The sequence below is a fragment of the Muntiacus reevesi genome, chromosome 3, assembly GCF_963930625.1.
Source record: "Muntiacus reevesi chromosome 3, mMunRee1.1, whole genome shotgun sequence".
NCBI lineage: Eukaryota > Metazoa > Chordata > Mammalia > Artiodactyla > Cervidae > Muntiacus > Muntiacus reevesi.
The window spans coordinates 172,315,804-172,600,004 of record NC_089251.1 but is presented as its reverse complement, the minus strand read 5'-3'; the positions used below and the strand labels follow the sequence as shown (position 1 = coordinate 172,600,004).

The following is a 284,201-nucleotide window of genomic DNA, read 5'->3' as shown; positions in this document are numbered from 1 at the left end:
TCTGCAGTGATTTTGGAGCCCCCCAAAATAAAGTCTGCCACTGTTTCCACTATTTCTCCATCTATTTGCCATGAAATGATGGGACCACATGCTGTGATCTTAGTTTTCTGAATGTTGAGCTTTAAGCCAACATTTTCACTCTCCTCTTTCACTTTCATCAAGAGGCTCTTCAGTTCTTCTTCATTTTCTTCCATAAGGGTGGTGTCATCTGCATATCTGACGTTATTGATATTTCTCCCAGCAATCTTGGTTGAGCTGCGGCTGCTTGGCACTGAAGCAGCTGTGAATAGGTACTCCACGTCCAAGGTCAGGAGCACTGGCTGCGCTTTGCTGGACCGGCCATGTGGAGGTACCCCACGTCCAAGGTCAGAGAAACCCCAGTAAGATGGTAGGTACTGGAGCAGCTGTGAGAAGATAGCCCTGTCCATCACCAACTCCCGGACCATCTCATCCTCTGTCCTTATTAAGGAATGTAGAAAAAAAGTTTGTTCTTTCCTCCTCCTTGAGAATTCCAGACCCCTATCTCCTCCTTGAGAGCGCCAGACCCCTTTCTCCTCCTCAGGGTCCCTGGAATTCTTTTCAACCTGCCTAGGAATTGACTCTCTCAGCTTGCAGATGGACATCTCATCCCCATGTCTTCACATGGCCCTCCATGTAACATACCAGGTCTGTTCCATTTTCTTATAAGGATACCAATCAGATTGGATTAGGGATAGACCCTAATGGCCTCATTTTAACCTTATTATTTCTATAAAGGCCTTGTCAATAAATATGGTCATATTCTGAGGTCCTGGGGGGTTTAGGGTTTTAACACATGAATTCAGGGAAATACAATTCTGGCCATAAAAGCATGAAGTAACTGTTCATAAAAGTGAGAACACATAAAGTATATCTCATTAAACCACATATATTTATTCCTAACTCATTTTCCTCTTAATGGAATTTAAAAGTGCCAACAAACACTCCAATTCCACCTAAAATGGAGGAAACTCATAGAAAAGCATCAGGTAAAGCCGATATCCTTAACTGATTAGGAGCAAATATCTTATTTAGCAAATTGTTCAAAATGACTAAGTCAATACATAGGAAGGGCCCATCAACAGCTGTGGAAAGTCAGGAGTTCTCTAGCTTTTTGGTAAACACAACTCCGAGTAGAGGAGAATATACTAGACTGGCAGCAGTCAGTAAGGATCAGATTCTTCATCCAAGGGCTCATCTAACATTTCCACCTTCTCATGGTCAATGGAAGAAACATCAGATGATGGAACGAAGATCTGTTAGAACATTAGGTAAACTGTTGAACTGAATCACGGTATTGTCAGAAAAGAAACATTTTTTTTCCTCAAAGAACTGGGGAAGCCCTGGGTGTGATCTCAACAAGACAACACTCCACCCCAGACTTAAAGTTTAGACCCAGCCTCTCCCCTCCCTGTCACAGAATTAGATACTTGGTTTCCCTCTGCTCACTGCACTATCTTACTGCCTACATAGCCTCTTCTACCCCAATAACAGAGTAATTTCAGACCTACCGGGAAGTGTGGGGGCCCAAGACTAAGAAAGAGCATCCTCCTAGGTACCAGTAGAGAGGGGTTTGGGTGAGACCCGTGGCTCACTTCTCTGAAGTCCTGACCAGAACAAACCTGCCCAGGAACCAGAGGCCAGCCTGATTTTCACTTTCCGTGGTCCCTGATTTCTTCATACATTTCTTGACGATGATGACAATTAGGCAGATGAAGATGAAGATGAAGATCAATGGGAAGATGCATTTATTTAACAGGATAGATGCAGGCTGGTGGTTATTTGGGGCCTTTGTGAGTGGTTCTAAAACAAACAAAAAGGCACAAGCCTTGTCACACCTAAGAGTCCACCTTCCTCAGCATCTACTGTCCCCAGACAGCACCTGTCCACCTACATAGATGCTGACTCGTTACGTGAAGCCATTGGGGCAGAAAGATGAATGGAGTTGGGCTCTGTCCTCATAACAGAGCTTCTATTTCTTCTGAGGGAGAGAGCAAATGTTTATTTGATAATCTTGCAGGTGGACACGTTTACTGTGGGGAGTCCTTTTTAGGGACAACACAGCTGGGGAGGTGCTTAATTCGGTCTGGGGAGGGGTGAGGGCTTCTCTAAGTGACATTTGAGCTGGTTAAAGGAACAGGACATCAGGAAGGAGAGAAGGTCTGGAAACACAATATGTGTATAAATCTGGGGACCATTTAGCAGGGCTGCGGAACTGGGTCATTGGTTAATGAGGAAGGGGGCTCCTGTGCTAAGGGAGGTGGGCTTGCAAAGGAGGATGTTGGGAAAACCTATGCAATGCCCATCACTGACTCTCCAGACAAGAAGTCCACCAAAAGATCAGTCACTCCACCCAGCTATCACATTTTCAATTGCACAAACGTATGTGTTCATATCCACACATGAAGGCACTAGACCTTTGAAGAGAGCTATCACCTCCCCCACCTCCCCCACCCCCCACTCAGTTACCTGTGGGCTCTGGGAGCAGCATGTTCTCCCAGTGTTCCAGGAATTCCCTAAGCCAATAACTGCAGTCTCCCACTGAGATCTTCCTGAAATAATCTGATGGTTCCTGGTTGTTCTCCCACTCCTCCTTGAGGCCTATGGCTCCAGGATCGATGACTGTCCAGGTTATGCTCATGGTGTCAAGGAAGAGGGCTGTCCATCCATTGATGCTGAAGAGCAAGGATGCACCAGAACATTGCTCAGCTTCACACTGACAACACAGCCTGACCTGCAGGGAGGGAGGACCTGCGCCCCTCACACAGTGAATCTTTCTGGACTGTCCACAGTCCATCCTTCCCAGTCACTCTTGTGTGTCTGCAGATCTAGGGGCCGTGATCTTCCGACCATGATCTCCCCCTCTTACCCATCAGGTCCAGCGGGTCTCTAAGCCTGGATCGTGTTCAGTCTTTTCACAGGAAGGACCTCCCTGCCTGCACTCCGCCCCTACCCCTCCCTTGCTGTCTCCAGCTCCCCACCCCTCCCATACTTACCCCTCATCTCCTTTTTGTCCAGTTTGATGACAGGCAGGACTATCCTGATCTCTCTTACTGCTTCTCCCACCGTCGGGCTCAATTCAGTCCACGCTTTGGTGTCGTTTACCTCCTCCCCCACAAACCCAAAGGTTTGACCTTGTTGCTGTCACTGTCATACTGGAGGAAAGGCTTTGTGTCCATGGAGCTCTGGACTTGACACCAGGGCTGGCCAGATCTGGACTGAGATTTGACAGCGAGGTCGAGGCACAGAGAGTGGGCATCTGTGAGAGAAAACCACAGGTGCGTCTGGGAGATTCCCCTCCAGGGCCTGGTTGCAGAGGGAGGGATCTCTCTCCCAGACCCCCTCCTCTGCTGCATCCTCAGTCCTGCCTCATCTTCAACTGTCTGAGCTTTAATCTCTTGGATGCCACTGTGGATCCCTTGGGTCCAATACTGTTAGCAGGAGGATTTATCTGACACATTTTTTACCATCATGTACCAACTTCTGAGGCAGCAAAAACAGAAGACAATGTCTGCCTTCTAGTGGCTTAAAAATCCATCTGAACAAACAGGACTTTCAACAGGAGTGGGAAAAAAAGACCATAGAACACAGGCTATGTTCATAATGGGCCCCTAATCATCAGGAAAGTTTTTACTGCAGTGGGAGGTGGAGTTGGCAGAAGAGGAAAAAGTGTTCCAGGAGCACAGACCCAGGCACCCTGTCTTGGGCTGGAGTCCCGGCACACTGTGTGTCACCTCCTGGGCAGCCAGTCCAGCTAAACCACACCTGACCATCCTAAGAGCTGGAAGACAGGCGTCCACCAGGGTGGAGCCCCTTCCTTTCCCCTCCCCTCCTCTCCACTCCCCCTGCCAGAGCCCCAGATCCCAGGACACTCACTGCCCAGAGTCTTCCTGGGTTCTATCAGCTGTAGTATCAGCAAAAGTTGGCCAGTGGTGTGAGCTAGAGACATTCTTTTCAGCAGTTTTAGAAAAGTAAGGGGCAAATCATAGCCTGGAGTGTGTCTACACCTCCGCCTCCGCCCACCACCCAAAGTCTTCAGTCTGAGACTGAGGAAGTCCTGTTGAAAAACAATGCAAAGAATAATTATACCGAGGAAGTATCTTGCAAGTATTCAAATGTAATTCCTCATTAAAAAGAGCAACAACAACCACAAAAAACAGCAGTGACATGAAAAGCAAAATTCACTTTAAATACCCACCCTCAAAAACCCCTTAGCTTTTGTGAACAAAATGCTCTGGGTTATGTTGGCTTCTCCCCTCCTTCTGACAACAGCTCCCCCCACCCCACCCCCGCCTCCCAGTTGCCTCTTTTGCTTCTTTTTCCATCTTCTGCTCAGTCATCCTTCATTTTTTCCCTTACTTCCTTCTCTATCCTAACCTGGCGGACTTTGTCTTCAGTGATCAAGATTCACTCTCACCCAATGCACCCCGGTGTTAATCCGACTGGCCGCAGGCGACCGCACGTGGTCTGCAATGGAAGGCGTGTGTATAAGAGTCGTGTTGGAGCCAAGAATAAAGAGAGGCCTGACAGTAATTAAAATAGCTTCTGAAGGAGTCTTTTGGCCCTAAAGAAGAAAACAACAGTCTCAAAGGCCCTTGCTGAATCATCTAACTTTGGAGAAAACAAAACAGAACTTTAGTTCCCCGCTGATGCTCCAGGCTGGTTGCATCTATCTGGGACTTATCACCCCCTGCCCAGAAATCTTCCACCCCCCTACACCTGCCCAGAAGACTTATCACCCCCTGCCCAACTACAAATGCAATCTCAGCTAAAGAATACTCAAAATATCCGGCCTGATTAACGTTTCCCTTATCGCTTTCACAAACCTCCCTATAAATATGGAGCCTCCCTGATCCCTCTTGGCGCTCAGCCTGGTCTTTGGCCGACTGTCACCCCTCCTTGCCTGAATAAAGGTAACCTACTTCTGTTGAGGTTGTCTTTCCTTTTCTCCCTTGGCTCGAACTATATCTTACAGCTTCTTGGCATGCTGCCAACTTGACAGCTAGGCTACAGGTTACTTTAGGAGCGTTCTTTTTATTCTCTGCTTCCACAATAAATGTAGCAGAATCATCAAATCTATTTAATCCCAATAGGTGGAAAAAAGGTGAAATGTACCAAGTTCCCTCCTTGAACAAAACGAAAGCTGAAGAATTTGTGGTTTTTGCAATAGCAAGATACTGACTTAAGTATTAGTATTAGGAAATAAAATGACTAAAAGAGACACTCACATAATATTTTCTTCTGCTGAAAATACTCTGAAGTTGTTTCTCTGAACACAGAAAGAATCCCTGAGGCCTGTAATAGAAGACGATATTTTTCTCGCATTATCATCATTTGCAACAACGAGATCGCCATACAGAGGAGAGTCTGATTCTTCACAAACTAGAAGAAGACGGAAAGTGTCCTATGTGTGGAGGTCTCTTGTTCAAGTAGCTGAACATTTCATTGCAGGGATTCCATCACTTAGCACCAAGAGAAAGAGGTAAAATAGATTGGGGGGGGGGAAGGGAGACTGAGGAGTCTGTTCACCAGATATGACTAGAGACCTGAGACAACACAGCTATTGCGTCATCATAACAGGAAGGCAGGCTCAGAACTCCTGGTTCTGACTTCTCGGCTATAAAGTAAACAGAAGGGGAACAAAGGCGGCCAAAAATGCTTAGTCATAGGCAGCAGAGCCCCTGTAAGGGGCATTCTGGAAACACTGTCTCCTGCAGAAAAGAAAGAGACCTTGACCCCGGAGACTGAGGAAATCCTGTCACATTCCTGCGGCTGCCCCTCCCCAGCCCCCTCCAGCCCCGTCCTCACTGAGGGGCTCCTCTGTCCTTCCCTCCCACCCCCACCCCAGGCCCCGCAGCTTCTTGTCACCTCCTCCTTCTGTTAGGGGAAGCACATTGATTGAAACCGCCCACCCTGGCCAGGCACCATAGTAACCATTTGCATGAGTTGCTTTTTGACAGGAGATCCTGATAAGGAACTAATAAGCCACCACCAACTGGAAGAGTTCAGGAAAGGTCAAAAGGAGACACCCCGTGTCCGTCCACTTCCCAGAATCCCTCTCACTAGCATCCATCTTAGCTGAGCGATGCGCGCGCCACCAAGAAAGACTCTGAATTAGAATGATTGGCCAAACACCACCTGGAAACTAATCCCATCACCATAAAACCCGAGACTGTGAGCCACCTGGCAGAGCAGTTCTCCTGGGTTCCCTTACCTACTGCTCTCCACCCAGGTGCCCTTCCCAATAAAATCTCTTGCTTTGTCAGCACATGTGTCTCCTCAGAAAATCCTTTTCTGAGTGTTAGACAACAGCCCAGTTTCGGGCCCTGGAAGGGGTCCCCCTTCCTGCAACACTTCCTTCCTGCATCACAGAGTCACCCCAGGCCCTGATACGCCCTGCTCAGGCTCAGGACTGGAGCCAGTGAGGAATCAACCTGCTCCCTTTACTCAGGTCCGGATCCTCCCCGAGGGGGGCCTAAAGGACCAGGGAGCAGGTCCCCGGAGGAGGGGCCTTGCCTCCTGACAGCCTTGGGGGGCTGCAGGCAAACCTCCTTCCTTCGCTCCCCTCCAGCCTCTGAGCCAGCAGCACACACAGCTCTCAGGACCAGGGTCCCTGCCCCCATCTCTTCCTGGTCCCGCCCAGCTGGGCATCTCCACCCCAGCTCAGGCCCACCACCCCCAGGCACCTCTGCTCAAGGCAGGGCCGCTCAGTGATGGAGGCTCTGGGTCCCCAGGAGGCTGATGACGTGCCGGCCACAGGCTGAGTGAGAACTGCTGCTGCTCCAGGAGCTCAGGCCTGGCCTCGCCCCTCCCCACAGTCTCTGCTGTGGGGCTCCTGCCTTGCATGCTTGACCCAAGCCACTTCCTGTGAGAACAGGCCTTTGGAGCTGGGTCTGCAAAGGCCTTCCCACCCCTTCCTCCTGGGATGAGCACCCAGCCCCTCTCATCTTGGCCCTGGGTGGGTCCCCTCCCCGCTGACACATCATGTGGAGCCCCCATGCTGCTCTCAGCCCCGGGAGTCCTGCCCTCGCCCTGAGCACCTGCTGTCCTTACACCACCCACCCTGGGCCCTGCCAGCCCGCGGTCTGTGCTCAGTCAGGGGACGTGGCTAAACCCTTTCAGCATCAATAGGCCCTCAGCCTAGTGCGGGCCCCTCCCTTTTCACAATGTCACCTGACAGTGGGGAGCTCTCAGAACTCAGGGCTGAGCTTGTCCGAGTTCTGCTCTCAGGTGATATGGGTTCTTATCCACTGGCTCATTTCCAGGATGAGGAGGTTCAGTGAGGGGCAGGGTTGGCTGGGATTCACCTTCCCCTCCTCACACCAGGCCTTGTGCCCCTGCCTTCCCTCTGGATTCTGCCTTCAGTACCTGTTCTTTTAAATGATCCAGGCTAGGATGATAAGGAGTTGGTGATGGACAGGGAGGCCTGGCATGCTGTGATTCATGGGGTCACAAAGAGTTGGACACGACTGAGTGACTGAACTGACTGAACTGAGGGTGATAATGCCGTAACTGGCGGGAAGCCCGACGGTGATCCCTGTGGTGAGATCGATGGCTGTGGCCCTGGGCTGGACTGTAGGGGAAACTGTGGTCGGTGATGCTGCAAGGAGAGTAAGAGTGACGCCCTTGTCCAGAGCCCAAACTCAGCAGATGCATCCTCAGCCCCCCTGACCCAGGTACCCCTACTGTGCAGACAGTTTACACCTATCACATGGAGGTCTCTGTGAGAGATCCTCAGGCGAGATGGGGGGAAAGGAGGAGCCCAGTCCTCATGGGGCTCTGACAGCTAATGGGGAGCAAGGTTTCCAACACTGCCACTCAGTCCTACTGTGACATCAGAGACGGTGACATGAGGATGGAGTCCTCATGTCCTCATGACAGCAGAGGTGGTATTGACAGATTTCCAGAAGTAAGATTGGTGATATTGAGAAGAAGATTCTGGAAAGAGGGTACAGTGAGAAATAAATCCCAGAAATCAAAAAGATGTCTACAGATTTGGGATCCCTGCGCTGGGAAAATCCCTGGAGAAGGAAAGGGAAACCCACTCCAGTATTCTTGCCTGGAAAATTCCATGGACAGAGGAGCTGGCAGGGTACAGTCCATGAGGACAGAAAGAGTTGGACACACACAGAGTGTGCACACACAGACACACCATATGCCATACATAGGTCATTGATGCTTATCCATTTTAAATAGAGCAGTGTGTACATGACCTTCCCAAACTCCCTAACTATTCCTTTCCACATCCTTTCCCCCCAGCAACTGTAAGTACCTTCTTTAAATATGGGAGTCTGTTTCTGAGAATGCAAAACATCCTTATTTCTGATATAAAGAAAGTTTTACGGGTCTGGATAGAAGATCCAACCAGCAACAATATTTTCTGAACCCAAAGCCTAGTCAAGATCAAAGCCCTAAATCTCTTCATTGCTATGAAGGCTGAGAGAGGTGAAGAAACTGCAGAAGAAAAATTTGAAGATAGCAGAGGGTGGTTCATGAAGTTTAAGGAAAGAAGTCATCTCCATAAAACAAAGTGCAGAGTTTAATTCAAGACCTGACACAGAAGCTGCCGCAAGTTATCCAAGAGATATAGCTGAGATAATCTATGAAGGTGACCACACTGAGTTAGACATTTGCAGTATAGACAAAAGAGCCATCTATTGGAAGAAGATGCCCACCAGGACTTTGATACCTGGAGAGGAGTAGTCAATGCCTGGCTTCAAAGATTCCAAGAACAAGCTGATTGTCTTGATAAGGACTAATGCAGCAGATTACTGGAAGTCGATGGTCACTTATCACTTGGAAAATTCTAAGGCCCTTTAGAATTAGGCAGATTCTGTTCTGCCTGTTCTCCCTAAATGAAACAATGACTCCTGGATGGCAGCCTATCTGTTAGCGACATTGGTGGCAAAAAATTTCAAGTTCACGATGGAGGTCTACTGCTCAGAAAGATTCCTTTCAAAATACTACTGCTGATTGACAAAGCATCCAAGAATCTGATGAGGAAGTACAATGAGATCCATGTTATTTTCATGGATGCCAACACAACATCTGTTCTGAAGCACATGGATCAAGGAGTAATTATGATGTTCAAGTCATAATATTTAGGAAATACATTTTAAGGTTATAGCTGCATAGATAGTTATTCCTCTGTTGGATTCGGTGAAGTCAACTGAAAACTTTCCAGACTGAATTCATTATTTCAAAAAAGGATATAGTCTTTTTATAAAAAATTTTATATTCAGTTCTTTGGCTTCCCAGGTCTTAGTTGAGGCACGCAGGATCTTTGTTGGGTCATACACGATCCTTCATCGAAGCACAGACACTATAGTTGTGTTGCCTGGACTCAGTAGTTGAGACATATGGGCTTAATTGCTTGGCAACATGTGGGATCTTACTTCCCTGAAGAGGGACCAAGCCAACATTCTTTGCATTGCAAGGTGTATTCTTCATCCCTGGAGCAACAGGTAAAGCCCTTTACAGTGGATTCATGATTCTAGATTCCACTGAAAACAGTGAATCAAGGGAATAGGTTGAAATATCAAAATTAATGCAGGTTTGGGAGAAGTAGATTCCTACTTTCACAGATGACTTTGAGGGGTTCAAGAATTCGCTGGAGGAAGTAACTGCAGATGTAGTGGAAATAAGAAGGGAGCTAGAGTTAGACGTAGAGCCAGAAGATGTGGCTGAATTGCTGAAATTACATTATAAAGCTGAAGTGAATGAGAGTTCATTCTCATGCATGAGCAAAGAAAGTGGTTTTTTGAGACAAAAGCTACTCTTGGTGAAGAAGTTATGAAGACTGTTGAAATGACAACAAAGGATTTAGAACATAACATAAACTTGGTTGAAAAAAGCAGCAGCAGACCGCAGAGGATTAACTCCAGTTTTGAAAGATCTACTGTGGGTAAAAACGCTGTTAAAGAGCACTGCATGCTCCAGAGAAATCTGTGAAAAGAAGAATCAGACGATGTGGCAAATTTCACTGTTGTCTTCTTTTCAGACATTGCCCTGCCCACCCCAACCTTCAGCAACCACCATCCTGATCAGTCAGCAGATCTAGACACTGAGACAAGACCCTCCACCGGTAAAAACATTTTAACTCATGAAGCCACAGATGATGGTCAAATTACTCTATTTTAGAAACACAGCATTGTTAATTTCACTCTGTATATTATTTATTTAGTCATAAAGCTATTGCACACTTAACAGACTTCAGACAGTGTCAACAAAACTATATACAAAATGGGAAGTGAAAAGTTTGTGTGATTCATTTTATTATGATATTCAGTTTATTTCACTGGTCTGGAACTCAGGCTGGAATATCTCTGAGGTTTTGCTGTATCTTCATGATTTTGGTCCACATTTTCCATTTGGAACTAACATTGGGTTGACTGTGTAGTAGGATGAACAAATGATCTACTGTTGAGATACAGTGAAATATACATCTCAGGACATAATATTCAATTTTACTCCTACAAACAATGTGAGAAAATTCCTGTTATTGCATTTTTGGTACCCCTTGATCCTGATTTATTAAAAAGGCTGTCATTTATATCAATATGTGAGGATAGCCCAGTAGTTTTTTTGTCAGGTTAATTATCCTGGATATGTTCAATCTTTTCACAGGTTTATGCTTCTGTGAAGACCTACATGACCTTCTAGAACTGACACCAAAAAAGATGTCCTTTTCATCATAGGGGATTGGAATGAAAAAGTAGGAAGCCAAGAGATTCCTGGAGGAACAGGCACGTTTGGCCTAGGTGTATAAAATGAAGAAAGGAAAGGTTATTTGAGTTTTGCCAAGAGAACACGCTAGTCCTAGGAAAAACACTCTTCCAACAAAACAGAGATGACTCTACACATGGACATCAGCAGATGGTCAATACTGACGTCAGACAGGTTATATTCCTTGTAGCCAAAGGTGGAGAACCTCTACACAGTTAGCAAAAGCAGGACCGGGAGCTGGCTGTAGCTCGGATCATGAGCTCCTCATGGTAAAATTCAGACTTAAATTGAAGCAAGTAGGAAGAACCACGAGGCCCCTCGGCTATGACCTGAATCCAGTCCCTTCTATCGCACAGCGGAAGTGACCACAGCGTCCGGGGTGCGTGTGGCACACAGAGCGTCTGAGGAGCGAGGACGCAGGTTCCAGGAGGGGTTGAGCGAGCGACCCCGGGAGAGACGCAGGGAGGCGCAGCGGGTGTCCGCGGGGGCCTCACAGGCAGCCGAGAAAAGCAGAGACGCCAAAGGGAAAGGGGGAAAGGAGACATCCACCCGTCTGAACGCAGAATGCCCAAGCATGGCAATGAGAGGTAGGAAAGGCTTCCTAGATGAGCAATGCAAATGGAGGGAAACAATAGAAAGGGGAAAACGAGAGATCTCTTCGAGAAAACTGGAGATACCATGGGAACATTTCATGCAAAGAAGGAGACAATAAAGGACAGAAACAGCAAGAACTTAACAGAAGCAGAAGAGATGGAAAAGGGGTGGCAAAAATAGACAGCAGACGTGCACAAAAAAGATCTTAATGACCTGGATAAGCACAGTGATGTGGTCACTCATCTAGAGCCAGATATCTTGGAGTGTGAAGTCAAGTGGGCCTTAGGAAGAATTACTAAGAACAAAGCTAGTGGAGGTGATGGAATTCCAGGTGAATGACTTAAAATCCTAAAGGTGAGGCTGTTAAAATGCTGCACTGAATATGCACTCAATATTTGGAAAACTCCCCAATGGTCACAGGACTGGAAATGGTCAGTTTTCACTCCAACATAAAGAATGTTCAAACTACCATAGCTGTGTACACATTTCACAGCAAGGTCATGCTCAAAATCCTTCAAACTAGATTTCAGCGGTATGTGAAGCAAGAATTCCTAGAGGTATAAGCTGGATTTAAAAATGCAGAGGAAGCAGAGATCAAATTGGCAACACCCGCTGGATCACAGAAAAGGCAAGGCAATTCCAGAAAACATCTACTTCTGCTTCATTGACTATGCTAGAGCCATTGACTGTGTGGAGCACCACAAACTGTGGAAAATTCTTAAAGAGATGGGAATACCGGACCACCTTACCTGTCTCCTGAGAAGCCTGTATGCAGGACAAGAAGCAATAGTCAGAACAAGACATGGAATAATGGATTGGCTCGAAAATGTGACGAGTATGTTAAGGCTGTATGTTGTCACTCTGCTTATTCAAATTCTATGCAGAGTACATTATGTGAAATGCTGGACTGGATGAATCCCAAGCTGGAGTCAAGATTGCCTGGAGAAATAACAACAACCTCAGATGTGCAGATGATAGTACCTGAATGGCAGAAAATGAAGAGGAACTAAAAAGCCTCTCAGGGAAGGTGAAGGAACAGAGTGAAAATGCTGACTTAAAACTCAATTTCGAAAAACTAAGATTTTGGCATCCGGGACATCACTTCATGTCAATAATATGGGAAATAGTGGAAACAGAGGCAGATTTTATTATCTTGGCCTCCCAAATCACTGTGGAAGGTGACTGCAGCCATTAAATTAAAATTAATTTTAATTAAGAAATGGAAAGATGCTTGCTGCTTGGAAGAAAAGCTAAAGGAAAAAATAACTTCACAGTAGCCTCTACATGTCTGAGTGAGGGGAAGAATCACACATTTTTCACTTTACAACCAAGGGTAGAAATAGTTAAGCTTTTGAAAAAGACATGTCAAAAGCCAAGACAGGGCAGAAGTCAGGCCTTTAGCATCAAACAGTTGATCAAGTTGTGAATGCAAAGGAAAAGTACTAAAAGGAATCAAAAGTGCTCCTCCAGTGAACACATGCATGATAAGAAAGCAAAACTGACCATCAAGGTCAAGTGGTAAAATTGGTTTGAGAAGAAAAAAGAAAGATACTGAGTAGGATATACAATGCAAAGACATCACTTTGCCAATAAAGGTCTGTCCAGTCAAAGCTATGGATTTTCGAGTAGTCATGCACTTATGTGAGAGTTGGATGAGAAAGGCTGAGTGCTGAAGAACTGATGCTTTTGAATTGTGGTGCTAGATAAGACTCTTGAGAGTCACTTGGACTGCAAGGAGATCAAACCAGTCCATTTTAAAGGAAACAAACCCTGAATATTCATTGGAAGGACCGAAGCTGAAGATGAAACTCCAATACTTTGATTCCTGATGTGAAGAGCCAAGTCCTTGGAAAAGACCCTGATGCTGGGAAAGATTGAGGGCAGGAGTAGAAGGGAACAACAGAGGATGAGATGGTTGGATGGCATCAGCAACTCAATGGACATGAGTTTGAGCAAATTCCGGAGATAGTGAGAGACAGGGAAGCCTGGTGTTCTGCAACCATGTGGTTGCAAAGAGTTGGACATGACTTAGCGACTGAACAACAATTCATGTATGTGAACCGCTCAAGCAGTGGCCAAGAAGTTACCATTTACTTTATTTATTTTTAGTAATTCACTACTTATTCTGAATATGATGCTCTGTCAATGGGGAAATAAATCTACTTTTCAAAACAGACATTGCTTGTGCTGTGAAATCTGGCTTCTTCTTGGAGAGGGGGAGGCATAGAGGAACACAGGAGAGTCATCACTGAGGGTGCGGATCTCAATGAAATAAAAAACGATGTCTTTGCAAAAGTTCCAGAATATATCTTTGGATCCAGGTAATCAGGATACTGTTTGGGATTGACAGCTAGACTGCATGTTAGTTTAAGAGCATCCTTTTTATTCTCTGCTTCCACAATAAATGTAGCTGAATCATGAGTTCTATTTAATTCCATAAGGTGGGGAAAAGGTGAAATGTCCCAAGTTCCCTCCTTGGTTAGAAAAAGAAACTTGAAGAATTTACATTTTTTGCAATTGTGAAATACTGACTTAAAAATTACTATATGTAATAAAATGACTAAAAGAGACATTCAGACATAATACTTTGTTCTGTTGAAAATAGTCTGAAGTTGTTACTCTGAACATAGAAAGAATCCCTGAGTCCTGTAATAGCAGATGGTATTTTTCTCACATTATCATCATTTCCAACAATGAGATTGCCATACAGAGAACAGTTTAATTTTCCACAAACTAGAAGACAGAAAGTGTCCTATTTGTGGAGGTTTCCTGTTCAAGTTGTTGAACATTTCAGTGCAGGGATTCTATCACTTAGCACCAAGAGAAAGAGGTAAAATAGGTTGGGGGAAAAAAGAGACTGAGGAGTCTATTCACCAGATGTGACAAGAGACACGAGACAGTGCAGCCACTTGTCATCACAACGGGAAGGCAGGCTCCAAACTCCTGCATCTGATCTCCTGGTTCTAAAGTAGACAGAAGGAGAACCAAGGCAGCCAAGCAAAGACTGAGGCCTGAGGCCGCAGAGCACCTGTTGGGGCTTCCGGGGAGCAGCATCACCTGCAGAAAAGAAAGAGGCCTTGGTCAAGGGAGGGGGCTGAGGAATCCCATCACTTTCCTGGGGCTGCCCCTCCCCAGCCCCCTACAGCCCCGCCCTCACTGAGGGGCTCCTATGTGCTCCACCCTCACCCCCACCCCAGGCCCAGTAGCTTCTTGTCCCCTCCTCCTTCCTTCCTACATCACAGAGTCACCCCAGGCCTGACACCCCCTGCTCAGGCTCAGGACTGGAGCCAGTGAGGAATCAACCTGCTCCCTTCACTCAGGTCCGGATCCTCCCTGAGGGGGGCCTAAAGGACCAGGGAGCAGGTCCCGGAGGAGAGGCCTTGCTTCCTGACAGCCCTCGGGGGCTGCAGGCAAACCTCCTTCCTTCGCTCCCCTCCAGCCTCTGAGCCAGCAGCACACACAGCTCTCAGGACCAGGGTCCATGCCCCCATCTCTTCCTGGTCCCACCCAGCTGGGCGCCTCCACCCCAGCTCAGGCCCACCATCCCCAGGCACCTCTGCTCAAGGCAGGGCCACTCAGTGATGGAGGCTCTGGGTCCCAGGAGGCTGGTGACGGGCAGGCCACAGGCTGAGTCAGAACTGCTGCTGCCCCAGGAGCTCAGGCCTGGCCTCGCCCCTCCCCACAGTCTCTGCTGTGGGGCTCCTGCCTTGCCTGCTTGACCCAAGCCACTTCCTGTGAGAACAGGCCTTTGGAGTTGGGTCTGCAAAGGCCTTCCCACCCCTTCCTCCTGGGATGAGAGCCTGGGCCCCTCTCATCTTGGCCCCTGGGTGGGTCCCCTCCCCGCTGACATGTCATGAGGAGCCCCCATGCTGCTCTCAGCCCCGGAAGTCCTGCGCTCGCCCTGAGCGCCTGCTGTCCTCACACCACCCACCCTGGGCTCTGCCAGCCAGCGGTCTGTGCTCAGTCAGGGGACGTGGCTAAACCCTTTCAGCATCAATAGGCCCTCAGCCTAGTGAGGGCCCCTCCCTTTTCACAATGTCACCTGACAGTGAGGACCTCTCAGAACTCGGGGCTGAGCTTGTCCGAGTACTGCTTTCAGGTGATATGGGTTCTTATCCACTGGCTCATTTCCAGGATGAGGAGGTTCAGTGAGAGGCAGGGTTGGCTGGGATTCACCTTCCCCCTCCTCACACCAGGCCTTGTACCCCTGCCTTCCCTCTGGATTCTGCCCTTAGTACCTGTTCTTTTAAATGATCCGGGCTAGGATAATGCCAAAGGCTAGAACCCCGGCGGTGATCCCTGCGGTGAGACGGATGGCTGTGGACCTGGGCTGGACTGCAGAGGGGCCTGTGGTCGGTGATGCTGCAAAGAGAGTGAGAGTGACGCCCTTGTCCAGACCTCAAACTCGGCAGATGCCTCCTCGCCCCCCGACCCAGGTACCCCTATTGTGCAGACAGTTTACACCCATCACATGGAGGCCTCTGTGATAGATCCTCAGGCTAGATGGGGGGGAAGGAAGGAGCCCAGGAGCAGTCAGGGGGCTCTGACAGCTAACGGGGGATCAAGGTTTCCAACACAGCCACTCAGTCCTGCTGTGACATCAGAGACGGTGACATGAGGATGGAGTTCTCAGGAGCTGACAGCAGAGGTGGTATTGACAGATTTCCAGAAGGACGATTGGTGACATTTAAAAGAAGATTCTGGAAAGAGGGTACAGTGAGAAATAAATCCCAGAAATCAAAAAGATGTCTACAGGTTTGGGATCAGCAAAAATCAATGTTCAGTCGTCCAAAGGCCTGTGCTTTGAGGACAGACGTCAGGAGGTGGATGAGGAAGGAGATGACAGAGTATCCCCGGGTCATTGTTCTCCCAGGACAACTCACTTTATTTATATTTTACATTCTCTTATTTTATGTTTATTAACACCAAAAACGTTGTGTATTGGGGTACAGCCATTAACAATGTCATGATAGTTTCAGGTGAAGGGATTCAGCCATAAATATACATGTGCCCCTTCTCCCCTAAACCCCTCTCCCATCCAGACTGGCATATAACATTGAGTAGAGTTCCATGTGCTATATTGTGGGAGCTGGTTGGTTATCCATTTTACATATAGCAGTGTGTACATGACCTTCCCAAAGTCCCTAACTATCCCTTCACCCGGGGAACCATAGCTTGTTTTCCAAGTCTGTGAGTTTCTTTGTTTTGTAAGTTCCTTTGTACTATTTCTTTTTAGATTCCACATATAAGGCATGTCACATGATATTTCTCCCTCTCTTTCTGACTTACATCACTCAGTATGAGACTCTCTAGGTCCATCCATGTTTCAGGAACAGCTCACTTTAGATGGATCACTTTGCTAAAACACACACACACACAGACACACACGCACACAGAGGCTGGGTCCACATCGCCTTGCGTGGACTACCACGTCCTTATGCTCATCTCACCTGCGCTCTTCAGCATTTCCTCCCAGCGCACCATGAAATTCTTACACCAGGTCCTACAGTCTCCCATGGAGACCCTCTTCAAGAACTCGTTCCCAGCTCTGTCATTTTCCCACTTCTCTTTCATATGACTCCATCCAGAATGATCCATGCTCCAGCGTCCATTCTCTGAATCAAAGAGGAGGCACATTTGGCCATTCAAACTGAACTGCCAGGATCCACCGATGTGTCCATTCTCTTCACACCAGCATGTCATCCTGGCCTGCAGGGTCAGCGGGCCTGACCCACCGAGGAAAAGAAAGAGCTCAGCCTCTGGACTTGACAAATTCTTCGCCTCACCTTGGTCCACCTCTGCTGGTCCCACCTAATCTGGCCCTGTTCTCTCCTCCAAGGCCCACTTCTTCCACTGGTCTCCTAGGGCAGGACCAACATCCAGTGGAATTTTTTACCCATAAACAATGGATGCAGTTAAGCCCCCAGTGTGCTCCTTCAGTCTGTGGACGTCCTAACTCACCCCTTGACTCAATGGACATGAGTTTGACTTGATGGACATGAGTTTGAGCAACTTCTGGGAGTTGGTGAAGGACAGGGAACCCTGCCATGCTGCAGTCCATGGGGTTGCCAAGAGTGGGACACGACTGAGCGACTGAACTGAACTGAATTGAACTCACCTCTGGCCGTGTGTTTCTCCAGTATTAAGTCAGACAATTGCCCCTTGAGAAAGTTTCCAATGTCTCTCAGTGTTTCTGTCTGTGTTTCCCAAGTATTCGTAGTTTTCACCTCTTCTCCCAATGGACTTGTGGATTGGATCTTGGCGCCACCACAGTCATACAAGAGAAAAACATTCCCATCTACCTGGCCTTGAACCACACACCACGGCTCTCCAGGTCCGGGCTGAGAATCAATGGTGAAGTTGTAGCAAAGAGAGTGAGCATCTGTGAAGGAAAACGCAGGTGAGGGCAGGGTTGGGAGAAGAAGACCTGTTACTTCCTCCCCCACTTGTGTGAGAGCAGAGTACAGCTGCAGGGCTGGGTGGGCAGAGCAGGAAGGCACCCCTGTCCCCCAACACCACCTACAGGCTGAGCAAGCAGAGAAACCACATAACATTATCTCTACTCTGCTCCTAAGGCCAACAGAGAACCCCAAGCTGCAGAAAGGAGAATTCACAGTTAGGGGTCACAGGACTTAGCAAGGCCAGGGAGATGCTGCTGACCTACAACTAGGAAGGGTCTTGGAATCCTGGAGAAAGGCCTGGCCCACATGGCATGAAAGAGAAAATCCAGAACTTCCAAGGCAGGTGGTAGAGGAGGGGATTAAAGGCCTAGAGAAGCGAATCTGCCAGGATGGACATGGTATGAAAGGGCAGGAAGGTGTGCGGTCCACCAGGTTCTGTGGAGCCCGAGAGGAAAGCGTGGAGGAGAAGCAGCTCCAACAGCTCCAGGATGACTTTTGCTGAAGGTCAGCGATGGTGGTAGGAGATGGTATTCCTGTGGGCTTCCAGCAGGGAGAAGGATGGACAAGGTGGAAAGAGCTGATGCCAGGTGGAGTGCTCCATTTCAGAAACAAAGTAGATGCAGTGGTCAGAGTGACTAAAGAGTCCCAGTGTAGCCAGGCCTGACTGCAGAGAGTGCGATGCTGGCTCATAGGGTGATCCTAGAGGCAAACGGATGAGCAGTGAGTGCTGCTCATTTGAACTACACAATTGAAAGGAAAAATTAAAAAAAAAAAAAAAAAAAAAAAAGCAAAAACCAGAAACAAACACAAGGCTGGATGTTCAGGAAGCCGAATGCAGACATCCCAACAAAATGTCCAGATCACTTGCACACTATCCAGCACTGAGTCAGGTCTTATATTCAGAATCCATTACTAGAGACAGATACTCCAGGCGCCAGGAAGGAGGCCCTCTTATCACCACAGTGAGTGCACAAGTCCTTCTGGCCTTTGGAAGCCACATGGTCACTGACTGGGGTAAGTGTATACCTAGCAGAGAAGTCACCCCCACATTCATAAGGACCTAGAGTGGGACTGACATCGTGTCCAGCAATCTGAAACATCACCATGGCCATCTGTTATTACTGTGGTGCCTGAGATCTGTGGTTAGGAATACACGTCTGTCCCACGTGCTGCCCACAGGAGTGTCACCCATTCACTGATCCTCACAGTGCTCATTTCACATCCATTGCATTTCATATTTATGAAAAATCTTCACAGTTAGTAAATTACTGTGAGGGCTAACATAGAAGTGATTTCCAAGTTCACATTTCTGACACTGACCTTCATCTCCCAATAGTACGTGTAAAGAATATCACATCCTGGAGAAAATGACAGGGAGGAGTACCAACCTACAACCTCTCCAGGGCTGCAGGAGTATCATCCCTATCCTATCTCCATTTAATTCCCAGTGTGGCCATTGATTTCTATAATTGTACATATGACATAATTCAGGCTCTGCAGACCATAGTTTTCTGTTACAACTGCTGTCGTAGCACAAAAGCAGTCACAGACAATTGGTGAACGATGACCTGCTTATTGGGCAGATGACCCAGGAGAACCTGTGACGTCAGAGGTATCTGTGGTCAGAAAGGCGCTATGTGCCATCTATGGCATTTTACTTGGATGGTCACAACACAGACCCTTTATGTCCTGAAGCAAGGTCAAGTGATTTGCAGTGGGGAATATTACACCATATAAATGTGGCTCCTAGTATGGTCCTGGGTGCTGGTAGAGATGAGGCCTCTGGTCATTAAATGTCAACGTTGTCCATCATGACCTGGGTTCATCAATTCCTAATCATTAGTTCAGATAGACCAACCATCATAGGATTGAAGTGATATTGTGGTTTGGCATAAGAAGGGTCAAAGGCAGCAAAGAAGAGAGAGCAGCAGGTGGCCTAGGCCTGACATCAGAATTGTTTAGGACTAATATTTTCCGGGGCCTGCCCCCGTGGCTCAGCGGTAAGGAATCCATCTGCAATTTCGGACCTGGAGTAGAGGTGGGATCTATCCCTGGGTGAGAGAAGATCCCATGGAGGAGGGCATAGCAACCCACTGCAGTGTTCTTGCCTGGAGAATCTCTTGGACAGAGCACCCTGGTGGGCTATAGTCCATAGAATCATAAAGAGTTGGGCATGACTGAAGCGACTTAGCATGCACACACTATTCTCTGCTCATGCCTGAGGCTTCATGCAGTGTCTCATATATCTCCATGGACCAAGGAAGCCACTCTAGAGCAGAGGCTGTCAGGGGACACTAGCCCATATCTGCTGGACGCACACCGCTTTCACATTCACACCACCCAGAACCTACAAGGTAGGACAGAGGAAGTGTTTGCTTCCTCAACAGGCAGCTAAGGCACACCCTGCACTAGTCAGTGGAGGATGAGTCATCTGTTACTATTTTGTGACCCAGGGCAGTCACATGGTTCTTTTGGTTTTTTCAGGTCGTCTTTGCCTGCTCTTCTAGCACAAAAGTGGAGATGTATAATGGACACAGACACCAAAGGGCCTGTCGAGACCAACAGATTTACTCTCTGTCTTTTGAAGAAAAGGTTCTCCAACTCCTGTCTTAATTAATAGCTACTATAGGCCACTGTCTCCATGGTCTCAGGGAAGATGAATGTGGGACCGAAGGGTAGAAGTGGGGGTGCCCTGTGTCACACACTTTGGGAAACTCTTCTCCCAACTCTCCTGCTTTATGTCCTGGGGGCCAGGCTGGGAGGTTTCTGCTGGGGTGAATTCTCAGGCAAGAGGATAGGTGCCAGTTGACAGAGGGCAGGCTTAGGGTCCCTTCACAGATGGGAAGCTGTTGGAGGCGCTGAGGTTATTGGGACGGGGGTGGGGGGTGGGGGTGGGGGTGGGGGAGGGATATGGAAAAAATAGTGTTGCAACCAAGCAGGACTCTAAGGAGGCTTCTTAGGGCAGACTCCACCCATCTCCCCGCCCCTCCCTCCTGCGCTGCTCCCCGCCCACCCCTCCCCGCCCCGCCCACGTGTCGGACTCCACCTAGACCCTTGTCCATCTCTGCCCCCATCTCCCCTGCGCCCAACGCAACTGGTCAGACTCCTCCCGGCCTTCCCCTGAACCCGGTGGGTTCTGTCCCTCGGAAGTGACCGCCACCTTTCCTGCACCCGCTTCAGCGGCTCCGAATTCTCCACGTGGGGGCCGAGGGGCTGCAGCAGCATTTCGTGACGCCGCCCTGGCTCTCACGTCTTCCAGCCTCCCCTCCTTTCCTGTTGGGATTCCTTTTTCACCCAGATCTTGTCTTTTCCCTGCCGGGGGACGGCACCAGCCGCGAGCGGGGGCGGGGAGCAGGAGCCCAGCGGGAAAGGAGCGCGCGGAGCTTTAAAAGCGGGAGGCGGCCCCCCCGCGGCGCTCCCCGAACCGCCTCGGACACCCCCATCCCTCTCGGGTCTTAAGGCCCCGTGTCCGCTCCCCGCAGGTTAATCCCCGAACTCACCGCCTCGCGCCGCGGAGATCCTGAGAGACCCGAGTAGAACCAGAGCCGTGAATCCAAGGCGCTCTGCGGGTCCAGCCGTCCCGTCCATCCCCACCTGGAAACTGGCTGGATCCGACTTCGCGAGGAGCTATGTATAGCTCGCCCCGCATTTCAGCTCACTCCTCGCCCGGGCCTCCTCCCCGGGTCCCTGAGGCCGGCAGTAGCCGCCCTTTCCTGACGCACTCCTTGCTCCTCCCGTCCCTCGGCGTTTTTTTTCTCCCCCGAGTCCTTCCGGCCCCTCAGCCCTCCTGCCCATCCCCGCGGGCAGTCTTCCCGTGGGGGTGGTTTGCTCGCTCAGTCCCGTCCGACTCTTGCGACGCCGAGGTCTGGAGCCCGCCCGGCTCCTCTGTCCCTGGGGATTCTCCAGGCAAGAGTCCTTCAGTGGGTCGCCATGCCCTCCTCCCTGGGGTCTTCCTCACCCTGGGATAGAAGCCGGATCTCCCACATTGCAGGCAGAGGCTTTACCGACTGAGCTTCGAGGGAAGCCCTGCTTTTCTTCAAAGACTCAAGATTCCCCTCCACCCCCGCCCCAAACACACCACCCCCACCGGGGAACTCTGCGGGTCTCTTGAAAGGGCCTGGAGGCAGCCCTTAACTGCTGTGTCATCAGCAATATATTTTCTAGTAGTTTCTGTCCCAGAGTAGTCCTAGACTTTTTGTGAGCCGAGGTAACTCCTCATTAGGAGTTTGAGGACTGAGGCCAGAATCTGATTTTCCAGGTTCCCGTGGAGACAGGGAGCCTGTGCTGCCCCCGGGCGCCCCCTGGCGGTCTCTTCCGGCTGCTTGTTCCATCTGGTGCCTTTGTGCAGGCGAAGTCGCTTCAGTTGCCTCTTGACTCCTTGGGACCCCCATGGACTTTAGCCCACCAGGCCCCTCTGTCCACGGGGATTCTCTAGGCAAGAATACAGGAGTGGACTGCAATGCTCTCCTCCAGGGGATCTACACTGGTAGCCTGTGTGATCCATTTCCTTCCCCCTCATAGCCTACTTTTATGCAGTGTCCAAGCAGAATTGAGCATCTCACGTTCACATCTCAGGGCTATCCGCTGATGAAGAGTGAGATCGTCCATCACTCGTTGGGACTGACAAGCCCTCCTAATTCTTGGGAAGTGGGTCTACCAATGACACTGAGAGGTGAACGTCTGTGACAGAGGGCTCCATCTCTCTGTTATCATGGGGCTCTTGGCCTTTGCTAGCTTCAGGGGTGACTGAGCCCTGACCTCGGAGGGTCGCGCTGACACCTCAGCACGCGCAGTGCTCCATTTCATGTCTTCTCACTGAGTGAGGCTGCGTTCCCTCTTGATAGATGTGGAAATGGATGCCAGCAGAGTTCTAGGGAAGTAGCAAGAGCAATCAGGTGGAGTTTCATGTTCTTGGAAGTATGCTCGTTGTCGACACTCATTAAAATCATCTCCCAGTTGATTCCACTCCCATCTGGGGTCTCCTCTGTGTCCAGGTGCCAGGAGCACGCACGGGTGGGGGTGGCCAGGTGTCCAGAGAGGCCCGTCGTCCCCCACCTGGCTGCCCTGACCAGGACTCTAACGCTGTCCTTCTGTCTTTCTCCTGCTCTCCCAGTCACTTGCCTCTTCACCAGCCTCCTCCACTGGGGCTATGTGCTCCCCGTGTTTCCTCTCCCCAGAGATTAAACCCAGGCCCCTGTTCCCCAGGCCTATGCATGAGAGTCTTCCCCTGACACATCCATCACCTGAACCCACCAAGCTGGTGCCCCACCCGAGTCTGAGTCCAGTCCTCCTCCCAGCCCCCATGTGTCTCTTGTCCCGAAAATGTTATACACCAGGGCTCTTGGCCTCCTTCATCAATAGAAATCAATCAGAGGCCAGACAATAGAAATAAATCAAATTTATTAACCAAAAGAAATTGAAGCTAGGATGAATTGGGGTTCTTGCTGCAGCAGAGGGGAGTAAGAACAAATGACAGGTTGCTTCCTTGCTCACTCCCCAAGGTGATGGGGTGAGCTGGTTCCTTCTATGGGGTGAGGGGAGGGGTGTATCCAAGGGTCAGTCAGAGGGATGGCTTAGGTGACTGGCTGGTCCCTTAAGTGTTGTTGTGCGCTGGGGGCATGTGAGGCATCCTGCTTTTGCTCTGGGCTCTTGAAAAGTGGCAGTTGGGTTTTTCATCTCTTTTTCATCTTTTCCCCAGAATTTGCTCCAACCACTCCAACTAAAAAACAGTCTAGTTTTAAAAGACATTATGCTCTATTGCGTATAGCTGATTAACAAGCAGTGTTGGGATAGTTTCAGGTGAACAGCTAAGGGGCTCAGCCGTGTACATACATGTATCCATTCTCCCTACATTCCCCTCCTGACAGGCAGCCACATAACACTGAGCAGAGCTGTGGGTTCGATCCTTGTGCTCAGAAAATCCCCGGCGAAGGAAAGGGCAACCCACTCCAGTATTCTTGCTGGAAAATTCCATGGACAGAGGAGCTGGCAGGGTACAGTCCATGAGGACAGAAAGAGTTGGACACACACAGAGTGTGCACACACAGACACACCATCTGCCATACATAGGTCCTTGATGGTTATCCATTTTAAGTCAAGCAGTATGTACATGACCTTCCCAAACTCCCTAACTACCCCTTTCTGCCTCCTTCCCGCCAGCAACTTTAAGTTCATTCTTTAAATATGGGAGTCTGTTTCCTGAGAATGCAAAACATCCTTATTGCTGATATGAGGAAAGTTTTATGGATCTGGATAGAAGATCCAACCAATGACAAGATTTTCTGAGGCCAAAGCCTAGTTGAGATCAAAGCCCTAAGTCTCTTAATTCTATGAAGGCTAAGAGAGGTGAAAAAGTTGCAGAAGAAAAATTTGAAGATAGCAGGAGGGTGGTTCATGAGTTTATGCAAAGAAGCCATCTCCATAAAATAAAGTGCAGAGTGTAGTACAAGACCTGACATAGAACCTTCCGCAAGTTATCCAAGAAACATAGCTAAGATAATTTATGAAGGTGACCACAAGGAAGCAGGTGCCTGCCAGGCCTTTGATACCTAGAGAGGAGTAGTCAATGCCTGACTTCAAAGATTCCAAGAACAGGCTGATTCTCTTGATAAGGACTAATGCAGCAGATTACTGAAAGTCAATGGTCACTTACCACTTGGAAAATTCTAAGGCCCTTTCGAATTAGCCATATTCTGTTCTGCCAGTGCTTTGTAAATGAAACAATGAAGCCTGGATGACAGCATATCTGTTCACAACATTGGTGGCCAAGTATTTTAAGTCCAATGTTGAGACCTACTGCTCAGAATGAAAGATTCCTTTCCAAATATTACTGCTGATTGACAAAGCATCCCAGAATCTGATGGAGAAGTACAATGAGATCCATGCTTTTTCATGGCTGCCAACACAACATCTGGCCACAGCACCTGGGTCAAAGAGTGATTTTGATGCTCAAGTAACAGCATTTAGGAAACACATTTTAAGGCTATAGCTGCATAGATAGTTATTCCTCTCCTGAATCTGAGCAAAGCCAACTGAGAACTTTCTGGACTGAATTCATTTTTTTAAAAAAGGATACCGTCTTTTCTAAAAATATTATTTATTATTTATTTGGCTCCATGGGTCTTAGTTGAGGCACACAGGATCTTTGTTGGGTCATGCATGCTCATTCATCGCAGCTCACAGACTCTCTAGTTGCGGTGCCTGGGCTCAGTAGTCGCAACACGTGGGCTTAGTTGCTCGGCAGCATGTGGGACCTTAGCCCCCTGAACAGGGATCAAGCCACTATTCCTTGCATTGCAAGGGGGGTTCTTCATCACTAGACCACCAGGGAAGTCCCCCTACAGTGGATTCATGATTACAGATTCCATTGAAAACACTGAATCATAGGAATAGGGTGAAATATCAACATTAAGGTGAATCTGGGAGAAGGTGATTCCTACCTTCACAGATGACTTTGAGGGGTTCAAGAAATCACTGGAGGAAGTAACTGCAGATGTAGTGGGAATAAGAAGGGAGCTAAACTTAGAAGTGGTGCCTGAGGATGTGGCTGAATTGCTGCAGTTGCATCATAAAGCTGGAGAGAATGAGAGTTCATCTTATGTATGAGGAAGTAAAGCATTTTCCTGAGACAGACACTGCTCTTGGTGAAGAAGCTATGAAGATTGTTGAAATGGCAACAAAGCATTTAGAACATAACATAAACTTAGTTGAAAAAAGCAGCAGCAGACTGCAAAGGATTAACTCCAGTTTTGAAAGGAGTTCTAATATGGGTTAAAACGCTGTTAAAGAGCACTGCATGCTACAGAGAAATCTGTGAAAGGAAGAGTCAAACCATGTGGCAAACTTCACTGTTGTCTTCTTTTCAGACATTGCCCTGCCCACCCCAACCTTCAGCAACCACCACCCTTATCAGCAGACATAGACAGTGAGACAAGACCCGCCACCAGCAAAAAGATTTTGACTCGTGAAGGCACAGATGATGCTCAAACTACTTTATTTTAGAAACAAACTGTTGTTAATGAAATTCTGTATGTTATTTCTTTAGTCATAAAGCTATTGCACACTTAACAGACTTCAGACCGTATCAACAAAACTATATACATAGTGGGAAATGAAAAATTTTTGTGATTCACTTTATTATGATATTCAATTCATTGCCCTGGTCTGGAACACAGCCTGGAATATCTCTGAGGTTTTGCTGTGTCTACATGCCTTGACGTATAAAATTAAGGCAACAAAGGTTATTTTGAGTTTTGCCAAGAGAACACACTAGTCATAGCAAAAACACTGTTCCAACAAAACAAGAGATGACTCTACACATGGACATCACCTGATGGTCAATACTGAAATCAGATAGATTATATTCCTTGTAGCCAAAGGTGGAGAACCTCTATAAAGGAGCAAAAACAAGACCGGGAGCTGACTGTGGTTCAGATCATGAGCTCTGTATTGCAAAATTCAGATTTAAGTTGAAGAAAGTAGGAAAAACCAGTAGGCCCTTCAGCTATGACCAAAATCAAATGTCTTCTATTATACAGTGGAAGGGACAAATAGATTCAAGGGATTATATCTGGTACACAGAGTGCCTGAAGAACTATGGATGCAGGTTCATGACATCGTACAGAAGGCGCTGACCAAAGCATCCCCAAGAAGAGGAAATGCAAGACAAAATGATTGTCTGAGGAGACCTTAGAAATAGCTGAGAAAAGAAGAGAGGTGAAAGGCAAAGGAGAAATGGAAAGATCCATCTGAATGCAGAATTCCCAAGAAGGGCAAGGAGAGATAAGAAAGTCTTCCTAGATGATCAATGCAAATAGAGGAAAACAATAGAAAGGGAAAGACTAGAGATCTCTCCAAGAAAATTTGAGATACCAAGGGAGCATTTCATTAAAGATGGACACAATAAAATACAGAACCGGTAAGGACCTAACAGAAGCCTTTCCCATCAAACAGTTGGTCAAGTTGTGAATGCAAAGGAAAAGTACTTAAAGGAAATCAGAAGTGCTCCTCCAGTGAACACATGCATGATAAGAAGGCAAAACCGAGCATCAAGGTCAAGTGGTAAAATTGGTTTGAGAAGAAAAAGGAAAGATGCTGAGTAGGACGTGCAATGCAAAAACATCACTTTGCCAATAAAGGTCTGTCCGGTCAAAGCTATGGATTTTCCAGTACTGATGAACATATGTGAGACTTGGACCATAAAGAATGCTGAGTGCCAAAGAACTGATGCTTTTGAATTGTGGTGTTAGATAAGACTCTTGAGAGTCGCTTGGACTGCAAGGAGATCAAACCAGTCAATCCTAAAGGAAATCAACCCTGAATATTCATTGGAAGGACTGATGCTGAAGATGAAACTCCAATAATTTGCCTTCCTGATGTGAAGAGCCAAGTCTTTGGAAAAGTTCCTGATGATGGCATAGATTGTGGGCAGGAGGAGAATGGGGCAACAGAGGATAAGATGGTTGGATGGCATCACTGACTCAATGGACATGAGTTTGAGCAAACTCTGGGAGATAGTGAGAGACAGGGAAGTCTGGTGTGCTATAGTCCATGGGGTCACAGAGTTGGACATGACTTAGTGCATGAACAACAATTCACCATATGTGAACAGCTCAAGCAGTGGCCAAAAAATTAACAATTTATATTATTTATTTGTAGTAATTCATTATCTATTCTGAATATGATTCTCTGTCTATGGGGAAATAAATCTACTTTTCAAAACAGACATAGTTTGTGCAGTGAAGTCTGGCTTCTCCTTTGAGAGGTGGAGGCATAGAGCAACACAGGAGAGTCACCCCTGAGGGTGCAGATCTCGATGAAACAAAAAAGGATTTCATTGCATAACTTCCAGAATATATCTTTGGATCCAGTTTGTCAGCATACTGTTGGGATCGACAGCAAGACTGCATGTTACTCTAAGAGTTTTCTTTTTATTCTCTGCTTCCGCAATAAATGTAGCCAAATCATCAGTTCTATTTAATCCCATAAGGTGGGAAAAGGGTGAAATGTCCTGAGTTCCCTCCTTGGTTAGAAAAGGAAACTTGAAATATTTATGTCTTTTGCAATAGCGAGATAATGACTTAAATATTCATATTAGGAAATAAAATGACTAAAAGAGACATTCAGAAATAATATTTTGTTCTGTTCAAAACACTCTGAAGTTGTTTCTCTGAACATAGAAAGAATCCCTGTGTTCTGTAATAGCAGATGGTATTTTTCTTGCATTATCATCATTTGCAACAATGAGATTGCCATACAGAGAAGACTCTGATTTTTCTCCAACTAGAAGACAGAAAGTGTCCTATGTGAGGAGATTTCTTGTTCAAGTAGTTGAACATTTCATTGCAGGGATTCCAGCACTCACAACCAAGAGAAAGAGGCAAAAGACGATGGGAAAAAAAAGAGACTGAAGAGGGTGTTCACCAGATGTGACTAGAGTCATGAGACAGTGCAGAACCTGCGCCGTCGTAACTGGAAGGCAGGCTCAGAACTCCTCGCTCTGGTCTCCTGGCTCTAAAGTGAACAGAAGCAGAACAATGGTGGCCTAGGAAAGACTGTTCCATGAGGGCAACAAGAGCACCTGTTGTGGCTTCCTGAAAGCACCATCTCCTGTAGAAAAAAAAAGGGTGTTTGTCCAGGAGGCTGAGGAATCCTGTCCCTTTCCTGGGGCTGCCCCTCCCCAGCCCCCTCCAGCCCCGCCCTCACTGGGGGCTCCTATGTCCTCCACCCCACCCCCACCCCAGGCCCAGCAGCGTCTTGTCCCCTCCTCCTTCCTTCCTGCATCACAGAGTCACCCCAGGCCCCGACACCCCCTGCTCAGGCTCAGGACTGGAGCCAGTGAGGAATCAACCTGCTCCCTTCACTCAGGTCCGGATCCTCCCCGAGGGGGGCCTAAAGGACCAGGGAGCAGGTCCCCGGAGGAGGGGCCTTGCTTCCTGACAGCCCTGGGGGGCTGCAGGCAAACCTCCTTCCTTCGCTCCCCTCCAGCCTCTGAACCAGCAGCACACACAGCTCTCAGGACCAGGGTCCCTGCCCCCATCTCTTTCTGGTCCCGCCCAGCTGGGCGCCTCCACCCCAGCTCAGGCCCACCATCCCCAGGCACCTCTGCTCAAGGAAGGGCTGCTCAGTGATGGAGGCTCTGGGTCCCCAGGAGGCTGGTGACGAGCAGGCCACAGGCTGAGTCAGAACTGCTGCTGCCCCAGGAGCTCAGGCTGGCCTCGCCCCTCCCCACAGTCTCTCCTGTGGGGCTCCTGCCTTGCCTGCCTGGCACAAGCCACTTCCTGTGAGGACAGGCCTTTGGAGCTGGGTCTGCAAAGGCCTTCCCAGCCCTTCCCCCCCTCCCCGCTGACACGTCATGTGGAGCCCCCATGCTGCTCTCAGCCCCAGAAGTCCTGCCCTCGCCCTGAGCGCCTGCTGTCCTCACACCACCCACCCTGGGCCCTGCCAGCCAGCGGTCTGTGCTCAGTCAGGGGACGTGGCTGAACCCTTTCAGCATCAATAGGCCCTCAGCCTAGTGAGGGCCCCTCCCTTTTCACAATGTCACCTGATAGTGAGGACCTCTCAGATCTCAGGGCTGAGTTTGTCTGAGTTCTGCTCTCAGATGATATGGGGTATTATTCAGCTGCTCATTTCCAGGACGTGGAGGTTCAGTGAGCGGCGGGGATTGGCTGGGATTCACCTTCCCCCTCCTCACACCAGGCCCTGTGCCCCTGCCTTCCCTGTGGATTCTGCCCTCAGTACCTGCTCCTGGAAAGGACTCAGCCCAGGAAGACAGTTATGATGAAACTGGTGAGGACCACGGGGAGGATCCAGGCTTTGGACTTGATGGCTGTGGCCCTGGGTTGGAATCTAGGGGGGCCCGTGGTCGGTGATGCTGCAAGGAGAGTAAGAGTGACGCCCTTGTCCAGACCCCAAACTTGGCAGATGCCTCCTCGCCCCCGACTCAGGTATCCCTACTGTGCAGACAGTTTACACCTATCACATGGAAGCCCCAGTGATAGATCCCCAGGCGAGATGGGGGGATGGGAGGAGCCCAGTCCTCATGGGGCTCTGACAGCTAATGGGGGAGCAAGGTTTCCAACACAGCCACTCAGTCCTGCTGTGATGTCAGAGACGGTGACATGAGGATGGAGTCCTCAGGAGCTGAGAGCAGAGGTGGTATTGACAGAATTCCAGAAGCAGGATTGGTGACATTTGAAAAATGATTCTGGAAAAGGGTACAGTGAGAAATAAATCCCAGAAATCAAAAAGATGTCTACAGGCTTCACATCAGCAAAAATCCATGTTCAATCTTCCAAAGGCCTGCGCTGTGAGGAGAGACGTCAGGAGGTGGAAGAGGAAGGAGGATGACAGAGCACCCCCGGTTCATTGTTCTCCCAGGACAACACTCCTCCGATGGATCACTTTCTCAAACACACACACACACACACACACACACACACACACACGCACACACACACAGGGTCTATGTCACCATGAGAGGACTATCACTTTCTCCTCCCTTCTCACTTACCTGAGGTCTTCAACATTTTCTCCCAGCGCACCATGAAAGCCTTAAGCCAGGCCAGACAGTCTCCCATGGAGACCTTCTTCAGGAAGTCTGTCACAGCTCTGTCATTCCCCCACTTCTCTTTCATCCATCTGCCTCCAGGGTGATCTACTCTCCAGTGTCCATTCTCCGAATCAAAGTGGAGGCTCATTAGTCCATTCAAGCCAAACTCCCAGGATCCACTGATGTGTCTGTCATCCTCACAGTGACATGTCATCCTGGCCTGTAGGGTGAGAGGGTCTGCTCCCACCGTGGGAAAGAAAGAGTTCAGCCTCTGGGCTTGACAGATTCTTTGCCCCACCTGGGTCCACCTCCCCTGGGTTCACCTCTCCTGGGCCCAGCTGATCTGGCCCTGGTCTCTCATGCAACACCTGCTCTTTCCTCTGGACGACTAGGGAAGGACCAACATCCAACTGTGTTTTTAAGCCCCAGTCTCCTCCTGTACTTCGACTTTCTAACTTACCCGTGACCCTGTGTTTCTCCAGTGTAAAGTCAAGCAGGTGGTCCCTGATGTCTTCAAGTGTTTCGATCTGTGTTTCCCAGGGCTTTACGGTTTTTACTTCTTCTCCCAATGGACTTGTGAATGTGATCTTAGCATGAGCACAATCATAGGAGAGAAAAACCTCTCTGTCCACATGGCCTTGAACCTCACACCATGGCTGTCCAGGTCTGGGCTGAGGATCGATGGTGAAATTATAGGACAGAGAGTGAGTGTCTGTGAAGGCAAACCGCAGAGAGGGTGAGTTTGGGAAAAGAAGACCCGTAGGCCTCCTCCCCCAGGGCTGTGACAGCAGAGGAAGGCTGCGGGCTGGGCTGACAGAGCAGGACCCCCGCCTGCCCCCACCCCTCACCAGGCACGACTGAGGAAGACGACGAAGCCTCAGGCAGGCAGGAAACCCCACAGCCCTAGATATGCCTCGTTTCCACCCTGCTCACAAGCTCTGCACGTGCCACTAACCCACACATACGTTTCCAGGGGTGGGCCAGGCTGGTTCAGAAGGAAAGACCCAAACCCAGAGGATGTCAGGGTCTCTCTGAGCATCTGTGGGAGATGCAGAGGGTAAGGGGGCTGTTCCTGAGGAAGCGGATCACAGCCAGTGGGGGTGTGGGTGGGAAGGATGAGCACAGAACCCAAAGCTGGAGAAGGGAGAGTTTATGATTACGGGTCTCTGGGCTTAGCAAGGCAGGGGAGACGTGGTGATCTCCCACTAGGATGGGTCTTGGAAGCCTGGAGAAAGGCCTGGCCCACAGGGCATGAAAGAGAAAGTCCAGAGCTTCCGAGGCAGGTGGTAGAAGAGGGGACCCAAGGCTCAGAGAAGTGACTGCAGGGCGGACACGGTGTGAAAGGGCAGGAGGGTGAGCAGTCCACCAGCTCCATGGGAAAGCCTGATGGATTCTATGGAGCCCGAGAGCAAAGCGTGGATGAGAAGCATCTGCAATAGCTCAAGGATGACTTTTGCAGAAGGTCAGGGATAGTGGTAGGACATGGTGTTCCTGCGGGCTTCTATCCGGAACAGGGATGGAAGTTGTGGAAAAATCAGATTCCAGGTGGGGATGCTCTAGGTCAGCAGAAAAGAGGTGCAGAGGTCAAAGTGATTAGAGAGTCTCAGTGTCAGCCAGGGCCTGACTGCAGAGAATATGATGCCGGCTCATAGCACAGGGCAATCCTAAAGGCAAACAGATGGGCAGGACGCTAGATACAAACTGCACCATTGAAAGAATTAAAGAAAGACAGCACACAGGCTGGATGATCAGGAAGCCAAAAGCAGCCATCCCTACCAAACATCTGATCCAGGCCCATTTTCCGGATCTGAGCCACATCTCAGAAGGTATCAACAAAGAAGCCACGTTCTAAAGAGGAGGGCATTTTCATCATCACATCTAGTGCAAAAGTCCTTCCATTCTTTCCCAAAGAGCCACATGGTTATTTACTGGGGTAAGTGAACCTGCAGAAGCAGAAACTACTCTCACATTCACATTGCACCTAGTGTGTTTCTAATATCAGGCACAGGAACCGTATCATCATCATGGTCCCCCAGTTGTTGAAGCGATGCTCTGACTTCTAGGCCATCAGTGGACAGCAGTCCAGGTGCTGCTTACAGTGGTTATCACTGGGTCCACAGATCACACAGCGGTCATTTCACATGCCCTGGTCTTGTGACATGCATGGAGACCTGAGTAGCTAGTAAATTATCACGGGGTGAAGGATACTGTATTATTGAACTCCAGATTCAGACTTCAGACCCTACCTTCCCATCCCCAGTAGTACATGTACACAATGTCCTGGAGGAAATACAGAGACAAGTAACCAAGCTACAACCTCTGGAGGGCTTCAGGGGTGTGGTCCCTATCCTAGCTCCAGTTAATTACCACTGTGGCCATAGGTTTCCTGTAATAGTACATAAGAAATATTTTAGGCTTCGCACACCCTAGGTCTCTGCTGAAATCTGCTGTCCCAGCACAAAAGCAGCCACAATTGTTGAACGATGAGCATGGCTAGAGCTGATTCTTGGGCAGATGACCCAGCAGAACCAGTGGCATCAGAGGTATCTGTGGTCAGAAAGGTGCTACATGCCATTTTCTACTTGAAAGCTCACAACAGAGACCCCAAGTGTCCAGAAGTGAGGCCATGTCACTTGCAGTGGAGAAAATCACATCACTGAAACATGGCTCTCAGTATTGTGTGGGGCCTGACAGAAATGAGGCCTCTGGTCATGGAATGCCAGAGTTGCCCATCATGATGTGGGCTTATTAACCCCTAATCATTAGTTCAGCTAGACCAGTCATCATATGATAGAAGTGGTTATGTGTTTTGGCATAAGCAGGGCCATACGGAATAAACAAGACCCACCAGCAGCTGGCCTAGATGTAACACTAGAATTGTTATCTGGCCACTATCCTCTGCTCACATCTGTGGCTTCCCCTAGGGCACTTTGGACCAAAGAAGCTACTCTGCAGCAAAGCAGAGGGGGGCATTAGCCCATAACTGCTGGACAGTTTTTATTTTCCTAAGAAAAAGTATTGCATGTTGAAGACAAATCATCCCAGAACTAGTGAAAGAAAGCAAAACTTTAAAGGTGAATCAACTGCATTATCTTGCAGAAGTTAAGAAAATAAAAAACAGTTGGAAGTAAGATTGTTATTTCAAATATGTGGGTTTAAACAATTTTAAAAACTCTTTTGTAAGAATATATCTATATCTCAAAGGCAACTATGTGTAAAAGATTTACACAAACATTTTTAGTTCAAGCTAATAAAAGTGATATTGAGAAAGTATTCCGCATCAGTAAGTCAGTCTTAGAAAGCTGAGATCCTAAAGCATTCCTAAAGCTCAGTGTTCTGAAAGACAAATGTGCTTCTCTGGTGCTGGGTGATGCATGTGACTGGCTGGCTCTAAGTGGGCCTCGACAGCCACCTTCCTCCTGACGCTGGGGGACTGTGAGAGGAGCGTCGGACACACGCCCCCAGGGCTGCACGGACCTCTGTGAGACACTGGGCCCTTAGCTGGAACTGCACCTCTCCTCTGGATCGAAGGCCCAGCACAACCCATCACATAAATGGTTCATCAGGACAGTTAATAGGCTGGGCTGTTTGGTAACCCTCTATCAGGTACTTGGCCACATCAGACGGGTAGATGTCCATTTAGGGTGTTTGGCCAGAGTCATAAACCCCTGGGCTCTTTAGTAGCAGCATGCTGACTTCTCAGTTGTGGCATGCAGGATCTAGTTCCCCCACCAGGGATCGAACCCAGGCCCCTGCATTGGGAGTGTGGAGTCTTAGCCACTGGATCACCAGGGCAGGCTGGAGAACTCATTATTAACCAGACTTTCAAAAGCCATCCATCGATCCCGTGTTTTTGCTATTCCCCAGACAGTGAGAGTCCATGGGGAACAAGACTCTGGAAAGGGACTGGCTTTGCTCTTCACTTGAAGTTGTTCAATGACAGAGCTCCTAGCTGCCAGGTCTTTGTGGAGGACTTCTTTCTGAGCAGGTAGCTCATTCCACAGGCAATGTGGACAGCCATGTGAACTAGCTTTTGTTGAGAAGTTGCCTGCGGACTATTGGCCTCTACATATTTGCACTGTCATAAAAACAATTTAAGATCCCCCAAGTTCATGTAAGGAAATCCACCATGGGCTTTTCCCCTTCTTCTGTTCACACATGGGTAATAGGAATATTTCTGTGATGAAGATCTCGTAGCTTACAACTTTGAGGGAGCATCGTTGTCACCTGAATTTCAGAAGCTTGATCTCTGTTTTTACAAAAGCTTGTCGCTCTTTATCCGAATCTTTTTCATCTACATAACCCCCATGGAAAGTACACCGAAAGGTACCTTCTTAGAGCACATCTTTTGAGTTCCTCTCCCTGGATAGATACTTTGATATCATTCACCTTAGGTTTGGCCTCCGAAAGAGTGACGCTTCTCAAGTCCTACTCCTCTACCCACAAGGGAGGATAACTAGAGATGGGGGCTGTATTGTTGGGTGTGTTGCCTCTCACATACTGAGACATCTGGGAACTCCCGGGACTGAGACAGCCCTTGGGAACTACTGCTGGCGCTGATGCTATCTTCCAGTTCAATCGTTTTCACACTATGAAGATGCCAAACAGCTAATACTAGCACTACAAGAAATATACCTGGACAGCAAATCCCTAGGCTGATGCAAAACACACGTGTAGACACGGCTGGAGCTGCATGTACAGGATCATAAATGGGTTCCTCTGCTGGTCGTTTTGTCCAAGGCTGAAGTTTTCCTTCCTCAATTTCTGGATGGAAACTTTTCCTTCGTTTCAACTCTAAGACTGTGAAGCTTTGTGAAGTTACTGTCAAGTTGAGCTGCATTTAGTATCATAACTTCAGAATCTACTTTCCAGGACAGGACAGCTGGAGCCCAAACACTGATACAGTGCGTGGGAGTTCCGGGGGCAGGGGGCGCCGGGGCGGCAGGCAGCCTAGCGGACCCGAGCGGCACCGGCGGCGGCCTTTGGCATGCGCGCCCCCGGGAGACGGGCGGCACATCCGTCCGGCTCGGCTCGGAGCTCCCGCCTCCACCGCCCAAGAGAAGCCCGGTCACTCGCCGCCGCTCACCCCCGCCCAGGCCCCCGGATGGCCGCGGAGCTCTCCTCGCCCGGCCGCCCTGCAGGTGTTAACTGATCAGTGATAAAGAGCCCTGGTCCTTCAAGGGCCGACAGCAGTAGGGACCAGAAGGGGCTCTGCGCGCAGATCGGAAACTTTTGCTTTCGGGGCTTCTCTGGGTCCCTTCCCGCCGGGAGGCTGACGGGTCCCAGCCCGCCGGGCTCCAGGACTCCCACTCCCGAGGGGCGGGCTGGGCCCTGGGGGCCTCAACAGCATTCCCTGTAGCGTCCTGGCCCCCTCTTCTCCTAGCGTCACCTCCCAAACTCCCCGCATTACTGCTTCACCCAAGGCACCGCTGTTCTGCCCCGGAGAGCCGGCAAGTAGCCCGGGGGAGTCACCGAGGCGCAAACGGGCCAAGGGAAGGGAAAGAGGAGGCGGCCGCGGCGCCACCTCGCAAGGAGTTTCGCGAACGCCTGCGCTGTCACCACCCCTGTTCAGGTTGTAACTCACCCAACTTCCACGCGCCCCGCCCCCCCCGCCCCCCGCAGGTTCATCCCCGAACTCACCGCCGCGCGTCCCGCTGAACCAGACAATCAGAAGCAGGACCAGGAAGCCAAGGCAGGTCTCGGGGCCACACATCTCTCCCTTTGGCACCTGGATCTCAATTTTGCACGAGAGGAGGGTGCCAGGTCAGTGCAGCGGATATCCTTTCCTCGGAGGCACGTTCGGCACTTTTATACGGCAGCCGGGTGTTCCCCTGCGCGGAGGCCACGCCCCGGGGCCGGGCGAGCGTAGGCGTCACCCGGGTGAAACCACTCGCCGCCGCAAGGGTTGTTGCCGCCGCCTCTTCCCACTTGAGCTGTGCTTGGGCTGATAGCCAGAATCGTCTTAGATCATTTTGTCATTTTGGTCTCCCTAATTAATACAAATTGATCAGAGGTCAGGGAAGAATCTCTGGCAAGAAGGTCATGGAGGGGAGAGCTCAGGGCTTCCTCCTTCCCCACCTTCAGCTTGCCTTGGAGGATCTGGGACCTTTCTTCTGTACTATTTCGTCAGGGTTTTCCACACCCTGTTAGGAAAACCTGAAGGAGTTTTTCAGCCAACCCAGTTACTGTTTCCGGTGCCAGTTCAGGTGGCAAACTTAACTGATAATCGTCGTGTGTCCTGACCCTTCCACTGACCTGCCCTTCGCTCATCTCTCCCTCTCCTCGGCTTCCTGAGTCCCAGAGACACAGCAGTGTTGAAATTAGGCCAGTTCATCACTCTTCAAGTTTGCTTCAGTCCCATTTGTTTATTTTTCCTTCAAAATGTCAATGCCAATGCATTTTGAAGAAGGATTCTGTATAATTCTACAGGGTGTTTGCCCCTCTTTTTTTTTTTTTTTTTGTATAATTGTACAAACTTTGAAAATTACATAGGTTATAATGATCCAGCATTATTTGTCATTCAAAAAAAAAAAAAAATAACCAACTTTCTCTTGGTCCCAGCAACCATTCAGGGGAAATTAAAGTTCTTGAAAGAAGGCCAATTCCAGATGGATTCTACTCTGGTAGAATCAGAAAACAAAAAGATGAGCAAAAGCAGTAAATAAATGGGTCCTCATCAAGCTTACATACTTTTGCACAGCTAGGAAACCATAAACAAAACAAAAAAGGCAAACTACAGAATGGGAGAAAAGATTTGCAAATGATGTCACCTTTGCAGGTAACAAGGGCTTAATCTCCAAATATATGAAAAGTTCTTATAACTCAATAATAAAGACAGGGAACCCAATCAAAGAATGGGTAGAAGATCTAAGTAGACATTTCTCCAAAGAAGGCTTACACATGGCCCAATGACATATAAGAAGATGCTCAATATCAATATTTATTATTTTTAATTAATTAAAATTTGTATTGTGTATTGGAGTATATAGTTGATGAAAAGTGTGTTGGTTTCAGGTGTACAGCAAAGTGATTCAATTACACACATACATGTAGCTACTTTGTTTACAAATTCTTTTCCCATTTATGCTATAACAGAATATTGAGCAGATTTTCCTATGCCACAGAAATAAGTCTTTGTTGGTTATCAATTTTAAGTATAGTAGTGAGTATGTGTCAACCCTAATGTCCCAGTTTATGTCTCTCCATCACCTATCACCTCTAGATATATGCCCAGGAGTGGGATTGCTGTATCATATGGTAGCTCTGAACCTGCCTGCAGTGCAGGAGACCTGGGTTTAATCCCTGGGTCAGGAAGATCCCCTAGAGAAGGAAATGGCAACCCACTTCAGTATTTTTGCCTGGAGAATTCCATGGACAGAGTCTGGCGAGCAAAAGTCCCCTGGGTGGCAAAAAGTTGGACAGGACTTAGTAACTGAATCAGCACCACATGGTAGCCCTGTTTTTAGTTTTGAAAGGAATCTCCATACCATTCTCCATAGTGTGTGCATCAATTTACATTCCCACCAACAGTGTGGGATGGTTCCCTTTTCTCCAAGTCTCTCCAGCATTTACTGTCTGTTCAGTTCAGTTCAGTTCAGTTGCTCAGTCATGTCCAAATTTTGTGACCCCATGGACTGCAGCACGCCAGGCTTCCCTGTCCATCACCAAGTCCCGGAGCATCCTCAAAGTCATAGACTTTTCAGTATGGTCATTCTGACCAGTGTGAGATTCCTTGAAGGGGGAAGGAGAACAAATGTCAGAGAATGAGTAGTAAAGCTAACTCATCTCAGCCCCAGGATCCAGGGAACCTACTGGGCAACAAAGACAGACTTTGGGGACAGAGTGGTGTTGGTGTGCACAGGCCTCGCTGCAGAGGTTTCTCTTGTTGCAAAGCCCCGGTTCTGGTTCGCTTGGGCTTCCAAAGCACATGGTTTAGTCGTCCTGGGGCACAGTGGGATCTTCCCTGACCAGGGTCAAACCTGTGTCCCATGCACTGGCAGGCGAATTCCTATCACTGACCCACCGGAAAGCCCCCGCCACATCTTCTTTACCCATTCATTTGTCGATTGTCATTTAAGTTGCTTTTATGGCGTCTCAATAGCTCAGACTGTAAAGAATCTGCCTGCAATGTGGCAGACCTGGGTTCAATCCCTGTGTTGGGAAGATCTCCTGGAGCAGGGCATGGCAACCCACTCCAGTATTCCTGCCTGCAGAATCCCATGGACAGAGGAGCCTGGTGGGTCACAGTCCATGGGGTTGCAAAGACTTGAACACGACTCAGCTCCTAAGCACACACACATTCTCCTTCCCCTGAGAGTGTCCAGGCCCTGGTTCCCACCTCTGACCCTGGGCCCACAATTCTCCAGCTGAATGGCCTCAGGTTCTGAGTCCTTGTCTCCCATGAGACCCATGTCTCCCCCAGGGTCTGGGTCACTCTGAGCAGGCCTTCAAGGCATTAATTCTCCTCCAAGAGAAGCAAGGGTCTGGGCCTGTTACTGTCATAATGAAGGAAAGTCTATTTCTCCAATGCCCCCGTGGAGCCTCCACCTCACATCTGGGCTGGAGTGACAATGAAGTTGTAGCCAAGTTAAGTGTCTGTGAGAGAACTCAGGTGCTAGCTGGCATGGGGAGTGCTGACTCAGTCCTCATGTGCCCTGCAAAATTCATCTGTTGCAACCTTGGCCCTGAATGTGATGGTATCGGAAGATGGGTGTGTGGGAAGTGATTGATGTGTTCCATTCAGTTCAGTTCAGTCTCTCAGTCATGTCCGACTCTTTGTGACTTCGTGGACTGCAGCACGCCAGGCTTCCCTTTCCATCACCAACTCCTGGAGCTTGGTCAAGCTCATGTCCATTGAGTTGGTGATGCTTTTTAACAGTCTTATCCTCTGTAGTCCCCTTCTCCTCCTACCTTCAATCTTTCCCAGCATCAGAGTCTTTTCCAGTGAGTCAGTTCTTCACATCAGGTGGCCAAAGTATTAAAACTTCAGCCTCAGTATCATTCCTTCCAAAGTATAATCAGGACTAATTTCTTTTAGGATTGACTGGTTTGATCTCCTTGCAGTCCAAGGGACTCTCAAGACTCTTCTCCAATACCACAGTTCAAAAGCATCAATTCTTCAGCCCTCAGCTTCCCACCTGAGCTTCTGGACAGACCTGGGAACACCGGCGATGAGCGGTAAGAGATGAGGGAAGGTGCGGAGAAAGGCAACATGGGAGGAAGGAGTTGGGGGACAGTGAGGGGTCTGGGCCTGGAGAGGTGGGAGGGGCGCGGTGGAGAGGGGTAGGTCCCCTCCTGGGTCCCCTCCCCAACTGGTTGCGTTCCCCACAGGAGTCCCTCCCCCTGAGTTTAGTAGGCAGGAGGGGATTGAAGGGAATCCTATTCCTCAGAGGCTCCAAAGTGAAAGTCACTCAGTCGTGTCCAACTATACAGTCCTTGGAATTCTCCAGGCCAGAATACTGGAGTGGGTAGCCTTTCCCTTCTCCAGGGGATCATCCCAATCGAGGAATCGAATCCAGGTCTCCCACATTGCAGGTGGATTCTTTACCAGCTGAGCCACCAGGGAAGCCCAAGAAATCTGGAGTGGGTAGGCTTTCCCTTGGAGAAGGCAATGGCACCCCACTCCAGCACTCTTGCCTGGAAAATCCCATGGATGGAGGAGCCTGGTAGGCTGCGGTCCATGGGGTCGCTGAGAGTTGGACACGACTGAGCAACTTCATTTTCACTTTTCACTTTCACACATTGGAGAAAGAAATGGCAACCAACTTCAGTGTCCTTGTCTGGAGAATCCCAGGGATGGGGGAGCCTGCCATCTATGGTGGACTGCCGTCTATGGGATCACACGGAGTCGGACAGAACTGAAGTGACTTAGCAGTAGCAGCAGCAGCCTTTCCCTTCTCCAGGGGATCTTCCTGACCCAGGAGTCGAACCGGGGCCTCCTGCATTGAAGGCGGATTCTTTACCAACTGAGCCATCAGAGAAGCCCTGGGCTGACGAGACGCTGAGGGAGGGAACGCAGTTCAGCCCCTGGGCCTGGGGGAGGCATCAGCTGGTGAAGGCAGGTGACCCCGGGTGACACCTGTCACAAGGCAGATATCTTTGTGTCGTGTTTCCAAGCTAAAAAAGAAAGTAAATGACAGGGGGTAACAGCTTCTTCCCTGTCCCTGGCCAATGTTGGGTTCCCTTGGGACCTCGGGGTGATGCTGTGCAGGCCAGAGGGTCCAGGCCCAGAGAAGGGAGAAGCTGGGGAGCCGGTCACCACTGAGGCCTCTTCATCACCAGTCCTGATGCACTGCTCAGCCCACACTCTCCATGCACACCTGTCTTCCACACTTCAGCCCATTACACACACAAGCCCCCTCGGCGTCCACACTGCCCTCATCACCCACAGCCCCCCCTGACTCTCCAGCCTCCCACACAGCCCCCCTCACACGCACGTGCTCCCCACACAGGCTTCACGCTTCTCACTCATATCTTTCCATGCTTGCGCACGTCACCCGTCCTGAAACTGTCCGTGCAGATCTCCTCACACCCGCTTCCCTCTGTGCACACCCCACCCCCCACCCACACACACTTTCTTTCACACACAAGTGCCCGCTTGCCTGCCCCACTGGCTCTCCACTCTCTGCAAAGTCACACCGCGTTCCCCTCCCTCAGGGGCCCTGGCTTCCTCACACTGTCTGTACACACTGCTTCACACAAATTCCACACAGAAGGCTCCCATCTACTTCCGCTGCCCTCCAGAAACTTTCCCCTCACGGCATTTCCCTTCACTCTCCTCCTCCTCTCTGGGTCCCCCAGGGGATCCCCTCCCTGGCCCTCTGCATACGCATACTGTCCACTCCCCTTCTGCCCCAGGCTCACCTGTCCACAGTCTCACACACACACACACACACACACACACACACACCAAGGTTCCCAGCATTCTCACACACTAGTTGTGGCTGCTCCCCACACATCCAACACACTCTTCCCAGCATTCTTCACTCTCTTCACATTCGCCTTCCTATCACAAATTAGTGTCACTGCCCCACACAAACTAAGTGGGAAATGGCAGCCCACTCCAGCATTCCTGCCTGGAGAATCCCATGGACGGAGGAGCCGGGAGGGCTACAGTGCACAGGGTCACAAAGAGTCGGACATGACTGATCAGCTAACACAGTCACTCCTCTCTCCTTCCCTCCTCCTCTCACGTATACCCTCTCTCTCTGTCTCTCTCTCTCTCACACACACACACACACAGTCACACTGACCAGTTCTCCCCAAGATACTGGGCCTTCCAGCTGCCCCAAAGCCACACAGAGCTCAGGTGGTTCTGGGAAGGGGCTGGCTGCCAGGACTCCGCCCCAGGGCTGAGGCAGGAATTTTAGGTCTCTGTCTGGGTCCTACCTGGAATAGTGCCTTCTCCTTTTTAATGTTCCAGCCCCATATCTAAAACTATTCACCAAACATGCTCCTACTGGCATACAGACCCGAGTGCCCACAATCAGTCACCTTCATGCATTAATCAACCTAAAATGAACGTTTGTGTGCTGTGCTAAATAGAAATCCTCTTTTAGTTACGTGATTAGCCAGTTCTCCCGTTGTCATGTATTGATCAGTTCTCCCTTCGCTGGTATTTCCTACTTTGTCTACTAGGTGTCACGTTTCTAGACATCCCTGGGTCTGTTTCTTGGCTCTTTTCTAAAACTACCTCCTGCCTTCCTTCTTGCTCACCAGTTCCCTTTGTGCTGGGAATGCAGCCTAAGCCCCCGCAAGCTTGGTTGGTACAGTGAAGTCATCATAAAAAAATTATCACAAATGCTATGGCTTGAAACAACCAAAATTTATTCTTTCAAGGTTGTGAGGGTTAGAAGTCAGAAATCAAGATGTCAGTAGGGCCCTCTCTGAAGGCTCTAAGGGAGGCTCCATCTTGTCTCTTCCTGACTACTGGTGGTTGCATGGAGAAGGAAACGGCAACCCACCCAGTATTCCTGCCTGGAGAATCCCATGGACAGAGGAGCCTGGTGGGCTGCAGTCCATGGGGCCGCAAAGAGGCGGACACGACCGAGGTACCGTGCACAGCTCTGTGGTTCCTGGAAACCCTTGGCGTTGCGGAGCTCATGTCTATTTCTGTCCTTCCATGACACTCTTCCCGTGGGTCTTGTCTTCCTGTATCTGTCTCTTCTATCCATGTCCACATTTCTCTCTCCTGGTAAAGGAACCAGTCACTGGATTAGAGCCCACCCTTATCCAGCCTGACCTCACCTTGGTTGGATTACATCTGCACACACCCTATTTCCAGGTGAGGTCTCTTTCACCTAACGGTAAGGACTTCCACACATTTGAGCCCCTAAAATAAAGGACTTTCAATAAACATTCATGTGATTCTCATTGGGCAAAAAAGGTACAACGTATAATTGAATTCTCTGCATCACTGAATATATTCCTGACAGGAGAAAACTTCCAAGTTTGTCCAGACATTAGTGAAAACTGAAAGGTTAAAATTTTTTCCGATATTGTCTTCTTCTCGTCCTGGTATGAATGTATGAGCTCAAACATCCTCTTGATTTGAGCATTGTTTTTAGGTGTTTCTGAGGTTTTAGGTGTTTCTGAGGTTTTAGGTGTTTCTGAGGTTTAGGTGTTCTCTGTTAGCCAGTTCAGTGCAGGTGCCCTTTCTAAGTGGGAAATATTAATCCAAGAGTTAATTCTTTTCAGTTTTGTTGTGCATGAGCTAGTTTAGAGCAGCTGATAAGGGTCCATGTGTGTTGTAGATAGTCCTTTAACTAATATCTTTTCCAGTATGCATAATTTCCTGGTTGCAAGTCATGGAACATCTAATCTTCATCCATAAATTACTGAGATAAGATTTAGAATCAAGCTTAGAATGTCTTTTTATTAATTCAGTTAGGGGCTTCCCTGGTGGCTCCTTGGTAATGAATCTGCCTGCCAACGCAGGAGACACGAGTTCAATCCCTGTCCGGGAAGATCCCACATGCTGCAACACAACTAAGCTCATGGGCCCCGAGTACTGAGGCTGTGCTCTGGAGCCTGGGAGCCACAACTCATACTTTTGTGTCAGGACATCTAGGCAGTTACACTTGACTGTGGTTTCTGCATATGTATTAGTCTGCTAGGTCTCTAAAGTAAAGCTATTGTTCTACACTCAGAATACCAAATATGACACCAAAATGTGGGTTTTAGAAACTCTGCTCCAGGAATCAGGACTCTGAACAAATGTATACTTCTGATTGTATCACAACAGACTGTAACCACACACCACCAACTAAGTGGTTTCAACAAGGCTTCCTGGAGGTGAGGATTTTATCACATGAATTAAGAAGAACACGTTCAGCCCATAAAAGCATGTGGTAACTTAACTACACATGAAAGTGAGTGTGAAGACATAAATTATGTCTCATTAAATCACATAAGTATATCCCTGATGCATTACCTTCTTAACAGAATTTAAAAAATGCCAACCCCCGCCCCCTGCCCCAATTTCACCCCACATGAAGAGAAGTCTGATGGAAAGAATAGAACTGGAAGTCTTAACTGATTGTGAGCAAATATTTGACTTTCGCAAATCCTCAAAATGACCAAGCAATACATCTTAAGGGCCCATCAACAGTCGTGGACAGTGAAGGAATTCTTAAGCATGAGCTTCTTTAGCTTCTTGTTAAACCTCACTCTGAGTAGAAGGTCATATATTAGATCAACAGCCAGATTGTCATCAAGGGTCAGTTTTTGCCACCCAGAGTTGGTTTAACATTGTACCTTCTCGTAGTCCACGGAGAAATATCCCGATGATGGAATAGCTGTTAGAACATTGGGGAAAATGTTGAGCTAGATAACGCTATCATCAGAGAACAAAAGGCTTTTTTCATCAAAGGGCTGGGAAAGCCTGAGTAAGATCTCAGGACAACATCCCACCCCACCACGTCTACATCTTGTACCCGGTGCCCCCAAAGGAGAAGACACTTGTCTTCATCCCCACTCCCACTGCACTGTCCTGCTGCCCACACCAGCCTCTTCTACCCCAGCAACAGAGTGGATCCCAACCCTAAAGGGAAGTGTGGGGGCCCAAGACAAAGACAGAACATCATCTAGGTAAAGATGGGTCCAGTGGACAGGGGCTTGGTGAGACCCGAGGCTCACCTCTCCGAAGTCCTGACCAGAACAAACCTGCCTAGGAGCCAGAGGGCAGCTGGCTTCTCACCTGCTGTGGTCCCTGATTTCTTCATAAGATTCATGACGGTGAAGCAATTCGAACTAACTGGGTGATGATCAATAGGATAATACCAGCGACCAATAGGATGGATGCAGACTGGCTGATATCTGGGGCCATTATTAGTGGTTCTAAAACGAAAAAGCAAAAGCCTTGTCAAACCTAAGAATACACCTTCCTCAGCACCTGCTGTCCTTAGACAGCACACGTTCCCCATATAGTTACCAACTCATGTGAAGCCACTCTTCAGGTCTGGCTGTGGAAAGATGAATGGGCTTCTGCTCAGTCTTCGTGGAGCTCATTTTTCTCCTGAGTTGTGTTAGTCACTCAGTCATGTCTGACTTTTTTCGAGCTCATGGACTGTAGCCCACCAGGCTCCACTGTCCATGGGATTCTCCAGGCAAGAATACTGGAGTGGGTTGCCATTTCCTACTCCAGGGGATCTTCCCAACCCAGGGATTGAACCTGGGTCTCCTGCCTTGCAGGCAGATTCTTTACTGTCTGAGTCAGTGAGACACAAACGTCCATCTGATTATCTTTCAGTTGGACATGTTTACTGTGAGTTCTTTTTGAGGAGGTACTTAATTCTGTCTGGGAAGGAATAAGGGCTTCATTAAGTGACACTGGAGCTGGTTAAAGGATCAGTGATAATGCATATATAGATTTGGGGAGCATTGAGCAGTGCCAGGGGTCTGGGTCATTGGTTAATGAGGAAGGGGGCTCCTGTGCTGAGGGAGGTGGGCTGGGAAAGGAGGGTGCTGGCAAGTTCTGTGCTATGCCCATCACTGACTCTCCAGACAGGAAGTCCACCAAAAGATCAGTCACTCTCTCCATCCATCATATTTTCAGTTGCACAAACATATGTGCTCATATCCACACATGAAGGCACTAGACCTTTGAAGAAAGCTACCACCTCCCCCACCTCCCCCACACCCCACTCAGTTACCTGTGGGCTCTGGGAGCAGCATGTTCTCCCAGTGTTCCAGGAATTCCCTAAGCCAATAACTGCAGTCTCCCACTGAGATCTTCCTGAAGTACTCTGCCAGTTCCTGGTTGTTCTCCCACTCCTCCTTGAGGGCAGTGGCTCCAGGATCGATGACTGTCCAGGTTATGCTCATGGTGTCAAGGAGGAGGACTGCCCGTCCACAGAGGCTGAAGAGCAAGGATGCACCAGAGCATTGCTCGGCTTCACGCTGACAACACAGCCTGACCTGCAGGGAGGGAGGACCCGCGCCCCCCCACACACAATGAATTCTTCTGGACTGTCCACAGTCCATCCTGCCAAGCCAGTAAAGTGTGTCTGCACATCTAGGGGCCTGTGGTCTTCTGACCATGACCTCCCCCTCTTACCCATCACATCCACCGGGTCTCTAAGGCTGGATCACATTCAGTCTTTTCACAGGAAGGACCTCCCTGCCTGCACTCCGCCCCATCCCTCTTTTGCTGTCTCCAGCTCCCCACCCCCTCCCATATTACCCCTCATCTCCTTTTTGTCCAGTTTTATGACAGGCAGGACCATCCTGAGCTCTCTTGCTGCTTCTCCCAGCGTTTGGCTCAATTCAGTCCACGCTTTGGTGTCGTTTACCTCCTCCCCCACAAACCCAAAGGTCTGACCTTGTTGCTGTCACTGTCATACTGGAGGAAAGGCTTTGCGTCCACAGAGCCCTGGACTTGACACCAGGTCTGTCCTGGACTGGACTGTTTTTTGACAGTGAGGTCGAGGCGCAGAGAGTGGGCATCTGAGAGAGAAAACCACAGGTGTGTCTGGGAGATTCCCCTCCAGGGCCCGGTTGCAGAGGGAGGGGTCTCTATCCCAGAACCCCTCCGCTGCTGCATCCTCAGTCCTGCCTCACCTTTAACTGTCTGAGCTTTAGTTAAACACTTTGATGCCACCGTGGATCTTTTCTGTCCATATACTATTAGCAGGAAGATTTCTCTGATATATGGTGGCTCAGGCAGTAAAGAATCTGCCCGCAATGCAGGAGACCCAGGTTCGATCCCCTGGAGATGGAAATGGGGACCCACTCCAGTATTCTTGCCTGGAGAATGGACAGAGGAACCTGGCAGACTACAGTCTGGCGTAGGGTGGCAAAGAGTCAGACACACCTATGTGACTAAGCAGGCACACGCCAGCTTCTGAGGTAGCAAAAACAGAAGACAGTGTCTGCTTTCTAGAGACTTAAAATCTATCTGAACAGACAAGACTTTCAACAGAATGGGAACAAAGATGCCATAGGACACATGCCACATTCTCGATGGGTCCCTAGGCATCAGGAAAGCTTTACTGGAGTAGGAGGTGGGACTTGCCAGGAGAGGGAAAGCTGCTCCAGGAGCATAGGCCCAGTACCCTGCCTTGGGCGGGGTCCCGGAAGGCAGGGTGTCATCTCCCGGGCAGCCAGTCCAGCTAAACCACACCCTCACCATCCTAAGAGCAGGTGGACAGGCACCCACCAGGGTGGAGCCCCTTCCCTCCCCATTTTCTCTAGTCCCCCACTCCCCCAGCAGAGCCCCAGATCCAGGACACTCACTGCCCAGAGTCTTCCCAGCTTCAGTCAGCAGCAGTATCAGCAGAAGATGACCTGTGGTGTGAGCCAGTGACTTTCCTCCCTGCAGTTTTAGGAGCATGACCAGAAAACGTAGCCTGGGGTGTGCCTATACCTGTGCCTCCTGGCACCGCCCAAAGCCTTCAGCCCTAGACTGAGGAAGCCCTGCTGAAAAACAAGAAAAATAACACTTATGCCCAGGAAGTATTTCTTAAGTTTCAAATGTAATTACTCATTAAAAAAAAAAATGACATTACAAAGCCAAATTCACTTTGAATAGCTATCCTCCCTCCAAAAAAGCCTTTTTCTGTTGTGGGCAAGAAAAGCCCACGTTTTGTTGGCTCTCCTGCTCACTCCATGAGCCACTTCTTCCTCCTCTGATCTTTCTGTGAACTCACTTCCTCCCTCACCCCCACCCCACCGCCGCTGCCATCTCCAGCTCAGTTGTCCCTTCTTTTCTCCTCTATCCACTTTCCATCCTAACCTCTCAAACTTTCTCTGTGATGATTACCATTCACTCCATTTTAGTCACTCAGTCGTGTCCGACTCTGCGACCCCCTGGACTGTAGAGCCCGCCAGGCTTCTCTGTCCATGGGATTCTCCAGGCAAGAATACTGGAGTGGCTTGTCATTCCCTTCTGTTAATCAAACCAGCAGCGGCCGACCCGCCCTTGGTCTGTCATATCAGAGGACGGTGTACAAGAGTCCAATCTTCCTGTTGGAGCCGAGCTCCAGAAGAGCCGTGAATTTATTACCGTTTGCTCATCGGCAAGTTGCAAAGTCCTCCTAGGGCTCCGGAGGAGCAAGCTCACCGCCAAACGTTGACGGATTTTCCCGAGTCCAGCAGCAGCGGCCCCTCCCGCCTTTCCCAGCCCCCTCCCCTGCCCTAGGCGTCTCCCGCAGGATGTCAGCCGCGCAGGTGGCTCAATCCCGCGGTCTCCCGGGTGTTGGCTTCGGGGTGGCGGGAGAAGACAGAACATTTCGGGGGCCCGCCCTGCATTCGTACTCACCGCCCACTCCTCCTCCGCACCCAGCTCCTGCGATCGGCGGGGCGCGGTCCTCGCCTGCCCGGTCCAGCCAGGGTCGCTCTCGCGCAGATTGAGACTGTCGAGTGCGCAACCACAGAGAAGTTCCGAATCTCTCCTCGGGGTTTTCAGTTTCATTCGCTCTTTCGAATCTCGGCCAGACGCCCCGCGGCCCCGGCTCGGGGAGCTCGTCCGGCGGCGTTCGGAGCGGCTTCGCTGGAGCGGGGATCCGCGGGCGGGCGCGGAAGAGGGGCCCCGGCGGAGGGGCCGCGCTCGCGGGACGGCGCCCGCGGGAGGCCCGCCCGGCCGGTGAGCGAGTCTCTGTAAGGAAGTGCCCGGGGTGCGGGGTGATGAGGAGGCTCTTTCCGGTAAGCCGGGGTGACTTCGGACCCGGGACCTGGGACGGGGGGCGGCCGAGGAGCCACGGGCGACTTCTCGGTCCTGCGGGGGCCGAGTTTCCCGTCGCTCGGGCCCCACCAGTCTCTTCTCTCTACCATCCTCTCCTGCGTGTCCGAAAGCGATTCTTCCCTGGCCAGCTGCCACAAGTCAGTCCTTCTTGGATGGCATTCCCTATAAGGGCAGCTAAATAAAGAGATGAGGTAAATAAAATACAAGGCAGCAGGCCATTTATTCTTCAGACTTTCCCTTACTCCCACCGCCCTTCCAGGAGGTCTGTGATCAAGTCTGGGACAAGTCAGAAGGCAGGGCATCACCCCGCCTCTCTAGGGGCAGCCCCTCTCTGCTCCTCCCCACGGTGGTTCCACGTTCACCTTGAACCTCCAGGGTCCCAGGCACGCGGTCTCCCCCAGCACCCCTCACTTCACACTGCCTCCCACACGGAATGTCTGCCGTGTATTGGTTTGATCTGATTTCAAATCCGCTTGCTTTTGACTTAAATGAAGTCAATCTACTTCTTTATGACTTAAATGAAATGTTCTAGTCCACTTGTTTATAACAAAAACAAAAAAGTTAGTTTTTCATGGTAAAGTTATTTTGAGACTAGAATGATGTAAGATGTTGCAGAGTGTTATTGAATCCGTTGTGGTTCATAAGCACTTTTTAGATCACCTGCCATGGGTCCTCGCTGGGAGCTAGTCCAGAGAACACACACATTATGGAGTGTGTGTTCATTGCTAAGAATTAAGCAATGAATTGTCTTTTACACTGACATTTTATAGACTGGTTATCATAAACACCAGTGATAAGTTTTCAAAACTTTTGTTCTCTTATAGACAACACCTCCATGTGATACCAACATTTTTATTGATATTTCTAAATACCTTTAGTTTTTGTAATTTAGTAATTGATGTCTCAGTATCTTTTATTCAATAAACTTTTGTAACTTAAATTAAACCAGTCCTGGGACTTTCAGTCAGTCAGTCATTTCAGTTGCTCAGTCGTGTCTGACTCTTTGTGACCCCATGGACTTCGGCATGAGGCTTCCCTGTCCATCCCAACTCCTGGAGCTTGCTCAAACTCAGTTATCAAATATCTAGAAAGATTATTTTAGGTAGACATTTCTAAAATATAATTATTTTAAATGGTTTATACCAATGATTTTATCTCATTTACATTTGCTTTCAGATTTCATCATATCAAGTCATTTTTCTTAAAACAGATATAGTAAGGTCTTATGTATTAAATCTAGGTACAATAAGGAGTTACATAATTTTGATGACTCTTGACATATCTATATCAATTAGATAAACAAACAAACATTAATACCAGATATCAACTTAATATTGAATATTTCCCAGTTCACATGAACCTGAAAGTCACTTTAGCCACTGTCTTTAAATGTAAGTGCTTTTAATTAAAATTAAATAGCTATTTATAAATCTAATTTTGATAAAACTTTTTAGAAGTAGAGATATCTCATATGTATAATGTATACACAGAAATAGACAGGCAAAACCACAGATCTCATAGCTTCACTTAAAAGCTTAACCATGAATCAGGTATTACAATGTAAACTTACTAGTTTACAAAGACTGCTGAAATACATTTACATTGTTTGCTCAGATGACCAAGGCTTTGCTATATGTAAGGTTTGGTTAAGAGAACATTCCCAGCGATTTTAATTTTAAAGCTGCCACTTTTTCCCCTTGGTTTCTGGTCTTGTCTGATGGAGCTAATCTGGCTCAGTCTCAGTCCTTGCAGCTTGTATTTACATTTTGGTTTGTAAGAGATTTCTAAGAGAAAGCCAGTTGCTTTTATAGTTTTCCAAAGAACAGTTCTGTCACCTAAAGATCGGAAAATCAGTGATAAGATCGTTAACGAAACTGAAATTTCTTTTACTGTCTGTTTTAGAACTTTAGAGTTTAACTTACCATGCCTTCAAAGGTTTATATAAAGTATTTAGCAAAGATCCTTTTGAGTTTACAAATTACACCCAAAGCAAAATCACTAGTTTTATGAGTCCTTGTATGTTAGTTCCCAGGTTTTTTTTTTCCTTCACCTGTATGGCTCAGGTAATATTATTGGTTAGTATATTTAGTTGTTATTTCCTAGGTGACAATCTATATCTTTTAAAATACCAGGCAGAAGAACTAGTCTCCAGTGAAACATGTCTATCCCATAGTATAATTACACAAGAGATTTAACCATTTTCCATAAACCTTTTAAATATACCAATTTTATATACTTTTATCTAAATTCCACTAACTTTTATACCTTTTAACTTTAGTTTCTATCGTTATTGTTGTTCAGTAGCTCAGTCGTGCCCGACTCTTTGTGACCCCATGGACTGCAGCCCACCGGGCTCCTCTCTCCATGAGATTTTCCAGGCAAGGATACTGGAGTGGGTTGCCATTTCCTGTTCCAGGGGATCTTCCCAACCCAGGGATCGATCCCTGGTCTCCTGCACTGCAGGCAGATTCTCTTAAGAACTGAGGTACAAGGGGAGCCCCCTGGGTATCTCCCATATATACATGAGGTGTAGATGTTAATAAACTTAGCCACCTGATGCAAAGAACTGACTCATTGGAAAAGACCCTGATGCTGGGAAAGATTGAAGGCGGGAGGAGAAGGGGACGACAGAGGATGAGATGGTTGGATGGCATCACCGACTCAGTGGACACGAGTTTGAGTAAACTGCAGGAGTTGGTGATGGACAGGGAGGCCTGGCGTGCTGCAGTCCATGGGGTCGCAAAGAGTCGGACACGACTGAGCCAATGAACTGAACTGAATTGAAGGAACAAGAGCGTTGCGGTCTCCTGTAACCAGCGCACGTGGGCGCACAGTGTAAACAGGCGGGTCGGCTTATTTACGGGAAAGCGGGCGCCTGAGTGAGGGCGCCCCGTGCGACCGCAAGTGTGCCCCTCCCCGACCCCGGCGCGGAGCCTTTTGCGGTCGCGTCTAGGAAACCAGGGGCGGGGCCTGTCGGCGGAGCGGCTGCCCAGGCAGTCAGCGCCCAGGCGGAGGTCCAGACGCAGCTGCGGGCTAGCGGGAGAGGATCGCCGGTTCTGACTTGGCAGCCTCGCACTCCTGCAAAATTGGAATCCAGGTGGCAAAGGGAGAGATGGGTGGCTCCAAGACCCGTCTTGGCTTCCTCGTTTTGCTTCTGATTGGCGTGTTGAGCGGGACGTCCAGCGGTGAGTTCGGAGATGACGCTGCGCGGGGGGTGGCGGGGGAACGCGAGGATGTTGGATGGGTTATGACCCGGAAAGGGGATGCGGGTGGTGTCGGCGGGGGTTCGTGAAACTTCTTGCAGGGTGTCGCCCCCGCCGCCCCCTCCTCTTCCACTTCCCTGGGCCCCTTTGCTCCTCGGAGGCTCCTCCCGGCTCTCCGGGCCAGAACAGGGGTCCCTTGGGTGAAGTAGTAATGCCGGGAGTTTGGGAGGTGACGCTGGGAGAAGAGGGAGCCAGGACGCGGCAGAAAATGCGGTTGAAACCCCCCAAGGGTCCAGATCGCCCCTGGGAAGTGGGAGCCCTGGAGCCGGGCGGGTTGGGACCAGTCGGCCTTCCCGCGGAGAAGGGACCCAGACCCGCCCAGAAAAGCACACCCTCCCGCCCCGAGCTGTGCTACAGAGACCCTTCTGGTCCCTACTTCTGCCGGACCTTGAAAGATCAGCACTCTTTCCCGGCCCGGTTAAGTTATAAACGCAGAGCGGACCCGGGTGCCCAGGAGGCGTCGGGGGCGCGATCCTGGCCGAAATGTGCTTGATTGCTCTTGTCTGAGCCGCAGCTGCTGGCTCCACCCCCGGCCCCCAGGCCCCGAGGCGGGGCTCCTCCCAGATCCCGGGGCTTTGCGGGGCGGCTCCGTTCGCGATCGCCGAGGCTCCTTCCCTGGCTACATTCGCGATCCCCGTGCTCCGCGACTCGGTTGCTTCCCGATTCTGGAACTCCGCTGCGCGACTCCACCCGAGGCCCCGGGGCGGGTGCGAGCCTCTTCCTGAGCAGGAACTGGTGCCCCGGCTCATTGGTCTAGATGCAGAACTTTTTTTATTAGAGAAGTGACCTTGTTGGGCACTGCGTCTATCCTTTAACCCGTTAGTACCCAGCGAAACAGATGTCCTGCCTTTCACTTGGGCTGCAGAATCCAAGTGGAACATAAGCAGGTTTCCAAGTAGACAGTTTCGTGGACCTGCCCCAGCTCAGCATTTCTGCTTGGTGGGGGTGGAGATGCTAGGGGCACGGGGTGGGGGGGTTTCCACGCACTCTATCAGTGATTCGGAAAGTAGATGGTGAGGTTATGATACTAAATGCAGCTCAACTTGACAGTAAGTTCTTCAAAACCCTTCTTCAAAAATTTGAAAGGAAGGAAAATGTGCTACCAAAATCTTGAGGTAAAACCTTCCGTCTTGGACAGAGCTACTAGCAGAACTATCTGTGATCCTGTCCATGCAGCTCGGCTACTTCTACCCGCGTGTTTTGTATCAGCGCAGGGGTTTCCCGTGCAGTTGTATTTCTTGTAGTGATAATATTAGCAGTTTTGCACCTTCATAGTGTGAGAAGAATTGAACTGGAAGACAGCATCCGTACACATTCCCAAGTGTTGTCTCACCCTGTCCCAGATGACTCAGGATCTGAAGGCCACACACCCAACGGTGGTACTTCCCTCCTGTTATCCTACCTTGTGGGTGGGTAGAGGAGTGTCTTGAGAAGTGCCACTCTTTTGGAGGCCAGAGCTAAGGTGAAGGATATCGAAATATACAAGGAGAGAATAACTATCCACGGAGAGGATGTACTCCAAAAAGGCAGTTTTGGGAATATTTTCCATGGGATTTACGTAGATGAAAAAGATCCAAATAAAGAACAGCAATCATTTGTAAAAACAGAGATTAAGCTTCTGAAATTCAGGTGACAATGGTAGTAACTGAATGTTGTAAGCTATGAGATCTTCATCACAGAAATCTTCCTCCTATTTCCCTTGTGTGTATAGAAGAAAGAGAAAACCCCTTGTGATATTGCCTTACATGAATTGGGAGAATCGTAAATAGTTTTCACAGCATTGCAAATTGTGTGTCTGTGTGTATTAGTCAGTCAGGCATGTCCGACTCTTGCCACCCCTTGTACTGTAGCCTGCCAAGCTCTTCTGTGCGAGGAATTCTCCAGGCAAGAATACTGGAGTGGGTGGCCATTCCCTTTTCTGGGTGATCTTTCTGACCCAGGGATCGAACTTGGGTCTCCTGAGTTGCAGGCAGATTCTTTACTGTCTGAGCCACCGGGGGAGCCTGCAGCAGCAGTTAGTAGAGGCCAGTAATCCGCAGGCAATTTCTCAACAGGACCTGGTCCACAAGGTCAGACTGCCTGTGGAATGAGTTACCTGGTCAGAAGAGAAGTCCTCCACAGAGACCTGGCTGCTAGGAGCTCTGCCACTGATGACAACCTCACGTTAAGAGTGCAGATAGCCCCTCTCCAGAGTGTTGTTCCCCATGGACTCTCACTGTCTGGGGGACAGTGGAAGTGTGGGATCAATGGATGGTTCATGAAAGTCTGGTTAAGAATGAGTTCTCCAGACTTCCCTGGTGATCCAGTCGCTAATGAAGGGACTCCCAATGAAGGGACCTGGTTTGATCCTTGGTTGGGGTACTGGATCCCACATGCCACAACTAAGAAATCACTATGTTGCAACCAAGAGCCTTCATGCTGCAGAAGGATCCCAAGTGCCACAACTAAGACCCAATACAGCAAAAAAGAAAAAAATATTAAAAAAATAATTTTTTTTAGTTCCCCAGTGCTAGTGATGTGTGGGCCTTCAGAGTAATAGTGTAGGATCTCATGGCTGTGGTCAAACACCCTCCACAGATGTTGACTCTTTAGAAATATGAAAGAAGGTTACCGAATACCCCAGCCTATCAACTGTCCTGATGAAACATTTGCTATGATGGCTTGTGCTGGGCCTTAGATTCAGAGGAGAAGCCCAGTTCCAGCAACTGGTCCGGTGTCTCACAGAGGTCCATGCAGCCCTGGGGGCCTGTGTCTGACTCTCCTCTCTCAGTCCCCCAGCATCAGGAGGACGGTGCCTGCTGAGGCCCACTTGGAGCCAGCTGGTCACGTACATCACCCAGCACCGCAGAAGCACACTGTCTTCCAGAACACCGCCTTAGGAATCTCAACTTTCTAAGACAGACTTAGTGATGTGGAATATTTTCTAGATATCACTTTCATTAGGTTGAACTAAAAATGTTTGTATAAATTTTTTGACCAAGAAAATTTTAAGCAATGTTATAAAATAAATAGTTTTTTAAGATTTTTAAACACAAATACGTGGACTAGCTTAGTGCCACGAGCTTTGTAGTTTCACTTCCTCAAAGTAATGTAGCTGATTCACCCTTGAATGTGCTCTGCTTAGTTGCTCAGTCGTGTCTGACTCTTTGCAGCACCATGGACTATAGAGTCCGAGGAATTCTCCAGGGTTGAATCCTGGAGTGGGAAGCCTCTCCCTTTTCCAGCGGATCTTTCTGACCCAGGGATTGAACTGGGGTCTCCTGCATTACAGGTGGAGTCATTACCTGCTGAGCCACCAGGGAAACCCTTAAGTTTTTTTCTTTCTTTTTTAAATATTTATCACTAGTCTTGGGAATTATTTGTCTACAAGATGAAATAGTTTGTCTTAGAAATAGAAAAAATGCTGTTGCCTTGTACAGGGAAAGGCAGTGTTGGAGAAAGAAAACTTAAAAGCTAGAAGAAAAAAAGAGAAAAATACAATATAGTAATAAAAAATACAACAGAAAAAGAAACTGCTCTTTCATGGAAAATTGCCTTTTTAAATGTTTTTTTTTTTTTTTTTAATAAAGAGGAGTTCTGCCTTCTTACTTTGGGGAAAGTAGGAGTGGAATCCACTGAAACATCTTTAATTTGGCAGATCCTAGTATTTCTGAGAGCCAGAAGTGGGTTGGGGGCAGGTCAGTAGTAAACAGTGGTGATTTTATTTGTTTTTACTTTCTGGAAAAGGAGACAACACAATTCCAGAAGGTGCAATCATGTTTTTAAGGTTAAGAATCCCTTTTACTACACCTAGAATAGTGCTATGCACAGAATGGGCGCCTGAGTTGTGTCGCGTTTAAAAAAAAGTAAACAGATTTTGTGCTTATCTTCAAGGCTGGCTTAAGTATAAAATGGATTTTTAAAAACACTTGAAAATATTAAAGGATTCAATTAATTTTTTAAAAAAATTCCATATGCCTCCCCAGGAAGGCGCTCAATGCCTAGCCACTGATCAGTGCCTCCCTGGAGTCAAAGCTCCTCCCAGACAGCTCACGCTGTTGCTTATTGAAGCTGGTTATGACTGAGATCCTGCCCCTGGTGGAGTTAACAAGTGGTGGAAAAGGAAAAGTCGGTTTGTTCAGGAGCCCTGGGAAAACAGTGACCTAACGTCCTCAGACCGTCTCCAAGCTTCCCAGTTAGAGAAGGGGGCGGAGGGGCTGCTGCAGGCGCATCCGCGTCCTGTGCAGTCAGTTTTTTGGCACAAGGTGGACGTCTGAGCCTCACCAGGCTTATGGTTTCAGCCAGTCTGGGGGTCTGTGTGCTTGCAGCCAGCAGGTTTTATGTGCTGGGAGTCTACTTCCTATAGAAACTACTTGAGACTTGTGTCAGATCTTTGTTATCTTTCAGGGAACTGGTAATTTCATGACACTGCTATGTGGCTGGTCACAGTCTGAATTGTTATCAGTTTCCCAGCCTAAGGGGTATTCATTTCTCCATCTCTACATGTCCTAATCCTTAACTCTTAAACCACTGTTTTGAGACTCACAGGAGGCCTGGCTGACTAAAACTTTTCTACAAACAAGAGGCAGAGAGGCCATGGGGGGATGGGTCTTTCCCTAGACCCATCACTAAGGCCCCCTATAGCCCTTTCGGTTACAAGACCATTTATTACCCACTTTTCCATGATCCCAAAAAGCCCAGGGCCTCCAGCAACTTCCTATATACTGAAGAGAATCTAAACATGGCCTCTCTCAACTGGCATCCTATCCCTTTGTCTGATAACTCACCCAGCAAAACGCCCAACCTGGCCCCCAGGACCTAACGTAGGAGGGTCGGGAACAGGGTTTCCCAGAGTGTGACACAGGGCTCGAGAGTGAGGCTGGGCATCCCCACTTCTACCCTTTGATCCCACACTCATATTGTCTAGGAACTGGGACGGCGGCAGCCTATAATGGTTATTGATTAAGACAGGAGTTGATAGATTTTTTCTACACAAGAAAGTAAATCTCATTGTCTCTTTAGGCCATTTGGTATCTGTCTTTGGGTGCAAAAGGAGCTTCCATATTTGTGGAGCAGCAGGAGCCAATTATAATGTGTAAATCAACTGAGAATCAGACTTGTCCACTGTCCTGGTTTCTACCCCGTAATGAGTGACCCATACCCTTGAGAAACATCCAAGAGCTGCCTCAGTTGTCTGTTTATGAACCAGAAACTTACCCTGTCCTGCCCTGTAGCTTCTGGTGGTGGGAATGTGATAGGAGGTGGGTCTGGCTGTTGTGAGCTAATGCTCCCCCTCTGCTGTAGACTGGTTTCCTTGGTTCCAGGAGCGTTAGGGGACACTGCATGAAGCCACAGGTGTGAGCAGGGGATAGTGGCCCTGTATCAACTCTGGTGTCAGGCCTAGGTCACCTGCTGGTACATCTTATTTGTTCCCTGTGGCCCTGGTTATGGCAAGCCACATAATCACGTCTATCCTATGATGGCTTGTCTATCTGAACTAATGGTTAGGGGTTGATTAACCCAGATCATAATGGGCAACTCTGAAATTCTATGACCAGAGGCCTCATCTCTGCCAGGCCCCAGGACAATACCAGGAGCCAGTTGGTAAAGGATCTGCCTGCAATGCAGGAGACCCCAGTTCAATCCCTGGGTCGGGAAGATGCTCTGGAGAAGGGAATACCCACTCCACTATTCTTGGGCTCCCCTTGTGTCTCAGCTGGTAAAGAATTCGCCTGCAATGCGGGAGACCTAGGGTCAATCTCTGGGTTGGGAAGATTCCCTGGAGAAGGGAAAGGCTACCCACCACAGTATTCTGGCCTGGAGAATTCCATGGACTGTATAGCTTATGGGGTCACAAGAGTTAGACACGACTGAGTGACTTTCACTAATCACTTTGACCATTGTACCAACTTTGCTCCTGACTTAAAACACTCCACCTGGAATCTGATCTTCCCCCATTTTCCATCCCTGTTCCTGCCGGAAGCCCATAGGAACACTTCTACAACCATCCCTGACCTTCCACAAAAGTCAACCTTGAGCTGTTGGAGATGCTTCTCATCCATGCTTTCCTCTTGGGTGCCATAGAGTCCATCAGGCTTTCCCATGGAGCTGGTGGCCTGGACACTTTCCTGCCCTTTCATACAGTGTCCGCCCTGGCAGATTCACTTCTCTGAGCCCTGGATCCCCTCCTCTACCACCTGCCTCGGAAGTTCTGGACTTTCTCTTTCATGCCATGTGGGCCAAGCCTTTCTCCAGGCTTCCAAGACCCATCCTAGTGGGAGATCACCAGTGTCTCCCAGCCTTGAAAATCCTGTGACCCCTAATTATAAATTCTTCCTTCTCCAGCTTTGGGTTCTGTGTCACCCGCCACCTCTTTGCCCCTCTCTCCCTGTGATCCTGCTTCCTCAGGAGCATCCCCACAGGCCCCCCATCTCTCACAGGACACAGGGTTAGACTCTGACAGTCCTGTTTCATCTAGACTTTTCCTGCATAGCAGCCTGGCCCATCCCTGCAAAGGTTATGATGCTGGGCCCTGACCTGGTGGACACGGGGACACACCCCGGATGAGTGACCTTTGCCAGGCGGGGCTCCTCCTTCTCCACGAGGAGGGGGACACTGGTGTGTGGTGTGTGGGTGGGGTGGTCATTGCTCTGTCAGCCCAGCCCTGCTCTGTACTCTGCTCTCAAACTGGGGGAAGGGCCTGCGGTCTTTTTTTCCCCAACCTCACCTTCACTGTGTTTTGCCTTCACAGATGCTCATTCTCTTTCCTATAATTTCACCATCAATCCTCGGCCCAGAGATGGTCAGCCATGGTGTGTGGTTCAAGGCGAAGTGGATCAAAAGGTCTTTCTCTCCTATGACTGTGATAGAGCTGAGATCAGGTACATGAGTCCATTGGGAGAGGAAGTGAAAAGTATGAACGTCTGGGAAACACAGACAGACACACTCAGAGACACTGGAGACTTGCTCAAGGAGCAAATGCCTGATGTTACCCCGGAGAAAGACACAGACAAGGGTGAGTGAGAAAGTCCAAATGCAGGAGGAGCAGACTGGGGGCTCAGCTGCATCCACTGTTTCCGAGTAGAAAAAAAAAGTTGGATATTGTCCTTCGCTAGTCGTCCAGTGGAAAGAGCAGCTGTTGCAGGAGAGACCAGGGCCAGATTAGCTGGACCCAGGGGAGGTGGACCCAGGTGGGCAAAGAATCTGTCAAGCCCAGAGGCTGAGCTCTTTCTTTTCCTTGATGGGGTCAGACTTTCTGACCCTGCAGGCCAGGATGACGTGCTGGCGTGAAGACAATGGACATACCAGTGCATCCTGGCAGTTTGGCTTCAATGGAAAACTGTGCCTCCTCTTTGATTCAGAGAATGGACATTGGACAATGGTTCATTCTAAAGGGAGGCGGATGAAAGAGAAGTGGGAGAACGACAGAGCTTTGACTGACTTCTTCAAGAAGGTCTCCATGGGAGACTGTTGGCGCTGGTATCAGGATTTCTTGCTGCACTGGGAGAAAATATTGAAAACCACGGGTAAGTGAGTAGAGAGGAGAAAGTGACAGTCCCTTCGTGGTGACATGGACCCTGTGTGTGTGTGTGTGTGTGTATGTTTGAGAAACTGATCCATCAGAAGTGAGTTGTCCTGGGAGAACAATGACCCGTGGATACTCTGTCATCCTCCTTCCTCTTCCCCCTCCTGACCTCTCTCTTCACAGCACAAGCCTTTCTGCGACTGAACATGGATTTTTGCTGATCCCAAACCTGTAGACATCTTTTTGATTTCTGGGATTTATTTCCCACTGTACCCTCTTTCCAGAGTCTTCTTTTCAATCTCACCAAAAATAAATAAATAAACCAATAAATATCAGCAATCCTCCTTCTGGAAATTGGCAATACCACCTCTGCTGTCAGCTCCTGAGGACTCCATCCTCACGTCACCGTCTCTGATGTTACAGCAGGACTGAGTGACTGCTTTGGAAACCTTGCTCCCCCACTAGTTGTCAGAGCCCCTGAGGACTGGGCTCCTCCCTTCCCCCTATCTCTCCTGAGGACCTGTGACTGGGGCCTCCATGTGATGGGTGTAAACTGTCTGCACAGTAGGGGTACCTGAGTCGGGGTGGGGGTGAGGAGGCATCTGCCGAGTTTCGGGTCTGGACAAGGGCTTACTCTTATCTCCTTGCAGCATCACGGACCACAGGCCCCCCTACGGTGCAGCCCAGGGCCACAGCCATCGATCTCACCACAGGGATCGCCATCGGGGTTCCATCCAGTTTCTTCATAATAGGCATCATAATAGCCTATATTCTTTGCAAGAAGAGATACTGAGAGCAGAAGTCAGAGGGAAGGCACGGGCACAGGGCCTGGTGTGAGGACAGGGAAGGTAAATCCCAGCCAACCCCTGCCCCTCACCAAACCTCCTCATCCTGGCAATGAGCCGGTGTATAAGACCTCATATCACCTGAGAGCAAGAAGTCAGACAAGCTCAGGCCTCAGTTCTGATAGCACCTCACTGTCAGACGACACTGGGAAGTGGGGGGTGACTGGGGGCCTGTTGAAGTTAAAAGGGTTTAGCCTCATCCCCTGACTGAGCACAGACCGCGGGCTGGCAGGACCCAGGGTGGGTGGTGTGAGAACAGCAGGTGCTCAGGGCGAGGGCAGGACTCCCGGGGCTGAGAGAAGCATGGGGGCTCCACATGACATGTCAGCGGGCAGGGGACCCACCCAGGGGCCGAGATGAGAGGGGCCGGGCTCTCATCCCAGGAGGAAGGGCTGGGAAGGCCTTTGCAGACCCAGCTCCAAAGGCCTGTCCTCACCGGAAGTGGCTTGGGCCAAGCAGGCAAGGCAGGAGCCCCCAGCAGAGACTGTGGGGAGGGGCGAGGCCAGCCTGAGCTCCTGGGGCAGCAGCAGTTCTGACTCAGCCTGTGGCCTGCCCGTCACCAGCCTCCTGGGGACCCGGAGCCTCCATCACTGAGCGGCCCTGCCTTGAGCAGAGGTGCCTGGGGATGGTGGGCCTGAGCTGGCGTGGAGGCGCCCAGCTGGGCGGGACCAGGAAGAGATGGGGGGCAGGGACCCTGGTCCTGAGAGCTGTGTGTGCTGCTGGCTCAGAGGCTGGAAGGGAGCGAAGGAAGGAGGTTTGCCTGCAGCCCCCCAAGGCTGTCAGGAGGCAAGGCCCCTCCTCTGGGGACTGATCCCTGGTCCTTCAGGCCCCCTTCGGGGAGGATCCGGACCTGAGTGAAGGGAGCAGGTTGATTCCTCACTGGCTCCAGTCCTGAGCCTGAGCAGGGGCTGTCAGGGCCTGGGGTGACTCTGTGATGCAGGAAGGAAGGAGGAGGGGACAAGAAGCTGCTGGGCCTGGGGTGGGGGTGGGTGTGGGGGACATAGGAGCCCCTCAGTGAGGGCGGGGCTGGAGCGGGGCTGGGGAGGGGCAGCCCCAGGAAAGTGACAGGATTTCCTCAGCCTCCTGAACCAAGGCCTCTTTCTTTTCTGCAGGAGACGGTGCTCCCAGGAAGCCCCTGACAGGTGCTCTTTCTGTCTCAGGACTCGGTCTTTGCTTGGCCGCCTTTGTTCTCCTGCTGTTCACTTTGAACCGAGAAGTCAGACCTTCGGAATGCCAAATCTGTCTACCAGTTATGATGACACAGTGGCTGCACCATCTTGTGTCTCTTGCCGCATCTGATGAACATCATCCTCGACCTCTTTATTTTTTTCAAATCTCCTTTCCCACTTTCTCTTGGTGTTGAGTGATGCAGTCTCTGCACTGATACTTTCAACTACTTGAAAAAGAGATCACCACAAACATAACACTTTCAATCTTCTAGTTTTTGGAAAATTAGACATTTCCCTGCATCGTGACCTTATTCTTAAAAATGATGATATTGCTGGAAAAATACTTCTGCTATTACAGGACTCAGGGACTTCTTTTCTATATCCAGAGAAACAATTTTGTTATATTTTCAAAGGAATAAAATTTTACATTGACTTGTTCCCTTCATAATTTATTACCCTCTTGGTGCTGAGTTATGTTTGACTCTTTGCGACCCCAAGGACTCTAGGCCACCAGGCTCCTCTGTCCATGGGATTTCCCAAGCAAAAATACTGGTGTGGGTTGCTATTGCCTTCTCCAGGAGATCTTCCTGATCCAGGGATTGAACTCATGTCTCCTGTGTCTCCTGTACCTCATTCATTGGCAGGCCGATTCTTTACCACAAGCACCACCGGGGAAGCCTTTATGCTGATTCTTAAATCAACATCTCTATATTGCAGAAATGTAAGTACTTCATGCCTGTTTTCTAATCCAGGATAAAAGTCATGGTATTTCACCATTCCTCCACATTATGAGATTAAATAAAACCAATGATAATGCTTTATTTCTTGTGGAAATAGAGAATTTAAGGATCATTCCTAAAGTAACATGCAGTCCAGCTGTGAAGTGATCCTTAAATTCTCTGGATTTTTAAATGCATATTTCACCATATCCCAATAGTACGATTCATTAGGGAAAAACAATCTTGCCTCAGAACCCACCCGTCTTACCTCTGTTTATATGCCATTGGCCAGAGCTGAGTTACATGACCACCCCTAGCTGAAGGGAAGTCAGGCATTCGGTGACCAGATTGTCCTGACTGTCTTAGCCTTATGCCACACTTGATTCATCACCTGGGAGGGCAGCCTCACACAGAGCAGGACTGGGTTGGTAAAGACGTAACAGTTACAGTTAACAGTGTGTTCAAATCACCTAATCTTCACCACAAGGCTATGGGGTCAGTCCGGCTGTTATATCCCTTTGACAGGTGAGACAGTTAAGGCCCAGAGTAGTTAAGTAAACTGTGCAAAGTCACACAGCAGAGCCAGGATTCAGACCCGTACAGTCTGACCCTGAAGCCCACACCATAACTGGTGAACTTCTGCTCCAAGGCTGTCTGGATGAAATCCAGTTACAGCTGCCCCTTGCCATAACTGGACATACAGGGAGGCATTTTCCTCAATCTGTGTATATCCAAACAAGTCGGCCAGCAGGATTTCTGAGTAAGGGGCTGTAAGCAAGGGACTTGTAGGTATGTAGCCTCCTCCTCTGGAGAAGGCAATGGCACCCCACTCCAGTACTCTTGCCTGGAAAATCCCATGAACGGAGGAGCCTGGTAGGCTGCGGTCCATGGGGTTGCTACAAGTTGGACATGACTGAGTGACTTCACTTTCACTTTCACACATTAGAGAAGGAAATGACAACCCACTCCAGTGTTCTTGCCTGGAGAATCCCAGAGACGGGGGAGCCTGGTGGGCTGCCGTCTATGGGGTCGCACAGAGTCAGACATGACTGAAGCGACTTAGCAGCAGCAGCAGCAACAGTAGGTCATGTGTTCACCCTACTATGCAGCCATCTGAGCGTTAGTTCCAGGCTGGAAAACATAGACCAAAAGCCATGTAGATAGAGGCCAACCTCAGAGATATTGTGGGCTGGGTTCCAGACCAGGGCAATAAAGTGAATTTCACAATAAGGGGAATCACACAAATTTTTTCATTTCCACTGCACATAATATTATGTTGACATGGAAGTCTTAAGTGTGCAATACCTTTATGTCTAAACAAACAATGTACAGACTTTAATACACAATACTGTTTGTAAAATAAAATATGTTGGGCATCATCTGAGCCTCCAGGGAGTCACCATCTTTTTGCTGGTGGAGGGTCCTGACTCAGTGTCTGTGGCTGCTGACTGATCACGGTGGTGGTGGCTGAGGGTTGCGGTGGGTAGCGCAATTTCTGAAAAAGACAACAATGAAATTTGCCACATCATTTGACTCTTCCTTTCACAGAAGAATTCTCTTAGCATGCAATGCTCTTTTTTTTTTCTTCAGCTAAGACAGCAAAATAGATGATTTATTGTACACGTTACATTCAGCCACACTGAGAAGAGAACTAGTCCATAGTTATCACAGGTCCAGGGCAAAGGACCAAAAGGGACGGCTTTGATACGAGCAAGGTAGGTCTCTCAAAGGTGGTCAAGGCGATCAGAATGGCCATAGATGTTCCAGATCCATTGAGAAGTTCTAGATAGTAGGCATGCAGTCCACAGTTTGTACCAGCGTCCCTGGCCTCTGGCTTCCCTTGTTTCTGCTTCTGTGGCTTCCATGGGTGTACAAGTTTACTTGGACCTCTGCCTCATCTTTCTTCTTTTGTGCTTCAGCCTGCACATTTCGCTTCTTCCTCCACTTCGCTCTCATGGCGCAAAGGTTTCTCAAAAGATGGCGATAAGGCCGAGAGCCACGCAATGCTCTTTGACAGCATTTTACCCATAGTAGAACTTCTTTCAAAATTGGAGTCAATCCTCTCAAATCCTCCTGCCTTTTCAACTAAATTTATTCTAAACTTAGAATATTCTAAGTCCTTTGTTGCCATTTCAACAATCTTCCCCAAGTCTTCATCAGGAGTAGATTTTATATCAAGAAACCACTTTGTTTGCTCATCTATTAGAGTCAACTCTCATTTATTTCAATTTTATCATTAGATTGCAACAATCAGTCCCATCTTTACATCAGGCTCCACTTCTAATTCTAGCTCTCTTGCTATTTCAGCCACATCTGTAGTTACTTCTTCCAGTGAACTCTTGAAGCCCTCAAAGTCATCTGAGAAGGTTAAAATCAACTCCTTCTAAATTTCTATGAATGTTGAGATGTCAGCCTCTTTTCATGAATCACGAACGTTTTAGGCAGAACTTATAATCATGAATTCGCTTTAGAAAGTTTTCAATTGACTTTGCCCAGATCCATTAGAGGAATCACTATTTGTGGCAGTTATAGCCTTGCAGAAACTATTTCCTAAATACCACGACTTGAACATCATGACTACTCTTTGATCCGTGGGCTACAGAATGGATGTTGTGTTAGCAGGTGTGAAAACAACATGAATATCATTGTACTTTTCCATCAGGGCCCTTGGGTGCTTTCTCAATGAGCAGTGAAATTTTGAAAGGAATCCTTTTTTGTGAGCAGTAGGTCTCAACAGTGGATTTAATATTTTTGGTATCAGTGTTGTAAACATATGTCATCTCGACTTTATTCTTCCATTGGCCGCGCACAGGCAGAGTAGATTTAGCATAATTCTGAAAGTCCCTAGGATTTTCAGAAGGAAAGTGAGGCTTGGCTTCAACTTCAAGTCACCAGCTGCATTAGCCCCTAACAAGAGAGTCAACCTATACTTTGAATCTTTGAAGCCAGGCACTGACTTCTCCTTGCTAGTCATGCATGTCCTCAGGGGCATCTTCTTCCCATAGAACACACACTTCTCTACATTGGAAAGCTCTCATTTGGGATAGCCATCTTCAGAGATTATTCTATTAGATCTTCTGGATGACTTGCTGCAGCTTCTGCATCAACCCTCTCTCTTCCACTCTGCGCTTTATGTTATGAAGGTGGCTTCTTTCCTTAAACTTCATGAATCAACCTCTCCAAGGTTTCAACTTTTTTTTCTGCAGCTTCCTCACCTCTTTCAGCCTTCATAGAATTGAAGAGAGCTAGGGCCTTGCTCTGGATTAGGCTTTGGCCTAAGGCAGTGTTGTGATCTTTTGTCCAGTCCACTGAAAGATTCTCCATATCAGCAGTAAGGCTGTTTTGCTATCTTCTCATTTGTGTGTTCACTGGAGGAGCACTTTTGATTTCCTTTAAGAACTTATCCTTTGCATTTACAACGTGACTATTTGGGGCAAGAGGCATAGTTTCTGGCCCATCTTGGCTTTGACATGCCTTCTTCAAAAGCCTAACCATTTCTACCTTTGGATTTAAAGTGAGAGATGCGCGATTCTTCCTGTCAATGGGACATGTAGAGGTAAGTTTATTAATTGGCCTAATTTCGATATTGTTGTATCTCAGGGGCTCAGGAGTCTCAGGAGAGAGATGGACGGGTCAATGGAGCAGTCAGGACACACACACATATCAGATGGCAATGTGCCCATGGTTCCTGGCACCCCAAAACAATTACAAGACAAACATGAAAGATCTTTGGTCACACAAAGGCAAAATCAAGATGGCCAAGTAGGAAGCCCTTAGCTCCGCTCTCCCATGAACACACCAAAACTACAACCACATATAAAACAGCTCTCTTTCCGAGAAAATGACCTGAAACCAGCAGAACATCCCCTCTACAACCAGCATAGAGAAAGAATCGCACTGAGAAGGGCAGGGGCAGAAAAAAAGGGATCTAGTTGGGACCCTTTGGCCAGTTACTCTCAAACGGAGGGGTCATCACAAACTGGAGCATTCTGCCTAAGGAGCAGGAGGTTTTGGTCCTACATCAGGCACTGCAGCCCTGGTGCAGAGCTCGGAGAAGCAGCCCCATGCCCCCCACTCCCTGACTCCCATTTTGGAAACCAAGATGGTTTATGATCTGGAGCACTGGAGGACTGTGGGAAATGGAGACTCCACTCTTAGAGACCACGGGCACAGAATTGCTTGCTCCCTGTCCCAGCTCAGAGTCAGCAGATTGCAAAATGTCTGGTGCTCTAGCCAGCATTTGGAGACCATGCCTAGCAAGGCTTCGGCTCACAGCCAACAGAGCTCCAGACAGGAGACTCTCCGCAAACCGCCACCCCCCCACCACACACACACAGACACACACACACACATGCACACAGGAGGAGCCAAAGCTTGGCTCTAGCCATCTCTCAGCTCTGCCTCGCCTCCGTGTGACCCCAGCCCAGGCTGAGACAATCGTCGCAGGTCCCTGGGATCCTGATGAGCCGTGTGACTGCATGACCACACTCAGGCTCATCTGGTATAAGCCCTAACTCTCATCCGTCCAGCACCAGGCTGATCCACCTTGGGGTCACCCAGCTGCCGCCCATGGAGAGCAGCAAACTCTGCGAATCAACAGGTGCAAAGGAGGCAGGAAGGTTCTCAATGGACTCACTAGACTCTCTGTGTGGGACGGACCTGTGCCAGGAGGCCGGTTGGAGGACAGGAGACCCACAAGGGTGGGCAGGACTCAGGGTTGTGTGGGCCAAGAGCTTGCTGGGGCCAGGCGACCTGTGGGGGAGAAACTCCACTATGAAGGGCTGGGGGTGGGAGCCTGAGTTGAATCCCCTGGAGGAGGCAACCTGGACCACAGGGAGGAAGGACTAGGAGAACAGGAGGAAGTCAGAGGCTGCCATCATGATGTGTCAGGTCATTCCGGTGTGAGGAGCGTGGGCCCCAGGGACCTGGGCAACCAGACTCACCCCATGCATGCCCCTGACCCCCAGCCTCACCCCAGATCCCCAGGCGGGAGGTCAGAGGTGGAGGGCTGGGGAGGTTGGAATTAGTACCTGAAGCAGTTTCATGGATGTGGACTGTAGATACCTCCAGAAACAGGAATCTGGACAAAATTCTGACTGTGCTAGTTTGTTCATCTTGCCATGCCTCAATTTACACATTTGTAAATGGGCAATGCTACCTAAGGGAATGAATAGAGGCCAAATATTCATTTAGGACCTGAGGCGATCATGCAGATAACCCAAATTTGTATATGCTGAGGACTTACCAACCCCTGTCTCAGGAGTTGCTGTTGTTTAGTCACTAAGTCGTATCTCTGGGATCCTGTGGACTGTAGCCCGCTAGCCTCCTCTGTCCATGGGATGTCCTCGGGCAAGAATAGTGAAGTGGGTTGCCATTTCCTCCTCCAGGGGGTCTTCCCCATCCAGGGATGGAACAGACATCTCCCACATTGACAGGTGGATTCTTTACCACTGAGCCACCTGGGAAGCCCCTTATCAGCTGTTAGTGCCGCTAAAGATACATAAGGAACTGGGGATCCAGAGAAAGGGATGGACAGAAGAAAGGTGAGGCACAGATGATTGCAATTTTGAGGAACAACAATCCCACAGAGGGTGTGGGGAGCCTGGGGGGAGCCCCAGGAGAGACTCCAGTGGGAGGACTCTGGGGACTCATCCCCTTCTCCGCTGGCCAGCCAGGCTCCTCCCCATGGTGGGTCACCCCAGGCTTCAGGTGTCAAGGGCTGCTGGCACCAACTTCTGTCTTGCTTCCTGGTCCTGCTTCTGCTGCCCAACTGTGTCCACGAAGCTCAGGGTGGTGAGCTCAGCTCCTGGTGAACCTGCTGGGAGAAGGCAGGGTGATGCATTATGACCAGAGAGCAGGACCTAAACTGGCCTTGGTTAGAGAGCCTACGGGCGTGGGGCTGCCTCCACCTCCGCCTCCCAATCCTTAGGTGAGCTCCTTTCCTTCATGGCGGCTGGTGTGCTGGTTGGCCACTTTCAGGCCAGCAAAAGGGCAAATTGGTTGAAAAAGCAATGCTCAGACAATGGGAGGCGGGGCGGCGAGAGGCCAAGGAGACAGCATGAAGGGAACACTGCTATCCCCAAGCTCCCAGCCCCTCACCCACGCCCCCAGGAGTGGGAGCCCCCGATGCAGGGCTGGGACAGGCCCTCTTCCTGTGGGGGGGAGCACAGACACCCCCTGAGAAGCGCAGCACTGACCTCATCTGTTCACACAGACCCTTCTCCTCCACATGACCTCCTGCCCTTGAACTCCCAGGCCGCTTTCCCAGCCGTAAACCACCCACGCCACCCCGGGCTCTCACTTCCCCAGACACATCCCCTTGGGGTCACAGCTCCTCCCCTGCAGCTCACTGAGTTCACTCCACATTTCTGCATCCCGAGAAGCCCAGGGCCGTCAATACCTTCCCACCTGAGAAGGGACCCGAGTCACACTCTCCACCAACTGGCATCTTATCCCCTTGCCTGAGGACTCCCCCCAGCAAAAGCCTCCCAGCCTGGTCCCCGGGAGGGACGGGAGCCCAGTCCCCCAAAGTGTGACGGGGGGCCTGAGGGTGAGGAGGGGCACCCCCACTTCTACCCTTCGGTCCCACATTCATACTGTCCACACACTGTGGAGATGGCAGCCTATAATGGTTATTGATTAAGACAGGAGCTGGGGAAATCTGCAGAAGACAATAAATCTGTTCGTCTCTTCAGGCCTTTTGGCGTCTGTCTCTGTGCACCTCCACGTTTGTGGTGTGACAATAGGCAAAGACGTGAAAAACCAAAGGAATCCCTCTGACCACTGCCCTGGTTTGTGAACCCCAGAACTGGGTGACTCATCACCTGGGGAATTAATTATCCAGCAGCTGCCTCGGCTGCCTGTTCATGAATCTCAACCCTGCCCAGTCTTGCCTTGTAGCCTCTGATGGTGGGGATGTGACAGGAGGGTGGGTCCTGCAGTTACAGGCTAGCGCCCCCTCCTCTGCTGTAGACGGGCTTCCTCCGTCCCAGGGGCCACGAGGGGACACTGTGTGAGGTCGCAGAGCTGGCAGAGGATAGGGGAGGTATGACAGTTCTGAGGTCAGGATCGGTCCCCTGCTGGTCATCTTATTTGTCCCCTGTGGCCCTGCTTATGCCAAACCACACAGTCACTTCTATCCTAGGACAGCTGGCCTCTCTGTGACGATTACCGAGTGGATGAGCCCAGTTCATCCAGACTGGAGGTCCCTTCTCTACCAGACTCAGGACCCTACCAGTAGCCATGTTTAAATGATCAGCTTTCCCCACTACATGTGGTGTGGCCGAGCCTCTAACCCTGTGGGGCTGGGTTGTGATGCTCTGATTAGGATGTCAAATGCTGTCCGTGGGGGAGGGCATGGCAAGCCACTCTGGTATTCTTGCCCGGAGAATCCCATGGACAGAGGGACCTGGTGGGCTACAGTCCACAGGGTCACAGAGTCAGACACGACTGAAGTGACTTAGCAGGCAGGCAGTTTACCCCCGGCACGATTTCCCCGCTGATGGACTTCAGTGTCATGGGTGCTGCAGGGTCCTAGGGTCCTAGTAGCAGATCCTGCCACACTCATTCCTTCATGTCCTTTCCATGAACACCTTCCACAGCTGAGTTGAGCAGTTGTAGAGGCCTCTGGTCTGAAAATTCTGAAATATTTAGTGTCCAGCCATTGATAGAAACGCTTTAGACCAGGCAGATATAAAAAGGAGATCTGAAGGGATCATAACCCTGCATGCTTTCAGGTTATGATTGTCACTAATCTCTGTCATTTTACCCAGAAAAAGGTGGTCTTGCAACATTCTATTTGCAGCAAAGGAAAGTCAGTATGAGAATGTACTCGTACTTCTCAACTCAACCGCCTTCATCCCGTTCCTAACTACAGAGACTTTACCATCACTGGTTCAAATCCACAGAATGTGAAGTAACCACTGTGTGGGTCTTCACACACTGTGATAGCCCTGTAAGCAGGATGTAGGCCGGTTATGTATTCAATACCCTGCATCTCATGCATCACATTAATAACAGCGGGACCATGATGATGCTTCAGATCCCTGGACATGATGTCAGTCGCACACTGGGTCCATAGGAGTGTGGGCGTGGCTTCTGCGTCCCAGTGTGCACTTACCTGAGTCAATGGCCATGTGGCTCCCAAGGATGGGGAAGGCCAGAGGACTGCGCTTGCCATGGTGATAAGAGGACCTTCCTGCTGGAAACTGGCATCTCTCTCTAGTAATGGATTCTCGGTTCTGATAACTGGCTCAGTTCTAGAAACTGGGCAGTGTATCCAGACAAGCTATTGGGATGACTGTTTTCAGAATCCTGATCATCCAGCTTGTGTTTTATTTTCTTTTCGTTCTGGGGTTTTTTGTTTTTTGGTCGGCTGCCTGGCTTTTGGATCTTAGTTCCCTGACCAGTGATCAAACCCGGGCACCTGGCAGTGAAAGCCCGGAGTCCTAACCAGTGGGCCAGCAGGGAATTCCTTTGTTTCATTCCTTTCCATCGTGCACTTTGTATCCAAGTTGGCTGCCCATCCAGGCTGTTTGCCTCTAGGGTTGCCTTGTGCTGTGAACCAGCATCACACCCTCTGCAGTCAGGACCCGGCTGACCTTCCCATCTCTCTGCTCATATCAGCCATTGCACCTGCTCTGTTCCTGACAAAAAAAGTGCACCCCCACCTGGAATCTGCATGTGTTCAATCCCTGTTTCTGCTGAAGCCCACTGGAGACACCATCTCCGACCAGCGTTCCTGACCTTCAGCCAAAGTCCTCCTGTGTTACTGACCAGAGTTCTTGGACTCGATCAATAGAAGTTTATAAAAGGCCAGACACAAATTCAGGGGGGAAAAAGCTTTATTGGGACTCATGAGGGAGCAAAAACAAGTAACATGTTCCCTTGCTGGCTCCAGAGGATGGGGGAGACGGTCCAACATATGAGATGAGGGTGGGAGCGGGTCCTGGGTTCAGACCAGAGTGGTGACCTGGGTGGTTTGTTCCCCCTTGGTGGTGCTGTGTGCAGGGATCATGACCAGTACCTGCTTTTCTCCTGGCTGCTCTGAAATTGCCTTGGGTTTTTGGTCCTTTTGTATCCTGTTGTTGATTATTTGCCCCAACTGCACATACATGCAATTATTTCTTTACCCTTATAATTTCTTTATATTTTGATGCTTGATGTGACTTTTGTCCAGGTACACTCACTGCAGCAAACTGTCCCAGTCTGTCTCATGACCCACTGAGGGGTTCTACACCCTTATTCTTAAGGGTTAAGGGGCCGAAGCTTTCTTCTATCAAAACTTCCCCCTGCTGGACAGGGACCACTGAACTGAGCCTCTCCTCAAGGTGCAGAAGTCCCTCACAGGGACCTACATGGATCTGCGCCACCCTCCCCTGGAACGGGCTATATTCCTGAGCCACCATGAGTGTTATTTCAAACTGGTAGATCCTACAGGCACAAAGTCAATCAAAAGGTTAAATAAACAAGGACTAGAAAGGAAAGAACAACAATAGCCATTAAAGGGCCTAGAGAGGGAAGGAACCAGGTTAACTTTGAGAGAATTTTCTTTTTTTTTTTAACTTTTGGCGGAGGCAAAATCTCCCATGACAAACTTGTGAAGCCCCTCTATCTGTATATTTAAGGTGTATATTTACACCTTAATATAAGGTGTAATAATATAAGGTGTATATTTCCTTAATATTGATCTCAGAGACAAAGCAGTGAGCTGTGCTAAAGAGGGATCTTAGTTTCCTGCCCAGGAAATGAACCTGGGTAGCTTGGTGTAAAATGACGAATTCTAGACACTGAACACCACGGGCAAGATGCTAAGTTCCTTTGGCTCTTATCGTCTTCAAAAGCAAGAATGTTTCAAGCAGGCAAAAACTGTAAAAACAGGTACCAAAGTTATTACTGGAGACATTCACAGAAACAGTTTGTTTATTTAAGATCGAAGCAAAGTGGAAATATACACCCAGAGAGAAGTGCAGGCGTCCTGAATGAGCAGCACAAAGAGGCTAGGCTAGGGATTTCACATACACATATAGGTCTCTATCCTGCCTGGGGGCTCAGTTGGTAAGAATTTGCCTGCAATGCAAGAGACCCGGGTTCGATCCCTGGGTCAGAAAGGTCCCCTGGAGAAGAAAATGGGAACCCACTCCAGTACTGCTTTGCCTGGAGAATCCATGAACAGAGGAGCCGACAGCTTACAGTCCATGGGATCCCAAAGAGTCGGACATGACTGCGCAACTAAGCTTCTTTCACTTTCACTTCCGTACATGCATCTATTCTTTTTTTTTTCCATTTATTTTTATTAGTTGGAGGCTAATTACTTTACAATATTGTAGTGGTTTTTGTCATACATTGACATGAATCAGCCATGGATTTACATGTATTCCCCATCCCAATCCCCCCTCCCACCTCCCTCTCTACCGGAATCCTCTGGGTCTTCCCAGTGCACCAGGCCCGAACACTTGTCTCATGCATCCAGCCTGGGCTGGTGATCTGTTTCACCCTAGATAATATACATGTTTCGATGCTGTTCTCTCGAAACATCCCACCCTCGCCTTCTCCCACAGAGTCCAAAAGTCTGTTCTGTACATCTGTGTCTCTTTTTCTGTTGTACATATAGGGTTATCATTACCATCTTTCTAAATTCCATATATATGACATGCATCTATTCTTCCCCAACTCCCCTCCCATCCCCACCCAGGCTGCCACATAACATTGAGCAGAGTTCTATGTGCTACACAGGAGGTCCTTGCTGGTTATCCATTTTAAATAAATCAGTGTCTACATGGTGATCCCACACTCCCTAACTATCCCTTCCCCCCATCCTTTCCCCCTGGCAACCATAAATTCATTCTCTAAGTCTCTGAGTCTCTTTCAGTTTTGTAAGTAAGAGCACTTGTATTACGACTTTTTGGATTCCGCATGTAAGTGATGGCAAAAGGTGTTTCTGCTTCTCTGTCTGACGTATGTCACTCAATATGACAGTCTCCAGGTCCATCCATGTTGCTACATATGGCGTTATTTCATTCTTTTTGACGCTGAGTAACACTGCACTTGATATATGTCCACATCTTCTCTATCCACTCATCTGTCAGTGGACACGAGGTGGCTTCCAGGCCTGGCTGCTGGGAACAGCGCTGCCAGGAACACAGGGCACACGCATCCACTCAGACCGTGTTTTCTCAGAAGCACCAGGTACATTTAATCCCATAAGGTGGAGAAATGGTGACACATCATGACTTCTCTCGTGAGAGAGAAACTTAAATACTGCAAGTTTTCTGGAGTACTGAGATTTTGATTTAAATAGCAGTAGCATAATAAATGGGCTTCCCCAGTGGCTCAGATGGTAAGGAATCCGCCTGTCAATGCAGGAGACACAGGAGACGCGGGTTCAATCCCTGAGTTGGAGAGGTCCCTGGAGAAGGAAACAGCATCCCACTTCAGTGTTCTTGCCTGGAGCATCCCATGGACAGAGAGCCTGGCGGGCTACAGTCCACGGGGTCGCAGAGAGTCGGAGGACTGAGCGACTAACACTGTCACTTTCAGCATAGTAAATTATTAAGGGAGACAGTCATAAATAAAACTTTCTTCTATTGAAAGCAGGCTGAGGTGGTTTCTCCAGACACAGAAAGAATCCCTGAGTCCTATAAAGCAGATGGTATTTTTCTTGCAATATCATTTGCAAGAACGAGGTCACGAGGCAGAGTCTAATTACCCACAAACTAGAATATGATGAAAAGTGTGCTGTTTGTGGAGATTTCTTCAAGTACTTGAATATTTCAGTGTAGAAATTCTATCACTTAGCACCAAGAGATAGTGGCAAAATAAATTATTTCTGTTTTTTTTTTTTTTTTTAAGGTGCTGAGTAGAATTTCATCAAATGTGATAAAGGCCATGAAATGATGCATCTACTGTGTCATTGTAACCGGAAAACCGACTCAGGATCCACGGGGTCTGATCTCCTGGATATAAAGTGAAGAGCAGACAGAGCACCTGTGGGCTTCCTGGAAGCACCGTCTAGTTCAGAAAAGAAAGAGGCCTTGGTCCTGGAGGCGGAGGAAATCCTGTCACGTTCCCTCCCAGCCCCCCTCCAGCCCCGCCCTCACTGGGGGCTCCTATGTCCCCCACCCCAACCCCCACCCCAGGCCCAGCAGCTTCTTGTCCCCTCCTCCTTCCTTCCTGCATCACAGAGTCACCCCAGGCCCTGACACCCCCTGCTCAGGCTCAGGACTGCAGCCAGTGAGGAATCAATCTGCTCCCTTCACTCAGGTCCGGATCCTCCCCGAAAGGGGCCTGAAGGACCAGGGATCAGTCCCCAGAGGAGGGGCCTTGCCTCCTGACAGCCTTGGGGGGCTGCAGGCAAACCTCCTTCCTTTGCTCCCCTCCAGCCTCTGGGCCAGCAGCACACACAGCTCTCAGGACCAGGTCCCTGCCCCCATCTCTTCCTGGCCCCGTCCAGCTGGGCGCCTCCACCCCAGCTCAGGCCCACCATCCCCAGGCACCTCTGCTCAAGGCAGGGCCGCTCAGTGGTGGAGGCTCCGGGTCCCCAGGAGGCTGGTGACGGGCAGGCCACAGGCTGAGTCAGAACTGCTGCTGCCCCAGGAGCTCAGGCCTGGCCTCGCCCCTCCCCACAGTCTCTGCTGGGGGCTCCTGCCTTGCCTGCTTGGCCCAAGCCACTTCCTGTGAGGACAGGCCTTTGGAGTTGGGTCTGCAGTTCTTGATACGGGATCTTATCCACTTGCTCATTTCCAGGATGAGGAGGTTCAGTGAGGGCAGGGGTCGGCTGGGATTCACCTTCCCCCTCCTCACACCAGGCCCTGTGCCCCTGCCTCCCCTCTGGATTCTGCCCTCAGTACCTGCTCCTGGAAAGGACTCAGCCCAGGAAGACAGTTATGATGAAACTGGTGAGGACCGCAGGGAAGATCCAGGTGATGTGCTTGATGGCTGGGGCTGAGGAATGCACTGTAGGGGGAACTGTGGTCAGTAATGCTGCAAGGAGAGTAAGGGTCAAGCCCTTGTCCAGACTCCAAACTTGGCAGATGCCATCTCACCCCCCCGACCCACGTACCCCTACTGTGCAGTTTGCACCCATACGTGGAGGCCCTTGTGACAGGTCCTCAGGCCAGATGGGGGGAGGAAGGAGCCCAGTCCTCACGGGACTCTGACAGCTGATGGGGGAGCAAGGTTTCCAACAGAGTCACTCAGTCCTGCTGGGACATCAGAGACGGTGATGTGAGGATGGAGTCCTCAGGAGCTGACAGCAGAGGTGGTGGTGACAGATTTCCAGAAGGAGGATTGGTGACATTTAAAAGAAGATTCTGGAAAGAGGGAAGAGTAAGAAGGAGATTGGAATCATAGAGATGCTCTCATGTTTAGGATCAATGAGAATCCACGTTCAATTGTACAAAGGCCTGTGCTGTGAGGAGAGACGTCAGGTGGTGAAAGAGGAAAGAGGATGACAGAGCATCCCCGGGTCATTGTTCTTTCAGGAGCAACTCACCTCTGACGGATCATTTTCTCACACACACACACACACACACACACACACACACACACACACAGAGGGGTGGGTCCATGTCACCATGAGAGAACTACCACTTTCTCCTACTCTTCTCACCTATCCGTGGTCTTCAACATTCTCTCCCAGCGCACCAAGAAAGCCTGATACCAGGCCCGACAGTCTCCCATGGAGACCTTCTTGAAGAAGTCTGTCACAGCTCTGTCATTCTCTCACGTCTCTTTCATCTGCCTCCCTTTAGAATGAACCACTGTCCAGTGTCCGTTGTCCGAATCAAAGAGGAGGCACAGTTGTCCATTAAAGCTAAACTGCCAGGATGCACTGGTATGTCCATTGTCTTCATACCATCACGTCATCCTGGCCTGCAGCATTAGAGGTCTTGACCCCACTGAGGAAAAGAAAGAGCTCAGCCTCTGGGCTTGACAGATTCTTTGCCCACCTGGGTCCACCTCCCCTGGGACCAGTTAATCTGGCCCTGGTCTCTCCTGCAACAGCTGTTCTTTCCACTGGTCTACTAGGGAAGGACAATATCCAATTTTTTCTGTTTTTTTTTTTTTTACCCAAAAACAGTGGACGCAGCTGAGCCTCCAGTTTGCTCCTCCTGCATTTGGACTTCCTCACTCACCCTTGTCTGTGTGTTTCTCTGGTGTAACATCAGGCATTCGCTCCTTGAGCAAGTTTTCCAATGTCTCTGAGTGTGCCAGTCTGTATTTCCCAGGTGTTCATACTTTTCACTTCCTCTCCCAATGGACTCAAGTACTTGATCTCAGCTGTACCACAGTCACAGGAGAAAAAAACCTTTTGATCCACTTCACCTTGAACCTCACACCATGACTGACTATGTCTGGGCCAAGGATTGATGGTGAAATTAAAGGAAAGAGAATGAGGGTCTGTGAAGGCGAAACACAGTGAGGGTGAAGTTGGGGAAAATACCCGCAGGCCCCTTCCCCCAGTTATGAGAGCTGAGTACAGTGCAGGGCTGGGCTGTCAGAGCAATGACCACCCCACCCACACACACACCACACACCAGTGCCCCCCTCCTCGTGGAGAAGGAGGAGCCCCGCCTGGCAAAGGTCACTCATCCGGGGTGTGTCCCCGTGTCCACCAGGTCAGGGCCCAGCATCATAACCTTTGTAGAGATGGGCCAGGCTGCTATGCAGGAAAAGTCTAGATGACAGAGGACTGTCACAGTCTAACCCTGTGTCCTGTGAGAGATGGGGGGCCTGTGGGGATGCTCCTGAGGAAGCAGGATTACAGGGAGAGGGGCAAAGAGGTGGCGGGTGACACAGAACCCAACGCTTGAGAAGGGAGAGTTCATAATTAGGGGTCACAGGACTTAGCAAAGCTGGGAAGACACTGTTGATCTTCCACTAGGATGGGTCTTGGAAGCCTGGAGAAAGACCTGGCCCACGTGGCATGAAAGAGAAAATCCAGAACTTCTGAGGCAGGTGGTAGAGGAGGGGATCCAGGGCTCAGAGAAGTGAATCTGCCAGGGTGGACACTGTATGAAAGGGCAGGAAAGTGTCTAGGCCACCAGCTCCATGGGAAAGCCTGATGGACTCTATGGCACCCAAGAGGAAAGCATGGATGAGAAGCATCTCCAATAGCTCAAGGTTGACTTTTGTGGAAGGTCAGGGATGGCGGTAGGAGACCATGTTCCTGTGGGCTTCCAGCAGGAACAGGGATGGAAAATAAGGAAAGATCAGATTCCAGTTGGAGTGTTGTATGTCAGAGGCAAAGGTAGTACAATGGTCAAAGTGATTAGTGAAAGTCTGTCAGTTGTGTCTGACTCTTTTGACCCCCATGGACTATACAGTCCATGAAATTCTCCAGGCCAGAATACTGTGGTGGGTAGCCTTTCCCTTCTCCAGGGGATTTTCCCAATCCAGGGATCGAACCCAGGTCTCCCGCATTGCAGGTGAATTCTTTACCAGCTAAGCCACAAGGGAAGCCCAAGAACACTGGAGGTGGTAGCCTATCCCTTCTCCCTCGAATCTTCCTGACCCAGGAATTGATCTGGGGTCTCCTGTGTTGCAGGTGGATTCTTTACCAACTGAGCTGACAGGGAAGCTGAAAGGGATTAGAGAGTCCCAATGCCAGCCAGGGCCTGACTGCAGAGAGTACAGTGCTGGCTCATAGCACAGGGTGATCCTAGAGACAGAGATGGTCAGTGAACCTGGATGCAAACTGCTTGATTGAGAGACAGAAAACAATGAGAGACAAACACAAGACTGGATGATCAGTAGGCTGAAAGCAGCCATCCCTACCAAACATCCCTACCAAAATTTCCAGAACTGAGCTACTTCTCAGAAGGCATCACCAGAGAAAGAAGCCACGTTCCAGTGAGGAGGGCCCTTTCAACACCACAGCAAATGCAAAAGTCCTTCCATTCTCTCCCAACAGGCCACATGGTTATTTACTGGGGTAATTAAGTCCAATACTTTGGCCACCTGATGCAAAGAACTGACTCACTGGAAAAGACCCTGATGCTGGGGAAGATTGAAAGCCAGAGGAAAAGGGGATGACAGAGGATGAGACTGTTGGATGGCATCACCGATGCGAAGGACATGAGTTTGAGTAAGTTCTGGGTGTTGGTGATAGGGAAGCCTGGCCTGCTGCAGTCCATGGGGTCGCAAAGAGTCGGACACGACTGAGTGACTGAACTGAACTGGAACTGCAGAAGGAGAAACTACTCCCACATTCATATTGGACCCAGTGTGTTACTAACATCATGCACGGGTAGCATGATCATGGCCCCCGTGTTGTGAAGTGATGCCCCGAGGATCAGGCAATTAATAGACACCTGTCCCAGATCCTGCTAACAGTCATTATCTCTGGGTCCACAGATCCACTCAGTGTTCATGTCACGTGTTCTGGACTTCCGACATGAATGGACAATCTGTGTCGTTAGTAAACTACCATGGGGTGAGGGTACCATAGTAGTGAATTCCACATTCATACTTCTGACCCTGACTCCCCATCCCCTGATAGGACATGTAAATAATATCATATCCTGGAGGAAATAATGGAAACGAGTACCCTCCTACAGTCTCCCTAGGCCTGCAGAGCTGTGGTTCCTATCTTATCTCCATTTAATTACCACTGAGGTCCATAGGTTTCCTCTAATGGTACATATGAAATATTTCAGGTTTTGCAGACCCTGCTGCAACTGCTGTCCTGGCACAAAAGCAGTCACAACAGATGAATGATGAGTGTGTTGGACCTGCTTCTTGGGCAGATGACCCAACAGAACCAGTGACACCATAGCTCTCTGTGTTCAGAAAGGTGCCCCATGCTGTACATGGCATTTTAATGGAGGCTCACAACACAGACTCCTAGTGTCCTGAAGAAATGACACACCACGTGCAGTGAGAAAGCCCAAACCATTTAGTGTGGCTCCTGGAATGGTCCTGGGGCCTGGCAGAGATGAGGCCTCTGGTCATGGAATGTCACAGTTGCCCATCATGATCGGGATTCATCAACCCCTAACTACTAGTTCAGGCAGGGCAGCCATCATAGGATAGAAGTGATTATGTGGCTTGGCATAACCAGGGCCACAGGGAACAAACAAGATGTACCAGCAGGTGACCTAGGCCTGACACCAGAGTTGATACAGGGTCACTATCCCCTGCTCACACCTGTGGCCTCATGCAGTGTCCCCTACTGCTCCTTGAACCAAGGAAGCCAGTCTACAGCAGAGAGGGCGCATTAGCTCATAACAGCCAGACCCACCTCCTATCACATTCCCACCACCAGAAGCTACAGGGCAGGACAGGGTAAGTTTCTGGTTCATAAACAGACAACTGAGGCAGCTCGTGGATGATTCTTTAGGGGATGGGTCACTCATTACGGGGTCAGAAACCAGGACAGTGGACAAGTCTGGTTCTCAGTTGATTTACACATTATATTTGGTTGCTGGTGCTCCACAAATGTGGAAGCTCTTTTGCACCCAGAGACAGATACCAAATGACCTAAAGAGACAACGACATTTACTTTGTTCTGTAGAAAAAAATCTGTCAACTCCTGCCTTAATCAATAACCATTATAGGCTGCCGCCGTCCCAATTCCTAGACAACATGAGTGTGGGACCAGAGGGCAGACGTGGGCATGCCCAGCCTCACCCTCGGGCCCTGTGTCACACTCTGGGAAACCCTGCTCCCGTCCCTCCTATCTTAGGTCCTGGGGGCCAGGTCCGGGGTTTTGCTGGGCGAGTTATCAGACAAAGGGATAGGATGCCAGTTGACAGAGGCCATGTTTAGATTCTCTTCAAGAGACAGGAAGCTGCTGGAGGCCCTGGGCTTCTTGGGATCATGGGGAAATGGGTAATAAATGGTCTTGTAACCGAAAGGGCTCTAGGCGGCCTTAGTGGAAAGACCCGTCCCCCATGGTCTCGGCCTTCCTCTTGTTTGTAGAAAAGTTTTAGTCAGCCAGGCCTCCTGTGAGTCTCAAAACAGTGGTTTAAGAGTTAAGGATTAGGACATGTGAAGATGGAGAAATGAATACTCCTTAGGCTGGGAAACTGGTGACAATTTAGACTGTGACCAGCCACATAGCTGTGTCATGAAATTACCAGTTCCCTGAAAGATAACAAAGATCTGACACAAGCCTCACGTTGTTTCTACAGGAAGCAGACCCCCAGCACATAAAACCTGCTGGCTGCAAGCACACAGACCCCCAGACTGGCTGAAACCATAAGCCTGGTGAGGCTCAGACGTCCGCCTTGTGCCAACAACCTGACTGCACAGGACGCGGATGCGCCCGCAGCAGCCCTTCCGCCCCCTTCTCTAACCGGGCAGCCTGGAGACATCTGAGGACGTTAGGTCACTGTTTTCCCAGGGCTCCTGAACAAACCGACTTTTCCTTTTCCACCACTTGTTAACTTCATCAGTGGTAGGATCTCAGTCATAACCAGCTTCAATTAGTAACAGCGTGAGCTGTCTGGGAGGAGCTTTGACTCCAGGGAGGCGCTGATCAGTGGCTAGGCATTGAGCGCCTTCCTGGGGAGGCATGTGGAATTTTTTAATAAACTGAATCCTTTAATTTTTTCAAGTGTTTTTAAAAATCCATTTTATGCTTACTCCAGCCTTGAAGATAAGCACAAAACCTGTTTCCTTTTTTTTTTTTCCATGCACCACAACTCGGGCACTCATTCTGTGCATAGCACTGTTCCAGGTGCAGTAAAAGGGTTTCTTAACTTTAAAACAGTATTGCACTTTCTGGAATTGTGTGATCTTCTTTTCCAGAAAGTAAAAATAAATAAAATCACCATTGTTTACTATTGACTGCCCCAAACACATTTCTGGCTCTGAGAAATGCTAGGATCTGCGAAGTTTAAGATGTTTCATTTAATTCCGCTCCTACTTTCCGCAAAGTAAGAAGGCAGAACTCTTTATTAAAAAAAACATTTTTAAGGCAATTTTCCATGAAAGAGTAGTTTCTGTTTCTATTGTATTTTTCTCTTTTTTTTCCTTCTAACTTTTAAGTTTTCTTCCTCCAACACCGCTTTTTCCTGTACAAGGCAACAGCATTTTTTCTTTTTTCTTTTCCTAAGACCAAGTATTTCATCTCATAGACAAATAATTCCCAAGACTAGTGATAAATATTTTTAAAAAAAGAAGAAGAAGAAGAAGAAAGAAAAGAGAGAAACTTAAGGGTTTCCTTGGTGGCTCATCAGGTAATGAATCCACCTGCAATGCAGGAGACCCCAGTTCAATCCCTGGGTCAGAAAGATCCCCTGGAAAAGGGAGAGGCTACCCACTCCGGTATTCTTGAGCTTCCCTGGTGCCTTAAATGGTAAAGAATCCACCTGCAATGTGGGAGACCTGGGTTCGATCCATGGGTTGGGAAGATTCCCTAGAGAAGGGAAAGGCTATCCACTCCAGTATTCAACCCTGGAGAATTCCATGGACTCTATAGTCCATGGAGTCACAAATAGTCGAACATGACTGAGCAACTAAGCAGAGCACATTCAAGGGTAAATCAACTACATTACTTTGAGGAAGTGGAAACTAAAAAGCACGTGGCACTAAGCTAGTCCAAGTATTTGTGTACAATTTTAAAAAAATTATTTTATAGCCTTGTTTAAAAATTTCTTGGTCAAAGAGTTTATACAAACATTTTCAGTTCAACCTAATGAAAGTGATATCTAGAAAATATTCCACATCATTAAGCCTGTCTTAGAAAGTTTAGATGCTATGGCATTCCTAAGGCGGTGTTCTGGAAGAAAATGTGTTTCTGCGGTGCTGGGTGATGTATGTGACCAGCTGGCTCCAAGTGGGCCTCAGCAGGCACCTTCCTCCTGACGCTGGGGGACTGAGAGAGGAGACTCAGACACGGGCCCCCAGGGCTGCAAGGACCTCTGTGAGACACCGGGCCAGCTGCTGGAACTGGGCTTCTCCTCTGAATCTAAGGCCCAGCACAAGCCATCACAGCAAATGGTTCATCAGGACAGTTGATAGGCTGGGGTATTTGATAACCTTCTTTCATATTTCTAAAGAGTCGACATCTGTGTGGGATATTTGACCCAGAGCCATGAGCTCCTACACTATCACTCTGAAGGCCCACACAACACTAGCACTGGAGAACTAAAAAAAAACTTATTTTTTTAATATTTTTTTTTTTTTTTTTTTTGGCTGTATTGGGTCTTATTTGTGGCACTTGGGATCTTTCTACAGCATGAAGACTCTTAGTTGCAACATGCCGACTTCTTAGTTGTGGCATGTGGGATCCAGTTCCTCGACCAAGGATCGAACCAGGACCATTCATTGGGAGTGTGAAGTCTTAACGATTGGATCGCCAGGGAAGTCTGGAGAACTCATTCTTAATCAGACGTTCATGAGCTATCCATCGATCCCACGCTTCCATTGTCCCCCAGACAGTGAGAGTACATGGGGAACAACACTCTGGAGAGGGGCTATCTGCACTCTTAACTTGAGGTTGTCATCAGTGGCAGAGCTCCTAGCAGCCAGGTCTTTGTGGAGGACTTCTCTTCTGACCAAGTAACTCATTCCACAGGCAGTCTGACCTTGTGGACCAGGTCCTGTTGAGAAATTGCCTGCGAATTATTGGCCTCTACTAACTGGTGTTGCAGGCTCCCCTGGTGGTTTAGACAGTAAAGAATCTGCCTGCAATTCAGGAGACCCAAGTTCGATCCCTGGGTCGGAAAGATCACCCAGACAAGGGAATGGCCACCCACTCCAGTATTCTTGCCTGGAGAATTCCTCGGACAGAAGAGCTTGGCGGGCTACAGTCCATGGGGTGGCAAGAGATGGACATGACTGACTAATACACACAGAGACACACAATTTGCAAGGCTGTGAAAACTATTTAGGATTCTCCCAATTCATGTAAGGCAATATCACGAGGGGTTTTCTCTTTCTTCTATACACACAAGGGAAATAGGAGGAAAATTTCTGTGATGAAGATCTCATAGCTTGCAACGTTCAGTGAGTATCATTGTCACCTGAATTTCAGAAGCTTAATCTCTGTTTTCACAAATGATTGCTGTTCTTTACTTGGATCTTTTTCATCTACATAAATCCCAGGGAAAATATGCCCAAGACTACCTTCTTGGAGTACATCTTCTCCGTGGATAGAGTTATCCTCTCCTTGTATATTTCGATATCCTTCACCTGAGCTCTGGCCTCCAAAACAGTGGCACTTCTCAAGACACTCCTCCACCTGCCCACAAGGTAGGATAAGGGGCCGGAAGTACCACTGTTGGGTGTGTGGCCTCTCAGATCCTGAGTCATCTGGGACAGGACTGAGAGAACCCTTGGGAACTACTGTGCACGGATGCTGTCTTCCAGTTCAATTCTTGTCACACTATGAAGGTGCAAAACAGCTAATATTATCACTACAAGAAATATAACTGCACAGCAAACCCCTGCGCTGATACAAAACACGCGGGCAGAAGTAGCCGAGCTGCATGGACAGGATCCCAGCTAGTTCTGCTAGTGGCTTTGTCCAAGACCGAAGTTTTTACTTCAAGATTTTGGTGGCACACTTTCCTTCCTTTCAAATTTTTGAAGAAGGGTTTTGAAGAACTTACTGTCAAGTTGAGCTGCATTTAGTATCATAACCTCACCATCTACTTTCCGAATCACTGATAGAGTGCGTGGAAACCCCCCCACCCCGTGCCCCTCGCACCCCCACCCCCACCTAGCAGAAATGCTGAGCTGGGGGCAGGTCCACGAAACTGTCTACTTGGAAACCTGCTTATATTCAGCTTAGACTCTGCAGCCCAAGTGAAAGGCAGGACATCTGTTTCGCTGGGTACTAACAGGTTAAAGGATAGACGCAGTGCCCAACAAGGTCACTTCTCTAATAAAAAAAAAAAAAGTTCTGCATCTAGATCAATTTGCCAGCGCACCTGGTCCCTGCTCAGGAAGAGGCTCGCACCCGCCTCCGGGGTCCCAGGTGGAGCCGCGCAGCGGAGTCCCAGAATGGGGAAGGAATCTCGTCGCGGAGCACGGGTTTCACGAGTAGAGCCGTCCAAGGAGCCTCGGCGATCGCGGAACGGAGCCGCGCCACGAAGCCCCGGGATCGGGGAGAAGCTGCGCCGCGGAGCCACGTTATCCGAGAGGAGCAGTGCCCCGGAGCCCCCGGATCGCGGGTGGGGCCGCACCGCGGAGTCTCGGGGATCGCCGTTGCAGCTGCGCCGCGGATCCCCGGGATCGGGAGGAGCCCCGCCTCGGGGCCTGGGGGCCGGGGGTGGAGCCAGCAGCTGCGGCTCAGACAAGAGCAATCAAGCACATTTCGGCCAGGATCGCGCCGCCTACGCCTCCTGGGTACCCGGGTCCGCTCTGCGTTTATAACTTACAGGGCCGGGAAAGAGCGCTGGTCTTTCAAGACCCGGCAGAAGGAGGGACCAGAAGGGTCTCTGTTGAACAGGTCGGGGCGGGTCTGGGTCCCTTCTCCGAGGGAAGCCAGGTCCCAACCCGCCCGGCTCCAGGGCTCCCACTTCCCAGGGGCGGTCTGGACCCTTGGGGGGTTTCAACCGCATTTTCTGCCGCGTCCTGGCTCCCTCTTCTCCCAGCGTCACCTCCCAAACTCCCGGCATTACTACTTCACCCAAGGGACCCCTGTTCTGGCCCGGAGAGCCGGCAAGAAGCCGGGAGGAGCCTCCGAGGAGCAAAGAGGCCGAGGGAAGGGAAAGAGGAGGAGGCGGCGGCGACACCCTGCAAGAAGTTTCGCGAACCCCGGCGTACACCACCCGCATCCCCTTTCCGGGTCATAACCCATCCAACCTCCTCGCGTTCCCCCGCCACCCCCCGCGCAGCGTCATCTCCGAACTCACCGCTGGACGTCCCGCTCAACACGCCAATCAGAAGCAAAACGAGGAAGCCAAGACGGGTCTTGGAGCCACCCATCTCTCCCTTTGCCACCTGGATTCCAATTTTGCAGGAGTGCGAGGCTGCCGAGCCAGAACCCGCGACCCTCTCCCGCTAGCCCGCAGCTGCGTCTGGACCTCCGCCTGGGCGCTGACTGCCTGGGCAGCCGCTCCGCCGACAGGCCCCGCCCCTGGTTTCCTAGACGCGACCGCAAAAGGCTCCGCGCCGGGGTCGGGGAGGGGCACACTTGCGGTCACACGGGGGGCCCTCACTCAGGCGCCCGCTTTCCCGTAAACAAGCCGACCCGCCTGTTTACACTGTGCACCAACTTGCGCTGGTTACAGGAGACCGCAACGCTCTTGTTCCTTCAATTCAGTTCAGTTCTTTGGCTCAGTCGTGTCCGACTCTTTGCGACCCCATGGACTGCAGCACGCCAGGCCTCCCTGTCCATCACCAACTCCTGCAGTTTACTCTAACTCGTGTCCACTGAGTCGGTGATGCCATCCAACCATCTCATCCTCTGTCGTCCCCTTCTCCTCCCGCCTTCAATCTTTCCCAGCATCAGGGTCTTTTCCAATGAGTCAGTTCCTTGCATCAGGTGGCCAAGTTTATTAACATCTACACCTCATGTATATATGGGAGATACCCAGGGGGCTCCCCTTGTAGCTCAGTTGGTAGAGAATCTGCCTGCAGTGCAGGAGACCCGGGTTCGTCCCTGAGTTCGGAAGATCCCCTGGAGCAGGAAATGGCAACCCACTCCAGTATCCTTGCCTGGAAAATCTCATGGACAGAGGAGCCTGGTGGGCTGCAGTCCATGGGGTCACAAAGAGTCGGGCACGACTGAGCAACTGAACAACAATAACGATAGAAACTAAAGTTAAAAGGTATAAAAGTTAATGGATTTAGATAAAAGTATATAAAATTGGTATATTTAAATAGATTTATGGAAAATGGCTAAATCTTTTGTTTAATTATACTATGGGATAGACATGTTTCACTGGAGACTAGTTCTTCTGCCCGGTATTATAAGATAAGAGATATAGATTGTCACCTAGGAGATAATAACTAAAGGTACTAACCAATACTGTTACCTGAGCCATACAAGTAAAAAGCAAAAAACAAACTCGGAACCAACATACAAGGACTCATAAAACTAGTGATTTTGCTTTGGGTCTAATTTGTAAACTCAAAAGGACCTTTGCTAAATACTTTATATAAACCTTTGAAGGCATGGTAAGTTAAACTCTAAAGTTCTAAAACAGACAGTAAAAGAAATTTCAGTTTCGTTAACGATCTTATCACTGATTTTCCGATCTTTAGGTGACAGAACTGTTCTTTGGAAAACTATAAAAGCAACTGGCTTTCTCTTAGAAATCTCTTACAAACCAAAATGTAAATACAAGCTGCAAGGACTGAGACTGAGCCAGATTAGCTCCATGAGACAAGACCTGAAACCAAGGGGAAAAAGTGGCAGCTTTAAAATTAAAATCGCTGGGAATGTTCTCTTAACCAAACCTTACAGATAGCAAAGCCTTGGTCATCAGAGCAAACAACATAAATGTATTTCAGCTGTTCTTTGTAAACTATTAAGGTTATATTGTAATACGCGATTCATGGTTAAGCTTTTAAGTGAAGCTATGAGATCTGTGGTTTCGCCTGTCTATTTCTGTGTACACATTATACATATGAGATATCTCTACTTCTAAAAAGTTTTATCAAAATTAGATTTATAAATAACTATTTAATTTTAATAAAAAGCGCTTACATTTAAAGACAGTGGCTAAAGTAACTTTCAGGTTCATGTGAACTGGGAAATACCCAATATTAAGTTGATATCTGGTATTAATGTTTGTTTGTTTATCTAATTGATATAGATATGTCAAGAGTCATCAAAATTATGTAACTCCTTACTGTACCTAGATTTAATATGTAAGACCTTACTAGATCTGTTATAAGAAAAATGACTTGATATGATGAAATCTGAAAGCAAATGTAAGTGAGATAAAATCATTGAGATAAACTCTTTAAAATAATTATATTTTAGAAATGTCTGCTTAAAATAATCTTTCTAGATATTTGATAACTGAGTTTGAGCAAGCTCCAGGAGTTGGTGATGGACAGGGAAGCCTGGCATGCTGCAGTCCATGGGGTCACAAATAGTTGGACACGACTGAGCAACTGAAATGACTGACTGACTGAAAGTCCTAGAACTGTGTTAATTTAAGTGACAAAAGTTTATTGAATAAAAGATACTGAGAAATCAGTTACTAAATAAAAAAAACTAAAGGTATTTAGAAATATCAATAAATATGTTGGTATCACATCGAGATGTTCTCTGTAAGAGAACAAAAGTTTTAAAAACTTATCACTGGTGTTTATGATAACCAGTCTATAAAATGCCAGTGTAAAAGACAATTCATTGCTTAATTCTTAGCTTTGACTAAAAACTAAGGTTTTAAGTGTTGAGGATTCTAATTAAAACATGTCAGTAAAGCTATAAGGAATAATACAGTAACATTTCAGTATATAGGAAGAAGTAAAATATGTTTTCAGTTCAAAAAGATATGAGAAATGAAATTACACTTTCTGGAGGAAAAAAATTAGCCGGTTGATCATATTTAGATGGAAAAATGAGAGACAGGATGATTACTGAAACTGATGAGAGATTATGCAAAGGAACCGTGAGGAAGAAAAAAATTTATACATAGTTAGGATGAACAACACTTAGATTGAAGCTAACTAAATGGATTTGATTAAGGAAGCTAATGCAAGGCTGGGATCTGGTTTCTCTCTCTGTTCAAAGTGCTCCTGTTCAAGAACAAATCGCATGAGTTTCTGTGCCCTTAGGTGAGCCATATTTATTTTCACTGCTTTTGTGACTTTGGTGAAGTGAATAAGTACTGTTTCAGTCACCTATGATCCTGTTGTGTTTTAAAACTTTTTAAAAAATATTTCTAACAAACTTCCCAAATAGCAAAATCTAACTAAATCTCCTTTAGCCTCCAGTTGACTCAGGGATGCTTCAAAAAAACATCTCTGAGACATCTCAGAGAGAAATACTAAATTAAGTTTATTTTTAATTCAAAAACATTGTCAAGTTATTGAAGGTAAACTTTAGGTTGTAATGTATAGATAAATGTCATTAATATAGATATTCCAAAATTTATCCCTAACATCTGATATGTCCTGATATAATGGTATCAGTCATAATTCTAGTTATTATCCTAAAAGGCTATATGTTACAGAAATATCCAAGTTTCCTGCTAATTACATTGTATACAAATTTTTTAACTATACTATTTTAAATTTGTCCTTCATAGAGTATTATAATTTTACATTGCTTGAACAAAATAGAGATTTTCAAAAAGACTCATAAAAAGAAACTGTTTAAACAAATGTAAGTTTCTCATAGCCTTTAGGTAATGCCACTAAACTGGGTAACAAATGGCACACTATAATAGAAAATCTGACTAATTCCTGCAGATCAATAGGAATTAAGTACATGAGACTAAATAAATCGATAAATATAATTTATAACTTTGATTTTAGGAAACATACTAACTTGACTCTGTTTTCCGGTAAACTGTTTTCTCTGATCCTGTCACAAGTTGATATATAAAGCCTTTGTAAACAAAGATGAAACATTTAACTTTTTCTCTCTACCTGATTCTGGCAAAATTTGGATTCTCCATCTGGCTCTCCTATGAATTTGATGGTTTATTGCAACTTGATTACAACTAGTGATACTAATCTTGGTTTTATTTTTCGTTTCCAAATTGTTTATGCCTGTGTCTCTACTACACTATGACTCTGTCAATCTTGCTGTTAACAGCTACATTACTTATATTCTGTCTATTTTATAAGATTGTTGTCTCTTAGAGTGTATAATCAACAAATGTAACAATGACTTAAAACAATCAAATATTTAGTTCTGTATGTGATCACTAATTATAATAGTGTGACTCTAGGTATGGGAAAAGAAAAGAAGGGAACTATCTCCTGGATCACAATAGGTTAAAAGACAGAGGATCCAGAAAATCTTTTATTGTCTATCAATGGGTCTAATCCAGAAACTAATACCTGGAGTGATATATCAACGAAAACTTTCACCTGACCTGGGATGAGCCTCTCAGCACCGTGGGACCAAAATTGGTCATGAAATGTCTCTCAAATATTGGTTAAATTTCTGACCAAGGGAAAGGACTGAAATGGAATATTTCCTGCTATGTCAGTAAACAAGGATGTCACAGTCATCAGCCCTCCAGAGTACTCAGGAGGGAAAAGAACACCTGTGATATGGCAGGAATCAGGCTGCAGCCACTTGCTCCTGGGAGCCCTGAGGAACTGGGAAGGTGAAAACACAGACAATTGGCCCCAGAGAGCTGAGATGCACATGAAAGGAATGATTTCAGTGAGCCCAGACTCTTGCATCTTCCCATATACAGGAAAGCACTAAATTCCTAAACTTGAGATATCTGGTTTTCTTTAATTTACGAAAATACTTTGGATGTTCAGACTACCTGCCCTTTGTTGCAAACTGCTACATAACCTGACTCCTCCCCGCCACCTTCTCAGAAGAGTTCTCTTGAGGCTGCTTCAGATGCTACTTCCCGGACTTATGTCTTAAAAATTTCCACCAAATATAACACGGCTCTCAACCTTTAGGTTGTGACTATTTTTTAAGTTGACAAGGGTCAATTGATTTTTAAGGGGCTACCAAGTCAAGTCCTGGGCAAAGAAGAGTGTTTTCAGCCAAAGGTGCTGGGGCAACTGGAGAGTCACATGCAAAAGAATGAGGTTGACCTGCCCCCTTACACCATATACAAAATTAACTCAAAATGGATCATAGACACACATTGAAGAGCTAAAATTATGAAAGTCTTAGAAGAAAAGATGAGTGAATCTTTGCCTTTGCATTTGGCAGAAATCTTCTAAAATACAATATAGACACAAATTACAACAGAAAAAAAAAAAAGACTTTCAAAATAAAAAAAATTGCATTTTAAAGGATACCATGAAGAAAGTGAAAAGACTATCTTCAATGAGAGAAGATATTTACAAGTCATTTGTCTGGTAGGGCTTCCCAGGTGGCTCATTGGTAAGAATCAGCCTGCCAACTCAGGAGACACAAGTTCGATCCTGGATCAGGTAGATTTCCTGGAGGAGGACATAGCAACTCAATCCAGTATTCTTGCCTGCAAATCCCATGGACAGGGGAGTCTGAGGGTCTACAACCATAGGGTCGCAAAGAGCCAAAGACAACGGAGCGACTGAACCCGAGAACCAGCGCACATATATCTGGTAAGTGACTGACATCTAGAATAGATAAAGAGCTCACACTCCATAATGTGTGTGTTCTCTGGACTAGCTCCCAGCGAGGACCCATGGCAGGTGATCTAAAAAGTGCTTATGAACCACAACGTATTCAATGACACTCTGCCACATCTTACATCATTCTAGTCTCAAAACAACTTTACCATGAAAAACTAACTTTTTTGTTTTTGTTATAAACAAGTGAACTAGAACATTTCATTTAAGTCATAAAGAAGTAGATTGACTTCATTTAAGTCAAAAGCAAGCGGATTTGAAATCAGATCAAACCAATACACAACAGACATTCCGTGTGGGAGGCAGTGTGAAGTGAGGGGTGCTGGGGGAGACCTCGTGCCTGGGACCCTGGAGGTTCAAGGTGAACGTGGAACCACCGTGGGGAGGAGCAGAGAGGGGCTGCCCCTAGAGAGGCGGGGTGATGCCCTGCCTTCTGACTTGTCCCAGACTTGATCACAGACCTACTGGAAGGCCGGTGGGAGTAAGGGAAAGTCTGAAGAATAAATGGCCTGCTGCCTTGTATTTTATTTACCTCATCTCTTTATTTAGCTGCCCTTATAGGGAATGCCATCCAAGAAGGACTGACTTGTGGCAGCTGGCCAGGGAAGAATCGCTTTCGGAAACGGAGGAGAGGATGGTGGAGAGAAGAGAGTGGCGGGGCCCGAGCGCCGGGAAACTCGGCCCCCGCAGGACCGAGAAGTCGCCCGTGGCTCCTCGGCCGCCCCCCGTCCCAGGTCCCGGGTCCGAAGTCACCCCGGCTTACCGGAAAGAGCCTCCTCATCACCCCGCACCCCGGGCACTTCCTTACGGAGACTCGCTCACCGGCCGGGCGGGCCTCCCGGGGTCGCGGTCCCGCGAGCGCGGCCCCTCCGCCGGGGCCCCTCTTCCGCGCCCGCCCGCGGATCCCCGCTCCAGCGAAGCCGCTCGAAGTGCCGCCGGCCGAGAGCTCCAGAGCCGTGGCCGCGGGGCGTCTGGCCGAGATTCGAAAGAGCGAATGAAACAGAAAACCCCGAGGAGAGATTCGGAACTTCTCTGTGGTTGCGCACTCGACAGTCTCAATCTGCGCGAGAGCGACCCTGGCTGGACCGGGCAGGCGAGGACCGCGCCCCGCCGATCGCAGGAGCCGGGTGCGGAGGAGGAGTGGGCGGTGAGTACGAACCCAGGGCGCCCCCCCGAAATGTTCTGTCTTCTCCCGCCACCCCGAAGCCAACACCCGGCAGACCGCGGGGTTGAGCCACCTGCGCGGCTGACATCCTGCGGGAGACGCCTAGGGCAGGGGAGGGGGCTGGGAAAGGCGGGAGGGGGCCGCTGCTGCTTGACTCGGGAAAATCCGTCAACGTTTGGTGGTGAGCTTGCTCCTCCGGGGCCCTAGGAGGACTTTGCAACTTGCCGATGAGCAAACGGTAATAAATTCACGGCTCTTCTGGAGCTCGGCTCCAACAGGACGATTGGACTCTTGTACACCCTCCTCCGATATGACAGACCTAGGGCGGATCGGCCGCTGCTGGTTTGATTAACAGAAGGGAATGACAAGCCGCTCCAGTATTCTTGCCTGGAGAATCCCATGGACAGAGGAGCCTGGCGGGCTCTACAGTCCAGGGGGTCGCAGAGTCGGACACGACTGAGTGACTAACATGGAGTGAATCGTAATCATCACAGAGAAAGGTTAGGATGGAAAATGGATGGAGGAGAAAAGAAGGGATAACTGAGCAGGAGACGGCAGCGGCGGTGGGGCAGGAGTGAGAAGGAAGTGAGTTCAAAAAAGATCAGAGGAGGAAGTGGCTCGTGGAGTGAGCAGGAGAGCGAACAAAACGTGGGCTTTTCTTGCTCACACCAGAAAAGGGCTTTTTTGGAGGGAGGATAGTTGTTCAAAGTGAATTTGGCTTTGTAATGTCATGACTATGTTGTTTTTTTTTTTTTTTTTTTTTTTTTTTTTTAATGAGTAATTACGTTTGAAACTTAAGAAATACTTCCTGGGCATAAGTGTTATTTTTCTCGTTTTTCAGCAGGGCTTCCTCAGTCTAGGGCTGAAGACTTTGTGCGGTGCCAGGAGGCAGAGGTATAGACACACCCCAGGCTACTGTTTTCCTGTCATGCTCCTAAAACTGCAGGGAGGAAAGTCACTGGCTCACACCACAGGTCATCTTTTGCTGATTCTGCTGCTGACCGAAGTCAGGAAGACTCTGGGCAGTGAGTGTCCTGGATCTGGGGCTCTGGTGTGGGGCGGGCAAGAGAAAATGGGGAGGGAAGGGGCTCCACCCTGGTGGGCGCCTGTCCACCTGCTCTTAGGATGGTGAGGGTGTGGTTTGGGTGGACTGGCTGCCCAGGAGGTGACATCCTGCCTTCCGGGACCCCGCCCAAGGCAGGGTACCTGGGCCTGTTCTCCTGGAGTAGCTTTCCCTCTCCTGGCAAGTCCCACCTCCTACTCCAATAAAACTTTCCTGATGCCCAGGGACCCATTGTGAATGTGGCATGTGTCCTATGGCATCTTTGTTCCCATTCTGTTGAAAGTCTTGTCTGTCCAGATAGATTTTAAGTCTCTAGAAAGCAGACACTGTCTTCTGTTTTTGCTACCTCACAAGCGGGCATGTGCCTGCTTAGTCACTTAGGTGTGTCTGACTCTTTGCCACCCTACGCCAGACTGTAGTCTGCCAGGCTTCTCTGTCCATGCTCCAGGCAAGAATACTGGAGTGGGTTCCCATTTCCATCTCCAGGGATCGAACCCGGGTCTCCTGCATTGCAGGCAGTTTCTTTACTGCCTGAGTCACCATATATCAGAGAAATCTTCCTGCTAATAGTATATGGACGGAAAAGATCCACAGTGGCATCAAAGTGTTTAACTAAAGCTCAGACAGTTAAAGGTGAGGCAGGACTGAGGATGCAGCAGAGGAGGGGTTCTGGGATAGAGACCCCTCCCTCTGCAACCAGGCCCTGGAGGGGAATCTCCCAGACACACCTGTGGTTTTCTCTCACAGATGCCCTCTCTCTGTGCCTCCACCTCACTGTCAAATCTCAGTCCAGACCTGGCCAGCCCTGGTGTCAAGTCCAGAGCTCCATGGACACAAAGCCTTTCCTCCAGTATGACAGTGACAGCAACAAGGTCAGACCTTTGGGTTTGTGGGGGAGGAGGTAAACGACACCAAAGCGTGGACTGAATTGAGCCAGACGGTGGGAGAAGCAGGAAGAGAGCTCAGGATGGTCCTGCCTGTCATCAAACTGGACAAAAAGGAGATGAGGTGTAATATGGGAGGGGGTGGCGTGCTGGAGACAGCAAGAGAGGGGTGGGGGTGGAGTGCATGCAGGGAGGCCCTTCCTGTGAAAAGACTGAACACTGTCCAGCCTTAGAGACCCGCTGGACCTGATGGGTAAGAGGGGAGATCATGGTCGGAAGATCACGGGCCCCTAGATGTGCACACACTTGAGTGACTGGGGACGATGGGCAGTGGACAGTCCAGAAAGTTTCACTGTGTGGGGGGCGCAGGTCCTCCCTCCCTGCAGGTCAGGCTGTGTTGTCAGCCTGAAACCGAGCAATGCTCTGGTGCATCCTTGCTCTTCAGCCGCGATGGATGGATAGCCCTCCTCCTTGACACCATGAGCATAACATGGACAGTCATCGATCCTGGAGCCACAGGCCTCAAGGAGGAGTGGGAGAACAACCAGGAACTGGCAGAGTATTTCAGGAAGATCTCAATGGGAGACTGCAGTTATTGGCTTAGGGAATTCCTGGAACACTGGGAGAACATGGTGCTCCCAGAGCCCACAGGTAACTGAGTGGGGGGTGGGGGAGGTGGGGGGGGGTGGTAGCTCTCTTCAAAGGTCTAGTGCCTTCATGTGTGGATATGAACACATATGTTTGTGCAGTTGAAAATGTGATAGTTGGATGGAGTGACTGATCTTTTGGTGGACTTCTTGTTTCGAGAGTCAGTGATGGGCATTGCATAGGATTTCCCAGCATCCTCCTTTGCAAGCCTATCTCCCTTAGCACAGGAGCCCCCTTCCTCATTAACCAATGACCGGTTCCATAACCCTGCTAAATGGTCCCCAGACTTATATACATGTTGTGTTTCCAGACCTTCTCTCCTTTCTATTGTCCTGATCCTTTACCAACTGAAATGTCACTTACAGAAGCCCTCACCCCTCCCCAGACCGAATTAAGCACCTCCCCAGCTGTGTCCTCCCTAAAAAGGACTCCCCACAGTAAACGTGTCCACCTGCAAGATTATCAAATAAACATTTGCTGTCTCCCTCAGTAGAAATAGGAGCTCTGTTATGAGGACAGAGCCCAACTCCATTCATCTTTCTGCCCCAATGGCTTCACATAACGAGCCAGCATCTATATAGGTGTACAGGTGCTGTCTGGGGACAGTAGATGCTGAGGAAGGTGGACTCTTAGATGTGACAAGGCTTGTGCCTTTTCGTTTGTTTTAGAACCACTCACAGAGGCCCCGAATAACCACCAGCCTGCATCTATCCCATTAAATAAATGCATCCTCCCATTGATCTTTATCTTCATCATCTTCATCTGCCTAATTGTCATCATCATCAAGAAATGTATGAAGAAATCAGGGACCACGGAAAGTGAGAATCAGGCTGGCCTCTGGTTCCTGGGCAGGTTTGTTCTGGGCAGGACTTCAGAGAAGTGAGCCACGGGTCTCACCCAAACCCCTGTCTACTGGCACCTAGGAGGATGCCCTTTCTTAGTCTTGGGCCCCCACACTTTCCGGTTGGTCTGAAATTACTCCGTTGTTGGGGTAGAAGAGGCTGTGTAGGCAGTAAGATAGTGCAGTGAGCAGAGGGAAACCAAGTATCTACTCCTGTGGCAGGTAGGGAGAGGTGGGGTCTAAGCTTCAAAAGGCTGGGGTGGGGTGTTGTCTTATTGAGATCACACCCAGGGTTTCCCAGTTCTTTGATGGAAAAAATGTTTCTTTTCTGACAATACCGTGATTCAGTTCAACAGTTTACCTAATGTTCTAACAGCTCTTCTTTCCATCATCTGATGTTTCTTCCATTGACCATGAGAAGGTAGAAATGTCAGATGAGCCCTTGGATGAAGAAACTGATCCTTACTGACAGTCTGGCTGCCAGTCTAGTATATTCTCTTCTACTCGGAGTTGTGTTTACCAAGAAGCTAGAGAACTCCTGACTTTCCACAGCTGTTGATGAGCCCTTCCCATGTATTGACTTAGTCATTGTGAAAAATTTGCTAAACAAGATATTTGCTCCTAATCAGTTAAGGGTATCAGCTTTACCTGATGCTTTTCTATGAGTTCCCTCCATGTTAGGTGGAATTTTAAACTCCATTAAGAGGCAAATGAGTTAGGAATAAATATATGTGGTTTAATGAGATATACTTTATGTGTTCTCACTTTTATGCACAGTTACTTCATGCTTTTATGGCCAGAATTGTATTCCCCTGAATTCATGTATTAAAACCCTAAACCCCCAGGACCTCAGAATATGACCATATTTATTGACAAGGCCTTTATAGAGATAATAAGGTTAAAATGAGGCCATTAGGGTCTACCCCTAATCCAATCTGATTGGTATCCTTCTAAGAAAATGGAACAGACCTGGTATGTTACATGGAGGGCCATGTGAAGACATGGGGAAGAGATGTCCATCTGCAAGCTGAGAGAGTCAATTCCTAGGGAAGTTGATAAGAATTCCTGGGACCCCGAGGAGGGGAAAGGGGTCTGGTGCTCTCAAGGGAGGAGATGGGGTCTGGAATCCTCAAGGAGGAGGAAAGGACAAACATTTTTTTCTACATTCCTTAATAAGGACAGAGGATGAGATGGTCTGGGAGTTGGTGATGACCAGGGCTATCTCCTCACAGCCACTCCAGTGCCTACTATCTTACTGGGGTTTCTCTGACCTTGGACTTGGGGTACCTCCACATGGCCAGTCCAGCAAATCACAGCCACTGCTCCTGACCTTGGACGTGGAGTACCTATCCACTACTGCTCTAGTGCCAAGCAACCACGGCTCACCCAAGATTGCTGGGAGAAATATCAATAACCTCAGATATGCAGATGACACCACTCTTATGGCAGAAAGTGAAGAAGAACTAAAGAGCCTCTTGATGAAAGTGAGAGAGGAGAGTGAAAAGGTTGGCTTAAAGCTCAACATTCAGAAAACAAACATCACAGCATACGGTCCCATCACTTCATGGCAAATAGATGGAGAAACAGTGAAAACAGTGACAGACTTTATTTTGGGGGGCTCCAAAATCACTGCAGATGATGACTTCAGCCATGAAATAAAAAGACACTTACTCCTTGGAAGAAAAGTTATGTCCAACCTAGACAGCATATTAAAAAGTAGAGACATTACTTTGCCAACAAAGGTCGATCGAGTCAAGGCTATGATTTTTCCAGTGGTCTTGTATGGATGTAAGAGTTGGACCATAAAGAAAGCTGAGCACAGAAGAATTGATGCTTTTGAACTGTGGTGTTGGAGAAGACTCTTGAGAGTCCCTTGGAGTGCAAGGAGATCCAACCAGTCCATCCTAAAGGAGATCAGTCCTGAATATTCATTGGAAGGACTGATGTTGAAGCTGAAACTCCAATCCTTTGGCCACCTGATTCGAAGAGCTGACTCATTTCAAAAGACCCTGATGCTGGGAAAGATTGAAGGCAGGAGGAGAAGAGGACAACAGAGGATGAGAAGGTTGGATGGCAACACTGACTCAATGGACATGAGTTTGAGTAAACTATGGGAGTTGGTGATGGACAGCAAGGCCTGACGTGCTGCGGTCCATAGGATCACGAAGAGTCGGACATGACTGAGTGACTGAACTGACTGATTGACCATTTATTGAGATTTGTGCACTAAACTGTAGGGGTGTCACATTTCAACAAAAAATTAATATCTCAGTTTTCACTCTATCTAGACAAATTGGAAGTTTTCTCCTTCCGGAATAAAATCAGTTAATTCAATTATGAAGATGCTGTACATTTTTCTTTTCTGATGAGAATTACAAGTTTTTATTAAAACTCCTGTATATCAAGGACACAAATTATTTCAGATTTCTATTTTTCACAGCGGCCAAAGAATAAATTTTGATTGTTTTAAGCTGTCGGGTCTGGTAATTTTTTATGAAAGACTTCACTTCCAACCCAGCCGGGATTGGCTTGAGCTGTATTTCCAACACCAAAGGTAGTTGGTGAGTCATAATGCAGACAGGAGACCAGTTTCAGAAAACAGCAAAGAAATAGACCCAGGGATGTCTAGACACTTGACATCTAGTAGGTGTGGCAAGAAATACCAGTGAAGGGTATAGTGATCAGTACATAGGAAAGGGATAACTGGTTAATGATGTAAATAGAAAGTAATTTCTATTTGACACAATATACAAAAATTAATTTTAGGTTGATTAGTAAATGAATATGACTATTCATGGGGTCTCGGGGCTGCACACTAGTAGGAGTGTATTTGATGAGTTCCTTTAGGTATGGGGCTGGAGCATTAAAAAAGAGAAGGCACTGTTTCAGGTAGGATTCAGGTTGCTGAGTCACTAAGTCATGTTCAACTCTTTGTGACCCCATGGACAGCAGCACGCCAGGCTTCCCTGTCCTCCGCTATCTTCTGGAATTTGCTCAAACTCCTGTCCATTGAGTCAGGGATGCCATCCCGCCATTTCATCCTCTGTTGCCCCACTCTCAATCTTTCCCAACATCAGGGTCTTTTGCAATGAGTTGGTTCTTTGCATCAGGTGACCAAAGTATTGGAACTTCAGCTTCAGCGTCAGTCCTTTCAATGAATATTCAGGGTTGGTTTAGTTTAGGATTGACTGGTAGAGACCTAAAATTCCTGGATCAGCCTGGGGGCAGAGTCCTGGCAGCCAGACTCTTCCCAGAACCACCCCGAGCTGTGTGTGGGCCCTGAGACTGCTGCAGAGCCCCCTGTCTTGAGGGAGGACTCATCAGAGTATGAGTGTGTTTGTGTGTGTGTGTTTGTGTGATAGAAAGGAGGTAGTGCCTGAGAGGAGAAGGGCAGAAGAGAGGAGTGTGTGTGGCGGTGACACTTATGTGTGATGAGGAAGGTAAGTGAAGAGAGTGAGGGACCCCTGGGGAGAGTATGTTGGGTGTGAGGGGAGTAACTACAACTCATTACTATGGCAGGATGTTAGGTGTTTGATGTATGTGTGTGTGTGCGTGTGGGTGTGACTGTGGACAGACAGGTGAGCCTGGGACAGAAGGGGAGTGGACAGTATACGTATGCAGAGGGCCCAGAGGGGAATTCCCTGGGGGACCCAGAGAGGAGGAAGACAGTGAAGGGAAATGGCTGTGAGAGGAAAGTTTCTGGATGGCAGTGGACGTAGATGGGAGCCTTCTGTGTGGAACTGTTAGGTAGTTAGAATAGGGAAAAAGAGTCCAGAATGGCGGTGGCTAAAAGACCTGGAAGGGAAAAGCCTGCAAAAATAGAACAAAGGAAGGTCCCAGGAACAGAGTGAGAACCTCAGGTAAAACAAACAGCACTCCTGGCTGGCCCAATTTACATAGGACAGGCCCAGGGAGAGAAAAGCATATAAAAAGAGGAGCCAAAGCTAGTTCTCTCTCTCCTGTGCGCTGGGGCACTCTTCTCTTTGTGTCTTTGGGTCAACATGCCCTCACACCTCGAAGATGGATTTTCCTGTTATCTTCTAAATAAAATAGAGCTGTAACACGGAGCTGTAACACTGATTTACCTAAGAGCTGTAACGCGGTCCATTCGAGACCATGAGCTATAACACGGTCCGTCCAAGACCCGAGAGCTGTAACACGCCGAGGGGGCTTTAATGTCCGTCACTCCAAATCTTTGTTGTGACGAGACAGAGAATCGAGGAGCATACACTCGCCTGATATCTATGGTGCCATGACTCGGGTTTAACCTTGCTGAAACAACCTCCACGCGGAAGAGGCCAAGCGCAGCAGGAGCCCAACTCAGCGAAGCTCCCACGGTAGAAGCAGAAGGCGAAGAAAACCCAGCGCAGGGGAAGGCCCGACGTGCTGGAAACCGGGCCGCGAAAAAGGAACTCAGCAGAAAGCCCACGCGGCTCAGCCTCAGATTCCAGAAGACCTCTGGTTAAGGTAGGAGGTCCTCGCTCCTATGGCTGGAGGGACATATGCCTAACAAAATCTTAACTCCTTTACAATCTCTCGTTTCTTGTTTCCTCGAATCCCCTGCGAACAGGCGGGCCGCAGTGGGTGCAGTTGAGGGACTCTGGAGAGGCTACTCTTTGGTATGTGCCAAAGGCACTATCTGCTGGGCCCCAGTAGCTGTTACAAAAGCCGGTGGGGGTTCTTCTGTCCTTACTCTTTGTGTCGAAGATCAGACCAATGAAAACTGAGCACCAGTCAGATATTTAGCAAATTTCCTAGCAGGCTATGAGGGGCATTCCTTCTTACGTTTTTCCCACTGCTTTTTCCTCCTTTCCTTGAGCTCTTTCTCCCAGGATTCAAGCCCGACCAAAATCCAGGATGCCTGGCTTCAGGATCCAATGAAGCTTAGGCTCTGATATTGTTGCAGGAAGGGGGACCCCTTTCAGGGCCCAAAACTGGGCTTTTGTCTAACACTCGGAAATGAATTGTCCGAGGAGACACATGTTGACAAAGCAAGAGATTTTATCCGGAAATGGCACCCGGGTGGAGAGCAGTAGGTAAGGGAACCCAGGAGAACTGCTCTCCTGCGTGGCTCACAGGCTCGGGTTTTATGGTGATGGGATTAGTTTCCGGGTGGTCTTTGGCCAGTCATTCTAATTCAGAGTCTTTCCTGGTGGCGCACGCAGCGCTCAGCCAAGATGGATGCTAGCAAGAGGGATTCTGGGAAGTGGACGGACACGCGGTGTTTCCTTTTGACCTTTCCCGAACTCTTCTGGTTGGTGGTGGCTTATTAGTTCCATATTCCTTACAGGATCTCCTGTCATAAAACAACTCATGCAAATGGTTACTATGGTGCCTGGCCAGGGTGGGCGGTTTCAATCAGTGTGCTTCCCCTAGAAATATCTCATTGCAAAAATCCAGTGACAGACAAAGCTATAGGTGGCAATGAGGTGGATTTGTTAGGATTCAGAGAGAAGCGCCCATTCTACAGGGTACAGGCCATGGAATGTGGCCTGGCTAGGTTTTTCAAGCGGGGTTAATTCATACGCTAATGAGTGGAAAGATCATCCCAGCCATTGGGGAACGACACACTTCTCCATCTTTCAACAGTGCCTTAGAGCTGTCCTGCCATTTATGGGTTTGTCTTTTGGCTTACAGATTGGGGATTAAGGTTTACTTGAATTTGACTTGTCTTCTTGGACCCAACTGATTTTAATCGGTTTATGTTATACCCTCCTGCTATGTTATTCCTTCAAAGGTTCTGCTCTGTCTGCCCCCCTCGCCCCCTCCTGCCCGGTTTCATGCTCCTCTCCTCAGCCCCATCCGGGCCCACAATGTTGCCTCTACAATGTTCTAGAGGGATAACCAGAGAATAGCCGGCCTTGGGAGGGAAGTACTGTATAACATCCAGCCCCTTAATCCTATCTAGCACTGGTCACGCTGGAGACCTTGGGGACGCCCAAACTCCAGCCCGGGGGTCGCAGGAGGTCATCACGCCTTGACCTGCCTAGGCATCTGGTCCTTGAAAGGTTGTCATGCCTCAACCTGCTCAGGGATCCGCCAGTCCCACGGGTCCCAGGAGGCTGTCACGCCTCGATCTGCCTGGGGATCTGCACCCTGATCCGGGGACGCCTGGCTCTCAGGTTGCAACAGTACTGGGTAGGATAAACTTTAGAAAGCCTATTAGTTTTTTTTTTTTTTTCCTTTTCCTCTCTAACATGACTGTATTTCAGATGGGAAATAACCGATCCACTTCCTGGCAGATGCCCTTGAGATGCATCCTTGATAACTGAATGACCCTGAACACATCTGGGAAAGAGATCATTTTCTAATCTGTGTGAAGACAGGACTAAAAACAGCTCAACAAAAAGTAATTAGCTATGCCTGGGTCTCAGCAATAACTCAGGAGCCCAATGAGAACCCCATTGCCTTTCTGGAAAGGCTAAAAGAGGCCCTCCAAAAGTTTACCATTTGAACTTAGACGCTTACAAGGGACAGGTGATTTTAAAGGACAAATTCCTGTCCCAATGTGCATCAGATATCAGAATTAAGTTACAACAGCTACAGCAGCAGGACTCTGCTGCCTCTCTAGATGAGATGATCCAGACAGCCACCAATACCTTTTATAACAGAGAATAGGAGAGGGAGGCCAAGGCCCAGGAGAGGGAGAGAAGGAAAGAGACAAGGCATGCCCAGATGCTGGCTGCCCTCCAGGGAAGCCCTAGGGCACACCCCGATTCCTTGAAGGACAAGGCACGAGGCAAATGCCTCATCTGTAGACAGGCGGGGCATTGGGCCAAAGAGTGTCCTAACCGTGACAGATCTCCTAGAACGGCTTGCCACAAATGCCATCAACTGGGACATTGGGCGGCACTCTGCCCTGGGGACCCAAGAGCCTCAAGGTCAAGCAGCAAGCCTTCCCTCACGATGGTTCAAGAGGACTGAAGCGGCCCGCTCCAGCCAGCCCACCTGTCACAGATAACCATCACGGGGCTGGAGCCAAGGGTGCAACTGGATGTGGCAGGTAGGTCTGAGAATTTCTTGGTTGACACAGGGGCTACCTACTGTGTCTTGATCTCCTACTCCAGAGCCTTCTCCTCCCAAACCTGTACTATTTTGGGTGCTACAGGAAAAGCAACTACTAAAAGATTCACCCAAGCTCTTCTTTGTTGCTGGGATGGACAGATATTCTCCCACCAGTTTCTGGTGGTCCCTGAGTGTCCTACTCCCTTAATGGGAAGAGACATACTCACTAAACTGTGGACCACCTTTGTGATGGGAAGCTTTTCAGACCCTAGGGCCCTACAGCTCCTGGTTACTACTGAAGAACTCATTACACCTTCTTCAATAGAGAGGGACCAAAAACTATGGGAAGACAAAATTAACTCCCAGGTGTGGGACCAGGGGATTCCTGGACGAGTCCACCCGACTGAATCAGTCATCATTGTCTTCCAAGATCCCACACGGTTTCCTAACCAAAAACAATATCCCCTCAAAAGAGAGGCTCGAGAGGGACTACAGCCTTTAATTAATAAATTCCTTGCTTGTGGGCTATCGGTCCCCATCAGTTCGCCATGTAACACCCCAAGCCTCTCAGTAAAGAAAAAGGATGGACCTGGCGAATGGTTCAAGATCTCCGGATCATAAATGAAGCTATAATCCCCCTCCATCCCACAGTATCCAATCCCTATGGAATCTTGGGAGAAATCCCACCCAGTGCCAAGTAGTTTACAGTCTTGGATCTCAAAGATGCATTTTTTTGCATACCACTGGCTAAAGAATCCCAATATCTTTTTGTCTTTGAATGGGAGGCCCCAGGAGAAAAACACCAACAGATGACTTGGACAGTATTACCTCAGGGGTTCAGAGATAGCTCCCACTTGTTTGGACAGGCCCTTAGCCGGGATCTCCTAGATATGCACCTGGAACCTAATGGGGAAATACGACAATATATAGATGACCTACTAATCTGCTCTCCACTTGAGAAAAGTGCCCAAAAATATGCAATTCAGGTTCTAATTTTTTTGCCAGAATGGGAATATAAAGTATTGTGTGCTAAGGCACAGATGGTCGAGACAAAGGTCACTTACCTGGGAGTTCAGATTACACATGGGTCTAGGAGGCTGTCCTCTGAGCCGGTACAAGGAATCCTCCAGTTGCCCTCCCCCACGACTCGAAAACAATTTCAAGCTTTCCTGGGGCTAACTGGGTATTATAGAATCTGGATACCCAACTATGGTCTAATTGCCCAGCCCTTATATGAAAGCTTGAAGGGATGAGATGATTCAATCCCACTGATGTGGGGAACTCCTCAAAAGAAGACAGAGGTTACACTAAAACAGGCCTTAACTCAGGCACCTGCCTTGAGGCTGCCAGACCCAGAAAAAGCATTCCAAATTTATGTCCATGAACGAGAGGGAATAGCCTTGGGAGTGTTAACTCAAAGGTTGGGATCTGCGCCCCAGCCTGTAGCTTATTTATCCAAGAGACTCGATCCAACCGCCCAAGCCTGGCCCCCCTGCCTTCCAAGTCTTACAGCTATTGCAATCATGATAGAAAATGCTTTAAAACTCTCCTTTGGGAGCAAACTAACTATTTTTACCAGCCACCAAGTAAAACAACTCCTAAATGGGAGAGACCATTTATGGATATCTGATTAAAGAATCCTCAGATATCAAGTAATGCTGATGGAAAATCCAGACCTCACTATATTCCCTTGTGAGGTTCTTAACCCAGCCACCCTCCTGCCTACCCGCGAGGGCTCTCTCCCCTTTCACTCCTGTCTAGAAACCTTGGACCACTGGACAAAACCCCGAGAGGGATTATCGGAAGATCCTCTGAACAATCCTGAGGAAATCTGGTACACCGATGGAAGCAGCTTTGTCTTGGATGGAAAAAGAAGAGCAGGGTACGCAGTAGTCTCCAGTTTTGAGACCATAGAGGCTAAGCCTCTGCCACCAGGTACTTCAGTCCAATTAGCTGGGCTCATAGCCCTGACTCAAGCTTTAGAGCTGGGAAAAGGAAAAAGAATCGCCATTTATACTGACTCCAAGTATGTTTTTCTGGTGCTACATGCACATGCTGCTATTTGGAAAGAAAGGGGCCACTTGACCACCTTAGGTTCCCCAATCAAATATGGTGATCAAATCCTTAGGCTCTCGGAGACAGTCTCTCTGCCCACTGAGGTTTCAGTCTCCCACTGTAAAGGACACCAAAAAGGGAGCACAGAAGTGGCACGAGGGAGCCAAGCAGCTGATCAGGCAGCAAAGAGAGCAGCATTACAGAACCATGACCTAATAGGGATTGCCACTTTAGTTCCACAGACTAGTTTGCCAGAAACTCCTTCATATACTGAAGGTGAGACTCTTAAAGCTAAGAGTGAGGGCTTTCAAGAAGATCATATGGGGTGGTTTCAAAAGGAGGGACTCCTTTTTCTGCCTGGGAACCTCCAATGGAAGTTGGTTAACTCCTTACATGCCACCACTCATTTAGGAGAAAAGGCCCTCCAAAGATTACTAGAAAGGTCCTTCAGAGGAACAGGCTTCCAAACAACTATAAGACAAGTGGTCTCCTCTTGTCCCACCTGCCAATTAAACAACCCCCAAGGAGCTTGAAGATGCTAGCTGGCCCAGTCTGTCCAATGACGTGAGGCCTATCCAGGAGAGGACTGGCAGATGGACTTTACCCAGATGTCAGTTTCTCAAGGGTATAAATACCTATTAGTCATGATAGATACATTCACAGGATGGATTGAAGGCTTTCCCACCAGGACTGAGAAGGCTAAGTAGGTGGTAAAAAAACTGCTCCATGAAATCATTCCAAGATTTGGTCTGCCCAGGTCATTACAAAGTGACAATGGGACATCATTTACTTCTAAGGTCACCCAAGGGGTCTCTAAAGCATTGGGCATTACTTCTTATCTTCATTGTGCCTGGAGGCCTCAGTCTTCAGGAAAAGTAGAAAGAGCCAACCAATTCTTAAAATCAGTGATAAAAAAGATAACCCAGGAGACCTCCCTGGGATGGAAGGAGGCTCTGCCAATAGCTCTCCTCCGTACCCGTATTGCCCCTAAGGAACAGGTTGGTCTTAGTCCTTATGAGATGCCATATGGGAGGCCTTTTGTTTATGTCAATGAGTTCTTCCTAGATTCAGAGGTTCAGACCCTCCAGCCTTATACCATGGCCATTGGGTATTTCCAACAGGACATACCCTTGTGGGGTATGAACCAGGACCCAAAAGACTCTAAGGAGTCACCACTATATGCTCCAGGGACTCAAGTCCTAATTAAAGTCTGGAAAGATGGGTCCCCAAAGGCTCAACTCCAGCCCACATGGAAGGGCCCCTACCCTGTAATACTTTCTACTCCCACAGCAGTTAAGGTGCCAGGACATGACTCCAGGATTCACTACTCATGAGTCAAGCCATGGAAAAAAAAACAAAAGAGGACACTCAATACAACTGTGAGCCCCTGGGAGATCTCAGATACCTATTCAGAACTACAAATGAGTACCATTCTAATGAACAACCCCAAAATCTGGTCTCTGGGGATAAGATTTCTCAGGACAGCTCTAAAGAGCCAACACAGCTTGACAGGGATAGTACTCCAAAACAGACAGGAGATAGATCTTCTAATCCCTAAAGAAGGAGGGACTTGAGCCATCCTGGCGATGTAAATTTGAAATTGGCTAATGCCCCTACTAGTCCTTGTTATGCCATACTGATGCTGCTTATGATTGTTCCATGTACTGTCAATTGTCTAACCTATCTTGTCTCTGCCCAGGTCAAGCTGCAACATGCAGTGCCAGTTCAACAAAGGTATAAAACTACAGCTGACCACAGAAAATATCACTAACCCTTAGATGGACACTGCTATGAGGACTCTGAGTCTTGAACTAGCAAGAGGGGGAGGCCCAATGCCCCTCGCCATCCCAGTTCAGCAGGAAGTAGCCAGAGAGACCTTGACGCCCTATTCTCCAAGAATTGGGCCTCCCATCTCTTGAGGGGGGAATGTTAGGTAGTTAGAATAGGGAAAAGGAGTCCAGAATGGCGGTGGCTAAAAGATCTGGAAGGGAAAACTCACGAAAGTAGAACAAAGGAAGGTCCGAGGACCAGAGTGAGAACCTCAGGTAAAACAAACAGCACTCCTGGCTGGCCCAATTTACATAGGACAGGCCCAGGGAGAGAAAAACATATAAAAAGAGAAGCCAAAGCTAGCTCTCTCTCTCTCTCTCTCCCACGCGCTGGGGTGCTCTTCTCTTTGCGTCTTTGGGTCGACATGCCCTCACACCTCGAAGATGGATTTTCCTGTTATCTTCTAAATAAAATAGAGCTGTAACACTGATTTATCTAAGCGCCACAACATGGTCCATTCAAGACTTGAGAGCTATAACACGGTCTGTCCAAGACCCGAGAGCTGTAACACGCCAAGGGGGCTTTAATGTCCATCAGTCCAAATCTTTGTTGTGACGAGACAGAGAACCGAGGACAATACACTCGCCTGACAGAACATTGTGTGAAGCAGTGTGTATAGACAGTGTGAGGAAACCGCAGTCCCTGTGGGAGGGGAGCCCCATGTGTCTTGGCAGAGAGTGGAGAGTGTGGAGGGCAGGCAAGCAGGCACTTGTGTGTGAAAGAAAGTGTGTGGTGGGGGGGTGGTGTGTGCGAAGTGGGAAGAGGGTGTGCTGAGACCTGCACAGACAATTTCTCGAGGGCTGGTGTGCACAAGGGTGGAAGGATATTAGTGAGAATTGAAAGGTCGGGTATGTTGAGGCATGCCCCGGGAAAAAGTGCGGCAGACAAGTTCCGGAGGCTGGCTAAACTTCCGGGGACCGACCCCCCCTCTGCAGCCTGGTCCGATCAGGAACCGACACAGAGCCCTTGGACACCCACCGCCGCTGTAGCCCGCGCTTTCTTCCTTATATAGAAAGACCTGGCCTGGGCGCCGGCCCGGGCTATAAAACCTCTCCCCACCTCTCCTTCCTCGAAGACTCCCTTTGTCTCCTCGCTCACCCGCCCCTCCCCGGGAGTTCTGCCCAAGAGCGCCGGCCCAATAAAGGCCTTCACCACCGGTCCTTAGAGGTGGCTCTTTCTTCCCGCGGCGTTTTCTAACATCTGGCGCCCCAAACGTGGGGCCTGAGGTGAGGGCCCCCCGGCACTCGCCGTTGAGGCCCCCTCGAGCTCCACCGCTGCGGAAGCCTCGGACCCAGGAAACAGACCCACCGGACGGCAGGATACGGAGTAAGTCCCTTCGGCTTTGGGGCCTGCCCTCCCTGGCGACCACCTCTTAGGGCTCCGTAACGGGTGCGCACTTACTGGGCCCTCCCAGTCACCAGCTGGTGGGGAGACATCCCCAGTGGCTGAGTAGACCTCCGGCTTCGGCCTTTCCGGGTCCCTGCGGTCGTGAGGAAGACGTTCCCCGCGACCACACGGACCTCCGGCTCCCCTTGACTCGTCCGAAGACGTTTGGACAGCGGGGGTTGCCTCCACGCCCCGTGGTCGCCATGGGATCGACAGCCTCCAAACCCGATCCCCAATACTCCACCCCCTTAGAGTGCCTGCCGGCTAACCTGCGGACTCTAAGACCAAGGGGAGATATCCGCCCCAAGCAGCTCACTTTTCTGTGTTCACAGGCCTGGCCTCAGTATTCCCTAGATAATGGCTCATAATGGCCAGCCACAGGGACATTAGACTTTGACGTCCTCCGTGATTTAGATAATTACTGCCGGAAAATGGGAAAATGGTCTGAGATCCCCTATGTTCAGGCCTTTTGGGCGTTGCGCTCTCGCCCCACCCCTCCTCTCCGGTTCCTACCCCCTCCCCCTCCACTCCGGGCCCTTTTGTTCCTGCTCCTGACCCGAGATTCCACCGCCGGGCCTCAGATCCTCCGGCCGCTTACCCTATCTTATACCCTCCCCTTTCCTCCGTCACTCTCTCTGCTTCTCCGGCTAGCTCCCACACTCGCTCCCATAGCAACCCTCCAGGAGCCTCCCCTCCCCCTCTCCAGTCCCGCTACTCCCTCTGCGACTAGTAGCCAGAGCTGAGGGTCTAGCCCAGGTCCACGTCCCCTTCTCTCTCCAGGACTTAGCGCAGATTGAGGTCAAACTGGGATCCTTTTCCTCCAACCCCACTCAGTATATTAAGCAGTTTACTGGTCTGACCCGCGCCTATGCCTTAACATGGCAGGACATATATGTCATCCTGGGGTCTACCACCACCCCCAAAGAGAGGCAGGCCATTTGGACGGCAGCCAGGGCTCAGGCCGATCAGCGGCACTGTGCCAGCCCCTCCCCCGAGCATCCCCCGGGAGCTCAGGCAGTTCCTGACACCGACCCTGATTGGAACTACCAGGAAGGGGGTGGCGGCCAGCTGCGGGATACGCTATATGATAAAATGCATCCTCGATGAGAAAAAAACATCCTCTCATAAGGTTGTAAACCTCCTCAAACTAGATGAGGTGACTCAGGGGCCCGACAAACAGGGGCCATGTTTCTTAATTGGCTGACTGAGGCCCTTGTTCAATACACTAGACTGTCCCCTGAGTCCCCCATTGGGGCAGCTACCTTGGCCAATCGTTTTATCTCCCAATCCGCACCTGACATCCGAAAAAAGCTGTCCAAGGCCGAGGACGGCCCTCAGACCCCTATTCGAGACCTGGTAAAAATGGCCTTTAAGGTTTACAACGCCCGGAAAAAAAACTGCTGAGGCCAGCCGAAAGGCAAGTCTCAAGCAAAAGGCCGAATTTCAAGAGAGCCTCCTAAACCAGCAAACCCAGGCCTTGGTAGCGGCCCTGCGGCCGGCAGCGGGCTCGGGGTTCCGAAACCCCCCTCCGGGGGCCTGCTTCAAGTGCGGCCAAGAAGGACACTGGGCCAAGATGTGCCCCAATCCGCGGCCTCCTTCCAAGCCGTGTCCGTTGTGCAAACAGCGAGGACACTGGGCTAGGGACTGTCCCCAGGCCTCTCGGGCCCCGACCTCTAGGGGCCGGAGACCAGAGCGTCCCAAGGAGACCTCCTGCCCTCCTCTGGCCTTAGAGCTGCTGAGCTTCGACGATGACTGACGCCGCCCAGACTCGGGAACCCCAATAACCCAAGCCGAGCCCAGGGTAACGCTCCAGGTAACGGGTAAGTCTATCAACTTTCTAGTTGATATGGGGGCTACCTATTTGGTCCTTTCCTCTTTCGGGGACACTTTACGTCCTTCCCAGGTTTTGGTTATGGGCATTGACGGCCAACCCTCGTGTCCGCTCCAAACCCAACCACTATCCTGTCAATTAAATTCCTGCCTATTTACCCACTCCTTTTTGGTCATCCCCTCCTGCCCTACTCCTCTCTTAAAAAGAGATATTCTCGCTAAGCTAAAGGCCTCTCTTCACCTAACTCCAGAATCGGCTCCCACGTCAGAGGCCTTCCTAATGCTACTTGTTGACCCTCTAACTTCTTCTGTTAATCCTAAAGTCTGAGACACCCGAGTCCCGGTGGTGGCTCGGCACCACCCTCCAGTCCTCATCCGGCTAAGGGACCCCACCTGTTTCCCAGCCCGGCCCCAGTTTCCTCTGTCTACCCATAACATCAGGGGGCTAAAACCCATCATCGACCGCCTCATGGGACAGGGTCTCCTGATCCCCACAACTTCCCCCTGTAACACGCCCATCCTCCCTGTTCGAAAGGCTTCAGGAGACTACCGGCTAGTGCAGGATCTCCGCCTGATCAATGCGGCGGTGGTCCCTGCCCATCCACTTGTTCCTAACCCCTACACCCTCCTTTCTTCCATACCTCCCGAAACCTCTCACTTCACCGTTATTGACCTCAAAGATGCCTTTTTTTACCATCCCACTCCACCCCGACTGCCAATTCCTCTTTGCTTTCACCTGGACTGACCCCAACACCCAGTTGACCACACAGCTCACATGGACTGTACTCCCTCAGGGGTTCAGAGACAGTCCCCATTACTTCGGGCAGGCTCTGTCCCGGGACCTGGCCAGATGCTCGCTCTGTCCTAGCACCCTCCTCCAATATGTAGACAACTTGCTCCTCTGCAGCCCCTCAGAAGAGACCTCCCAACGACATTCTGTGATTCTTCTTAATTTCCTTGGTTCCCAGGGCTACAGAGCCTCACAATCCAAAGCTCAACTGACTCAGACTTCTGTTGTCTATCTAGGCCTCCAAATCACCCCTACCACTAAGGCCCTGACAGCAGATCGGTGTAGCCTCCTCAGGTCCCTCTGCCCTCCGGCCAACGGAGACCAGATATTGTCCTTCTTAAGACTGACGAGATTCTTCCGACACTGGGTCCCAAATTACGCCACCCTGGCCAAACCCCTATATGCCGCCGCTAAAGAGACTCCCACGGGACCGCTGTCTTTCCCCCACCAAAGTGGCTCAGGCCTTCCACGCTTTACGCTCAACCCTATTGGCTGCACCCCCTCTCTTTCTCCCCAATCCCAACTATCCATACCATTTATACACTGATGAAAAGGGAGGGATAGCCTTTGGAGCTTGGTGCAGCCGATTGGCCCCAAACTGCTGCCTATTGCTTACATAGCCAAACAACTTGACCCCACAGCCAGGGGATGGTTCCCCTGCCTGCGGGCACTAGAGCAGCGACAACATTGTACGCTGATGCTAAAAAGCTGATTCATGGTCAGCCCCTGACCATCTTCTCACCTCATCGCCTTGGCGATCTTCTAGCCTCTAGATTTCTCTCTGACCTCAGCGAATCCAGGCTCCAGCAGTTTCACCTGGTATTTTTGGACAATCCGCAAGTTTCCGTGGGTCGTTCTCCACAACTACACCCGCTTTCCTCGTTGCCCTCCCTCCCCCTTTCCTCAAAACCCCCAGCCCACTCATGTCCAGAGGTCCTTGAGTCCCTTATGCAACCACCTCACAACCTGTTTTCCGAACCTCTACCAGATCCAGAGCTAACTTTGTTCATTGATGGGAGCTCAAAGCGAGATCCCGTAGGGAACCGAAGGGCGGGTTATGCTGTGGTAACCACCCGAAAAGCCCTGGAGGCTCAGCCCTTGCCACCTGGGACGACCTCTCAGAAGGCTGAACTAACAGCCCTAACTAGAGCCTTACACCTAGCAAAAGGAAAAAGGGCCAATATTTACACAGACTCCAAATTTGCCTTCTTGATTGCCCATTCTCACGCGGCAATCTGGAAAGAGCGGGGCTTCCTGACCACTAAAGGATCCCCCATCTGTAATGCCCCCCACATTACTCGACTGTTAGATGCCTTATCCCTGCCCAAAGAGGTCGCTATCATACACTGCAAGGGACACCGGAATATTCAAGACACTGTCGCTCTGGGTAATAATATGGCAGACCAAGTGGCTCGACAAATCACCTTACAACAAGCCCCGAGCCCTTGCTGACTTTGAGATCCACCCTCAACCCAGATTATTCCAGCAAAGAAGCCAGAGCCTTGCTGGCACAGGAAGGGGCTCAGAGGCACCCATCGGGATGGATATTACCCCATAATAAACCGGTGCTTCCTGAGTGCCAGGCTAAGGCCATAATATCCCAAATCCACAATACCCTCCACATCGGACCATCGGCAGACACTCCCTGCCCGAGAGACAGCAGCGGTGGTGGCAGAGATCTTGACGACCCATCTCATTCCCAGATTTGGGTTGCCAAACTCTCTCCAGTCTGACAATGGGCCTGCATTCATCTCACAGATCTCCCAGCAGGTGGCTACGGACCCGGACATCGGCTGGCATCTCCACATCCCCTGTCGGCCCCAATCGTCAGGCAAGGTAGAGCGGGTGAACGGCATCATCAAGACGCACCTGACCAAGCTCATCTCAGAACTGCAGCTGTCTTGGGTCAACCTCCTCCCTCTGGCGCTCACTCGCATTCGCACCACACCACACTCCAAAACAGGTTTGACCCCTTTTAAACTGCTCTAAGGCAGGCCCTGCCTCCTGACTCACCTCCCAGAGAGAGAGGCTCCCCCACTTGCGGGATACCTCCCCCTCTTCTCCCTCTTACGATCCTTGCTGAGAGAACACGCAGACCGGGTCCTGCCACAACCGACAGACGACAAAGGGCCAACTCAGCCTCTGGCCCCAAAAAATCAGGCTCTTGGCCTTTATCAAACAACGGCTCAACACGGTCCAGCTGATGGTGTTACAACAACAGTACCAAGGGCTTCCAACAAACACTCCGTGACAAAATTAGCGGCAGACACTCCCTGCCATCCCGGTCACACCCTACCCCTCGCCGCCTCCGTTCAGCAGGAAGAAGCCAGAGAGAACCGGCGCCCCTTGTCCTATAGCAAAAAGGCCGGGATGAATGGTCGGGTATGTTGAGGCATGCCCCGGGAAAAAGTGCCGCAGACAAGTTCCGGAGGCTGGCTAAACTTCCAGGGACCGACCCCCACTGCAGCCTGGTCCGATCAGGAGCCGACACAGAGCCCTTGGACACCCACCGCCACTGTAGCCCGCGCTTTCTTCCTTATATAGAAAGACCTGGCCTGGACGCCGGCCCGGGCTATAAAAACCTCTCCCCACCACCTCTCCTTCCTCGAAGACTCCCTTTGTCTCCTCGCTCACCCGCCCCTCCCCGGGAGTTCTGCCCAAGAGCGCCGGCCCAATAAAGGCCTTCACCACCGGTCCTTAGAGGTGGCTGTTTCTTCCCGCGGCGTTTTCTAACAAGAATCACGGAGTGTATGAGGAGTGTATGAGTGTGTGGAGCTGGAGAGTCAGGGTGGAATATGAGGGGGCTTGTGTCTGTGACTGTGGGGGCTGTGAGAAGAAACATGGATGGGGAGTATGGGGCTAAGGTGGGTGATGGCTGTTGGAGTGGTTGCCATAATGACCGAGTCCCTCTGGCTGGCCTTTCCTTGGCCTGGACTTTGGAATAAATTAACAGGCTTATTCCTGGCCTGGGCCTTAACTGAAGTTGTAAGGGAGCCAAAATGGGGGGGATAGTAAAGAAACTGACACCCCCCCCACCCCGTGTCACTTCCTTTCAATCTTTTTTTCTTTTAGCTTGGAAATGCCACAAAAGAATAGCTGCCTGGGGACAGGGGTCAGCTGGGGTCACCAGCCTTCACCTGCTGACGCCTGCCCCAGGCCCAGGGGCTGAACTGCATTCCCTCCTTAAGTTTCCAATCAGCCTGGAGCCTCTGAGCAATTGTATTCCCTTCAATACCTTCCTGCCTACAAAGCTCAAGGGGAGGGACTCCTGGGGGTGCAACAGGTGGGAGTGGGGACACCAACGGAAGTGGTTTTTGTGTGTGGAGCGGGGTTGACCCCAAGGGATGCGCAGTGTGGGGCAAAGATGGGAGGTGGAGATGAAGCAGAAGGAAGAGGTGGGGGCGGGGCACGAACCCTCTACCATGAGCTCTCTGCCGTGCCCATGTGCCAACAACGATTGAGCCTGCATGCCACAACTACTGAAGCTGGCATGCTTTAGAGCCCTCACCTGGCAACTACTGAAGCCTGTGTGCCTAGAGCCTGTTCTCCACAACAAAAGAAGCCACTTCAATGAGAAGCCTGTAGCCCATGCACTGCAACAAATGTTCACCACATCTAGAGAAAGCCGGTGTGCAGCAACCAAGACCCAGCATAGCCAAAAATAAATTCATTAACTTGAAAAATTCGCTAAGATGGTAGATTCTGCTATGTGTATTTTAACACACACAAAACAGTTAAGGGTGCACAATTCTGGCTCATCACTGGTCCTACACTCCTGGCAGCAGCCCTCAACCCTGACCCCTCCTGCACCTGATTTCTGCTCTGAGTACCAACTGGTTTACAGCAAGAGCAGCTGCAGAGAGAGGTCATGCCCAGGTGATGATGACGTGGGTGTTTGCCGCTGAGCTGGGCTGGTAGGGTAGGGAAGGATGGGGACAGCTCTGAGAGCCAACAACAAGGATCTGAAAATGTGGACCTGGGACATTGCCTAAAGCTGGAAGACCCCTCTTCCTGGTGTGAGTTGCCCAATAGTTTGCCCTGCTCTTCAGAGCCTGAGAAAGGGTAGAAGATTGCGTACTGACACTTTACCAGAACTCCCCAAAACTTTTAGCAGGGACTGGAATTAACTCCTGATGGAATGGAAGAGAAAGAAGGTACAAGCCAATAAACAGAGAGGCGATGGGAAAACAAGAGTCAACCCTCTCCACAGAGAGGTGAAGAGTCCAACTCGGGGCTGAAAACCTGTGTGACCTTCCTGGCCGGCCTCCCGTGGAGAGCTGTCCTCCTCACCCCAGACTGCTGACAGCTGGGCACTGCAGTCTCTCTCAGGGCCCAGGCCTGAGAGATGTTCACACTCCTCACACTTTCTTCCTTCCTAGTCTCGTTTTCTGAGGCCCTGGGCCAAGGTTCCCTTGTGGTACCTCTGCTAAGGCCTCCATAAAGAGAAGAGAATGGAGAAAGCTTGAAGACCCCTGTCCCCACGCAGACTCAGGCCCAGGGCTGTCTACACTGAGTTCTTCCCCTACGCCCACCTCAGGGTCCATAAACCTGCTGGAGCCTTTTGCCCTGGGCTCTCTGAACAGGGAGGCGGGCCTACGCAGGCCATCGCACTGGGGAAAGTGAATGAGAGCCACACTTCCTCTGCGTTCAGGCTCAGGCCTGTGTTCTCACATAAGGGTGTTAACTTGGGTGTCTCTCAGCTCAGCTGAGCTCCTCATAAGGAGAGGTGGGGTGTGGTCACGGATCAGGAGACCCTGGGGACTGGGCTAATCTTGACCAGATCCAGGTCGCCTCAGGTTGAAGAAGCCAACAGGCGAGGTCAAGTGAGGTGGTGTGAGTCACTGTGGGGATTGCCTCAGCTTTAAAACACCAACAGGAAGCAACCCTCAGCCTGGTATGAGCCACGTGTGCCCCAGAGCTGAGGGTTTTGCCTGGCAGCCGCTGCTCTCTCCCTCACCCTCACCGTGGACCAAGAGGAAGTGCACACCGCAAGCCCATGCCAGGCGAGCTGGGCGTGCGGCCAGGCTGCCGCCTGGGCCGTCGTGGCTGCTCCGCTGGGCTCATCCAGAGCTTTCGCGGTGTCCAGAGAGATTTCTCCCTGAACTACCCCCAACTTCATTCTCTGCGGACGCTCCTCCACACTCATCTGCAGCGCTGACTCCACTTCCTACTGTATTGAGTGTCATGTGTCAGAGGTGCAAAGCGCGGAGGTGAAACAAAACTCAAGCCACCGTCGGAGCTGCCCACCCCTCCCCTCATGACTCCTTTCTGACTGCTGAGCTGGGTGAGTGGGCAGCCTCGCTTCACCTCAGTTTCTTCCTCAGTCACTCAGGGAGAGAAGCAGGACCACTCTCACCAAGGAGTGAGGAAAAAGTGAGGTCACATTTGCCAAGCCCTGGGTGCCCAAGAGCGGGCTTTCCTGATAGCTCAGCTGGTAGAGAATCCGCCTGCAGTGCGGGAGATCCTGGTTCAATTCCTGGGTCGGGAAGATCCGCTGGAGAAGAGATAGGCTACCCATTCCAGTATTCTCGGCTGTCCCTTGCGGCTCAGCTGGTGAAGAATCCACCTGCAATGCAGGACACCTGGGTTGGATCCCTGGGTTGCAAAGATCCAGGAGAAGGGAAAGACTACCCACTCCAGTATTCTGGCCTGGAGAATTCCGTGGACTGTATAGTCCACGGGGTTGCAAAGAGTCGGACGACACGTTCGCTTTCTCTCGGTGCCCAAGAGATGCTCAACAAATACCAGCTCTCCTCATGACTGAAGAGGCTTCAGTTACTATTAAACTCTCCAGGATCACCCAGAGAGAAGCCCTCTACTCCCTTCTGACTAGAGAACCCCAAATCTCTCCCTTTGCAGAAATGCTGACTTCCTTTTCTTAAGCAATTTTTTTCTTTATTCACCTCGGCCCTTTTTCTTCTTGATGGACTCAATATTCTTTATTATAAACATCATATTTTAAAATACTAAATACGCACATGGTAACACAATGCACTCTTTGTGCTAATAGTAGCTTATATTTTATTTTTAATTTAAAAATGTTATTGAAGTGTAGCTGATTTATGATCTTTTGTTAGTTTCAGGTATATAGCAAAGTGATTCAGTTGTATATTATACATAGGTATACATGCCATAGAGATTATTACAAAATATCGTATATAGTTCCCTGTGCTATACAGTAAGTCCTTGTTGTTTATCTATTTTATATATAGTAGTGTGTATATGTAGTAGCTTATATTTAAAATGCAAACTCTGAGCTCCACCTAAAGGAGACATGGTCATTTTTTTTTCTTTCTTTGGTTGCAACTTGTGGTTTGTGGGATCTCAGTTACCTAACCACGGTTTGAAGCCGAGCCATGGCACTGAAAGCCTGGGATCCTAACCACTAGGTCAGCCGGAAACTCTGATGAAAAAAAAATATATATGTGTGTGTGTGTGTGTGTATATATATATATACTTTTTAGCTAAACTCAGATTTAATAAATTAATAAATTATTTACTCAAAAAAAGAATAAGTTGATGGCAAATTCACACTCAAGTAGTTCTGATTGTTGAGGGAAGTAAGTAGCCTATCATTTGAAACCTTAGCAGCAAACATAGAATAGACATAAGTTACACACATTTTGCTATTTGTTAAATATATAGGCATATAGATAAATATATTTACATCCTTCAGTAAGCTGTAACAGCACAAAAGTAGAGAACAGATCTTTCCCATATTCAACTTATTTGACTTGACAATAATATACTTTCCAACTTTCAGCATATATTCTAATTTTTTACCTTGCCTTAGAAAATAAATTTACACAGTTCAACCTGTATTATTTCCATGCTAAATACTAGTTGCATGCATTTATTAAACAGGAGCATCCTTATGAGGGGATTTATGAATTTGTTCTGGGAAAGAAAATGAGAACAAAATAGTGATTGCATCACCTTAAACTGAAGTCCTTAGCATCCCCTCATGATAACGTATGGCAAATCTTTAACTATAAAGTACTTTCTGGGCCTTATGTAGTTCAAAGTGCTAGGACAAAATCATATTATTCTCACTACCTTTGAAAATAAACAGAATTAGTATACTTACCTTAGATCTTGTTTGAACATTCCATTCAATTTATTGAAATTTTTTAAAATGCTGCATTACAAATGTAATACCGAATGAAGAAAATAAATCATTAAATTTAATCTTACTCAAAGCAATTATCAATCTAATAGCATAAGTAAAAAAACAAAACAAAATGGTACTTTTAGTCAAGATGTGAAATACACATAAAATCTAGCTATTGTCCCATTATTCTTTGAGCACTTTCAAGTTGGAAAATACATTATAAAAAACTGAAAGATTCTGCTAAGTTTACTCATTGAGTACTTTTGACACTGAAAATAAGAGAAAGATTAATACCACAGTTATAACCATTGGGACACAAGAATCACTAAATGATAGGATTGAGGACTTCTCTGGAGTCACAGTGGTTAAAATCCACCTGCCAGTGCAGGGGACACGGGTTTGATCCCTGGTCCAGGAAGATCCCACATGCAGTGGGGCAACTAAACCCATATGCCACAACTACTGAAGCCCTGGCTCCTAGATCCCACGCTCTGCAACAAGATAAGTCACCACACTGAGAAGCCAGCACACAACTAGAGGGTAGCCACTGCTTCTCACAACTAAAGAAAGCTGGCATGCCACAATAATGATCCAGTGTAGCCATAAATAAATAAATAAAATGAAAGTTTTTTAAGGAATAATTTTTTTTAATTTGGGATTTTTTAATTTTATTATTTAAATTTATTTATTTTTGTTTTAATTGGAGGCTAGTTACCTTACAATATTGTGGTGGTTTTTGCCATACATTCACACGAATCAGCCATGGGTGCACATGTGTTCCCCATCCTGACCCTCCCTCCCACCTCCCTCCCCATCCCATCCCTCAGGGTCATCCCAGTGCACTGAGCACCCTGCCTCATGCATCGAACCTGGACTGGCGATCTATTCCATATATGATAATATACATGTTTCAATGCTATTCTCTCAAATCATCCCACCCTCGCCTTCTCCCACAGAGTCCAAAAGTCTATTCTTTACATCTGTGTCTCTTTTGCTGTCTCACATATAGGGTCATCGTTACCATTTTTCTAAATTCCATATATGTGCATTAATATACTGTATTGGTGTTTTTATTTCTGACTTACTTCATTCTGTATAATAGGCTCCAGTTTCATCCACCTCATTAGAACTGATTCAAATGCATTCTTTTTAATAGCTGAGTAATATTCCATTGTGTGTATGCACCACTACTTTCTTATCCATTCATCTGCCGATGGACATCTAGGTTGCTTCCATGTCCTGGCTATTGTAAACAGAGCTGCAATGAACATTATTTACATACATACATACATACAAGAGTCAGGGCTCATTAAAATTATTTCCTTGGTAAAAATAGGGGTACCTGCAAACTAGTCTTTCTTTCCATTGTGGTTTTCAAATATACCTATTTTCCCACCCTGAATAGAAAAACAAACTTAATATAGGTTATAGCATGCAATTTTTCCTTTAAAAAAGGAAGGAGAGTAGGTATGTTTTTAACACATAAGATTTCACTGTACATACGCTGCTGCCTCATCTGTGAGTCACTTAATGATGTACTTGGGAGATACACAGGGCAGAGTATTCCAAAGCATGTTTCTACCAAAATTTATTTAAGCATCTCTCACTTGGGTATATTCAGGGTGTTTCCAGCTTGCTTTCGCAAAAAAAAAGAAAGAAAGAAAGAAAGAAAAAATCCTGCAATAACCATCTGTACAGACATCTTTCCAAACGTAAATGAATATATTTGCAGGATAACTTCCTGGAGTTAGAATTACTGGGAAGATGAGAGTATTTTTAATTTCAACAATTTCAAAAACTTTTCAAAATTGGCCAAATATTATAAAATGTGAGTCCTCAGTTTGGCTGGGTATGGAGGACCTAAGGTTAGCAGAAGTAAAGCCTGGTTCTGGAGGATATTTTGGCAAAGTGTATGAAAAAACCTCTAAAATGTCCAAGCCTAACCTACAGACTCTAAGGTAATTGTCTCTTATTTTGAGCCACTACACTTTGTGCTAATTTATTACAACAGCAATAGAAAACTAGACAGACACTATCAAAACTGCTCAGACAACAGAAATGGACAAAAGCCAATCTAACTTTTCAAAAGATAGATTTTGCAAAACTTGTACCTAAAAACAACCCTGGATTAAGAAAGATTGTACAAAGAGCTTTTCTGGGCCTATTGGAGAACTCACAGGAAAACGGTGCTCATCAGGACGGCAAGTCGCTTACTACATTTTCCAAGGACTTGCATCCATCTGTTTAACTTGGCGTTGTAAACTGGAAAGTATGCAAATACAGCGTACTGCAATTCCAAGTCACTTGACAAACTCTCATGATATGTTTGCAGAAAAGATGGAGAAATTTGGCTGAGCAAGAGCACCTGGGTGGATGAATAACCTAATAATCATAGCCAAAGGGTTCAAATTAGTGAATCCATGTTAACTTTGGGTAGATCTTAGTGGAATACCTCAAGCCTTCCTCCTTGGCTTTCCTGCAGTCCATCATTTAAATCAATTGCTTGGACAAGGACGTAGGACACTTTACAGATGATTCAAAGCCAGGTGGGATAGAAGGTGTTAGGTTTCAGGATCAAGATCTAAAGGGTTCATGCTAGGATGGATGGGTCTCTGGACGGACAGCAGGGCTGAGTAGCGAACAGTTACTAACCCTCTCTCCTGGGCTGGCCGTTGTGGCGGGTGTTTTCACTTAAACGTCTGGACAACCCTGGGAAGTAAGGTTACACAATCACTTCCACATTATAGATGAGTCCTCTTGGGCTTGCCGCAGGCTCACAGTGCTTTTGACACTGTGTTGAGTCTCACAGGCGGAGGTGCCTGCAGGCTATAATGGCAGATTTTAAATATATGAAGAACCATCACTTGAGACAAATTATAGATTGCTCAAATAGACCTCAAGAAAATAAACTACAAAAAGTGTGTGGAAACCACACAGCTGACTGTAACTGAACACAAGGAAGAGCATCTAGTGAGGAGAAAGGCTGACCCGAGGATGGACTCCCCGGACGTGTGAAGTCTTGCGCTCCCAGCCAGGACGAGATGGGGACAGTACTGGTACCTGGTGTGTGAGGCTGTGGTAAGTCAATGATCAATGCTTGTGCTGAACTCAGTATTGACTGGCAGTCCTAGCACAGTCCTTTTTAAAGTGTCTCTAAATTTGCAATAAAAATGAATAGAAGTGTTTAAGCAAACGCTAGGCATTGCCTTAGTCAAGTAGAAGACAACCTCTGGGGCCTCCCCCGGCCCCTCACTGCTCCTTTTCTCTCACTCTGCCCTCAGCGGGGAGAGGCAGTGCTCCTAGCCACGCTTGTGGCTCATGCCCTCTGCACCTCAGTAACGGCACCTGGGCACCCAGGGCCCAGCTGGACTCCTAACAGTTCCTCCCAAACCACATGGGTGCAGTTTCTGTGCATTGTGGGAAATTAATGTATGGTAACCGCAGGCTTTGTACATGGAGGGCAGAAAATATCAGCCATTGAGAGAAACAGGACTTCTGTGTTCAGAGGGGTGGAGATGCAAGACCATCTGGCCCGGGAGGAAAGCAGCCTCTGGGGACCAGCTGCCTGGCTGCGGGTTTCCGCCCTGGGATCCTGGCCCTCTTTCTGGCTGGCGACGCTTCCTGCCCTGCCCATAAGTGGCATCTCTCCATGCCAGAGCTCCCTGGTGTTTTCCTCAGGCCACTGTGCAGTAGGCTTCTGTTGTTTGCAACTCAGAGAGATTTGTTTTTTCCTGGCTGCGCTGGTCTTCACTGATGTGTGTGAGCTTTCTCTGCGTGCAGTGAGTGGGGCTACTCTCTGATTTGGGCTTCTTGTGTTGGCGGCTTGTCTTGCTGCTGAACACCATTTCTACTCTGCTCAGGCTTCAGTAGTTGCGGTGAACGGGTTTAGCTGCTCTGTGGCATGTGGGATCTTCCCGGACCAGGAATTGAACCCGTGTCCCCTGCAATGGTAGGTGGGTTGTTAACCACTGGACAACCAAGGAAGCCCAATCCACAAAGATTTTACCATGACAAACCCCATCACTAAGTAATGATATATACAAGTCTGTGCAGAGAATCCAAGGAGGAGGCCAGGGAGGTGCCCAGGGAAGCTGCTGGGATGAGAAAGTTGTCAGGCAGCCCCTGCCTTCACTCTCTCGGGACTGCGTGTACCCCATGCTCTACAGGTGCCCCTGCACCCCCTCAGCTGAGCAGCTTCTCTGCTCCATCACCCCACACAGGACCATGTTCCCCACCACCACCACCACTGGCCTCCCAACTTCACTTCCCTCACTGACTCCATTGTTCCTGGGTTCTCTGCCCTTGGGAGACAGTGTTGGTTGCTGGGCTCGGGCCAGGAATTCATTATGGTTCCATCAGCAGTGGACGACCTGGGTCACCTGGGAGCTGGGGCTGCTCCTCCGGGCATGTGGACAGAGCAGACACTGTGAAGGGGGTGAGGATGGGGAAGAATCTTAACAATATGACTGCTGGGCTGGCAGATTGTAGGGGATTCAGGCTTCAGCTGGTTGCACATCTTCTAATCTTGGGGAAGCTCCCTTATTTCTCTGGGACCTGGTTTTTTCTGTAAACTTAAAAGGTAGAGCCAGAAATAATAATTATTATGATTTATTGAGCATCTTCCATGTGCCAGGTGCCCTTGTAAAGATCTTACATGCACTAGTTTAACTTGTTTATTGCCTGTAAAGCATTTAAGACAGTCACTAGAATGACAACCTCATTCCAACCTTCAATAAATTGATGCATAATGTGCAACTCTCAATTTGCTGGACTTTTACCCTTAATGATCTTGTAAAACAGAGAAACATCTCCATCTATTCAGATCACAGTCCTGACATCTATATCCTCACATAAAATTTCTTCTGTCCATTCATAAGGATTTGTTTAGGCTTTCAAATCAAAGCTATCTTATTTCCAAAATAATGGAAATGAGTTGATTTATTTTAGAAATGGTAACTTATAAATATATTTATAAATGATAAATAAATTACTTCCGTTATCATAGTTCAGTCACTCAGTCACGTCCGACTCTTTCCAACCCCAAGGATTGCAGCATGCCAGGCCTCCCTGTCCACCACCAATTCCCAGAGTTTACTCAAACTCATGTCCACTGAGTCGGAGATGCCATCCAACTATCTCATCCTCTGTCATCCCTTTTTTCTCCTGACTTCAATCTTGCCCAGCATCAGGGTCTTTTCAAACGAGTCAGTTCTTCGCATCAGGTGGCCAAAGGATTGGAGTTTCAGCTTCAGCATCAGTCCTTCCAATGACTATTCAGGATTGATTTCCTTTATCACAAGTCATAGCAAAAAATTCAATCAATACAAAGCCTTATAAAGTAAGAAAGTGAACATTCCCCTTCACTGCTCCTATCTTGACCCTAGAAATAACCATTCTTAATGGTACAAAAAAAAAAATAAAGAAAAGTCATTTTCACTTTTCTCAAAAATATTGGGAAGTTAGCAAAGTGGCGAAACTATGTGGGTGCTGTAAGGGCTTGGACTTGATGCCACTGAGCAATGCGGCCCCACCCTCCTCCCCCTCCTCATCCCACTGCCCTCCCCCACCACGGTGGACCAAGTGAGCTAGGTGGGTTGCACTCTGTGCTGACTCTTCACTGTCTCTGAGATGAGTGATGTCACCTGTTCATCTAACAGTTTTGTGAAGGCTGTGTGATATCATGTGTTTCAAAGTGTTTGCAAACCAAGAAATCATATACAATTTTAGTTATTATATCATACATGTTGATATATTATATCATACATGTTGGTTTTTAATACTAATCATTATAATAATAGTTTTAGAAGGTTTGATGATACCTCTGGAGTCATTCTTATTACATGTGGCATTTTCTCCTCATAGCAAGCTTTTTCAAGCTCTGAGGTTTAAACAAAACTGGAATTTATGTGACTCTCAGGGCATCTGAAAGTGGCTGAGGTCATGTGGGGTAAATATCTCACAATGGAAGAAACTGCAGCCCAAAGTGCTCCAGCCCAGACACAGCCTTTGGGGCTAAGAGATTTTTTTTTTAAGCTTCAACATCACTCAAACATGCACACACACACACAGAACTTTAAAATTTCTCCTTTTCGTCAAATGGCAAAAAAATACTAGATTAATTTTTTTTCTTTTTTTTCTCTATGTTTAGTTTCCAATTTCACCTCCTACTCTGTTCTTTATTTGAAAGCAATAGGTTCCTAACTGTCAGCTGTGAAAAGAGACTACAGCAGAGACCTATTTTCCTATCCAGTCATTTATTCATACCCTCCTAAAAATATAGACATTTGAAAATGTAAAATTCACAATCCTCAAGTTTCTAGTAAAAAAAAAATTCTGGATGTGCTAGGAACAAGAAAGTGTGATTGATAATCATGAGAAAAATGAATCAATAGAGACAGATTCATAAGTAAACAGCACAGCAGCAGCTTACAGGCATCTAGAACTTTCAGGTGTAGCCTTCCTTGGGTTGGACTTTTTCACAGGGGTATAGGTCATAAAGTAGCCCATACTTTACTAGGTCGCATAAAACAATCCCTCTCAATCTTATAACACCTCAGCTAAAGGCCTCTGTGCGCACCGTAGGGTGAACTTTGTAGCTCCCCTGAAGTGACTGTGCTCAGGTTTCTAGTTAAGTTTGTAGAAAACTGAACGAATGTGACCACTGTTTGTGTTTTTTCACAGCACTGCCTGTCTTCTGTTACCAAGTGCATCTTGGGGAGCTAAGGTAAAAACAGTCATGGACACTGGAGGTGCAGGGCTGAAGATGGTGCCAGATGGTTCCCCAGTGGAGCACGTCCCTTCTCTAGAGTGGCCCTGAGGTCACAAGGATTTGTGGAGACACCCCTTCCCCTCCTCTCCAGGAGCCCGCATCGCATTGAGAAGACAACAGAGCAGGTCTGGCTGGTCAATAATGATATTATAACATGATATTTATTCTTAATATAATATAGGATACTTATTTTTCACATGTGATATTTATTTTTCTCTTTTTGACTTACTTTACTCTGTCTGACAGACTCTAGGTCCATTCACATCTCAAAAATGATGCAGTTTTGTTCCTTTAAGTGGCTAAACAATATTCCCTTATATATATGCACCACATCTTCCATTCATCTGTCAATGGACACTTAGGTTGCTTCCACGTACAGACATATAGCTGATTCACTTTGCTGTGTATCGGAAACTAACACAATACTATAAAGCAATTATACCTCAAGAAAAAAAAAGATAAAACATAAAATCATGTCTTCTCCCTGCTACTAGAAAAAAAGAATAATGATTTAAAGAATACCTGTGTTTATCTCTGAGGGTGTACTGAAATGCACCTGGAGTCAAAGGGCAATAAATTGCTAACTGACAAAAAGATTTTTTTAATTAATTAAAAAAAAAAATAAGCCCAGCATGCTTGGACCAGAATGTCCGCCCAGAAGTGGAGGCCGGTGGGAGAGGTGCTGGACCCCTCTGGGGCACCACCTTCTTCCCATGGCTACCTTCAGTTCAGATCAGTTCAGTCACTCAGTTGTGTCTGATTCTTTTCGACCCCATGAACCACAACATGCCAGGCTTTCCTGTCCATCACCAACTCCCAGAGTCTACCCAAACCCATGTCCATCGAGTCGGTGATGCCATCCAACCATCTCATCCTCTGTCGTCCCCTTCTCCTCCTGCCCTCAATCTTTCCCAGCATCAGGGTCTTTCCAAATGAGTCAGCTCTTCACATCAGGTGACCAAAGGATTGGAGTTTCAGCTTCAACATCAGTCCTTCCAATGAACACCCAGGACTGATCTCCTTTAGGATGGACTGGTTGGATCTCCTTGCAGTCCAAGGGACTCTCAAGAGTCTTCTCCAACACCACAGTTCAAAAGCCTAAATTCTTTGGTGCTCAGCTTTCTTTATAGTCCAACTCTCACATCCATACATGACCACTGGAAAATCCATAGCCTTGACTAGACGGACCTTCGTTGGCAAAGTAATGTCTCTGCATTTTTTTTCCATTTATTTTTATTAGTTGGAGGCTAATTACTTTACAATATTGTAGTGGTTTTTGTCATACATTGACATAAATCAGACATATGTCTCTGCATTTTAATATGCTGTCTAGGTTGGTCATAACTTTCATTCCAAGGAGCAAGAGTCTTTTATTTTCATGGCTGCAATCACCATCTGCAGTGATTTTGGAGCCCAGAAAAATAGTCAGCCACCGTTTCCACTGTTTCCCTATCTATTTGCCATGAAGTGATGGGACCGGATGCCATGATCTTAGTTTTCTGAATGTGAGCTTTAAGCCAACTTTTTCACTCTCCTCTTTCACTTTCAAGAGGCTCTGTAGTTCTTCTTCACTTTCTTCCCTAAGGGTGGTGACATCTGCATATCTGACAGCTACCTTTCCCGCCCACAAAAAAAAAGGCGGGGGGGATGTGGGCGGGCCCTGAGCTTGCGGGGGGCGGGGCCGAGGCTGCAGGGGCGGGCCCGGAGGGGCTGGGCGGGGCGGGACGGGACTTGACACGCCCCACCTCCCGCGGCCGCTGTTCACCACGGAGTGCTGATCCGTTAGACGCGGCCTCCTTCTCGCCCTCGATCTGACCCGGGCTCCTGGCAGAGAGTCGCCGTCGCATCCGGGCTTCCGGGAAGGGACGAGGAGCGGTGCCAGGGCGACGAGCTGGCTATGCCTCCAGCCGCTGCGATTCCCGCCCGCGACCGCGCGCCTGCGGCCTCGGGGGCGCAGCGGGGCCCCGGGCAGGCCGCGCTTTGAGGTCCCCGGTGCCCAGCGCCCGCCGCGGCAGCGCCGGAGAATCCCGGGGCCGGCGCTCGCCCGTCCTCCGTCTCCCTCGCACTCGGACACCCAGCGTCGCCTCACTTCCACCGCCGCCGCCCGCCATAGCCTCTGCCGCCCGGGAGGGCGCGGGCTCGGGGCGCAGGCGCCCGCCGCCGCGCCGGGCCCTGCCCGGCCTTTTGCTGCTGTGCTTGTGGCTGCCCGGTGGTCGCGCGGCCGGCTCGCCCTCCGCGCCGCTGTCCGAGCTGCACGCGCAGCTCTCGGGAGTGGAGCAGCTGCTGGAGGAGTTCTGCCGACAGCTGCAGCAGGAAAGGCCGCAGGAGGAGCTGGAGCTCGAACTGTGCGCGGGCGGCGACCCCCAGGAAGGCTGCCCGGGCCCCGGGGGCGGCGGCTACAGGGCCAGGCCCGACGCCATCATCCGCACCATGGACTCGATCGCGGCCGGCGCCAGCTTCCTGAGCGCGCCGGCGGCCGTGCGGGACTGGCGGCAGTGCCTGCAGGCTTGCTGCCTCGAGCCGCGCTGCTCCGTGGCAGTGGTGGAGCTGCCCCGGCGGCTCGCGCCCCCGGCCGCTGCGCTCGGCTGCTATCTCTTCAACTGCACCTGGCGCGGCCGCAGCGTCTGTAAGTTCGCGCTGCACCGAGGTTACAGCAGCTACAGCCTCAACCGCGCCCCAGAGGGCGAGCAGGAAGGCCTGGAAGCCGGCGCCCCGGCCCTCGCCTGGGCCTCGCCTCGGCTGGGTAAGCACTCCACCCGAGGCCCGGGCCTGGTCGCTCGGGCCCTGCTGTCTGTCCTTGTACCTATTGGTGGCTGCGTCTGGGAGACCTGCCTAGGCAGGACCGCTGGGCCCTCTTCAGTCAAATCAGAAATGAAATATCTGGCTTTGACATCTCAATCCTAGGGATGGTTTTTGAGAAACCCCCAGTAGATTGGGTGGAAGCGGGCACAGTGGACTGCTTCTGGAATTTTTCTAAGTTTAGGGAGGAATACTGATCTGAAAGGATTCACGGAAATTCGCTTTAATGGAAGAGAAAAGTTCAGGGGGGAAAGTCTATTTTAGTCTCAGTGGTTCTTATAAGGTATGGTTTGTGTCAAGTAATTACAAGAGCACAATCTAATTAGATGCCAGATTGCTCACAGCACACCCTTATTTCTTAGCGTGGCTCTCAGGATTCATGATTCCACCTAAAGTTGCTTTCATCAGACAAAATTGGGAAGGGAATAGGTCAGGTTATTTTGAAGTGGGTCTAACTATTTTCTATGAACTATGGTTCTCTGTTTTAAGGAGTGGGGAGAAAAGGAACTCGATTAATTGAAAATAAAGTTTAAAGCACCTCTCTTTCGAAGAGGAGCTAAAAAGGATGCTTTTCGTTTGATGGTTTTTATTCTGGGGATGATCAGAATGAGAATTAAGACCCAAACAGGAGGCAATAAAAGAAAAAAAATGTGGCAGTTGGAGACAAGGTCTCAGGAAATAAAAGCTTGATTGGGCCAGCCTGTGTTCAGCTGCGTGTGTTTGGTTGCAGTCTGTTGCTGTTTGCTTTATGATGACGCAAGAGTGAAACCACAACAAGACTAGAGGGGCGAAGCCTCAGCCACTTTGGAAAGTTGGAGTCTCCATGACCTTTAGGTCCAAAGAGAAGGGTCTGGAAATCTGTGTCCACAATGGCCCACCTCCCTTCCCACCTCCAGTGGAATAAACATCCAAGGTCACCCGAGATTTCTAGGCCTTGAGGCACACACTCTAAAGGACCCCAAAGTTTTCTCCCTGAAGTGGATGCGGGAGGCACTTTCATGTGCCTCCCTGAGCCCACCCATGGCTGTTTCACACACATCTTTCCTCTGCCCAAGCAGGGACTCAAAAACAAATCCCAGCACCAATGAAACAAAATCCCTTTCCCTTCTCACTGCACAATTGGAGGAAACCAACATTGCCAAATGGAGCTTTCTTATAAGCTAGTGAAACAGAAAGGGAAATGGAAACAAGGAAAGAATATATCCGCCATGGGGGGCAGGGGGGACTTTAGTTTATTGTAGAAGTTTCTGAATCATTTTTTTCTTCTACTTCCTTTTTTGAACTTCCTTTCTCTGGGCGGGAGTGGGGGGGACTTGTCTAGTAATTCACTTTGGAGATGCTCAAGGGTACACCCAGATGACCACTGGGCTTGGTCCTTATTCAGCAAAGGAGCTGCTCTGCTCACAAGTTCTTTGGATCCCAGGAATGTGGACACATGGAAGGGTGCTGCTTGGCCCAGATGCCCTCATTCTGTCAGCAGAGAGGGCAAAGGTCACCCTACCCGATGTCTTGTGTTTTTCCTGCCCAGATCCTTAACCTCCTGAGGTTCTCTGTGCTTCTGAGACTAAGTGGTTCCTTCATGAATGTTTTTTTGTTTCTTTTTCTGAAGCTTGTGAGCACTTGTCGTTTAAGGCTAAAGGAGCATGAAAATGGTTTCAACATTTACAGAAAATGTTTTAGGGCCCATCTGAGGTGAATACAAGGATCATGAAAAAAGGGCAGGGGGCCAGGTGAAATTGCACAGTACACACTTTTAGCAGACCCCGTCAGCCCCGTTTTTTCTCGGACATGTATTGAGTTTGATAAGCGGCACTGCTGTAAGCTCCTTAGACACATGAACTCACTCTGTCCTCACAAATCTGTCCTTTCCAAATCTAGGTTCTCTCGTAATCCCCAGTACTCGAAGGCTTGGTGAGAGAAAGTAACCTGTCCAAAGGTCTCATAGCACCCGCTTTGTGGAGCTATGCATTGTAAGTTGTGAGCTGTGTTATGTGAGTTGTGACCTGTGTTTTGTGGAGCTGTGAGCGGTGAGCTGTGTTATGTGAGTTGTGAGCTGTGCTCTGTGAGTTGTGGAACTGTATTGTGGGGCAGCTTGAATGCTTTCTCCAACAGCATCAGGCCACCTGGAAGTAGAGATGCCCTCTGTCGAGTTTCCAGGGTGAGACTGACTAAGCAGCTACCTGGGATGATGGGAGAAGGTGGGAAGGAGTGGAGGATGTTGGAGAAAGAGGTGTGTTGAATTGACACAATCTGCCTGCAGTTGTGTGCAAAAGGCAGGGCAGGGGGCTTTTGGTCTCAGTCCTGAATTTGAGAGCCATCTCTTCTCCGTGAGGGTCTCTGTTCATCCTCTTAGGGCCTGAGTGCTGGCCTTGCCTCCCAGCTGGGCTGTCATGAGGATCAAGGGTGGACATGCTTTGTGAATTATAAAGGCGGTTCCCACGTACCTGATGTCACTATGGGACCTTGGCTGGATTGTGTGGCTGACTGGAGGGACTGGGGGTCTATGTTTTCTGATGAAAGTGAGGAGCAGCAGGAAGGAGGGAGTGCAGCGGTTGGGACCTCAGAGGACCTGGAGAATAACAGTCTCCAGGAGCTCAAGGGCCAGCACCTTTATGCTCTTTTCACTGGATATTCAGCCTGAAAACAAGGATCTCTGGGCAAACGCTGGGTAATCTGAGAAGTCAAGCTTGCATCTGTATTAGGGAAAGTCAGTGTTGGACAGCACTCTGCCATCCCCTCTGCAAACCCACGCATAACTATCCCTGTCCTCTCTCTCATCTACTCCAAGGGCAAAGGCAAGAACTGACCTGGGAAGGTTCAAAGCTCATCCCTCCGTGAGTGCCTGACCCATTGCCTGTTTCTCACATTTTCAAACTCTCCCTTTTGTGTTATAAATAAATATCACAAAAGAGTTGCAAATAATTATGTAATACTATTGAGATAACCAGTGAGAATATACTGAGACCTGCAACTCTGATCACACAGAAATTCCAAATGGGTTAAAGAATTAAATAATTTTTAAAAAAATTAGGCCATAGGTTACTCCATACATAGAAGATTTGAAGAAAATAAATTCACTATTGCATGTCTGGGGAAAGATAACTTTCTAATCACTTAAAGAGATCACAAAGAGAAAGGATGTAGTATACACATGTTTTTAAAAACTTCATTATGTCAAGAAACAAATTGCAAATAGGAGTCTGGGAAGATATGAGACCAATGTATTTATTTTATTAATAGTAAGCTTATGTGAATCAGGGGCTTCTCTGGTAGCTCAGCTGACAGAATCCGCCTGCAATGCAGGAGACCTGGTTATGTGAATTAGTAAGAAAAACAAAAAGAAGTAGGCAAAGGATATGAACAGTTTCCAGAAGAGGATATTTAATGGATAAACATGGAAAAATGTTCAACCTTAGAAGTAATCAGAGAAATGCAAATAATACCAGCTTGCTGTTCCCAGGTGGCACTAGCGGTAAAGAACCCTCCTGCCAATGCAGGAGACCTTAGAGACTCTTTCAGTCCCTGGGTCAGGAAGACCCCCTGGAGAAGGGCATGGCAACCCACTCCAGTATTCTTGCCTGGAGAATCCCATGGACAGAGGAGCCTGGCAGACTACAAGTCCATAGGGACACAAAGAGTCGGACACAACTGAAGCGACTTAGCACACACACACGCACTGTTATTGCACTGGCAATAATAAGTTTACTTAAGAGTTACACTGGTATGCATGTGGAGAACTTATAATCATACATGGTCACTGAGAGTGTACATTGAAATGTCTCTTTTGGAAATCAATCAAGAAAGATATCAGAGAACATTAAAATATTCATTCTCCTGAGATATGTTTTAAGGAAAATGATCCATGCTAAAGAAAAGTATAAGCAAAAAAATTATTGTGGCATTATGTATGATGATGAAGATAATTGGTAACAAAGTAATGTCCAATAGTAGAGGCTAGGGACTTAAAATGACAACTGTCAAGTTTATACAGTGACACAAGCAATGGTAGGATATATGAATGAATATCAATAAGTAAGAATACATCAATAAGTTAGGTTAAATTCAGGATGTAACTTTATATTTACTGTAACTAGAATACATGTGAGTGCTCCCAAAGTATAGTGGGATGAGAGGAGCCTTTCAGTTAGACAGATCTGAGCTGACATCTCAACTGACAAATTTATCACTTGTGTAGTCTTAGGCAAACAAGTTAGCCAATCTGACCTGGTTTCGTCAGAGACTTGTGAAAACTGGGTGAATTTATGGCTCAGAAATGCTTCATGTGATGCCTGGTACAAAGAAATCACCCAATAAACAGTGTCTGTTACTTATTATTGGGCTTCCCTGGTGGCTCAGTGGTAAAGAATCTGCCTGCAATGCAGAAGACCCAGGTTCGATCCCTGGGTGGGGAAGATACTCTGGAGAAGGGAATGGCTGCCCACTCTAGTATTCCTGCCTGGGAAATCCCATGGACAGAGGAGCCTGGCGGGCTACAGTCCATGCGGTGGTAAAGAGTTGGACCCGACCGAGCAACTAAACACCACCATCACCAACATTAAATTACTATTATCAGCAGCTCAGATGGGGAAAAACAAACAATACACACCAAAAATGAAGATAGTCATATTGGAGAGGTAAATAATTTTTTCCTGACATGTTACAATTAAGAAAAATGTACAATGAAGAAAAAAGATCACAAAAGCAGACAAACTAAAAAAATCAAGATGGATTTTGACCTTTAATATCTAAGCCTCTTCTCTTAGTCTGGCCCCACTTCCATATCTTCAGCCTTGGCTATTATTGGTGCCCACGCAGTAAGACCCAGATTCCTATTTCTTGTCATTAAGGCGTTGTTGAGAGCAACATGTCGAAAAACAGAGTAGTTAATATACCTCTCTGCATAAAGTGCCACCTTGATATGCTCCATCAAGATGGGTATGAGTTTTATTTCATCTCTGTGGATCGTTCCAAATATGCTTAATTTTCAAAAGAAATCAGTGTTTCCAGAGGACTTCACGTTGGCTTATTACATTTGTATAACAAAAACTCAAAGTGACATTTAAGCTTGTTCTTCATCAAGTCAAATTTTTTTTTGAATGATGGCACACTCCTTTCCTCTTTTTGTTGTCATTTGTTTATTTTTAAGACCTGTTTCTGGCCTAAGTCGCCTAAGCCAAATCGCTCTGGGTTGTTTTATTTCTAAGATTTTATTGATTTATGTGTTTATTTATGGTTGCGTTAGTTCTTCCTTGCTGCACGCGGGCTTTGTCTAGTATCCGTGCACAGGCTTCTCATTACAGTGGCGTCTCTTGTTGCAGAGCTCGGCCTCTAGCGCACTGCGGCTGGGTAGTTGTGGTTCATGGGCTTAGTTTCCCCACTGCTTGTGGTGTTGTAACCACGTGTTCCGGGACGCAAACTCACTCAGAAGGACAATGCAGATAGTGGAGTTCAGTTTATTACACCAGCGGGCCCCAAGGCAGAATCTCCTCTTAGCCAAGGACCCGGACCAGTTTTTGTGAAAACTTTATATACCCTAAGTGTACAGGCCCAAACCCACCTCCCCAAATTCCCTGAAACTAGTCTGAACAAAGGAAAAGAAAGACACAAAGTTAACCTGTGATTCATATGCCTTAGGCCTCCGTAGTTAACAGCGGACAATTATCAATAGGCCTGTAGTCATACCCTGATAAGTGTAATAGAATTTATGTTTCTATTCGGTTACACAGACAATTAGGGTATTCTTTTAGGCGATGGAGGGTCTAGGAACGAGTCCTGGGGCTCTTCCATGGCGGGGGGAGGGGGGCGGGGGGGGGTCTGGTTTTCCAGTTGGTATGTCATTTCCAGATATACCAGGCACATAGCTCAAAGTCCACAGTCCAGCCCGAGATGGAGTCCTGCTTTCAAGACAGAGCCTGTTCTGTCTGTTTCCTCCTTCAGTGGGATCTTAGTTTCCAGACTAGGGATCGAACAGTGCCCCCTGCCTTGGCAAGCGGACTTTTAACCACTGGACCACCAGGGAATTCCCAGCTCTGACTGATTTTTAAATACATTATGCAGTGTAATTTGTCTGGACTTAAACTGAGTAGGAAATACAGCTCCATTATTTCTGATACAGCGACCAATTTAGAGGACATGAAGATTTTACTGCGTTCATAAACCATATCTTTAAGCTTCCCTAAAGAAAAGTAAATGACTAGAGTGATGTTTTTTTTTCTTCCAAGAGGGCAAGGATTAGTTTTACAATATGTGCAATATTTCCAGGCATACCTGGTTTTTCCATCTGAAATATTTTTGGTTAAATCTTTGAGGGCTTGGGATTTCCCTGGCAGTCTAGGGGTTAGGATTCCACTCTTCTTCCACTTCATAATGGGCAAGTGTTCAATCCCGGTCGGGGAACTAAGATCCCACAAGCTTTGCAGCAAGGCACACAAGATTCCAGAATTGTAAAGTAGTAAACCATTGTGTCAAAAGTGATGAACTTTGCAGAAGCAAAGGAAAGTTCTCTATAAAACTAAAAGAGGGCCTATTAGTAATGCAGTTGTCATCTCTCTGCTTCCCTGGGAGAAGCAGAATAAAGTCATCAGGCCCTGGACCTTTGCTCAAGGGGACAAAAACAAACCAATTGTCTTCTAAGGCAGAGGTTGCTTGTGTGGCATAATTTGATTGGTAGTCCTCATTGTTTTACAAGACTGTGAAAATGGGACTCATTTTCTCAATAGGAATATGTACCCTTCGGCAACAGCAAGTGTGCTGATTCCTCGTGTTAGTTGCTGAGTCATGTTCAGCTCTTTGTGATCCCATGGATTGCCACACGCATCCTTGCATGCAATGGTGGGATGTCCTCCACCATCTCCTGGAGTTTGCTTAAACTAATGTTCACTGAGTCAGTGTTACTATCTAATCATCTCATCCTCTGCTGTCCGCTTCTCCTCCTGCCCTCAACCTTTCCTAGCATCAGAGTCTTTTTCAATGAGTCAGCTCTTCGCATCAGGTGGCCAAAGTTTTGGAGCTTCAGCTTCTGCATCAATCCTTCCAATGAACATTCAAAGTTGATTTCCTTTCAGGTTTGCTGGTTTGATCTCCTTGCAGTCTGAGAAAATAATAGGATTACCGCTAGCTTCAAATGTCAGGCTGTTGCAGAAACCAGTACTCGAGAAAACAAGCACCACACTTGGACATTTGGAGAACCCAGGTTTATTATGCCAGCGGGCGCAGAGGAGTTAACACTCTAAGCTCTGAGCCCTGAACAAAGGGATTACAGAGTTTTTTATAGACAGACTGTAGTGGGCAACACTAGCTGTTAATAGGCTGGTTTAAACTAAGGGGTTTTGCCCCTGGGGGAACAGCGGTCAAGATGGGGAGGGGGCTGCCTGACCTGGATAGGCATTATTGAGCAGGTTTGCAGGGGCTGAGTGATTACAAAGAGCAGGACGTGAGCGAGATAAGCTCCAGTTCCTAGTATTGCAAGTCCCCACTTTCTGAGACTATGTGACCTACATGATCTAGAGTTTGCAAGGGGCAAGCTGAGTTACAGAGGCTGAGTTACAGAAGGAGGTTATGTAAAGTTTTAACTTTTCCTCTTCAAGGCAGTGAGTATCTGGACTGGCCCTTAGAAGTTTACTTTGGAGGCAACTTCAGCTGTGCAGAAAGAGAGCACTGTCTTAGCAACGTCATTTAAAATAAGTTAAGGAAATCCAGGCCAAAATTTTGATCAAGTTTTGGTGCTAGAGTGTTATAGCCACGCTTTCTGGGAAACAAACTCACTCAGAAGGACAATGCAGATAGTGGAGTGCAGTTTATTACACCAGCAGGCCCAAGGCAGAGTCTCCTCTTAGCCAAGGGCCCCGACCAGCATTTGTGAAAATCTTTTATACCCCATGTGTACGTGTCCAACCACCACCCCAATTTCCTTGAGACTTACATAAACAAGGGAAGGGTAAATACAACTACAATAACCCCATCATTTGCATGTTATGTGTTCAAACAGTTAATAATCAATAAGCCCACAGTTACATTCCAAAGAGTTAATAATCAATAAGCCCGTGGTCACGTTCAAACCAGTTAATAATTGATAAGCCTGTGATTACATCCTGAGAGATATGGGGGAAAAATTTATGACCTATTCGGAGACAGGGGTGTTTATGGTATGTTTCCTCTTAGGCAATGAGTAACCTGGATGTGATCTTCAAGATTCCCCTGCCCAGAGGGGGTCTTATCCTTCCATTGTCATTCCCATAGGCGCTAAGCACAGAGTTCAGAGTACACTGGAGAGCTGGCCGTGCACTACCAGCACAGACAGGCGTGAGATGGAGTCCAGGCCTTATGAATTCCTTCTTCATTCCCCCCTCTTGATGCTCTTAGTTTCCATAACAAGCATCATTCATTGAGATACATTGTACCTTAGCCCTCCTGCCACGCATATGAGAGAATGCTATCAACCTCTAGGTTACAAAATTCACAAGGCATTGTAGGAAGCAGGGCCCACAAAGAAGTATGATTAAGATTACTATAACAACAGTTACAATGGTTTTCCACCAGTCTCCCTTTACCCAGGAGAGGACTGAAGTCCAAAAGGGAATATTATCATTAGACATGGCTTATACCTGGTTTTTCATGTCATCTAAAGCAGCTGATACATTGTCAGATAAGTCAGGAATGTATACACAACATTCAACCTTAATTATAGCACAGGTCCCTCCTTGAGCAGCTGTGTGTATGTCCAAAGCCATTTTATTATGAATTACTGCTTTTCTCATTTAGATTTGCTCTTCATTTAAGGCTTGGATGGCTTCTGTTTTATCTAGGAGGGCCTGTTTGTGAAATTAATCAAGGCCTCTACTTTCATCATAATATTTGTTGTCCCTACAGAGGGTACGAAAAAGGCAGCAATATACTCATACCATTGAAACACAGATCTTGTCCACCTAGCATGTAAATAATGTAGATTTACTAGGCCTTGTTGTAGGTTAGGTTTTTGTTACACTGGCATTTATATCAAATGTAGCCCCATGACCTGTATCTATTGACTGTAGGTCTTACACCAAGACAGCAAGGAGAGGTTATGTTTGACAAGAGAGAGGAAAGTCTCTTTTTGTCATTCCAGAAAAGAGCAGAGTGGTTTAAAATCTCCTTGGCAGAGCGGTGACACCCACCAACGAAGTCCATCCATCACAGACAGAGGCATAGCCCCACATACCGAGCAGTTGTAGGTGTTGTGGAAGTCCAGGTAGGAATGTGCCCATGAGATGAAAACATTGTCGGAAGTTAAATTCAAAATCACGTTGATGAGGCCAAGCAGCAGGAGTTGATTGTGTGGCTTCATCCTGAGGGGGGGCTCATCCAGGATCTTCTTTTCCTTCTTCCTGAGGATGGTCTTAGTCTCTCGAGGGTCAGTGGGGTCCCTCTGTGCAGTCCACTCAGCGTTTTCTGGGTCTGCGTAGTATGCTCTCTTCACCCTTGTATGATGGATCCAAAGGACAATACCTGCAACTTTAACTGCAGTAGGGGTAGTTAGAATAACATGAGGGCCCTTTCACCAAAGGGCTAGCAAATCATGTTTCTAATCTTTGACCCATTCTTGGTCACCAAGTGTAAACTCATGAATCTGTTCCCCAAGGGGGAACAGCACCCTTTCTTGTACGAACTTAGTTACCCGATTTATTACCTTACCCAGTTCCATCTGCTGTGAAATCCTATCTCCCCTTACCTGAGGCAAATTTGTTTACACCTGTTTTACTATGGGAGGAGGCCTCCCATACACAATTTCGTATGGAGAATAGCCTTGGGTCTGTGGGGTCATCCTGAGTCTGAGCAGAGCCATCGGAAGCAAGTCCACTCAGGAGCAGTCAGTCTCTCTGATCTACTTGGAGAGTCTCTTTAAGTGTCCGGTTGGTTCATTCCACCATCTCAGAACTCTGGGCCTATATGCAGTGTGCAGTTTCCATTTGATGTTTAAAGTTTTGCTTACTTGTTGTACTAAATCAGCTGCAAAAGCCGGGCCATTGCCTGATCCAATGCTGGTAGGAAATCCAAATCTGGGAACCATTTCCCTAAGCAGGCACCGGGCTACTTCTGATGCTCTTTCAGTCCAGGTCGGAAAAGCTTCTACCCATCTTGGGAACGTACATACCATGACCAGCAGGTAACGGTAGTGTTGGTGAGGTTTCATTTCAGTGAAGTCCACTCCCAGGTGTTCAAGGGGCAGTGTGCCTTTCAGCTGAATACCCGGAGGTTTTTGTCTGAATACCTGAGAGGCAGCATTAACCTGTTGTTAGAAAACGCCGCGGGAAGAAAGAGCCACCTCTAAGGACCGGTGGTGAAGGCCTTTATTGGGCGGTCGCTCTCGGGCAGAACTCCCGGGGAGGGGCGGGTGAGTGAGGAGACAAAGGGAGTCTGCGAGGAAGGAGAGGTGGGGAGAGGTTTTATATCAAGGCCAGGCGTCCAGGTCAGGTCTTTCTATATAAGGAAGAAAGCGCGGGCTACAGCGGCGGTGGGTGTCCAAGGGCTCTGTGTCCGTTCCTGGTAGTACCAGGCTGCAGGGGGGGGGGGTCGGTCCCCGGAAGTTTAGCCAGCCTCCGGAACCTGTCTGCGGCACTTTTTCAGGGCAGGCCTCAACACACCCGACCTTTCATCCTGGCCTTTTTGCTATAGGACAAGGGGCGCCGGTTCTCTCTGGCTTCTTCCTGCTGAACGGGGGCGGCGAGGGGTAGGGTGTGGCCGGGATGGCAGGGAGTCTCTGCCGCTAATTTTGTCACGGAATGTTTGTTGGAAGCCCTTGGTACTGCTGTCGCAACACCATCAGCTGGACCGTGTTGAGCCGTTGTTTGATAAAGGCCAAGAGCCTATTTAAGAGAGGGCCCGAAAGTTAAGAGCAACAAGAGGATTATAAGTGGTCCCATTAAGGTCGAGAGCAGGGTGGACAGCCAGGGGGAGTTTTGGAACCATGATCCGAACCAACCTTGCTGGGCTTCCCGTTCCCTCTTTCTGCGCTCTAGTCCTTCTCTTACCTTGGCCATGGATTCTCTTACTACCCCTGTATGGTCTGTGTAAAAGCAACACTCTTCCTTGAGGGCTGCACAGAGGCCCCCTTTTTGTAAAAAGATCAGGTCTAGGCCTCGTCTGTTTTGTAACACCACTTCTGACAAAGAGGTTAGGGATTTTTCTAAGGCCATCATAGACTTTTCTATTCGTGCAATGTCTTCATCAATGGCGACTCTCAGGATGATCAGGCCCTGATGTTGCGTGGTGAGGGAAGCAATGCCCATACCCGTTCCGGCTGCCCCCAGGGCGAACAGCGTTGCTAGAGTAATAGCTGTAACGGGCTCCCTCTTACGCCTAGGAGCTGGGGTGTCTCGGTCCCAAAAGTTGTAGAGGACCTCTTCTGGGTGGTATGTAATTTTGGGTACTACCACTACCATGACACAGAATTCCCTGCTCTGGTCGAAGACAGCCAAATGGAGACAGGGCGTCAGCCCAATCTGTGAGCATACCCACCACCCCCCGATTTCGGGTATGACGTATGTCTTATTGGTGAAATTGGTGTCATTGTCAGTCTGGGCGCACAGGGTTTGTTTATCCGTAGGAATCGTGCCCAAGCAGGTCCCCGAAACCCATACTTCTTTTATGGTAAGGCCCACCTTGCGATCTCCCCAAGAACACTGCGGTGGGTTGGAGAGAGTGGATAAGTTGTAGGTGGCATTTAAGCCCACGGCCTCGTAGTAAGGTGGGTGTGAGGTGTAGCAAAGCCAGCAGGATTGGGTTGCATTAGGATTGGAGTGGTTGAGGGCCCCGTAGGTTTCTTTGATCAAGTCCCACAGGGGTTCTTGGGTTTCCAGTGGGTCTGTCCGGGTTAGCTGAAGAGAGGGGGTAGGGGCAAGCGAGGTCACAACCTTCGTGGCATCTGTCCCTTGTGGTGAGGGGCTGGGGGGTGAAATAACCTGGTTGGGCCCCACAGCAGGGGTCTGGGCGGGTTGCAGGACTTGCTGGACATACAACGTTGCGCTATTGCTTCCCGTGCCATAGGTATCATATATCACTACCCCCCAGGACAGTCCAGAAATCCATCTATTTTCAGTCCGTCCCTGCTGTGTAAATGATAGTCGAACCTGGTCGCTACATTGCCCTTGGTTGGAGGGTTGCCCCTGCCAACCTGATTTCGGGGGAGGGCCTGTGAAGGACATATTGATCAGATCTGGCTTGGTCACCGACCACTTCCAGTACGCATCGTTGGAAGTGACACAGCCCCAGGATTTACAGTAGCGGCTCACCATTCCCCCACAGGTCTTTATGTCTCCCCGCTGGTGTCCCGGGCAGGCATAAAACCCGAGGGACCTGACCCTACACTTGGGGTATCCTGATTGTTCGATTAACTTTGTAAGGTTAAAGTATAGGTCCGGCCACCACTTATCTTTTGGTTGGGTGACTGTGGTCTGGTTTAGCTCTTCGTAGGTCTCTCCATTTTTTAAGATCCAGGTGACTTGAAAAGGCTGGTGGGGGTTTTGGTTGGTGTGCCCCCCTTTTTCCAGGACCCCCAATACCCCCAGAGTAACCCAGAGCAGAGAGCCCTGCATTGTTTTGAGGTAGGGGTGAAGGGGTATGGTGGACAACCAGCCTCGTGAGTCTCGTATGGATGGAGTTGGTAACCAGGTCAGGGTGTCCCAAGGGAATAGCACCCCAGGAGTAGGAAGCAGATGGCTAGATATGTGAGGGCCAGGGACAGTCGAAGAGTGGAGGACCAATCGCGGGGGGCCGCGGCCGCTAATCCAATGGCAAAAATTATGGCCAGAGCTGTGACTGTTAGCAGCCACAGTGGGTGATGCCAGGTCAGCATCGGATATCGGGAGGTGGTCTCTCAATTATTTTGGGATCGACGACAGAGGGGTTCGGGTAATGGTCAGTTTGGTCGGCCCCGTGAGGGTGGAGCGGTAGGAGTAATTGGGAGGAGGGGCCTGGGCTGCGGCCACCCCTGTCTCCGGGAGACCCGGGGGAGCTCGTTTGAGCCGGGTTAGGTGATACCAGGGCTCGTGTCCCAGAGTTTGGCTGCCGTGGGGGTGGTGAGGATTACAGTATGGGGCCCCGTCCAGTGAGGTTGTAGCAGGCGGGGATTTAAGGCTTTTAGCAGTACCTGATCTCCCGGGGCCAGAGGCTGAGCTGGCCCTTCGTCGTCCGTCGGTTGTGGCAGGACCCGGTCTGCGTGTTCTCTCAGCAAGGATCGTAAGAGGGAGAAGAGGGGGAGGTACCCTGCGAGTGGGGGAGCCTCTCCCTCTGGGAGGTGAGTCAGGAGGTAGGGTCTGCCGTAGAGCAGTTCAAAAGGGGTCAAACCTGTTTTGGAGTGTGGTGTGGTGCGAATGCGAGTGAGCGCCAGAGGGAGGAGGTCGACCCAAGACAGCCGCAGTTCTGAGGCGAGCTTGGTCAGGTGCGTCTTGATGATGCCGTTTACCCGCTCTACCTTGCCTGACGATTGGGGCCGATAGGGAATGTGGAGATGCCAGTCGATGCCCAGGGCCGTAGCCACCTGCTGGGAGATTTGTGAGATGAATGCAGGCCCATTGTCAGACTGGAGAGAGTTTGGCAACCCAAATCTGGGAATGAGATGGGTCGTCAAGACCTCTGCCACCGCCGCTGCCGTCTCTCGGGCGGTAGGGAAGGCCTCGACCCATCCTGAAAAGGTGTCTACTAAGACCAGCAGATAGCGGTAGGTTCGATGTCTGGGCATGTGGGTGAAGTCTATCTGCCAATCCTGCCCGGGCATATGTCCCCTTAGCTGGTGAGTCTCTTGTGGGGGTCGGAGTCCTCCTTGAGGAGAAGTGGAAGCACATGTTAGGCAGGAGTGGTGGACAGCACATATGGTCTGTCTGAGATGTAGGGGAGAAAAGACAGGGCTGAGAAAGGAAAAGAGAGCCCTTGGTCCGATGTGGAGGGTATTGTGGATTTGGGATATTATGGTCTTAGCCTGGCGCTCGGGAAGCACCGGTTTATTATGGAGTAATATCCATCCCGACGGGTGCCTCTGAGCCCCTTCTGGCAGCAAGGCTGTGGCTTCTTTCCTGGAATAATCTGGGTTGAGGGTGGATCTCAAAGTCAGCAAGGGCTCGGGGGCTTGTTGTAAGGTGATTTGTCGAGCCACTTGGTCTGCCATATTATTACCCAGAGCGACAGCGTCTTGAGTATTCCGGTGTCCCTTGTAGTGTATGATAGCGACCTCTTTGGGCAGGGATAAGGCATCTAACAGTCAAGTAATGTGGGGGGGCATTACAGATGGGGGATCCTTTAGTGGTCAGGAAGCCCCGCTCTTTCCAGATTGCCGCGTGAGAATGGGCAATCAAGAAGGCATATTTGGAGTCTGTGTAAATATGGGCCCTTTTTCCTTTTGCTAGATATAAGGCTCTAGTTAGGGCTGTTAGTTCAGCCTTCTGAGAGGTCGTCCCGGCTGGCAGGGGCTGAGCCTCCAGGACTTCTTGGGTGGTTACCACAGCATAAGCCACCCTTCGGTTCCCGTCGGGATCTCGCTTTGAGCTCCCATCGACGAACAAAGTTAGCTCTGGATCTGGTAGAGGTTGGGAAAACAGGTTGTGAGGTGGTTGCATAAGGGACTCAAGGACCTCTGGGCATGAGTGGGCTGGGGGTTTTGAGGAAAGGGGGAGGGAGGGCAATGAGGAAAGCGGGTTTAATTGTGGAGAACGACCCACGGAAACTTGCGGATTGTCCAAAAATACCAGGTGAAACTGCTGGAGCCTGGATTCATTGAGGTCAGATAGAAATCTAGAGGCTAGAAGATCACCAAGGCAATGGGGTGAGAAGATGGTCAGGGGCTGACCATGAATCAGCTTTTTAGCATCAGCGTACAATGTCGTCGCTGCTGCTAGTGCCCGCAGGCAGGGGAACCATCCCCTGGCTGTGGGGTCAAGTTGTTTGGATATGTAAGCAATAGGCAGCAGTTTGGGGCCAATCGGCTGCACCAAGGCTCCAAAGGCTATCCCTCCCTTTTCATCAGTGTATAAATGGTATGGATAGTTGGGATTGGGAAGAAAGAGAGGGGGTGCAGCCAATAGGGTTGAGCATAAAGCGTGGAAGGCCCGAGCCACTTCGGTGGGGGAAGACAGCGGTCCCGTGGGAGTTTCTTTAGCGGTGGCATATAGGGGTTTGGCCAGAGTGGCGTAATTTGGGACCCAGTGTCGGAAGAATCCCGTCAGTCCCAAGAAGGACAATATCTGGTCTCCGTTGGCCGGAGGGCAGAGGGACCTGAGGAGGCTACACCGATCTGCTGTCAGGGCCTTAGTGGTAGGGGTGATTTGGAGGCCTAGATAGACAACAGAAGTCTGAGTCAGTTGAGCTTTGGATTGTGAGGCTCTGTAGCCCTGGGAACCGAGGAAATTAAGAAGAGTCGCAGAATGTCGTCGGGAGGTCTCTTCTGAGGGGCTGCAGAGGAGCAAGTCGTCTACATATTGGAGGAGGGTGCTAGGACGGAGCGAGCATCTGGCCAGGTCCCGGGACAGAGCCTGCCCGAAGTAATGGGGACTGTCTCTGAACCCCTGAGGGAGTGCGGTCCATGTGAGTTGTGTAGTCAACTGGGTGTTGGGGTCAGTCCAGGTGAAAGCAAAGAGGAATTGGCAGTCGGGGTGGAGTGGGATGGTAAAAAAGGCATCTTTGAGGTCAATAATGGTGAAGTGAGAGGTTTCGGGAGGTATGGAAGAAAGGAGGGTGTAGGGGTTAGGGACAAGTGGATGGGCAGGGACCACCGCCGCATTGATCAGGCGGAGATCCTGCACTAGCCGGTAGTCTCCTGAAGCCTTTCGAACAGGGAGGATAGGCGTGTTACAGGGGGAAGTTGTGGGGATCAGGAGACCCTGTCCCATGAGGCGGTCGATGATGGGTTTTAGCCCCCTGAGGTTATGGGTAGACAGAGGAAACTGGGGCCGGGCTGGGAAACAGGTGGGGTCCCTTAGCTGGATGAGGACTGGAGGGTGGTGCCGGGCCACCACGGGACTCGGGTGTCCCAGACCTCAGGATTAACAGAAGAGGTTGGAGGGTCAACAAGTAGCATCAGGAAGGCCCCTGACGTGGGAGCCAATTCTGGAGTTAGGTGAAGAGTGGCCTTTAGCTTAGCGAGAATATCTCTTCCCAAGAGAGGAGTAGGGCAGGAGGGGATGACCAGAAAGGAGTGGGTAAATAGGCAGGAATCTAATTGACAGGATAGTGGTTGGGTTTGGAGCGGACACGAGGGTTGGCCGTCAATGCCCATAACCGAAACCTGGGAAGGACGTAAAGTGCCCCCGAAAGAGGGAAGGACCGAATAGGTAGCCCCTGTATCAACTAGAAAGTTAATAGACTTACCCGCTACCTGGAGCGTTACCCTGGGCTCGGCTTGGGTTATCGGGGTTCCCGAGTCTGGGCAGCGTCAGTCATCATCGAAGCTCAGCAGCTCTAAGGCCGGAGGAGGGCAGGAGGTCTCCCTGGGGCGCTCTGGTCTCCGGCCCCTAGAGGTCAGGGCCCAAGAGGCCTGGGGACAGTCCCTAGCCCAGTGTCCTCGCTGTTTGCACAACGGGCATGGCTTGGAAGGAGGCCGCGGATTGGGGCACATCTTGGCCCAGTGTCCTTCTTGGCCGCACTTGAAGCAGGCCCCCGGAGGGGGGTTTCGGGGCCCCGAGCCTGCCGCCGGCCGCAGGGCCACTACCAAGGCCTGGGTTTGCTGGTTTAGGAGGCTCGCCTGAAATTCGGCCTTTTGCTTGAGCCTTGCCTTTCGACTGGTCTCAGCAGTTTCTTCACGGGCATTGTAAACCTTAAAGGCCATTTTTACCAGGTCTCGAATAGGGGTCTGAGGGGTCCTCAGCCTTGGCCAGCTTTTTTCGGATGTCAGGTGCAGACTGGGAGATAAAACGATTGGCCAAGGTAGCTGCCCCGATGGGGGACGCAGGGGACAGTCTAGTGTATTGAACAAGGGCCTCAGTCAGCCGATTAAGAAACATGGCTGGGTTTTTATCGGGCCCCTGAGTCACCTCATCTAGTCTGAGGAGGTTTACAACCTTATGAGAGGACGTTTCCATCCCATCGAGAATGCACTCTATCATATAGCGTACCCGCAGCTGGCTGCCACCCCCTTCCTTGTAGTTCCAATCAGGGTCGGTGTCAGGAACTGCCTGAGCTCCCGGGGGACGCTCGGGGGAGGGGCTGGCACAGTGACGCTGATCAGCCTGCGCCCTGGCTGCCGTCCAAATGGCCTGCCTCTCTTCGGGGGTGGTGGTAGACCCCAGGATGACATATACGTCCTGCCATGTTAAGGAGTAGGCGCGGGTCAGACTAGTAAACTGCTTAATGTACTGAGTGGGGTTGGAGGAAAAGGATCCCAGCTTGGCCTCAATCTGTGCTAAGTCTTGGAGAGAGAAGGGGACGTGAACCTGGGCCAGGCCGTCGGCTCTGGCTACTTGCCGCAGGGGGAATAGCGGGGCTGGGGGAGGGGGAGGGGAGGCTTTTGGAGGGTTGCTATGGGAGCCTTTGGAGCGAGTGTGGGAGCTAACCGGAGAAGCGGAGGGAGTGACTGGGGAAAGGGGGGGGGCTACAAAATAGGGTAAGGGGCCGGAGGGTCTGGGGCCGGTGGTGGAATCTCGGGGGCAGGAGCAGGAACAAAAGGGGCCGGAATGGAGGGGGATGGGGCGGGAACCGGAGAGGAAGGGGTGGGGACAGCCGGAGAGGAAGGGGTGGGGACAACCGGAGAGGAAGGGGTGGGGACAGCCGGAGAGGAAGGGGTGGGGACAGCCGGAGAGGCATAGGGAGGAGGGGCCACCAGATCTTCCGGGGGAACGGAGAAAGCAGAGGACTCGGAGGCGGGGGTAGTTGGGTTGGCCCGGGACGGTGGAGTCGGGGGGGCCATGGTGAGTAGGATCTGGCTAGGAGCGCAGGTGGTGCACAGGGTGGGGCGAGAGCGCAACGTCCAAAAGGCCTGGACATAGGGGACCTCAGACCATTTTCCCGTTCTCCGGCAGTAATTATCTAAATCACGGAGGACGTCAAAGTCTAATGTCCCTGCAGCTGGCCATTGTGAGCCATTATCTAGGGAATACTGAGGCCAGGCCTGTGAACACAGAAAGGTGAGCTGCTTGGGGCGGATATATCTTTTTAGTCTTAGGGTCCACAGGTTAGCCAGCAGGCACTCTAAGGGGGTGGAGTATTGGGGATCGGGTTTGGAGGCTGTCGATCCCATGGCGACCACGGGGCATGGAGGCAACCCCCGCCTTCCGAACGTCTTCGGACGAGTCAAGGGGAGCCGGAGGTCCGTGTAGGAGAACATCTTCTTCACGACTGCAGGGGCCCGGAAAGGCCAAAGCCGGAGGTCTACTCAGTTGTTTAGGACGTCTCCCTCACGAACTGGTGACCGGAAGGCAGAAGCCGGAGGCCGGAGCTGGAGGTCTACTCAGCCGCTGAGGACGTCTCCCCACCAGCTGGTGACCGGGAGGGCCCAGTAAGTGAGCACCCGTTACGGGGCCCTAGGAGGTGGTCGCCAGGGAGGGCAGGCCCCAAAGCCGAAGGGACTTACCCCATATCCTGCCGTCCGGGGGTTTGGTCTGTCGCCTGGGTCCGGGGCTACCGCGGCGGTGGAGCTCGAGGGGGCCTCAACGGCGAGTGCCGGAGGGCTCTCACCTCGGGCCCCACGTTGTGCGCCAGATGTTAGAAAACGCCGCGGGAAGAAAGAGCCACCTCTAAGGACCGGTGGTGAAGGCCTTTATTGGGCGGTCGCTCTCGGGCAGAACTCCCGGGGAGGGGCGGGTGAGTGAGGAGACAAAGGGAGTCTGCGAGGAAGGAGAGGTGGGGAGAGGTTTTATATCAAGGCCAGGCGTCCAGGTCAGGTCCTTCTATATAAGGAAGAAAGCGCGGGCTACAGCGGCGGTGGGTGTCCAAGGGCTCTGTGTCCGTTCCTGGTAGTACCAGGCTGCAGGGGGGTGGTCGGTCCCCGGAAGTTTAGCCAGCCTCCGGAACCTGTCTGCGGCACTTTTTCAGGGCAGGCCTCAACACATCCGACCTTTCACCTGTGAGCAGGCAGCATGGCCTAGGTGGGTCGCTTGGTGTGTTTGGCTTACCAGAGTGTGTGCCAGCTCCTCCGGTACCAATAATTTGCCACTTGGCAATTCCCACCATCCCTTTTCAGTCTTGATGGCCCCTTCCATTTTGGAATACCCGAGAGCTGTTGTCCTTGTTTTATCAGGCTAGTGCCATCAGTATATAGGACCCAATTAGGGTCTGGAACCTTGAGCCCTTCTTTAAAACAAACCCCAGATACCTTACCTCCTCTTTGTACATCTGTGCGTTCTTCTTCGACAGCCGGTAACCTGCTTCCATCAACAGCTGGAGCAGTGCATTTGTCCCTTTCCAGCAATTTCCCTTGGTCTCAGGCAGCCAGCAGCAGGTCATTCCCGTATTGTAGGAGCTGACATCCATACTCTTCCGGATGGAATGAGTCCATGTCAGAAGCCAAGGCTTCCCCAAAGATGGCTGGGGAGTTTTTAAACCCTTGTGGGGGAGTCCAGATGAGCTGTTGTTTGGTGCTCCCGACTGAATCTTCCAATTCAAAGGCAAAGATGGGCTGTGACACTGGGGCGAGGCATATGCAGAAGAAGGCATCCTTGAGATCTAGGCAAGTGTAAACTTTAGTCCTCGGCGGGAGGAGGCTAAGTAAGGTATAGGGGTTTGGAACAGTGAGGTATAAAGTCACAGTAGCCGGGTTCACTAGCCTGAGATCTTGTACAGGCCTATAGTCCTGTCTTCCTTCTTTTTTGACTGGCAGGATTGGCGTATTCCAAGCCGACTGGCACTCTACGAGAATGCCTGCTTGTTTCAATCTATTGATGTGGGGCAGTATGCCGGCCCAGGCCTCTATCGGTAGCGGGTACTGGTGCTTTCTAACTGGGATGGTGCCTGGTTTGAGTTGTATTATCACTGGGGCGTGATGTTTAGCCAGCCTGGGGAGAGGGGGAGTTGTCTTCCACCCAGACCTCAGGGAATAATTGAGTTAGCTCTCTCATGCTCTTCTGGCCCACCCGGTTCTGCCGTCAGAGGCTCATGCAACCTCCACTCATCTTGGGGGGGGGGGGTATTGAGAGAGAGGGCAAATAAGCCATAGAGTCCGGCCAGAAGGTGGGCCTCTCCTCAGGGGAGAAAGTCACCTCTGCTCCTAGTTTGGAGAGCAAGTCTCCTCCCAACAGGGGTACTGGGCACTCAGGAATGCAGAGGAATTCATGAATCACTTGGTGCCCCCCCCCATCTGACATTTTCTGGGCTGGCAAAACGATTTAATCATCTCTTCTCCTGATACCCCAGTTACATCGGTAGTCTTTCTGGACAGTGGTGCCACAGGTTTTGCTACTACCGACAGTTCTGCTCCTGTATCCACCATGAAGTCAGTGTTTTGGTCCCCCACTTTTAAGGTCACCATGGGCTCTCGGGGACCTGTTATCTCTGATCCCCGGCAGCCCTATTTAATTTCTAAGTCAGCAAGCCCCACAACTGCGGGAGCTTCCTCTTCCTTCCTTGCCTTAGGGCATTCATTCTTCCAGTGGCCCAAACCTCGGCACCGGGCACACTGGTTTGGTTGTAACAGACCCGGGGCCTCCCTTGGGACCCGCTGAAGGACTGTCCTGTCCCTGGGGCAGATGAGGTTTTCTGGAGGGCCCGAGATAGACTTTTCCAGAGCAGCAGCTAGCCCTGTAAATCTTTTGTCTGTTCTCTTTCGTTCCCTCTGACTCTCTGGCAGAGCACAGTCTCTGCTTAATTCCAACGTCTCCCTCCCCTTCTTGTCAGTACTCACCGGGAGAGGCGGGTATAGCTTGGGCGGTTCGGTTGGAGCTGGATCCGGGAAGTGTTGGCCAGAGGCTTCTGTCACCGGGATCGAGCCTGCCAAAACAGCGACTCTATGAACTCCGGGAGAGCTGGCGGAAGAGCAGCGGCTGCTGCAGGAACTTCACCTGGCCCTTGATCGGTCATTAAGGTGGCCTCCCGTCCTGGTGAAGCACTGGGAGGCAGGCGCATCATTCTCCAGCATGGGGGAGGGGTCAGGTCATCCCCATCCAAATCCTGGAGAATTTCCTTTTTTATCATCAGTCAATTTTTGTGCCATTAATATTTTTCCCTTTGCCTTCTGGTACAGAACCTTGTCCAAGTAGGAGGGTCTCAAGCTAACCCTAGCCATGAGTCAATAGATGGATATTGATCCAGGTGTCCTGGCTCTCCTGTGACTACTGTGTAGATTGCTTCCACTATTTTTTGTTATGCCCGATGTTCGAATCCCCGATCGGGAAGAGAGGTTTCCAAGACAATGCAACTCCCAAAAAAGGGAAGTTTATTACTGACTCGAGCCAGTGGCCTTCTGCCACAACCATCACAGTGGTGCAGGGTCAGAAAGCGCTGAGCCCAAGCTGTTACACAAATTTATAAGATATGCATAAGCGGTTAGTAGCTGGCTTAAGCGGATTGGTTACATGTTTGCAAAGCAATTCTATTGGTACAGACTTTCGCGGGCTTTTTCAAACCTGGGCGTTCGCGGGCTTTTCAGCTCTCCCTTTGTTTCTTACTGGGCGCATATTGATTGGTTGGCTCCAGGTTACCTGATGGGGTTAGGGAATCTTACCATTTCGGGGGAAGCTAAAACTTAGGTCCAGGCCGCCTGTCATGGTATTAACCCTGGCAGCCTCACATTCCCCCCTGTCTTGTTGTTCCTGTAGAGGAATCTTTCTCTTCATCCTGGGCTACCATCTGATATTGCTGCCTCAATACCATAATCTGAATAGTATTTAGATGTTCTTTAATAAATGACATTAGCCAGTTTAAAATACAAGGGCCAAATGTAAGTGTTAATAATAGCACTATAAGCGGGCCCAGGAGGGTGGAAACTAAGGTGGTCAGCCAGGGGGAGCGTTGAAACCAAGACTCAAACCATCCCTGTTGGGCCTCCCGTTCCCTCTTTCGTTGCACCAGCCCTTCTCTCACTTTTGCCATAGATTCTCTTACCACTCCTGTATGGTCTGCATAGAAACAACATTCTTCTCCCAGAGCCGCGCAGACCCCACCCTGTTGGAGAAAAATCAAGTCTAATCCTCTCCTATTCTGCAAGACCACCTCAGACAAGGAAGTCAGAGACTTCTCTAAGTGGCTGATTGATTTTTCTATGAGAGTTATATCTTCATCTATGGCGGCTCGTAGGGAGGAAAACCCTTGGCCTTGCAGAGATAGTGAAGCTATCCCTGTCCCTGCTCCTGCCAGCCCAAGACTGAACAAGGTTGCTATGGTGATCGCACTGATTGGCTCTTTTGTCTTAGCAATTCCCGGTCCCAATGTGAGTACATAACCTCTTCAGAGTGGTATAAGATTTTTGGCATTACAGCAACCAGGACACAGAATTCTCGACTCTGGTTAAAAACCTTTACATTTAAACATGGGGTTAGCCCAGTATATGAACAAATCCACCGACCCCCAACCTCTGGCACAATCCAATTTTTGCCGTGTAAGCATAGGTTACTAATAGTCCGGGCACAAAGGAGAGTTTTATCACGTGGCACTGTGCCCAGAGTCCTTGTCCCCAAACTTCATTCATTGTGAGACTAATCTTGCGTTCTTTCCATCGGCATTGGGGTGGGTTCCGGCCTGAAGACAAGTGGTAAGAGACATTGAGGCCTGTGGCCTCATAGAAGGGTGGGGGAAGATTATAACAAAGCCAACAGAACTGGATCGCATTAGGGTTGGTATGGTTTAAGACTGTAAAGGCTGCATTCACTAAGGCCCATAGGGGGTCCTGAATTGCTGAACTAATGGTAACAGCCAGAGGGCCAGGGGTTTCCGTCAGTTTGCCTCTGAGGCTCGGGGTAGAGGAGATGTTAAATGTTCCCGGCGAGCTTGGTCTGAAGGTGGTTGACTTGGGGGTCGCCTTGTGCCCCTGTAATGTTTTGACCAGATTGGTACCTAAACTATGTACCTGCACTGGCTCAATAACCTGTTTAATGATTAAAAGCTCACCTGGGTAGAGGCCGGGCCAATTTACATGAAGCTGAAAACCCCAATCAGTCCTGAGGTCCAGCGGTTTTCTTTTTTCGCCCGTTCCTGGTTAAATTATACTCGTACCTGAGGCCCTTGGTGTCTACGGTCCTTGAAGGTGAAGATAACTAGATCTCTGTTTCCGACATCCCACCTCTGGGGTCCATCACAAGAGGTCACACAACTCCAACTCCTGCAATAATAGCTTTCTATGCCACCACAGGTTTTCCAGTTATTTCTTACATAGCCAGGGCAAGCCCAGAACCCCAACCTATGGTTTTTTATCCCATCCCTATAGTACTTATCATAGACACCGTCCTGCTTTGCGAAGAGGCTTGAGAGGTCAAAGTTCAGGTCCGGCCACCAGGTATTCGGAGGGTGGATTCCTGAGGTCTCATTGAGCAGCTCATGAGTTTGCCCATCGTTGAGTTTCCAGGTGATCTTAGCAGGTTGATGGGGGTTATGACTGGTCGCTCCTGGGTCGATGAGAGCTGCCATCAGCAGGAGAATTAGGAGGCCTCCCGGCGGGCGAGTTTCAATTTCAAAGGATTTGACGGGTGAGGACTCGCCTTCCATTCTGCTCGTGCTTTTTCCTGTTCTTCCGGTGTGGCTTGCCGCACGTGATTGCAGTGAACCCAGGGTCCAATCCCGTCGACCTTGACAGCAGTAGGAGTGGTAAGGAGAACAACATAAGGGCCTTTCCATCTAGGTTCTAATACTTTAGATTGGTGTCGTTTTACCCAAACCCAATCACCTGGGCCAATATTATGTGAGGGGAGGGCCCTCTTGTTTTGGCCCTCGTGTATCTCTCGAATCAATTTCCAAACATGGTTATGCACCTTACTTAATGCCATCAGAGTTTGCTGGAATTGTCCCAAAGTAGGGGGTGGCAGGCATTTTCCTTCGAAAATAGGATACACAGGAGGGGGTCTTCCATACAGAATCTCAAAAGGAGTAAGATTCAGCTTATAAGGGGTGTTACGCGCCCGAAAGAGTGCAAAGGGGAGGAGGGTCACCCGGTCCCTGCCAGTCTCTATTGCCAACTTTGTCAAAGTTTCTTTTAGGGTCCGATTCATTCTCTCAACCTGTCCTGAGCTCTGGGGATTATATTTGCAATGTAACTTCCATTTCGTCCCCAGAGCTTGGGCCAGCCCTTGTACAATCTGGCTCACAAAGGCAGGTCCGTTATCAGAACCCATAGTCACTGGCAGCCCATACCTAGGCACTATCTCCTCTAAGATCTTTTTAGCAACCACTATTGCTGCCTCTCCCTTAGTGGGGAAAGCTTCCATCCACCCCGAGAAGGTATCTACCAGAACCAACAGATAGCGGTACCCGTACTTGCCTGGCCTTACCTCAGTGAAATCTATCTCCCAGTGTTGCCCTGGCTCCTCCCCTCGGTACCTCGTTCCCGAGTGCTGCTTCTTCTCTGCCCTCATCGGCTGGCACGCTTCGCAGGCTTGAATTATCTCTCGTACAGTTGCATTTTGTCGAGGGAACCTCAGGCAGGCCGTCTGGAGAAGTGTTAGGGTCCTTTTTTCTCCCAAGTGTGTAGTTGTGTGCAGGTGTTCACATAGGTGATGACCCAGGGTGGCAGGCAGTATCAGGTTGTTGTTTTGGTCTCGGTACCATCCATCTTGGTCATCCTTCTGGAGGGTGGTATCCTCGTTGATCCAGGCGAGATCAGGGAGGGAATAGTCGGGAACTGGTGGCAGAGTCCCCATACCAGGAGGTGGAAGTCCCACGGCTAACATGAGGGCAGCATAGTCCCGGCTAGCCGGTTCTCAAGCGGCCGCATCAGCGGCACGATTGCCCCGCGCCTTAGGGTCTTCTTTCTGGTGACCGGGGACATGTACTATAGCTACTGCCCGGGGTAGTTGGACAGCTTCCAGGAGCCTGCGAATCTCGGGCAGATTTGTGACCTCTTTTCCCTCAGCTGTCCGAAATCCCCTTTCTTGGTATATGGGACCTTGAATATGGGCAGTGCTGAAAGCATATCGGCTGTCAGTAAAAATGGTGACTCTCTTCCCTTTGGCTTGCTCTAGAGCCTGTATTAGGGCAATCAATTCTGCTTTTTGTGCAGAAGTGTTTGGGGGAAGTGTCTCAGCCCATATCGTCTGCCCTGAATCATCAACTAAGGTGACTCCCGCCTTCCTTTGCCCATCTTTTACATAGCTGCTCCCATCAGTGAACCATACTAGCTCACTGTTGCTTAGGGGTACATCAGTTAAGTCTTTTCGTGCCGCCAGGGCCTCAGCCAGTATCTCGCTGCAATCAAGGAGAGGGCAGTCCTTCTCTGGATTAGGTAGAAGCGTGGCCAGATTAAGGAGGCAAGGGGTCTGAAAACGCACCCGTGGAGCATCGAGCAGCAAGGCCTGGTAGTGTGTCAAGCGGGCATTGGAGATCCACTTTCCTGGCGGCTGCTTTAGAACACCTTCAACAGCGTGGGGGGTGTAAACCAAGAGTTGCTGTCCATATGTCAACTTGTCAGCATCGCGGACGAGGGCTGTAGCTGCAATGATGCGAAGGCAAGGGGGCCACCCAGCGGCCACCGGGTCTAATCGCTTCGAAAGGTATGCTACCGGCCGCTTCCACGGTCGCCATCGTTGCGTCAAGACCCCCTTTCCTATTCTGTGCTTTTCATCTACAAACAGCTGGGATGGCTTATTTGGGTTAGGCAGGGCAAGGGCTGGGGCTTCTAGTAGGGCCTGTCTGAGTGTCTGGAAAGCCTGTTTCATTGGCTCAGTCCAAGTCCAGTTTGGGGTCTCTTTACTTCCCTCATACAAGGGCCGGGCCTTCTCAGTAAACCCCATAATCCACAGTCTGCAATATCCAACAGTCCCCAGAAACTCTCACATGGCAAGGGGTTTGGGGGTCTGGTATCTGCAATACTGTTTCTTTCATGGCCTGAGTTAGCCACCTTTGTCCCTGCCTGATCTTATACCCCAAATAGGTGACCTCTTGTCGGGCTATTTGTGCCTTCTTTGCGCTAGCGTAATACCCCAAGATGCCTAGGGTCTGTAAGAGGTCCCCGGTGGCACGGCTGCATGCCTCCTCTGTGGTTCCAGCCAACATGAGATCATCTACATATTGTAGCAGAATGACCTCTGAGTGGCAAGCCGGATATTCGTAGAGGTCCTCACTCAGAGCCTCATTAAACAAGGTAGGGGAGTTCTTGAACCTCTGTGGGAGGCGGGTCCAAGTTAATTGTACTACCGGTTGGCCCTCCCCGTCAGTCCACTCAAAGGCAAATATCTCCTGGCTCTGGGCCACCAGGGGTAGGCTGAAAAAGGCATCCTTCAAGTCCAACACAGTGTACCAAGTGTACTCAGGCAGCAAACTGCTCAGGAGGGTATATGGGTTAGGGACAGTTGGGTGTATGTCACTCACCCATTTGTTGACTTCTTGCAGGTCTTGGACAGGTCTGTAATCTGTCCCCCCGGCTTCTTCACCGGCAGTAAGGGGTTGTTCCAAGGGGATTGGCATCGCCTGAGAATTCTGGCATCCATGAGACGTCGAATGTGGGGAGTGATCCCCCGCCGAGCTTCCTGGCTCATGGGGTATTGTTTCACCCTCACAGGAACTGCCTCGGCCTTTACCTCGATGACGACCGGATGTCTCTGTTTGGCTAGTCCCATCCCTGCCGTTTCTGCCCAGGCCAATGGGTATTTATGGACCCACGGTTGTACATCTAGTGCTATGGTCTCCAAGGGCTTAGGCGCAAAAAGTCTGTATTCATCTCTTAAGGCTAGGGACAAGACATGTATCGGTTGTCCAAGTCCATCCGTGACTGACATTCCCCCAGGGTCAAAATGGATCTGAGCATTAACTTTAGTCAACAAGTCTCTTCCAAGTAGAGGGGCTGGGCATTCTGGTATCACCAAAAACGAATGGGACACCTGGTGGGTCCCCAGATTTACTTTCCGTTCTGTGGTCCAACAATATCTTTTTGTCCCCGTGGCTCCTTGCACTAAGCTGGTTTTCTTAGACATTAGTCCCAGTTTTTTATTTAAAACAGAGTGTTGGGCGCCAGTATCTACCATGAAGCCAATGGGTTTCCCCTCCACATGTATGGTTACCCAGGACTCGGGGAGGGGTGCCGAGTCTTGACTCCCCTAGTCACTGTCTTCCCCTGCATATAGAACTCGAGTTCCAGGGGGGGATTTTCTCTCTCTGGGTCATTCCTCACTTTGAGTCCCTCTTAGGGCACTGGTTTTTTCAGTGCCCCTGTTCTTTGTAGTAGGCGCACTGATCCTTCTTAGGGCCTGCCTTTTTGGTTTTTCTTTTTCTCCCGTCCGGGAGTCTCGAGGCTCCCTCAATTCTGTTCCGGCCTTCATCCCCGCAAAAAGAATCTTTGCCAGCTCTCTCTGGTTCTTCCGGTTTTCCTTCGCCCTATGTTCCCTATCTTCTTTCCTGATCTTCTCAGCTAATTCCCTTTCCTCCCGTCGAATTCGTTCTTCCCTTTCTTCTGGGGTCTCCCTATTATTAAATACCTTTTCAGCTACTTTCAGTAAATCCTGTATTGTCTGTTCTCCCAATCCCTCTACCTTTTGTAATTTCTTCCTAATATCTGGGGCTGCCTGATTTACAAACGCTAACAGAACTGCAGCACGTGACTCCTCAGCCTGGGGGTCCATAGGTGTATATTGCCTGAAAGCTTCCATCAGCCTCTCTAGGAAGGCTGCCGGGCTTTCAGTGGGCTCTTGCCTTACTAGATTTACCTTTGCCAGATTCATCGGCTTTCTTGCTGCAGCCCGCAGGCCAGCCATTAGAGTCTGGCGTACGTCGGAGACGCTCCCTACCTTCCACCCGCTCAAAATCCCAGTTAGGCCGCAACAGAGAAAACCCCTCGTCCACGAGATGAGGCTGGGCGGTTGGCCTCCCGTTGACCCCCGGGACCTGTTTCCGCACCTCTGCCAGAATTCACTCCCATTCTTCTGTGGTGAAGAGCACCTGCAACAGCTGCTGACAATCATCCCAGGTGGGGTTGTGAGTGAACAAAATGGAATCTAAGAGGTCAATGAGGCCTTGGGGTTTCTCTGAGAAAGGAGGGTTTTGGGTCTTCCAATTGTACAGGTCACTCGTGGAAAAGGGCCAGTACTGATAGGTTCACTCTCCGTCCGGGTTAGCTGGTCACACTTGGACGGGGAGCGCCTGAACAGTGGATGAAGGTAACTCTGGGTCCCCAGGGTCTTGCTTACCCTTATCTCCCTTAGTTTTTCCCCAGGTCCCCGATGCCGGTCCCCCCTCACGGTCGGTTCCCGTTGACCCTCTTAAACCTCTCGGTTCACCTGTGGGAGCTTCTCTCCTCGGAGGGGGTTGCAAGGAGGGCACATATGGCGGAGGCCTTATCTCCGTTTCTAGATCTATGAGGTTTGGATAAGATGATTCCTGAAGGACTGGTTTTGGGTCCTCTTTCTTTTGGGTTTCCTCCAGGAGGGTCTCCATCACCAGGACCTGTGAATTGGAGGAACTAAGAAGTTTGTGAATGAAAGGTTTTAACCATTTAGGCGGATTTTCCACTAGATCCTGCCAGACCATGACATAGGGGACCTGACTCGGATGGCCCCAGGGATCAGGAGCCATAATCTTCTCCTTCACAGCCTGTATGATGGACGGTTGAAAGGTGCCTTCCAGAGGCCATCCAACCCGAAAGGCAGGCCACTCTGCAGAACAAAATGTTATTAATTTACTTTTCTTGATTAGCAAAGACAAGTTATGGGCCCTGGCCCTGACATCCAAAAAATGGCCAGTCATGAGAGAAAGTGGGGTAGATTCTCCCTGACCCATGGTCAAAGAATAAATGGTAAGGAAGAGAGAGAGAGGAAGTCACTGAGAACGACCACCAAAAATCCTACTGGGAGTGGTGGCGGCCAAGAGGTTGGGCTTATGGCATGCTTTTGGAACTGTTTATGTGCCTGCGTCGTTGCACGGAAGTTTTCTTGCTGGGGGCGGGCACCCTAGGGGTTTCTAGCCCGTTCCGTGACCCCTTTATCCTCTCACGGGAGTCTTCAAGTGGCAGGCGCCCTAATGGCCTTTAAGTGCCTGACCCGTGCCCACAAGAAGAATTTTAGGCCACGTCCTCAGTTAGGGATGTTAAAGGAGAGTTTCACCCGGTCGGGCTCTAGTTACTGAGGCTCACTTATTGTAGGGCCTTCAGAGTCCGCCAGAGTGTAGCCCTGGCCAGGATTCATCAATTGCCCCCACAACCGTTCGCCTGTTCACTGAAACTCCCAAAAAGAAAAGGAGTTGAGGGCAGATCAGAGAAGAAGAGAAGGGGAATAAGTCAGAAGAGAGAAAAGAAGGATGCACCAGAAGAGTACAAGACTAGAGACAATGCCAGCACACACAAAAACACGGAGAGCCGAAGACAAACACACGGACAAACAAACGTCGGCTGACGACACAGCGCTGGGTTTTCGGGCCCCCTGAATTTTCTTGCCTCCCAGTAGCAGATTCACCTTACCTAATGGCGTCCGCTGTTCACCAGACTCGGGGGCGGGAGAGGACCTTTCTTTCCTGCGGAGTCGGCTGCCTCCCAGCGCGTCCGCTGGCCTCGGTCTTATGCCGGCTAGCCCCCCTTTATAGAAAGCCTTTCTTCTGTGCCAGATACCTTCCTGCTCCCCAGCAGGGCCTTGAATTTACTCTGGACTTTCCTGAGCACTGGTGTTATTATTTATCCTTCCCCTTTGTCCTGTAAGTGTTCTCTTCTCCCGGTCAAGGGATCCCGGACGAGCCCCCAAATGTTATGCCCGATGTCCAAATCCCCGAGCGGGAAGAGAGAAGGCTTCCAAGACAATGCAACTCGCAAAAAAAGGGAAGTTTATTACTGACTCGAGTCAGGGCCTTCTGCTACAACCATCACAGTGGTGCAGGGTCAGAAAGCGCTGAGCCCAAGCTGTTACACAAATTTATAAATATGCATAAGCGGTTAGTAGCTGGCTTAAGCGGATTGGTTACATGTTTGCAAAGCATTTCTATTGGTACAGACTTTTGCGGGCTTTTTCAAACCTGGGCATTCGCGGGCTTTTCAGCTCTCCCTTTGTTTCTTACTGGGCGCATATTGATTGGCTGGCTCCAGGTTACCTGATGGGGTTAGGGAATCTTACCATTTCGGGGGAAGCTAAAACTTAGGTCCAGGCCGCCTGTCATGGTATTAACACTGGCAGCCTCACATTTTTAAGTTCATGGTGTTCTCTGGTGGCCATCCTGCTCCCAAAGGGGGCCACTCGACCTCACAGAGTATGTGGAGGCAGTTAGGCTTCATCTTCACCCCATAGTCTCTTCCTAATCCCTTCTTTAAATTTTTAATCATGCACTCCAATACAGTTGCCTTAGATTCACTTCCCCCCATCTTGCTTACCTTCTCGGACCTTCTTCTACATTTCCTTTTCATTCTGTCTACGAAGTTCTCAGTATCCTATGTACTTCTGATATTTCCACTCCATGACACTTAAATTGCCATTCTGCCTCCTTCCTAATTGGGGTGAGAAGAGCCTTACCTGCCAGATCCCAGAAGGAGAAGGGGGATCGGCATGTCTTCACCCGCCGGTCAGCACAGCTGAACCAGAACATCACATGGTCCAAGACTGTTTCTCCCTTGAAGTCCATTCTGCCTTGGTGGGCTAGATCAGGTGCAGATGAAAACACAGATGGGTTAAATAGCCCATGTCCCAGGCTATCTCCAGAAAAGCCAATTTATACTCACTTCTGTATCCCCCTCCTTCTAGCCTAACAATTCCGAGGGGGTCAAGAATTTCACAGCAGACGGGACACCTCCTGGGGGAGGGCAGAATACGAGCATACAAGGACCAGTTTCCTATCCTAAAAATCCCCTGGCGATCGCTTGGTAATAATTTTCCCTGAGACCGCGTGGACACACCTCCTAAATGACCTTCACCAATTTCCTTCCTAAACCCTAGCACGCTCGTCGACCTATGTACCAAGCAATCGTTGCTGCTTACCTATTCCAGGCTCCTGTGGATCCCCGCTCCTTCTAGTTCCTCCCAGGGGGGTGATCAGGCCCCCTCTTCCACCGTGCCGGGTGGGTTCCTCCTCACCTGAGTGCTCAGTTCCCTGCTGCCTTTCATTATCTGTCAAAGCGAAGAAACCGGGCTTTGAAAGGCTGAATTCTTCCAGAGGGGTGAGGCGCCTTCCCCCTCTAGGAGATTCAAGCCACAAAGCCTCGGGGTGGCCTCAAATGAGACTTGTCTCCTCAAAGTGAGGAGATTCCCAGCCCATGCACCAAATGTTATAGCCATGCTTTCCAGGAAACAAACTCACTCAGAAGGACAATGCAGATAGTGGAGTGCAGTTTATTACACCAGCAGGCCCAAGGCAGAGTCTCCTCTTAGCCAAGGACCCCGACCAGCATTTGTGAAAATCTTTTATACCCCTTGTGTACGTGTCCAACCACCACCCCAATTTCCTTGAGACTTACATAAACAAAGGAAGGGTAAATACAACTACAATAACCCCACCATTTACATGTTATGTGTTCAAACAGTTAATTATCAATAAGCCCACAGTTACATTCCAAAGAGTTAATAATCAATAAGCCCATGGTCACATTCAAACCAGTTAATAATTGATAAGCCTGTGATTACATCCTGAGAGATACGGGAAAAAAACTTATGACCTGTCCGGAGACAGGGGTGATTATGGTACGTTTCCTCTTAGGCAATGAGTAACCTGGATGTGATCTTCAAGATTCCCCTGCCCAGAGGGGGTCTTATCCTTCCATTGTCATTCCCATAGGTGCTAAGCACAGAGTTCAGAGTCCACTGGAGAGGTGGCCATGCACGCCCAGCAGGACAGGCCCGAGATGGAGTCCAGGCCTTATGAATCCCTTCTTCAAGAGGAGGAAGAGATAGTGGATGCCAACAAGGATGTATTACAAAAGCCTGCAGAGTTTTTTCCCAGCTAAATTACTGTTTCTGGGACTTCCCGGGTGGCCCAGTGGTTAGGACTTCACCTTCCAGTGCGGCGGTGGGGGGCGGAGGGTGCAGGTTTGGTCCTTGGTCGGGGAACTAAGATCCGACATGCCTCATGGCCAAAAAACCAAAACATGAAACAGAAGAAATACTGTAATAAATTCAATGGAGACTTTAACAATGGTCCACATCAAAAAAGAAATTACTAAGCTTCATCAAAATATATGTGGATTTGCATAAGTTTACTAATAAGATGCTTAAATCAAGTAAAATATCCACAATTGTGATCTTAAGAATGTTTTCTGTATCTGATGACATCTATCAACCATCCCTGGAGCAGCTGTTAATCATGTTTAGTATTTAGTGGACACAGTGAAACTTACCATGAAGGAGAAAAGCTAAATATCAGTACACACTTGTTTGCTATTAATATTTTAGGATATCTCAAATTCTGTCGGCTTCCCTTATAAAAACTAGTAAGAAGCTATGAACGTCTTCTGTTTTCCTATATGAAAATTTGATTCCAAGCATTTCTATGTGAATTTTATGTGAATCCAAGAACTTACCTTAACTTTCCATATTTAATTTATTGCAATGAAAATAAGAAAATAATTTTCAGTTGCCATACATCCTCTTGGCAAAAATACCTCTCATAGTAAAGGAGAAAAAATAGGGAATCATCTCGCTTATGAATTATTTATTTTCTTTCACAGAAAAGGACAAGCCTCCACTCAGCAAGGCAGGGCAGGATGTCGTTTTGCATCTGCCCACAGATGGCGTGATTCTGGATGGCCGAGAAAGCACAGATGACCACGCCATCGTCCAGTATGAGTGGACGCTGCTGCAAGGTGACCCGACAGTGGACATGAAGGTAATTCATGTTGTAATTGTAAAGAAAACTAATGTTTCAGCAAAGTGATCTTTCTACTTATGTTCCCCGAATGTCTGTAAATTGGCAGATGTGTAAAATGGAGAAAGCATAAAAATGATTGTTGAAAAGGTGTCTTATTATATGAATTTACTTTTCTTCTGAGTAAACAGTGATCCTGACCATGTGTTTTCTTCTTATTTTATTTATTTATTTATTTATTTTTGGCCACACCGTTCAGCTTGTGGGATCTTAGCTTCCCAACCAGGGATGGAACCCGGGCCCTGGACCACCAGGGAAGACCCTGGCCATGTGTTTTAAAGCTTTCCTTCATTCTTGCTTTTTTGTCGACTTCTCCAGCGCACATAAAAGCTGCTTCAAGGGAAAAGACTCATGCTTTGTTTTGTTGACTCAGAATAAAACATGTTTTTAAAACATTTAAGAAATGTTAAAAGCATTATATGTTTTTCTTTCTTCTTTGTTTCAGTTCAGAGCTCAAGTAGAAAATACAAAAAATACAAAAGAGCATAAAGGGGAAAACAACAACACAATGAACTTACTCTTCATAGGCTCCAGAAAGCAAGCCTCTCACTTAGCATTAGGCCTACCTGAGTTAGTTTAGTTAATTAAGTGAGGGGAGTTTGACATCAAGGGCTCCTAATCAAGTGCTCCTCACTGATTTTCATAAGGCTTACCTGCACTGGAATTGCAGCCGATGGGAATGAGCCTCTTGTCCACTGGCTACCTACACTCAGTTAAGATGTAACTGACATGCAACATTATATCAGTTTCAGATGTAGGACATAATGACTTGATGTATGTATATATTGTAAAATGATCATCACAGTAAGTCTAGTTAACATCTGTCACCGCACAAAGTTACAATTTTTTTTTCTTGTGGTAACAACTGTTATGATTTACTCTCTTAGTAACTTTCAAATATGAGACAGTGTTGTTGACTAAAATCACCATGCTGTACATTACATCCCATGACTTATTTATTTTATAACCAGAAATTTATACCTTTTGAATCCTTTCACCTAGCCCTACCCCATGCCTCTGGCAACCACCAGTCTGTTCTCTATATCTCTGAGCTTGGTTTGGGCTTTTTTGTTGGTTTTAGATTCCATGTAAGTGTGAGATCATACAGTATTTAATTTTTCTGTCTGGTTTATTTCACTTACCATAATGACCTCAAGGACCATCCATGTTAATGCAAATGGCAAGATGTCCTTCTTTTTGTATACCATATTTTCTTTATGCTTTTATCAGTTGATGGACATTTAGCTTGTTTCCATATCTTGGCTATCGTTAAGTAACACTGCAGTGCATATGGGGTGCATATATCTTTTTAAAACTTTATTTATTTTATTTTTGGCTGCTCTGGGTCTTCCTTGCTGTGCACGGACTTCCTCAAGCTGTGGCAAGCAGGGGCTGCTCTCTAGTTTCGGTGCGAGCGTGCTCCTTGCAGGGGCTTCTCTTGTTGTGGAGCCCAGGCTCTAGAGTACCCGGCTTCAGTAGTTGTGAGGTGGGCTCCGTTTGTGGCTGCATGGCATGTGGAATCTTCCTGGACCAAGGATCGAACCCTCGTCCCCTGCATGGCAGGCAGATTCTTAACCACTGGACCACTAGGGAAGTCCTATATGTCTTTTCAAGTTAGTGTTTTTGTTTCCTTCAGATAAATACCCAGACACTGAATCACTGTATCAACAGAGTCTACAGTTGTTAGGAAAGTGACTTTTTTTTTTTTCCTGCCGAGTCTCTTTGTAGATAAGAGTATTTCCTGGCTTAGGCAGATAAACTTCATCCAAATCACTCCAGACAGAGAAGGTCTGTGTTGGTTTGCCAGGGTTACCATAGCAGAGTACCACCGATTGGATGGCTTAAACAATGCATTTCTCACAGTCCTAGAGACTGGAAGTCCAAGGTCAAGGTGTCAGCAGTTCTGCTTTATTCTAAGGCCTCTCTCCTTGGCTTGCAGGCAGCTGTCTTCTCTTTCCTACATGTTCACAGGCTCTTCCCACTGTGAGGAAACACTGATTTCTGTTCTCTTAGGATGAAAACAAGAACAGTAATCAGCTAGCCCCTGAAGACTGATATAAGCACGTTGAGATATCCAAAGACTATACAGTCTTAGAATTGGACCAGACCTTCGACCAGCATCTTACCCAGTCTCCTATCCATACAAGAGCCCCTGCTTTCACCTCCCTTCTAGTGGTCATCCAGTCTGCCTGGTATTTCCAGAGATGAAAGCTCGCTACTTCGCATCATGTCCTGTGACATCTTTAATCAGCTCTCATTACTGGGTCAACAGGATGTGCCTCCCTGTTATTTCAATGCATCTATATTGGGTCTTCCTTTTGGAAAAGCACTGAACTCATCTTTTTATTCTATGCAGCAGCAATTAAACTTTGTTGTTGATTTTTTATGAATGTCACCACTGAAAATGGTCTTCTCAGAACCCAGCACTCCCAGTTCTTACAACATTCCTCATATGAATTGGCTCTTAGACTGTCCACCATCAGCCTTTTTTAGATTTTCTCAGGTTCATCCATGCCCCTCTTAAAATCTGACCCCCCTAATTGAACCCCATACTTTAACTGTGGTTCTTCCTGACAGACTATTACCTCCTGTGATCCAGACATTGTCTCACTTCTATTAATGAAGATTCATTTACATAAACTGTTTAAGTTTCTGCTTCTCACTATAGGTTCATGTTGAGCTTTCCATCAGAAACTACAAATATGCATGCTGAGTCGTGTCCAGCTCTTTGTGACACCATGGACTGTAACCCACCAGGCTCCTGTGTCCATGGGATTTTCCAAGCGAATGCTGGAGTGGGTTGCCGTTTCCTGCTCCAGGGTAGGTTCATGTTGAGCTTTCCAGTAGAAGGAACACCTAAAGTCTACTTTATCTTTCCACACAAATTGCCTTCTTGAGGTCTCCCCCATTCTATGTTTGTGTAACTGATTTATTGAACCTGACTGCAAGGCCATATGTTTATCCTTTTTATACTTCAGTGTGGTTTTCAACTACAACAGAAATAATTTTTGAACTTTGAGTATCATCCATTATATTGGGCTTGGCAAAAAAGTTTGTTCATGTCTGGCTGAGTCCCTTCACTGTTCAGCTGAAACTATCACATTGTTAACTGGCTAAATACCCCAATATTAAATTAAAAGTTAAAAAAAATTTTTTGTTTGGGTTTTTCTGTAAGATGTTAAACCTGATGAAAAACTCAAATGAACATTTTGCCAACCCATTGTTTATTATTCTTCTGTGCATTGTGTCAGCTGCAAAATTAATACATTTTTACTGAAATTTCTGAGAATTAAGATTGATCAGAGGGCTTCCCTGGTAGCTCAGATGGTGAAGAATCTTCCTGCAGTGCAGGAGACCCAGGTTCAACCCCTGGGTCAGGAAGATCCCTTGGAGAAGGGAAGGACAACCCACTCCCACATTCTTGCCTGGAGAATTGCATGGACAGACCATGGGGTCGCAGAATCGTACACAACTGAGTGACTAACACTTTCACTTTTATTTTCAAGATTGATCAGAAAAGGTGTATGAACAAGCCACTGATCAGACCTCTGTGAGAGTTACAGCACTCATGGATATATTTGTTCAAGCAATTGCAAATCTGTCTCTATGATCACCTAGATTTTCACACTTGCTATGAATAGCTTTATTCTATAGATTATGAATTGTGTGTATGAATGCTAAATAAAAATAATGCTTATGATTCATTATTAAATTTTCTGAAGGTGTTTATAAAGAAGTAACAAAATTAGGCATTTAAGACTGACTGAAGAGGAAAATCTGTGTGTCTTCCCTGGCAGTCCAGTGGTTAAGATTCTGCACTTCCACTGCAGGAGGTGGGGATTCCATCTCTGGTCGGGAGAACTAAGGAAAGAAAAAAGAGGAAACTGTGGACCAATTCCCCAGCCAAGTTATAACAGTGATAGCACATAGACCTAAAACTATAAAGCCACCATCTAGCAACAAATCCTGCAATAGGGGAGCGATTTGCTCTCAAACTGCAACTGCCTTATAGTGGTTATTAATAATTATTTATAAATAAGTTTATATAAATATATTAAAATATAATAATATATTAATTTTTTATTAATTTATATAATAAATTGTTTATATAATTTATATAATTTAATATAATTAAATTATTATATAATTAATAATATAATCAAATTATTATATAATTATAAAATATAAATTATAATATGATTTATATAATAATCAGTTATGCATATAAAATATTAATAATATTAATATATTACATAACATATATAATATAATAAATATATAATATATAAATAATATAAATAAATTTTATATTTTATTATCAAAATATAAATATTAATATATTCATAAATAATTATATAATTATATATTATATATTTTATATATGTATTATATATTAATATAAATATATAATATGATATATAATATATATTATATATTAATATACTGTATATATAATATATATAATGTATTATATATATTATTTTATATATGTATATAATGTTTATGTATATGTATTTATATGTATATATAAATATGTATATGTATATATGTGTGTGTAATATGTATATATACATATATAGATATAAATGTAATATATATTATATATTTATATACTATATAAATATATATTAATACAATATGTTAATATTTTGACATATTTATAATTATATATTATATATAAATATATATAAGTATTTATATACTATATACTATATAATATATATTATATATTATTATAATGTATATTATATATAATATAATATAGGTATTATATATTGTATTTTATTATATATATATTATATATATTCGTGAGACATTCACGAATGCCCTCAAAGTTAACTCGACGCTCACTGGTCAGGCTTTCCGCTGAGTGCCTATTTCAACCCCTTCTTGAGCCCTCCCCTCTCGTCTCTTCACTATCTGCAGAATCCTCACCCCTTTCTCTCATCTTCCATGGTGAACTAGTCAACCTCACTTTGTTTTGCAATATTTTATGACCAGTTTCTAGGACCTATCCTTTCATATCCAAATCACCCACTCAGGTCTCCAAAAAACAAAAATAAATGAGGTTCTCCATCTTAAGAAGGATTATGCTGCCACCTTCATTATGGTAAAATTAATAGCTAACCTTATTTTAGCATCTAGTGTGTGTCCAGTATTGTTCTCAGCACTTTAAATCGACTAAGCATCAGGAAAAGCTCATGTTCTTATGGAAAAGCTCATATGGTTTCCTCATTTATGAAGGAAGTGAGTAAGAGATGACCGGCCATGACCAGGAGGAGCTGTTTTGTTTTGTGCTTTGGCGGACCCATGCGGCTTTCAGGATCTTAGTTCCCAGGCCACAGCCGTGAATGTGCCAAGCCCTAACCACCAAACCACTAGGGAATTCCCAAGAGGTTTCTTATTTTAAAGTCACATATTTTCTGCACTCTTAACAGGATATTCTACATCCATTTAACTGAATAGTATTCTGTAACACACTCTCAAATGTAAGAAGACACTTTTTTCAGATAGTCTATTATATGTTGCTGAGTTTCATGACTATTTAATGTAATACGCTAAATCTGAAGTCAGAATGTAAAATATGATACAGAGTATGACAATGTTCAGGGAGATTTGAAATTCATAAATCTGTAGATTGATTTCCATTCATCAGATGTGGAAAATTGAGCTAAACTGTCTTAAAATACCATGTGTGAAAGTGTTAGTCGCTCGGTTGTGTCTGACTCTTTGTGACCCCATGGACTGTAGCCCGCCAGGCTGTCTGTCCATGGGGATTCTTCAGGAAGAATACTGGAGTGGGTTGCCATTCCCTTCTCCAGGGAATCTTCCCCACCCATGTCTCCTGCATTGGAGGTGGAGCCACATGTAACGGAAGCCTACTAAAGGATGGATATTGTTTACACTAATAACTTCATTATTAACGTAAAACCAGTTGCACACAGGTGTGTCTGCTATAAATAATTAATTTTTACAAACAGATAGGTGTATTATCATTGAAACATGTTTGGGAAGTGGAAATAATAATTACACCAGGACCAGAGAGATAAACTGAGACTGTCTTGAGCAAACAGATACATGGGTCCCTCCTGATAAAACTCAAGTTTCGTGAGACTGAATGATTGGTCTCCTCATTAATCTCATTTTTAGATCCCCTTAAATGAATTAAAATAGTATTTTAAAACTGAGGCTTAGAGAAAAGGTTTTCTGGGAAAGAAACATAAATAGAAGAATACTGACTTTTTATCCTAGGGGAAAGAGAGCGCAAAATAAATGTCGAATTTCAAGTTGCCTTATGTCTTACGTACGAGATGTTTTGTGGTTTACCCCTCCTCAGTCAGATTCCCTGGGATATAATCTGGGTCAATACTGAAAATGACCACAAAAGAAAAGAATCATATATATTAAGGAGAGTATTAAAAAACATATTGAAAGACTTTCTAAACATTTAGTTAGCAGGGTTTTTAAGGCAGCCTGGGTTGTTTAACCAATACACAAAATTCCAGAGAACCCATGTGATCTTTGAAGAGTAAAGGCTACTAATAACTATGTCTGTCTTCTGTTTTTCATTTATGTTTGTTGATAACAGGTCAAGAAAACATATAAAATCTATACTATCACAACAGAATTTATAAGGATTACGAAGGATTCCTTTAGAATTATTTTCAATGAGGGACCGAGTGATGAATGGAATAGGGATTTCTTCAATCGTCTGGATGCTGCCAGGATTTCTCCCCCTTCCTCTTTCCCTCCCTCACTCCTCTCTTCCTTCTTCCATTTCTTCTTCTTTCTCTCCTTCCTCTTCCTTCTCATCTTTCTTTCTTCCTTTCTTAATATTTTTTCCCTTTATCTCCTGAAGCCTAGAACTGTACTTTGTACTCACTAGGATGCTAACACTCACTGATTGATCTTTAAAAAAAAAAAAAAAAAAGATTGACTATTTTGCTAACCTTTGAAAAACTTCCATTTTAACCTTCAAATTTTTATCATCCTTCCTAGCAAGATGAGCAGGTCAGCATTGTCCCACACTCTGGCCTCACACTGATGTTAGGAAGGGCCGCTAAGAGCTATCTGACAATTACTTTGCATCTCATCAAAGGAGATCCTAGACACATATCACCTATTGTTTTTTCTTGGCTACTGGACAATATCTTGTCTTCATGAAACAAACTGTAAATCCCTTTAATAAAAGTTACCCTAGATATTCTAGGCCATGGGGTAGGGGTAGAGAAGTGTAGTAGACTGTTTCTAAATTTTAAAAAGAGAAAGGATATTAATAACTGAGAAAGCTTCCTATCACATTTCAACTATTTCCTTCCTCCCTGAGTGATTCAACAACAGTGAATGAAAGAGAAAATCTAACACAGCCTCTGCTTGGCTTTGGTTTTAGAATCCTCGATTCGCCGCTTCCCTTTGCCAGATGAGGTAACAAAAGCCCTCTTTCAAGGTATTGCCGTTGCCTGAGCAGGGACAGCCTTCCATGGCCCAAGGCTGGACTCTTGTCTAACACTCGGGCAGAAACGTTCCAAGGAGACTCGGGTGCTGACCAAGTACGAGAACTCCCTGGGAGGGCGCCCGGCGGAGATCAGCAGGATAAGGGGCGCCGGGGGAACTGCTCTGCCGCTTGGCTCACAGTCTTGGCCTTTACGGTGGTGGGATTCGTTTCCAGGTCGTCTCTGGCCAATCACGCCGACTCACCGGTCCTTCCTGGTGGCGCACGCAGTTCTCAGCCAAGATGGAGTCCAGCGAGAAGGATTCTGGGAGGTTGGGAGGGCGTAGTGGTGAAGACCTGCCTGCCAATGCAGGAGGCATCGAGACGCTGGCTGGACACCCGGATCAGGAGGAGCCCCTGCAGGCGGGCGTGGCCGCGCCTCTAGCCTTGCTGCCTGGAGAATCCCAGGGCGGAGGGGCGCGGCAGGCTGCCGTCCGCGGGTCACGCAGAGTCGGAGACAACTGAAGCGACTTAGCGCGCGCGCGTGCGCACACACACACACACACACACACACACACACACACACACACGGATATACACACACACGGACACACACACACGGACACACACACACATACACACACATACACACACACACACGGACATTTGGACTAGCATCTGACACAACTGAAGCGACTTAGCGCGCGTGCGCACGCACACACACACACGCGCGCACACACACACACACACACACACACATACACGGACACACACACAGAGAGACATGTGGACTGGCATCTGCTCTCTCCACACACACACACACACACACACACACACACAGACGTATGGACTGGCATCTGCTCTCTCTACACACACACACACACACACACACACACACACACACTAGGACGTATGGACTGGCACCTGCTCTCTCCTTCTGACCTGCCGAATTCTTTCAGTTGGAGGTAGTTCAGTAGGTTCCACGTGCCTTACTGCCGAGGGGTAACTCCTGCAAGTGGTTACTGTCGAACACCGCCAGAGTGAGTGGGCGGCCTCAGTCAGTGCTTCTCCTAACATCATTACTGTGGTGAAAGGATGAAATGCAAATGCAAATAAGACCCCTGGGCCAGTGAGCAGCACAGAGTAAACAGTGAAAAAGCATCTTACTCTGTTTATTCTGAGATCGTCTTTCCTTCGATGCTATCCACGTGGTCTCTGCTAGCCCTGTCTTGCACCCAGACAGACTCTGTCGGTGCCTGGGTAATGTTCTCTTAGAGATTCTCCCAAGGAACCCCAAATACTTACTCCCTGTGTTCAACAGTGCCCAGAAGGCCTTTAACAGGGAACAAAACCTCATACCTCCAGTGCCTGTGGAGGAAATCCTCCAAACTCTGGTCTTCAGGTAGGAGATAGATGGATGCCCCACCTCATGCCCCCCCCCCCCCCCACACACACACACACACTCAGGGTGAGCGTTGCAGCTTGTTTCCTGTGGACAGAAACTCCAAAATATCATAACGGGACCATCGAGAGAGGAGGCTGGGCCCCTGCTCAGATAAAAGATTAAAGACCACATATTACGTATTTCTCATTCTTGAAATTAAGGAGACCCTCCCGACTAGAAAGCTCCTTGGAGGTCAAAAGGGGAGTGATGTCAAGTCTACCCATAGTCCTCTTTAGTGGAATCCATCTTGCCTGAGAGATGTGTGTGCACGCATGGGAGGATACTGAAATATTCTTAATATGGATTCTGAACCAGGCAAATCAAAATGATCGGCCAAAGGACACCCAAAGGAAGAAATGTCTCATAAAAGTGATTCAGACTGCCACTAGGGCCTGACTCTCTCTCTCTGAATCCGCCGGTGTGTCTGTCCACATATACTGGATTCTTTTTCCTCCTAATAAACACTTGTTTCACTACTTCCTGTCTTTGTGCGAGTTCTTTTCTGCCAAGCCAAAGGGCCAGGGCCTTGTCCTTGACCTCTGGTCTAGTGTCTAGGATTCAGCTCTCACTGCCGTGCCCGACCTCAGTCTCTGGAACCAAAGCCCCCCCTGGAGGCCACCCCAGATCAGTCTGAGTCACAACAGTATGGTGCCCCCCCTCCTTTCGGAGATACAGGATAATGTGTTTATTTCAGAATTACTTAAATTTAGTAACCTTAACAAGGTTTAAGTTTGAAAGTAACAGTGATACTTTTGTAAGTCCCATTCAGGCCCCTTTTGTATTGACTCAAGGAAACAATTATAGTTCCACTGATTCATTTCCTGGGGACCACCAGTTTTCCACTGGTTTCCAGACACTCTCCCTGACCGCCCCCCCCCCCCCCCACACACCCCTCTGGGGATCCAAGGATAATATGTTTCTTTTGGAATTACTTAACAGATTTGGTAAGTTTAGAAGTAACAATGGCACTTTTATAAGTCCCACACAGTCCCCTTTTGTAATCACCCAAGGAAAAAGAGTTCCACTGATTCCTTTCTTGAGGATCATCATTTTTCCACTGGTTTCTGGACAGTGTTTCTCTCTCTCTTTTCTTTGTAAACAGGACTTTCTTGAAAAGTGCCGTTGTTTTTTTTAAGACACTTATTTTATTTGTGGGCTCCTCTTCCTTGCGGTGCTTGGGCATCTCATTGCGGTGGCTTCTCTCGTTGCTGAGCATGGGCTCCAGGGTGTGCGGGCTTCAGTCGCTGATGTGTGTTCTCAGTAGTTGCAGCCTGCAGGCTCTAGACACGGGCTTAGTAGTTGTGGCACACGGGCCAAGTTGCTCTGAGACACGCACGATCTCCCCAGACCAGGAATTGAACTCGTGTCCCTTGTATTGGCCCTGGAGAAGGGAATGGCAATCCACTCCAGTATTCTTGCTTGGAGAATCCCGTGTACTGGGGAGCCTGGCAGTCTACAGTCCATGGGGTTGCAAAGAGTTGGATACGAGCACTGAGCACCCTTGCACTGGTAGGCAGATTCTTAACCACTGGATCATCAAGGAAGCCCCCCAGAAGTGTGGGTTTTAACACTGAAAAACCAGAGAATAGCGGTTTCCTGGGGGTGAGATCAAAGACAGAGGTGGAGGCAGAGAAGCAAAAAAAAAAAAACCAAAAAACAAAAAAACACCATATGTCAGGGCACCAAAACAGATAGGGACCTTGGCAAAACTTCACCTACATTACTGCCTCTCAGCTATTTTATTCACCTGCAGATTTTAATAAAGGACAAAAAAGAGTTACAGCAGCCCACAGGGCATTTTTGAGACACAGAAGATTATCAAGGCTGCAAATTACCTAAGAAACATCTGGGGTTAAGTTGGTGCACATGTATGAATAGTCTGTGGTGTCTTTAAGGATTTCTTTGTATCTTATTTCAAGAATGAAGGGTGATGTCAGTCAGTTAAAAAAAAACACAGCCTACCCCCAACCCACAGCAAATCCTAGGATTTACTGTTCCAGTTAAACAGTAAGATACATGAGAGCATAATAGATGAATAATTCATACCTGTTTTGTTTCAAAGTTAACCTGGAGCCTTGAGCTAGACTACTCTTTAGGCATGAATTTTTTTTAAACAGTATCTCAAGGCCTTCAATATTTAACTGCTTTTTTTTTTCCTTTAGGAAAAAATACTTATTAGGAAAGGTTGAAAAATAATCTCCCTGGGGGAAAAAAGCCCTCATGAAAAATAAATCTGAGTAAGCTGAGTTGTGAAAGCGCTACTCCAATAGCAGCAGGAGCTTTGAAGTCTCTTTCCTGTTCAGGAACACTCAACTTCAGAGACAATAAATTTACAGCACAATAGTCTTCCGGCATCACAAAATCTGCAGTCAATCTGGGCTTCCACGTCCTCTTGCATTTAAACCCAACTTCCTGTACTCTCCCTTCAAAGGTCCTGGCACTTCTATTTTGGGGTGGGTAGTGGGGTGAGGATGGGGGTGGGTGAGAGCTTTCAGAGGTTTTAAAGGACTTTGTGTGTGTGTAAGGAGTATGTGACTTTTTCAGGCCACAACAGGTAGCTGCTTTGTGCATGAGCTGTGGTTCAGGTTTTTCTAAGAAATGATTCTGGAATAAGAACCCAGAGGCTTAAAGCTCTGCTAACTGGGAGGCCGGAATCTCCAGTGACTCCGAGCATGGGCTTTGGAATCACATGCTGTGTCGTGCTGGGCTCAGTCGCTCAGTCATGTCCAACGCTTTGTGACCCCCATGGACTGTAGCCCAACAGGCTCCTCTGTCCATGAGGATTCTCCAGGCAAGAATACTGGAGTGGGTGGCCATGCCCTCCTCCAGGGGATCTTCCCAACCCAGGGATCGAACCCAGGTCTCCCACATTGCAGGCAAATTCTTTACCATCTGAGCCACCAGGGAAGCCCAAGAATACTGGAGTGGGTAGCCTATCCCTCCTCCAGGGGATCTTCCCAACCCAGGGATCAAGCCCACATTGCCTGCGTCTCCTGCTTTGGCAGGCAGGCCCTTTATTTTGGGCTACGCTGGGTCTTCATGGCTGCACAAGGGCTTTCTGCAGTTGTGGCAAGTGAAGGCTGCTCTTCGTTGTGGTGCCCAGGCTTCTCACTGCAGCGGCTTCTCTCATCTTAGAGCACGGGCTCTAGGGCTCATGGGCTGCCGTAGTCACGGCATGAGGGCTCAGTTGCCCCGTGACAAGTGGAATCTTCCCGGACCAGGGATTGAACCTGTGTACCCTGCATTGACAGGCAGATTTTTAACCACTGGACCACTAGAGACATCCCCATGTCCTCTATTGCTATGTCTGCATGTGTTTTTACACACTGTCAGCAGCTAACTTTGCTCAACCCCTTGGATTTTATATGCTGCTTCTTCGCGCTCCTAGCCCTAAGTTTGTAAGAAGATGATTCTTCTCTGATTGGACTGCGATAGAGGCAAAGAGTCGGACACGACTGAGCAACTAACACTTTCACTACTCTTTTTCTGACTAGGAAAATACAGACGATTGAATTCATTTTGCTTCTTTTATGAAATTTTGGGTCATATCTGTGATGAAAAGTAAATAGAAAGAGGAACACGTAACTAAAGAACAGAACCTAAGCATGTTCACCTGAAATATCTAGACAATTGTATTAATAATAGCAGTATATGTTCTGGCCTCTGTTGGTCAGTTTAGCTGCCCCTGTGTCTCCTTCAGCCTGTGTGTGTGCTGGGAGATGGCATTGGATTACAACAAGGATCTTAATGGTGGCCTTCAAACCACTAACAGGGTTCTCGGTTTTGTAAGTTGACACGAGGCAGAAAGCTAGCATGCTTTTGGGTTCATTGGTTCAATAGAATTTCTTACTGAAATATTTTGTGTGATGTTATCTTGTCACTGCTTATGACAATATGCCCAGTGCCTTATATACTTTAGAAGCAGCTGTGGGGGTGAGGGGAATAGGGAGGTAGTACTCATTTTGTAACCAAGTGTTGTACTGATAATCATGTATGTATATATGTGCGGTATGCAAACACATGCAAATGTATGTCCCTTGCCACTAAATTACTATTTTAGGGAGGTGCAGTGGAGCCAGAACAGCAGACTGAGTTATACATTGATTTAGCCAGAGGCCAACCATCAAAGCCTCTGTTGGTACAGAACAGATCCTGGGCAGAGATTAGAAGTTCTTTGTTTTATTAAAGGTAATATACCTTTCAAGTTACAAATTGGGTGTGTTGTGGCACTTCCCAGCAGCTAAGACTCAGAGCTTCCAATGCACCGGGTGTGGTTTGATTCCTGGTTCAGGAATCCCAGATGCCCTGGGGCTTGGCCAAAAAAGACAAACAAAAATAGGATATGTTGCATATAATCTGTGTGTATGTCTGTGTGTGGTAAATCCTTCCCAGTGTCATAAATGTGAGGAGACATCTAGAAACACCTGGATGCTTGGAGGGAAATCATCTATCTTACAGTTCTATATATTCTTATATTGATGTTGAGGAAAGATAGCTTTTGTTAGCTAAATAACTAAACTAAAAAGGGCCAGGGAGTTAAAAATACAGATTACTTTGTATAAAATAAATAAGCTACAAAGATGTATTATACAGGGCAGAGAATAGAACCAATATTTTATAGTAACTGTGAATGGAGTAGTTATTGACTCACTATGTTATACACCTTAAATTTATCTAATATTGTAAGTCAACTATACCTCAATTAAAAAGAAAAAGCACATGTCAAGCTATGTCACAAAAGAGATTAAAAAATTAAATCAGGGACTTTCTTGGTGGTCCAATGATTAAAACTCTGCACTCCCAATGCAGGGCATTCAATCCCCAGTTAGGGATCTAAGATCACTAATGCCAAAAAAGAAAAAAAAAAAAGCTTAAAAAAATAATCAAATCAAGTTAGTGTTTTTGCCTTTTATGGCTTAAAAACCTGAAAGAATTTTCTGTATCCGGGAAATAAAACCACAGAGGGAAAAAAACAATGTGAAATGAGGAAATCCAAAAGTCAAAGTGTTTTCTTCCTTTTCTCTCTGGGTCTGGGAGACCAGGTAAAACAGCAAACTCTTTAAACAAATTGCTGCACAAGAAGGGGCAAGAAGCCTTTCATAGAAGGATTTTCACAGGAGACTAACAGGAGCTTGTTGACTTTTGCAGTTATCGAAATAAATCTCACACGAAGTCCTTGGTATTAAGTCACTATACTTAGTTTCTGCTCACAGAGGAAAGGCCTGCAGGTGTGGACTGGTGCCAATTGCAAAGCCTTCTTGGGAGGCCCTTCAGGCAAGATCGACTCTCTGCTCACAGTTGTCAGCATCTCCCATTTCTGTTGGTGTCCAAACCCAGCGGCTCGCAGAGCTTTCCCATGCAGATAGTCGATCGTCATTATGCCTGTGGATAGCTAAAGTGCAAAATCTGACTGACCTATCCTTCCCGTCTAAGCAGATTTTTCAAACTCTATTTATCTGAAAAAGTTTTTGAGACAAAGTTCTACATACCTCGGCTATGTTTGCTAGAGTGCTCTGGAGGGAAATTTGGGTCGTTAAAAACCGTATTAAGGGGCTTCCCAGGTGGCTCAGTAGTGAAGAATCTACCTGGCAATGCAGTAGACACAAGTTCGATCCCTGGTCTGGGGAGATCCCACACGCCATGCACCACGGCTCCTGAGCCTATGCTCAAGAGCCCGGGGGAGCGATGTGCAGCTACTGGAGCCCTCGAGCTGCAAGTACAAAGCCCATGCGCCTTAGAGCCTTCGCAGGGAGAAGCCTGAGCACCACCTCTAGAGAAAAGCCTGAGTGGCAACAAAGACCCCGTTGTTGTTGTTGTTGTTGTTGTTGTTGTTTAGTGGCTCAGTGGTGTCCGACTCTTTGCAACCTCACGGACTGCAGCGCGCCGGCTTCCCTGTCATTTGCTATCTCTCAAAGTTTGCTCAAACTCATATCCATCAAGTCAGTGTTGCCACCCAACCATCTCATCCTCTGTCATCCCCTTCTCCTCCTGCCTTCAATCTTTCCCAGCATCAGGGTCTTTTCCAAGGAGTCAGCTCATTACATCAGGTGGCCGTGAGAACCCCACGAACAGTACAAAAAGACAAGAAGAAGACCCAGTAAAACCAATATATAAATAAAATTACTTTGAAAAACCATATTAATCCTGCGAAGTGAATAAGGACAACTAGAGCTGCCATTTAACAAAGATTGTCAGCACACACACACACACACACACACACACACACACACACACCCAAAAAAGAAAGAAAGAAAGCAGGGAAGGGATATTTCATTTGAAAAGATCAAAATTAGTGTGCACCCAGGTCTGGATCTGGATCCAGTCTTTCCTGCCTCAGAGAGGAGGTACCTTGGAAGGCCAGAGGGAGGCTTCAGAGCCCAGGTGGATGGACTGGCCCCTTAGAGGGGGGTGCTCTGTCCTTCCAGCCCCAGCGTTGGGAAGAGGCTTCCCGGAGAAGGCCCGGCCCGCTGAGGTGTAGTTGGACACTGGCATGCTGTGTGTTGACATCCAGAAGCCCAGTACCTCACTTGCCTTCACAAAAATCTGACCAGGGCTTGCGTGAGGCTGATGTCTGTGTGGATGCCCCACCCAGCGCCCAGCCTCAATGCTTGCCTGGTCTGTTAACATCCCCACTAACTTCATCTGGGCCTCACTCGTCCCCCAGTCACAAGTGCACTGACTCAGCCCTCCCATCTGCCCGGTGCACTCGGGGCAGCAAACCCCCGGGCTGCTGGCCTTCGGCAGCCTTAGGTCTGCGCTCGGGCAGGCCAGCTGGGGCGGAGGGCAGAGCCTATCTCTCACACACCTTCCTCGAGGCTGCGGGGCTCCCGTCAGCACGCTCCGGTGTGGTCATCGCCCACCCCCGAGTCCCCCTGCGTTCCTGTTTAAGTCCCAAGAAGCAAAAATCAGTGGTGTCACCTGCTGCGTGGCTGCCGCCTGGCGCGGCCTGCCTGATTCCAAGCCAGAGTCGGAGAGAGCGAGAGTCTGCCTGGCCACCTCCTCCGGGCAGATCCGCTCTTCACCCCCGCCTGGCCACCCGCTCCCCTTGGCTTAGCCGCGCCCCTGTGGCCACATGGAGGAGTCATAATGACCCTTCCCTTGCAACCACGTGGGTGGGGGGGGAGGGAAGTTTCCCAAAGAAAGGGGGTGTCAGGCAGGTCTCCTGGCCAGCCTGCCAAAATAGTGTGTGCTCAGTATTCTGAGACCCAGGACCAGGAGTGGAGAAGGGGGTCACAGGACTGTTCCAAGGATGGCACTGATTTCCAGCTCAGGAGGACGTCAGATTCTGTGCTTCGGGTTCTTAACTGTGACGTTTCCTGTCTGGGTATCAGGTGCCTCAGTCCGGAACCCTGAAGCTGTCCCACCTGCGGGAAGGAACATACACCCTTCAGTTGACAGTGGTGGACACTGCTGGGCAGAGGAGCTCCGACAACGTCTCAGTGACCGTGCTTCCCGTGGCCTTCTCCACTGGAGGTGAGAAGAAAGCCCTTCCCTCGCGTTCACGGTGGCCAGCAGGAGCCAGGCTGTGGATGGAAGGGTGGTGTTAAACTGGCATTTTAGGGGCTTCCCTGGTGTCCAGTGGTTGAGGCTTCATCTTCCAGGGCAGGGATTGCAGGTTCCATCCCTGGCCGGGGAGCTAAGATGCCCATGTGACTTGAGGGCAAAACACCAAAACACAGAACAGACGCAAGGATTTCCCTGGTGGCTCAGTCAGTGGTAAAGAATCCATCTGCCAATGCAGGGGACACGGGTTCTACCCCTGGTCTGGGAAGATTCCCACACGCAGCGGAGCAACTAAGCTGTGCCCAGGAGCCACACCCACCCAGCACACATGCAGCAGCTACTGAAGCCTGCGTGCCCCGGAGTCCGTGCCCTCAGCAAGGGAGGCCGCTGCAACGGGGAACCCTCACACCGCAGCTAGAGAAAAAGCCCGAGCAGCAGTGAAGATCTGCCCAGTCAAAAATAAGTAAATACAATTATTTTTAAAAACCACCAGAAGCAATATTGTAACTGATTCAATAAAAAGCTTTAAAAATGGTCCACATAAAAAAATAATTTGCCATTTTATATTCTAAGAGTCCAATATAATGGGCCCTTCCATTTTATTTGTGGCTGTTGCTGAGTGGGAAAATCTAAACTAAAAATATGATTACAAAACTAGGCTCCACTATATTTCATGTTAAGCGACACTGCCGGAGTAGAACAGGGGAGCACTTCACACTCCAGGGATGACAATAGACTGTGTGAGTCACAGGACCTTAGAGATGCCCCATCTTCCCTTGACTCAGTTTCATAAAAGACATCTGAGTTTCCCAGGAGAGGGTGGAGACCACCCTCCTGTTTAAAGCAGGCTGGGCTAGTTGATACTATGTTCAAAGAATGCAGCTAAGAGGTAGATTTAAAGCAAATTAAAAAAAATAATAAAACAAATTAAAACATATACAGTGCATGTGTCAATTTCAAAGGACTGTTGAAAACTTTTCATGGACACTTTACAGAGAAGCACAGACATGTTGATAACATAGCTTGACATATACACAATGGTTCCCACATCCTGCTGCTCATTGTAAGCTCATTTCTCTCAGTTATCTGTTTCTAGTTGTCCCAAACATCTACAGTTCTAAGATTAGCTCATTAAGTTAAAAAAAAATGTACATGGAACTTGGCAGCACTAAAGCTATAGAGGTTTTGCAGAGATCGTGGGTGTGTGTCTAGAGTCCTGTCGCTCTGTCGGGGGATACTTTCTCGGCATCTGCCCTGAATGGTAACTGTGCAAGGAAGCCAGCATGGGTGCTGAGTTCCACAGACCTGATCCCCAGCATTGATTAGTGACCCTTCACTAATCCTGGTTCTAGGAAACTTGTAGACTCTGTCCTATATCCTTCATTCCTCCATATTTGGATCATAATCAAGCGAGCAGTCAGGAGAAAGAATAAAATCATTGGATTTGCTTATACTTTGGCTGACCTTGTCTTCCATCAAAGAGACGGGTCTGTGTACATATTAGAAATGAAGGAAGGAGACTTTAGAATTCTAAGAATTCTGCCACCTCTGTAATTTGCCTTCCACAAAGAAACAGTGCTAGCAAGATACAGATACTAGCAACGTTCAAAATGAGGTGGGCTGACTTCCCTTGGGGTCTAGCAGTTAAGAATCCGCCTGCCAATGCATGGTACACAGGTTCGATCCCTGGTCCAGGAAGGCTGCTCATGCCTCGGGGTAACTAAGCCCCATATGCCACAACTACTGAAGCCTGTGTGCCCTAGAGCCCATGCTGGGCAACAAGAGAAGCCAGCACAATGAGAAGCCCTCACACCGCAACTGGAGAGTAGCCCCCATTCTCTGAAACTAAAGACTGAGCACAGCAATGGAGACCTAGTCCAGCCAAAAATAAACAAGTAAATCTTAACAAAAAAAAACAAAAAATCAGGTTGGCTCACTGCTGTTCAACCACAGTTCAGTTGGACCTGGAGGAAGGAAGAGTGGCTGCAAATGGTACCCCAAATTCCGGTCCAGTAGACGACCGTGAGTTGGCGATGGGGAATGAACCAGCAGCATCCCAGTCCGTACTGGAGCAAGGCCCTGTTTGTGGACCTACTGCAGCGATACAGAAGAGCCAGTTTCTTAAAAGAAACCTGGCAATGCTGACTGTGCACTGGGGCAGGCGGGAGTAGAAAACAATGGCACCCGGTCCAGCTGAGGTCACGGCCAGTGGGGAGGTGGTGAGCTGGAGGGCTGTGCTCCTGGGAACAGGGCTCCCTAGCCAGGGACCGAAGCGCTCCTGGGCAGCTGTCAGCCCCACAGAAATTAGCAAAGGGAGAAATGGCCTGAGCTGATGGAGGCAAAGGGCTGACATCAACCAGCTACTTGTTGCTTTGATTTATTCACTCTGGCCAGTCTTCTGGGCTCCCAAGGCAACTAGAGAGTAGCCAAGTTGTCAGTTGTACATTTCTGGCCTTTCTCAATATGACGAAAGTGTGTTTGAAGCTGCAGAGGGTGCTATGATTCACCTCTTATTACTGAAAGGCCAGTCTGGTGTAATCGGTCTTATGTAGGGCTTCCCTGGTGGCTCAGATGGTAAAAAAAGAATCTGACTGCAATGTGGGGGACCAGGGTTTGATCCCTGGGTCGGGAAGATCCCCTGGAGAAGAGAATGGCAACCCACTCCAGTATTATTGCCAGGATAACCCCATGGACAGAAGAGCCTGGCGGGCTACAGTCCAAGGGGGTCACACTGAGTCTGATACAACTGAGCAACTTTAAGAGAGAGAGAGATCTTATGTATGCAGCTTTATACAGAAAATAAAAAGAATTATGTTGTGTTAACTGCATTCTGGAATCACTCACTGGTTAGATTCCAATAGCAAACTGAATTAAGGTTAATAAGACACTGCATGCCACTGCTGCTGCCACTTCGTCACTAAGTCGTGTCTGACTGCAAACCCATGGACTGTAGCCCGCCAGGCCCCTCTGTTCACGGGATTCTCCAGGCAAGAATACAGGAGTGGGTTGCCATTCCCTTCTCCGGGGGATCTTCCGGACCCAGGGATCAAACCTGAGTCTCTTGCATTGGCAGGTGGATTCTTTACCACCAAGTCACCTGGGAAGCCATAGGACACCACATAGAGACGTTGAAGCTGAGAGATGGGGATTGACTGGGCTTCTGTCCCCTTGATTACATGTACGGATCTTGCCGCTAGCTTGCTTTCTGGTAATCAAAGATGCAGGTTCTATAGTAAACAGACAGGCATGTACCCTTGTTTCTGTGCTAACTTGATTCAGTTTTGGATGTCGAGGCCACATGTTTTCAGGCTTTGCAAAAAATGATCTAGCCAAAATGAATAAAAAAACCAACAAGCAATAATCTACTCAGAGAGCAGGCCAACAGACACCCCCAAGGTAACCCAGTTGTGTGGTCTCCGTACAGGATCCCCCGCAGACAGTCAAGGCATTTTATAAAATGGAAAAGAAAATGTCAGAACTTATATTTGTATTCGCTTTTAATCCTCTTCAAATTTTCAGTCTATCTTATAACATGTATTAAAATATGTTACTACAGTGACACATACATATGATTTATAGATGGGAGATATACATGGTCAAAAAAGTCCGGAGACCACTGATCCAGAAATACATGGATAAATTGTTCGTATGAATCTGTCTCCATAGTGACCAAGGAGTCAGGGAAGCCTTGAGGTGGTTAGGATTTTCATGTCATACATTTAAAAGATGTGAGCAGAGGCTGCATCCTGACTTGCTGTCTGCAGTTTCCCTTTACTTCTCCTCCCAGCCCCTTCCCCGTGACCGAAGCAGATCCTCCTTTCTAGGCCCAGGTGCTCAGCCAGAACTGCTGACTCGCTTTGTCCCCTTCTTTCTGCCACCGTTTCTTAACAAGTGTTTGCTTATTTATGTATTTATTAGGGCTTCTGTATTGGCTCAGTGGGTAAAGAATCCACCTGTAAGGCAGGAGACGCAGGAGACCCGGGTTCGATCCCTGGGTTGGGAAGATTCCCCTGGAGGAGGAGATGGCAACCCACCCCCGCATTCTTTCCTGGGAAATCCCATGGACAGAGGAGCCTGGCAGGCTACAGTCCAGAGGGTTGCAAAGAGTCAGACACGACTGAGAGACAGCACACACGTTCATGTCTTTAGGCCACGCTGGGTCTATGTTACTGAATGAGGGTTTTCTCCAGTGGCAGAGAGTGAGGGCTATTCGAGCTTCGGGGCACAGGCTTCTCTTTGCGGCGACTTCGCTTGCTGTAAAGGACAGGCTCTGAGCCAGGGGCTCAGTGGTCATGGCTCGGGGGTTGGAGGGCACAGCCTCAGTAGTTGAGGCGCACCGGCTTAACTGCTCCGTGGCAAGTGGGATCCTCCCAGGCCAGGGATCGAACCCTCGTCCCCTGCTGGCGGGCGGATTCTTAACCGCTGGACCACGAGGGATGTCCCTGCCACCATTTATTTTCTTCACCTCTTCTTCCTCCAGAATCTAGGTATCCTCAAATTGCCTTCCACCCGGATGGACTCTTTTCCCAGCATTTTTTTTAAGTGTTAAAATACATGTTTTAATTTTCTAATTAGTAACAATTTATATTGAGAGAGCATAAAAACAGTTTAGGAAAAGGACTTAGAACTTAATGGAATTTCAAATGAGGAAATTATAGTTAAGAAGGGTTATGTAATATGCAACTAGTTAAGAGCTAAAAATTAAAAATAGAACTATCATATTACCCAGCAATCACACTGCTGCTGCTGCTAAGTCGCTTCAGTCGTGTCCGACTCTGTGCGACCTCATAGACGGCAGCCCACCAGGCTCCCCCATCCCTGGGATTCTCCAGGCAAGAACACTGGAGTGGGTTACCATTTCCTTCTCCAATGCATGAAAGTGAAATGTGAAAGTGAAGTCGCTCAGTCATATCTGACTCTTCACGACCCCACGGACTGTAGCCTACCAGGCTCCCCCATCCCTGGGATTCCCCAGGCAAGAACACTAGGTTGCCATGCCCTCCTCCAGGGGATCTTCCTGACCCAGGGATCGAACCAGCGTCTCTAACTTCTCCTGTATTGGTAGACGGGTTCTTTACCACTAGCACCACCTGGAAAGCCCACGCAAAGGCCTTTGTGTGAGACAGACCCCAATATCGTTTTACCAGGTGGGCCAGGATCTGGACTAGAGGGCGCTGGGTGGGCTAGGTTCTGCTCCTGAGGGCCAAAGGCTGGCGACGCTGGCAGCACAGTGGGGATCGCACTCCTGGCAGGGCTCCTGTCGCCTGAGTGCCAAACAGCCCCCACACATCAGCTTTCCCAGCCGTTTCCTTTATAACCTTCCCAAAGACCTGGTGACTGATGGAAAGACAGAAAGCACCCAGCACCTTGATCATCAGACCCCCTGTGAGCACACCCTTCATATTTAAATAAGAAGCAGTATCAAGGGTCTGCCTGTCTCCTTTCTCTTCCACGCTGGTCCATTATCTTCTCTCAATCAGACAAGAGGCCAAACTGCGCAGACAAAATATTACCAAAATAATCTCTCACTATTTCAGTAACTTCTTTATGAAACTATTTTGTTCATTATAGAAGATCCAGAAGATGCAAATAGTGAAAACGGAGATAACTTAAAATACCACCTTTTATTGACATTAACTTCAATATTTCCTCCTAATCTACTTTGTGAATTTATCTACAAAGTTATCTACTTTGTAAAATTTAAAGTGCTTTGATACAATTATATCTTCAAAATACTCTACAAAAGATTTACAAAAACAAAACAAAAAAGCAAAACCTTGGTCATACCACAGATATCTTTGTTCCACAAATAGGGATTGAACCCACAGCCTCTGCGCTGGAAGGGCAGAATCTTAATAACTAAACCATTAGGCAAGTGCCCTTCAGAGACCTGCTTTATCTATCCCTTGCTGGTACCGCCACCTAATGGGAGAACTTTGTCACTTCATCCAATGCTTCGACTGTCTTAGTACATTTTCTCCGTATGAAAATGGAGAACCTAAGAGCAGAGCTGGGGGGACCAGGTGTCTGGCAGCAGGGATGAAGTTGACCGACCTCACGAAGTTCTCAGAGGCCACAGCGGGTGAACTCCTGCTCCGTCACTTTGATGGAGAGGCACTCGTGAACTTGAATGAATTAGCTGAAAGCAGAGTGGAGACCCAAGGCCAGTCTCCTTCCTGAGGTCTAGTCCCAGCTCTGTGTTTAGAACCCCGAGGAGTTGCTTCATGTCTCTGAGCCTCAGTTTCCTCATTGGTTAATTCGGGCTTCATTGGTAACCCCGAAGGCTCTGTCTAGCCTGGCGTCTGTTTCAGGGAAGATAAATAACCGTAGACTCACGCAGGCCTCCATCAGCCCTTATCCATGCTAGATCCTGCTCTGTGATCCCAGTTCTGTCTCCTGCGGGGGCAGGGGCTGAGGGAACACAGCTTCAGGATCCTTTTGCAAGTAATGCTCCAGGCTGCCATCACTGTGAATGGGAGTTGACACCCAGTCTGAGATGTATTTGCAGCTCTCCTTATTTGGGGGCTGAGGGCTGAGTCACCCATCCTATGACTCAGCAGCACGGGGATCTTTTTTCCCAACCAGGGATGGAACCAGTGCCCCCTGCAGTGGAAGAGCAGAGTCCTAACCACTGGAACACCAGGGAAGTCCCTGCATCTCTGTTTCTGTCCTTTTTAATAATAAACCTTTGACTTGGGCTGTGAAGGTGTAAAGAATGGAGTTTCATAGATGCAGTGAGATGATATGCAGTTATTATTTCTATTATATATTATTTTTCCTAATCACTCAAGTAATATGTATTTACTGTAGAAAATTTGGAAAATACAGAAAAATATGAAGAAGTAAAATCATCTAGCAAATCTCACCATTAACAATTTGTTGCATTTTCTCCCAGTTCAGTTCAGTTCAGTTCAGTCACTCGTGTTCAATTCTTTGCAACCCCCATGGACTGCAGCACGCCAGGCCTCCCTGTCCATCACCAACTCTCAGAGCTTGCTCAGACTCATGTCCATCGAGTCTGTGATGCCATCCAACCATCTCATCCTCTACCATCCCCTTCTCCTTCCACCTTCAAACTTTCCCAGCATCAGGGTCTTTTCCAATGAATCAGTTCTTTGCATCAGGTGGCCTAAGTATTGGAGCTTCAGCTTCAGCATCAGTCCTTCCAATGAATATTCATGATTGATTTCCTTTAGGATGGACTGGTTTGATCTCCTTGCAGTCCAAGGGACTCTCAAGAGTCTTCTCCAACACCACAGTTCAAAGCATCAATTCTTCTGTGCTCAGCTTTCTTTATAGTGCAACTCTTACATCCATACATGACTACTGGAAAAACCATAGCTTTGACTAGACTGACCTTTGTTGGCAAAGTAATGTCTCTGCTTTTTAATATGCTGTCTAGGTTAGTCATAGCTTTTTTTCCAAGGAGCAAGCGTCTTTTAATTTCATGGCTGCAGTGAGCATCTGCAGTGATTTTGGGCCCCCCCCAAAATAAAGTTTCTCACTGTTTCCATTGTTTGCCCATCTATTTGCCATGAAGTGATGGAACCAGATGCCATGATCCTGGTTTTTTTTAACGCTGAGTTTTAAGCCAGCTTTTTCACTCTCCTCTTTCACTTTCATCAAGAGGCTCTTTAATTTTTCTTTGCTTTCTGCCATAAAGGTAGTGTCATTTACGGATCTGAGGTTATTGATATTTCTCCCAGCAATCTTGATTCCAGCTTGTGCTTCGTCCAGCCCGGCATTTCGAGTGATGTACTCTGCATATAAGATAAGCAGGGTGACAGTATACTCCTGACATACTCCTTTCCCTATTTATTTGGAACCAGTCTGTTGTTCCATGTCCAGTTCTAACTGTTGCTTCTTGACCTGCATACAGATTTCTCAGGAGGCATGTCAGGTGGTCCGGTATTCCCATGTCTTGAAGAATTTTCCACAGTTTTTTTGTGATCCACAACAAAATGTATATACAGACACACGTACATTTATTCACTTATAACAAAATTAGGATATTATTTTACAAAACATTTTTCTCACTTATGAATATTTTCATGTTATTTAATGTTCATCAAAATCACAAAATTATTAAATCCAGGGTAGAAATTCCCTGGCGGTCCAGTGGTTAGGCACAAGTTCAGTCCCTGGTCTGGGTACTAAGATAGCCAAAATATTTTTTTTAAAGTCCAGGGTAAAGAAAACGGGAAGAAAAGAACAGAGCCTTGAAAGTGTTAGAAAGGGCCTCCCACAGTGTGTGGTTTCTGTTTGGACAGCAGCCCCCATTTCCTTCCTCTTCCATCATCCCTGAACCACCAGACTGGAATCTGCAGCCTCTGACTTCCTGTGATTTGAAATTATGTTATACTCAGCATAATATAAGCAGATTTAAAAATGCACTGTTGGGGGCTTCCCTGGTGATGCCGTGGATAAGAATCCACCTGCCAGCGCAGGAGACATGGGTTCAATCCTTGGTCTGGGAAGATCCCACACGCCGCAGAGCAACTAAGCCTTTGAGCCACAACCATTGAACCTACTCCTCTTAAAGCCCAAGAGCCACAGCTCCTGAAGCTCGCAGGCCTAGAGCCTGTGTTCCACCACAAGAGAAGCCACTGCAATGACAGCCCACAGACCACAACAAAAAGTAGCGCCCACTCACCACATCCAGAGAAAGCGTGCACAAAGTGACGAAGACCCAACCTAGTCATTAAAACAAATTTTAATACATTATGGTTTGTGACCTACACCAGTGTTTTACAAGGATCATCAGCGAGTACAGTAATATAGACAAGTTGATTTTTCTGCTCCCTCCTTCCCGCACAGGCTTGGGAGGATAAATAAGACTTAGCTCCCTGAAGACGTGCTAAAGAGATACTAAGATTAATACTAATAATGTAGTATAGAAAGTAAAGAGATGAAGTTTTTTAATCTACCACATTGGCAAAGGTGAAAACATAATAATATTTATAAGTGTATAGAGAAGTGTCTCACCTACTTTTGGTGGGATTCAAATTTGTACAGTCTTCCAGAGGGCAGTTTCTGAAGCCTTGTATGTATGCCTTGACCCAGTTAGCCTGCTGTTAGGAATTTATCCCAAGCATGTTCCTAAGGATGAAGTTAAGGGCGTGGGCGAATATTCAGTCCCACCAGTGAACGCATGCTCTGTACGCTCAGAGCCGCAGGGGGGCTGGCATTTGCTCGTGATGCAGACACACAATGGCTGGACTGTTTCCCGGGGTGGTTGCAGCTGTGAGGCCTGTTCTCTGTGTGGTCCAAGCCGTCTGTGAACAAGGCTGTCCTCTTGTGTGGACCCAGCTGAAGGAAAGAAATCTGGTTACAGTTCTGCAGATTAGCTAGAAAAATGGTCAGGTAACCCCATTCACACTGAATCTGGGTTGTTGGTTTTTTTTTTTTTTTAATAATTAAATTTTTTATTCCACACTCTAACAAACTTCTTCCATTTTCTGACTAGTCTAATAACTTTTTAATTGGAGAATAATTGCTTTACAATATTATGTTGGTTTCTGCCATACATCAACATGAATCAGTCACAGGTACACAGATGTCCCCTCTCTCCTGAGCCTCCCTCCTGACCCTGAATCTGGATTTCTTTTTATAACTAGAATACATGTTCATCCCAGAAGGTTAGCCACATTTTTTAAGGTTCCAGATTAAAGCATGGACTTAGGCGAATGCACAATTTCTGTATGGGGGTGAGGGGGTTTGCCCATACTTTCTCGAATTCCCATGCTAAATATGCCAAAGCCTCGCTGTTGGACTAATCTCTGGAGGTAACAAGTGAGCAACTTAGACCTTCGGGTTATCATGGACAGTATTTTATTCAGAGAGGACTTTCTCACAAAGGATGTTTAAAGGGTTTCTTTCTTTTTTTTTTTTTTTTAACATGCCCTATATTTCATGTTTTCGTTCTGAATAGTCTGTTGTCTTCCTGTGTGGTGGTGGGAATCAACTGGATTCTCAAATGAATGGAAGATTTAGTTAAAGAAATGTACTTGTCACAAATGAAGATAATCAGATGGCTATTTCCACAAACTTATTTTGAAGGGAGTAGGTCCTCTTTCATTGACCTAACTTCTTTGGAAAATATCATCTAATGAGCTATAATCAGCAGACAACTTTAAATATACCCAAGTATTCTGGTACATTCTTTGGCATTGCCTTTCTTTGGGATTGGAATGAAAACTGACCTTTTCCAGTTCTGTGGCCACTGCTGAGTTTTCCAATTTGCCGGCATATTGAGTGTAGCACTTTCACAGCATCATCTTGCAGGATTTGAAGTAGCTCAACTGGAATTCCATCACCTCCACTAGCTTTGTTCATAGTGATGCTTTCTAAGGCCCACTTGACTTCACATTCCAGGATGTCTGGCTGTAGGTGAGTGATCACACCATTGTGGTTATCTGAGTCATGAAGATCTTTTTTGTATAGTTCTTCTGTGTATTCTTGCCACTTCTTAATATCTTCTGCTCCTGTTAGGTCCCATACAATTTCTGTTCTTTATTGTGCCCATCTTTGCATGAAATGCTCCCTTGGTATCTCTAATTTTCTTGAAAATATTTCTAGTCTTTTCCATTCTGTTGTTTTCCTCTATTTCTTCTCATTGATCACTGAGGAAGGCTTTCTTCTCTCTCCTTGCTATTCTTGGAACTCTGCATTTTGATGGGTGTGTCTTTCCTCTTCTCCTTTGCCTTTTACGCCTTTTCCTTTCTCAGCTGTTTGTAAGGCCTCCTCGGACAACCATTTTGCCTTTTTGAATTTCTTTTTCTTGGGGATGGTCTTGAAGGCAGCTGGAAGGCCCAGTATCTTAGGGAGAACAGGTCAGTGTGACTGTGTGTTTGTGAGAGGGAGACAGAGAGAGAGTGTGTGCGTGAGAGGAGGAGGGCAGGAGAGAGGAGTGACTGTGTTAGCTGATCAGTCATGTCTGACGCTTTGCGACCCTGTGCACTGTAGCCCTCCTGGCTCCTCCGTCCATGGGATTCTCCAGGCAGGAATGCTGGAGTGGGCTGCCATTTCCCACTTAGGTGTGTGTGGGGCAGTGACACTAATTTGTGATAGGAAGGTGAATGTGAAGAGAGTGAAGAATGCTGTAAAGAGTGTGTTGGATGTGTGGGGAGCAGCCACAACTAGTGTGTGAGAATGTTGGGAACCTTGGTGTGTGTGTGTGTGTGTGTGTGTGTGTGTGTGTGTGTGTGTGTGTGACTGTGGACAGGTGAGCCTGGGACAGAAGGGGAGTGGACAGTATGCATATGCAGAGGGCCTGGGAGGGGATCCCCTGGGGACCCAGAGAGGAGGAAGAGAGTGAAGGGAAATGCCGTGAGGGGAAGGTTTCTGGATGGCAGCAGAAGTAGACGGGAGCCTTCTGTGTGGAATTTGTGTGAAGCAGTGTGTACAGACATGTGAGGAAGCCAGGGTCCCTGAGGGAGGGGAACGCGGTGTGACTTTGCAGAGAGTGGAGAGCCAGTGGGGCAGGCAAGCGGGCACTTGTGTGTGAAAGGAAGTGTGTGGGGGAGGGGGGTGGGGTGTGCACAGAGGGAAGCGGGTGTGAGGAGACCTGCACGGACAGTTTCAGGACGGGTGACGTGCGCAAGGGTGGAAGGATACTAGTGAGAAGCGTGAAGCCTGTGAGGGGGGCTGTGTGGGAGGCTGGAGAGTCAGGGGGGCTGTGGGTGACGGAGGGCGCTGTGGACGCCGAGGGGGCTTGTGTGTGTAACTGGGGCTGAAGTGTGGAAGACAGGTGTGCATGGAGAGTGTGGGCTGAGCAGTGCGTCAGGACTGGTGCTGAAGAGGCCTCAGTGGTGACCGGCTCCCCAGCTTCTCCCTTCTCTGGGCCTGGACCTTCTGGCCTGCACGGCATCACCCCAAGTTTCCAAGGGAACCAAACATTGGCCGGGACAGGGAAGAAGCTGTTCAGTTCAGTGCAGTTCAGTTCAGTCGCTCAGTCGTGTCCGACTCTTGCGACCCCATGAATCACAGCACGCCAGGCCTCCCTGTCCATCACCAACCCCCGGAGTTTACCCAAACTCATGTCCATCGAGTCGGTGATGCCATCCAGCCATCTCATCATCTGTCATCCCCTTCTCCTCCTGCCCCAAATCCCTCCCTGCCCCCAATCCCTTCACAAGAGGTGGCCAAAATATTGGAGTTTCAGCTGCAGCATCAGTCCAACCAATGAACACCCAGGACTGATCTCCTTTAGGATGCACTGGTTGGAGCTCCTTGCAGTCCAAGGGACTCTCAAGAGTCTTCTTCAACACCACAGTTCAAAAGCATCAATTCTTCTGTGTTCAGATTTCTTCACAGTCCATCTCTCACATCCATACATGACCACTGGAAAAACCATAGCCTTGACTAGATGGACCTTTGTTTGCAAGGTAATGTCTCTGCTTTTTAATATGCTATCTAGGTTGGTCATAACTTTCCTTCCAAGGAGTAAGTGTCTTTTAATTTCATGGTTGCAGTCACCATCTGCAGTGATTTGGGAGCTCAGAAAAATAAAGTCAACCACTGTTTCCCCATCTATTTGCCATGAAGTGATGGGACCGGATGTTATGATTTTAGTTTTCTGAATGTTGAGCTTTAAGCCAACTTTTTCACTCTCCTCTTTACCTCCTATCATTTACTTTCTTTTTTTAGCTTGGAAACACCACACAGAGATATCTGCCTTGTGACAGGTGTCACCCGGGGTCACCTGCCTTCACCAGCTGAAGCCTCCCCCAGGCCCAGGGCTGAACTTCATTCCCTCCCTCAGCGTCCAGTCAGCCTGGGGCTTCCCTGATAGCTCAGTTGGTAAAGAATCTGCCTTCAGTGCAGGAGACCCTAGTTCAATTCCTGGGTCAGGAAGATCCCCTGGAGAAGGGAAAGGCTACTCACTCTAGTCTTCTGGCCTGGCGAATTCCATGGACTGTAAGTTGGACCTGACTGAGTGACTTTCATTTTGGAGCCTCTGAGCAATAGTATTCCCTTCGCAGAGCTGGGGCTTTGCGACAAGAGAAGCCTCTGCATTGAGGCCTGTGCGCACCAACCCTGCTCTGTCCCCTAAGTCTGTCCTTGTTGCCCAGCAGGTTCCCTGGATCCTGGGGCTGAGACGCTTTAGCTTTTACTCCTCATTCTCTGACATTTGTTCTCCTTCCCCCTTCAAGGAACCTCACACTGGTCAGAATGCCCATACTGAAAAGTCTATGAGTTTGAGTAGGCTCCGGGAGTTGGTGATGGACAGGAAAGCCTGGCGTGCTGCAAACCATGGGATCATAAAAAGTCAGACACGACTGAGGGACTGAAATGAACAAACAATAAATGCTGGAGAGACTTGGAGAAAAGGAAACATTCCCATGCTGTTGGTGGGAGAGAATGGTATGGAGATTCCTTTAAAAACTGAAAACAGAGCTACCATGTGGTGGTGATTTAGTTGCCAAGTCATGTCTGACTCTTTGCCACCCCAGGGACTGTTGCCTGCCAGGCTCCTCTGTCCATGGAATTCTCCAGGCAAGAATACTGGAGTGGGTTGCCATTTCCTTCTCCAGGGGATCTTCCTGACCCAGGGATTAAACCCAGATCTCCTGCACTGCAGACAGATTTAGAGCTACCATATGATACAGCAATCCCACTCCTGGGCATATATCCAGAGGTGATAGGTGATGGAGAGAGATAAACTGGGAGTTTAGTATTGACATGTACTCACTACTATACTTAAAATAGATAACCAACGAGGACTTCTTCTGTGGCATAGGGAAGTCTGCTCAATATTCTGTAATAGCATAAATGGGAAGAGAATTTGTTAAAAAAAAAAATGGCTACATTTATATGTATAATTGAATCACTTTGCTGCACACCTGAAACTAACACACATTTTTAATCAACTATATACTCCAATACACAATAAAAGTTTTAAGTAATTAGTTAAAAAATAAATATTGATATTGAGCATTTTTCATGTGCTTATTGGCCATGTGTAAGCCTTCTTTGGAGAAATGTCTATTTAGATCTTCTGCCCATTCTTTGATTGGGTTCCCTGATTTTACTATTGAGTTGTTAGAGCTTTTCATATATTTTGGAAATTAATTCCTTGTCAGCTGCATCATTTGCAAATCTTTTCTCCCAGTCTGTAGTTTGCCTTTTTTGTTTTGTTTATGGTTTCCTTTGCTGTGCAAAAGTATATAAGTTTGATGAGGACCCATTTCTTTATTGCTTTTTCTCATCTTTTTGTTTTCTGTTTCTACCAGAGTAGAAGCCATCTTGAATTGGCCTTCTTTCAGCAACTTTAATTCCTCCTGGATGGTTAGTTGGAGGAAGAGAAAGTTGTTTTTTTGTTTGTTTTTTGAATGACAAATAATACTGGATCATTGTACCTTATGTAATTTTCAAAGGTTGTACAATTATACAAAAAAAAAGAAAAGAAAAGGGGGGGGGGCAAAGTGTAGAATTACACAGGATCCTTCTTCAAAATGCATTAGCATTTAAATTTTGAAGGAAAAATTAACAAATGGGACCGAATCAAATTTACAGAGTGATGAACTTGCTTAATTTCAACACTGCTGTGTCTGTGGGACTCAGGAAGCCGAGGAGAGGGAGAGAGATGAGAGAAGGGCAGGTCAGTGGAAGGGTCAGGACACAGACGACGTTTATCAGTAAAGTTTGCCACCTGAACTGGCACCGGAAACAGTAACTGGGCTGGCTGAAAAGCTCCTTCAGGTTTCCATAAGATGGTGTGGGGAACCCTGAGGAAACTCAGTACAGTGACAAGGTCATGATCATCCAAGGCAAGCTCAGGATGCGGAAGGAGGAGGCCCTGAGCTCTCCCCTCCATGACCTTATTGCCAGAAATTCTTTCCTGACCTCTGATCAATTTGTATTAATTAGGGAGACCAAAATGACAAAATGATCTAACTAGGAAGATTCTGGCCATTAGCCCACTATACGCCTCCAAGAAGAGGAGGAAGCAAGAGGAGGAAGTGGCAAAGCCAGAGCAGCGACCCTGGCACTCTAATAAACCTCAGGTTTATCCCTCCGCCGGCCGCTGCCTAGGGCGGGGCCTCCGGGCGGAGGAACGGCCGGCCGCGTGGCCAGAGGTGCAGTGTACCTCACCGGAAAGGGTCCGCTCCTCTGACCTGGCATCCTCCACTCCTGCAAAATTGGCTTCCTGGTCCTGCTTCTGATTGTCTGGTTCAGCGCGACACCCGGCAGTGAGTTCGGGCGGGGAACCTGCGGGCGGGGGGCGCGTGGAAGTTGGGTGAGTTACGACCTGAACAGGGTGGTGGCCTGCGCGGGGATTCGTGAAATTTCCTGCTGGGTGGCACCGCCGGCCCCTCCTCTTTCCCTTCCCCTGGCCCCTTTGCACCTCGGTGGCTCCCACGGGCTACTTGCCGGCTCTCCGGGTCAGAACAGGGGTGCCTTAGTGAAACAGTAATGTGGGGAGTTTGGGAGGTGACGCTAAGAGAAGAGGGGGCCAGAACACTACAGGGAATGCTGTTGAGGCCCCCCAGGGCCCGGCCCACCCCTTGGGAAGTGGGAGTCCTTGAGCCCGGCGGGCTGGGACCCAACCCGTAGGCCTCTCCACTGGGAAGGGACCCAGAGCCGCCCCGAAAAGCCCAAGCCTGAGATCTGCTCATAGAGCCCCTTCTGGTCCCTTAACACTACTGCTGAAGGGAAGTAGGTCCCTTCCCTACTGCTCTCGGTCCTTGAAGGACCAGCACTCTTTTTTTTTTTTTTTTTTTTTCATTTATTTTTATTAGTTGGAGGCTAATTACTTTACAATATTGTAGTGGTTTTTGTCATACATTGACATGAATCAGTCATGGATTTACATGTGTTCCCCATCCCGATCCCCCCTCCCGCCTCCCTCCCCACCCCATCCCTCTGGGTCTTCCCAGTGCACCAGACCCGAGCACTTGTCTCATGCACCCAACCTGGGCTGGAGATCTGTCTCACCCTAGATAATATACGTGTTTCGATGCTGTTCTCTCAAAACAGCCCACCCACGCCTTCTCCCACAGAGTCCAAAATTCTGTTCTGTACATCTGTGTCTCTTTTTCTGTTTTGCATGTAGGGTTATCGTTACCATCTTTCTAAATTCCATATAAATGCGTTAGTATACTGTATTGGTCTTTATCTTTCTGGCTTACTTCACTCTGTATAATGGGCTCCAGTTTCATCCATCTCATTAGAACTGATTCAAATGAATTCTTTTTAATGGCTGAGTAATATGGAAGCAACCTAGATGCCCATCAGCAGACGAATGGATAAGGAAGCTGTGGTACATATGCACTATGGAATATTACTCCACCGGCACTCTTTATCACCGATCAGTTAACACCTGCAGGACTGCTGAGGGGAAGAGAGCTCGCGGCCATCCAGGCCTCGGGGCGGGGGGGTGGGCGGTGGCAGGCGGCCAGCTTCTTCTGGGCGGTGGAGGCGGGCCCTCAGAGCGGGACAGAAGTGCCTGCCCATCTCCCGGGGAGGCGCGCGCATCCCAAAGGCACCCGCCAGTACCGCTCAGGTCCTCTGGCTGCCTGCCAACCGGGCGGCCGGTGGGCGGCGGCAGGGCGGTGGCAGGCGGCCAGCTTCTTCTGGGCGGTGGAGGCGGGCCCTCAGAGCGGGACAGAAGTGCCTGCCCATCTCCCGGGGAGGCGCGCGCATCCCAAAGGCACCCGCCAGTACCGCTCAGGTCCTCTGGCTGCCTGCCAACCGGGCGGCCGGTGGGCGGCGGCAGGGCGGTGGCAGGCGGCCAGCTTCTTCTGGGCGGTGGAGGCGGGCCCTCAGAGCGGGACAGAAGTGCCTGCCCATCTCCCGGGGAGGCGCACGCATCCCAAAGGCACCCGCCAGTACCGCTCAGGTCCTCTGGCTGCCTGCCAACCGGGCCCCCGCCTGCCACCCGGCCCCCCCCCGGAAAACTCCCACGCATCAGTGCTTGGGCTCCAGCTGTCCTGTCCTGGAAAAGTAGATTCTGAAGTTATGATACTAAACGCAGCTCAACTTGACAGTAACTTCAAAAAGCTTCACAGCATTAGACTTGCCACCCAGAAATTGAGGAAGTAAAACTTCAGCGTTGGACAAAACGACCAGCAGAGGAACCCATTTATGATCCTGTACATGCAGCTCCAGCCGTGTCTACACGTGTGTTTTGCATCAGCCTAGGGATTTGCTGTCCAGGTATATTTCTTGTAGTACTAGTATTAGCTATTTTGCATCTTCATAGTATGAAAAGAATTGAACTGGAAGATAGCATCAGCACCAGCAGTAGTTCCCAAGGGCTGTCTCAGTCCCAGTCGTCCCCAGATGTCTCAGTATGTGAGAGGCAACACACCCAACAATACAGCCCCCATCTCCAGTTATCCTCCCTTGTGGGTAGAGGAGTAGGACTTGAGAAGCGTCACTCTTTTGGAGGCCAAAGCTAAGTGAATGATATCAAAATATCTATCCAGGGAGAGGAACTCAAAAGATGTACTCTAAGATGTACTCTAAGGTACTCTTTGGTGTACTTTCCATGGGGGTTATGTAGATGAAAAAGGTCCAGATAAAGAGCAACAAGCATTTGTAAAAGGAGTTAGAGATCAAGCTTCTGAAATTCAGGTGACAATGATGCTCCCTGAAAGTTGTAGCTATGAAATCTTCATCACAGATATCTTCCTATTACCCATGTGTGAACAGATGAAGGGAAAAGCCCATGGTGGACTGCCTTACATGAACTGGGGTATCTTAAATTGTTTTTATGACAGTGCAAATTTGTAGATGCCAATAATCCGCAGGCAACTTCTCAACAAAACCTAGTTCACAAGCTGTCCACATTGCTTGTGGAATGAGCTACCTGGTCAGAAAGAAGTCCTCCACAATGACCTGGCAGCTAGGACCTCTGTCATTGAACAACTTCAAGAGCAAAGCCAATCCCTCTCCAGAGTCTTGTTCCCCATGGACTCTCACTGTCTGGGGAACAACAAAAACACGGGATCGATGGATGGCTTTTCAGAGTCTGGTTAATAATGAGTTCTCCAGCCTTCCCTGGTGATCCAGTGGCTAAGACTCCACACTCCCAATGCAGGGGCCTGGCTTTCATCCCTGGTTGGGGAACTAGATCCTGCATGCCACAACTATGAAGTCAGCATGCTGTTACTAAAAGAGCCCAGGGGTTTATGACTCTGGCCAAATGCCCTAAGTGGACATCTACCCGTTTGATGTGGCCGAGTACCTGAAAGAGGGTTACCAAACAGCCCCGCCTCTCAACTGTCCTGATGAACCATTTATGTGATGGCTTGTGCTGGCCTTCAATCCAGAGGACAGGTGCAGTTCCAGCTAAGGGCCCGGTGTCTCACAGAGGTTCGTGCAGCCCTGGGGGCCTGTGTCGGACCCTCCTCTCACAGTCCCCCAGCGTCAGGAGGAAGGTGCCTGTCAAGGCCCACTTGGAGTCAGCCAGTCACATGCATCACCCAGCACTGCAGATGCACATTTGTCTTCCAAAACACCATGCCTTAGGAATGGAATAGCATCTCAACTTTCTAAGACAGACTTAATGATGTGTAATACTTTCTCAATATCACTTTTATTATGTTTAACTGAAAATGTTTGTGTAAATTTTGTACACATAGTTACCTTTGAGGTTATAGGTATATTCTTACAAGAGTTTTAAAATTGTTTAAACACACATATTTGAACTAACAATCTTACTACCAACTGCTTTTTATTTTCTTAACTTCTACAAGATAATGCAGTTGATTCACCTTTAAAGTTTTACTTTTTTTCACTAGTTTTGGGAATGGTTTGTCTTCAACGTGCAGTCCTTTTTCTTAGGAAAATAAAAACCGTCCAGCAGTTATGGGCTAATGCCCCCCCCCCCCCTTTACTACAGAGTAGCTACCTTGGTCCAAAGTGCCCTAGGGGAAGCCACAGGCTGAGCAGAGCATAGTGGCCATATAACAACTCTAGTGTCACTTCTAGGCCAGCTGCTGGTGGGTCTTGTTTGTTCCCTGTGGCCCTGCTTATACCAAAAGACACAGCCACTTCTATCCTAAGACGGCTGGCCTACCTGAACTAATGATTAGGGGTTGATGAGCACACATCACGATGGGCAACTCCAGTCCATGACCAGAGGCCTCATCTCTGCCAGGCCCCAGGACCACACCAGGAGCCACATTTAAATGCTGTGACTTTCCCCACTGCAAGTGGCATGGCCTAGCTTCAGGACACTCGGGGTCTGTGTTATGAGCTTTCAAGTAGAAAATGGCACGTAGCACCTTTCTGACCACAGATACCTCTGATGTCATGGTTTCTGCTGGGTCATCTGCCCAAGAAGCAGCTCCAGCCATACTCATCGTTCACCAATTGTGACTGCTTTTGTGCTGAGACAGCAGATTGCAGCAGAGACTTAGGGTCTGTGAAGCCTAAAATATTTCTTCTGTACCATTACAGGAAACCTAAGGCCACAGTGGTAGTTAAATGAAGATAGGAGAGGGACCACACCCCTGCAGCCCTTGGCCTATTGTAGATTGGTACTTGTCTCTGTGTTTTTCCAGGATATTGTGTACACGAACTATTGGCGGATGGGGAGGTAGGGTCTGAAGTTTGAATCTGGAATTCACTAATATGGTAGCCTTCACCCCACGATAATTTACTAGCTACTCAGGTCTCCATGAATGTCACAAGTCCAGGGCATGTGAAATGACTGCTGTGTGGTCTGTGGACTCAGTGGTAACCACTGTAAGCAGAACCTGGAGTGCTGTCCATTGATGGCCTGGTACTCCAAGCTTTGCTTCAACAATTGGGGGACCATGATGATGCTACGGTTCCTGTGCCTGATACAAGAAACACACTAGGTGCAATGTGAATGTGAGAGTAGTTTCTGCTTCTGCAGGTTCACTTACCCCAGCAAATAACCATGTGGCTTTTGGGAAAGAACGGAAGGACTTACGCACTAGATGTGGTAATGAAGGGGCCCGTCTCTTTAGAAAGTGGCTTCTCTCTTTGGTGGCTTAGATCTGAGAAGTGGCTCAGATCTGGAAAATGGGCCTGGATCAGACGTTTGGTAGGGATGCCTGCTTTTGGCTTCCTGATCATCCAGCCTGTGACATCCAGCTTCCTGCCATCCAGCTGTCTCTCTTTAATTCTTTCAATGGTACAGTTTGTATCTAGGTTCCTGCCAATCTGTTTGCCTTTAGGATCACCCTGTGCTATGAGCCAGCATCATATTCTCTGCAGTCAGGCCCTGGCTGGCATTGAGACTCTCTAATCACTTTGACCCCTGCACCTCTTTTCTGCTGACCTAGAGCACCCTCACCTGGAATCTGATTTTTCCACAACTTCCATTCCTGTTCCTGATGGAAGCGCACAGGAACACCATGACCTCCTACCATCCCTGACCTTCTGCAAAAGTCATCCTTGAGCTATTGCAGATGCTTCTCATCCACACTTTTATCTCGGGTTCCATAGAGTCCATCAGGCTTTCCCATGGAGCTGGTGGACTGCACATCTTCCTGCCCTTTCACACCGTGTCCGCCCTGCAGAGTCACTTCTCTGAGCCTTGGATCCCCTCCTCTACCACCTGCCTCGGAAATTCTGGATTTTCTCTTTCATGCCATGTGGGCCAGGCCTTTCTCCAGGCTTCCAAGTCCCATTCTAGTGGGAGATCGCCACGTCTCCTTGGCCTTGCTAAGCCCAGTGACCCGTCATTATAAACTCTCCCTTCTCCAGCTTTGGGTTCTGTGCTCATCCTCCCCACCCACACCCCCACTGGCTGTGATCCGCTTCTTCAGGAAAGCCCCCTTCCGCTCTGCATGTCCCACAGACACTCAGAGAGAACCTGACATCCTCTGGGTTTGGGCCTTTCCTTCTGAACCAGCCTGGCCCATCCCTGGAAACGTATGTGTGGATTAGTGCCACATGTGGAGCTTGTGAGCAGAGTGGAAATGGGGCATATCAGGGGCTGTGGGGTTTCTTGCCTGCCTGAGGCTTTGTTGCCTTCCTCAGTCGTGCCTGGTGAGGGGTGGGGGCAGGCGGGGGTCCTGCTCTGTCAGCCCAGCCCGCAGCCTTGCTCTGCTGTCACAGCCCTGGGGGAGGAGGCCTATGGGTCTTCTTCTCCCACCCTCACCCTCTCTGCGGTTTGCCTTCAAAGACGCTCACTCTCTGTCCTATAACTTCACCATCGATCCTCATCCCAGACCTGGACAGTTGTCGTGTGAGGTTCAAGGACAGGTGGACGGAGAACTTTTTCTCTCCTATGACGGTGGTCATGCCAAGATCATATTCACAGGTGTATTAGAAGAAGTTAAAACCATGAAGCCCAGCAAAACACAGATCAAAGCTTTTGGAGACATCATAGACCAACGGCGAGATTTTACAATCGAGAAACACACCGTCACCCGTAAGTTAGAAATTCCAAGTACAGGAGGAGCAGATGGGGGGTTTCGGTGCCTTCACTGTTTATGAGTGGGCTCCTCCCTTCCCCCATCTCACCCGGGGATCTATCACTGGGGCCTCCATGTGATGGGTGTAAACTGTCTGCACAGTAGGGGTACCTGAGTCAGGGGGGTGAGGAGGCATCTGCCGAGTTTGGGGTTGAGACAAGGGCTTGACTCTTACTCTCCTTGCAGCATCACCGACCACGGGCCCCCCTACAATCCAGCCCACGGCCACAGTCATAAGTCTCACCACAAACATCGCCGTCGGGGTTGCAGTCGGCATCATAATGGTCATCATAATAGCCTATTCCGTTTACAAGAAGAGGTACTGAGGGTAGAATTCAGAGGGCAGGCAGGATCACAGGGGCTGGTGTGAGGAGGGGGAAGGTGAATCCCAGCCGACCCCTGCCCTCACTGAACCTCCTCATCCTGGAAATGAGCTGGTGGATAAGACCCCGTATCACCTGAGAGGAGAACTCGGACAAGCTCAGGCCTCAATTTTGATAGCACCTCACTATCAGATGTCAGTGGGAAGTGGGGGGTGGCTGGGGGCCTCTTGGAAGTTAAAAGGGTTTAGCCACGTCCCCTGACTGAGCACAGACTGCTGGTTGGCAGGGCCCAGGGTGGGTGGTGTGAGAACAGCAGGCGCTCAGGGCGAGGGCAGGACTCCCGGGGCTGAGAGCAGCATGGGGGCTCCACATAGGTGTCAGCGTGGAGGGGACCCACCCAGGGGCCAAGATGAGAGGGGCCGGGCTCTTGTCCAAGAAGGAAGGGGTGGGAAGGCCTTTGCAGACCCAGCTCCAAATGCCTGTCCTCACAGGAAGTGGCTTGGGTCAGGCAGGCAAGGCAGGAGCCCCCAGCAGAGACTGTGGGGAGGGGCGAGGCCAGGCCTGTGCTCCTGGAGCAGCAGCAGTTCTGAATCAGCCTGTGGCCTGCCTGTCACCAGCCTCCTGGGACCCAGAGCCTCCATCACTGAGCGGCCCTGCCTTGAGCAGAGGTGCCTGGGGATGGTGGGCCTGAGCTGGGGTGGAGGCGCCCAGCTGGGCAGGACCAGGAAGAGATGGGGGGCAGGGACCCTGGTCCTGAGAGCTGTGTGTGCTGCTGGCTCAGAGGCTGGAGGGGAGGGAAGGAAGGAGGTTTGCCTGCAGCCCCCCAGGGCTGTCAGGAGGCAAGGCCCCTCCTCTGGGGACCTGCTCCCTGGCCCTTTAGGCCCCCCTCAGGGAGGATCCGGACCTGAGTGAAGGGAGCAGGTTGATTCCTCACTGGCTCCAGTCCTGAGCCTGACCAGGGCGTATCAGGGCCTGGGGTGACTCTGTGATGCAGGAAGGAAGGAGGAGGGGACAAGAGGCTGCTGGGCCTAGGGTGGGGTGGGGATGGAGGACATAGGAGCCCCTCAGTGAGGGCGGGGCTGGAGGGGGCTGGGGAGGGGCAGCCCCAGGAAAGTGATGGGATTCCTCAGCCTCCTGGACCAACACCTCTTTCTTTTCTGCAGGAGACGATGCTCCCAGGAAGCCCCTGACAGGTGCTCTTTCTGCCTCTGGACTCGGTCTTTGCTTGGCTGCTTTTCTTCTCCTGCTGTTCACTTTAGAGCCAAGAAGTCAGAGCTTCGGAATCCCAAGTCTGTCTACCACGTATGATGACACAGTGGTTGCACCATCTCGTGTCTCTTGCCGCATCTGATGAACATCCTCCTCAACCTTTTTATTTGTTTTAAATCTCCTTTCCCAATTTCTCTTGGTGTTCAGTGATGCAGTCTCTGCACTGATGCTTTCAACTACTTTAACAAGAGATCACCACAAACATAACACTTTCAATCTTCTAGTTTTTGGAAAATTAGACCTTTTCCTGCATCGTGACCTTATTCTTAAAAATGATGATATTACTGGAAAAATACATCTGCTATTCCAGGACTCAGGGATTTTTTTCCTATATCCAGAGAAACAACTTTGTTATATTTTCAAAGGAATAAAATTTTACATTGACTGGTTCCCTTCATAATTTATTACCCTCTTGGTGCTGAGTTGTGTTTGACTCTTTGTGACCCCATGGACTGTAGGCCACCAGGCTCCTCTGTCCATGGGATTTCCCAAGCAAGAACACGAGTAGGTTGCTATTGCCTTCTCCAGGGGATCTTCCTGATCCAGGCATCAAACTCATGTCTCCTGTGTCTCCTGTACCTCATTCGTTGGCAGGCCGATTCTTTACCACAAGCACCACCTGGAAAGCCTTTATAGTGATTCTTAAATCAACATCTATATCGCAGAAAAGTTAAGTACTTCATGCCTGTTTTCTAATCCAGGAGAAAAGTCATTATTTCACCATTCCTCCACATTGTGAGATTAAACAGAATCAATGATAATGCTTTATTTCTTGTGGAAACAGAGAATTTAAGGATCACTCCTAAAGTAACATGCAGTCCAGCTGTGAAGTGATCCTTAATTTATTTGGATTTTCAAATGTATATTTCACCATATCCCAACAGTAGGTCATGTGTTCACCCTACTATGCAGCCATCCGAATGTTAGTTCCAGGCTCAAAACATAGACTTAAATCCATGTAGATAGAAGCCGACCTCAGAGATATTGTTGGCTGTGTTCCAGACCAGGGCAGTAAAGTACATTTCACAATAAAGAGAATCACACAAATTTTTTTCATTTCCACTGCACATAATATTACGTTGACATGGAAGTCTGTTAACTGTGCAATACCTTTATGTCTGAATAAACAATGTACAGAGCTTAATACACAGCACTTTGTTTCTAAAGTAAAACTTGTTGGGCATCATCTGAGCCTCCAGGGAGTCACCATCTTTTTGCTGGGGTAGGTCGTGTCTCAGTGTCTGTGGCTGCTGACTGATCGGGGTGGTGGCTGAGGGTTGCGGTGGGTAGCGCAGTTTCTGAAAATAAGACAACAATGAACTTTGACACATCATTTGACTCTTCCTTTCACAGAAGAATTCTCTTAGCATGTAATGCTCTTTGACAGCTTTTTACCCATGGTAGAACTTCTTTCAAAATTGAAGTCAATCCTCTCAAATCCTCCTGCCTTTTCAACTAAATGTATTCTAAACTTAGAATATTCTAAGTCCTTTGTTGTCATTTCAACAATCTTCCCCAAGTCTTCACCAGGAGTAGATTTTATATCAAGAAACCACTTTGTTTGCTCATTCATTAGAGTCAACTCTCATTTATTCCAATTTTATCATTAGATTGCAACAATCAGTCCCATCTTTACATTAGGCTCCACTTCTAATTCTAGCTCTCTTGCTATTTCTGCCACATCTGTAGTTACTTCTTCCAGTGAACTCTTGAATCCCTCAAAGTCATCTAAGAAGGTTTAAAATCAACTTCTTCTAAATTTCTATTAATGTTGAAATTTCAACCTCTTTTCATGAATCACAATGATTTGGGTGGAACTTATAATCATGAATTTGCTTTAGAAAGTTTTCAATTGACTTTGCCCAGATCCATCAGAGGAATCAGTATTTGTGGCAGCTATAGCCTTGCAGAAACTGTTTCCTAAATTCCACGATTTGAACACCATGACTACTTGATCCGTGGGCTACAGAATGGATGCTGTGATAGCAGGTATGAGAACAATATGAATATCATTGTACTTCTCCATCAGGGCCCTTGGGTGCATTCTCAATGAGCAGTGATATTTTGAAAGGAATCCTTTTTTGTGAGCAGTAGGTCTCAACAGTGGATTTAATACTTAAGGTAATCAGTGTTGTAAACAGAAGTCATCTCGTCTTTGTTGTTCCATTTGCAGAGCACAGGCAGAGTAGATTTAGCATAATTCTGAAAGTCACTAGGATTTTCAGAAGGTAAGTGAGGCTTGGCTTCAACTTCAAGTCACCAGCTGCATTAGCCCCTAACAAGAGAGTCAGCCTATTCTTTGAATCTTTGAAGCCAGGCACTGACTTCTCCTTGCTAGTCATGCAAGTCCTCGGGGGCAACTTCTTCCAATAGAACACTCTTCTCTACACTGGAAAGCTCTCATTTAGGATAGCCGTCTTCAGAGATGATTTTATTAGATCTTCTGGATGACTTGCTGAAGCTTCTGCATCAACTCTCTCTCTTCCACTCTGCGCTCTATGTTAGGAAGATGGCTTCTTTCCTTAAACCTCATGAACCAACCTCTACCGGCTTTCTACTTTCTTTTCTGCAGCATCTTCACCTCTTTCAGCCTTCATAGAATTGAAGAGAGCTAGGACCTTGCTCTGGATTAGGCTTTGGCCTAAGGCAGTGTTGTGATCTTTCGTCTACTCCACTGAAAGATTCTCCATGTCAGCAGTAAGGCTGTTTTCATGTGTGTGTTCACTGGAGGAGCACTTTTGATTTCCTTTAAGAACTTTCCCTTTGCGTATACAGCGTGACTATTTGTGGCAAGAGACCTAGTTTCTGGCCCATCTTGGCTTTGACACGCCTTCTTCAAAAGCCTAACCATCTCTATCTTTGGATTTAAAGTGAGAGATGTGTGATTCTTCCTGTCAATGGGACATGTAGAGGTAAGGTTATTAATTGGCCTAATTTCGATATTGTTGTGTCTCAGGGACTCAGGCATCTCAGGAGAGAGATGAATGCATCAACGGAGCAGTCAGGACACACACATATTGGATGGCAATGTGCCCATGGTTCCTGGCACCCCAAAACAATTACAATACTAACAAGAAAGATCATTGATAACAAAAGGCAAAATCAAGATTGCCAACTAGGACACCCTGAGCCCCACTCTCCCATGAACACACCAAAACTAAAACCACATACAAAACAGCTCTCTTTCTGAGAAAATGACCTGAAACTGGCAGAACATCCCCTCTACAACTAGCATAAAGAAAGAGCCACACTAAGAAGGGCAGGAGCAGAAAAGAAGGGATCTAGTTGGGACCCGTTGGCCAGTTACTCTCAAACGGAGGGGCCATCACAAACTGGAGCATTCTGCCTAAGGAGCAGGAGGGTTTGGCCCTACATCAGGCACCCCAGCCCTGGTGCAGCTCTGGGAGAAGCAGCCCCATGCCCCCACTCCCCCACTCCCGTTTTGGAAACCAAGAGGGTTTACAATCTGGAGCACTGGATGACTGTGGGAAATGGAGACTCCACTCTTAGAGACCACGGGCACAGAATTGCTTGCTCCCTGTCCCAGCTCAGAGTCAGCAGATTGCAAAGGGTCTGGTGCTCTGGCCAGCATTTGGAGACCATGCCTAGCACTGGCTGGGGCTCACAGCCAACAGAGCTCCAGACAGGAAACTCTCTGCAAACCACCACCCCCCCCCACCAAAACACACACACACACACACACACACACACACACACAGGAGCCAAACTTGACTCTCTCCATCTCTCAGCTCTGCCCTGCCTCCGTGTGACCCCAGCCCAGGCTGAGATAATCGTCGCAGGTCCCTGGGGTCCTGGTGAGCCGTGTGACCGCATGGCCACACGCAGGCTCATCTGGTAGAAGCCCTGACTCACATCCCACCACCATGCTCTACCTTGGGGTCACCCAGCTGCCACCCACGGAGAGCAGCAAACTCTGTGAATCAACAGGTGCAAAGGAGGCAAGAAGGTTCTCAACGGACTCACTAGAGTCTCTGTGTGGGACGGACCTGTGCGGGGAGGCTGGTTGGAGGACAAGAGACCCACAGGTGTTTGCAGGACTTGGGGTTGGGTGGGACAAGAGCTTGGTGGGGCGAGGCGACCTGTGTGGGGAGAGACACCGTTATGAAGGGCTGGGGGCGGGAGCCTGAGTTGAATCCCCTGGAGGAGGCAACCTGGAAGCCCATGGTAGACTCAGAGCACAGGGAGGAAGGACTGGGAGAACAGGAGGAAGTCAGAGGCTGCCATCAGAGATGTGTCAGGTCAGCCCAGTGTGAGGGGCATTGGCCCCAGGGACCTGGGCAACCAGACTCACCCCATGCATGCCCCTGTCCAGGGACTCACCACAGATTCCCAGGTATGAAGTCAGAGGTGGAGGGCTGGGGATGTTGGAATTAGCACCTGAAGCAGTTTCATGGGTGTGGACTATAGACACCTCCAGAAACAGGAATCTGGACAAAATTCTGACTGTGCTAGTTTCTTCATCTTGCCATGCCTCAATTTACACATTTGTAAATGGGAAACGCTACTTAATGGAATGAATAGAGGCTAAATATTCATTTAGGACCTGAGGAGATCATGCAGCTAACCCCAAATTTGTATATGCTGAGTACTCACCAACCCATCTCAGGAGTTGTTGTTGTTTAGTCACTAAGTCGTATCTCTGTGATCCTGTGGACTGTAGCCCGCTAGCCTCCTCTGTCCATGGGATGTCCTCAGGCAAGAATGTTGGAGTGGGTTGCCATTTCCTCCTCCAGGGGATCCTCCCCATCCAGGGATGGAACAGACATCTCCCACATTGACAGGCGGATTCTTTACCGCTGAGCCACCTGGGAAGCCCCTTATCAGGTGTTAGTGCCACTAAAGATACACAAGGAACTGGGGATCCAGAGAAGGGGATGGACAGAAGAAAGGTGAGGCACAGATGATTGCAATTTTGAGGAACAACAGTCCCACAGAGGGTGTGGGGAGCCTGGGGGGAGCCCCCAGGAGAGACTCCAGTGAGAGGACTCTGGGGACTCATTCCCTCCTCCACTGGCCAGCCAGGCTCCTCCCCACGGTGGGTCACCCCGGGCTCCAGGTGTCAAGGGCTGCTGGCACCAACGTCAGTCTTGCTTCCTGGTCCTGCTTCTGAGGCCCAACTGTGTCCATGGAGCGCAGGGTGGTGAGCTCAGCTCCTGGTGAACCTGCTGGGAGAAGGCGGGATGATGCATTATGACCAGAGAGCAGGACCTAAGCTGGTCTTGTTTAGAGAGCCTGTGGGCACAGGGCTGCCTCCGCCTCCTCCTCAAGCCTTAGGTGAGCTCCTTTCCTTCTTGGCAGCTGCTGGGCTGGTTGACCACTTTCAGGCCAGCAAAAGGGCAAATTGGTTGAAAACGCAATGCTCAGACAATGGGAGGTGGGGCGGCGAGAGGCCGAGGAGAGAACATGGAGGGAACACTGCTATCCCTAAGCTCCCAGCCCCTCACCCACGCCCCCAGGAGTGGGAGCCCCCGATGCAGGGCTGGGACAGGCCACCTTCCTGTGGGGGGGAGCCCAGACACCCCTGAAAAGCACAGCACTGACCTCGTCTGTTCACACAGACCCTTCTCCTCCACATGACCTCCTGCCCTTGAACTCCCAGGCCGCTTTACCAGCCATAAACCACCCGTGCCGCCCTGGGCTCCCACTTCCCCAGAAACATCCCCTTGGGGTCACAGCTCCTCCCCTGCAGCTCACTGAGTTCACTCCACATTTCTGCATCCCGAGAAGCCCAGGGCCGTTCCCACCTGAGAAGCGACCCGAGTCACACTCTCCACCACCTGGCATCTTATCCCCTTGCCTGAGGACTCCCCCCAGCAAAAGACTCTCAGCCTGGTCCCCAGGAAGGATGGGAGCCCAGTCCCCAAAGTATGACATGGGGCCTGAGGGTGAAGAGGGGCACCCCACTTCTACCCTTTGGTCTCACATTCATATCATCCAGAGATTGTGGAGATGGCAGCCTATAATGGTTATTGATTAAGACAGGAGCTGGGGAAATCTTCTATAGAAGATAAATCTGACCCACTGTATGGGTCTTCAGACACAGTGATACATCCGTAAGAAGGATGCAGGCCGGTTATGTATTCAATACCCTGCATCTCATGCATCACATTAATAGCAGCGGGACTATGATGATGTTTCAGATCCCTGGACATGATGTCAGTCGCACACTGGGTCCATAGGAGTGTGGGGGTGGCTTCTGCGTCCCAGTGTGCACTTACCTGAGTCAATGGCCATGTGGCTCCCAAGGATGGGGAAGGCCAGAGACTGCTGCACTGTGCTTGCCATGGTGATAAGAGGGCCTTCCTGCTGGAAACTGGCATCTCTCTCTAGTAACGGATTCTCGGTTCTGATAACTGGCTCAGTTCTAGAAACTGGGTCAAGTATCCAGACAAGCTGTTGCAATGGCTGTTTTCAGCCTCCTGATCATCTAGCTTGTGTTTATTTTCTTTTCGTTTCTGGGGTTTTTGTTTTTTGGTTGGCTGCCTGGCTTTTGAGATCTTAGTTCCCTGACCAGTGATCAAACCCAGGCACCTGGCAGTGAGCCTGGAGTCCTGACCAGTGGATCAGCAGGGATTTCTTTTGTTTCATTCCTTTCCATCATGCAGTTTGTATCTAGGTTGGCAGCCCATCCAGGCTGTCTGCCTCTAGGGTCACCATGTGCTGTGAACCAGCATCATAGTCTCTGCGGTCAGGACCCAGCTGGTCTTCCCATCTCTCTGCTCATATCAGCCATTGCACCTGCTTTGTTCCTGACACAGTGCGCCCCCAACCTCGAATCTGCATGTGTTCAATTCCTGCTTTTGCTGGAAGCCCACTGGAGACACCATCTCCAACCAGTATTCCTGATCTTTAGCCAAAGTCCTCCTGTGTTACCGACCATAGTTCTTGGACTCAATCAATAGAAGTTGATAAAAGGCCAGACACAGATTCGGGGCAGGGGGGCGGTGGTGAAGCTTCACTGGGACTCATGAGGAAGCAAAAAGAAGTAACATGTTCCCTTGCTGGCTCCAGAGCGTGGGGGATGCGGTCCCACATATGAGAGGAGGGTGGGGGCGGGTCCTGGGTTCAGACCAGGGCGGTGACCTGGGTGGTTTGTTCCCCCTTGGTGGTGCTGTGTGCAGGGACCATGACCAGTACCTGCTTTTGCTCCTGGCTGCTCTGAATTCGCCTTAGTTTTTTGGTCTTTTTCTGTCTTGTTGCTGATTATTTGCCCCAACTGCACATGCAAGCAATTATCTTTAGCCCCTTATAATTTCTTTATATTTTGATGTTTGATGTGACTTTTGTCCAGCTACACTCACTGCAACAAACTGTTCCAGCCTGTCTCATTACCCACTGAGGGGTTCTACACCCTTATTCTGAAGGGTTAAGGGGCCGAAGCTTTCTTCTATCCAAACTTCTCCCTGCTGGACAGGGACCACTGAACTGAGCCTCCCCTCAAGGTGCAGAAGTGCCTCACAAGGACCTACATGGACCTGGGCCACCCTCCACTGGGACGGGCTATATTCCTTGAGCCACCATGAGTGTTGTTTCAAACTGGTAGATCCTACAGGCACAAAGTCAATCAAAAGGTTAAATAAACAAGGACTAGAAAGGAAAGAACAACAATAGCCATTAAAGGGCCTAGAGAGGGAAGGAACCAGGTTAACTTTGAGAGGACTTGTTCTTTTTTTAAACTCTTGGCGGAGGCAAAATCTCCCATGACAAACTTGTGAAGCCCCTCTACCTGTAAATTTAAGGTGCATATTTACACCTTAACATAAGGTGTGTATCTCCTTAATATTGATCTCAGAGAGACAGCAGTGGGCTGTGCTAAAGAGGGACCTTAGTTTCCTACTCAGGAATTGAACCTGGGTAGCTCGGTGTAAAACAAAGAATTCTAGACACTGAACACCAAGGGCGAGATGCAAAGTTCCCTTCGCTCTTACCATCTGTGACAGCAGGCATGTTTCAAGGAGGTAAAAACTGTAAAAACAGCTTCCAAAGTAATTACTGGAGACATACAGAGAAACAGTTTGTTTAAGAAGGAAGCAAAGTGGAAATATACACCCAGAGAGGAGTGCAGGTGTCCTGAATGAGCAGCACAAAGAAGCCAGGCTAGGGATTTCACACACACATACATTTCTCTATCTTCCCTGGTGACTCAGTTGGTAAAGAATTTGCTTGCAATGCAAGAGACCTGGGTTCGAACCCCAGGTTGGGAAGATCCCCTGGAGAAGAAATTGGCAACCCACCCCAGTACTCCCTTGCCTGGAGAATCCATGGACAGAGGAGCTGGCAGCTTACAGTCCACGGGATCCCAAAGAGTCAGACATGACTGTGCAACTAACTTTCTTTTACTTTCACTCCCATACATGTATCTATTCTTCCCTGACTCCCCTCCCATCCCCACCCAGGCTGCCACATAACATTGAGCAGAGTTCTATGTGCTACACAGGAGGTCCTTGCTGGTTATCCATTTTAAATAAATCAGTGTCTACATGGTGATCCCAGACTCCCTAACTATCCCACCCCCCATCCTTTCCCCCTGGCAATCACAAATTCATTCTCTAAATCTGTGAGTCCCTTTCTGTTTTGTAAGTAAGAGCACTTGTGTCACGACTTTTTGGATTCCACATATAAGTGATGAAAAAGGTGTTTCAGCTCCTCTGTCTGACGTATGTCGCTCAATATGATAGTCTCCAGGTCCATCCATGTTGCTACATATGGCGTTATTTCATTCTTTTTGACGCTGAGTAACACTGCACTGGATATATGTCCACATCTTCTCTATCCACTCATCTGTCAGTGGACACGAGGTGGCTTCCAGGCCTGGCTGCTGGGAACAGCGCTGCCATGAACACAGGGCGCACGCATCTGCTCAGACCGTGTTTTCTCAGAAGCACCAGGTACATTTAATCCCATAAGGTGGAGAAATGGTGAACCATCATGACTTCTCTCGTGAGAGAGAAACTTAAATACTTCAAGTTTTCTGGAGTACAGAGATTTTTATTTAAATAGCAGTAGCATAATAAATGGGCTTCCCCAGTGGCTCAGATGGTAAGGAATCTGCCTGTCAATGCAGGAGACACAGGAGACGCGGGTTCAATCCCTGAGTTGGAGAGGTCCTGGAGAAGGAAACAGCATCCCACTTCAGTGTTCTTGCCTGGAGTATCCCATGGACAGAGGAGCCTGGCAGGCTACAGTCCACGGGGTCGCAGAGTGTCGGAGGACTGAGCGACTAACACTGTCACTTACAGCATAATAAATTATTAAGGGAGACAGTCATAAATAAAACTTTGTTCTATTGAAATAGACTGAGGTGGTTTCTCCAGACACAGAAAGAATCCCTGAGTCCTATAATAGCAAATGGTATTTTTCTTGCAATATCATTTGCAAGAATGAGGTCACGAGGCAGAGTCTAATTATCCATAAACTAGACTATGATGAAAAATGTCCTGTTTGTGGAGATTTCTTCAAGTACCTGATTATTTCAGTGTAGAAATTCCATCGCTTAGCACCAAGAGAAAGTGGTGAAATAGTTTCTGGTTTTTTTTAAAGATGCTGAGTAGGATTTTGTCAAACATGATAAAACCCATGAGATGATGCATTTACTGTGTCATCGGAACCGGAAAACCAACTCAGGATCCATGGGGTGTGATCTCCTGGATCTAAAGTGAAGAGCAGAAGAAAGGCAGACAGAGCACCTGTGGGCTTCCTGGGAGCACCATCTCCTGCAGAAAAGAAAGAGGCCTTGGTTCAGGGGGTTGAGGAATCCTGTCACTTTCCTGGGGCTGCCCCTCCCCGCCCCCCTCCAGCCCCATCATCTCTGAGGGGCTCCTATGTCCCCCACCCCCACCCCCACCCCAGGCCCAGCAGCCTCTTGTCCCCTCCTCCTTCCTTCCTGTATCACAGAGTCACCCCAGGCCCTGACACCCCCTGCTCAGGCTCAGGACTGGAGCCAGTGAGGAATCAACCTGCCCCCTTCACTCAGGTCCGGATCCTCCCCGAGGGGGGCCTAAAAGGGCCAGGGAGCAGGTCCCCAGAGGAGGGGCTGTGCTTCCTGACAGCCTTGGGGGGCTGCAGGCAAACCTCCTTCCTTCCCTCCCCTCCAGCCTCTGAGCCAGCAGCACACACAGCTCTCAGGACCAGGGTCCCTGCCCCCATCTCTTCCTGGTCCCGCCCAACTGGGCGCCTCCACCCCAGCTCAGGCCCACCATCCCCAGGCACCTCTGCTCAAGGCAGGGCCACTCAGTGATGGAGGCTCTGGGTCCCCAGGAGGCTGGTGACGGGCAGGCCACAGGCTGAGTCAGAACTGCTGCTGCCCCAGGAGCTCAGGCCTGGCCTCGCCCCTCCCCACAGTCTCTGCTGGGGGCTCCTGCCTTGCCTGCCTGGCCCAAGCCACTTCCTGTGAGGACAGGCCTTTGGAGTTGGGTCTGCAAAGGCCTTCTCAGCACTTCCTCTTGGGATGAGAGCCCGGCCCCTCTCATCTTGGCCCTGGGTGGGTCCTCTCCCCGCTGACACGTCACGAGGAGCCCCCATGCTGCTCTCAGCCCATGGAGTCCTGCCCTCGCCCTGAGCGCCTGCTGTTCTCACACCACCCACCCTGGGCCCTGCCAGCCCGCGGTCTGTGTTCAGTCAGGGGACGTGGCTGAACCCTTTCAGCATCAATAGGCCCTCAGCCTAGTGCGGACCCCTCCCTTTTCACAGTGTCACCTGATAGTGAGGACCTCTCACAACTCAGGGCTGAGCTAGTCTAAGTTCTGCTCTCAGGTAACATGGGGTCTTATCCACCTGCTCATTTCCAGGATGAGGAGGTTCAGTGAGGACAGGGGTCGGCTGGGATTCACCTTCCCCCTCCTCACACTAGGCCCTGTGCCCCTGCCTTCCCTGTGGATTCTGCCCTCAGTACCTGATCCTGGAAAGGACTCAGCCCAGGAAGACAGTTATGATGAAACTGGTGAGGACCACGGGGACGATCCAGGTGATGTGCTTGATGGCTGCGGCCATGGACTGGACTGTAGGGGGGCCTGTGGTCGGTGATGCTGCAAGGAGAGTGAGGGTGAATCCCTTGTCCACACACTAAACTCGGCAGATGCCTCCTCACCCCCCTGACCCAGGTACCCCTACCCCTCCATCTACACGTGGAGGCCCTTGTGACAGGTCCTCAGACGAGATGGGGGAAGGGAGGAGCCCTGTCCTCAGGGGCTCTGACAGCTGATGGGAGAGCAAGATTTCCAACAGAGTCACTCAGTCCTGCTGGGACATCAGAGACGGTGATGTGAGGATGGAGTCCTCAGGAGCTGACAGCAGAGGTGGTGGTGACAGATTTCCAGAAGGAGGATTGGTGACATTTAAAAGGAGGTTCTGGAAAGAGGGAAGAATAAGAAGGAGATTGGAATCAAAGAGATGCTATCATGTTTAGGATCAGTAAGAATCCATGTTCAATCGTACAAAGGCCTGTGCTGTGAGGAGAGACGTCAGCAGGTAAAAGAGGAAAGAGGATGACAGAGCATCCGGGGGTCATTGTTCTTTCAGGAGCAACTCACCTCTGACGGATCATTTTCACACACACACACACACACACACACACACAGAGGGGTGAATCCATGTCACCATGAGAGAACTACCACTTTCTCCTACTCTTCTCACCTACCCGTGCTCTTCAACATTCTCTCCCAGCGCACCAAGAAAGCCTGATACCAGGCCCGACAGTCTCCCATGGAGACCTTCTTGAAGAAGTCGGTCAGGGCTCTGTCCTTCTCCCACTTCTCTTTCATCTGTGTCCCTCCAGGATGAACTACTGTCCAGTGTCCATTCTCCGAATCAAAGAGGAGCCACAGTTTTCCACTGAAGCCAAACTGCCAGGATGCACTGGCGTGTCTGTTGTCTTCACTCCAGCACATCATCCTGGCCTGCAGGGTCAGAGGTCCTGACCCCACCGAGAAAAGAAAGAGCTCAGCCTCTGGGCTTGACAGATTCTTTGCCCCAACTGGGTCCACCTCCCCTGGGCTCAGCTAATCTGGCCCTGGTCTCTCCAGCAACAGCTGTTCTTTCCACTGGGCTACTAGTGAAGGACAATATCCAACTTTTTAATTTTTTTATCCAAAAACAGTGGATGCAGTTGAGCCCCCAGTCTGCTCCTCCTGCATTTGGACTTCCTCACTCACCCTTGTCTGTGAATCTCTCTGGTGTAACGTCAGACACTTGCCCCTTGAGCAAGTCCCCAGTGTCTCTGAGTGTGCCCGTCTGTGTTTCCCAGGTGTTCATACTTTTCACTTCCTCTCCCAATGGACTCAGGTACTTGATCTCAGCTGTACCACAGTCACAGGAGAGAAAGACCTTTTGATCCACTTCGCCTTGAACCTCACACCATGGCTGTCCATGTCTGGGCCGAGGATCGATGGTGAAATTATAGGAAAGAGAATGAGCATCTGTGAAGGCAAAACACAGTGAGGGTGAGGTTGGGAAAAAAGACCCGCAGGCCCTTCCCCCAGTTATGAGAGCAGAGTACAGTGCAGGGCTGGGCTGACAGAGCAATGACCACCCCACACACACACCACACACCAGTGCCCCCCTTCTCGTGGAGAAGGAGGAGGCCCGCCTGGCAAAGGTCACTCATCCGGGGTGTGTCCCCGTGTCCACCAGGTCAGGGCCCAGCATCATAACCTTTGCAGAGACATGCCAGGCTGCTATGCAGGAAAAGTCTAGATGACAGAGGACTGTCAGAGTCTAACCCCGTGTCCTGTGAGAGATGGGGGGGCCTGTGGGGATGCTCCTGAGGAAGCAGGATCACAGGGAGAGGGGCAAAGAGGTGGCGGGTGACACAGAACCCCAAGTTGGAGAAGGGAGAGTTCACAATCAGGGGTCACAGGATTTAGCAAGGCTGGGGAGACGCTGCTGATCTCCCACTAGGATGGGTCTTGGAAGCCTGGAGAAAGGCCTGGCCCACATGGCATGAAAGAGAAAATCCAGAACTTCCGAGGCAGGTGGTAGAGGAGGGGATCCAGGGCTCAGAGAAGTGAACCTGCCAGGGCGGACATGGTGTGAAAGGGCAGGAAAGTGTCCAGGCCACCAGGCGCCATGACAAGCCAGGGAAGAATCGCTTTCGGACACGCAGGAGAGGATGGCAGAGAAGAGAGTGGCGGGGCCCGAGCGCCGGGAAACTCGGCCCCCGCAGGACCGAGAAGTCGCCCGTGACTCCTCGGCCGGCCCCCGTCCCAGGTCCCGGGTCCGAAGTCACCCCGGCTTACCGGAAAGAGCCTCCTCATCACCCCGCACCCCGGGCACTTCCTTACAGAGACTCACTCACCGGCCGGGCGGGCCTCCTGGGGCGCCGGCCCGCGAGCGCGGCACCTCCGCCGGGGCCCCTCTTCCGCGCCCGCCCGCGGATCCCCACTCCAGCGAAGCCGCTCCGAACGCCGCCGGCCGAGAGCCCCCGAGGCGGGGCCGCGGGGCGTCTGGCCGAGATTCGAAAGAGCCATTCAAACAGAAAACCCCGAGGAGAGATTCGGAACTTCTCTGTGGTTGCGAACTGTACGGTTTCAACCTGCGCGAGAGCGAGCTTGGCTGGACCAGGCAGGCGAGGACCGCGCCCGGCCGATCGCAGGAGCCGGTGCGGAGGAGGAGTGGGCGGTAAGTACGAACCCAGGGCGGGCCCCTCAAATGTTCTGTCTTCTCCCGCCACCCCGAAGCCAACACCCGGCAGACCGCGGGGTTGAGCCACCTGCGCGGCTGACATCCTGCGGGAGACGCCTAGCGCAGGGGAGGGGCTGGAAAGGCGGGAGGGGACCGTTGCTGCTTGACTCGGGAAAATCCGTCCATGTTTGGCGGTGAGCTTGCTCCTCCGGGGCCCTAGGAGGACTTTGCAACTTGCCGATGAGCAAACGGTAATAAATTCACGGCTCTTCTGGAGCTCGGCTCCAACAGGACGATTGGACTCTTGTACACCCTCCTCCGATATGACAGACCTAGGGCGGATCGGCCGCTGCTGGTTTGATTAACAGAAGGGAATGACAAGCCACTCCAGTATTCTTGCCTGGAGAATCCCATGGACAGAGGAGCCTGGCGGGCTCTACAGTCCAGGGGGTCGCAGAGTCGGACACGACTGAGTGACTAACATGGAGTGAATCGTAATCATCACAGAGAAAGGTTAGGATGGAAAATGGATGTAGGAGAAAAGAAGGGATAACTGAGCAGGAGACGGCAGCGGCGGTGGAGCAGGAGTGAGAAGGAAGTGAGTTCAAAAAAGATCAGAGGAGGAAGTGGCTCGTGGAGTGAGCAGGAGAGCCAACAAAACGTGGGCTTTTCTTGCTCACACCAGAAAAGGGTTTTTTTGGCTGGAGGATAGCTATTCAAACTGAGTTTGCCTTTGTAATGTCATGACTTTTTTTTTTTTTAATGAGTAAATACCTTTGAAACTTGAGAAATACTTCCTGGGCATAAGTGTTATCTTTCTCGTTTTTCAGCAGGGCTTCCTCAGTCTAGGGCTGAAGACTTTGGGCGGTGCCAGGAGGCAGAGGTATAGACACACCCCAGGCTACGTTTTCCGGTCATGCTCCTAAAACTGCAGGGAGGAAAGTCATTGGCTCACACCACAGGTCATCTTCTGCTGATACTGCTGCTGACCGAAGTCAGGAAGACTCTGGGCAGTGAGTGTTCTGGATCTGGGGCTCTGCTGGGGGAGTGGGGGACGAGAGAAAAGGGGAGGGAAGGGGCTCCACCCTGGTTGGCGCCTGTCCACCTGCTTTTAAGATGGTGAGAGTGTGGTTTAGCTGGACTGGCTGCCCAGGAGGTGACATCCTGCTTTCCAGGATCCCGCCCAAGGCAGGGTGCCTGGGCCTGTTCTCCTGGAGCAGCTTTCCCTCTCCTGGCAAGTCCCACCTCCTACTCCAGTAAAACTTTCCTGATGCCTAGGGACCCATCGTGAATGTGGCATGTGTCCTATGGCATCTTTCTTCCCATTCTGTTGAAAGTCTTGTCTGTTCAGATAGATTTTAAGTCTCTAGAAAGCAGACACTGTCTTCTGTTTTTGCTACCTCCCAAGCTGGCGTGTGCCTGCTTAGTCACGTAGGTGTGTCTGATTCTTTGCCACCCTACGCCGGACTGTAGTCTGCCAGGTTCCTCTGTCCATTCTCCAGGTAAGAATACTGGAGTGGGTCCCCATTTCCATCTCCAGGGATCGAACCCGGGTCTCCTGCATTGCAGGCAGATTCTTTACTGCTTGAGCCACCATATATCAGAGAAATCTTCCTGCTAATAGTATATGGACGGAAAAATTCCACTGTGGCATCAAAGTGTTTAACTAAAGCTCAGACAGTTAAAGGTGAGGCAGGACTGAGGGGATGCAGCAGAGGAGGGGGTCTGGGATAGAGACCCCTCCCTCTGCAACCAGGCCCTGGAGGGGAATCTCCCAGACATGGCTGTGGTTTTCTCTCACAGATGCCCACTTTCTGTGCCTTGATCTCACTGTCATAAAACAGTCCAGACCGGGACAGCCCTGGTGTCAAGTCCAGGCCTCCATGGACACAAAGCCTTTACTCCACTATGACAGTGACAGCAACAAGGTCAGACCTTTGGGTTTCCTGGGGGAGGAGGTAAACGACACCAAAGCATGGATGGAATTGAACCAAACGCTGGGAGAAGCAGGAAGAGAGCTCAGATCCTGCCTGTCATCAAACTGGACAAAAAGGAGATGAAGGGTAATATGGGAGGGGGTGGGGAGCTGGAGACAGCAAGAGAGGGGTGGGGGCAGAGTGCATGCAGGGAGGCCCTTCCTGTGAAAAGACTTAACACGGTCCAGCCTTAGAGACCCGCTGGACCTGATGGGTAAGAGGGGGAGGTCACGGTCAGAAGATTACGGACCTCTAGATGTGCAGACACACTTGAGTGACTGGGGAGGATGGACTGTGGTCAGCCCAGAAAGATTCACTGTGTGGGGGGCGCAGGTCCTCCCTCCCTGCAGGTCAGGCTGTGTTGTCAGCGTGAAGCCGAGCAATGCTCTGGTGCATCCTTGCTCTTCAGCATCAATGGACGGACAGCCCTCCTCCTTGACACCATGAGCATAACCTGGACAGTCATCAATCCTGGAGCCACAGTGATCAAGGAGGCGTGGGAGAACAACCAGGAACTGGCAGAGTACTTCAGGAAGATCTCAATGGGAGACTGCAGTTATTGGCTTAGGGAATTCCTGGAACACTGGGAGAACATGGTGCTCCCAGAGCCCACAGGTAACTGAGTGGGGTGTGGGGGAGGTGGGGGAGGTGGTAGCTCTCTTCAAAGGTCTAGTGCCTTCATGTGTGGATATGAGCACATATGTTTGTGCAACTGAAAATATGATGGATGGAGAGAGTTACTGATCTCTTGGTGGACTTCCTGTCTGGAGAGTCAGTGATGAGCATAGCACAGAACTTGCCAGCATCCTCCTTTCCCAGCCCACCTCCCTCAGCACAGGAGCCCCCTTCCTCATTAATGACCCTGTCCCCTGGCACTGCTCGATGGTCCCCAAATCTATATATGCATTATGTTTCCAGGGCTTCTCTCCCCTCTGTCCTACTGATACTTTAACCAACTCTAATGTCACTTAATGAAGCCCTTATCCCTTCCCAGACAGAATTAAATATTCCCAATGTGTCCTCCTCAAAAAGGACTCCTCACAATAAACATGTCCACCTGAAAGGTAATCAGATGGACATTTGCTGTCCCAGTGACTCAGAGTAAAGAATCTGCCTGCAAGGCAGGAGACCCGGGTTCGATTCCTAGGTTGGGAAGATCCCCTGGAGTAGGAAGTGGCAACCCACTCCAGTATTCTTGCCTGGAGAATCCCATAGACAGAGGAGCCTGGTGGTCTATAGTCCATGAGCTCGCGAAGTTTCGGACATGACTGAACGACTAACACAACTCAGGAGAAATATTAGCTCCACGAAGACAGAGCACAAGCCCATTCATCTTTCCACACCTGGAACTGAACAGTGACTTCTCATAAGTCAGTAACTATATGGGGAACGTGTGCTTTCTAAGGACAGCAGGTGCTGAGGAAGGTGTATTCTTAGATTTGACAAGGCTTTTGCTTTTTCACTTTAGAACCACTAATAATGGCCCCAGATATCAGCCAGTCTGCATCCATCCAATTGGTCACTTGCATCATCCTATTGATCATCACCCAGTTAGTTCTAATTGCTTCATCATCATGAATCTTATGAAGAAATCAGGGACCACAGCAGGTGAGGAGCCAGCTGGCCTCTGGCTCCTAGGCAGGTTTGTTCTTGTCAGGACTTGGGAGAGGTGAACCTCGGGTCTCACCAAGGCCCTGTCCATTGGACCCATCTTTACCTAGATGATGTTCTGTCTTTGTCTTGGGCCCCCACACTTCCCTGTAGGGTTGGGAACCACTCTGTTGTTGGGGTAGAAGAGGCTGGTGTGGGCAGCAGGACAGTGCAGTGGGAGTGGGAGTGAAGACAAGTGTCTTCTCCTGTGGAGGCACCGGGTACAAGATGTAGACGTGGTGGGGTGGGGTGTTGTCCTGAGACCTTACTCAGGCTTTCCCAGCCCTTTGATGAAAAAAACCTTTTCTTCTCTGATGATAGCATCATCTAGTTCAACATTTCCCCCAATGTTCTAACAGCTATTCCATCATCTGGATGTTTCTCCCTGGACTATGAGAAGGTACAATGTTAAACCAACTCTGGGTGCCAAAAACTAACCCTTGATGACAGTCTGGCTGTTGATCGAATATACTACCTTCTACTCAGAGTGAGGTGTAACAAGAAGCTAAAGAAGCTCATGCTTAAGAATTCCTTCACGTTCCACGACTGTTGATGGGCCCTTAACATGTATTGACTTGGTCATTTTGAGGATTTGCAAAAGTCAAATATTTGCTCACAATCAGTTAAGACTTCGAGTTCTATTCTTTCCATCAGACTTCCCTTCATGTGGGGTGGAATTGGGGCAGGGGGCAGTGGGTGGCATTTTAAAAATTCTCTTAATAAGATAATACATTATGGATAAATTATGATTTAATGAGACATAATTTATGTGTTCACACTCTCTTTCATGGATAGTTAAGTTACCACATGCTTTTATGGGCTGAATGTGTTCTTCTTAATCCATGTGATAAAATCCTCACCTCCAGAATCTTGTTGAAACCACTTAGTCGGTGGTGTGTGGTTACAGTCTGTATTGTGATACAGTAGGAAGTATACGTTTGGTCGGAGTCCTGGTTCCTGGAGCAGACTTTCTAAAACCCACATTTTGGTGTCATGTTTCATGTTCTGAGTATAGAACAATAGCTTTTCTTTAGAGACCTAGCAGACTAATACATACACAGAAACCATAATCAAGTGCTAACTGCTTAGATGTACACAAAAGTATGAGTCTACCAGTTAAATTATCATGTAGATTAATACATGTATTAACATAGTGACATGTTAATGTGTAAAAATGTATCCAGGACAGAAGAAAGGATAAAGTGTGATCTAGGCATAAATGGAACAATGTAACCCAATAAATAAAAAATAAATTACCGCAATAAAACCATAGAAGCCTCATAAAAAGGATTTGAGAGGCAAGTGCTGGACACAAAAGAATATATATGGTGTGGTACTCCTGTTTGTTGTGTTACATTATGTGAAGTTTAACTGAATTATTTTTTTAAGATGTATTTATTTTTGGCTGTGCTGGGTCCTCATTGCTGTGTGTGGGCTTTCTCTAGTTGCTGCTCTCTAGTTACGGTGCAAGAGCAGCTCACTGTGGTGGATTTTCTGGTAGCAGAGCGCAGGCTCCAGACTGCGGGCTTCAGGAGTTGGGCACACAGGCTCAGTAGTTGCGACTCCCAGGCTCCCGAGCACAGCCTCAGTACTCGTGGTCCATGAGCTTAGTTGATTTGCAGCATGTGGGATCTTCCGGGACAGGGACTGAACTCATGTCTCCTGCATTAGCAGGCAGATTCATTACCAAGGAGCCACCAGGGAAGCCCTTTACTGAGTTATTAAAAAGACATTCTAAGCTTGATTCTAAATCTTAATAATTTACGGATGAAGATTAGATGTTCCATGACTTGCAACCAGGAAATTATGCAAACTGGAAAAGATATTATTTAAAGGACTATCCACCACCTAGATGGACCCTTATCAGGTGCTCTAAAGTAGCTCATGCACAGCAAAACTGAAGAGAATTAACTCTTGCATTAATATTTCCCACTTAGAAAGGGTGACTACACTGAACTCGTTAACAGAGAACACTGCTGACTTCAGAAACACCTAAAACAATGCTCAAACCAAAAGGATGTTTGAGCTCATACATTCATACCAGGATGAGAAGAAGACAGCATCAGAAAAAAGTTTAACCTTTCAGTTTTCAGTAATGTCTAGACAAAACTTGAAGTTTTCTCCTGTAAGGAATATATTCAGTGATGCAAAGAATTCAATTATACATTGTACCTTTTTTGCCCAATGAGAATCACATGAATGTTTATTGAAAATTCTTTATTTTAGGGGCTCAAGGAGACCTCACCTGGAAATAGGGTGTGTGCAGATGTAATCCAACCAAGGTGAGGCCAGGGTGGATTAGGGTGGCCTCTAATCCAGTGACTGGTGCCTTTACCAGGAGAGAGAAATGTGGACATGGATAGAAGAGATGGATACAGGAAGACAACACCCACGAGAAGAGTGTCATGGAAAGACAGAAATAGACAGGAGCTCCGCAACGCCAAGGGGTTCCGGGAACCACAGAGCTGTGCACGGTACCTCGGTCGTGTCCGCCTCTTTGCGGCCCCATGGACTGCAGCCCACCAGGCTCCTCTGTCCATGGATTCTCCAGGCAAGAATACTGGGGTGGGTTGCCATTTCCTTCTCCATGCAACCACCAGTAGTCAGGAAGAGACAAGATGGAGCCTCCCTTAGAGCCTTCAGAGAGGGCCCTACCGACATCTTGATTTCAGACTTCTAACCCTCACAACCTTGAAAGAATAAATTTTGGTTGTTTCAAGCCACAGCGCTTGAGGTAATTCTTTATGACGACTTCACTGTCCCAAGCAAGCTTGCGGGGGCTTAAGCTGCATTCCCAGCACAAAGGGAACTGGTGAGCAAGAAGGAAGGCAGGAGAGCAGTTTTAGAAAAGAGTTTTAGAGAGAAGTATTAGAAAAGTTCTAGAAAAGTTTTAGAAAAGAGCCAAGAAACAGACCCAGGGATGTCTAAAAAGTGACACCTAGTAGACGAGGTAGGAAACAGCAGCGATGCAATACATGAAATGGGGGAAGTGGCTAATCCTGTAACTAAAGGAGGATTTCTATTTAGCACAACACACAAACGTTCATTTTAGTTTGATTAATGCATGAAGGTGACTGTCCGTGGGGGCTCGGGTCTGTATGCCAGTAGGAGCATGTGTGGTGAGTAGTTTTAGATATGGGGCTGGAGCATTAAAAAGGAGAAGGCACGATTCCAGGTTGGACCCAGACAGAGACCAAAAATTCCTGCCTCAGCCCTGGGGCGGAGTCCTGGCAGCCAGCCCCTTCCCAGAACCACCCGAGCTGTGTGTGGCTTTGGGGCAGCTGGGAGGCCCAGTATCTTGGGGAGAACTGGTCAGTGTGACTGTGTATGTGCCTGAGAGAGACAGAGAGAGAGGGTATGCGTGAGAGGAGGAGGGAAGGAGAGAGGAGTGACTGTGTTAGCTGCTCAGTCATGTCTGACGCTTTGCGACCCTGTGCACTGTAGCCCTCCCGGCTCCTCCATCCATGGGATTCTCCAGGCAGGAATGCTGGAGTGGGCTGCCATTTCCCACTTAGATTGTGTGGGGCAGTGACACTAATTTGTGATAGGAAGGTGAATGTGAAGAGAGTCAGGGAATGCTGGGAAGAGTGTGTTGGATATGTAGGTAGCAGTCACAACTAGTGTGTGAGAATGCTGGGACCCTTGGTGTGTGTGTGTGTGTGTGTGTGACTGTGGACAGGTGAGCCTGGGGCAGAAGGGGAGTGGACAGTATGCGTATGCAGAGGGCCCTGGAGGGGATCCCTTGGGGACCCAGAGAGGAGGAAGAGAGTGAAGGGAAATGGCCATGAGGGGGAAGTTTCTGGATGGCAGCAGAAGTAGACGGGAGCCTTCTGTGTGGAATTTGTGTGAAGCTTGTGTGCAGACATGTGAGGAAGCCAGGGTCCCTGAGGGAGGGGAACGCGGTGTGACTTTGCAGAGAGTGGAGAGCCAGTGGGGCAGGCAAGCGGGCACTTGTGTGTGAAAGGAAGTGTGTGGGGTGGGGGGTGGGGTGTGCACGGAGGGAAGCGGGTGTGAGGAGACCTGCACGGACAGTTTCAGGACGGGTGATGTGCGCAAGGGTGGAAGGATACGAGTCAGAAGCGTGAAGCCTGTGTGGGGAGCACGTGCGTGTGAGGGGGGCTGTGTGGGAGGCTGGAGAGTCAGGGGGGCTGTGGGTGACGGAGGGCAGTGTGGACACCAAGGGGGCTTGTGTGTGTAACGGGCTGAAGTGTGGAAGACAGGTATGCATGGAGAGTGTGGGGTGAGCGGTGTGTCAGGACTGGTGCTGAAGAGGCCTCAGTGGTGACCGGCTCCCCAGCTTCTCCCTTCTCTGGGCCTGGACCCTCTGGCCTGCACGGCATCACCCCGAGGTCCCAAGGGAACCAAACATTGGCCAGGGACAGGGAAGAAGCTGTTACCCCCTGTCATTTGCTTTGTCTTTTTCTAGCTTGGAAACACCACACAAAGATATCTGCCTTGTGACGGGTGTCACCCGGGGTCACCTGCCTTCACCAGCTGATGCCTCCCCCAGGCCCAGGGGCTGAACTGCGTTCCCTCCCTCAGCGTCTCGTCAGCCCAGGGCTTCCCTGATGGCTCAGTTGGTAAAAAATCTGCCTTCAATGCAGGAGACCCCGGTTCGACTCCTGGGTCAGGAAGATCCCCTGGAGAAAGGAAAGGCTACCCACTCCAGTATCCTTGGATTTCCCTGGTGGCTCAACTGGTAAAGAATCCACCTGCAATGTGGGAGACCTGGATTCAATTCCTCGATTGGGATGATCCCCTGGAGAAGGAAAGGCTACCCACTCCAGTATTCTGGCCTGGAGAATTCCATGGACTGTATAGTTTTACATGACTGAGTGACTTTCACTTTGGAGCCTCTGAGGAATAGGATTCCCTTCCATCCCCTCCTGCCTACTAAAGTCAGTGGGGGGGGGGACTCCTGTGGGGGGCACAACCGGTTGAGGAGGGGACCCAACCCTCTCCACCGCGCCCCTCCCACCTCTCCAGGCCCAGACCCCTCACTGTCCCCCAATTCCTTCCTCCCCAGGTCGCCCTTCTCCACACCTTCCCTCATCCCTTACCACTCATCGCAGGTGTTCCCAGGTCTGTCCAGAAGCTCAGGTGGGAAGCTGAGTGCCAAAGAATAGATGCTTTTGAACTGTGGTGTTGGAAAAGAGTCTTGAGAGTCACTTGGACAGCAAGGAGGTCAAACCAGTCAATCCTAAAAGAAATTAGTCCTGATTATTCTTTGGAAGGAATGATGCTGAAGCTGAAGTTTCAATACTTTGGCCACCTGACGTGAAGAATTGAGTCCTTGGAAAAGACTCTGATGCTGGGAAAGATTGAAGGCAGGAGGAGAAGGGGACTAGAGAGGATGAGATCGTTAAAAAGCATCACCAACTCAATGGACATGAGCTTGACCAAGCTCCAGGAGTTGGTGATGGAAAGGGAAGCCTGGTGTGCTTCAGTCCATGAGATCACAAAGAGTCAGACATGACTGAGAGACTGAACTGAACTGAACGGAACACATCAATCACTTCCCACACACCCATCTTCCAACACCATCACATTCAGGGCCAAGGTTGCAACGGACGACCTTTGCAGGGCACATGAGGACTGAGTCAGCACTCCCCATGCCAGCTAACACCTGAGTTCTCTCACAGACACTTAACTTGGCTACAACTTCATTGTCACTCCAGCCCAGATGTGAGGTGGAGGCTCCACGGGGGCATTGGAGAAATAGACTTTCCTTCATTATGACAGTAACAGGCCCAAACCCCTGCTTCTCTTGGAGGAGAATTAATGCCTTGAAGGCCTGCTCAGAGGGACCCAGACCCTGGGGGAGACATGGGGCAAGGCCTCAGAACCTGAGGCCGTTCAGCTGGAGAATTGTGGGCCCAGGGTCAGAGGTGGGAACCCCGGGCCTGGACACCATCAGGGGAAGGAGAATGTGTGTGTGCTTAGGAGCTCAGTCGTGTCCAACTCTGTGACCCCATAGACTGTGACCCACCAGGCTCCTCTGTCCATGGGATTCTCCAGGCAGGAATACTGGAGTGGGTTGCCATGCCCTGTTCCAGGGGATCTTCCCAACACAGGGATTGAACCCAGGTCTCCTGCATAGCACGCAGATTCTGAATGGTCTGAGTTATTGAGACACCAAAGAAGCAACTTAAATGACAATTGACAATGAATGGATAAAGAAGATGTGGTGGGGGCTTTCCGGTGGGCCAGTGATAGGAATTCGCCTGCCAGTGCAGGGGACACAGGTTTGACCCTGGTCAGGGAAGGTCCCACGTGCCCCGGGACGACTAAACCCTGTGCTCTAGAAGCCCAAGCGAACCAGAGCCAGGGCTCTGCGACAAGAGAAGCCTCTGCAGCGAGGCCTGTGGGGCACCAACCCCGCTCTGTTCCCAAAGTCTGTCCTTGTTGCCAAGTAGGTTCCCTGGATCCTGGGGCTGATCCTGGGCTTTTACTTCTCATTCTCGACATTTATTCTCCTTCCCCCTTCAAGGAACCTCACACTGATCAGAATGGCCATATTGAAAAATCTATGAGTTTGATGATGCTCCGGGACTTGGTGATGGACAGGGCAGCCTGGCATGCTGCAGTCCATGGGGTCACAAAAATTCAGACATGACTGAGCTACTGAACTGAACTGAAGTGAACAAACAATAAATGCTGGAGAGACTGTGGTGAAAAGGGAACCCTCCCACATTGTTGGTGGGAATGTAAATTGATACACCCACTATGGAGACGGGCTGGGACTCATCTGCCTCCCCTTTCAAAACTAAAAACAGGGCTACCATGTGGTGGTGATTTAGTTGCTAAGTTGTGTCTGACTTTTTGCCACCCAGGGGACTCTGGCCTGCCAGGCTCCTCTGTCCATGGAATTCTCCCTGCAAGAATACTGAAGTGGGTTGCCATTTCCTTCTCCAGGGGATCTTCCTGACCCAGGGATTAAACCAAGGTCTCCTGCATTGCAGGCAGGTTCAGAGCTACCATATGATACAGCAATCCCACTCCTGGGCATATATCCAGAGGTGATAGGTGATGGAGGGAGATAAACTGGGAGGTTAGGATTGACATATACACACTACTATACTTAAAATAGATAACCAACAAGACTTATTCTGTGGCATAGGAAAATCGGCTCAATATTCTGTAAAAGCATAAATAGGAAAAGAATTTGTAAAAAAAAAAAAAAATAGCTACATGTATATGTATAATTGAATCACTTTGCTATATACCTGAAACTAACACACATTTTTCATCAACCACATACTCCAATACACAATAAAATTTTTTAATTAATTAAAAATAATAAATATTGATATTGAGCATCTTCTCACATGCCTATGGACCATGTGTCAGCCTTCTTTGGAGAAATGTCTATTTAGATCTTCTGCCCATTCTTTGATTGGGTTCCTTGTCTTTATTATTGAGTTGTAAGAGCTTTTCATATATTTTGGAAATTAAGCCCTTGTCACCTGCAAGGGTGACATGAAATGCAGATCTTTTCTCCCAGTCTGTAGTTTGCCTTTTTTGTTTTGTTTATGGTTTCCTTTGCTGTGCAAAACTATATGAGTTTGATGAGGACCCATTTCTTTAGTGCTTTTTCTCATCTTTTTATTTTCTGTTTCTACCAGAGTAGAAGCCATCTTGAATTGGCCTTCTTTCAGGAACTTTAATTTCCCGTGGATGGTTGCTGGAAGAGAAAGGTTATTTTTTTGAATGACATATAATACTGGATCATTATAACTTATGTACTTTTCAAAGGTTGTACAATTATACAAGAAAAAAAAAAGGAGGGGCAAACAACCTATAGAACTACACAGAATCCTTCTTCAAAATGAATTGGCATTGGCATTCTAAAAGAAAAATAAACACATGTGACCGAAGCAAATTTGCAGTGATGAACTGGCCTAATTTCAATACTGTTGTGTCTCTGGGACTCAGGAAGCCAGAGGAGAGGGAGAGAGATCAGAAGAGCAGGTCAGTGGAAGGGTCAGGGCACAGACGACATTGATCAATTACCTTGCCACCGGAACTGGCACCGGAAACAGTAACTGGGTTGGCTGAAAAGCTCCTTCAGGTTTTCATAAGATGGTGTGGAGAATCCTGAGAAACTCAGTACAGTGACAAGGTCAGTGATCATCCAAAGCAAGCTCAGGATGCGGAAGGAGAAGGCCCTAGCTCTCCCCTCCATGACCTTCTTGCCAGAAATTCTTCCCTGACGTCTGATCAATTTCTATTAATTAGGGAGACCAAAATGACAAAATGATCTAACGAGGAAGATACTGGCTATCAGCCCAAGCACAGCACAAATACAGCGCCAAGGAGTGGGAAGAGGAGGCAGTGGCAACAGCCCTTGCAGAGGCGAGTGGGCAGAGTGCAGAACTTAAAAGCAGGTTCGCCTGTGATGCAAGGGGCTGCTGGGTCCTGGGGCTAGGCCTCGGAGCCGGAAACGACTGCGACCACGGAAGTGCATAGCCTGCCTCCCCGGAAAGGATCCGCTCCACTGACCTAGCACCCTCCTCTCCAGCAAAATTGAGATCCAGGAGAGATGGGTGGCCACGAGACCCGTCTTGGCTTCCTGGTCCTGCTTCTCATTGTCTGGGTCACCGGGAAGCGGGAAGCATGGCGGTGAGCTCCGGGATGAACCTGCGGGAGGGCGCGTGGAAGTTGGGTGAGTTACGACCTCAACAGGAGTGTTGGTGTGCGCGGGAGTTCGCGAAACTTCTTGCGGGGTGGGGTGGCGCCGCCGCCCCGTCCTCTTTCCCTTACCCTGGCCCCTTTGCACCTCGGTGGCACCCCCGGGCTACTTGCGGGCTCTCCGGGGCAGAACAGGGGTGCCTTGGGTGAAGCAATAATGCAGGGAGTTTGGGAGGTTACGCTAGGAGAAGAGGGGGCCGGGACGCTACAGGGAATGCTGTTGAGGCCCCCCAGGGCCCAGCCTGCCCCTTGGGAAGTGGGAGTCCTGGAGCCCTGCGGGATGGGACCAGTCTGCCTCCCCGCGGGGAAGGGACCCAGAGCCGCCCCGAAAAGCACAAGCCCGCGATCTGCGCGCAGAACCCCTTCTGGTCCCTACTGCTGTCTGTATCACCGATCGGGACGGAGGTGCAGGCCGATCTCCCGGGGACCGGCATCCCCAAAGGCTGCCGCCTGTACCGCTGGGGTCCGCTAGGCTGCCTGCCGACCCTTGCCCTGGAACTCCCAAGCACTGTATCAGTGTTTGGGCTTGAGCTGTCCCGTCCTGGCAAAGTAGATTCTGAAATTATGATACTAAATGCAGCTCAACTTGATAGTAACTTCAAAATCTTCACAGTCTTAGAGTTGAAACGAAGGAAAAGTTGCCATCCAGAAATTGAGGAAGGAAAACTTCAGCCTTGGACAAAACGACCAGCAGAGGAGCCCATTTATGATCCTGTACATGCGGCTCCAGCCGTGTCTACACGTGTGTTTTGTATCAGCCTAGGGATTTGCTGTCCAGTTGTATTTCTTGTAGTACTAGTATTAGCTGTTATACATCTTCATAGTGTGAAAAGGATTGAACTGGAAGATAGCATCAGCGCCAGCAGTAGATCCCAAGGGCTGTCTCAGTCCCAGTCGTTCCCAGATGTCTCAGTATGTGAGAGGCAACACACCCAACAATACAGCCCCCATCTCCAGTTATCCTCCCTTGTGGGTAGAGGAGTAGGACTTGAGAAGCGTCACTCTTTTGGCGGCCAAAGCTAAGGTGAATGATATCAAAGTATCTATCCAGGGAGAGGAACTCAAAAGATGTACTCTAAGAAGGTACCTTTTGGTGTACTTTCCATGGGGTTTATGTAGATGAAAAAGATCCAGATAGAGAGCAAGAAGCATTTGTAAAAACAGATATCAAGCTTCTGAAATTCAGGTGACGACGATGCTCCCTGAAAGTTGTAACTACAAGATCTTCATCACAGAAATCTTCCTGTTACCCATGTGTGAACATAAGAAGGGGAAAAGCCCATGGTGGATCGCCTTACTTGAACTGGGGGTACCTTAAATTGTTTTTATGACAGTGTAAATTTGTAGAGGACAATAATCCGCAGGCAGCTTCTCAACAAAAGCTAATTCACATGGCTGTTCAGATTGTCTGTGGAATGAGCTACCTGGTTAGAAAGAAGTCCTCCACAAAAACCTGGCAGCTAGGAGCTCTGTCATTGAACACCTTCAAGTTAATGGCAAAGCCAGTCCCTTTCCAGAGTCTTGTTCCCCATGGACTCTAACTGCCTGGGGAACAACAGAAACACAGGATACATGGATGACTTTTGAAAGTCTGGTTAATAATGAGTTCTCCAGCCTTGCCTGGTGATGCAGTGGCTAAGACTCCACACTCCCAATGCAGGGGCCTGGGTTCAATCTCTGGCGGGGGAACTGGATCCTGCATGCCACAACTAAGAAGTCAGCATGCTGCTACTAAGAGAACCCAGGTGTTTATAACTCTGACCAAACACCCTAAGTGGATATCTACCTGTTTGATGTGGCCGAGTACCTGAAAGAGGGTTACCAAATAGCCCCGCCTACCAACTGTCCTGATGAACCATTTATGTGATGGCTTGTGCTGGCCTTCGATCCAGAGGACAGGTGCAGTTCCAGCTAATGGCCCGGTGTCTCACAGAGGTCTGTGCAGCCCTGGGGGCCTGTGTCCGACGCTCATCTCACAGTCCCCAAGCATCATGAGAAAGGTGCCTGTCGAGGCCCACTTATAGCCAGTCAGTCACATACATCACCCAGCATCACAGAAGCACATTGTCGTCCAGAAAAAACATGCCGTAGGATGCTTTAGCATCTGAACTTTTGAAGACAGACTCAATGATGTGGTATACGTTCTCAATATCACTTTTATTAGCTTGATCTGAAATTGTTTGTGTAAATTTTTTACACATAGTTGCCTTTGAGGTATGGGTATATTGTTACAAAAGAGCTTTAAAATTGTTTAAACACACATATTTGAACTAACAATCTTACTACCAACTGCTTTTTATTTTCTTAACTTCTACAAGAAAATGCACATGATTCATCTTTAAAGTTTTGCTTTCTTTCACTAGTTTTGGGAATGATTTGTCTTCAACATGCAGTACTTTTTCTTAGCAAAATAAAAACGGTCCAGCAGTTATGGGCTAATGCCCCCTGATCGTTTATTACAGAGTAGCTACCTTGGTCCAAAGTGCCCTAGGGGAAACCACAGGTGTGAGCAGAGGATAGTGACCACATAACAGTTCTAGTGTCACATGTTGGCCAGATGCTGGTGGGTCTTGTTTGTTCCCTGTGGCCCTACTTATGCCAAACATATAATCACTTCTATCCTGTGATGGCTGGTCTAGCATAACTAATGATTAGGGATTGATGAACCGACATCACGATGGGCAACTGTGACATTCCATGACGAGAGGCCTCATCTCTGCCAGGCCCCAGGACCACACCAGGAGCCAGGTTTAAATGGTGTGACTTTCCCCACTGGAAGTGACATGGCCTAGCTTCAGGACACTCGGGGTCTGTGTTGTGAGTCTTCAAGTAGAAAATGGCACATAGCACCTTTCTGACCACAGATACCTCTGATGTCACGGTTTCTACTGGGTCATCTGCCCAGGAAGCAGCTCCGGCCATGCTCATCGTGCACCAATTGTGACTGCTTTTGTGCTGGGACAGCAGATTGCAGCAGAGACCTAGGGTGTGCGAAGCCTAAAATATTTTTTCTGAACCATTACAGGAAACCTAAGGCCACAGCGGTAATTAACTGAGATAGGATAGGGACCACACCCCTGAAGCCCTCCAGAGGTTGTAGCCTGGTTACTTGTCTCTGTATTTCCTCCAGGATATTGTGTACATGTACTACTGGAGATGGGGAGGTAGGGTCTGAAGTCTGAATCTGGAATTCACTAATACAGTAGCCTTCACCCCACGATAATTTACTAGCTACTCAGGTCTCCATGCATGTCACAAGACCAGGGCATGTGAAATGACCGCTGTGTGGTCTCTGGACCCAGTGACAACAACTGTAAGCAGAACCTGGACTGCTGTCCACTGATGGCCTGGTAGTCCGAGCATCATTTCAACAACTGGGGGGCCAGAAATGGTATGGACCTAACAGAAGCAGAAGATATTAAGAAGAGGTAGCAAGAATACACAGAAGAACTGTACAAAAAAGATCTTCATGACCCAGATAATCATGATGGTGTGATCACTCACCTAGAGCCAGACATCCTGGAATGTGAAGTCAAGTGGGCCTTAGAAAGCATCACTATGAACAAAGCTAGTGGAGGTGATGGAATTCCAGTTGAGCTATTTCAGTTCCTCAGAGATGATGCTGTGAAAGTGCTGTACTCAATATGCCAGCAAATTTGGAAAACTCAGCAGTGGCCACAGGACTGGAAAAGGTCAGTTTTTATTCCAATCCCAAAGAAATGCAATGCCACAGAATGCTCAAACTACAGCACAATTGCACTCATCTCACACGCTAGTAAAGGAATGCTCAAAATTCTCCAAGCCAGGCTTCAGCAATATGTGAACCGTGAACTTGAACGTTCAAGCTGGTTTTAGAAAAGGCAGAGGAACCAGAGATCAAATTGCCAACATCCTTTGGATCATCGAAAAAGCAAGAGAGTTTCAGAAAAACATCTATTTCTGGTTTATTGACTATGCTAAAGCCTTTGACTGTGTAGGCCACAATAAACTGTGGAAAATTCTGAAAGAGAAGGGCATACCAGGCCACCGAACCTGCCCTTGAGAAACCTATATGTAGGTCAGGAAGGAACAGTTAGAACTGGACATGGAACAGACTGGTTCCAAATAGGAAAAGGAGTCCGTCAAGGCTGTATATTTTCACCGTGCTTATTTAACTTATATGCAGAGTACATCATGAGAATCGCTGGGCTGGAAGAAGCACAAGCTGGAATCAAGATTGCCAAGAGAAATATCAATAACTTCAGATATGCAGATGACACCACCCTTATGGCAGACAGTGAAGAGGAAGTAACAAGCTTCTTGATGAAAGTGAAAGACGAGTGTGAAAAGGTTGGCTTAAAGCTCAACGTTCAGAAAACTAAAATCATGGCATCTGGTCCCATCACTTCATGGCAAATAGATGGGGAGACAGTAGAAACAGTGTCAGACTTTATTTTTTTGGGCCCCAAAATCACTGCAGATGGTGAATGCAGCCATGAAATTAAAAGCACTTACTGCTTGGAAGGAAAGTTATGACCAACCTAGATAGCATATTAAAAAGCAGAGACATTACTTTGCCAACAAAGGTCCATATAGTCAAGGCTATGGTTTCTCCAGTGGTCATGTATGGATGTGAGAGTTGCACTGTGAAGAAAGCTGAGCACCGAAAAATTGATGCTTTTGAACTGTGGTGTTGGAGAAGACTTTCAAGAGTCCCTTTGACTGCAAGGAGATCAAACCAGTCTATCCTAAAGGAGATCAGTCCTGGGTGTTCATTGGAAGGACTGATGCTGAAGCTGAAACTCCAATACTTTGGCCACCTCATATGAAGAGTTGACTCATTGGAAAAGACCCTGATGCTGGGAGGGATTGGAGGCAGGAGGAGAAGGGGACGACAGAGGATGAGATGGCTGGATTGCATCACTGCCTCGATGGGCATGAGTTTGAGTAAGCTCCGGGATTTGGTGATGGACAGGGAAGCCTGGCGTGCTGCGATTCATGGGGTCGCAAAAAGTCACACATGACAGAGCAACTGAACTGAACTGATGATGCTACAGTTCCTCTGCCTGATATTAGAGACACACTAGGTGCAATGTGAATGTGAGAGTAGTTTCTGCTTCTGCAGGTTCAGTTACCCCAGCAAATAACCGTGAGGCTCTTTGGGAAAGAATGGAAGGAATTTTGCTCTAGATGTGATGATGAAAGGGCCCTCCTTTTTAGAATGTGGCTTCTTTCTCTGGTGATACCTTCTGAGAAGTGGCTCAGATCTGGAAAATGGGCCTGGATCAGATGTTTGGTAGGGATGGCTGCTTTTGGCTTCCTGATAATCCAGCCTTGTGTTCTGTTTCTCTTTAATTCTTTCAATGGTACAGTTTGTATCTAGGTTCCTGACCATCTGTTTGCCTTTAGGATCGCCCTGTGGTATGAGCCAGCATCATATTCTCTGCAGTCAGGCCCTGGCTGGCATTGAGACTCTCTAATCGCTTTGACCCCTGCACCTCTTTTCTGCCGACCTAGAGCACCCCCATCTGGAATCTGATTTTTCCACAACTTCCATCCATGTTCATGATAGAACCCCACAGGAACACCATGTCCTCCTACCATCCCTGACCTTCAGCAAAAGTCAACCTTGAGCTATTGGAGATGCTTCTCATCTGCGCTTTCCTCTCGGGCTCCATAGAGTCCATCAGGCTTTCCCATGGAGCTGGTGGACTGCTCACCTTCCTGCCCTTTCACACCATGTCCGCCCTGCAGATTCACTTCTCTGAGCCTTGGATCCCCTCCTCTACCACCTGCCTCGGAAGTTCTGGATTTTCTCTTTCATGCCATGTGGGCCAGGCCTTTCTCCAGGTTTCCAAGACCCATCCTAGTGGGAGATCACCACGTCTCCCCGGCCTTGCTAAGCCCAGTGACCCGTAAGTATAAACTCTCCCTTCTCCAGCTTTGGGTTCTGTGCTTATCCTCCCCACTCACACCCCCACTGACAGTGATACACTTCCTCGGGAACAGCCCCCTTACCCTCTGCATCTCCCACAGACACTCAGAGAGAACCTGACATCCTCTGGGTTTGGGCCTTTCCTTCTGAACCAGCCTGGCCCATCCCTAGAAACGTATGTGTGGATTAGTGCCACATACGGAGCTTGTGAGCAGAGTGGAAACGGGGCATCTCCAGGGCTGTGGGGTTTCTTGCCTGCCTGAGGCTTCGTCGCCTTCCTCAGTCGTGCCTGGTGAGGGGTGGGGGCAGGCGGGGGTCCTGCTCTGTCAGCCCAGCCCGCAGCCTTGCTCTGCTGTCACAGCCCTGGGGGAGGAGGCCTACGGGTCTTCTTCTCCCACCCTCACCCTCTCTGCGGTTTGCCTTCACAGACGCTCACTCTCTGTCCTATAATGTCACCATCGATCCTCAGCCCAGACCTGAACAGCTGTGGTATGAGGTTGAAGGCGAGGTGGACAGAGAGGTTTTTCTCTCCTATGATTGTGGTCATGCCAAGATCATATTCACTAGTCTACTGGGAGAAGTGAAAACCAAGAAGTCCTGGGAAACACAGATTGAAACACTCAGAGACATCAGGGACCACCTGTGTGACTTTACACTGGCGAAACCCACGGTCACGGGTAAGTCAGAAAGTCTCAGTACAGGAGAAGCAGATGGGGCTTAAAATGCAGTTGGATGTTGGTCCTTCCCTAGTCGTCCCGTGGAAAGAGCAGGTGTTGCATGAGAGACCAAGGCCAGATCAGCTGGGCCCAGGGGACGTGGACCCAGGGGAGGTGGACCCAAGTGGGGCAAAGAATCTGTCAAGCCCAGAGGCTGAGCTCTTTCTTTCCCACGGTGGGAGCAGACCCTCTCACCCTGCAGGCCAGGATGACATGTCGCTGTGAGGATGACAGACACATCAGTGGATCCTGGCAGTTTGGCTTGAATGGACAAATGAGCCTCCACTTTGATTCAGAGAATGGACACTGGAGAGTGGATCACCCTGGAGGCAGATGGATGAAAGAGAAGTGGGAGAATGACAGAACTGTGACAGACTTCCTGAAGAAGGTCTCCATGGGAGACTGTTGGGCCTGCCTTCAGAATTTCATGGTGCGCTGGGAGAAAATGTTGAAGACGTCGGGTAAGTGAGAAGGGATGAGAAAGTGATAGTCCCCTCATGGTGACATGGACCCTGTGTGTGTGTGTGTTTGAGAAAGTGATCTATTGGAGGTGAGCTGTCCTGGGAGAACAATGACCCTGGATGCTCTGTCATCCTCCTTCCTCTTCTACCTCCTGACGTCTCTCCTCACAGCACAGGCCTTTGGAAGATTGAACATGGATTTTTGCTGATGTGAAGCCTGTAGACATCTTTTTGATTTCTGGGATTTATTTCTCACTGTACCCTCTTTCCAGAATCATTGTTCAAATGTCCCCAATCCTCCTTCTGGAAATCTGTCAATACCACCTCTGCTCTCAGCTCCTGAGGACTCCATCCTCATGTCACCGTCCCTGAGTCACAGCAGGACTGCGGGGCTGGGTTGGAAACCTCGCTCCCCCATTAGCTGTCAGAGCCCCGTGAGGACTGGGCTCCTCCCTTCCCCCCATCTGGCCTGAGGATCTATCACTGGGGCCTCCATGTGGTGGGTGTACACTGTCTGCACAGTAGGGGTACCTGAGACAGGGGGGTGAGGAGACATCTGCTGAGTTTGGGGTCTGGACAAGGGCTTCACTCTTACTCTCCTTGCAGCATCACCGACCATGGGCCCCCCTACGGTGCAGCCCAGGGCCACAGCCATCAAGTCCAAAGCCTGGATCCTCCCTGTGGTCCTCAGCAGTTTCATCATAACTGTCATCCTGGGCTGAGTCCTTTCAAGGAAAAGATACTGAGGGCAGAATTCAGAGGAAAGGCAGGGGCACAGGGCCTGGTGTGAAGAGGGGGAATGTGAATCCCAGCCGACCCCTGCCCTTCACTGATCCTCCTTATCCTGGAAATGAGCAGGTGGATAAGACCCCATATCACCTGAGAGCAGAACTCAGACAAGCTCAGCTGTGACTTTGGAAAGGTCCCCACTTTGAGGTGATATTGTGAAAAGGATGGGGCCCTCACGAGGCTGAGGGCCTATTGATGCTGAAAGGGTTTAGCCACGTCCCCTGACTGAGCACAGACCGCTGGCTGGCAGGGCCCAGGGTGGGTGGTGTGAGAACAGCAGGCGCTCAGGGCGAGGGCAGGACTCCCGGGGCTGAGAGCAGCATGGGGGCTCCACATGACGTGTCAGCGCGGAGGGGACCCACCCAGGGGCCAAGATGAGAGGGGCCGGGCTCTCATCCCAGGAGGAAGGGGTGGAAAGGCCTTTGCAGACCCAGCTCCAAAGGCCTGTCCTCACAGGAAGTGGCTTGGGCCAAGCAGGCAAGGCAGGAGCCCCCAGCAGAGACTGTGGGGAGGGGCGAGGCCAGGCCTGAGCTCCTGGAGCAGCAGCAGTTCTCACTCAGCCTGTGGCCTGCCCGTCACCAGCCTCCTGGGGACCCAGAGCCTCCATCACTGAGCCGCCCTGCCTTGAGCAGAGGTGCCTGGGGGTGGTGGGCCTGAGCTGGGGTGGAGGCGCCCAGCTGGGCTGTACCAGGAGGAGATGGGGGGCAGGGACCCTGGTCCTGAGAGCTGTGTGTGCTGCTGGCTCAGAGGCTGGAGGGGAGCGAAGGAAGGAGGTTTGCCTGCAGCCCCCTAGGGCTGTCAGGAGACAAGGCCCCTCCTCTGGGGACCTGCTCCCTGGCCCTTTAGGCCCCCCTCGGGGAGGATCCGGACCTGAGTGGAGGGAGCAGGTTGATTCCTCACTGGCTCCAGTCCTGAGCCTGAGCAGGGGGTGTCAGGGCCTGGGGTGACTCTGTGATGCAGGAAGGAAGGAGGAGGGGACAAGAAGCTGCTGGGCCTGGGGTGGGGGTGGGGGTGGAGGACATAGGAGCCCCTCAGTGAGGGCGGGGCTGGAGGGGGCCTGGGGAGGGAAAGTGACAGGATTTCCTCCGCCCCCTGGACCAAGGCCTCTTTCTTTTCTGCAGATGATGGTGCTCCCAGGAAGCCTGACAGGTGTTCTTCGGCCTCAGGGCTCAGTCTTTTCTTGGCCGCCTTGGTTCTCCTTCTGTTCACTTTAGAGCCAGGAGATCAGACCCAGGAGTTCGGAGCCTACCTTCTGGTTGTGATGACAAGTGGCTGCACTGTCTCGTGTCTCTTGTCACATCTGGGGAACAGACTCCTCAGTCTCTTTTTATTCCCCCAACTGATTTTACTTCTTTCTCTTGGTGCTAAGTGATGGAATCCCTGCAATGAAATATTCAGCTACTTGCACAAGAGACCTCCACAAATAGGGTACTTTCTGTCTTCTAGTTTGTGAAAAATCAGACTCTTCTCTGTATGGCAATCTCATTGTTGCAAATGGTGATAATGCAAGAAAAATATCTTCTTCTATTATAGGACTCAGGGATTCTTTTATGTTCAGAGAAAAAGCTTCAGAGTATTTTCATCAAAACAAAATATTATGCCTGAATGTCTCTTTTAGTCATTTTATTTCCTAATACAATTATTTATGTCAGTATGTTGCTATTGCAAAAGACATGAATACTTCAAGTTTCTTTTTCTAATCAAGTAGGGAACTTAGGACATTTCACCCTTTTTCCACCTTATGGCATTAAATAGAACTGATTCAGCTACACTTATTGTGGAAGCAGAGAATAAACAGAGTGGTCGTAATGTAATATGCAGTCTAGCTGTCGATCCCAATCCTGATACCTGGATCCAAAGACATATCCTGGAACTTGTGCAATGAAATTGTTTTTTATTCATCAAGATCTGCATCCTCAGTAGTGACTCTGCTGTGTTCCTCTATGCATCCCCCTCTCGAAGGAGAAGCCAGACTTCATAGCACAAACTATGTGTGTTTTGAAAAGTAGATTTATTTCCCCATTGACAGAGGATCATATTCAGAATAGATAATGAATTACTACAAATAAAGAAGATAAATTGTAACTTTGTGGCCACTGATTGAGCTGTTGACATATGGTGAATTGTTGTTCGGTCGCCTAGTCATGTCCAACTCTGTGACCCCATGAATGGCAGCACGCCAGGCTTCCCTGTCTCTCACTATCTGCGGAGTTTGCTCAAACTCATGTCCATTGAGTCACTGATGCCATCCAACTACCTCATCCTCTGTTGCCCTATTCTCCTCCTGCCCTCAGTCTTTCCCAGCATCAGGGTCTTTTCCAATGACTTGGCTCTTCACCTCAGGAAGTCAAAGTATTGGAGTTTCATCCTCAGCATCAGTCTTTCAATGAATATTCAGGGTTGATTTCCTTTAGGATGGACTGGTTTGATCTCCTTGCAGTCCAAGGGACTCTCAAGAGTCTTATCTAGCACTACAATTCAAAAGCATCATTTATTCAGGGCTCAACCTTCTTTGTGGTCTGATTCTCACATATGTGCATGACTACTGGAAAATCCATAGCTTTGACAGGATGGACCTTTATCGGCAAAGTGATGTCTTTGCATTGCACATTCCACTCAGCATCTTTCTTTTCTCTTCTGAAACCAATTTTACCACTTGACCTTGATGGTCAGTTTTGCTTTCTTATCACGCTTGTGTTCACTGTAGGACCACTTTTGATTTCCTTTAAGTACTTTTCCTTTGATTTCACAACTTGACCAACTGTTTGTAGCAAAAGGCCTAGCTTCTGGCCTGTCTTGGCTTTTGACATGTGTTTTTCAAAAGCTTAACTATTTCTACCCTTGAATTTAAAGAGAAAGATATTTGATTCTTCCTCTCCCTCGGACATGTAGAGACCACTGTAAGGTTATTTTTTCTTCTTTTAAGCTTTTATTCCAAGGAGCAAGCATCTTTTCATTTCTTAATTAAAATCAATTTTCATTTAATGGCTGCAGTCACCTTCCACAGTGATTTTGGAGCCCTCGAAAATAATATCTGCCTCTGTTTCCACCTTTTCCCCATATTATTGCCATGAAGTAATGGCCCCGGATGCTAACATCTTAGTTATTAGAATGCTCAGTTTTAAACCAGAATTTTCATCCTCCTTCACTTCCCCCAAGAGGTTCTTTAGGTCCTCTTTGCTTTTTGCCCTGTGGGTGGTATCATCTGCACATCCGAGGTGGTTGTTTTTTCTCCTGGCAATCTTGAATCCAGCTTGGGCTTCATCTTGCCCAGCATTTCACATGATGTACTCTGCATAGAAGTTAAATAAGCAGAGTGACAACACACAGCCTTGACATACTCTTTTCCCAATTTGATCCACTCCATTGTTCCATGTCCGGTTCTGACTATTGCTTCTTGTCCTGCATGCAGACTACTCAGGAGACAGGTTCGGTGGTCTGGTATTCCCATCTCTTTAAGAATTTTTAGTTTGTTGTGATCCACACAGTCAAAGGCTCTAGCATAGTCAGTGAAGCAGAAGTAGATGATTTTCTGGAATTCCCTTACTTCTTCTGTGATCCAGCACATGATGGCAATTTGATCTCTGTTTCCTCTACCTTCTAAATCCACTATGTATATTGGGAAGTTCTTGGTTCACGTACTGCTGAGGCCTAGCTTGAAGGATTTTGAGCATGACCTTGCTGTGAAATGTGTACACTGCTATGGTAGTTTGAACATTCTTTACGTTGGAATGAAAACTGACCATTTCCAGTCCTGCGACCATTGTGGAGTTTTCCAAATATTAAATGCATATTGAGTGCAGCATTTTAACAGCTTCATCTTAGGATTTTATTTTCATTTTTTATGAAGAATATTTAATTAATTTTTTTAGTTGTGGATTTTTTATTTTTAATTGATTATTTATTTTACTTTACAACATTGTATTGGTTTTGCCATACACTGACTTGAATCCGCCATGGGTGTACATGTGTTCCCCATCCTGAACCCCCTCCCACCTCCCTCCCCATCCCATCCTTCTGGGTCATCCCAGTGCACCAGCCCCCAGCATCCTGTATCAAGCATCAAACCTGGACTGGAGATTTGTTTCACATGTGACAATTTACATGTTTCAAGGCCATTCTTCCATATCATCCCACCCTCGCCCTCTCCCACAGAGTCCAAAAGACTGTTCAGTACATCTGTGTCTCTCTTGCTGTCTCGCATACAGGGTTATCGTTACCATTTTTCTAAATTCCATATATATGCATTAGTATACTGTAATGTTCTTTATCTTTCTGACTTACTTCACTCTGTATAATAGGCTCCAGTTTCATCCACCTCATTAGAACTGATTCAAATGCGTTCTTTTGAATGGCTGAGTAATATTCCATTGCGCAATGTACCACACAGCTTTCTTATCCATTCATCTGCTGATGGACATCTAGGTTGCTTCCATGTCCTGGCTATTATAAACAGTGCTGCGATGAACATTGGGGTGCACGTGTCTCTTTCAGATCTGGTTTCCTTGGTGTGTATGCCCAGCAGTGGGATTGCTGGGTCATATGGCAGTTCTATTTCCAGTTTTTTAAGGAATCTCCACACTGTTCTCCATAGTGGCTATACTAGTTTGCATTCCCACCAACAGTGTAATAGGGTTCCCTTTTCTCCACACATTCTCCAGCATTTATTGCTTGTAGACTTTTGGATAGCAGCCATTCTGACTGGCCTGAGATGGTACCTCATTGAGGTTTTGATTTGCATTTCTCTGATAATGACTGATGTTGAGCGTCTTTTCATGTGTTTGTTAGCCATCTGTATGTCTTCTTTGGAGAAATGTCTGTTTCATTTAGGATTTTAAATCGCTTAGCTGGAATTTCATCACCTTCATTAGTTATGTTTTTAGGAATTCTTCCTAAGGCCCACTTGACTTCACACTACAAGATATCTGCCTCTAGATGTGTGACCACATCATCATGGTTATCCAGGCCATTAAGACGTTTTTGTACACTGCTTCTATTTTTGCCATCTCTTTTTAATCTCTTCTGCTTCTGTCAGCTCCTTGCAGGTTCTGTCTTTTATTGTGTCCATCTTTGCAAGAAAGTTCCCTTGATATCTCAAATTTTCTTGAAGAGATCTCTAGTCTGTCCCTTTCTGTTGTTTTCCTCTATTTGCATTGATCATCTAGGAAGCCTTTCTTACCTCTCCTTGCTATTCTTGGGAATTCTGCAATCAGATGGATAGATCCTTCCTTTTCTCCTTCTCCTTTCACATCTCTTCTTTTCTCAGATATTTGTAAGGCTTCCTCAGACAATCATTTTGTCTTCTTGCATTTCTTTTTCTTGGGTATGGTTTTGGTCAGCACCTTCTGTACAGTGTCATAAACCTCCGTCCATAGTTCTTCAGACACTCTATGTACCACATATAATCCCTTGAATCTATTGTCACTTCCACTGTATAATCATAAGAGATTTGATTTAGGTCATAGATGAATGGCTTAGTGGTTTTTCCTACTTTCTTCAATTTAAGTCTGAATTTTGCAATAGGGAGCTCATGATCTGAGCCACAGTCAGCTCCTGATCTTGCTTTTACTGACTGTATAGAGGTTCTCCACCTTTGGCTATAAGGAATATAATCTGTCTGATTTCAGTATTGACCATCTGGTGATGTCCATGTGTAGAGTCTTCTCTTGTTTTGTTGGAAAAGTGTTTTTGCTATGACTAGTGTGTTCTCTTGGCAAAACTCAAAATAGCCTTTTCCTGCCTTCATTTTATACTCCAAGGTCAAACTTGCCTGTTCCTCTAGGAGTCTCTTGACTTCCTACTTTTTATTCCAATCCCCTTTGATGAAAAGGACATCCTTTTTGGTGTTAGTTCTAGAAGGTCATGTAGGTCTTCATAGAAGCGTAAACCTGTGAAAAGATTGAGCATATCCCAAATAATCAACCTGACCAAAAAAAAATGCTGGAATACACTCACAAATTCATATAACTGACAGCCTTTTAGATAAATCTAGATCAAGTGGTGCAGGAAATGCAATAAGAAGAGTTTTCTTACATTATTTGTAGGAGTAAAATTGAATCATGTCTTGAGTTGTATATTTCACTATATCCCAACATTAAATCTTTAGTCCATCCTACTACACAGTCAACCCAATGTTAGTTCCAGATGGGAAAAGTGGACCAAAAGCCATGTAGGTACAGCAAAACCTCAGAGATATTCCAAGCTGTGTTCCAGACCAGGGCAATAAATTGAATATCATAGTAAAGTGAATCACACAAATTTTTCATTTCCCACTAGGTATATAGTTTTGTTGACACTGTCTGAAATCTAAGTGTGTAATAGCTTTATGACTAAATAAATAATATACAGAGTTTAATTAACAACTCTTTGTTTCTAAAATAAAGTAGTTTGAGCATCATCTGTGCCTTCACAAGTCAAAATCTTTTTGCTGGTGGAGGGTCTTATCTCAGTGTCTATGACTGCTGACTGATCAGGGTGGTGGCTGCTGAAGGTTGGGGTGGGCAGGGCAATTTCTGAAAAGAAGACAACAGTGAAGTTTGCCACATCGTCTGACTCCTCCTTTCACAGATTTCTCTGGAGCATGCAGTGCTCTTTAACAGCGTTTTTACCCACAGCAGAACTACTTTCAAAACTGGAGTTAATCTCTTGCAGTCTGCTGCTGCTTTTTTCACCTAAGTTTATGTTATGCTCTAAATCCTTTGTTGTCATTTCAACAATCTTCCTAGCTTTTTCAGCAAGAGCAGTTTCTGTCTCATGATACCACTTTCTTTGCTCATGCATGAGAATGAACTCTCATTCTTTTCAGCTTTATAATGCGATTGCAGCCATTCAGCCACATCTTCAGGCTCTACTTCTAACTCTAGCTCCCTTCTTATTTCCACTACATCTGCAGTTACTTCCTCCAGGATTTCTTGAACCCCCTCAAAGTCATCTGTCAAGGTAGGAATCACCTTCTCCAAGACTTGCCTTAATGTTGATATTTCACCCTATTCCCATGATTCAGTGTTTTCAATGGAATCTGTAATCATGAATCCACTGTAGGGGGACTTCCCTGGTGGTCTAGTGATGAAGAATCTGCCTTTCAATGCAAGGAATAGTGGCTTGATCCCTGTTCAGGGGACTAAGGTTCCACATGCTGTCGAGCAACTAAGCCCACATGTTGCGACTACTGAGTCCAGGCACCACAACTAGAGAGTCTGTGAGCTGCAATGAATGATCATGTATGACCCAACAAAGATCCTGTGTGCCTCAACTAAGACCCATGCAGCCAAAGAAATAATTTTTTTTAAGAAACGACTGTAGACTTTTTTTTAAAAAATGAATTCAGTCCAGAAAGTTTTCAGTTGACTTTGCTCAGATCCAGGAGAGGAATAACTATCTATGCAGCTGTAGCCTTAAAATGTATTTCCTCAATATTTTTACTTAACCATCAAAATCACTCCTTGATCCATGTGCTGCAGACCGGATGTTGTGTTGGCAGCCATGAAGACAACATGGATCTCATTGTACTTCTCTATCAGATTCTTGGATGCTTTGTCAATCAGTAGTAATATTTTGAAAAGAATCTTTCATTAGATCTTAACACTGGAGTTAAGATACTTGACCACTAATGTTGTGAACAGATATATTATCATCCAGCCTTCATTGTTTCATTTACAGAGCACAGGCAGAACAGATTCAGCCTAATTCTAAAGGGCCTTAGAATTTTCCAAGTGATAAATGACCATCAACTTCCAGTAATCTGCTGCCAACAGTCCTTATCAAGAGAATCAGCCTGTTCTTGGAATCTTTAAAGCCAGGCATGGACTACTTCTCTCCAGGTATCAACGTCCTGGTGGGCATCTTCTTCCAATAGGTGGCTCTTTTGTCTACACTGCAAATGTCTAACTTAGTGTGTTCACCTTCATAGATTATCTCAGCTATATCTCTTGAATAACTGTGGCAGCTTCTATGTCAGGTCTTGTAGTACACTCTGCACTTTATTTTATGGAGGTGGCTTCTTTCTATAAACTTCGTGAACCACCCCCCTGCTATCTTCAAATTTTTCTTCTGCAGCTTTTTCACCTCTCTTAGCTTTCATAGAAATTAAGAGAGTTAGGGCTTTGATCTCGACTAGGCTTTGGCCTCAGAAAATATTGTTGCTGGTTGGATCTTCTACCCAGACCCATACAATTTTTTCTTCATATCAGCAATAAGGATGCTTTACATTCTCAAAAACAGACTCCCATATTTAAAGAATGAACTTACAGTTGCTGGGGGAAGGAGGTAGAAAGGGATAGGGAGTTTGGGAAGGTCATGTACACACTGCTCTACTTAAAATGGGTAACCATCAAGGACCTATGTATGGCATATGGTGTGTCTGTGTGTGCACACTCTGTGTGTGTCCACCTCTCTCTGTCCTCATGGACTGCACCCTTCCAACTCCTCTGTCCATGGAATTTTCCAGCAAGAATACTGGAGTGGGTTGGCCTTTCCTTGTCCAGGACTTTCCCAGCGCAGGGATCAAACCCCAACTCTGCTCAGTGTTATGTGGCTGCCTGTCAGGAGCAGAGTCTGGGGAGAATGGATACATGTGTGTACACGGCCGAGTCCCTTAGCTGTTCACCTGAAACTATCCCAACACTGCTTGTTAATCAGCTACACCCAATAAAGCATAAAGTCTTTTAAAACTAGACTGTTTTGAGTATTTGGAGCAAATTCTGGGAAAAAGATGAAAAGGAGATGAAAATCATAACTGCCACTTTTGAAGAGCCCAGAGCAAAAGCAGCATGCCTCACATGCCCCCAGCACACAACAACACTTAAGGGATCAGCAGGTCACCTGAGCCACCCCTCTGACTGACCCCTGGGCACACCCCTCCCCTCACCCCATAGAAGGAACCAGCTCACCCCACCACCTCGGGGAGTGAGCAAGGATGGAACCTGTCATTTGTTCTCCCTCCCCTCTGCTGCAGCAGGAGCCCCAGTGAAGCCTTGCCTCAATTTATTTTGATTAAGACATTTGATTTATTGCTGTTGTCTTTCCTCTGATTGATTTCTATTGATTAAGGCAGCCAAGAGCCCTGGTGTGTAACAATTTAGGGACAAGAGACACGTGGGGCCTTGGAGGAGGACAGGACGCAGGCTTGGGTGGGGCACAAGTTGGTGGGTTCAGGTGATGGATGTGTCAGGGGAAGACTCTCATGCATAGGCCTGGGGGACAGGGGCCTGGGTTTAATGTCTGGGAAGAGGCAACACGGGGAGCACGTAGCCCCGGTGGAGGAGGCTGGTGAAGAGGCAAGTGACTGGGAGAGCAGGAGAAAGACAGAAGGACAGCGTTAGAGTCCTGGTCAGGACAACCAGGTGGGGGAAGACAGGCCTCTCTGGACAGGCCTGGCCACCCCCACCCGTGCATGCTCCTGGCACCTGGACACAGAGTAGACCCCAGGTGGGAGTGGAATCAACTGGGAGGTGATTGTAAGGGCATCGACAATGATTATACTTCCAAGAACATGAAACTCCACCTGATTTCTCTTGCTACTTCCTTAATATTCTGCTGGCATCCATTTCCACATCTATCAATAGGGAACCCAGCCCCACTCAGTGACCAGACATGAAATGGAGCACTGCCCATGCTGAGGGGTCAGCGCGACCCTCCGAGGTCAGGGCTCAGTCACCCCTGAAGCTAGCAAAGGCCAAGAGCCCCATGATAACAGAGAGATGGGGCCCTCTGTCACAGACGTTCACCTCTCAGTGTCATTGGTAGACCCAGTTCCCAAGAATTAGGAGGGCTTGTCAGCCCCAACGAGTGATGGACGATCTCACTCTTCATCAGCGGATAGCCCTGAGATGTGAACGTGAGATGCTCAATTCTGCTTGGACACTGCATAAAAGTAAACTATGAGGGGGAAGGAAATGGATCACACAGGTTACCAGTGCAGATCCCCTGGAGGAGAGCATTGCGGTCCACTCCTGTATTCTTGCCTAGAGAATCCCCGTGGACAGAGCAACCTGGTGGGCTAAAGTCTATGGGGTCCGAAGGAGTCAAGACGCCACTAAAGCGACTTCGCATGCACAAAGGCACCAGATGGAACAAGCAGCCGGAAGAGACCGCCAGGGGGCGCCTGGGGGCGGCGCTGGATCCCTGTCTCCAGGAGGCACCTGGAAATTCAAGTTCTGGCCTCAGTCCTCAAACTTTTTCTAATTAGCAGTTATTTTGACCCACAAAATTGGCATCTGCATCCAATGTGGGAGATCCGGGTTCGATCCCTGGGTCAGGAAGATCCCCTGGAGAAGGAAATGGCAACCCACTCCAGTATTCTTACCTGGAAAATCCCATGGACGGAGGACCCTGGTAGGCTACAGTCCACGGGGTCGCAAAGAGTCGGACACGACTGAACACTTTGGCCCACAAAAGGTCTAGGACTACTCTGGGGCAGAGACTACTAGAAAACCTATTGCCGATGACACTGCAGTTAACGGCTGTCTCCAGGCCCTTTCAAGAGACCCGCAGCGTTCTCCTGTGTGGGTGGCTGCGGGGTGCTGGGTGGCGTGGAAATCTTGAGTCTTTTAAGAAAAGCAGGGCTTCCCTCCTAGCTCAGAAGACTCTACCTTCAATGTAGGAGATCCAGCTCCGATCCCGGGGTCAGGAGGATCCCAAGGAGGAGGGCATGGCGACCCACTGAAGGACTCTTGCCTGGAGAATCCCCAGGGACAGAGGAGCCGGGCGGGCTACCGTCCTCCGGGTCGCAGGAGTCCGACGCGACTGAGCAAGCAAACCACCCCCACGGGAAGACTGCAGGCGGGGATGGGCAGGAGGGCTGAGGGGCCGGAAGGACTCGGGGGAGAAAAGCAACGCCGAGGGACGGGAGGAGCAGGAGTGCGTCAGGAGAGGGCGGCCACCCGGCGGGGTCACGCCAGCGGCCAGACTCGATAGGGAGCTGCCGGCCTCCGCTGAGCTGCCCGGCTTCAAAGAAGAGGGCGTGAGCCGGCAGGGATGGGGCAGGAGTGGGCGGGTTAGCATCAATGCAGAGGGCGTCACCCGGGATGGATGGGATGGAAGAGGGCCGGTTAGCGGGATCCGCCTATAAATATCTGGGCGCTCCCCGCGAAGTCCAGCCCGATTCTCCCAGTGTCAGGCTGACGATGTCCTGGACCGCTGACCCCGGAGCGCGTCTTGCTTTGGCGGCTCACGTTCTAACCGGGTCTCTGAGGTTCTGCATTGGAGAAGGAAATCGCAACCCTCTCCAGTATTCTTGCCTGGAGAATCCCAGGGATGGAGGAACCTCTTGGGCTGCCGTCTATGGGGTCGCACAGAGTCGGACGCGACTGAAGCGACTTAGCAGCAGCAGCAGGTTCTGCCCGGCGCGAGGCGGTGAGTTCGGGGATTAACCTGCGGGGAGCGGACAGAGGGCCATAAGACCCCGAGAAGGATGGGGGTGTCCGCGGGAGATTGGGGAACGCCGCGGCGGGGTCGCCTCCCTGCTTTTAAAGCTCCGCGCGCTCCTTTCCTGCTGGACTCCTGCTCCCCCGCCCCACTCCCCGGCTGGTTGCGGACCCCCACCCAACGCCCCCAACCCCCGGCAGGGGAAAGACAAGGTCTGGGTGAAGAAGGAATCCCAGCTGGAAGGGAGGGGAGGCAGGTAGAAGTGGGAGCCAGCGCGGCGCCAGGAAATCGCCCGTTCGTCGGGAATTCCGAGCTACTGAAGCCGGGACAGGAAAGGTGGTGGCCCTTCCCGAGGGACCCAACCCACAGGGTTCAGGGGAAGGCTGGGAGGAGTCTGACCCGTTGCGTTGGCCGCAGGGGAGGTGGGGCAAGATGGGCAAGGGTCTAGGTGGAGTCAGCTACTTGGGCGGGGAGTCGGGGGTGGGGGGCGGTGTGTTCTGTGCGGGAGGGAGGGACGGGGAGATGGGTGGAGTCTGTCCTAGGAAGCCTCCTTAGAGTCCTGCTATTTTTCTGCACCTCTCCCCTTCTGGTGAAGCCCATGGCCTCCAACAAGTTCCCATCTGTGAAGGGACCCTAAACCTGCCCTCTGTCAACTGGCACCTATCCTCTTGCCTGAGAATTCACCCCAGCAGAAGCCTCCCAGCCTGGCCCCCAGGACATAAAGCAGGAGAGATGGGAGAAGAGTTTCCCAAAGTTTGTGACACAGGGCACCCCCACTTCTACCCTTCGGTCCCACATTCATCTTCTGTGAGACTAGGGAGACAGTGGCCTATAGTAGCTATTAATTAAGACAGGAGTTGGAGAACCCTTTCTTCAAAAGACAGTAAATCTGTTGGTCTCAACAGGCTGTTTGGTGTCTGTGTACGTTATACATCTCCACATCTGTGGTACAAGAGCAGGCAAACGCCCTGAAAAAACCAAAAGAACCAAGTGGCTGTCCTGGGTCACACCACAGTAATGGATGACTCACCCCTAGGGACTCCCCCAGGGGGTGCCTTAGCTGCCTCTTTGTAAACCAGAAACTTGCTCTGTCCTGCCTTGGAGGTTCTGGGTGGCAAGAACGTGAAAGCATCGTGGGTCCAGCAGATATGGGTTAATGTCCCCTGATCTTTCTGCAGTAGGGTGACTTCATTGGTCCCTGGAGATATCGGGGACGCTGCATGAAACCTCAGGCGTGAGCACAGTAGTGTGTGCATGCTAAGTGGCTTCAGTCATGTCCAACTCTTCGCGATTCTATCAACTATATATAGTGCACTAGGGGACTCTATCCAAGATTCTCCAGGCAAGAATACTGGAGTGGGTTGTCATGCCCTCCTCCATGGGATCTTCTCTCACCCAGGGATAGATCCTACGTCTACTCCTGCTCCTACATTGCAGGCGGATTCCTTACCGCTGAGCCACAGGGGCAGGCCCCAGAGAATGGTACTGCTACAACAATTCTGATGTCAGCCCTAGACCACCTGCTTCTAGATCTTATTTGTTTCGTCTGGCCCTTCTTATGCCAAACCACAATATCACTTCAGTCCTATAATGGCTGGTCTATCTGAAGTAATGATTAGGGGTTGATGAGCCCAGATCATGATGGACAAATTTGACATTCCATGACCAGAGGCCTCATTTCCACCAGCCCCCAGGGCCGTAGCAGGAGCCACACCCAAATGGTGTAGTATTCCCCACTGCAAATGGCCTGGCTTTTCCTCAGGACATAAAGAGTCTAAGATCTGAACCTTCAAGGAAAATGCCATATACTGCTCAAAGCACCTTCCTGACAACAGATACTTCTGATGTCACAGGTTCTGCTGGATCATCTGCTTAAGAAGCAGATCATCATTCACCAATCATCCGTGACTGCTTTTGTGCTAGGACAACAGTTGTAACAGAAACCTATGATCTGTCGAGCCTGAAATATTTCATATGTACTATTACAGGAATCTCTCTGCTACAGTTCAGTTCAGTTCAGTCACTCAGTCCTGTCTAACCCTTTGCGATCCCATGAAGCGCAGCACACCATGCCTCCCTGTCCATCACCAACTCCCAGAGTTTACTCAAACTCATGTCCATTGAGTCGGTGATGCCATCCAACCATCTCATCCTCTGTCTCCCCATTCTCCTCCCACCTTCAATCTTTCCCAGCATCAGTATCTTTTCAAATGAGTCAGTTCTTGACATCTGGTGGCCTAAGTATTGGAGCTTCAGCTTCAGCATCAGTCCTTCCAATGAATATTCAGGACTGATTTCCTTTATGATGGACTGGTTGGATCTCCTTGCAGTCCAAGGGACTCTTAAGAGTCTTCTCCACCACCACAGTTCAGAAGCATCAAGTCATTGGTGCTCAGCTTTCTTTATAGTCCAACTCTCACATCCATACATGACCACTGGAAAACCCATAGCTTTGACTAAACAGACCTTTGCTGGCAAATAATGTCTCTGCTTTTCAATATGCTGTCTAGGTTGGTCATAACTTTTCTTCCAAGGAGCAAGCATCTTTTAATTTCATGGCTGCAGTCACCATCTGCCGAGACCACTGGGAGTTAAATGGAGATGGGATAGGTACGACACTCCTGCAGCCCTGGAGAGGTTGTAGGTTGGTACTCCTCCCTGTCATTTTCTCCAGGATATGGTATTCTTTACACATACTATTGAGGGATGTTGGTCAGTGTCAGAAGTGTGAACTTGGAAATCGCTTCTAAGGTAGCCCTAACCCCACGGTAATTTGCTAACTATGAAGATTTTTGATTCATATTGCAAATGCAATGGATGTGAAATGAGCACTATGAGGATCAGTGGATGGGTGGCACTCCTGTGGGAAGGACAAGGGACAGACGTGTATTCCTAACCACAGACCTCAGGCACCACAGTAACAGGCGGGCCGTGGTGATGTTTCAGATTGTGGACATGATGTCAGTCCCACTCGAGGTCCTTGTGAATATGGCCGTGGCCTCTCTGCCAAGTGTACACTTACCCCAGTCACTGACCATGTGGCTTCCAAAGGCCAGAAGCACTTGTGCACTCGCTGTGGTGATAAGAGGGCCTTGCTGATGCCTGGCATCTCTGTCTCTAGCAATGGATTCTGAATATAAGACCCGACTCAGTGCTGGAAACTGGGCAGAGGATCTGGACACTTTGTTGGGATGTCTGCATTCCGCTTCCTCATCATCCAGCCTTGTGTTGTGTGTGTGTGTGTGTGTGTGTGTGTGTGGGTGTGTGTGTGTGTTTTCCTTTCAAGCGTGTAGTTTGTAACCAGGTTCACTGCTCATCTGCTTGCCTCTAGGGTCGCCCTGTGCTATGAGCCAGCATCGCACTCTCTGCAGTCAGGCCCAGCTACACTGGGACTCTCTAGGCACTCTGACCACTGCATCTACTTTGTTTCTGAAATAGAGCACTCCCCCTGGCATCAGCTCCTTCCACCTTCTCCATCCTTACTCCTGCTGGAAGCCCACAGGAATACCATCTCCTACCACCATCCTTGACCTTCAGCAAAAGTCATCCTTGAGCTGCTGTAGATGCTTCTCATTCATTCTTTCCTTTGGGCTCCAATGAGTCCTTCAGGCTTTCCCATTGAGTGTGGTAGCACTCCAGACTTCCCTGTCCTTCACCAACTCACAAACGTTGCTCAAACTCATGTCCATTGAGTTAAACTCATGTCCACCGAGTCAAACTCATGTCCATTGAGTCTAGGGGTGAGTTAGAAAATCCAGATACTGGAGGAGCAGACTGGGGGCTTGGCTGCATCCATTGTTTAATGGGTAAATAATGAAATTGGATATTGGTCCTTCCCTAGTAGTCCAGTGGAAGAAGTGGGCCTGTAGGAGAAAACAGGGCCAGATTAGCTGGGACCAGGGGAGGTGGACCCAAGTGGGGCAAAGAATGTTCAAGCCCAGAGGCTGAGCTCTTTCTTTTCCTTGGTGGGGTCAGGCCCTCTGACCCTGCAGGCCAGGATGACATGCTGGTGTGAAGAGGATGGACACATCAGTGGATCCTGGCAGTTTGGCTTCAATGGACAAATGTGCCTCGTCTTTGATTCAGAGAATGGACAATGGACAGAGGCTCATCCTGGAGGGAGATGGATGAAAGAGAAGTGGGAGAAAGAGCTGTCACCAACTTCTTCAAGAAGGTCTCCATGGGAGACTGTCAGGCCTGGCTTCAGGATTTTATGGTGCCCTGGGAGAAATTTTTGAAGACCACAGGCAAGTGAGATGAGTATAAGGAAGTGGTAGTCCATTCACGGTGACGGGGACCCACTCTTCTGTTGTGTGTCTGTGTGTGTGTGTTTTGGGAAAGGGATTCATCTAAAATTAGCTGTCCCTGAAACATGGATGGCCCTAGAAAGTGTCATACTGAGTGATGTAAGTCAGAAAGAGAAGAAGAAATATCATATGACACAGCTTATATGTGGAATCTAAAAGGATAATACAAAAGAATTTACAAAAGAGAAAGAGACTCACAGAGTTAGAAAAAAGCTGATGATTACCCCAGGGGAAGGGATAGTCAGGGACTTTGGGGAGGTCATGTACCCACTGCTATATGTAAACGGATAACCAACAAGCTCCCACTGTATAGCACATGGAACTCTACTCAATGTTATGTGCCAGCCTGGATGGGAGAGGGGCTTAGGGGAGAAGGGGTACATGTATATCTATGGCTGAATCCCTTCATGGTTCACCTGAAACTATCATAGCATTGTTAACCAGATATACACCAATACACATTGTTTTTGGTATTTAAAAAAAAAAAGGAAAAGAAAAGAATGTAAAATAAATAAATAAAGTGAATTGTCCTGGAAGAACAATGACCCGGGGATGCTCTGTCATCCTCTTTCCTCTTCCACCTCTTGACCTCTCTTCCTCACAGCACAGGGCATTCCATGATTGAACATGGATTTTTGCTGATTGCAAACTGATAAACATCTTTTTAATTTCAGGGATTTATTTCTCACTGTACCCTCTTTCCAGAATCATTTTTCATATATCACCAATCCTCCTTCTGGAAATCTGTCAATACCACCTCTGCTGTCAGCTCCTGAGGACTCCATCCTCATGTCACCGTCTCTGATGTCACAGCAGGACTGAGTGGCTGCATTGGAAACCTTGCTTCCCCATTAGCTGTCAGAGCCCCCTGAGGACTGGGCTCCTCCCTTCCCACCATCTGGCCTGAGGAGCTATCACAGAGGCCTCCATGTGATGGGTGTACACTGTCTGCACGGTAGGGGTACCTGGGTCAGGGGGTAAGGAGGCATCTGCCGAGTTCGGGGTCTGGACAAGGGCATCACACTTACTCTCCTTGCAGCATCACCGACCACGGGCCCCCCTAGATTCCAGTCCATGGTCACAGCCATCAAGTCCAAAGCCTGGATCCTCCCCGTGGTCCTCACCAGTTTCATCATAACTGTCTTCCTGGGCTGAGTCCTTTCCAGGAGCAGGTACTGAGGGCAGAATCCAGAGGGAAGGCGGGGGCACAGGGCCTGGTGTGAGGAGGGGGAAGGTGAACCCCAGCTGACCCCTGCCCCTCATTGAACCTCCTTATCCTGGAAATGAGCAGCTGAATAAGACCCCATATCACCTGAGAGCAGAACTTGGACAAGCTCAGCCCTGAGTTCTGAAAGGTCCCCACACTCAGGTGACATTGTGAAAAGGGAGGGGCCCGCACTAGGCTGAGGGCCTATTGATGCTGAAAGGGTTCAGCCTCGTCCCCTGACTGAGCACAGACCGCTGGCTGGCAGGGCCCAGGGTGGGTGGTGTGAGAACAGCAGGCGCTCAGGGTGAGCGCAGGACTCCCGGGGCTGAGAGCAGCATGGGGGCTCCACATGACGTGTCAGCGGGCAGGGGACCCACCCAGGGGCCAAGATGAGAGGGGCCAGGCTCTCATCCCAGGAGGAAGGGGTGGGAAGGCCTTTGCAGACCCAGCTCCAAAGGCCTGTCCTCACAGGAAGTGGCTTGGGTCAAGCAGGCAAGGCAGGAGCCCCCAGCAGAGACTGTGGGGAGGGGTGAGGCCAGGCCTGAGCTCCTGGGGCAGCAGCAGTTCTGACTCAGCCTGTGGCCTGCCCGTCGCCAGCCTCCTGGGGACCCAGAGCCTCCATCACTGAGCGGCCCTGCCTTGAGCAGAGGTGCCTGGGGATGGTGGGCCTGAGCTGGGGTGGAGGCGCCCAGCTGGGCGGGACCAGGGAGAGATGGGGGCAGGGACCCTGGTCCTGAGAGCTGTGTGTGCTGCTGGCTCAGAGGCTGGAGGGGAGCGAAGGAAGGAGGTTTGCCTGCAGCCCCCCAGGGCTGTCAGGAGGCAAGGCCCCTCCTCTGGGACCTGCTCCCTGGCCCTTTAGGCCCCCCTCGGGGAGGGTCCGGACCTGAGTGAAGGGAGCAGATTGAATCCTCACTGGCTCCAGTCCTGAGCCTGAGCAGGGCGTGTCAGGGCCTGGGGTGACTCTGTGATGCAGGAAGGAAGGAGGAGGGGACAAGAGACTGCTGGGCCTGGGGTGGGGGTGGGGGTGGGGGACATAGGAGCCCCCAGTGAAGGCGGGGCTAGAGCGGGGCTGGGGAGGGGCAGCCCCAGGAAAGTGACAGCAGTTCCTCATCCCCATGGACCAATACCTTTTTCTTTTCTGCAGAGATGGTGCCCCCAGGAACCCCAATAGGTGAGCTGTCTGCCTCAGGACCTTGTCTTTGCTTGGCTGCTTTTGTTCTCCTGCTGTTCACTTTAGAGCCAAGAGACCAGACCTTAGGAATCCCAAGTCTGTCTACCAGTTATGATAACACAGTGGCTGCACGATCTCCAGTCTCTTCTCAAATCTGAGGAGCATTATCCTCAACATCTTTATTTTTTTTTCAAACCTAATTTCTCTTGGTTTTGAGTTATGGAATTCCTGAACTGAGACTTTCAACTGTTTGATCAAGAGATCTCCACAAATAGAAGTCTTTCAATCTTTTTCTACTTTTTGGAAAATTAGACTTTCCCTGCATCGTGACCTTATTCTTACAAATGATGATATTGCTGGAACAATACATCTGCTATTACAGGACTCAGGGATTTTTTTCTATATCAAGAGAAACAACTTCAGTGTATTTTCAACAGAACAAAATTTTATATTGACTGATTCCCTTCATAATTTATTACCCTATGGGTGCTGAGTCATGTTCGATCTTTGTGACCCTATGGACTGTAGCCCAACAGGCTCCTCTGTCCATCGGATTTCACAGCAAGAATACTGTCGTGGGTTCTTATTTCCATCTCCAGGAGATCTTCCTAACCCAGGGATGGAATCCATGTCTCCTTTGTCTCCTGCGTTGGCAGACCAGTTATTTACCACTAGCGCCACCTGGGACCCCTTATCAGTTCAGTTCACTTCTGTTCAGTCGCTCAGTTGTGTCCAACTCTTTGCGACCCCATGAATCGCAGAACGCCAGGCCTCCCTGTCCATCACCAACTCCCGGATTTTACTCAAACCCATGTCCATGGAGTCGGGAACCCCTTCTACTGATCCTTAAATCAATATTCCAAAAGAGTTAAGTACTTCATGCCTGTTTTCTAATCCAGGAGAAAAGTCATGGTATTTCTCCATTCCGCCACATTATGGGATTAGATAAAACCAACGATAATGCTTTATTTCTTGTGGAAACACAGAATTTAAAGATCACTCTTAAACATACATGCAGTCCAGTTGTGGAGTGATCCTTAAATTCTCTGGATTTTTAAAAGTATATTTCACCATAACCAGTAGATCATATGTTCACCCTACTACGCAGCCAACCCAATGTTAGTTCTAGGCTGGAAAACATGGACTAAAAGCTATGTAGATACAGGCAGACCTCAGAAATATTGCAGGCTGGGTTCCAGACCAGGGCAATAAAGTGAATTTCACAATAAAGGGAATCACACAAACTTTTTCATTTCCACTGCAATATAGTGTTATGTTGACATGGAAGCCTGTTAAGGGTGCAGTAGCTTTATGTCTAAATAAATAATGTACAGACCTTAATACACAGCACTTTGTTTCTAAAATCAAATATGTTGAGCATCATCTGAGCCTCCAGGGAGTCGTCATCTTTTTGCTGGTGGAAGGTCTTGTCTCAAGGTCTGTGGCTGCTGACTGATTAGGGTGGTGGTCCTGAAGGTTGGGGTGGGTAGCGCAATTTCTGAAAATAAGACAGCAATTACATTTGCCACATTGTTTGACTCTTTCTTTCACTCTTTCTTTCTAAGAGTTAGCATGAATGCTCTTTGACAGCATTTTACCCACAGTAGAACTTCTTTCAAAACTGGAGGTAATCCTCTCAAACTCTCCTGTCTTTTCAACTAAATTTATTCTAAGCTTAATATTCTAAGTCCTTTGTTGTCATTTCAACAATCTTCACAGAATCTTCACCAGGAGTAGATTGTATATCAAGAAACCACTTTTTTTGCTCATTCATTACAGTCAACTCTCGTTTATTCCAATTTTATCATTAGATTGCAACAATCAGTCCCATCTTCACATTAGGCTCCATTTCTACTTCTAGCTCTCTTCCTATTTCCACCACATTGTACCTTCTTCTTCCAGTGAACTCTTGAACCCCTCAAAGTCACCGAAGAAGATTAAAATCAACTTCTAAATCCCTATTAATGTTGTTATTTCAACTTCTCATGAATCACAAATGTTTTGGGTGGAACTTATAATCATGAATTCACTCTAGAAAGTTTTCAATTGACTTCGCCCAGATCCATCAGAGGAATCACTATTTGTGGCAGCTATAGCCCTGCAGAAACTATTTCCTAAATATCACGACTTGAACATCATGACTACCCCTTGATCTGTGGACTGCAGAATGGATGCTGGGTTAGCAGTTGTGAAAACAACATGAATCTCATTGTACTTCTCCATCAAGGCCCTTGGGTGCTTTCTCAATGAGCAGTGCTATCTTGAAAGGAATCTTTTTTTTATGAGCAGTAGGTCTCAACAGTGGATTTAATATTTTTGGTCATCAGTGTTATAAACAGATATGCTGTCATCTTGACCTTGTTGTTCCATTTGCAGAGCACAAGCAGAGTAGATTTAGCATAATTCTGACAGTCACTAGGATTTTCTGAAGATAATGAGGCTTGGCTTCAACTTCAAGTCACCAGCTGCATTAGCCCCTAACAAGAGAGTCAGCCTATCCTTCAAATCTTTGAAGCCAGGCACTGACTTCTTGCTAGCCATGCAAGTCCTCAGGGGCATCTTCTTCCAATAGAACACTCTTCTCTACACTGGAAAGCTCTCATTTAGGATAGCCGTCTTCAGAGATGATTTTATGAGATCTTCCGGATGACTTGCTGCAGATTCTGCATCAACCCTCTCTCTTCCACTCTGCGCTCTATGTTAGGAAGATGGCTTCTTTCCTTAAACCTCATGAACCAACCTCTACCGGCTTTCAACTTTTCTCCTGCAGCTTCCTTACCTCTTTCAGGCTTCATAGAATTCAAGAGAGCTAGGGCCTTGCTCTGGATTAGGCTTTGGCATAAGGCAGCGTTGTGATCTTTCGTCCAGTCCACTGAAAGTTTCTCCATGTCAGCAGTAAGGTGTTTTGCTATCTTCTCAATTGTGTGTTCACTGGAGGAGCACTTTTGATTTCCTTTAAGAACTTTTCCTTTGCGTTCACAACTTGATTAAGTATTTGAAGCAAAAGGCCTAGTTTCTGGCCCATCTTGGCTTTGACATGCCTTCTTCAAAAGCTTAACCATTTCTGTCTTTGGATTTAAAGTGAGAGAGGCATGATTCTTCCTGTCAATGGGACATGTAGAGGTAAGGTTATTAATTGGCCTAATTTCAATATTGTTGTGTCTCAGGGACTCAGGCGTCTCAGGAGAGAGATGGACGGGTCAACGGAGCAGTCAGGACACACACACATATTGGATGGCAATATGCCCATGGTCCCTGGTACACCAAAACAATTACAATTCTAACCTGAAAGATCATTGATGGCACAAAGGCAAAATCAAGATGGCCAAGTAGGAAACCCTGAGCTCTGCTCTCCCACGAACACACCAAAACTACAACCACATACAAAAAGGCTCTCTTTCTGAGAAAATGACCTGAAACCGGCAGAACATCTGCCCTACAACCAGCATAGACAAAGAACCACATTGAGAAGGGCAGGAGCAGAAAAGAAGGGATCTAGCTGGGACCCTTTGGCCAGGTACCATGAAACGGAAGGGTCATCACAAATGGGAGCATTCTGCCTAAGGAGCAGGAGGCTTTGGCCCTGCATCAGGCACTCCAGCCCTGGTGCAGCTCTGGGAGAAGCAGACCCACGCCCCCACTCCCCCACTCCCGTTTTGGAAACCAAGAGAGTTTATGATCTGGAGCACTGGAGGACTATGGTGGAGACTCCACTCTTAGAGACCACGGGCGCAGAATTGCTTGCTCCCTGTCCCAGCTCAGAGTCAGCAGAGTGCAGAGGGTCTGGTGCTCTGGCCAGCATTTGGAGACCATGCCTAGCATTGGCTGGGGCTCACAGCCAACAGAGCTCCAGACAGGAGACTCCCCACAATTGTCCCCCCAGTACGAACACACCCACACCAACCCACCCCCACACACACACACATGCACACAGGGAGGAGCCGAAGCTTGGCCCTAGCCATCCCTCAGCTCTGCCCCGCCTCCCTATGACCCCAGCTCAGGCTAAGACAATCGTCACAGGTCCCTGGGATCCTGATGAGTTGTGTGACTGCATTGCCACTCGCAGGCTTTTCTAGTAGAAGCTCTGACTCGCATCCGTCCATCACCATGCTCTACCTTGGGGTCACCCAGCTGCCGCCCACGGAGAGCAGCAAACTCTGTGAATCAACAGGTGCAAAGGAGGCAAGAAGGTTCTCAAAGGACTCACTAGAGTCTCTGTGTGGGACAGGCCAGTGTCTGGAGGCTGGTTGGAAGATAAGAGACCCACAAGCGTGGGCAGGACTCAGAGTTGGGTGGGACAAGAGCTTGGTGGGGCCAGATGACCTTTGTGGTGAGAGGTTCCCTTATGAAAGGCTGGGGGTGGGAGCCTGGGTTGAATCCCCCAGAGGAGGCAACCTGGAAGCCCCTGGTAGACTCAGACCACAGGGAGGAAGGACTGGGAGAACAGGAGGAGGTCAGAAGGCTGCCATCAGAAATGGGCCAGGTCAGCCCCGTGTGAGGAGCGTGGGCCCCAGGGATCTGGGTAACCAGAATCACCACATGCATGCCCCTGACCCCCGGCCTCATCCCAGATCCCCAGATATGAGGTCAGAGTGGAGGGCTGGGGAGGTTGAAATTAGTACCTGAAGCAGTTTCATGGATGTGCACTATAGATACCTCCAGAAATAGGAATCTGGACAAAATTCAGACTGTGCTAGTTTCTTCATCTTGCCATGCCTCAATTTACACATTTGTAAATGGGCAACCCTACCTACAGGAATGAATAGAGGCTAAATATTCATTTAGGACCTGAGGAGATCATGCAGATAACCCGAATTTGAGTATGCTGAGGACTCACCAACCCCTGTCTCAGGAGTTGCTGTTGTTTAGTCACTAAGTCGTATCTCTGGGATCCTGTGGACTGTAGCCCGCTAGCCTCCTCTGTCCATGGGATGTCCTCAGGCAAGAATGTTGGAGTGTGTTGTCATTTCCTCCTCCAGGGGATCTTCCCCATCCAGGGATGGAACAGACATCTCCCACATTGACAGGCGGATTCTTTACCGCTGAGCCACCTGGGAAGCCCCTTATCAGGTGTTAGTGCTGCTAAAGATACACAAGGAACTGGGGATCCAGAGAAGGGGATGGACAGAAGAAAGGTGAGGCACAGATGATTGCAATTTTGAGGAACAACAGTCCCACAGAGGGTGTAGGGAGCCTGGGGGGAGTCCCCAGGTGAGACTCCTGTGGGAGGACTCTGGGGACTCATCCCCTCCTCTGCTGGCCAGCCAGGCTCCTCCCCACAGTGGGTCACCCCGGGCTCCAGGTGTCAAGGGCTGCTGGCACCAACGTCAGTCTTGCTTCCTGGTCCTACTTCTGCTGCCCAAGTGTGTCCACGAAGCTCAGGGTGGTGAGCTCAGCTCCTGGTGAACCTGCTGGGAGAGGGCGGGATGATGCATTATGACCAGAGAGCAGGACCTAAGCTGGTCTTGGTTAGAGAGCCTACGGGCGCGGGGTTGCCTCCACCTCCGCCTCCCAATCCTTAGGTGAGCTCCTTTCCTTCTTGGCAGCTGCTGGGCTGGTTGACCACTTTCAGGCCAGCAAAAGGGCAAATTGGTTGAAAAAGCAATGCTCAGACAATGGGAGGTGGGGCGGCGAGAGGCCGAGGAGAGAACATGGAGGGAACACTGCTATCCCCAAGCTCCCAGCCCCTCACCCACGCCCCCAGGAGTGGGAGCCCCCGATGCAGGACTGGGACAGGCCACCTTCCTGTGGGGGGGAGCACAGACACCCCCTGAGAAGCGCAGCACTGACCTCATCTGTTCACACAGACCCTTCTCCTCCACATGACCTCCTGCCCTTGAACTCCCAGGCCGCTTTCCCAGCCATAAACCACCCGCGCCGCCCCGGGCTCTCACTTCCCCAGACACATCCCCTGAGTGGTCACAGCTCCTCCCCTGCAGCTCACTGAGTTCATTCCACATTTCTGCATCCCGAGAAGCCCAGGCTGCCAATACCTTCCCACCTGAGAAGGGACCCGAGTCACACTCTCCACCAACTGGCATCTTATCCCCTTGCCTGAGGACTCCCCCCAGCAAAAGCCTCCCAGCCTGGTCCCCGGGAGGGACGGGAGCCCAGTCCCCCAAAGTGTGACGGGGGGCCTGAGGGTGAGGAGGGGCACCCCACTTCTACCCTTTGGTCTCACATTCACACTGTCCACAGACTGTGGAGATGGCAGCCTGTAATGTTTATTGATTAAGACAGGTGCTGGGAAATCTGCAGAAGACAATAAATCTGTTGTCTCTTCAGGACTTTTGGCATCTGTCTCTGTGCACCTCCAGGTTTGTGGTGCAACAACAGGCAAAGACGTGAAAAAGCAAAGGAATCCCTCTGACCATGCTCTGGTTTGCGAACCCCAGCACTGGGTGACTCTGCTGCCTGTTCATGAATCACAGCCCTGCAGGGACCTGCCTTGTAGCCTCTGGTGGTGGGAATGTGACAGGTGGGTGGGTCCTGCAGTTACAGGCTAGCGCCCCCTCCTCTGATGTAGGTTTCCATGAACACCTTCCACAGCTGAGTTGAGCAGTTGCAGAGGTCTCTGGTCTGCAAATCCTGAAATATTTAGTGTCCGGCCATTGACAAAAATGCTTTAGACCAGGCAGATATAAAATAGAGATGTGAAGGAATCACAGCCCTGCATGCCTTCAGGTTATGATTGTTCAATAATCTCTGTCATTTTACCAAGAAAAAGGTGGTCTTTCAACATTCTATTTGTAGCAAAGGAAAAACAATATGAGAATGCACTTGTACTTCTCAACTCTGGCAGCCTTCACCCCATTCCTAACTACAGAGACTTTTCTGTCACTGGTTCAAATCCACAGAATGTGGAATAACCACTGTGTGGGTCTTCACACACCGTGATACCCCTGTAAGCAGGATGCAGGACGGTTATGTATTCAATACCCTGCATCTCATGCATCACATTAATAACAGCGGGGCCGTGACCATGCTTCAGATCCCTGGACATGATGTCAGTCACACACTGGGTCCATAGGAGTGTGGGCGTGGCTTCTGCGTCCCAGTGTGCACTTACCTGAGTCAATGGCCATGTGGCTCCCAAGGATGGGGAAGGCCAGAGACTGCTGCACTGCGCTTGCCATGGTGATAAGAGGGCCTTCCTGCTGGAAACTGGCATCGCCCTCTAGTAATGGATTCTTGGTTCTGATAACCGGCTCAGTTCTAGAAACTGGGCAGTGTATCCAGATAAGCTATTGGTATGGCAGTTTTCAGCGTCCTAATTATCCAGCTTGTGTTTTATTTTTGTTTCTGGGGTCTTTGTTTTTGGTTGGCTGCCTGGCTTTTGGGATCTTAGTTCCCTGACCAGTGATCAAACACGGGCACTTGGCAGTGAAGGCCCGGAGTCCTGACCAGTGGCCCAGCAGGGAATTCCTTTGTTTCATTCCTTTCCATCATGCAGTTTGTATCTAGGTTGGCTGCCCATCCAGATTGTTTGCCTCTAGGATCGCCTTGTGCTGTGAACCAGCATCACACTCTCTGCCGTCAGGACCCGGCTGGCCTTCCCATCTCTCTACCATATCAACCAATGCACCTGCTTTGTTCCTGACACAGTGCACCCCCACTTGGAATCTGCATGTGTTCAATCCCTGTTTTTGCTGGGAGCCCACTGGAGACACCATCTCCGACCAGCATTCCTGAACTTTAGCCAAAGTCCCCCTGTGTTACCGACGAGGGTTCTTTGACTCGATCAATAGAAGTTGATAGAAGGCCAGACACAGATTCAGGGGAAAAGAAGCTTCATTGGGACTCATGAGGGAGCAAAAACAAGTAACATGTTCCCTTGCTGGCTCCAGAGGGTGGGGGAGCCAGTCCCACGCATAAGATGAGGGTGGGGGCAGGTCCTGGGTTCAGACCAGAGTGGTGACCTGGGTGGTTTGTTCCCCCTTGGTGGTGCTGTGTGCAGGGACCATGACCAGTACCTGCTTTTGTTCCTGGCTGCTCTGAAATCACCTTGGGTTTTTGGTCTTTTTGTATCTTGTTGATTATTTGCCCCAACTGCACAGGCAGGCAATTATCTTTAGCCCCTTATAATTTCTTTGTATTTTGATGCTTGATGTGACTTTTGTCCAGGTACACTCACTGCAGCAAACTGTCCCAGCCTGTCTCATTACCCACTGAGGGGTTCTACACCCTTATTCTGAAGGGTTAAGGGGCCGAAGCTTTCTTTTATTAAAACTTCCCCCTGCTGGACAGGGACCACTGAACTGAGCCTCCCCTCAAGGTGCAGAAGTCCCTCACAAGGACCTACATGGATCTGGGCCACCCTCCACTGGAACGGGCTAATATTCCTTGAGCCACCACGAGTGTTATTTCAAACTGGTAGATCCTAGAGACACAAAGTCAATCAAAAGGTTAAATAAACAAGGACTAGAAAGGAAAGAACAACGATAGCCATTAAAGGGCCTGGAGAGGGAAGGAACCAGGTTAACTTTGAGAGGACTTTCTTTTTTTTTTTAAACTCTTGGCGGAGGCAAAATCTCCCATGACAAACTTGTGAAGCCCCTCTATCTGTATATTTAAGGTACATATTTACACCTTAATGAGGTGTATATTTCCTTAATATTGATCTCAGAGAGACAGCAATGAGCGGTGCTAAAGAGGGACCTTAGTTTCCTACCCAGGAATTGAACCTGGGTAGCTTGGTGTAAAAGGAAGACCTCTAGACACTGAACACCAAGGGCGAGATGCAAAGTTCTCTTGGCTCTTACCGTCTTTGAAAGCAAGATTGTTTCAAGGAGGCAAAAATTGTCAAAACAGTTACCAAACTTATTACTGGAGACATACAGAGAAACAGTTTGTTTATTTAAGATGGAAGCAAAGCTGAAATATACACCCAGAGAGGAGTGTAGGGGTCCTGAATGAGCAGCACAAGAAGCCAGGCTAGGGATTTTACACACACATACATTTCTCTATCCTCCCTGGCGGCTCAGTTGGTAAAGAATTTGCCTGCCATGCAAGAGACCCAGGATCGATCTGCAGGTCGGGAAGATCCCTGGAGAAGAAAGTGGCAGCCCACCCCAGTACTCCCTTGGCTGTATGTTCCCATGGACGGAGGAGCCGGGAGGGCTACAGTGCACAGGGTCGCCAAGCGTCAGACATGACTGAGCAGCTAACACAGTCACTCCTCTCTCCTGCCCTCCTCCTCTCACGCATACCCTCTCTCTCTCTGTCTCTCTCTTACACACACATACAGTCACACTGACCAGTTCTCCCCAAGATACCGGGCCTTACAAGCTGCCCCACAGTCACACAAAACTTGGGGTGGTTCTGGGAAGGGGCTGGCTGCCAGGACTCCGCCCGAGGGCTGAGCCAGGAATTTTAAGTCTGTGTTTGGGTCCTATCTGGAAACGTGCCTTCTCCTTTTTAATGGTCCAACCCTGTATCTAAAACTACTCACCAAATGTAGCTGAATCATCAGTTCTATTTAATCCCATAAGGTGGAAAAAGGGTGAAATGTCCCGAGTTCCCTCCTTGATTAGAAAAAGAAACTTGAAGTATTTATGTCTTTTGCAGTAGCGAGATACTGACTTAAATATTCATATTAGGATCTAAAATGACTAAAGGAGACATTCAGAAATAATATTTTGTTCTGTTAAAAACACTGAAGTTGTTTCTCTGAACATAGAAAGAATCTCTGTGTTCTGTAATAGCAGATGGTATTTTTTTGCATTATCATCATTTGCAGCAATGAAATTGCCATACAGAGTGAAAGGTCGGGTATGTTGAGGCATGCCCCGGGAAAAGTGCCGCAGACAAGTTCCGGAGGCTGGCTAAACTTCCGGGGACCGGCACCCCACCACCCCACCCCCCCCACCCCCCCCCCCCCGCTGCAGCCTGGTCCGATCAGGAGCCCCTTGGACACCCACCGCCGCTGTAGCCCTCGCTTTCTTCCTTATATAGAAAGACCTGGCCTGGACGCCGGCCGGGGCTATAAAACCTCTCCCCACCTCTCCTTCCTCGCAGACTCCCTTTGTCTCCTCACTCACCCGCCCCTCCCCGGGAGTTCTGCCCGAGAGCGCCCGCCCAATAAAGGCCTTTTACCACCGGTCCTTAGAGGTGGCTCTTTCTTCCCGCGGCGTTTTCTAACACAGAGAAGAGTTTAATTTTCCACAAACTATAAGACAGAAAGTGCCCTATTTGTGGAGATTACTTGTTGAGTTGTTGAATATTTCATTGGAGAGATTTCATCACTTAGCACCAAGAGAAAGAGGTAAAATCGGTTGGGGGAATAAAAAGAGACTGAGGAGTCTGTTCCCAGATGTGACAAGAGACACGAGACAGTGCAGCCACTTGTCATCACAACGAGAAGGCAGGCTCTGAACTCCTGGGTCTGATCTCCTGGCTCTAAAGTGAGCAGAAGGAGAACCAAGGCGGCCAAGAAAAGACTGAGCCCTGAGGCCGAAGAGCACCTGTCGGGCTTCCTGGGAGCACCATCTGCTGCAGAAAAGAAAGAGGCCTTGGTCAAGGGAGCTGTGGAATCCTGTCCCTTTCCTGGGGCTGCCCCTCCCCAGCCCCCCAGCCCCACCCTCACTGGGGGCTCCTATGTCCCCCACCCCCACCCCCACCCCAGGCCCAGCAGCTGCTTGTCCCCTCCTCCTTCCTTCCTGCATCACAGAGTCACCCCAGGTCCTGACACGCCCTGCTCAGGCTCAGGACTGGAGCCAGTGAGGAATCAACCTGCTCCCTTCACTCAGGTCCGGATCCTCCCCAAGGGGGGCCTAAAGGGCCAGGGAGCAGGTCCCCGGAGGAGGGGCCTTGCCTCCTGACAGCCCTGGAGGGCTGCAGGCAAACCTCCTTCCTTCGCTCCCCTCCAGCCTCTGAGCCAGCAGCACACACAGCTCTCAGGACCAGGGTCCCTGCCCCCATCTCTCCCTGGTCCCGCCCAGCTGGGCGCCTCCACCCCAGCTCACGCCCACCACCCCCAGGCACCTCTGCTCAAGGCAGGGCCGCTCAGTGATGGAGGCTCTGGGTCCCAGGAGGCTGGTGACGGGCAGGCCACAGGCTGAGTCAGAACTGCTGCTGCTCCAGGAGCTCAGGCCTGGCCTCGCCCCTCCCCACAGTCTCTGCTGGGGGCTCCTGCCTTGCCTGCTTGACCCAAGCCACTTCCTGTGAGGACAGGCCTTTGGAGCTGGGTCTGCAAAGGCCTTCCCAGCCTTTCCTCCTGGGATGAGAGCCCGGCCCCTCTCATCTTGGCCCCTGGGTGGGTCCCCTGCCCGCTGACACGTCATGTGGAGCCCCCATGCTGCTCTCAGCCCCGGGAGTCCTGCCCTCGCCCTGAGCGCCTGCTGTTCTCACACCACCCACCCTGGGCCCTGCCAGCCAGCGGTCTGTGCTCAGTCAGGGGACATGGCTGAACCCTTTCAGCATCAATAGGCCCTCAGCCTAGTGCGGGCCCCTCCCTTTTCACAATGTCACCTGACACCGGGGACCGCTCAGATCTCAGGGCTGAGCTAGTCTGAGTTCTGCTCTCAGGTGACATGGGGTCTTATCCACTGGCTCATTTCCAGGATGAAGAGGTTTAGTTAGTAGCAGGGGTCGGCTGGGATTCACCTTCCCCCTCCTCACACCAGGCCCTGTGCCCCTGCCTTCCCTCTGGATTCTGTCCTCAGTACCTGTTCTTTGAAAGGACTCAGCCCAGGAAGACAGTTATGATGAAACTGGTGAGGACCACAGGGAGGACCCAGGCTTCACTCTTGATGGCTGTGGCCCTGCGCTGCACCATAGGGGGAACCATGGTCGGTGATGCTGCAAGGAGAGTGAGAATAATGCCCTTGTCCAGACCCCAAACTTGGCAGATGCCTCCTCAGCCCCCGGCCTCAGGTACCCCTCCTATACAGACAGCTTACACCCATCACATGGAGGCCCCAGTGATAGATCCCCAGGCGAGATGGGGGGAAGGGAGGAGCCCAGTCCTCATGGGGCTCTGACAGCTGATGGGGGAGCGAGGTTTCCAACACAGCCACTCAGTCCTGCTGTGACACAGAGATGGTGACGTGAAGATGGAGTTCTCAGGAGCTGAGAGCAGAGGTGGTATTGACAGATTTGCAGAAGGAGGATTGGTGACATTTAAAACAAAATTCTGGAAAAAGGGTACAGTGAGAAATAAATCCCAGAAATCAAAAAGATGTCTACAGGTTTGGGATCAGCAAAAATCCATGTTCAGTCGCAGAAAGGCCTGCGCTGTGAGGAGAGACGACAGGAGGTGGAAGAAGAAGGAGGATGACAGAGCATCCAGGGTCATTGTTCTCCTAGGACAACTCACCTCCAATAGATCACTTTCTCAACCACACACACACACGCACACACACAGGGTCCATGTTACCATGAGGGGACTGTCACTTTCTCCTCCCTTCTCACTTACCAGTGGTTTTCAACATTTTCGCCCAGCGCACCATGAAATCCTGAAGCCAGGACCGACAGTCTCCCATTGACACCTTCTTCAGGAACTCGGTCACATCTCTGTCATTCTCCCACTTCTCTTTCATCCATCTGCCTCCAGGGTGATCCACTTTCCAGTGTCCATTTTCCGAATCAAAGTGGAGGCTCATTAGTCCATTCAAGCCAAACTGCCAGGATCCACTGATGTGTCTGTCATCCTCACAGAGGCATGTCATCCTGGCCTGCAGGGTGAGAGGGTCTGCTCCCACCATGGGAAAGAAAGAGCTCAGCCTCTGGGCTTGACAGATTCTTTTCCCCACCTGGGTCCACCTTCCCTGGGTTCACGTCCCCTGGTTGCAGGTCATCTGGGCCCAGCTGATCTGGCCCTGGTCTCTCATGCAACACCTGCTCTTTCCACTGGATGACTAGGGAAGAACCAATATCCAGCTGTGTTTTTAAGCCCCATCTGCTCCTCCTGTACTTGGACTTTTTAACTTACCCGTGACCCTGGGTTTCTCCAGTGTAAAGTCACGCAGTTGGTCCCTGATATCTCTGAGAGTTTCGATCTGTGTGTCCCAGGACTTCATGGTTTTCACTTCTTCTCCCAATGGACTTGTGAATATGATCTTAGCATGACCACAGTCATAGGAGAGAAAAACCTGTCCATCCACCTGGCCATGAACCTCACACCACGGCTGTCCAGGTCTGGGCTGAGGATCGATGGTGAAGTTATAGGACAGAGAGTGTGCGTCTGTGAAGGCAAACCGCAGAGAGGGTGAGGGTGGGAGAAGACCCATAGGCCTCCTCGCCCAGGGCTGTGACAGCAGAGGAAGGCTGTGGGCTGGGCTGACAGAGCAGGACCCCGCCTGCCCCTCACCCCTCACCAGGCACGACTGAGGAAGACGACGAAGCCTCAAGCAGGCAGGAAACCCCACAGCTCTGGATACGCCCCGTTTCCACTCTGCTCACGAGCTCCGCACGTGGCACTAACCCACACATACGTTTCCAGGGATGGGCCAGGCTGGTTCAGAAGGAAAGGCCCAAACCCAGAGGATGTCAGGTTCTCTCTGAGTGTCTGTGGGAGATGCAGAGGGTAAGGGGGCTGTTCCTGAGGAAGCGGATCACAGCCAGTGGGGGTGTGGGTGGGGAGGAGGAGCACAGAACCCAAAGGTGGAGAAGGGAGAGTTAATAATTATGGGTCACTGGGTTTAGCAAGGCCGGGGAGACGCTGCTGATCTCCCACTAGGATGGGTCTTGGAAACCTGGAGAAAGACCTGGCCCACATGGCATGAAAGAGAAAGTCCAGAACTTCTGAGGCAGGTGGTGGAGGAGGTGACCCAAGGCTCAGAGAAGTGAATCTGCAGGGTGGACAAGGTGTGAAAGGGCAGGAAGGTGTGCAGTCCACCAGTTCCACGGGAAAGCCTGATGGGCTCTATGGAGCCTGAGAGGAAAGCGTGGATGGCTCCAGGATGACTTTTGCAGAAGGTCAGGGATGGTGGTAGGACTTGGTGTTCCTGTGGGCTTCTATCAGGAACAGGGATGGAAGTTATGGAGAAATCAGATTCCAGGTGGGGGTGCTCGAGGTCAGCAGAAAAGAGGTGCAGGGGTCAAAGCAATTAGAGAGTCTCAATGCCAGCCAGGGCCTGACTGCAGAGAATATGATGCTGGCTCATAGCACAGGGCTATCCTAAAGGCAAACAGATGGGCAGGACGCTAGATACAAACTGCACCATTGAAAGAATTAAAGAAAGACAGCACACAGGCTGGATGATCAGGAAGCCAAAGGCAGCCATCCCTACCAAACATCTGATCCAGGCCCATTTTCCGGATCTGAGCCACTTCTCAGAAGGTATCAACAGAGAAAGAAGCCACATTCTAAAGAGGAGGGCATTTTCATCATCACATCTAGTGCAAAATTCCTTCCATTCTTTCCCAATGAGCCACATGGTTATTTACTGGGGTAAGTGAACCTGCAGAAGTAGAAACTACTCTCACATTCACATTGCACCTAGTGTGTTTCTGATATCATGTACAGGGAACCGTATCATCATCGTCCCCCAATTGTTGAAGCAATGCTCGGACTACAAAGTCATCAGTGGACAGCAGTCCAGGTTCTGCTTACAGTGGTTATCACTGGGTCCACAGACCACAGAGCAGTCATTTCATATGCCCTGGCCTTGTGACATGCACGGAGACCTGAGTAGCTAGTAAATTATCGTGGGGTGAAGGCTTCTGTATTAGTGAACTCCAGATTCAGACCTCAGACCCTACCTTCCCATCCCCAATAGTACGTGTACACAATATCCTGGAGGAAATACAGAGACAAGTAACCAAGCTACAACCTCTGGAGGGCTTCAGGGGTGTGGTCCCTATCCTAGCTCTAGTTAATTACCACTGTGGCCATAGGTTTCCTGTAATAGTACATAAGAAATATTTTAGGCTTCACAGACCCTAAGTCTCTGCTGCAATCTGCTGTCCCAATACAAAAGTAGTCACAGTTGTTGAACGATGAGCATGGCTGGAGCTGATTCTTGGCAGATGAACTAGCAGAACCAGTGACATCAGAGGTATCTGTGGTCAGAAAGGTGCTACATGCCATTTTCTACTTGAAGACTCACAACAAGAGACCCCAAGTGTCCAGAAGTGAGACCATGTCACTTACAGTGGGGAAAAATCACATCATTGAAACGTGGCTCTCGGTATTGTCCTGGGGCCTGACAGAAATGAGGCCTCTGGTCATGGAATGCCAGAGTTGCCCATCATGATGTGGGCTCATTAACCCCTAATCATTAGTTCAGCTAGACTGGTCATCATAGGATAGAAGTGGTTATGTGTTTTGGCATAAGCAGGGCCATAGGGGATAAACAAGACCCACCAGCAGCTGGCCTAGATGTAACACTAGAGTTGTTATCTGGCCACTATCCTCTGCTCACATCTGTGGCTTCCCCTAGGGCACTTTGGACCAAGGTAGCTACTCTGCAGCAAAGCAGAGGGGGGCATTAGCCCATAACTGCTGGACGGTTTTTATTTTCCTAAGAAAAAGTACTGCATGTTGAAGACAAATCATCCCAGAACTAGTGAAAGAAAGCAAAACTTTAAAGGTGAATCAACTGCATTATCTTGCAGAAGTTAAGAAAATAAAAAACAGTTGGTAGTAAGATTGTTATTTCAAATATGTGGGTTTAAACAATTTTAAAAACTCTTTTGTAAGAATATACCTATATCTCAAAGGCAACTATGTGCAAAAGATTTACACAAACATTTTTAGTTCAAGCTAATAAAAGTGATATTGAGAAAGTATTCCGCATGAGTAAGTCAGTCTTAGAAAGCTGAGATCCTAAAGCATTCCTAAAGCTCAGTGTTCTGAAAGACAAATGTGCTTCTCTGGTGCTGGGTTTTGCATGTGACTGGCTGGCCCCAAGTGGGCCTCGACAGCCACCTTCCTCCTGACGCTGGGGGACTGTGAGAGGAGCATTGGACACACGCCCCCAGGGCTGCACGGACCTCTGTGAGACACCGGGCCCTTAACTAGAACTGCACCTCTCCTCTGGATCGAAGGCCCAGCACAAGCCATCACATAAATGGTTCATCAGGACAGTTGATAGGCGGGGCTGTTTGGTAAGCCTCTTTCAGGTACTCGGCCACATCAAACAGGTAGATGTTCACTTAGGGCAATGGTCAGAGTCATAAACACGTGGGCTCTTTAGTAGCAGCATGCTGACTTCTCAGTTGTGGTATGCAGGATCCAGTTCCCCCACCAGGGATTGAACCCAGGCCCCTGCATTGGGAGTGTGGAGTCTTAGCCACTGGATCACCAGGGAAGGCTGGAGAACTCATTATTAACCAGACTCTCAAAAGCCATCCATCGATCCCGTGTTTTTGTTGTTCCCCAGACAGTGAGAGTCCATGGGGAACAAGATTCTGGACAGGGATTGGCTTTGCTCTTAACTTGAAGTTGTTCAATGACAGAGCTCCTAGCTGCCAGGTCTTTGTGGAGGACTTCTTTCTGAGCAGGTAGCTCATTCCACAGGCAATGTGGACAGCCATGTGAACTAGCTTTTGCTGAGAAGTTGCCTGCGGACTATTGGCCACTACATATCTGCACTGTCATTAAAAACAATTTAAGGTACCCCCAGTTCATGTAAGGCAATCCACCATGGGCTTTCCCCTTCTTCTGTTCACACGTGGGTAATAGGAAGATTTTTGTGATGAAGATCTCATAGCTTACAACTTTCAGGTAGCATCGTTGTCACCTGAATTTCAGAAGTATGATCTCTGTTTTTACAAATGCTTGTTGCTCTTTATCTGGATCTTTTTCATCTACATAACCCCCATGGAAAGTATACCAAAAGGTACCTTCTTAGAGTACATCTTTTGAGTTCCTCTCCCTGGATAGATACTTTGATATCATTCACCTTAGCTTTGGCCTCCAAAAGAGTGACGCTTCTCAAGTCCTACTCCTCTACCCACAAGGGAGGATAACTGGAGATGGGGGCTGTACTGTTGGGTGTGTTGCCTCTCACATACTGAGACATCTGGGAACGACTGGGACAGAGACAGCCCTTGGGATCTACTGCTGGCGCTGATGCTATCTTCCAATTCAATCCTTTTCACACTATGAAGATTCCAAACAGTTAATACTAGTGCTACAAGAAATATACCTGGACAGCAAATCCCTAGGCTGATGCAAAACACACGTGTAGACACGGCTGGAGCTGCATGTACAGGGTCATAAATGGGCTCCTCTGCTGGTCGTTTTGTCCAAGGCTGAAGTTTTCCTTCCTCAATTTCTGGATGGAAACTTTTCCTTCGTTTCAAATCTAAGACTGTGAAGCTTTTTGAAGTTACTGTTAAGTTGAGCTGCATTTAGTATCATAATTTCAGAATCTACTTTTCCAGGACAGGACAGCTGGAGCCCAAACACTGATAGAGTGCGTGGGAGTTCCGGGGGCAGGGGGCGCCGGGGCGGCAGGCAGCCTAGCGGACCCGAGCGGCACCGGCGGAGGCCTTTGGCATGCGCGCCCCCGGGAGACGGGCGGCACATCCGTCCGGCTCGGCTCGGAGCTCCCGCCTCCACCGCCCAGGAGAAGCTCGGCCACCCGCCGCCGCTCACCCCCGCCCAGGCCCCCGGATGGCCGAGGATATCTCCTCGCCCAGGCCGCCCTGCAGGTGTTAACTGATCGGTGATAAAGAGCGCTGGTCCTTCAAGGGCCGACAGCAGTAGGGACCAGAAGGGGCTCTGTGTGCAGATCGGGGGCTTGTGCTTTTCGGGGCGACTCTGGGTCCCTTCCCCACGGGGAGGCCGACGGGTCCCAGCCCGCCGGGCGCCAGGACTCCCACTTCCCAAGGGGCGGGCTGGGCCCTGGGGGGGCCTCAACAGCATTCCCTGTAGCGTCCCGGCCCCCTCTTCTCCTAGCGTCACCTCCCAAACTCCCCGCATTACTGCTTCACCCAAGGCACCTTGTTCTGCCCCGGAGAGTCGCTGAGGAGCAAGGGGGCCAGGGGAAGGGAAAGAGGAGGGAGCGGCGGCGCCACCGCGCAAGAAGTTTCGCGAATCCCCGCGCACACCACCAAATAACTCACCCAACTTCCAAGCCCCCCACGCCCCGCAGGTTCCCCGCCGGAACTCACCGCCGCGCGTCCCGCTGAACCAGACAATCAGAAGCAGGACCAGGAAGCCAAGACAGGTCTCGGGGCCACCCATCTCTCCCTTTGCCACCTGGATCTCAGTTTTGCTGGAGAGGAGGGTGCCAGGTCAGTGCAGCTGATCCCTTCCGGGAAGGCAGGCTCGACACTTCTGTGGCAGCCGGCGCTCCCCGCGGGGAGCCCACGCCCCGGGCCCCGCCGTCGCTTGAGTCACCGGGTGAAACCGCTTTCGTCCTGGACTCTGCCCCACCCAGGCTGTTGCCACTGTCTCTTATTCCCACTTCTTGGAGCTGTACTTGAGCTGTGCTTGGGCTGATAGCCAGTATCTTCCTAGTTAGATCATTTTGTCATTTTGGTCTCCCTAATTAATAGAAATTGATCAGAGGTCAGGGAAGAATTTCTGGCAAGAAGCTCATGGAGGGGAGAGCTCAGGGCTTCCTCCGTCCCCATCCTGAGCTTGCCTTGGATGATAGCTGATCTTGTCACTGTACTGAGTTTCCTCAGGGTTCCCCACACCATCTTATGAGAACCTGAAGGAGCTTTTCAGCCAGCCCAGTTACTGTTTCTGGTGCCAGTTCAGGTGGCAAACTTTACTGATAAACGTCCTCTGTGCCCTGACCCTTCCACTGACCTGCCCTTCTCTCATGTCTCTCCCTCTCCTCGGGCTTCCTGAGTCCCACAGACACAGCAGTGTTGAAATTAGGCCAGTTCATCACTCTGCAAGTTTGCTTCGGTCCCATTTGTGTATTTTTCCTTCAAAATGTCAATGCCAATGCACTTTGAAGAAGGATTCTGTATAATTCCACAGGTTGTTTGCCCCTTCTTTTTTTTTTTTTGTATAATTGTACAGCCTTTGAAAATTACATAAGTTATAATGATCCAGTATTATTTGTCATTCAAAAAAAAAAAAAAGCAAAACAAAAAACTTTCTCTTCCTCCCAGCAACCATCCAGAGGAAATTAAAGTTCCTGAATGAAGGCCAATTCAAGATGGCTTCTACTCTGGTAGAAACAGAAAACAAAAAGAGGAGAAAAAGCAATAAAGAAATGGGTCCTCATCAAACTTAAATAGTTTTTCACAGCAAAGGAAACCGTAAACAAAAAAGGCAAACTACAGACTAGGAGAAAAGATATGCAATTGATGTCACCCTTGCAGGTGATAAGGGCTTAATTCCAAATATATGAGAAGCTCTTACAACTCAATAATAAAGACAGGAACCCAATCAAAGAATAGGCAGAAGATCTAAATAGATATTTCTCCAAAGAAAGCTTCCACATGGCCCACAGGCACGTGAGATGATACTCAATATCAATATTTATTATTTTTAATAAATTAAAATTTTTTATTATATATTGAGGTAAAAATATATTGATGAAAAATGTGTGTTAGTTTTAGGTGTACAGCAAAGTAATTCAATTATACATATACATGTAACTATTTTTTTTACAAATTCTTTTCCCATTTATGCTATTACAGAATATTGAGCAAAGTCCCCTATGCCACAGAATAAGTCCTTGTTGGTTATCTGTTTTAAGTATAGTAGTGAGTATATGTCAATCCTAACCTCCCAGTTTATCTCTCTCCATCACCTATCACCTCTGGATATATGCCCAGGAGTAGGACTGCTATATCATATGATAGCTCTGAACCTGCCTGCCATGCAGGAGACCTGGGTTTAATCCCTGGGTCAGGAAGATCCCCTGGAGAAGGAAATGGCAACCCACTCCAATATTCTTGCCTGGAGAATTCCATGGATGGAGAAACCTGGCGGGCCACAGTCCCCTGGGTGGCAAAAAGTCAGACACGACTTAGCAACTAAATCAGCACCACGTGGTAGCCCTGTTTTTAGTTTTGAAAGGAATCTGCCTACCATTCTCCATAGTGTGTGTATCAATTTACATTCCCACCAACAGTGTGGGAGGGTTCCCTTTTCTCCACAGTCTCTCCAGCATTTATTGTTTGTTCAGTTCAGTTCAGTTCAGTTCAGTTGCTCAGTCATGTCCGAATATTGTGACCCTACAGACTGCAGCACGCCAGGCTTCCCTGTCCATCACCAAGTCCCGGAGCATCCTCAAAGTCATAGACTTTTCAGTATGGGCATTCTGACCAGTGTGAGGTTCCTTGAAGGGGGAAGGAGAACAAATGTCAGAGAATGAGTAAAGCTAACCCGTTTCAGTCCCAGGATCCAGGGAACCTGCTGGGCAACAAGGACAGACTTTGGGGACGGAGCAGAATTGGTGTGCACTGATTCTGGTGAGCAGAATCAGGCCTCACTGAGGAGGCTTCCCTTGTTGCAAAGCCCTGGTTCTGGTTTGCTTGGGCTTCCACAGCACATGGTTTAGTCGTCCCAGGGCACATGGGATCTTCCCTGACCAGGGACCTGCACTGGCAGGCGAACTCCTATCACTGGCCCACTGGAAAGCCCCCGCCACATCTGCTTTACCCATTCATTTGTCGATTGTCATTTAAGTTGCTTCTATGGCGTCTCAATAGCTCGGACCTTAAAGAATCTGCTTGCTATGCGGGAGACCTGGGTTCAATCCCTGTGTTGGGAAGATCCCCTGGAGGAGGGCATGGAAACCCACTCCAGTATTCCTGCCTGGACAATCCCATGGGCAGAGGAGCCTGGTAGGCCACAGTCCATGGGGTCACAGAGTTGGACACGACTCAGCTCCTAAGCACACACACATTCTCCTTCCCCTGATGGTGTCCAGGCCCGGGTTCCCACCTCTGACCCTGGGCCCACAATTCTCCAGCTGAACGGCCTCAGGTTCTGAGTCCTTGTCCCATGTCTCCCCCAGGGTCTGGGTCATTCTGAGCAGGCCTTCAAGGCATTAATTCTCCTCCAAGAGAAGCAAGGGTTTGGACTTGTTACTGTCATAATGAAGGAAAGTCTATTTCTCCAATGCCCCCGTGGAGCCTCCACCTCACATCAGGGCTGGAGTGAAGTTGTAGCCGAGTTAAGTGTCTGTGAAAGAACTCAGGTGCTAGCTGGCATGGGGAGTGCTGACTCACTCTTCACGTGACCTGCAAAATTCGTCTGTTGCAACTTTGGCCCTGAATGTGATAGTATCGGAAGAGGGGTATGTAGGACGTGATTGATGTGTTCCGTTCAGTTCAGTTCAGTCTTTCAGTCATGTCCGACTCTTTGTGACCTCGTGGAGTGCAGCACACCAGGCTTCTCTTTCCATCACCAACTCCTGGAGCTTGGTCAAGCTCATGTCCATTGAGTTGGTGATGCTTTTTAATGATCTCATCCTCTCTAGTCCCCTTCTCCTCCTGCCTTCAATCTTTCCCAGCATCAGAGTCTTTCCCAATGAGTCAGTTCTTCACATCAGGTGGCCAAAGTATTGAAACTTCAGCTTCAGCATCACTCCTTCCAAAGAATAATCAGGACTAATTTCTTTTAGGATTGACCGGTTTGACATCCTTGCAGTCCAGGGGGTTCTCAAGACTCTTTTCCAACACCACAGTTCAAAAGCATCAGGTCTTTGGCACTCAGCTTCCCACCTGAGCTTCCGGATAGACCTGGGAACACCTGCAATGAGTGGTAAGAGATGAGGGAAGGTGCGGAATAGGGCGACGTGGGGAGGAAGGAGTTGGGGGACAGTGAGGGGTCTGGGCCTGGAGAGGTGGGAAGGGCACAGTGGAGAGGGGTGGGGCTCTGCCCCACCTGTTGCACCCCCCACAGGAGTCCCTCCCCCTGAGTTTAGTAGGCAGGAGGAGATTGAAGGGAATCCTAGTCCTCAGAGGCTCCAAAGTCAAAGTCACTCAGTTGTGTCCAACTATAGAGTCCATGGAATTCTCCAGGCCAGAATACTGGACTGGGTAGCCTTTCCCGTCTCCAGGGGATCATCCCAACCGAGGAATCGAATCCAGGTCTCCCACATTGCAGGTGGATTCTTTACCAGCTGAGCCACCAGAGAAGCCCAAGGATACTGGAGTGGGTAGCCTTTCTTCTCCAGGGGATCTTCCTGACCCAGGAGTCGAACCGGGGCGTCCTGCATTGAAGGCGGATTCTTTACCAACTGAGCTATCAGGGAAGCCCCAGGCTGACGAGACGCTGAGGGAGGGAACGCAGTTCAGCCCCTGGGCCTGGGGGAGGCATCAGCTGGTGAAGGCAGGTGACCCCGGTTGACACCTGTCACAAGGCAGATACCTTTGTGTCGTGTTTCCAAGCCAAAAAAAGAAAGTAAATGACAGGGGTAACAGCTTCTTCCCTGTGCCTGGCCAATGTTTGGTTCCCTTGGGACCTCGGGGTGATGCCGTGCAGGCCAGAGGGTCCAGGCCCAGAGAAGGGAGAAGCTGGGGAGCCGTTCACCACTGAGGCCTCTTCAGCACCAGTCCTGATGCACCGCTCACCCCACACTCTCCATGCACATGTGTCCTCCCACAATTCAGCCCCAGTTACACACACAAGCCCCCTCGGCGTCCACACTGCCCTCATCACCCACAGCCCCCCCTGACTCTCCAGCCTCCCACACAGCCCCCCTCACACGCACGTGCTCCCCACACAGGCTTCACGATTCTGACTCGTATCCTTCCACCCTTGCGCACGTCACCCGTCCTGAAACTGTCCGTGCAGGTCTCCTCACACCCGCTTCCCTCTGTGCACACCCCATCCCCCACCCCCCACACTTCCTTTCACACACAAGTGCCCGCTTGCCTGCCCCACTGGCTCTCCACTCTCTGCAAAGTCACACCGCGTTCCCCTCCCTCAGGGACCCTGGCTTCCTCACATGTCTGCACACACTGCTTCACACAAATTCCACACAGAAGGCTCCCGTCTACTTCTGCTGCCCTCCAGAAACTTCCCCCTCACGGCATTTCCCTTCACTCTCCTCCTCCTCTCTGGGGCCCCCAGGGGATCCCCTCCCGGGCCCTAGGCATACGCATACTGTCCACTCCCCTTCTGTCCCAGGCTCACCTATCCACACTCACACACACACACACACACACACACACCAAGGTTCCCAGCATTCTCACACACTAGTTGTGGTTGCTCCATACACATCGAACACACTCTTTCCAGCATCCCCTCACTCTCTTCACATTCGCCTTCCTATCACAAATTAGTGTCACTGCCCCACACAACCTAAGTGGGAAATGGCAGCCCACTCCAGCATTCCTGCCTGGAGAATCCCATGGACGGAGGAGCCGGGAGGGCTACAGTGCACAGGGTGGCAAAGCGTCAGACATGACTGAGCAGCTAACACAGTCACTCCTCTCTCCTTCCCTCCTCCTCTCACGCATACCCTCTCTCTCTGTCTCTCTCTCTCTCCCTCACACACACACACAGTCACACTGACCAGTTCTCCCCAAGATACTGGGCCTCCCAGCTGCCCCAAAGCCACACACAGCTCGGGTGGTTCTGGGAAGGGGCTGGCTGCCAGGACTCCGCCCCAGGGCTGAGCCAGGAATTTTAGGTCTCTGTCTGGGTCCTACCTGGAATAGTGCCTTCTCCTTTTTAATGCTCCAGCCCCATATCTAAAACTACTCACCAAACATACTGCTACTGATATACAGACCCGAGTCCACACAGTCACCTTCATGCATTAATCAACCTAAAACAAACGTTTGTCTATTGTGCTAAATAGAAATCCTCTTTTAGTTACAGGATTAGCCAGCTCTCCGTTGTCATGTATTGATCATTGTTCCCTCGCTGGCATTTCTTATCCTGTCTACTAGGTGTCATGTTTCTAGATGTCCCTGGGTCTGTTTCTTGGCTCTTTTCTAAAACTGCTCTCCTGCCTTCCTTCTTGCTCACCAGTTCCCTTTGTGCTGGGAATGCAGCCTAAGCCCCCGCAGGCTTGCTTGGGACAGTGAAGTCGTCATAAAAAATTACCACAAACTCTATGGCGTGAAACAACCAAAATTTATTCTTTCAAGGTTGTGAGGGTTAGAAGTTCGAAATCAAGGTGTCAGTAGGGCCCTCTCTGAAGGCTCTAAGGGAGGCTCCATCTTGTCTCTTCCTGACTACTGATGGTTGCATGGAGAAGGAAATGGCGACACACCCCAGTATTCTTGCCTGGAGAATCCATGGACAGAGAAGCCTGGTGGGCTGCAGTCCATGGGGCCGCAAAGAGGCGGACACGACTGAGGTACCGTGCACAGCTCTGTGGTTCCCGGAAACCCTTGGCGTTGTGTAGCTCATGTCTATTTCTGTCCTTCCATGACACTCTTCCTGTGGGTCTTGTCTCCCTTTATCCATGTCTTATGTGCATGTCCACATTTCTTTCTCCTGGTAAAGGCACCAGTCACTGGATTAGAGCCCACCCTAATCCACCCTGACCTCACCTTGGTTGGATTACATCTGCACACGCCCTATTTCCAGGTGAGGTCTCCTTCACCTAACAGTAAGGACTTCAACACATTTGAGCCCCTAAAATAAAGGACTTTCAATAAACATTCATGTGATTCTCATTGGGCAAAAAAGGTACAATGTATAATTGAATTCTCTGCATCACTGAATATATTCCTGACAGGAGAAAACTTCGTTTGTCCAGACATTACTGAAAACTGAAAGGTTAAAATTTTTTCCGATCTTGTCTTCCTCTCGTCCTGGTATGAATGTATGAGCTTAAACCTCCTCTTTGTTTGAGCGTTGTTTTTAGGTGTTTCTGAGGTTTAGGTGTTCTGTTAGCCAGTTCAGTGCAGGTGCCCTTTCTAAGTGGGAAATATTAATCCAAGAGTTAATTCTTTTCAGTTTTGTTGTGCATGAGCTAGTTTAGAGCACCTGATAAGGGTCCATGTGTGTTGTAGATAGTCCTTTAACTAATATCTTTTCCAGTATGCATAATTTCCTGGTAGCAAGTCATGGAACATCTAATCTTCATCCATAAATTACTGAGATAAGATTTAGAATCAAGCTTAGAATGTCTTTTTATTAATTCGGTTAGGGGCTTCCCTGGTGGCTCCTTGGTAATGAATCTGCCTGCCAACGCAGGAGACACGAGTTCAATCCCTGTCCGGGAAGATCCCACATGCTGCACCACAACTAAGCTCATGGGCCACGAGTCCTGAGGCTGTGCTCTGGAGTCTGGGAGCCGCAACTCATACTTTTGTGTCATGACATCTAGGCAGTTGGCACTTGACTGTGGTTTCTGCATATGTATTAGTCTGCTAGGTCTCTAAAGAAAAGCTATTGTTCTATACACAGAACACCAAATATGACACCAAAATGTGGGTTTTAGAAACTCTGCTCCAGGAATCAGGACTCCGACCAAATGTATACTTCCTATTGTATCACAACACAGAGTGTAACCACACACCACCAACTGAGTGGTTTCAACAAGTCTTCCTGGAGGTGAGGATTTTATCACATGAATTAAGAAGAACACATTCAGCCCATAAAAAGATGTGGTAACTTAACTATACATGAAAGTGAGTGTGAAGACATAAATTATGTCTCATTAAATCACATAAGCATATCCCTAATGCATTATCTTCTTAACAGAATTTAAAAAATGCCAACCCTTGACCCCCCACCCCAATTTCACCCCATAGGAAGAGACATCTGATGGAAAGATAGAACTGGAAGTCTTAACTGATTGTGAACAAATATTTGACTTTCGCGAATCCTCAAAATGACCAAGCAATACATCTTAAGGGGCCATCAACAGTCATGGACAGTGAAGGAATTCTTAAGCATGAGCTTCTTTAGCATCTTGTTAAATCCCACTGTGCGTAGAAGGTCGTGTATTAGATCAACAGCCAGATTGTCATCAAGGGTCAGTTTTTGCCACCCAGAGTTGGTTTAACATTGTACCTTCTCATAGTCCAGGGAGAAACATCCAGATGATGGAATAGCTGTTAGAACATTGGGGAAAATGTGGAGCTAGATAATGCTATCATCAGAGAACAAAAGGTTTTTTTCATCAAAGGGCTGGGAAAGCCTGAGTAAGGTCTCAGGACAACACCCCACCCCACTACGTCTACATCTTGTACCCGGTGCCACCAAAGGAGAAGACACTTGTCTTCATCCCCACTCCCACTGCACTGTCCTGCTGCCCACACCAGCCTCTTCTACCCCAACAACAGAGTGGTTCCCAACCCTACAGGGAAGTGTGGGGGCCCAAGACAAAGACAGAACATCATCTAGGTAAAGATGGGTCCAGTGGACAGGGCCTTGGTGAGACCCGAGGCTCACCTCTCCCAAGTCCTGACCAGAACAAACCTGCCTAGGAGCCAGAGGCCAGCCGCCTTCTCACCTGCTGTGGTCCCTGATTTCTTCATAAGATTCATGATGATGAAGCAATTACAACTAACTGGGTGAAGATCAATAGGATAATGCCAGCGACCAATCGGATGGATGCAGACTGGCTGATATCTGGGGCCATTATTGGTGGTTCTAAAACGAAAAACAAAAGTCTTGTCAAATCTAAGAATACACCTTCCTCAGCACCTGCTGTCCTTAGAAAGCACACGTTCCCCATATAGTTTCTGACTCAGGTGAAGCCACTCTTCAGGTCCGGGTGTGGAAAGACAAATGGGCTTGTGCTGTCTTCGTGGAGCAGATATTTCTCCTGATTTGTGTTAGTTACTCAGTCATGTCCGACTCTGTGAGCTCATGGACTGGAGCCCACCAGGCTCCTCTGTCCATGGGATTCTCTAGGCAAGAATACTGGAGTGGGTTGCCATTTTCTATTCCAGGGGATCTTCCCAACCCAGGGATCGAACCCGGGTCTCCTGCCTTACAAGCAGATTCTTTACTGTCTGAGTCACTGAGACACAAATGTCCATCTGATTATCTTTCAGGTGGACATGTTTACTGTGAGGAGTCCTTTTTGAGGAAACACATTTGGGGATACTTAATTCTGTCTGGGAAGGGATAAGGGCTTCATTAAGTGACATTGGAGCTGGTTAAAGTATCAGTACAACAGGGGGGAGAGAAGGCCTGGAAACATAATGCATATATAGATTTGAGGACCATCGAGCAGTGCCGGGGGACTGGGTCATTTGTTAATGAGGAAGGGGGCTCCTGTGCTGAGGGAGGTGGGCTGGGAAGGAGGGTGCTGGCAAGTTCTGTGCTATGCCCATCACTGACTCTCACTGGACTTTCAGGAAGTCCACCAAGAAATCAGTCGTTCTCTCCATCCATCATACTTTCAATTGCACAAACATATGTGTTCATATCCACACATGAAGGCACTAGACCTTTGAAGAGAGCTACCACCTCCCCCACCTCCCCCACACCCCACTCAGTTACCTGTGGGCTCTGGGAGCAGCATGTTCTCCCAGTGTTCCAGGAATTCCCTAAGCCAATAACTGCAGTCTCCCACTGAGATCTTCCTGAAATACTCTGCCAGTTCCTGGTTGCTCTCCCACTCCTCCTTGAGGCCTGTGGCTCCAGGATCGATGACTGTCCAGGTTATGTTCATGGTGTCATGGAGGAGGGCTGTCCGTCCATTGAGGCTGAAGAGCAAGGATGCACCAGAGCATTGCTCGGCTTCACACTGACAACACAGCCTGACCTGCAGGGAGGGAGGACCTGCGCCCCCCACACAGTGAATCTTTCTGGACTTTCCACAGTCCATCCTTCCCAACCAGTCAAGGGTGTCTGCACATCTAGGGGCCATGATCTTCTGACCATGACCTCCCCCTCTTACCCATCAAGTCCAGCGGGTCTCTAAGGCTGGATCGTGTTCAGTCTTTTCACAGGAAGGGCCTCCCTGCATGCACTCCGCCCCCATCCCTCTCTTGCTGTCTCCAGCTCCGTACCTTCTTCCCATATTACCTCTAGTCCCCTTTTTGTCCAGTTTGATGACAGGGAGGAGCATCCTGAGCTCTCTTCCTGCTTGTCCCACCGTCTGGATCAATTCAGTCCACGCTTTCGTGTCGTTTATCTCCTTCCCCAGGAAACCCAAAGGTATGACCTTGTTGCTGTCACTGTCATACTGGAAGAAAGGCTTTGTGTCCACGGAGCCCTGGACGTGACACCAGGGCTGGCCAGGTCCGGACTGAGATTTGACAGTGAGGTTGAGGCACAGAGAGTGGACATCTGTGAGAGAAAACCACAGGTGTGTCTGGGAGATTCCCCTCCAAGGCCTGGTTGCAGAGGGAGGAGTCTCTCTCCCAGACCCCCTCCTCTGCTGCATCATCAGTCCTGCCTCACCTTTAACTGTCTGAGCTTTAGTTAAACACTTGGATGCCACCGTGGATCTTTTCCATCCATATACTATTAGCAGGAAGATTTCTCTGATATATGATGGCTCACGCAGTAAGAATCTGCCTGCAATGCAGGAGACCCGGGTTTGATCCCTGGAGATGGAAACGGGAACCCACTCCAGTATTCTTGCCTGGAGAAGGACAGAGGAGCCTGGCAGACTACAGTCCGGCGTAGGGTGGCAAAGAGTCAGACACATCTACGTGACTAAGCAGGCACATGCCCGCTTGTGAGGTAGCAAAAACACAAGACAATGTCTGCTTTCTAGAGACTTAAAATCTATCTGAACAGACAAGACTTTCAGCAGAAGGGGAAGAAAGATGCCATAGGACACATGCCACATTCTCGATGGGCCCTAGGCATCAGGAAAGTTTTACTGGAGTAGGAGGTGGGACTTGCCAGGAGAGGGAAAGCTGCTCCAGGAGCATAGGCCCAGGCACGCTGCCTTGGGCGGGATCCTGGAAGGCAGGGTGTCACCTCCTGGGCAGCCAGTCCAGCTAAACCACACTCTCACCATCCTAAGAGCAGGTGGACAGGCGCCCACCAGGGTGGAGCCCCTTCCCTCCCCGTTTTCTCTCGTCCCCCACTCCCCCACCACAGCCCCAGATCCAGGACACTCACTGCCCAGAGTCTTCCTGACTTCGGTCAGCAGCAGTATCAGCAGAAGATGACCTGTGGTGTGAGCCAGTGACTTTCCTCCCTGCAGTTTTAGGAGCATGACCAGAAAAGGTAGCCTGGGGTGTGTCTATACCTCTGACTCCTGGCACCGCCCAAAGCCTTCAGCCCTAGACTGAGGAAGCCCTGCTGAAAAACAAGAAAAATAACACTTATGCCCAGGAAACATTTCTTAAGTTTCAAATGTAATTACTCATTAAAAAAAAAAAAAAACATAGTCATGACATTACAAAGCCAAATTCACTTTGAACAACTATCCTCCCTCCAAAAAAGCCCTTTTCTGGTGTGAGCAAGAAAAGCCCACGTTTTGTTGGCTCTCCTGCTCACTCCATGAGCCACTTCCTCCTCTGATCTTTCTTTGAACTCACTTCCTCCCTCACCCCCGCCCCACTGCCGCTGCCATCTCCTGCTCAGTTATCCCTTCTTTTCTCCTACATCCACTTTCCATCCTCAACTCTCAAACTTTCTCTGTGATGATTACGATTCACTCCATGTTAGTCACTCAGTCGTGTCCGACTCTTTGGGACCCCATGGACTGTGTAGCCCGCCTCTCCTCTGTCCATGGGATTCTCCAGGCAAGAATACTGGAGCGGCTTGTCATTCCCTTCTGTTAATCAAACCAGCAGCGGCCGACCCGCCCTAGGTCTGTCATATCAGAGGAGGGTGTATAAGAGTCCAATCGTCCTGTTGGAGCCGAGCTCCAGAATAGCCGCGAATTTATTACCGTTTGCTCACCCGCAAGTTGCAAAGGCTTCCTAGGGCCCCGGAAGAGCAAGCTCACCACCAAACATGGACGGATTTTCCCAAGTCAAGCAGCAGCGGCCCCTCCCGCCTTTCCCAGCCCCCTCCCCTGCGCTAGGCGTCTCCCGCAGGATGTCAGCCGCGCAGGTGGCGCAACCCAGTGATCTCCGAGCTGGTGACTTCGGGGTGGCGGGAGAAGAGAGAACATTTGGGGGGGGGGGGCCGGGGCCCGCCCCCCGCCCTGGGTTCATACTCACCGCCCACTCCTCCTCCACACCCGGCTCCTGCGATCGGCGGGGCGCGGTCCTCGCCTGCCCGGTCCAGCCAGGGTCGCTTTCGCGCAGATTGAGACTGTCGAGTGCGCAACCACAGAGAAGTTCCGAATCTCTCCTCGCGGTTTTCTGTTTGAATCCCTCTTCGGGGCCGCGGCTCGGGGGAAGCTCGGCCGGCGGCGTTCGGAGCGGCTTTGCTAGTGCGGGGGTTCCCCGGCGGGCGCGGAAGAGGGGCCCCGGGCCGAGGTTCTGCTCTCGGGTAACCGCGCCCCCAGGAGGCCCACCCGGGCGGTGAGTGAGGCTCTGTAAAGAAGTGCCCCGGCTGGGGGGTGATGACGAGGCTTTTTCCGGGTGTCAGTCTGGGCGCCGCCGCGGTGACTTCGGGGACCAGGGACCTGGGACGGGGGCGGGCCAAGGAGCCACCGGCGACTTCTAGGTCCTGCCAGGGCGAGTTTCCCGGCGCTCGGGCCCCGCCCCTCTCTTCTCTACCATCCTCTCCTGAGTTTCCTAAAGCGATCCTTTCCTGGCCACCTGACCAGCTGCCTCAAGTCAGTCCTTCATGGATGGCATTCCTTTATAAGCGCAGCTCAGTTAGAACTGAACATGAACAACAGACAGGTTCCAAATAGCAAAAGGAGTACATGAAAGCTGTATATCGTCACCCTGCTTATTTAACTTGTATGCAGAGTACATCATGAGAAACGCTGGGCTGGAAGGAAGCACAAGCTGGAATCGAGATTGCCCGGAGAAATATCAATAACCTCAGATATGCAGATGACACCACCTTTATGGCAGAAAGTGAAGAACTAAAGAGCCTCTTGATGAAAGTGAAAGAGGAGAGTGAAAAAGGTGGCTCAACATTCAGAAAACTAAGATCATGGCATCCGGTCCCATCATTTCATGGCAAATAGATGGGGAAACAGTGGAAACAGTGGCTGACTTTATTATTCTAGGGTCCAAAATCACTGCAGATGGTGACTGCAGCCCTGAAATTAAAAGACACTTACTCCTTGGAAAGAAAGTTATGACCAACCTAGACAGCATTATTAAAAAGCAGAGATATTACTTTGTCAACAGAGGTCAGTCTAGTCAAGGCTATGGTTTTTCCAGTGATTATGTATGAATGTGACAGTTGGACTATAAAGAAAGCTGAGTGCTGAAGAATTGATGCTTTTGAGCTGTAGTGTTGGAGAAGACTCTTGAGAGTCCCGTGGACTGCAAGGAGATCCAACCAGTCCATCCTAAAGGAGATCAGTCCTGGGTGTTCTTTGGTAGGACTGATGTTGAAGCTGAAACTCCAATCCTTTGGCCACCTGATGCAAAGAGCCGACTCATTTGAAAAGACCCTGATGCTGGGAAAGATTGAGGGCTGGAGGAGAAGGGGACGACAGAGGATGAGATGGTTGGATGGCATCACCAACTCAATGGACATGGTTTGGGTCAACTCCGGGAGTTGGTGATAGACAGGGAGGCCTGGCATGCTGCAGGTCATGGGGTCACAAAGAGTCGGACACGACTGAGCGACTGAACTGAACTGAAATAAATAGATGAGCTAAATAAAATACATGGCAGCAGGTCGTTTATTCTTCCGACTCTTCCGTTACTCCCACCGCCCTTCTAGGTGGTCTGTGATCAAGTCTGGGACAAGTTAGAGGGCGCAGGGCACCACCCCACGTCTCTAGGGACAGTCGCTCTCTGCTCCTCCCCCACGGTGGTTCCACGTTCACCTTGAACCTCCAGGGTCCGAGGGACACAGTCTTCCCCATCATCCCTCACTTCACACTGCCTCCCACACTGAATGTCTGTTGTATATTGGTTTGATCTCATTTCAAATCCACTTGTTTTTGACTTAAATGAAGTTGTACTATTTGTTTATGACTTAAAAGAAATGTTCTAGTCCACTTGTTTATAACAAAAACAAAAAGTTAGTTTTTTATGGTAAAGTTATTTTGAGACTAGAATGATGTAAGATGTGACAGAGTGTTTAGATCGCCTGCCCTGGGTCCTCGCTGGGAGCTTGTCCAGAGAACACACATATTATGGAGTGTGAGTTGTTTATTCTAGATGCCAGTCACTTACCAGATATATGTGTGCTGGTTCTTGTGTTCAGTCGCTCAGTTGTGTTTGACTCTTTGCGACCCTGTGGACTGTAGACCATCAGGCTCCCCTATCCATGAGATTTGCCAAGGCAAGAATATTGGAGTGAATTGCTATGTCCTCCCCCAGGGAATCTTCCTAATCCAGGATCGAACTTGTGTCTCCTGGGTTGGCAGGCAGATGCTTTACCAATGAGCCACCTACCAGACACTTGACTTGCAAATATCTTCTCTCATTCTAGATAGTTTTTGCACTTTCTTCATGGTATCCTTTAAAAAGCATTTTTAAAAAAAAAATTTGAAAAGTCTGTTTTGTTTTTTTTTTCTATTTTCACTTTTGGTTAGTTTTGTATTTAAGAAGAGTTTTGTCAAATGCAAAGGCAAAGATTCACTCATCTTTTCTTCTAAGACTCATAGTTTTAGCTCTTCACTGTATGTCTCTGATCCATTTTGAGTTAATTTTGTATGTGGGGTGAGGGGGCGGGTCAACCTCATTCTTTTGCATGTGACTCTCCAGTTGCCCCAGCACCTTTGGCTGAAAACACTCTTCTTTGCCCATGACTTGACTTGGTAGACCCTTGAAAATCAATTGACCCTTGTCAACTTAAAAAATAGTCACAATCTAAAAGTTTAGAACTGTGTTTTATTTGGTGGAAATTTTTAAGACGTAAATCTGGGAGGTAGCTTCTCAAGTAGCCTCGAGAGAACTCTTCCAAGAAGGCAGCGGGGAGGACTCAGGTGATGTAGAAGTTTGCAACAAAGGGCAGGTAGTCTGAACATCAAAAGTATTTTTGTGAATTAAAGAAAACCAGATATCTCAAGTTGGGGAATTTAGTGCTTTCCTGTATATGGGAAGATGCAAGAGTCTGGGCTCACTGAAATCATTCCTTTCATGTGCATCTCAGCTCTCAGAGGCTAGCTGTCTGTGTTTTCACCTTCCCAGTTCCTCAGGGCTCCCAGTAGCAAGTGGCTGCAGCCTGATTCCTGCCATATTACAGGTGTTCTTTTCCCTCCTGAGTACTCTGGAGGGCTGGAATCGCTGATGACTGTGACATCCTTGTTTACTGACATAGCAGGAAATATTCCATTTCAGTCCTTTCCCTTGGTCAGAAATTTGACCAATATTTGGGAGACATTTCATGACCAACTTTGGTCCCACGGTGCTGAGAGGCTCATCCCAGGTCAGGTGAAAGTTTTCCTTGATATATTGCTCCAGGTGTTAGTTTCTGAATTAGACCCATTGATAGACAATGAAAGATTTTCTGGACCTATTGTGATCCAGGAGATAGTTTCCTCCTTTCCTTTTCCCACATCTAGAGTCACACTATTATCATTATTGATCACATACAGAAGTAAATATTTGATTAATTGTTTTAAGTCACTGTTATATTTGTTGGAAGCCTGGTTATACATGCTAAGAGACAACAATCTTATAAAATAGACAGAATATAAGTAATGTAGCTGTTACTAGCAAGATTGACAGAGTCATAGTGTAGTAGAGACACAGGCATAAACAATTTGGAAATGAAAAATAAATTAAAACAAAGATTAGTATCACTACTTGTAATCCAGTTGTAATAAACCATCAAATCCATAGGAGGGCCAGCTGGAGAATCCAAATTTTGCCAGTATCAGGTAGAGAGAAAAAGTTAAATGTTTCATCTTTCTTTACAAAGGCTTAATATATCAACTTGTGACAGTATCAGAGAAAAGGGTTTACTGGAAAACAGATTCAAGTTAGTATGTT

The 284,201-nt window shown here is 48.8% G+C and overlaps 8 protein-coding genes, 1 long non-coding RNA gene, 2 other non-coding genes and 5 pseudogenes across 14 annotated transcripts in view; 8 read left to right on the top strand and 8 right to left on the bottom strand.

Annotated features, from left to right (window-relative positions):
* Positions 1-4,688, bottom strand: part of LOC136163312 (uncharacterized) — a 5,481-nt gene extending 793 nt beyond the window's left edge. The window contains exons 1-6 of one of the 3 annotated variants that reach the window (XR_010662218.1): positions 4,436-4,688; positions 3,895-4,075; positions 3,015-3,277; positions 2,488-2,769; positions 1,641-1,821; positions 1-1,274 (exon numbers count right to left, since the gene is read on the bottom strand). The exon at positions 1-1,274 is cut by the window's left edge and continues 793 nt beyond it. This is a non-coding gene — a long non-coding RNA (uncharacterized lncRNA). Of the gene's footprint in view, positions 1,275-1,640; positions 1,822-2,487; positions 2,770-3,014; positions 3,278-3,894; positions 4,209-4,435 lie in introns of those variants that run through there. The other 2 variants (XR_010662219.1, XR_010662217.1) reach the window with 2 other exon arrangements.
* A 5,480-nt stretch (positions 4,689-10,168) lies between these two features.
* Positions 10,169-21,484, bottom strand: LOC136165148 (UL16-binding protein 3-like). 2 transcript variants are annotated; one of them, XM_065931139.1, is made up of 5 exons: positions 21,239-21,481; positions 17,456-17,719; positions 16,788-17,063; positions 15,576-15,699; positions 10,169-14,394 (listed from the first exon to the last, which is right to left on the bottom strand). In XM_065931139.1, the coding sequence occupies exons 1-4, from the start codon at positions 21,324-21,326 to the stop codon at positions 15,584-15,586; spliced, it is 744 nt and encodes a 247-aa protein (XP_065787211.1). In that variant the 5' UTR covers positions 21,327-21,481; the 3' UTR covers positions 10,169-14,394; positions 15,576-15,583. The 2 variants fall into 2 exon arrangements, with proteins under 2 accessions (XP_065787211.1, XP_065787212.1); XM_065931140.1 differs by lacking the exons at positions 10,169-14,394; positions 15,576-15,699 and adding an exon at positions 15,799-16,037 and having other exon boundaries at positions 21,239-21,484.
* Positions 21,485-29,432: 7,948 nt separating this feature from the next.
* Positions 29,433-36,052, bottom strand: LOC136165154 (UL16-binding protein 1-like). Its single transcript, XM_065931148.1, has 4 exons — positions 35,929-36,052; positions 30,749-31,000; positions 30,250-30,525; positions 29,433-29,610 (listed from the first exon to the last, which is right to left on the bottom strand). The coding sequence occupies exons 1-4, from the start codon at positions 35,999-36,001 to the stop codon at positions 29,495-29,497; spliced, it is 717 nt and encodes a 238-aa protein (XP_065787220.1). The 5' UTR covers positions 36,002-36,052; the 3' UTR covers positions 29,433-29,494.
* LOC136162904 (tyrosine-protein kinase RYK-like) lies at positions 33,679-35,128 on the bottom strand (annotated as a pseudogene).
* Positions 36,053-51,511: 15,459 nt separating the features above from the next.
* Positions 51,512-61,552, top strand: LOC136165143 (UL16-binding protein 3-like). The gene is made up of 5 exons (XM_065931131.1): positions 51,512-51,654; positions 58,463-58,726; positions 58,962-59,237; positions 59,887-60,019; positions 61,158-61,552. The coding sequence occupies exons 1-5, from the start codon at positions 51,582-51,584 to the stop codon at positions 61,378-61,380; spliced, it is 969 nt and encodes a 322-aa protein (XP_065787203.1). The 5' UTR covers positions 51,512-51,581; the 3' UTR covers positions 61,381-61,552.
* Positions 51,884-54,488, top strand: LOC136162901 (tyrosine-protein kinase RYK-like; annotated as a pseudogene).
* A 13,964-nt stretch (positions 61,553-75,516) lies between the features above and the next one.
* LOC136165156 (UL16-binding protein 1-like) lies at positions 75,517-84,850 on the bottom strand (annotated as a pseudogene).
* A 29,782-nt stretch (positions 84,851-114,632) lies between these two features.
* Positions 114,633-198,943, top strand: LOC136162895 (low-density lipoprotein receptor-related protein 11-like). The gene is made up of 7 exons (XM_065927320.1): positions 114,633-114,714; positions 125,348-126,259; positions 158,975-159,132; positions 175,379-175,520; positions 196,798-196,908; positions 197,138-197,270; positions 198,438-198,943. Exons 1-7 carry the CDS (start codon positions 114,633-114,635, stop codon positions 198,580-198,582), a joined length of 1,683 nt encoding a protein of 560 aa, XP_065783392.1. The 3' UTR covers positions 198,583-198,943.
* TRNAC-GCA (transfer RNA cysteine (anticodon GCA)) lies at positions 130,657-130,727 on the top strand. Its single transcript has one exon. It is a non-coding gene; the product is annotated as a tRNA-Cys (tRNA).
* LOC136162900 (tyrosine-protein kinase RYK-like) lies at positions 193,197-194,405 on the top strand (annotated as a pseudogene).
* A 7,753-nt stretch (positions 198,944-206,696) lies between the features above and the next one.
* On the top strand, positions 206,697-206,768 carry TRNAC-GCA (transfer RNA cysteine (anticodon GCA)). The gene has a single exon. It is a non-coding gene; the product is annotated as a tRNA-Cys (tRNA).
* Positions 206,769-209,472: 2,704 nt separating this feature from the next.
* LOC136162892 (UL16-binding protein 3-like) lies at positions 209,473-212,284 on the bottom strand. The gene is made up of 4 exons (XM_065927317.1): positions 211,842-212,284; positions 210,714-211,120; positions 210,200-210,475; positions 209,473-209,588 (listed from the first exon to the last, which is right to left on the bottom strand). Exons 1-4 carry the CDS (start codon positions 212,282-212,284, stop codon positions 209,473-209,475), a joined length of 1,242 nt encoding a protein of 413 aa, XP_065783389.1.
* An 83-nt stretch (positions 212,285-212,367) lies between these two features.
* LOC136162891 (retinoic acid early transcript 1E-like) lies at positions 212,368-218,488 on the top strand. The gene is made up of 6 exons (XM_065927316.1): positions 212,368-212,432; positions 213,012-213,194; positions 213,985-214,239; positions 214,491-214,772; positions 215,626-215,765; positions 218,146-218,488. The coding sequence occupies exons 2-5, from the start codon at positions 213,098-213,100 to the stop codon at positions 215,733-215,735; spliced, it is 744 nt and encodes a 247-aa protein (XP_065783388.1). The 5' UTR covers positions 212,368-212,432; positions 213,012-213,097; the 3' UTR covers positions 215,736-215,765; positions 218,146-218,488.
* Positions 218,489-220,033: 1,545 nt separating this feature from the next.
* Positions 220,034-232,311, top strand: LOC136162884 (UL16-binding protein 1-like). Its single transcript, XM_065927309.1, has 7 exons — positions 220,034-220,047; positions 220,834-220,889; positions 224,345-224,414; positions 226,444-226,451; positions 230,841-231,089; positions 231,314-231,589; positions 232,196-232,311. Exons 1-7 carry the CDS (start codon positions 220,034-220,036, stop codon positions 232,309-232,311), a joined length of 789 nt encoding a protein of 262 aa, XP_065783381.1.
* A 28,285-nt stretch (positions 232,312-260,596) lies between these two features.
* LOC136165153 (UL16-binding protein 3-like) lies at positions 260,597-268,663 on the bottom strand. Its single transcript, XM_065931147.1, has 5 exons — positions 268,491-268,663; positions 263,359-263,610; positions 262,843-263,118; positions 262,094-262,226; positions 260,597-260,918 (listed from the first exon to the last, which is right to left on the bottom strand). Exons 1-4 carry the CDS (start codon positions 268,561-268,563, stop codon positions 262,111-262,113), a joined length of 717 nt encoding a protein of 238 aa, XP_065787219.1. The 5' UTR covers positions 268,564-268,663; the 3' UTR covers positions 260,597-260,918; positions 262,094-262,110.
* Positions 264,204-268,299, bottom strand: LOC136162879 (tyrosine-protein kinase RYK-like; annotated as a pseudogene).
* Positions 268,664-284,201: the final 15,538 nt, after the last annotated feature.

Excerpts from the sequence above, each read along its gene's own strand:
- LOC136162892 (XM_065927317.1), bottom strand. The coding sequence starts at position 212,284 with ATGTCAGCCGCGCAGGTGGCTCAACCCCGCGGTCTGCCGGGTGTTGGC. Across the intron at positions 211,121-211,841 it reads CGGCCGGTGAGTGAGTCTCT|GGGGGCACTGGTGTGTGGTG; the intron begins GTAAGGAAGTGC and ends CTCCACGAGAAG. Across the intron at positions 209,589-210,199 it reads GAGAATGTTGAAGAGCACGG|CATCACCGACCACAGGCCCC; the intron begins GTAGGTGAGAAG and ends CTCTCCTTGCAG.
- LOC136165148 (XM_065931139.1), bottom strand. The coding sequence starts at position 21,326 with ATGGACGGGACGGCTGGACCCGCAGAGCGCCTTGGATTCACGGCTCTG. Across the intron at positions 17,064-17,455 it reads GGAGAAACACACGGCCAGAG|GCCCGCTGACCCTGCAGGCC; the intron begins GTGAGTTCAATT and ends TCGGTGGGTCAG. Across the intron at positions 15,700-16,787 it reads GGAAATGCTGAAGAGCGCAG|CATCACCGACCACAGGCCCC; the intron begins GTGAGATGAGCA and ends CTCTCTTTGCAG.
- LOC136165143 (XM_065931131.1), top strand. The coding sequence starts at position 51,582 with ATGGGTGGCTCCAAGACCCGTCTTGGCTTCCTCGTTTTGCTTCTGATT. Across the intron at positions 51,655-58,462 it reads GTTGAGCGGGACGTCCAGCG|ATGCTCATTCTCTTTCCTAT; the intron begins GTGAGTTCGGAG and ends TTGCCTTCACAG. Across the intron at positions 58,727-58,961 it reads GGAGAAAGACACAGACAAGG|ACTTTCTGACCCTGCAGGCC; the intron begins GTGAGTGAGAAA and ends TGATGGGGTCAG.
- LOC136165154 (XM_065931148.1), bottom strand. The coding sequence starts at position 36,001 with ATGTGTGGCCCCGAGACCTGCCTTGGCTTCCTGGTCCTGCTTCTGATT. Across the intron at positions 31,001-35,928 it reads GTTCAGCGGGACGCGCGGCG|ACACTCACTCTCTGTCCTAT; the intron begins GTGAGTTCGGGG and ends TTGCCTTCACAG. Across the intron at positions 30,526-30,748 it reads GGAGAAACACAGGGTCACGG|ACCCTCTCACCCTACAGGCC; the intron begins GTAAGTTAGAAA and ends CGGTGGGAGCAG.
- LOC136162891 (XM_065927316.1), top strand. The coding sequence starts at position 213,098 with ATGCTCCTAAAACTGCAGGGAGGAAAGTCATTGGCTCACACCACAGGT. Across the intron at positions 214,240-214,490 it reads AAACTGGACAAAAAGGAGAT|GTCCTCCCTCCCTGCAGGTC; the intron begins GAAGGGTAATAT and ends TGGGGGGCGCAG. Across the intron at positions 214,773-215,625 it reads GGTGCTCCCAGAGCCCACAG|AACCACTAATAATGGCCCCA; the intron begins GTAACTGAGTGG and ends TTTTCACTTTAG.
- LOC136162895 (XM_065927320.1), top strand. The coding sequence starts at position 114,633 with ATGCCAGGCGAGCTGGGCGTGCGGCCAGGCTGCCGCCTGGGCCGTCGT. Across the intron at positions 126,260-158,974 it reads CTGGGCCTCGCCTCGGCTGG|AAAAGGACAAGCCTCCACTC; the intron begins GTAAGCACTCCA and ends TTTCTTTCACAG. Across the intron at positions 197,271-198,437 it reads TATTCCGTTTACAAGAAGAG|GAGACGATGCTCCCAGGAAG; the intron begins GTACTGAGGGTA and ends TCTTTTCTGCAG.
- LOC136162884 (XM_065927309.1), top strand. Across the intron at positions 220,890-224,344 it reads CTCATCGCAGGTGTTCCCAG|GAGAGATGGGTGGCCACGAG; the intron begins GTCTGTCCAGAA and ends ATTGAGATCCAG. Across the intron at positions 231,090-231,313 it reads GGCGAAACCCACGGTCACGG|ACCCTCTCACCCTGCAGGCC; the intron begins GTAAGTCAGAAA and ends CGGTGGGAGCAG.
- LOC136165153 (XM_065931147.1), bottom strand. The coding sequence starts at position 268,563 with ATGGGTGGCCCCGAGACCTGTCTTGGCTTCCTGGTCCTGCTTCTGATT. Across the intron at positions 263,119-263,358 it reads GGAGAAACCCAGGGTCACGG|ACCCTCTCACCCTGCAGGCC; the intron begins GTAAGTTAAAAA and ends TGGTGGGAGCAG. Across the intron at positions 262,227-262,842 it reads GAAAATGTTGAAAACCACTG|CATCACCGACCATGGTTCCC; the intron begins GTAAGTGAGAAG and ends CTCTCCTTGCAG.